General features: G+C 40.6%; 2 protein-coding genes, 1 non-coding gene and 3 pseudogenes across 4 annotated transcripts; 3 read left to right on the top strand and 3 right to left on the bottom strand.

The window, feature by feature from the left end:
* The first annotated feature begins 51477 nt into the window (after window positions 1-51477).
* LOC122111721 lies at window positions 51478-52924 on the top strand (annotated as a pseudogene).
* A 6240-nt stretch (window positions 52925-59164) lies between these two features.
* On the bottom strand, window positions 59165-59271 carry LOC122111758. The gene has a single exon (XR_006148043.1). It is a non-coding gene; the product is annotated as a U6 spliceosomal RNA (small nuclear RNA).
* Window positions 59272-70476: 11205 nt separating this feature from the next.
* On the top strand, window positions 70477-91477 carry Chst7 (carbohydrate sulfotransferase 7). The gene is made up of 2 exons (XM_042684483.1): window positions 70477-72004; window positions 91066-91477. Exon 1 carries the CDS (start codon window positions 70518-70520, stop codon window positions 71970-71972), a length of 1455 nt encoding a protein of 484 aa, XP_042540417.1. The 5' UTR covers window positions 70477-70517; the 3' UTR covers window positions 71973-72004; window positions 91066-91477.
* On the bottom strand, window positions 84919-85791 carry LOC122111753 (annotated as a pseudogene).
* A 7107-nt stretch (window positions 91478-98584) lies between the features above and the next one.
* Window positions 98585-243643, bottom strand: Slc9a7 (solute carrier family 9 member A7). Of its 2 annotated transcripts, XM_042684481.1 has the most exons (17): window positions 243212-243643; window positions 175368-175567; window positions 172129-172206; window positions 166187-166263; window positions 162568-162680; window positions 152947-153052; window positions 151664-151805; window positions 149851-149956; window positions 148324-148412; window positions 148120-148233; window positions 145526-145637; window positions 140630-140783; window positions 131933-131992; window positions 120286-120349; window positions 109550-109632; window positions 106480-106585; window positions 98585-99771 (listed from the first exon to the last, which is right to left on the bottom strand). In XM_042684481.1, the coding sequence occupies exons 1-17, from the start codon at window positions 243540-243542 to the stop codon at window positions 99520-99522; spliced, it is 2187 nt and encodes a 728-aa protein (XP_042540415.1). In that variant the 5' UTR covers window positions 243543-243643; the 3' UTR covers window positions 98585-99519. The 2 variants fall into 2 exon arrangements, with proteins under 2 accessions (XP_042540415.1, XP_042540416.1); XM_042684482.1 differs by lacking the exon at window positions 131933-131992 and having other exon boundaries at window positions 243212-243634.
* On the top strand, window positions 216965-217915 carry LOC122111748 (annotated as a pseudogene).
* Window positions 243644-288358: the final 44715 nt, after the last annotated feature.

Below are 288358 nucleotides of genomic sequence, written 5' to 3'. Positions count from 1 at the left end.
CTAGCCATGAGCAAGAAAGCCAAGCAAGAGCACAAGGCCCTAAGTTCAAGCCCTGACAAAGACAGAAAGGGAAGAGGAAAAGCAAAAGGAGAAAGAGGAGAATTGTCTCTTGGATCAGCAAAATTTTTTGAACTTCAGTTCTTAAGACCTTCCACAGTATGGATTCAGTTTATTGTAAGCTCATGACTAAAGTAAAGCAAGACTTTTGACTACTGGTATGAATAGTGGTTTCTTACACTAAAACTAGATTAACTTACAAAACAAGAACATTTACAAACATGTCTATGAAGATAAGATTTCTAAGCCTATCACCATAAACCATGCAAGAATGACATCTTTAATTGCATATTTGCAAGTAAAAAAACAACATATGATATGAAAAGATTGTAAAGCAAAACTCATTTGATCAAAGTATTGCCTCAACATTTAATATGTGGGTGGCCAAAGGGGGTGAAACCAGTTAAACTTGACAAGACAAAGTCCTACCTTTTAATATTGTAGTCTTCTTTTGCCCACTTATTCATTTGGGCTGGTCACTGGGCCTCATCTACATTATTTACAAAGTCAATTCCTGCTCTCATGTTCTATCTGTTGGAGGTAATGCATTTGGAATGAAATCAAGAGTTCATTATAGAAGCTTACATGTTTTGAAATACCAGTAAAACAGGCAGACACTTTCCCAAGGTAATCTGAGATTCAAGAGGAAGTTAATGTAATGGGTCCAGATTCTCATGTTGACGTGCCCATAGCCTTGTACCAAGGGTCATTGTTTCTCTTCTATATTCTTCCCACAATAAACCATGGAATATTTCCACTCAAGTTTTAAAATAAGCAATGTATAAACCCAGTAAATTGGTTATAAACCTGAGAAACCCTGTAAGATCCAAAAATATAAAAGGACAACAATCTCCATTCAATGAAGGCGAAATAAAACTTTGTAAAGCTTTCTTTCTCTTTTTATTTCCCCCAATTTGCTCTCATGTGACAGAAATATGAGTAGAAAACTCCACATCTTTATATTAAACCTCTGGATAAGAGTGTCATTCAAATTGACATTGACTATTTCTCTTTCTTTCTGCTTAAGGGACAGTGCATGTGGCAACCTGAAACCTGATCTCAGACACTGGTCTTTAAGGGACCCAGGAACCTCACCTGGAACAGCTTGGTGACATATATTTATAAATCCTGCAGCTATTATTATCATAGCTAGTTAACTTTGAAGAAATACTAGGGGAACACACTTGCCCCATCAAACAATCCTGAGATCCAGCTCAGATACTGACTACTTGGCCCAAGTGAGCTCCTGGGAAAGTGTTTCCCCTTTCCTCTCCAAGCCCTCTGTCTAAACAACAGGAGGTCTTGGTTTGGCCCTCTATGCACCCCAAAATTTTCACATCTGTAGTGAATTCCAAACCCAGGGGACTACTTGCTACTTTCCAATTGTTTCTATTTGACCTGGGATCTCTTAAATCTAGAGGATTCCTTGTCATTCTGTTGGCTTAGAATTCCTCATATTTTAACTCAGGTTTTAAGAGTAACATTGTGTGTGTGTGTGTGTGTGTGTGTGTCTGTGTGTGTGTCTGTGTGTGTCTGTGTGTGTGTGTGTGTGCCAGTACTGGGCTTGAACTCAAAGCCTGGGTGTTGTCCTTTATCTTTTTCACTCAAAGCAAGAGCTCTACCACTTGAGCCACAGCTCCACTTGTAGCTTTTTTCTTTTGTAGATTGTGGGACCTGAAGTCTGGGCCTGGGCACTGTACCTGAGCTCTTCAGCTCAAGACTAGTCCTCTACCACTTGAGCCACAGTGCCAATTCCTGCTTTTTCTGCTTATGTGGTGCTGTGGAATCGAACTCAGGGCCTCATGCATGCAAGGCAAGCACCCTACCACTGAGCGACCTTCCCAGCTCCTGTTGTTGTTGTTTTTTTCTTAATTGGAGATAAGAGCCTCATGGACTTTCCTGCCTGGGCTGGCTTTAACCCATGCATGATCTCAGCCTCCTGAGTAGCTAAGATTGCAGGGATGGGTAACTAATGCCCTGCTTTGGCAGGAGTAAGTTTAAGACAGAGATAAGGTTCATTTTGAATGCCAATGAACCCAGGGTCATGTCAAGTGGCTATCATGTGTTGAGAAGTCATTCTAGAATTTCTGGCAGTAGACTTGTGATACAAAAGGAAATCTTGAAGCTCTATAGTTCTCTCACATAGCCAAGGTCTGGAAAGACTCTGCAAACTTAAATTCTTTTGTTGCCTGAGTTAAGAATATGCTCAGAAATGTGCATCCTTCAACTCCCAGGCAAAATGATGTAGGCTCTAAATAGCTCCCATGACAGTTTGTCTGAGAAAAGAATGCATTTCACAGAAATATTCAGGGATTCCATTTTAAAGAGTTCTTATAAGCCCGCAAGAACTGTACACAGAAGATAATAATAAAGGAGAAAAAAGCAAGGGGAAATCTTTCAAAGACAACTTCTGAGAAGTTCAAGTTAAGATTGTTAAATAACCACCATGGCAGCCAGAGATTTTTTTTCTGAAGAAAAGAAGGGAACTTCAATTCACTTTAGGAACATAAACATAAGCATCTGTTTACCTAAATTCACAGTCATCCATTGGTATAAACTTCATTAAGATTAAATATCTACAACAAATACTTAATAGCCACTTTCGCAGCCAGCCGTGTCAAATAGATCTTCTAGATCCACTATCCTCCCACTCAGGACAATTGTGTAAGGTTCTGTCAAAGATAAAATACATTGGCCAAGTTATTTCTAATAACTTATTTTGACAGTACTGGGGTTTGAATTCTGAGACTCAGGATTGCTAGATAGGCACTCTACCATCTGAGCTACATACATCTCATTTAGTCAAGTTGCTTCTAAATTCACAGACATTCGCTAAAGCCTGGATTAAGAAGATATATTGGAAATCAGAGACATAAAGCCAGGTCAGAAGAAAAGTTACGTGTGTGTGTGGGTGTGTGTGTGTGTGTGTGTGTGTGTGTGTGTGCGCGCGCGTGCGTGCGTGTGCATGTGCATGTGCCAGTACTGGGGCTTGAACTCAGGGTCTGGGCTCCATTCCTTAGCTTCTTCACTCCACACTGGCACTCTACTACTTGAGCCACACCTCCAACTTCCAGCTTAACTACCAAGTTAATTGGAGATAACAATATCATGGACTTTTCTGCTGGGGCTACCATTGGACCATGATTCTCAGATCTCAGACTCCTGAATAGCTAGGATTACAGGCATGAGACACCAATACCTGGAGAAATGTTCTTTGTGCACTGATTAATATTCAACAACTATGGGTCAGCAGGTTGAAGGGTTATGGACTGAAATTCCTTCTAAGAGAAGACAGTAAACAATCTTCCCCCAGGAGGCAAACTCTGAGTATAATATCTTGCCTTTCTTACAGTGCCAAGAAAGAAATGGTGGTGACAGTTCATGGGGAAAAATGAAGAAGATATGATTAGAAGCAGTAAAGTGAACAAATGAAAAATATTACTTACTCCAGAAAGGATTTGTCATTTATGCTGAGTTTTTTACTCCCAAATTAGGCATGTGATAATCCATTCAAAAGAGAGAAAGCAATCTATCTCCCACTAGATCATAAATTCCAGGAAATGCCAGGCACTTTGATTATCATGGCCCATATGCCACAAATTCATTAAAACACAGACTTGTTTAAATTACAGGAAGTGCAGCTTTGTGGAATGAGCCCCAGACTGAGTCCTGGCTTGACTGTTCCCTTTCAAGTGATGCTAGGCAATTTGCTTAATCTTTATGTTCTAACTCTCCATGTATAAGGAGAGGGGGATAGAGAGAAAGAGTGAAGAGTCAGACAGACACAGACAGAGAGACAAGGAGGAGGAGAGGAAGAGAGAAGGAGGGAAAGAGAAGTAAAAGAGGGAGAAAGAGAGAGTGTGAGGAGGAGAGGAGAGAAAGAAGAGAAGGAAAGAAATCCTCTATTTCTCCTTCAGGGTTGCTGAAGGAATTGATAAACAGTATCACCTTAGCATGCTGAGAAACTTCAGGAAACCACCAAATTGGCTATTGGTGATATAGAGCATCTCTCAGAACTGTATGCCTGGACCTTGGCTGTGTCCGTGTTGGAGTCAATAGTGCCTGTGATGTCCATATTGCGAATTCCTCTTTCAGCATATCCCACTCACAAATGATGATTCTGATGTTCCTTGTGTAGGAGGTTGGAGCTGGCTGCTTAGTTTTAAAATAATCTCCTAAGAGAGATTCTTTAATAACACCAAAGCATTTAATTTGAGAAAGACAGGGAAGACAAACATCTCATTCAGGGATAAATGGATTGATTCAGTCACTCATTCTGCTGCACCTCCAAATGGGTTGGAAATGCTGCTAGACTCGGAGGATTCAGTCAAGTGAGGAAGCTTAGGGTCGTACAAAAGAAGGAGATGAACAAGCTTGACATCCTAGCACTTTGCTGTGAGTAAGACCAAGTGCCAAACTAGCTCCTTGCAGCCTCATCTACACTGCACTGGACTTTGTAGGATAAGTCTGGCCTTGAAATGGATTGTAAACACTCATAGGAATTACATACAAGGTGTGAGAGAATTTGATGAAAAGCAAAGAACACGTGTCCTAGGCAGAGAAAGCAGCATCTGCAAACACAGGCATGAAATAGCTTTCCTCCAAAGACAAATGTTAAATGAGATCATATATGAAGAGCACTCAAGGAGTCAGGTGCCAGATTCTCACACTTGTAATCCTTGCTATTTAAGAGGCTGAGTTCTGAGGACTCAAGTTTGAAGCCAGCCCAAGCAGAAAAAGCCTATGAGACTCTTATCTCTAATTAACTAGAAAAATGCCAGAAGTGGAACTGTGGCTCGATTGGTAAAGACCCAAGCTCTAGATTGGGCCCTTTTACTACTGATACAGGATCGTACCTGTAATCCTAGCTACTCAAAAGGGTGAAACCTGAGGATTGAAGTTCAAAACCAGCTCAGGCAGGCAAGTCCATGAGACACTTATCTCCAATTAACCACGAAAAAGCCAAAAGTGGAGCTGTGGCTCAAGTGTTAGAGCACTAGCCTTGAGCACAAAAAGCTCAAGGACAGTGCCCAAGTTGAGTTCAAACTTCAGTACCAGCACAAAAGAGCAACCAAGAAAGAGCAGGCTTTGCCGGGCGCTGGTGGCTCACGCCTGTAATCCTAGCTACTCAGGAGGCTGAGATCTGAGGATCGCGGTTCAAAGCCAGCCCGGGCAGGAGACACCGTGAGACTCCTATCTCCAATAACACCGCCAGAAAACCGGAAGTGGCGCTGTAGCTCAAGTGGTAGAGCGCTCGCCTTGAGCTGAAGAGCTGAGGGACAGCACCCAGGCCCAGAGTTCAAGCCCCACGACTGACAAAAAAAAAGAAAGAGCAGGCTTTCAAAAACATTAAGATAGGGATGAGACGTGTAGCACAATAGGTAGACTAGATAGTTGTGTAATATGGGGGGCACCTTGGAGTCTATCCCCAGCTCCAGCAAAAGAAAAGCACTGAAACAAATGAGGGTGTGAGAGACAAAGTTAAAACCAGGCAGCATACAGATCAACCATGAGGGCTTCTCTTTATCCATGAGTCCTAGCTGCTGGCAAACAGGAAGAATGAACAGATCCCTACCTTGCCCATCCCCCTCATCTTCCTCCCCCTCAAACCTCCAACTGCACTTCTAAACCCAACACTATGTAGATGAAGCCAAAATGATGGTGACAGAATCACGGGATGCTGTGATTTGCCAGTGAAGGAATTTCTAGATTCATGAGTGCAGAATTGCAGGAAAACATGCAGGTTAGCTGGATAGTGAGACCTCCCTTAACTAAATGGATAGGGACCTTCTACATGAGGTATGCTGATGTCTTATAGATCCTGCTTCTGTGACTTGAGACAGTTCGATCCTGAGGACAATGACCATTTATTGATTTCTCCATAGATGCTCCACACCAATTGCCTATGGTTACCCTAGTGGCTAAGAAACAGTCCTGTACTCTCAGTGACCTCTGAAAAAGCCTCCATTAGAATTGCAAAAAGAGCAATGGCTCACACTTGTAATCCTAGCTACTCAGGAGGCTGTGATCTACAGGATTATGATTCAAAGCCAACTGGAGACAAAAAATTCATGAGACTCCACCTCCAAAACAACCAACAGAAAGCCAGACTACAGGTATGGCTCAAGAACATGAGCCATGAAAAAAAACAAAAAACAAAACAACGAGCTCTTGAAAGAAACCCTGAGTTCAAACCCCAGTACACACATGGTGTGTGTGTGTGTGTGTGTGTGTGTACGCGCGCGCGCGTGCGCACACCTGCATGCATGTGTTCTTACCAACCTCTAGCACATGAAATTTCTGGTGTTGACTTTTAAAGAGAGTCATTTCTCCCACTCCCAGTTCAGAAACCTGGAAAAGGCATTTTGACCAGACTATTCTATGGAAGATGTCTCTCCATTTAGTACTGTTCTGGGAGATAAAGCCCAGAAAAAGCAGGCCTCTGCTGCCCCCATGTGGCCAACTTGATCCTTTGCTTTCAGTAGTCACATGAAAGTACATGTGCTAGCATGAGACTGAAACCTTTGGTTGCTGGGAGGTAGAGAAGAGGGAATAAGGTGGAGGAGATGAATTTATTCAAAGTTCGCTGTGTGCATATATGGAAATATCATAATGAAATGTTCTCATATTGCAAGTGTATTAGCTCCAAAATAAAAGAACAAAAGGAATTTTGCTGAACAAAAATACAACCTTTTGAAGACATTTCTTTTTTTGTGCTCAAAAAAAACTATAACAAAAATGAAAAAAAAAATCTCCAGGCCAGCCAAGGAGATGCTAATGGTAAATTATGGATTATCTTTTTTTACTTGGTGTGTGTATGTGCATGTAGTATGCATATTGGGGCTTGAACTCCAGGCCTGAGCACTGTCCTGTAGCTTTTTGCTCAAGGCTGGTGCTCTACCATATAAGCCACACCTCCACTTCTAACTTTTTGCTGGCTAATTGGAGATAGTCTTACAGACTTTCCTGCCTGGGCTGGCTTCTAACTGCAATTCTTACATTTCAGCTACTGAGTAGCTAGGATTACAGGTATAAGCCACTGGCCCCACACTTAGTTAAAATGTTTTAAAGTGTATATTCCTGTACATTCCTGAGTGCTACATTTGCCTCTTAGAAAAAGATCTGTTGAACTACAGGGCAGCCCCTGACTGGCTGCAACTCATACCAGTTCTGGAGAAAAACGACCATCATTGGCTGACAGGTAGGCTCAGTTATCAGATGCCCTCAAGTGACTCTAAAGCCTCGCTTTACTCTTCACCCAGTCATTCTACTGCCTCTATCACAAGAGCCTCGAATACATAACTGCTCAGATCTAATAGAACAGGTGTAAAATTCCAGCAGAAAGTGCTTTCAGAGTGAACCCTTTGCAAATGCAAAATGGCTCATAAGTGGGGGCAATTCCACAGTTAATGGTCAATGTTGAGCTGGTTCTTCTCAACATCGAATTCAGAAGATCGCTGAGTCAAAAGGTTTCCCTCCCCTGAACTTCAGCTTTTAAGGCTAACAGCCCTGAAACAAAAGTAGATCATTGACTCATGGTCCATGATGATGGGGAAGTCTAGAAAGAGAGACATCTTATTGCCATCAACAAAGGAATTAACTATTAAAGGGGATCTTTACACTGCTTCTGGCAGTCAACGACCTTAGGAAAATAGCAACTGTATACTTTAGGGTATCTCAGAGAGAAAATTCTGAAACAATGAAAGGAAAATATGCAACAAGCATCTATACATGCAGTTTTGTCCAGAGACATTTTCCAGCTGCCTTTGATCTCCAGCCTGCTTCTCCACAACTCATGTATCTTATTGGGAGGAAGACAAAGAGGAAACAAAAGAGGTAGGGCTTGCACTGGGTGCTCATGGTTCATGTTTGTGACCCTACATACTCAGAAAGCTGAGAGCTGAGGATTAAGGTTCGAATCTAACCAGGGCAGAACACTGTCTCTTGTCTCCAATTAAATAGCCAAAAACTAAAAGTGGAGCTATGGCTCAAGTGGTAGAGCACTAGCCTTGGGTGAAAAGCCTAAGGGAGAAATGAAGCCCTGAGTTCAAGCTCCAGTGCCACTACACAAAAAAATGGTAGGTTTCCAAATTTCTCCTCTCTCAAAGGGGTAGATGACATGCAAGCAAAGAAAGATCTGGTTACCAAAAAATATGCTCTGAACAATTATTAATGTTGTCCATAGTTCAATTCATTATGGAAAAGAAAGTTTTACTACTAGCTTCTTGGAGTAACAAAGACACACAATTCATTTTTAATATATTTTTTATCTTTAAGTAGCTGTACAAAAGAGTTGCCATTTTACAAAGCAGTATATAAATACAGTGCACCATGATCATTGCTATCCCTCTCAACATTCTTACCCATCCCTTCCCCTCCCCCTTTCCCTCACTTTTCTTAAATTTATAGGATATAAAATGAATTATTGATTACATGTTTGTGCTCTTTATGTGAATGACACACTAATTTAAAGGAGATGATGGCTAACCTGAAAGGACTGTGCGTACACTTCAGAAAAAAAATAGCTTTCAAATTAGACCACCTGTCCTCCATTGAAAAGGACAACACAAGTCAGAGGCATGCTACCCACTTAGAAAGAGCTGACAAATGGACTTAACTGCCATGTCAATCACCCCAGGAAGACTGAAATATCATTTTGTTTTGTTTATTCTTTTTTTTAGACAGAAGCCTTTCCTGGACAAGCAGGGCATGTAATAAATGAAGTACTAAAAGAAATTATCAGCTGGGTATCAGTGGCTCATGCCTATAATCCTAGCTACTCAGGAGGCTGAGATCTGAGGATCGTGATTTTGAAGCCAACATGGGCAGAAAAGTCCATGAGACTCTAATCTCCAGTTAGCTAACAAAACAGCCAGAAGTGGTTCAAGTGGTAAAGTGCTAGCCTACTCAGGGGCAGTGCATAAACCCTGAATTCACCAAATCCAGCACAAAAAAAAAGAAGAGAAAGGAAAAGGAAAGAAAGGAAAAGAAAATATACCCAGAATTGGGTTACTCTGGTTTATCTGAAATGGCAATGGACTCAGTTTAATATTAAAGAGAGCAAGAGGGATTCCTCAGATGCTATAAGTAAAATGAGCTTATGTGCAATGTGAGGACTCTCATTGCCTCGCAAAAGAGAAAGGTCCAATTGCACACTTTGAGTTACATTGGTTATACTGTGTCAAAGAGCACAGGAAATTTAGTGAAAACATTTATATATTTCTATATCTGAGCTGCCTCAAAAGGAAGCTCAGGTTGGACCCCTTTAAAATGCTGCATGGAAGCTGGGTGCCTGTAGACCTAGCGGGCTGAGATCTAAAGATTGCAGTTCAAAGCCAGCCCAGGCAGGAAAGTCTGCAAGACTCTTAGAGCCAATTAACCACTAAAAAAAAAAAAAACAAAAAAAACCCAGAGTTGTGGCTCAAAGTGGTAGAATACTAGCCTCGAGCATAAGAGTTGAGGGATAGCACCCTGAGTCACAATACTACAATAAAACTTGAGTCCTATTAAAATGCAGATGTGCACATGTTCAGTGTAAGTGCAAAATGGCATAGGATAAAAGCCATCTCAGTTGTATTCACAATCACATTGCCTGAAGGCAGCCTTTTCTAAAGGCTCCCGTTTTCAGCTCTTTGGGTGAGCACCTCCACAGACCTAGGTAAAACCTTTATATCCCTGTTTCTTGAACTTTTAGTCTTATGTTCCCTCTACAAAAAAAGAACTTACTTACCTTTTGGCCTTCTGTTCCTCAGCTCTTGTCATTTGTTGAATCTTTTAAATCTGGTGGTGGTTCTGAGAGGTGTGCACTCAGGGCCTCACACTTGCTAAGCTAGTATAGGAACTGCTGGGCCATGCCTCCAGCTCTATTTTTCACTTAGTTTTAGAATAGTCTCAATTCCAACCCAAGCATATACTTGAGCTTTGATCCACCCACTTTTAAGGCTTCCCATTAGTGCTGTAACCACACACCTGATCCAATGTCCTTTCCCTGGAGACATTTTCCTGTCTTTCTGTACCTGGGCTGGCCTGAGACCATGATTCTCCCAAGCTCAGCTTCCCACGCAGCTTGGGATGACAGCCATGTGCCATGGAACTCAGGTACAAGTTGACATGATCCTCTGGTTCTCAGCCTCCAAAGTAGGTAGGATTACAGGAGTAAGGCACCAGGACCTGCTAAATTTGTTAAAATCTTGATTTTATTTCTTATTGTGTTTACCTAAATTTCTTTTTCTTATATCTAAAGAATCCAAAAGACTCCATCCCCAAGCTCCTAGAGCTGATTGATAATGTTGGAAAAGTAGCAGGATACAAAATTAACCCACAAAGTATCAGTAGCCTCTCTATGTACCAACAATGTACAGAGAAGGAAATCAAGAAAACAACTCCATTTTCAATATCCAGGAATGAACCTAACCAAGAAAGTAAAAGGCCTTAATAGCAAAAACTATATATTTTTTTATTTTGAAAATACTGTACAGAGGAGTTACAATTACATGGGCAAGATAATGAGTACATTTCTTATCAAGAGTTGCAGCCTCCTCCTTTGTTTCCCCTTCCCATCCCTTCCCTTCCCATCCTCCCCCTGCCCCCCCCCCACACAATCCTTCCAGCCACCCCCCCAACCCCCGCCAAAGTTGGAAAGTTCGTTTTCCACATAACGACTTGTACATCTCATTGTTGCAGTGGGTCCACCTGTATCCCTATTTAAACGATTTGTTTTTTCCTTTCCCCTCCACAAATTATACCAACATCAAATACAGTGAAAGCAAGGGTTATATCGTGGGGGAGGGACATACAAAGCAACAAAGAAATAATCTTATAAATGTGTTAGAAACAATTGCATGAAAAAAAAACATTTGAATACATATCTCAGGGTTCATTTCCCTAACATCAACTTATCTGACCTTTTCTGCTTGACTCAGACATATACCAGATATTGCAAATAAGGGAAACCATGGGACCTATGTTTCTTTGGGCCTGGCTTCCTTCACTTAATATAATTTTTTCCAAGTCTTTCCATTTCCTAACAAATGGGGCAATGTCATTCTTTCTGATGGAGGCATAGAATTCCATTGTGTATATTTACCACATTTTGCAATAAACATAGTCGTGCTGGTAGCTTTAGTGTGGTCTTGTTTGTAAACATTTGGGTAAATGCCCAAAAGTGGGATTGCTGGGTCATAGGGGAGCTCTATGTGGAGTCTTTTGAGGAACCTCCATACTGTTTTCCAAAGTGGTTGAAAAGTTATACTCCCACCAACTATGCAGTAGGGTTCCCTTCTGTCCACATCCCCCCCCCCCCCCAGCATCTGTTGTTATTAGAGTTCTTGATTCTAGCCATTCTAACTGGGGTGAGGTAGTATCTCAGTGTTGTTTTGATTTACATTTCTTTTATGGCTAGGGAGGTTGAGCATTTCTTCATGTGTCTATTGGCCATCCTTCTTTCCTCTTCAGAGAAGTTTCTCTTTAAGTCTTTAGCCCACTTATTTATTGGGCAGTTGTTTCTTTGAAGATTTGTTGTTGGGGGATTTAATTTTTTGAGGTCCAGGCATATTTTAGATATGAGACCCTTGTCCATTGTATGGCTGGTGAAGATCTTCTGCCAATCCGTGGGCTTCCTATTGATCATGCTAGCTAGGTCCTTTGCCATGCAGAAGCTCTGAAATTTCATGTAATCCCATTTGTCCAAACTTTCTTTGATTTGTTGTGTTTCTGAGTCTTTATTAAGAAAATTTCGGCCTGTGCCAAGGAGACCTAGGGTTTCTCCCATTCTATCCTGTAATGTTTTCAGAGTGTCTGCTTTGACTCCGAGGTCTTTGACCCATTTGGAGTTGATTCTGGTGCAGGGTGATATATAAGGATCTAGCTTTAGTTTTCTACAAGTAGTTAACCAATTTTGCTAGCACCATTTACTGAAGAGGCTGTCTTTATTCCATTCTATTTTTTTTTTAGCTCCCTTATCAAAGATTAGATAGCTATAGGTCTGTAGGTTCATTTCTGGATTTTCAATTCTATTCTATTGGTCCTGAGGTCTGTTCTTGTGCCAGTACCAAGCTGTTTTGATTACTATGGCTTTATAGTAGAGTTTTAAATTTGGTATTGATATTCCTCTAGCACTGTTATTTCTGTTGAGGATCGTTTTTGCTATTCGAGGTCTGTTATTGTTCCATATGAATTTTTGGATTGCCTCTTCTATTTCCTTGAAGAATGACGTTGGAATTTTGATAGGCATCCCATTGAATTTGTAGATAGCCTTGGGAAGTATTGCCATTTTCATGATGTTGATCTTTCCAATCCAGGATCATGGGAATTTTTACCACTTTCTAGGTTCTGTTTTGATTTCTTTTTTCCAGTTTTTAAAGTTTTCATCATAGAGGTCCTTCACTTCTTTGTTTAAGTTAATTCCTAGGTATTTTATTTTTTGTGGGGCTATTATGAATGAAGTTGCTTTCCTAATTTCAACCACACTTTTCTCATTGTTGGCATACAGAAAAGCCATTGACTTTTGAGGGTTAATTTTATACCTTGCTACTTTGCCAAAGTTTTGACTCAGCTTGAGTAATTTGGGAGTAGAGTCTGTGGGATTATTTAAATACAAGATCATGTCATCTGCAAAGAGGGAGAGTTTTACTTCTACTTTCCCTATTTGGATCCCCTTTATGTTTGTGTCTTGTCTTATTGCTGTAGCTAAGCATTGTAATACTAGATTGAAGAGAAGTGGAGAGAGTGGACATCCTTGTCTCATTCCTGTTATAAGAAGAAATGGCTTTAGTTTTTCACCATTAAGTATAATGCTGGCTGTAGGTTTGTCATATACAGCCTTTATTGTATTGAGGAATGTTCCATGGATTCCTAATTATTCCACAACCTTAATCATAAAGCGGTGTTGGATCTTGTCAAATGCTTTTTCTGCATCTATTGAGATAACCATGTGATGAAATATACTAATTGATTTGTGTATATTGGACCAGCTGTGCATCCCTGGAATGAATTCTGTTTGATCGTGGTGTATGATTTCTTGAATGAATTGATGAAGTCAATAGGCCAAAATTTTATTGAGAAGTTTTGCATCAATGTTCATCAAAGAAATGGGTCTATAGTTTTCTTTCTTTGATGAGTCCCTGCCTAGTTTTGGGATGAGGATAATGATGGCTTCATAGAATGAGTTCAGTAGTGAACTTTCTCTTTCAATTTCCTTGAAGAGTTGGAGGAGTATTGGTGTGAGCTCTGCTTTTTAAGCCTTGTAGAATTGCACTGTAAATCCATCCAGTCCTGGGCTTTTCTTAGATGGGATGTCTCTTATTACTGTTTCTATTTCAATGCTTGATATGGGCCTGTTAACATGCTTTAACTCATCTTGGTTTAGTTTTGGCATGTCAATATTTGCTAGGAAAAGGTCCATTTCTGCCAAGTTCTCAAAGTTATTAGCATAAAGTTTTGAGAAGTATTCCCTTATAAGGTTCTGAATCTTGGTTGTTTCTTGGGTGATAATTCCATTCTCATCTCTGAGTTTATTTATTTGTGTGTGTTCTCTTCTTTTTCTGATAAGATTTGCTAAGGGTCTGTCAATTTTGTTAATTTTTCGAAGAACCAACTCTTTGTTTTGTTGATTGTTTCTATGGTTTTTTTGGGTTCTAATTCATTTAATTCTGATTTAATTTTAATAATTTCTTTCCATCTACTGGATTGAGGTTTATCTTGTTGCTCTTTTTCAAGGAGGCTCAGACGTCTCATTAAATTGTTGGTTTCAGATCTCTCCAATTTGTTGATGTAGGAACTCAGAGCTATAAACTTGCCTCTGAGTACTGCCTTTGCTGTGTCCCAGAGGAGCTGGTAATTTGTGTGTTCATTTTTGTTGAACATCATGAACATTTGAATTTCCTTTCTAATCTCTTCCATGACCCACTTGTGATTCAGCAGTGTGTCATTCAGCCTCCATGTGTTACCGGACTTTCTTTGGTGCTTTTGGTGCTGAGTTCTAATTTTACTTCCTTGTGGTCTGAGAGAATGCAAGGTATAACTTCAATGTTTCTGAATTTGGACAAGTTTGCTTTGTGGCCTAAAATGTGGTCTATTTTGGAAAATGTCCCATGTGTTGCTGAGAAAAACGTGTATTCTGATGCTGCTGGGTGAAATATTCGGTAGATGTCTGTTAAATCTAGTTGATCTATGCAGTTGTTTAGATCTGCGGTTTCTCTGTTGAGTTTTTGCCAAGTTGATCTATCTATTGGGGAAAGTGGTGTGTTAAAGTCAAATGTGGGATTTGAGGGAAAGTAGTGTTTGTTGGATAAATGTGGGTGCTCCGTTGTTTGGCGAATAGATATTTAGAATTGTAATAGCCTCCTGAAGGAGAGATCCCTTAATTAGTATGTAGCAACCTTCTTTATCTCTTCTCACTAATTTTAATTTGAAGTCTATTTTATCTGATATTAAGATTGCAGCTCCTGCCTGTTTATGGGGGCTGCTTGCTTAGTAGATTTTGTTCCAGCCTTTCACATTGAAAATGTGTTTGTTTTTATGGGCAAGATGTGACTCCTGTAGGCAGCAGATAGAAGGATCTTGCTTTTTAATCCAACTAGACAGTCTATGTCACTTAATTGGAGAGTTAAATCCGTTAATGTTGAGAGTTAGGATTGAGAGGTGTTTGGGAGTTCCTGTCATTTTATTCACCTTCTTGGGGGCTGCAGCTACTGGGTTCTTCCTATGGTTCTTGGATTCTCAGTTTGGGTGCAGTTTCTTGGCCTTTATTGTGGTCTTGTTGGTTTTCTATGTGTAGGACATCTTTAAGAATCTTTTGTAGGGCTAGTTTGGTGGAGATATATTGTTTCAATTTTTCTTTGCTATGGAAGGTTCTTATTTGACCTTCGGTTATGAAGGAGAGTTTAGCTGGGTACAGTATTCTTGGTTGATAGTTGTTTGTCTTTAGGGCATGGCATACATCATTCCAGGCTCTTCTTGCTTTAATTGTCTCTGCTGAGAAATCTGAGGTGATTCTAATTGATTTCCCTTTATAGGTGATTGATCTTTTCTCCTTGACAGCTTTAAGGATCTTTTCCTTGGTCTGAATTGATCCTGTGTGGATTATAATGTGACGGTGGGATGTCTTGTTCTGGTCTGGTCTATTTGGAGTTCTAAAAGCTTCTTGTATCTGAATAGGCCTATCTTTTTGCATGTTTGGGAAGTTCTCTGCTAGGATCCTGTTAAACAAATTTCCTAGACCATTAACTTCTGTCTCTAGGTGCTCCTCTACACCCATTATCCTCAGATTAGGCCTTCTGATGGTGTCTTCCAAATGTTGAATAGATCTATCATATTTCTTGGATTTGTCTTGGATGGTTGTATGTTCTTTCTCTATAATATCTAGGCTGTCTTCAATCCCCAAGATTCGATCTTCTGCATGGTCTAACCTACTATCAAGACTTTCTACTTCGTTTTTTTATTTCTTTTCCTTCTAGCTGGTCGGCTTTGATGACTTTTTTTTTCTTTTTTTATTTATTTTTTATTGTGAAAAAACTGTACAGAGGGGGTTACAATTACATGGGCAAGATAATGAGTACATTTCTTATCAAGCATTGTAGCCTCCTCCTTTGTTTCCCCTTCCCATCCCTTCCAAGCCTCCCCCCCCCAGTTTTGTTCTTATTTTTATTTATTTATTTATTTATTTATTTTTTAATTTAATTTAATTTAATTTGTGAACATACTGTACAGAGGGGTTACAATTACATGGGCAGGATAATGCGTACATTTCTTACCAAGCATTGCAGCCTCCTCCTTTGGTTTACCCTTCACATCCCTTCACAGCCTCCCCCCTCCCCCCCAATCCCAATCCTTCTCCTTCCCCCCCTTCCCCCCCTCCCTCCCCCCTGCACCGACGTTGTAAAGCTCGTTTTGGACATGACAACTTGTACTTCTCATTGTTGCAACAGGTCCACCTGTATCCTTAAACAACTGGTTTTTCCCCATCTCCTCCACAAGTTATACTGACATCAAATATATTGAAAGCAGGGGTTATAAATTCTTTGTTGGAGCTTTGTTTTAGATCTTGTATGAACTCCAGGCATTTGCACATAGTGAGACCAAAGGAGGGTTCTCTTAGGAGAGGAGCACAAAGGCACCATGCCTCTATGCATCTGGTCATGCAAAAATAATGCTTATTAAAATGAACTCCAGGCACAGGAAACAGGAGGTGTTTTTCTTCGTTGCTATTTTTTGTTTTCTTTTCTTTTTGTCTTATTTGTTTATCTGTCTTTGGGAGGGTAAGGGGGGCACAGAAATGGAGGGTCAAAGGGTGACTAGCAGTGATACTCATTAGATGCTGTGTTGAAAATGAACTATACAACTTGTGGGTGGAGATGCGAGGCAAAAACTGTGAGGGTGCAAAGGAAGGAGTGACATTGCCAAAAAAGAAATGTGCGTATCACCTGACCTATATAACTGTAACTCCTCTGCATATCACCTCCATAATAACAATAAAAATGTTTAAAGTAAAGCAATTTAACTAAATGCCTACAAATGGTTTATGTAGAACACAACCCCCTAGAGACAAGAATGTCTTGTTCTTGCCCAGTGTCTGGTTTTCCGAAGATATTTAGTAAGCATTGCACTGATTGTGCTGGACCCAGACAGAGGAAGGAGACTTGTGATCCATTCACATACTAGTGGATAATAGGATGGGCTATGGAACCACACAGCTTGGGTTCAAGTTCTGTCTTTCCTCTCATTACTGCCAATGTATGCCTGGACTGCTTTGCCTCTCTTCACTTATTATATAATGGCTCTAATGACAGAACATTATTATTTCAAATTAATGAGGAAAATGTATACAAGGCACCTAAAAAGATGCCCAATGTAAAGGAAGCTGATAACAGATGGTGTCACCATTACTGTTGCTGGTGTGGAAGGCTCTTGTTTTTGTTTTGAGCCATGACTCTACACTAAGCTAGCATCACTCAACCTTCAGCCTCCTGCATTTAACCAAAGAGCTTTCACGTCTCTGTGGAATGTTCAGCACACTCAGGAGTAAACCTTGCTTTCTATAAATTGTTTCCAAAAGCCTGGGGTGGACTTGGTTACATATATTTTGAGTAACACTCTAGAGAGTTCTGATACCCATGCCTTCTAGTTAACATGTGCCACTTGAACTACTACCAAGAAGGATTCCAAGGAAATGAGAGATATAGCAAAGCCATCAGCCAGGATCATGGGATCAGTATGGGATGGAAATATAGGAGCACACGTATTGGTACACAATCCTCTGAAATCACAGGATTGGAAACAGAAAACAACTTGAATTTCTCCCCTTCTTCCTCTATAGTTGTTTGCTTATTTGTTTTGCCAGTCCTGGGACTTGAACTCAGGGCCTGGGCTCTGTCCCGGAAATCCTCTGTACTCAATGTTAGCACTCTGCCACTTGAGTCATTTTTCTAAGTAGTTTATTGGAAATGAGAGTCTCACGAAATTTCCTGCCTGGGCTGGCTTCAAACTGTGATCCTCAGATCTCAGCCTCCTGAGTAGCTAGGATGACAGGTGTGAGTCACCAGAGCCCAGCCCTCCACACTTATTTGAGGGGCTATATTATCCTTCTCATCCCTAGATGTAATCTCTTGTACTTCTCTGATCATTCTATTAGTAAAAATGGAAGAACTGTTTGAAATCATAAACTGCCCAATGCTGCCAGATGTCAGTAAACTTAGCTCTTAGGAGTCTGAGGCAAGAGGATCACGAATTTGAAATCAACTTGTACTACACAGCCAGATCTTATTTAAACCAACAATTAACCTGTCCACTCCAGTGTAGTAATACAAATTCAAAACTTTATTTAAAATTTGGCGAACACGGGACTGGGAAGGTGGCTCAGTGGTAGAGCGCTTGCCTTGCATGCCTGAGGCCCTGGGTTCGATTCCTCAGCACCACATAAGCAAAAAGAAAAAAGCCGGAAGTAGCATTGTGGCTCAAGTGGTAGGGCGCTAGCCTTGAGTTGAAGAGCTGAGGGACAGGGCCCAGGCCCAGAGTTCAGGCCCCACGACTGGACCCAAAAAAAAAAAAAAAATTGGCGAACGCAACCAAGCATTTAGTGGTACACACCTATAATCCCAGTACTCAGGAGGCTAAGGCAGGAAGAGTATGATTTTGAGGCCAGCCTTAGCTACAAAGCAAGTTTCAGGCCAGCCTGAGCTTACAGATTTTTTTTCTCAAAAGAAGTAAAAACATACCTAGGTGGGAGAATTGGGGGGAGGGGAAGTGGTAGAAAAATGAGGGAGGGGTAACAAGTTCAACTAGAAATGTTCTCATTACCTTACATATGTAACTGTAACCTCTCTGTACATCACCTTGACAATAAAATTAAATTTTAAAAAGGAAGGAAGGAAGGAAGGAAGGAAGGTAGGAAGGAAGACAGGAAGGAAGGAAAGAAAGAAAGAAAGAAAGAGAAAGAGAGGGAAAGAAAGAAAGAAAGAGAGAGAGAGAGAAAGAAAGAAAGAAAGAAAGAAAGAAAGAAAGAAAGAAAGAAAGAAAGAAAGAAAGAAAGAAAGAAAGAAAGAAAGAAAGAAAGAAGCATACTTGATCTTTCCACAGAAACAACTCAGGGCTTTGTTACTTTTCCTATTCTTTCTTTTTATTTGTTTTCTTTTTATTTTCTTTTTCTAGTTTTAATGTTCTTTGCTGTAATTTACCTATTCCACCCCAACATTTTATTACAATAATTTTCATACAGAATAGCAGAATGAAGGGTTAAAGTACTTGAGGCAGTAACCATTTGTTGCTTGTTTCAGAGCAGAGCAACACGTGGTGCTAAACCACCTGGTTGTGTGCCTTTATAAGACCTGCAAATCCTTAGCTCGGGGCTCTCCTCCTAGGTCCCACTGTGTCAGGCCCGAGCTGCAGTCCGTTTAAATAAAACCTTAAAACAGCTGTAATTCTGACTCTTGGTGGTCTTCTAGGTGGAGGTCCTGTGACCTGAGCACAACATATTAGTGGGGGCTCGTCCGGGATCCCCCCAAAGACCCCCGAGACCTCAGACTCCAAAGGTAAAAGAGTGCTGTCTTTGTTCATTTGTCTTGTCCTGTCGTTTGTCTGTACTTTCATTTTCCTTTGTGAGGACGGCTGCTCTGATTCGTGAAGGGTTGTCAAAGCTGACACACTTGCATGACAACCCTGGAGGAACTGGGAGACGTCCCAGATCTTCTTGTGGGGCGAGGGTCCTTGGAACCCCGTGGTGTGAATTGTGGGGTGGGGGTCGGTTCAGTGTTGGGCCGGAACTGACCAAGAGGGCCTCCTAACCGAGGCCCAACTGGCCCACTGTGGGTCTGCTCCTTCTGCTGTGGGGCGTGGGTGTGGAACCTCGCCATAACAGGAGTCAGCAGACCAATTCGGGCGATCTCCACTTTGTAAGCTTTTTTCATAACTGTCAGGCCTGCATGTGTTTTGTTTGTACTGTTTATTGTTTTTTGGACTGTATGACTGATGGGACTGGAAACCATGGGCACCACTCCATCTAGCCCCCTAGACTTACAAAAAGAAACTGAGAAAGAGGTAAAGAAAAGGTACCTCCCAGTTTTTCAGAGAGATAACTTGGAAGAAGAAATGTTTCCTTCCCCCATACTCCCCTTCCCAGGTTCCTTTTGCATAACCTGAGAATGATCAAGAGGAGGAGGGAGCTATAGAACCCTAGGCACCTGCCCTTAAAGTTTCTGAGGGGCCAGTCACTTGTCAACACCGTGGGATCAACCCCCCTTCTAATGCAGCTGTTTTTCCCTTATGTGCCATAGGTCCTGTGGATGTGGATGGTCGACAGCAATTGACCATTTTCTACCAGTGATCTGTACAATTGGCGCAACCAAAATGCCCCCTTTTCTGAGAAACCCCAGGATTTAATTCGTTTGCTTGAAACTATTCTCTTTACTCATCAGCCCACTTGGGATGATTGCAGTCAGCTTTTACAGGTCCTTTTTACCACCGAAGAGAAAGACCATATCAGAGAGGCAGCCCGGAAACATATCCTTGGCCCCACAGGAGCACCCATCATGGATCCTGCCCTGATCGCTGCCTATTTTCCTGAGATCCGACCAACTACAATATGGTTGAAGGTAGGGAGCGACTCCTCATCTACCACCAGGCTCTGTTGGCAGGCCTCAAGGCGGCAGCTCACCCACCTACTAATATGGCCAAAGTTTATGATGTTAGACAGGGAGGAAGTTAAAGTCTGGCAGCATATCTTGAGCAGCTCATGGAAGCTTTTAGTCAATATACCCCATATGATCTTGAGACCCAGGAGTCGGCTCAGATGATTATGTTTGCCTATATAAATCAAGCTGCACCAGATATAAAGTGAAAGTTGAGGCTCTAGACAGACTTGGTGAAAAGTGTATTAGGGATCTAGTAGCCGAGGTGGAAAAGGTTTACAATAAGAGAGAGACGGAGGAGCAAAGACAGGAAAGGAAGGACAGAGAACGTGAAATTGAGCGTGAAAAGAGAGACTGGGCCAAGGAAAAGAGACCAGACTTGTTGGACTCACCACTATCGCATGCCAAGCATACCTGGTTCACAGACAGCAGCAGTTTCATTCGAGATGGAAAAAGGTACGCTGGCGCAGCAGTCACCACGGACACTAAGCTAGTGTGGGCAGAAGCACTCCCCCAGGGAACATCTGCACAAAGAGCAAACTAGTGGCCCTACAAATGGGAAAAGGGAAGAGACTAAACATTTACACGGACAGTCGGTATGCTTTTGCCACTGTGCATGTCCATGGAGCCATTTACCAAGAGAGGGGGCTGCTGACAGCTGAGGGAAAGACTATTAAAAACAAACAAGAAATTTTAAGCCTCATCTGAGCCTTATGGGAACCAGCAAATACTGCCATTATGCACTGCCCTGGACATCAAAAGGGAACTGATTCTATAACCAAAGGAAATAACTTGGCCGATCAGGCAGCTAAGGAGTTGGCCCTCAGCCCACAGCAGAAGTACTTACTCTAGTAGACCCAGGGCCATGAACTTTGCCTCCTGAGCCTCGGTACTCCCAAGAAGACTTGGAGTGGATAAAGAAAGTTCCCATGGCCTATAAACCCCTGGACAGAGAAGGAAACAAAGACTGGTGGAAAACTGGTGAGGGGAAACTTATCTTGCCACAAAGATTAGGCAAGGGGATTCTTTTTTTTTTTTAATTTTTATTTTTTGTGAACATACTGTACAGAGGGGTTACAATTACATGGGCAAGATAATGCGTACATTTCTTATCAAGCATTGCAGCCTCCTCCTTTGTTTACCCTTCACATCCCTTCCCAGCCTCCCCCCACCTCCCCACTCAATCCTCCCCTACCCCACCCCCCACACCAACGTTGTAAAGTTCGTTTTCAACATGACAACTTGTACTTCTCATTGTTGCAACAGGTCCACCTGTATCCTTAAACGACCTGTCAATTCCTCTGACCTTCCATTAATTCATTTTATTTTTTTTGAAGTGTATTTTAAAGCAAGTTGCAGAGATCAGACACTTTACCCCTAAATATCTGTAGGCATGTCACTAGCTAGAATTTAACACTAGTTAGTATTTTGTTTATCATTACCACTTACTAGATACATTAATGAAAGGAAATATATTATTAGCACTATGTGATCTTTGGCTATATATAGTAATACAGTATTCTACCATAATTTCCTTGTATATTCTGCATGATCATTATATATTTATGCTAGTGTTACTGTGCTGCTCTTTGTCTCAAGTGAGCTTTATTGATTTGAGATTTAGAATTGGTCTACCACAGTTTGCCTTTCCTAGCTATATAGAGTTTTATTGTTTTGACAAATAGAGTTATATAGTCACCACCATAATCAAGATATTGGGCCCTCCCATTCTTCCTCAAATTCCTTGTTTTCTTTTTGTTTTTTTGTTGGTTGTGGGGCTTGAACTCTGGGCCTGGGTGCTGTCCCTCGGCTCTTCAGCTCAAGGCTAGCACTCTGCCACTTGAGCCACAGAGCCACTTCTGGTTTTCTGGTGTTTTATTGGAGATACGAGTCTCACAGACTGTTCTGCCTGGGCTGGCTTTGAACCATGATCCTCAGATCTCAGCCTCCTGAGTAGCTAGGATTGCAGGTGTGAGCCACCACTGCCCAGCTTCCCTTGTTTTCTTTTATAATGAAAACTCTCATTCCACTCCAGGCCTCTACCTCTTTCCTTCCAGTTTGGTTCTTTCTAGAATGTCATAGTAATTACATGTTTCACTTTGTAAAACACTGTCAAACCATTTTCTTCTCTGGTCATCAACATACTTTTCTGTAGGTTTAAAGGGGGAGATTCCATTATGATTTAAGTTTACATTTCTGTGATTAATTATTGATACTGAGCATGTTTCCATGCACTTATTTGCCATCTGTATATCTTTTGTGGTTACGAAACTATTGTAATCTTTTGCTGTTTTGTTTGTTATTGCTTTGTGATATAGATAGATACATAGATACATAGATTGATAAAGAGTGTATACATCTTTAAGTAGCAATGTTTTCCAAGTATTTACTCTCAGGCTGAGACTTATTTTGTTCTTGACAGTATTTTGAAAAATGTTTATATTTTTGGTGAATCTAGTTATCAAATTTTTCCTTTATGATCATGCTTTTTATGTCCTAGTTAGCATATCTCTAACCCAGAGTAACAAATGTTTCTTCATGTGCTTTCTTCCAGATTTATTACTTTAGTTTTTGTATCCATCTATAGCTGATAATGAGTTAATTTTTGTATCTGGTATAAGGGTCAACATTTTTTTTTAGTTTTTGCAAATGCATTTCCAGTTGTTTCAGTGACATTTTGAAAGGCTGTTTTTCTTAATTAATTTATCTTTTTAAAGGTATCCTTTTAAAAACTTACTTGAATAAATATCTGTCAGTATATTCCAGTACCATGCTATCTTATCTATTGTAGCCTTACATTAATTAAGTGGTCAAATCAGGTAGTGTAAGTCCTCTAACTTTCATTTCCCTTTATATAATGTTTTGGCTATTCTAGATCCTTATTTGTTAGCAGCTCTTTTAGAACTCACCTTTCAACTTCTTTACAAACACTTGCAAAAGATTTTGCTTGAGGTTGCATTGAATCTAAATCATCAATGTATTAACAATACTGTTTTCTAATTCATTAATATGGTATATCTTTCCATTTAAACATGATATTTAAATCCTGTCTCAGGAATTATATACAGTTTTGAATTGAAAAGTCTTATAATATTTTAATTTACTCTTAGGTTGTATGTTATTATAAGATTATATAAATTATATGTGTATAGATGATAGATTTGTTATTTACATTCCTCATGATCATTGCTAGTTTATGGAAATACAAGCAATTTTCCCAAATTGATTCTTTATCCCGGAGCCTTCTTAAGGCCGCATATTAGTGCTCATAGCAATTGTGTAAGTGCCCTGGCATTTTCTACACCAATAGTCATATAGTGGGAATAAGGACAGTTTCTTTCTTTTTGATCTGGATATATTCATTTCTTTTTCTTGTCATATTATTGGCTTGGATCTTCAGTGCAATGTTGATACAACATAGATCAATCAACTACATTAATCCTGATCTTAGAATAAAAGTATTTACTCTCACCTTTAGATATACTTTTATTGGTAAGTTGTTTTTTTAATAACCTAATTAAGGTTGTTTCTTTCTAATCCTGGTTTTCTGAGAGCTTTATATCATGCATGAATGTGGCACGTGATTTTCATGGATAAATGGATTTTACTGTGTCCATTTTGCTTTATGTAATTATTAACACTATTGGATTTAGGCATACCATTTTGTTCTTTTCTTTACCCAGGCTTCAGTTTGTGTTTCTTCTCCATCATTCATCTTATCTTTGGTATATCTATTTGGTTTTTTCGTTGCTTTTTTGTTGTTTTTTCTTTCATGCCAGTACTGGGATTTGAACTCAGGGCTGGAGCACTGTCCCTAAATTTTGTTGGGGGGGGGGCTGTTGGTTTTTTATTTTTCTCAAAGATAATGTTTTACCACTTGAGCCACAGCTTCACTTCCACATTTTCCTTTTGGTAGCTAGTTGAAGATGAGGCTCATAGATTTTATTGACCAGGCTGGCTTTGAACCATTATCCTCAGATCTCAACCTTCTGAGTAGCTAGAATTTCAGCCACGAACCACCAGTGCCCAGCTCTGCTTCTTTTTTACATTTAACTTATTTTTGAGAAATATTAGGTAAAAAAATCTTCACATACCCTTCGCCCATTCTCCCAAATGAAGACATCCTGCAAAGCTACAGTACAAATTACAGCAAGAATATTATTACAAGAAGGAGAAAATTGAGGGAAGAGGTAATAAGTTAGACTAGAAATGTAATCACTACCTTACTTATGTAATGGTAACCCCTCTGTGCATCACCTTGACAATAAAAAAGAATATTGTTACATATTAAGTCCAGATATAGAACACATTCTATCACCACAAATAAGGATCTTTTATATACTGCCATTTCTGTCATACCTTTTCCCTTCTACCCCTAAGCTCCTCCTTAAATTCTTATAACTATTAGCAATATGTCCTTCATTTCCATAATTTTGTCATTTCAAGAATATTTCCTAAATGAGGTCATCAGTATGAAACTGTATAGGATTGGATCTTTTCACTCAACATAATTGTCTGGAGATTTAGTCCATTGTGTGTACAAATAGTTTCTTCTGTTTAGTCCCTGGATATAACATACTTTGACAAATCACTCTTTAAAACTTGTTGGTGCTTCCTTAATATCTATTCTTCTGCTTGATCTTTCTTCTGTCTAATGTGCACATTCTTCCAAATGCTGGTTGTGACCCCGAAATTATATATCTTCATTTTTTATTTTTTTGTCGGTCGTGGGGCTTGAACTCTGGGCCTGGGTGCTGTCCCTCAGCTCTTCAGCACAAGGCTAGCACTCTACCACTTGAGCCACAGCGCCACTTCCGGTTTTCTGGTGGTTTATTGGAGATAAGAGCCTCATGGATTTTCCTGCCCAGGCTGGCTTTGAACCGCGATCCTCATCTAGATCTAAGCCTTCTGAGTAGCTAGGATTATAGGCATGAGCCACCAGTGCCTGTCTTACCTTCATTTTTTTTCATTTTATTTTATTTTATTTTTTTTGTGAACATACTGTACAGAGGGGTTACAATTACATGGGCAGAATAATGCATACATTTCTTATCAAGCATTGCAGCCTCCTCCATTGTTTACCCTTCACACCCCTCCCAGCCTCCCCCCCTACCCCCCCCACCCAATCCTCCCTCCCTCCCCCCCACCAACGTTATAAAGCTCGTTTTCGACATGACAACTTGTACTTCTCATTGTTGCAACAGGTCCACCTGTATCCTTAAACGACTTGTTTTTCCCCATCTCCTCCACAAGTTATACTGACATCAAATATAGTGAAAGCAGGGGTTATACTGTGGGGGAGGGACATACAAAGCAACAAAGAAATAATCTTATAAATGCGTTAGAAACAAATGCATGAAAGAAAAAAATGGTAAAATACATATCTAAGGGTTCATTTTCCTAACATCACATTATCTGACCTTTTCCACTTGACTCATACACATACTAGATATTGCAAATAAGGGAAACCATGGGACCTATGTTTCTTTGGGCCTGCTTACTTCACTTAATATAATTTTTTACAAGCCTTTCCATTTCCTAACAAATGGGGCAATGTCATTCTTTCTGATGGAGGCATAGAATTCCATTGTGTATATATACCACATTTTCTTGATCCATTCATCTACTGAGGGGCATCTGGGTTGGTTCCATATCTTAGCTATGGTAAATAATGCTGCAATAAACATTGTTGTGCTGGTAGCTTTAGTGTGGTCTTGTTTGTAAACATTTGGGTAAATGCCCAAAAGTGGGATTGCTGGGTCATAGGGGAGCTCTATGTGAAGTCTTTTGAGGAACCTCCATACTGCTTTCCAAAGTGGTTGAACAAGTTTACATTCCCACCGACAATGAAGTAAGTTTGCCTTCTGTCCACAACCCCTCCAGCATCTGTTGTTGTTAGAGTTCTTGATTTTTGCCATTCTAACTGGAGTGAGGTGATATCTCAATGTTGTTTTGATTTGCATTTCTTTTATGGCTAGGGATGTTGAGCAATTCTTCATGTGTCTATTGGCCATCCTTCTTTCTTCTTCAGAGAAGTTTCTCTTTAAGTCTTTAGCCCCACTTATTTATTGGGCAGTTGTTTCTTTGAGGATTTGTTGGGGGATTTAATTTTTTGAGTTCCAGGTATATTTTAGATATGAGACCCTTGTCAGTTGTACGGCTAGTGAAGATCTTCTGCCAATCCGTGGGCTTTCTATTGATCTTGCTAGCTATGTCCTTTGCCATGCAGAAGCTCTGCAACTTCATGCAATCCCATTTGTCCAACCTTTCTTTGATTTGTTGTGTTTCCAGGTCTCTATTCAGAAAATTTCGGCCTGAGCCAAGGAGACCTAGGGTTTCTCCTATTCCATCCTGTAATGTTTTCAGAGTGTCTGCTTTGACTTCAAGGTCTTTGATCCATTTGGAATTGATTCTGGTGCAGGGTGATATATAAAGATCTAGCTTTAGTTTTCTACAAGTAGTTAACCAATTTTGCCAGCACCATTTACTGAAGAGGCTGTCTTTCTTCCATTCTATTGTTTTAGCTCCCTTATCGAAGATTAGATGGCTATAGGTCTGTAGGTTCATTTCTGGGTTTTCAATTCTATTCCATTGGTCCTGAGGTCTGTTCTTATGCCAATACCAAGCTCTTTTGATTACTATGGCTTTGTAGTAGAGTTTTAAATTTGGTATTGATATTGCTCCAGCAGTGTTCTTTCCGTTGAGGAGCATTTTTGCTATTTGGAGTCTTTTATTGTTCCATATGAATTTTTGGATTGCCTCTTCTATTTCCTTGAAGAATGAGGTTGGAATTTTGATAATTACCTTCATTTTTATGTTGAATTTTTTTTTATTCAGTCCTAGGGCTTGAACTTGGGGCTTGCGTTTCTTTTGCTCCAGGTTAGTGCTCTACCACTTTGGGCCACAGCACCAATTCCAGGTTTTCAGAGTAGTTTATTGAAGATAAGAGTCTGACGGCGGCCTTTCCTGCCTGGGCTGACTTTGAACCATGATCCTCATATCTCAGCCTCCTGAGTAGTTAGGATTACTGATGTAAGACACTGGTTCCTGGCTTAAGTTAAAATGTTTTAAAACATCTTTTAAAAATTATTCAGAAGAATTTCTTTACATAGCTATATATTTGAGGGATTTCCAAGTATTTTTCTCCTACTGATTTCTGGCTTATTACCATTTGACATATAACATGATTTCCTCTAAATTTGTTACATTTGTATTAAGACCTGTAATATGGCTTATTTTGGTGAATGTTTCACATACACTTGGGAAAAATGTATATTCTACTACTGTTAGATACAGTTAGGTGGAGTTGGTTGTTGGCGCTGTTCAGTTATTGAGAGCAAGAGTGTTGAAGCCCCAACAATAATCTTGGATTTATCTACTTCTCTTTCAGCTGTATTCACTTTTGCTTCATGTATCTTGAAATGCTGTATTGGGTATAAATGCTTTTAGGATTATTATTCCTTTTTGGAGAATTAACCATTTTATCATTTTATAATGATGTCCCAGAAATCTTTCCTATTCTGAAGTCATTGTCTGAAGTTAATGTAATTATTCCAGCTTTCTTGTAGCTAAGTTTGCAGGGCATACATTTATGTCTTTACATTTTTAGAAATTAATAGACTTTAACTTTTAGTACAGTTTTGGATTTATAATAACACAGACTAACCAGTGTCAGTAGTTTCTTCTCTTTCCCCAACCCCGTCTTTCTCTAACAACATCTTACCTTAATATGGTACACTTACTACAATTCATGTATGAGTGTTGGTATATTATTATTAACTAAAGCCCATAATTCACATCATAATTCACTCTGTGCTATTCAGTTCTATGGATTTTGGCGACTGCAAAAAAAACATTAATGTATCATTCAGAATAACTTTATGGCCTTAAGAATCCCTTGAACTTTACTTTTTTGTCTGTTCTTCTCCTCCCTCCTGGAAAGCACTAATCTTTTCATTATCTCTATAGTTTTACCTTTCTGAGCATGTCATGCCATATGTAGCTTTTCAGACTGTCTTCTTTCAAATAACAATATACAGTTGTGTTTCCTACATGTCTGTTCATAACTTAATAGCTCATGAACTTTTTATTGCTGAAGAATGTCCCATTATATAGATGTACCCATTTGCTTATCTATTGAAGGGCATCTTAGTTGCTTCCAATTTCGGGCCATTATGAATGAAGTTGCTATAAAAATCCATGTGCAAACTTTTCTGTGTTTTATTTCCTTTTGAAGTATCTATTTTTTTTTTTTACTGTGAACTCTCTTCCAATGAGTTCTTTTCCATGAAATTTCTGCACATCATAAAGTATGGAAACAACACTACAGAATGATTTAAATAAAGGCTCACAAGTGTCACCAATGCAAGATCGAGTTTAGGTAAACTTTTCTGTTTGAGGGATTTGTATTATGCTGTGGATATCCACTCAAATTCATTCCCACATGTGGTACAGACAAGGTTCTGACTGCTTCTAAGTAACTACTGATTCTTCTTACTAGTTATGTTAAATAGTAAGTGACATCATCTTAATCTCTACTTCACAAGCAGAAATGGATGGGCTTTATGATTTCCAGCTCAAAACCCAGAGCTCAGGGGCTGAGAAGGTGGCTAAGTGGTAGAGTGCTTGCCTTGCGTGCATGAGGCCCTGGGTTTGATTCCTCAGTACCACATAAGCAAAAAGAAAAAAGCCGGAAGTGGTGCTGTGGCTCAAGTGGTAGAGTGCTAGCCTTGAGCTGAAGAGCTGAGGGACAGCACCCAGGCCCAGAATTCAGCCCCCATGAACAGAACCCCCCCCCCCAAAAAAAACCAGAGCTCAGTTCTAGCTCTCTGCACATTTGTGTTCTGTGACCTGTAATTCACTCTACCATAATTATTAGAGCTTTAGTCTCTGGACTTCAAAGCCACAGAGATTCAGTTTTTATTCATCTTCTCACTTTAAATTTCCTCTTCATTTCTATCATATAATATATTTTGATTTAGAGCATGGCTACCTTTTATACCACTTTTAAATTTGGGTCAGTATTTCTTTGCATTCACAGCAGAAAGATGGGAATGGTGTGACATGGAGAACATCTATGTGCATCAGATCAAGTCATAGTGACAGGGGTTCACCACAGGGCATGCAGGGATTGAGGGTACCCATAACATTAGAGTAGTAAGATTTACAGGTGTGATGATTTATTATGGTTTTTTTTTCCCTAGAAGTCTGGCAACTTGATGAACAAACAGAAAAGAAAAGCCAGGACAAATTTCTGTGGCAAGTTGTGCTCATAGATAAGGAAACACAGGAGAAAGAAAGTAGTCAAGAACTCAGAATGTGCAAAAAAATCATTTATATAGATGGAAACATTATTCCTGTAAGATAAAGACTCCATAACTATTATTAATGGTTTTCATGAACATAGTGTATATTAAAAGAATTAAATTTTTTTAGTTGAAACAGAAGCTGTGGAAGAAAGAGATAGTGAGTTTAAGGCATTGGAATTTATGCTTCCATTCCAATCTTGTGTGTGTGTGTGTGTGTGTTTGCACGCACGCACACATGTGCATGCACACTCATGCATGTGTATGTGTGCAGCGTGCATACACATACATGCGTCAGTCCTAGGGATTGAATTCAGGACCTGGGTACTGTCCCTTAGCCATTTTTGCTCAAGGCTGGCACTCTACTGCTGGATTTTGCTGGTTAATTAGTCTCTTGGATTTGTTTGCCTGGACTGGCTTCCTGATCTCAGCCTCATAGGTAACTAGGATTACAGGCATAAGCCACTAAGCATCCCATTTTACTGTTTATTTTTAGGATTAGAGTCACAGTTCCCATCCAGACCAGAGCTGAAATCTGCCTACTTTTAGCTTACTATTGGTGCAAGGATACAGGTACAGGTTCCCTCATCTATCTTCCTTTCCATGGAGATAGTCAAGTGGATTTTTTCTGCCGGGGCTGGCCTGACACTGTGATCCTCACAATCACAGCCTCCCATACACTTTGTATAACAAGTGTATACTGCAATATTCATCTGTCCACTGAGAGAGGCTTTCATAAATTTTCATGTCAAGTCTGGCCAAAAATGATGACCCTCTTGTTCTCATCCTCCCAAGTTTCTAAATAAGTTGTGAGTCACAGTCATTTAGCATAGAAAAGGAACTTTCAGTGAAAGGTATCTTTCAAAATATAGTAATTACTATATTTGATGGTAAACGATCTAGAAGTTATATCATTTCTCTGTGTCAGTTTTCTCATCTATAAAGTGAGTATAACAACCAGTCTACTTTACAGGGTCATTGGGAGGATTCAACTCTGAACTATGTACAAAGCATACATTCTGTTTATTTTCTTTTACTTGCCTGCTTTACTCAAGCAGCAAGGAATAGCTTACTAGTTAAGAAGAATTAGCTGAGAGTAGAAAAAAATGTTCCTTTAAATGAAGTGCATAGTTTTCATAATTAGCTAGTTTTGATTTTTAAACTTCATATACAAAGATAACATAATAAAACAATAAATTCTGTTTGAAAAAGGAAGAAGGAAGGAGAGGGTTATGGAGTATAAGGCAGAGGTTGAATACAGTCAACATACATTGTAACTATCTATGAAAATAGCAAAATGAAATACCTTTGTCCAATTAATATACACTAACAAAAATAAATAATAAAAAATTTAACTGATGTGTAAAACCATGAAATGATATAGATTAATAATACACTAGATGGTCTTTTAATACATTTTTAAACTACAATGTAACTAACATGACTGCTCAGAAATATAAAGAGAATAAGGGAATTTAATAAACAAATTTATGCCAATATATTTGACAACTTAGATGTAACTGACACATTATTTAAAAGACATAAATTACCAAAACTCATCTGAAGAAACAGATCTTCTGAATAACCCAATATCCATTAAACAAATTGAAACTGTAGATTAAAATCTTCCCACAAAGAAAACTTAAAACCCAGAGGACTTCAGTTAGAAATTTTATCAAAAATTTAAAGAAGAAATAATACCAACTCTATGAAAATTCTTCCAAATAAATGAAGTGAAGAGGGACTACTTCCCAAATCCATCTATGATTTTATTATCTTGATTGTGGTAATGGAATCATAGTGCATACTTGTCAAAACTGATCAACTATTCACTTTGACAATGTGTAATTTCTTGTATGCTAATTAAACCATAACAATGGATTTAAGCAGCCAAATCAATACTTAGAGATAGTCATAACATTCATAATACTTAGAAAAAGAAAAATCACAAATTAGTGATTTAAGGTACCTAATGAAACTAAAAATATAATTAAATTCAGACAAGCCAAAGAACAGAAATAACAAAGGTAAAAACAAGAATAAGGGGCTGGCCCTCAGTAGAGGAATGGATCAAGAAAATGTGGTATATATACACAATGGAATTCTATGCCTCCATCAGAAAGAATGACATTGCCCCATTTGCTAGGAAATGGAAAGACTTGGAAAAAATTATATTAAGTGAAGTAAGCCAAGCCCAAAGAAACATAGGTCCCATGATTTCCCTTATTTGCAATATCTAGTATATGTATGAGTCAAGCAGAAAAAGTCAGATAAGGTGATGTTAGGAAAATGAACCCTAAGATACGTATTTTAAATGTTTTTTTTCTTTCATGCATTTGTTTCTAACGCAATTATAAGATTATTTCTTTGTTGCTTTGTATGTCCCTTCCCTACAGTATAACCCCTGCTTTCACTGTATTTGATGTCGGTATAATTTGTGGAGGGGAAGGGGAAAAACGAGTCATTTAAATAAGGATACAGGTGGACCTGTTGCAACAATGAGAAATACAAGTTGTCATGTCGAAAACGAACTTTACAACTTGGGGGGGGAGGATTGGGTAAGGGGGGAGGGAGGATGGGAAGGGATGAGAAGGGTAAACAAAGGAGGAGGCTACAATGCTTGATAAGAAATGTACTCACTATCTTGCCCATGTAATTGTAACCCCTCTGTACAGTATTTTCACAATAAAAAATAAAAATAAAAAAAAAGAATAAGGGGCTGGGAAGGTGGCTCAGTGGTAGAGCGCTTGCCTTGCATGCCTGAGACCCTGGGCTTGATTCCTCCCACCACATAAGCAAAAAGAAAAAAGCTGGAAGTGGCACTGTGGCTCAAGTGGTAGAGCACTAGCCTTGAGCTGAAGAGCTGAGGGACAGTGCCCAGGCCCAGAGTTCAGGACCCACGACTGGACCCCCCCTCCAAAAACAAACAAGAATAAATTAAAGTAAAGAAACCCAGTCTCAGAGAGACAAATGGTGCATGTTTTCTCTCATATGTGGAAGCTAGATCTAGAACACACTAGGCAAGATAACAAACACAGGTCTTAGTGCATTTATACACAAACAAAGTGACTAAAAGATGGTATATTTAGAAGAAGAATGGAAGGAGGAAGAATGAGCAAATGTATTCATTATATTCAGTGTATATTATGTAAAAATTGATCTATATAACTTGAGGGTAGGGATGGGAGGAGGAAAATGAGAGAGAATGAAGGAAAGGATTACACTGACCAAGAAGCATTTTACTTATAACCAGACTTAAGGAATTGTAACTCCTTTGTATAACTACTTCATAATAATAAAAAGTAAAAATAATAAATAAAACAAAATGAGATTAATGAATGAAACTGATACATCAGCAGATGATACTGATAAATGTTTCCATTTCTGCCCACAATAAAGAATAGTTCTGTGGATTTTCCTACTAATTTTTGCAACTAAAATTTCTGTACAAAAATCCACCAAGTTAAGCTGGGCTCTCTCTGGTGACTCACACCTGTAATCCCAGCTACTCAGGAAGCTGATGTTTGAGGATCATTGTTTGAAGCCAGCCCAAGAAGAAAAGTCCATGAGACTCTTATCTTCAATTAACCACCAAAAAAGTAGAAGTGGTGCTGTGATTTGAAGTGGTAGAGTACGAGCCTTGAGCAAAAGAGCTAACAGTGTCCAGGCCCTGAGTTAAAGCCCACAACCAACCAACAACAACAAAAAGTCCATAAAGCTGATAAAACTCTATAAACCTGAGTTAAAATGAACCAGGAAGACTAGTGAGTCTAAAACTGGAGAAGCAACCTATCCATCAGTGGAACTGCATTTTGTTTTAAGACTTTGACCTAAATGCAGTCCCTAGTGATACATGACCTCTACAAGTGCAGAGGTCATCCAGGTCTTATGTGTGCAGCAAAAAGCCAAAGTGCATACCAACCTTTGAAAGCTGAAACAAGATTTGAATTGCAGCTCAAGCTGAGATTAATATCAGAATTACAAAGGCAAGAGGCAGATTTGAAGTAGGACAATAAAGGGTTGGAAAACTGTACATAGACTTAGCTACCATTCAAGACTTCAAATTTCTCATAAAGAGAATCCATGGCATGTACTCTCAATAAAGAAGAAATTGATGTTTTCTCTCATCTATACTGGTAGAAAACTCAAATGCCCAAGGAATGCATTGTGAGAGGAACTCTAGAAGCTTCCAGATAGGAAAATAAAGAATGAGGATGAGTGTAACAATTCTCAGAAGTAAGCCAAGGGGCTGAAGTGGATGCCCTCTTTTGAAGGCCAAGCAAAGCACAGGAAAACTATAAAGAGCAGGCAGGAGGGGTCCTCATTTGGACATGACAAGAGCTCATTCATCATACAGAGTGAGGCCCACAAGTCTAGGGGTTGAGAAGAGCTGCTGGCATCCCAGGGACCCAGCTCTCACTAACAACCAAGACCCTTCCCTAGCCTGATTCACCTGGATTCTGCTCATCGGCGCAACTCTGCATTGAGGATGCTCTGCCTACCTTCTAGAAATATTCTTGCCCCAACCTGAAGACTGTGTCAGGCTGTGCAATTAGAACCCAGTCATAGAAATGACATTCATTATTAAATCTAGGGGCCTTCTAAGCTGAGACCTATCTCTACTTCTTGAAAATGTGGCAGCCTCGATGACAGTCTCTTGCCCACAGCCATCTGCCCGTTAGTGTAGGAACAGTTCCCTACTAGACAAGAGTACAAATACCCTGTCCAGCATTTAAATGGGACCAAGCAATCAAGATAGAGAGCCTCTTGCTCAAACTCATTGCAGTTTTCGTTGTCCCTGAGCTTATAGCACCTGGGAAAGGAAGATACTGCTAGGGGCATTCTATGTCACACTGACCAGTGGTTCCTCACCCATGTTCCCTGTAGAACTTCTTCTGAGCACAGTCCAGTTGCCACCACTCCTCCAAGGAAAAGTCTTGAATGTGTCACTGAAGGTAAGAAATTTCTGCAACACCATATTCCTCTTCAGCAAACAGGAATCAGCCAGTGGATAGTGAAATGGCACCTCCCGCCATAGAAGACCTACTCTTTGCCATTCTAAGACCTTAACATGTATCATGCATGTGCCAGGTACTAAAGATTTCAATTTTCATCAGCACTCTGGGAGAAATTTTGTACATGGAGAAAACTAGCCGTGGTCACACAGTTGAGAATTAAGGGACTCAACAGCCACATGGTCAAGCTTCAGTACCCATAGTTTTTAGTATGAATATATGTATGTGTGTATGTCAGTACTGAGGTGTGAACACAGGACTTGCACTCTTATTTAGTTTTTTTATTCAAGGCTGATGTTCTACCACTTGAGTTGTACATGCACTTTCAGGGTTTTTCTGGTAAATTAGAGATGAGTCTCATGGATTTGTCTGCCCAGGTTAGTCAAAAATGAAAGAAGAGCCATGTAACCTATGCCTGTAATCCTAGCTATCAAGGAAGCTGAGATCTGAGGATTGAGTTTCAAACCCATTGTGAGTAGGAAAGTTTATGAGATTCTCATCTCCAATTATCTAGGGAAAAGCTGGAAGTGGATATGGAGTTCATGTGGTAGAATGCCAGCCTTGAGCAGAAAAGCCAAATGAGAATGAAAAAAACCTTAGTTCAAGCCCCAACACTAGCACAGAAAAAGTAGAAGTAGGCCATTCAGGGAGTAACTTTAAGTGGTATATTTTCTCCCCATGTTTTCCTCCCTTGACTCTGCTTCCTGCTTACCATGAGGTGAACAACATCCTCACCACACATTTCCAACATGAGGAATGTCTGCCTTGCCTCAGGCCCAAAGCTGTGGAGCTAGCTGACCTTGCTTAAACCATAAGCCACAATAAATATTTATTTCAAACTGTTTACTAGGAATCTTGTCATAGGAATGAAAAACTGACTAGCACAATAACTTACAGTGGTTGGCCACTTATGGTAAAGGTTCTGCTCAAAGGTCAAATCAAGAATCCTGTTTGGAGGGCACTTTGAGAGTTCTGCATCAAAATTCAAGAGGTGAATAACTTTGGAAAACACTTTTAGAAAAGGATGAGTTCACATGACTTACAGCAGGATTGTAAGTGGATATTCACTACTGCACTGCTTTTAGTAGCAAATTACAATATCCCAGCTGCCCATCACTATGAGAAAGATAGCTAGCATCCTTTGGAATACTAAGCTGCTGTTTTTGTAAATGAGGTAAGAAATGGTTTTGAAATCCTGGGTGATTTATTTTCTCATGGGATATTTGGCAATGTCTGAAGACATTTTAGTTGTCAGAAAATAGGAAAAAGGGTTTGTACTGACATCTACCACATAGAGGCCAGTGCACAGGACAGTTCCCACAACAAAGAACAATTCAAGCAAAAAATGCCAGTAGTAGCTGGGCACTCATGGCTCATTCCTATGATCATAGCTACTCAGGAGGTTCAAAGCCAGCCTGGGCAGAAAAGTCTTTGAGACTCTTATCTCCAATTAACTACCAAAAGGCCAGAAGAGGATATATGGCTCAAATGATAGAGCACTAGCTTTTAGCAGTAAAGCTCAGGGATAGTACCCAGGCCCTGAGTTCAAGCCCCAGAACCAGGACACACACACACACACACACACACACACACACACACGTTAGTAGTACTACAGTTGAGAACTCCTGAGATACACCACACACCAGTGAAAGGAAATATTCATTAGGAGAAGCACAGAACAGCCAAGTACTGGTGTTGGCTCATGCTTGTAATTCTAGCTAAACAAATGGCTGAGATCTGAGGATCTCAGTTCAAAGCTAGCATAGGTAGAAAAGTCAGTGTGACTCTTATTTCCAATTAACCAGCAGAAAGCCTGTTGGGAAAGGAGATGTGGCTCAAACACTAAATTGCCAGACTAGAACAAAAATGCCAAATGATAGCTCGAAGATCTGAGTTTAAGCTCCAGTACTGGTACCAGAGAAAGAGAAAGAGACATAAGAAGGACCAGAATGTGCTTAAATTTTTTTTTTTGAGAGAGAGAGAGAGATAAAGTAAAAAAAAGAGATTTATCCATGCGTACTGAAATAGATATGTATATAGGATCTCTGGAGGATATATGAAAAAACAAAGGTATCTTAGGGAAGAGGGAGAAATATAATTTATCCTTTCATTGAAGAAAGCTCTAATTTTACTATGTGTATGCATTAACTTTAAAATATTTGACTCAATTATTAAGATTCTAATCAGAAATTTTTAGAAATTTGGCATCTATATTCAAATGAGACTAGTCTATAATTTTCTTTTTTGTTATATCTTTCTCAAATTTAAGGTTAAGTGGATTCATAAAATAAATTTGGAGACTTCATCTTTAATAGCTTATAAAAATGGAACACTAAATTATCTGGTCTTTAGATTTATTAAAGTGAGTAATTATGACAGTCCTGGGAAGGCAAATTTAAAACTTGAGTACCTTTTACTCAAAAATCTGATGTCCGGGTTTAACCTTCATAAATATTTGTGTTACTAATCTAATAGATACAGCAAAATTTGTTTATGAGGCAAAAATTGCCTCACCCTGTGTCTTCGACAGAACTACCTGACCAGACCAAGGTTTGGAATCCTCTGGTCAGCCTGCCAGCCAAGAGACTCCCATGGGAAGTTATATTCATACATATATGCCGGGCTGGCAGTGATCTTCAGGATGCAGCTGGTTAGAGAGACCTGGTCACTCCCATATCCTTCCTTTCACTTTGTCCTTTCTTTTCTTTTGTATCTTCTTTTCTTTTCTATTTTTTTGCCTTGACTTACCGTGCCTTGCCTTGAGTCTTACCCCTTCCATTTGTCTTGCCTTTTTTTTTTTTGCTAACTCTGGGGCTTCAGTTCAGAGCCTTCAACTCTCAGTGAAATTTCTTAGTAACAGCTGTCACTCTTCTAAGTGAGCCACAATTCCAACCTGGATTTTTGCTGGTTAACTGGAGATGGAGTTACCTATGTGTCAGCAATAGCTAGTAAAATACAGTAAGGGAAAGAAAATATTTCAAAAAGTGAGAACACAACTATGAATACAACTAAGAAGGCAACACATCATCTATACAAAAGAAAATCCATAATATTCTGAATGTAGATTCTATAATGTAAAAACCAGAGTATCCCAGCTTGGCACCAATGGCTCATGTCTGTAATCCTAGCAACTCAGGAGGCTGAGAGATGAAGGCCACAGACTGAAGCCAGCCTACCCAGGAAAGTCCGTGAGACTCTTATCACTAATTAACCAGCAAAATGCTGAAAGTGGTAGAGCACTATCCTTGAGTAAAAAAGCTCAGACACAGTACTCAGACCCTGATTTCAATCCCCACCTCCCCCAAGTCAATGAATTTAAAGCAGTTTAGGAAATGCAAAAATACCCACCCATGAAGACCAAGTTCTTAGAAATGTCCCCTTTGGCCGGGCACCGGTGGATCATGCCTGTAATCCTTGCTACAAAGGAGGCTAAGATCTGAGGATTACAGTTCAAAGCCACAGGCAGGAAAGTCTCCAATAAACTAGCAGAAAACCAGAAGTGGTGCTGTGGCTCAAGTGGAAGAGCACTAGCCCTGAGCTGAAGAGTAGAGGCCAAGTTCAAGCCCCATAACTGACAAAAAAAAAAGAAAGGAAGAACACACATTTTTCTCAGAAGCACATGGAACATTTTCTAAAATAGATCACATTTTAGGCCACAAAGCAAACTTGTCCAAATTCAGAAACATTGAAGTTATACCTTGCATTCTCTCAGACAACAGGGAGTAAAATTAGAACTCAACACCAAAATCCACCAAAGAAAGTCCTGTAACACATGGAGGCTGAACAACACACTGCTGAATCACGAGTGGGTCATGGAAGAGATTAGAAAGGAAATTCAAATGTTCATGATATTCAACAAAAATGAGCACACAAATTACCAGCTCCTCTGGGACACAGCAAAGGCAGTACTCAGGGGCAAGTTTATAGCTGTGAGTTCCTACATCAACAAATTGGAGAGATCTGAAACCAACAATTTAATGAGACATCTGAGCCTCCTTGAAAAAGAGCAGCAAGATAAACCCCAATCCAGTAGACAGAAAGAAATAATTAAAATTAAATCAGAATTAAATGAATTAGAATAAAAAAAAACTATAGAAAGAATCAACAAAACAAAGAATTGATTCTTCGAAAAAATAAACAAAATTGACAGATCCTTAGCAAATCTTATCAGAAAAAGAAGAAAACACACCTAAATAAATATACTCAGAGATGAGAATGGAAACATCACCACAAAAACAACCAAGATTCAGAACATTATAAGGGAATACTTCTCAAAACTTTATGCTAATAACTTTGAGAACTTGGCAGAAATGGACCTTTTCCTAGCAAATATTGACATGCCAAAACTAAACCAAGATGAGTTAAAGCATGTTAACAGGCCCATATCAAGCATTGAAATAGAAACAGTAATAAGAGACATCCCATCTAAGAAAAGCCCAGGACTGGATGGATTTACAGTGCAATTCTACAAGGCTTAAAAAGCAGAGCTCACACAAATTCTCCTCCAACTCTTCAAGGAAATTGAAAAAGAAAGTTCACTACTGAACTCATTCTATGAAGCCATCATAGCCCTCATCCCAAAACCAGGCAGGGACTCATCAAAGAAAGAGAACTATAGACCCATTTCTATGATGAACATTGATGCAAAACTTCTCAACAAAATTCTGGCCAATCGACTTCAACAATTCATCCAAAAAAATCATACACCACGATCAAACAGGATTCATTTCAGGGATGCAAGGCTGGTCCAATATAAGCAAATCAATTAATATAATTCATCACATCAACAGGAGCAAGGATAAGAACCACATGGTTATCTCAATAGATGCAGAAAAAGCATTTGACAAGATCCAACACCGCTTTATGATGAAGGTTCTGGAAAAATTAGGAATCCATGGAACATTCCTCAATACAATAAAGGCTGTATAAGACAAACCTACAGCCAGCATTATACTTAATGGTGAAAAACTAAAGCCATTTCCTCTTAACTCAGGAACAAGACAAGGATGTCCACTCTCTCCACTTCTCTTCAATCTAGTATTAGAATGCCTAGCTACAGCAATAAGACAAGATGCAAACATAAAGGGTATCCAAATAGGGAAAGAAGAAGTAAAACTCTCCCTCTTTGCAGATGACATGATCTTGTAGTTAAGAATCCCATAGACTCCACTCCCAAATTACTCAAGCTGATTCAAAACTTTGGCAAAGTAGCAGGGTATAAAATTAACCCTCAAAAATCAATGGCTTTTCTGTATGCCAACAATGAGAAAAGTGTGGTTGAAATTAGGAAAGCAACTCCATTCATAATAGCCCCACAAAAAATAAAATACCTAGGAATTAACCAAAGAAGTGAAGGACCTCTATGATGAAAACTTTAAAAACTTGAAAAAGGAAATTAAAACAGAACTTAGAAAGTGGCAAAAACTCCCATGCTCCTGGATTGGAAAGATCAACATCGTGAAAATGGCAATACTTCCCAAGACTATCTACAAATTCAATGTAATACCTATCAAAATTCCAACGTCATTCTTCAAGGAAATAGAAGAGGCAATCCAAAAATTCATATGGAACAATAAAAGACCCCGAATAGCAAAAACGATCCTCAACAGAAAGAACACTGCTGGAGCAATATCAATACCAAATTTCAAACTCTACTATAAAGCCATAGTAATCAAAACAGCTTGGTACTGGCACAAGAACAGACCTCAGGACCAATAGAATAGAATTGAAAATCCAGAAATGAACCTACAGACCTATAGCTATCTAATCTTTGATAAGGGAGCTAAAAAAAAAAATAGAATGGAATAAAGACAGCCTCTTCAGTAAATGGTGCTAGCAAAATTGGTTAACTACTTGTAGAAAACTAAAGTTAGATCCTTATATATCACCCTGCACCAGAATCAACTCCAAATGGATCAAAGACCTCGGAGTCAAAGCAGACACTCTGAAAACATTACAGGATGGAATAGGAGAAACCCTAGGTCTCTTTGGCACAGGCTGAAATTTTCTTAATAGAGACCCAGAAACACAACACATCAAAGAAAGGTTGGACAAATGGGATTGCATGAAATTTCAGAGCTTCTGCATGGCAAAGGACATCTAGCAAGATCAATAGAAAGCCCATGGATTGGGAGAAGATCTTCACTAGCCATACAATGGACAAGGGTCTCATATCTAAAATATACTTTGAACTCAAAAAATTAAATCCCCCAACAGCAAATCTTCAAAGAAACAACTGCCCAATAAATAAGTGGGCTAAAGACGTAAAAAGAAACTTCTCTGAAGAGGAAAGAAGGATGGCCAATAGACGCATGAAGAAATGCTCAACCTCCCTAGCCATAAAAGGAATGCAAATCAAAACAACATTGAGATACCACCTCACTCCAGTTAGAATGGATAAAATCAAGAACTCTAATTACAACAGATGCTGGAGAGGATGTGGACAGAAGAGAACCTTACTGCATTATTGGTGGGAGTGTAAACTTGTTCAACCACTTTAGAAAGTAGTATAGAGGTTCCTCAAAAGACTCCACATTAGAGATCCCCTATGACTCAGCAGTCCCACTTTTGGGCATTTACCCAAATGTTTACAAACAAGACCACACTAAAGCTACAAGCACCACTATGTTTATTGCAGCATTATTTACCATAGGTAAGGTACGGAACCAACCCAGATGCCCCTCAGTAGATGAATGGATCAAGAAAATGTGGTAAATATACACAATGGAATTCTATGCATCCATCAGAAAGAATGACATTGCCCCATTTGTTAGGAAATGGAAAGGCTTGGAAAAAAATTATATTAAGTGAAGTAAGCCAGGCCCAAAGAAACATAGGTCCCATGGTTTCCCTTATTTGCAATATCTAGTATATGTCTGAGTCAAGCAGAAAAGGTCAGATAAGGTGATGGTAGGGAAATGATCCCTAAGATACGTATTCAAATGTTTTTTTTTTCTTTCATGCAATTGTTTCTAACACATTTATAAGATTATTTCTTTGTTGCTTTGTATGTCCCTCCCCCACAGTATAACTCCTGCTTTCACTGTGTTTGATGTCGGTATAATTTATGGAGGGGAAGGAGGAAAACAAATCGTTTAAATAGGGATACATGGGGACCCATTGCAACAATGAGATATACAAGTCGTTATGTTGAAAACGAACTTTACAACTTTGGTGCGTGGGCTGTGGGTTGAGGGGAGGGTGGGAAGGAGTGGGTGCGGGGGCGAGGGAAACTGGGAAGGGATGGGAAGGGGAAACAAAGGAGGAGACTACAATGCTTGATAAGAAATGTACTCATCTTGCCCATGTAATTGTAACCCCTCTGTGCAGTATTTTCACAATAAAAAAAGAAAGGGAAGGAAAGAAAGAAAGAAAGAGAAAGAGAGAGAGAGAGGGGGAGGGAGGGAGGGAAGGAAGGAAGGAAGGAAGGAAGGAAGGAAGGAAGGAAGGAAGGAAGGAAGGAAGGAAGGAAGGAAGGAAGGAAGGAAGGAAGGTAGTTCCCCTTTTTGCTGCTTGCTCTATCTCTTAAAGTTTTATTTTTACACATTACTTATATTCTGGAGTTAGCCAGGAATGCAAACCTTCCCTTCTCAAGCACTCCCTAGTTCTAAGTTATGAGGCAAGACCACCCCTGAAAGAGTGTGTGGTAGAAATGCTGACCACACTAAGACTGAGCCAACTCACCTTAATGAGTACAGAAACTTTGGTCCTTTGAATCTTCTGTAATGCCACTGCATTGCCACACAAGTCTACATGAAGTAGATGAGATGTCCACTACCAACCTTCCAGAAGAGTTTTCTCTGTGGGACAGTGGACAGATAAGGAACTTACCTGTCTGGGACCCACCATACCCTGGTCCCAAAAGATTCTTCCTTATGCCAAGGGGTAAGCTCATGATTAAACAAGAAGAGCCACACATTTCCCAATTTCTCCCAATTTTGTTAAAGTGCTATCACTCTGCCTTTCAATTAATTCATTGACTGCAACAAGCAGACTGTAGTGAACTGAACCTTGTGTGATTGGTGTTAATGAATACCCTAAGTGGAATCAAGGGCTTCTTCATTATATTTGGAAGAAAAATATACAAGAATCACCAAGAGTATTTTGAGAATGCATAGAACAAAGGAAGGCTCATCTTACAGGATTCTCACTATCTTATAAGCTCCAGTAGTAAACAATGTGGCAAGGAGCAGAATGATACCAAATTTAAATAAAAATGTGGAACCAGCAGGGTGTCAGTGGCCTTGTTATCCTAGCTGCTCAGAAGGCTGAATTCTGAGGATAATGTTTCAAAGCCAGCATAGGTAGGAAAAGTTCATGACTCTTAATTCCAATTAACAGCCAAAAGCCAGAAGTGGAGCTGTAGCTCAAGTGGTAGAGAACTAGCCATGAGCAAAAAAATTCAGGGACAGTGCCTGGGACCTGAATTCAAGCCTCAGTACTGGCACAAAACTGTTCCTATACCAGATCAGTCTGTCACCTTTAAACTACGTAACCCAAAAAGTCTCAGGGCATGGGAAAAATGTAGACAAATTATTTTCCAGAATATAAGTAGTTTCTAATCCAATTCCTAAAACAATTCCCATTCCCATTTGAAATTTCATGCAGCTGGCACTCCTGTAGGTGTTCTGTTCTTCTGAGCTCCTACTAGAATCATCCATTGAGCTCTGATTGCAGAATTTTAGACTTTTGCTATACTGCTTCTCCAGACTTCCAAATTCTCTCCACAAACCACTTCCAAACCTTAAGAATCACACAGTAAGGTTTAGTAACAGCAATGACCTATTTCTCTGGTCCCAATTCTCTATATTAGTTACTTTTGCATAGTTGTGATGTAAATGCCTTCAAAAACTAATTAACAGAAGAAAAATTTACTTTGGATCATAATTTCAGAGCATATATTAACTTAGTAGTTTCTTGGCCCCAGGTGCCTGGGCAGAAGAACATCATGGCAGAAGGAACATGCGGTGGAGGGAGTTGTTCACTTCTTGGAAGACAAGAAACAGAGAAATGGAAGAGATTGTAGACCCAGTAAAGCTTTTAACAACATCAATAATGACCCACTTCCTCCATCTGGGCTTCACCACCCAAAGTTTCCACAACCTCTCAAAATAGCACCACCATCTGGGGACCAAGTGTTCAAAACATGAACCTGTTGGGGATATTTCCTATTCAAATCGTAACCAACTGGTGGAAACATTTACAATATTTATCTCTAATAAACAGTATCCCCCTTCAACTAATTCTTAAGTAAAAGTGAACAAAGAGATTGAAAATGGATGAGAAGAGGTGAAAAAGTGGAGGGATAGAACAAGAAAAGTGTTGTAGTTATTTTTATATTAAATTTCTTTTGAAAGGCATGCCATGATGATATAGTTTCAAACTGATAGAAAGTCAATATATTTGAGGGAGAAGTGCCATGAATTTCGTTACCTCCAAACCTAACTTTTCTTATAAGCCTACATATCTGGTTGCATTTTAATAATTGGACATCTAATTCATATTTCAAATCTTTAAAATCCAAAATAATTATTTTCTTTTATTGTTTTGCTGAAGATTTAACACTGGGACTTGTACATACTCTACCACTGAATTACATGTATCTCCAGCACTTTCATTTTTGTGTATGCCAATCCTAGAGCTTGGACTCAAGGCCTGGGCACTGGCCCTGCATTCTTTTGCTTAAGGTGAGTGCTCTACCACTTTAGCCACAGCTCCACTTCTGGGTTGTTTTTTTAGTGTGGTTTAATTAGATATAAGAGTCACATGGAGTTTCCTGCTTGGGCTGCCTTCAAACCACAATCCTCAGATCTCAGACTCCTCAGTAGCTAAAATTACAGGTGTGAGCCACCAGAGCCCAGCCTTTCATATTTTTAATGGCACAGTGACACACAATCATTGCACTGAGATTAGTGAAACTGGAACACTCTTGCTTTGATAATGGGTCTATAAGATCATAGAGCTGCTTAAGAAAACAGCTTGAAAGTTGTTCAAAGATTTAAACATATAATTATACTATGGTTTAGAAATTCCAGTTCTAGATACATAACTGTGATAATGTGGAATATATATCGGGTCTTTATTTTGTGCCCCCTCTCCAATTTTTCTAGTAACTCCTAAAATCCTTGGAATATCCCGAATAATAACAATGGGGTTTTGTGTGCTTAAGGGATGACTGAGGGCCCCTAAGCTACTTCACAATTGCATTGTGACACTGTGTACCTGGAGATAGATCAGAACCCATATATTCTGGGCTCAGTCCCAGAAGACTTCCCCAGCTTCACAGACCATTATAAACACAAGTTATAACCTGTATTATCATAACTTACTCAGTTACACAACCTCCAGGAAAGTTAAGAGTGGCTAAATGTTGAGCTCATCCAATAGTTAATGGTTTAACCAATAATGCTTATGTAAAGACTCATCTTAAAAAATTCAAAAGAGGGACTGGGAAGGTGGCTCAGTGGTAGAGTGCTTGCCTTGCCTGCATGAGGCCCTGGGTTTGATTCCTCAGCACCACATAAGCAAAAAGAAAAAAAGCCAGAAGTGGTGCTGTGGCTCAAGTGGTAGAGTAGTAGCCTTGAGCTGAAGAGCTGAGGGACAGCGCCCAGGCCCAGAGTTCAGGCCCCATGACTGAACCTCCCCCCCCAAAAATTCAAAAGAATAGAGTTCCAAGCTATCTGATCCCATGTAGGTGCCAAGATTCAACACAGAAGCTCTGCATCCTTCCCCCACAACCTTGCCCTGTGTATCTCTTCCATTCAGTCTTCATCTGTACCCTTTGTAAATAAATAAGTAAACACAAGCAAAGAGTTTCCCTGAGTTGTATGAGCTGTCCTAGCACATTGAGTGAGCCCAGGGAGAGTGTCAGCAGAACCCTAACAGATGGTTAGTCAGAAGCATAAGTCATAACCCGTGCTTGAAACTGACACATGGAGGGTGGGGGTGGCAAGTCTTATGGGAGTAAACTCTTGACCTATGGAATCTGACACTGTCTACAGTTAGACTGTGTCAACATCCAATTGTATTATAAAACACTATGCTGGGGAGTATATACAAAATACTAAGTTGCTTGGTGTATAAGGAGAGCCCCTCAGTCCAGACATCTGGTGCCAGAAGTAATGTATTGAGGATTGATGGCATGGCTTAAGAGGTAGAGCACCTGCCTAGCAAACAAGAAGTTCAGTCACACCTCTGCTCCTTTAAATTTCTTTTTAAAAGAAGAATTATGGGGCTGGGAAGATGGCTCAGTGGTAGAGTGCTTGCCCTGCATGCACGAGGTGCTGGGTTCGATTCCTCAGCACCACAAAAGCAGAAAAAAGCCGGAAGTGACATTGTGGCTCAAGTGGTAGAGTGCTAGCCTTGAGCTCAAGAGTGCCCAGGCCCAGAGTTCAAGCCCATGACCGACAAAAAAAAAAAAAAAAAGAATTGTATGGAGTGACTATGACATCTTGGCTTTTCATTTCTTAGAATAATTATGGAGGATTGGCAGAAGACGGCAGAGGTGCAGCTGGAGAATAACTGAGTTCTCTCCAAGAAACCAGCTTTAGCATGCTAGTGAAAAGTCCAAGACTAGAGAGTCATACAAAGTGCACCATAATAGTAGAGATTTCAGACAGAAAGGAAAAATTCAGGTAGCTTGCTTAAGAAGACAGATTTGAGCAAATGTTGGCACTGGCAGAGGTAGCTGCAGCAGCAGCCAGACAGAGCAAAGACAAAGGCACCAAAGACAGAGTGCATGTGGCTTTTCACTTACCTCTAGTGTGAACTGGATGACTCAGAGTGGAAATCCACATCCTGCTGGCCACAGATGGACGTAAATCTTAGATGGTCTGAAAAACCAAGGGAAAACGTGAGTATCCCACAAAAGACAACAACCTCACCCCCTCTCACAGAACAGCTTTTGGAATATAGCTCTTCCCCTACACCTGAGAAGAATGCCATCTTTGATACTGGCATATACCCTGTCAAAACACCTAGCAGATAACTTAGGCCTGAGAAGCAGTGACTGCAGCGTCATTTTTCAACAGGGCAAAGGAAAGTTTTCCTGCCCAGGAAGAGAAAACCTCATAGGGAGGGGATAACTTTTCTTTACTAGGTAGGCACAGGGAAAGGCAGCCCTACATCTCTACAGAGAACAAAGACATTCCACTCAGATAGCAGCTAAAACTGCAGCTTAGATGGCTGCAGGAATTAAAAAGACAAAAATCTATAAAAGTTCACTGGAAAAAAAAACTGGATAGGCCATAAAAGCCATGAGCGGCTCCAGGCTAGGCCAAAACAGAGTTTCAGGAGCCAGCCCCTTTGGGAAAAGCCACTGATTCCAGACATGCCACTACCCCACCCACACTCAAGCTCACTAGCAGTGACTCCAAGCAACAGAAACCAGCCACCTCCTTCCTTCATTACACACAAAGCAGATCGCTGTCTCACTAAATTAGTCTGGGAGGAGGGACACAAAGACCCCAAGTCTATAGGACAGAACTTTTTCTGCCCACTCAAATAAACGGAATTGAGAAGCCAACTAAACCACAAGGAAAATTGACCATTACCAGGGAATCAAAGGCTCCATCAAGATGCTGGATAGTGGACATAGGGGAGACACAAGGTCCCCCAAATAAATTGAAGAATTCTTTTCTATTTTTTTTTTTTACTTTTTCTACTTTTCCTATTTTTATTTTTCCCTTTTTCCCCATTTTTTCTTTTTTTCTTCTTTTTCATTGTTGTTCTGTGTAGGAGTCTAGATACACAGTTGATAGTGATTACTAGGCTTCTTCCTTCATTGTGTGCATACTTAATATGAACTATAATTTGATTACTCAATTCTCTATTTCTCAGACTTAATGTTTTTAATTTTAGTATTATTTTATATATATATGTAATTTTTAAATATTATTTTTTTTTGTTTTTTTTTTTCTTTCTCTGAATTTAGGTCTTAGTTTTCGACCTTCTGTTCCTTTCCTTCTCCACATTTCTATAATCTTATTTTCTCCTCCTGTTTTTCATTGTATATCTGGTCCTTCACTCCTTGTTTTCCTTAGTCTGTTGATGCCTAGTTGTTTGTCATTGCGCTAGAATGTATCTGTATTCATTTTGATTGCATCAAAGTGCCTCATCACATTATCCTTTCAGCCCAGACTGCTTTAAACCTCATGACATATTTGTTCACTGATTAAAACTATATCTAATACCCACTACTGCAGCACAATACTCCTCTCTTAACAAAGAAAATCTAAGACAAATAGGGGAATACCAATCTATGATTTTGAATCTATAAAATTGGTGCAATTACAGGGCCTGGGATTAGTTATTGTCCTAAAATTATGTTCTGTGGTGGTATTGGATCTGCTTTTATATCCAAAAAAGGAGAAAGTGAAAATACCTATTTATTATTGCAAACCTCTAACGTCTGTGCAATTACAGTGCTCAGGGTTGGCTCTTGTCTTAAAATTGTTATTTGGCGTAGTATTATATTTGCTTGTATTTCAAAATGGGCAAATCAAAAAACTTCAACTCTCACTCAAAATAAACAGGAAACAGACTAGTCAATGAAAAATCTAGAGAATAGTTCTCAAAACACTCTACAAACACTACTGGTAAACATGCTGAATGAGAAAATTGAAAGCCTGCATATGGCTATGCATGAGCATGATGAGCTAACCACAAACAGATATCTCAATAATTGCAACAAAAGGAAAAGGAGTTAAATCAAAGTATAGCCACTCAGCTAAAGGATTTTGGAGAGGACACTGAGAATCAAATCAAGGAAATAAAGATATCCATACAGAATCTATAACAATTCTTTACCAAAGATATTGAAGCCATCAAAAATGAACAATTAGAAGCAAGGGAAACAAAAATTAAAAAGTAGGAAGTTTTGACAGCAGATTAGATGATGGAGAAGGTAGAACTTCTGAAATTGAAAGTGAAAGTTCACTACCAAACTCATTCTATGAAGCCAACATAACCCTCATCCCAAAACCAGACAGGGACTCATCAAAGAAAGAATTATCAACCCATTTCTTTGATGAACATTGATGCAGATCTTCTCCATAAAATTCTGGCCAACTGACTTTAACAACTCATTAAAAAATTATACATTATGATCAAACAGGATTCATTCCAGGATGCAAAGCTGGTTCAATTAATATAAATCAATTAATGTAATTCAACACATCAATTGGAGCAAGGACAAGAACCACATAATCATCTCAACAGATGTAGAAAAAGCATTTCACAAGATCCAATAGGCTTTTATTATAAAAGCTCTGGAGAAACTAGGAATCCATGGAACATTCCTCAACATAATAAAGGTTATATATGACAAACCTACAGGTAGAATTATACTTAATTGTGAAAAGTTAAAGCCATTTCTGCTAAAATCAAGAATGAGACAAAGATGTCTGCTCTCTCCACTGCTCTTCAGTATAGTATTAGAATTCCTGCCTAGAGCAATAAGACAAGAGGCAAACATAAAGGGGATCCAAATAGGAAAAGAAGTAGTACAATTCTCCTTCTTTGCAAATGACATGATCCTGTATTTTAAAAAGCCCACAGACTCCACTCTCAAGTAACCTGAGCTGATCTGAAACTTTGAAAAGTATCAGAGTATAAAATTAATCCACAAAAATCAATGGCTTTTGTGTATGCCAACATTGAGAAGAGTGAGGCTGAAATTAGGAAAGCAACTCCCTTAAAATACTTAGGAATTAATTTAACCAAAGAAGTAAAGGACTTATCTAATAAAAACTTTAAAAATCTGAAAAAGGAAATTAAAGCATATCTAAGGATATGCTCCTGGATTGGATGAACATCATAAAAATGGCAATACTGCCAAAGGCTATCTATAAATTCAATGCAATGCCCATCAATATCCCAATATCATTCTTTAATGAAATAGAAGAAACAATGAAAAATTCATCTGGAATAATAAAAGACCCCAAATAGCAAAAGCAATCCTTAACAGCAAAAACATTGCTGGAGGAATATCAATACCAAACTTCAAACTCTATTACAAAGCTGTAGTAATAAAAACAGCTTGGCAATAACACAAGAACAGGCTTGAAGACCAGTGGAATAGAACTGAAGACCCAGAAATGAACCTCCAGATGTATGGCCACCTAATCTTTGATAAGGGAGCCAAAAAAATAGGATGGAAGAAAGACAGCTTCTTCAACAAATAGTGCTGCCAGAATTGGCTATATGTGTGTTGAAAAATGAAGTTAGATCCTTATATATCACCCTGCATCAGAATCAATTCCAAATGGATCAAAGGCCTTGAGGTAAAAGCAGATATCCTGAAAACATTATAGGAAGGAATAGGGGAAACACTAGGGCTCCTTGGCACAGGTCAAAACTTCCTTAATAAAGATCCTGAAACACAACAAATCAAAGAAAGATTGGATAAATGGGACAGCATTAAACTGCAGAGCTTCTGCATGGCAAAGGACATACCCAGCAAGATAAATAGTAAGCCCACAGATTGGGAGAAAATCCTCACTAAGCATACAACAGACAAGGGCCTCATATTTCAAATATACTTGGAGCTCAAAAAGTTAAATCCCTCAAAAACTAATCCTGAAAGAAACAAACACCCTATTGATAAGTGGGCTAAAGACTTAAAGAGAGATTTCTCTGAAGAGGAAATAAGAATGGCCAATTGACACATGAAGAAATACTCAACATCTCTCACCACAAAAGAAATGCAAATCAAAACAACATTGAAATTCCACCTTATCCCAGTTAGAATGGCCACTATCAAGAAATCTAACAACAGATGCTGGCAGGGATTTGGCCAAAAGGGAACACTACTACACTGTTGGTGGGAGTGTAAACTTGTTCAACCACTGTGGAAAGCAGTATGGAAGTTCCCCAAAGGACTAAACATAGAGCTCCCCTATCACCCAGCAATGTCACTCTGGGGAATTTACTCAAACAATCACAAACAAGGCCATACTAAAGCTACCAGCACAATCATATTCACTGTAGCATTACTTACCATAGCTAGGATATGGAACCAACCCAGGTGCCCCTCAGTAGATGAATGGATCAAGAAGATGTGGTATTTATACACAAAGTAGTTCTGTACTTCCATCAGAAAAAATGACATTGCCCTATTCTTAAGGAAATGGAAATACCTAGAAAAAATTATATTAAGCAAGGCAAGCCATGTCCAAAGAAATATATGTTTCATGGCTTCCTTCATTCATAATAACTAGAATATGTCTATGATATTGTTAGCAGGGGATCACAATTGCCCAATCACTAAGTACATAGTATCATATATAATGAAGTGTATCAAAATGACCTCCAAGAATTGGAAACAAGAGGTTCTTATTATGTCCTTCATACAGTTGTTTCTATTTTTTCTTTCTGTTTTAGTTTTCTGTGCCCCTTGTCCTGTATATAAGCTTATCTGACCATTGGAAGGGAAAGAGAATCCCAGAAACAGCAGGGCAAAGGATGAACTAATGCAACAATGATACTCACTAGACACTATGTTGGAAATGAACTTTACAACTTGGAGGGGGGAGTGGAGTGAGGAGTGGTAAGTGGGAGAAAATGAAGGAAGGGGCAACATTGTTTAAAATGAAATTACCTAACTTATGTAACTGTAACTGTAGAGCCCTGTTCATCACCTTTACAATAAAAATTTTTTAATGTTTAAAAATTTAAAAATTAATAAAAAAAATTGAGGGCATATTCACACAAAACTTATGCATACAATGGAGTTTTAGTCAAGCATAAAGAAGAATAAAATTATATCATTTGCTAAAAAATAGATGGAACTGGAGAAATCACATTGAGCAAGATCACTCCATAAAACCAAATATCACATTTTCTCTCATTTATTGAAGCTGTAAAGGGGAAGAGGTCTTGAAAGTAAAAAAGGAACTACTGGAGACAAAGGTGAAGGAAAAAGGAGAGGGGATAAGAGTAATGCGGGGGGGGGGGGGGGGGGGGGGGAGGGAGGGGGAACCGGGCGGAGCAGCCAACATGGCGGAACGCAGGCTACACAAGAAGCGGATCCAGGAAGTTGGTGAAACATCTAAAGAAGAGAAGGCCGTAGCCAAGTATCTTCGATTCAACTGTCCAACAAAATTCATCAATATGATGGGTCATCGAGTTGATTATTTTATTACTTCCAAAGCCGTGGACTGCCTTTCGGATTCAAAGTGGGCAAAGGCCAAGAAAGGAGAGGAAGCTTTATTTACAACCAGGGAATCTGTGGTTGACTATTGCAACAGGCTTTTAAAGAAACAGTTTTTCCATCGAGCACTAAAAGTAATGAAAATGAAATATGAAAAGGACATAAAGAAAGAAAAAGATAAAGGAAAAGCTAAAAGTGGAAAAGAAGAAGATAAAAGAGCAAGAAAGAAAATATAATGGAAGAAAAGACAAAAAAGGAAAAAGATGGTGAAAAGGAAGAATCCAAAAAGGAGGAAACTCCAGGAACTCCCAAAAAGAAGGAAACTAAGAAAAAATTCAAACTTGAACCCCATGATGATCAAGTTTTTCTGGATGGAAATGAGGTTTATGTGTGGATCTATGACCCAGTTCACATTAAAGCATTTGTCATGGGATTAATTCTTGTGATTGCAGTAATAGCAGCCACCCTCTTTCCTCTTTGGCCAGCAGAAATGAGACTAGGTGTTTATTACCTCAGTGTGGGTGCAGGCTGTTTTGTAGCCAGCATTTTTCTTCTTGCTGTTGCTCGTTGCATTCTGTTTCTTATCATCTGGCTCATAACTAGAGGAAGGCACCACTTTTGGTTCATGCCAAATCTGACTGCCTACGTGGGCTTCATAGACTCCTTCAGGCCTCTGTACACACACGAATACAAAGGACCAAAAGCAGACTTAAAGAAAGATGAGAAATCTGAGAATAAAAAGCAGCAGAAGTCCAACAGTGAGGAAAAGTCAGACAGTAAGAAAAAGGAAGATGAGGAAGGAAAAATAGGACCAGGAAATCATGGAACAGAAGGCTCAGGAGGAGAATGACATTCAGACACAGTGACAGGAGGGAAGATGACCAGTCCCAGCACAGTAGTGGAAATGGGAATGATTTTGAAATGATCACCAAGGAGGAGCTGGAACAGCAAACAGATGGGGATTGTGAAGAGGAGGAGGAAGACAACAATGGAGACACACCTAAAGCTGCACATGAAAAGTCATAATCTGACCAATTTGGGGACTGAATAATGCAAGAGGTTGGATTTTCTGTGTTGGCTGATCATCATAATGTACATATGACACTGTAGCATTCTTTAAATCAATTTACCGACATGTATTTGACATTCAAGCAGTGACAGTCCTTCGTTTTATAGGATATTGGTACTATTCTTGGTACAGTCTACGGCCATTAATGAGTTTTATCCATTTAATAATTTTACAGTAAATAGGTCTCATTCATTTTGATAGATATCAAAGACGCATTTTCCACATTGACATTTAGATTAAGGGCATTTTTGATAGTTATATGGCTTTTTACTGTTAGACTAATCAAAATAACTTTGAAAAGAATAAAGTAACTCCAATGTGTCAGATTATGCATAGTTATGTAGCCATTTCACAGTTTCCTTAGAATGAAATGCTTAAACTCATTGTTCTCGATAGTTTTTCTCTTTATAACATTGTACCAGAAGTTTCTTCTAATATTCTGAGTTAGCAGGGATCAAAAGCATTTTGTGGAAACAAACCAACTAATAACGATGCAACAATGTTTTTAACAAAGCTACAAATTCTCCTTTTCCAACAGAGGAAATCCAAACTGAATTGTACATTTGATCCAGAGAATGATGGTCATCTCTAGCAGACAAACACTTCTTCCTTCTTCCCCTCTCCTTGTTGTAACGTAAAGTGTATTCTGTACATAATTTACAAATAAAACATTTTATTTTAATTATTACTTACTATTTAGAGTTCAACATAAATTTGTACAATATATAAAGACCATGTAAAGGCATGTTTTTAGAGGAATGGAAGTTTCCATAACCCACAGGACATCTGTGATCTTTCCACAGCAGCTTCAGTTTTGTGCCAACATTCCATGTATTTGAAGATGAGTAAAAACTGATCCCTATTAAACAGAAGCAGACCGGAAAAAAAAGACTAATGCAGGGGGTAAATATTATATGCATATAATCAAATATTACAGTGCAACGTCTCCCTTTGCATAATTCATACATGTTATTTTTGTGGGGTCCAGTCGTGGGGCCTGAACTCTTGGCCTGAGCACTGTCCCTCAGCTCTTCAGCTCAAGGCTAGCGCTCTACCACGTGAGCCACAGCACCACTTCCGGCTTTTTTTCTTTTTGCTTATGTGGTGCTGGGGAATTGAACCCAGGGCCTCATGCATGCAAGGCAAGTGCTCTACCACTGAGCCACCTTCCCAGCCACACATGCTATTTTTTAAGTGACCCAAATGTCAGTTGTTCATGCCTACAATCCTAGCTACTCAGGAGGCTGAGATCTGAAGATCAAGGTTCAAAGCCAGCCTGGGAAGAAAAAAAAATCTAAGAAACTCTTATCTCTAACCAGCAAAAGCCAGAATTGGAGCTGTGGCTCAAGTGGTAGAGCATCAGCCTTGAGTTGAAAAAGATGACTGAGAGTACAAGGCCCCGAGTTCATGTCCCAGTACAAGTCCCACACAAAAAATAAGGCCACGGGACTGGGAAACTGGCTCAGTGGTAGAGTGCTTGCCTTGCATGTATGAGGCACTGGGTTCAATTCCTCAGCACCACATAAGCAGAAAAAGCAGGAAGTGGTGCTGTGGCTCAAGCAGTAGAGCACTAGCCTTGAGCTGAAGAGCTGAGGGACAGCGCCCAGTCGCAGAGTTCAGGCTTCATGACCTACAAAAAAAATAAGGCTACAATAATAAAGACTCTATTGGAGAAATGACATAACATCAGGACCAGATATGTACTGTTACCACAGAGAAGTAAAGTAAAATTATTTGTGTAAAGATTATAATGTGTAACATTGTCAAAATGGTAAGGTAGGGGCTAGGCAACGATCTCTGTAATCCTAGTTATTCAAGAGGTAGAAATCTGGAGGATTGTAGTTCCAGGAGAGCCAGGGCACAGAGTGACTCTAACTCGACAAAGAAGATGGTCATTATGGAGTGCCCCTGTTATCCCAGCTATAGCAGCAGTGAGAGAACTGGGAGCCAGTGGCTCATGCCTGTGATCCTAGCTACTGAGAAGGCTGAGGTATGAGGTATGAGGATCATACCTCCAGCTGGGTAGGAAAGTCCATGAGATTCTTCTCTCCAGTTAAATACCAGAAAGTCAGAAATGAAACGGGCTCAAGTGGTAGCTTATTAGCCTTGAGCACAAAAGCTTGGGGGCAGCACCCATGCCCTGAGTTTAAGCCCCAGAACTGGCACATAGAAAACACAGTGGTGGTTCATGCCTATAATCTTAGCTACTCAAGAGACTGAGATCTTTGGATCGTGGTTCAAAGCCAGCCCAGGCAGGAAAAGCCGTGAAACTCTTATCTCCAATAAACCACCAGAAAACCGGAAGTGGAGCTGTGGCTCAAGTGGTAGAGTGCTCGCCTTGAGCTGGAGAGCTGAGGGACAGTGTCCAGGCCCAGAGTTCGAACCCCATAACAGACAAAAAAAAGGTTGGGGTCACAGTTTAAGCAATAGAGCACCTGCCTAGCAAGTATGAAGCCTTGAGTTCAACTACCAGTACTATCAAGGGAAAAATGTAGAGTTAGAGGATCCATAGAAGCAATAGTAATGTAAGAAAAACTAGCAGGATAGTTTGGGCAATCTAGGAAAGTAATTTTTTTAATTGCTAAAGGAGGGAGGAATATAGTTCAAAAGTAGAGTGATTGTCCACCATCTGTAAGTTCCTGAGTTCTAACCTCAGCATGGAAAAAGTAAAACACAACCAAGTGAGTGACTGGTGAAAAAAGATACTATTACATGTGAGTAAGAGATCTGGGGGGCATGTTTTTGCTTAACTATCTACTGTTCCCCATTCCAGCTTGTTGATGCTACTTTCACTTAGCAAAATGTTTTCAGTGTTCCCCATGGTATAGAATGTAGCAACATTTATTTTCTATGTTATAATATCCCATTAGCAGCTTAAGTACATTTGCCTTGTCCATTCATCAGTTGATGGACACTACTGTTGTTTTGGAAACAGTAATCAATAGACTGCTACAAATGTTCGTAAATAATGTGGACGTGTGTTGTTGGTTTTGCTGCCTGTAATGGGACTTGAATTCAGGGCCTCACACTCTCAACTTTCTTGCTCGTGGCTGATACTCTACCACTTAAACCATGCCTCTGGTCTGGCTTTTTGATGGTTATTTTGGAGATAAGAGTCTTAGGGACTTCTGCCTAAAGTTGGCTTTGAACTTTGATCCTCCAGATCTCAGCCTTCTGAGTAGCTAGGATATGGTAGTATTAGACATGTTTTCATTTCTCTTGTATGTACATGTATTAGAGGAATTGCTGAGTCAAATGTCAACTCTGCATTCAACTTTCTGAGGAACTGCTAGAATATTTTCCTATATCGTTATAATAGCACTTTGTTTAGCTCTTTCTATAGCTCCTTCTGTCTGTATTCTTGCTAACATTCACCATCCTAGTGGGTACAAATTGGCATCAGATTGCTATTTTGATATTTATTTCCCTAAAGGATAACAATATTGAGTACTTTTGTGTGTTTTCTAGTACTGGGGCTGGAACTCAGGACCTAGGTGCTGTCCCTCAGCTTTATTGCTGGTCTCTACCACTTGAGTAACACCTTCACTTCTGGCTTTTTGCTGGGTAAGTAGAGTTAAGAGTTTCACAGACTTTTTTGCACGGGCTGGCTTCAAACAGTGATCCTCATATCTCAGCTTCATAAATAGGATTACAAGCATGAGCCATTGGTGCCCAGCTAATATTGAGTATCATTTCATGTTCTGATTGGACATTTATGAAATTTCTTTGGAGCAGTGTCTATTCAGATCTTTTATCTATTGCCTTTAATCTTGTTTTTGTTGTTTTTACATGCTATAGTTTTGTTAAAACAAAAATCATACAAATTAATGGGACTCACAGTGATATTCCCATATGCAAATAAAGAATGCTTTGATCATATTCACCTGCCCTCTATCCTCCCCTTTCTCCCTGGCCACTGCCCATATTTTTAAGAGAGAGAGAGAGAGAGAGAGAGAGAGAGAGAGAGAGAGAGAGAGAGAATGTATGTATGTATTCTGCAGTGCTAAAGATGGAAACCCAGGTTCCTGTATATGCTAGGCAAGCACTCTACCACTGAACTATGCCTTCTACCTTGAAAGATAGTTTTACTGGGCATAGGATTCTGAGTTACCTTTTTCTTCTCACACTGTGTGTCGTCTTATTGTCTTCTGGCTTCCATTGTCCCTGATAGGGAGTTATTGTGATTTCCTCACATAGAATGTGGTACTTGATGGGCTATTTTCTCTTGTGGCTTTCAGTATTTCTTCTTTGGATTTCAATGGTTTGATATAATATTTTAGGCATAAACCTCCGTGGTTATCCTGCAAATAATTTATTAAAATTCCTTATGTAGATTAATGTTTTTCATCAAATTTGGGATATTTTCAGCCATTATTTCTGAAACTGTTTTGTTCTCTGTCAATTTCTCTCCTTTTGCTCTTGAGCAACTTCCAGATTCCTAAGATTCTTGCCATCTTGCTGGTTTTATGTTTGTTTTTTTTTTGAAGAGAGGATCTGTTGATATTCTCACTAATCCTAAATCCGGCTCTATATTAGCTGATTTTTCTGTGTGTACCAGTATTGGGGCTTGAACTCAGGACCTTAAACTTGCTCAGCTTTCTTGCTCATGGCTGTAGCTCTACCACTTAAGCCAATTCTTCAGCTTGGAAATTTTTCTGGTTAGTTGAAGATGAGTCTCATGGACTTTTCTACCAAGATTCTATATGTCTCAGTCTCTTGAGTAGGTAAGATTATAAGAGCTATAGGCACCTGACTTTTAGTAGATGGTCTTAATATTTAATACTTCTGTGCTAAGTGCTAACTGAAAAGAGCTAAAAAGCAGAGGACGAGTAATCTTGGGAATTAGCTAGTTGCTAAAACATTGTAAAGCGTACTTGATCTGACTTGCCCACCTGAGAAAGAATACCTTTAACAAAACAGAATGTTGAGTAAGATTTACCTATATGATCTGGTCATCGGTCAACAGCTAAGCTTGTAATCACCTTTTTTGAAACGAATAATCGTGTTGACTTGAAATAACACTTTAAAGGGTTGAATTGTACATCTTTACTTACACCAGCAGAGGGCAACATTTTATAGACTATAGATAAATATTCCCACACCTACAAGTAAGCTAAGTAACTAAAAGAGAATTGCCTCTATTTTGTTTCTCCTTCATCTAGATCTTGAATTTATTTACAAAAAATCACTGATCAGCTGGGTGCCGGTGGCTCATACCTGTAATCCTAACTATTTAGGAGGCTGAGATATGAGGATCGTGGTTCAAAGCCAGTCTGGGCAGGAAAGCCTGTGAGACTGTAATCTCCAATAAACTACCAGAAATCGGAAGTGGTGCTGTGGCTCAAGTGGTAGAGTGCTTGCATTGAGCAGAAGAGCTGAGGGACAGCCCCTAGGCCCAGAGTTCAAGCCCCATGACCAAAAAAAAAAAAAAAAAAAAAAAGACATTGATCAAGAAGTGACATTTATAAAAGAACATTAGAAACAATTGTATAAAGCATAACTAGGCCAAACATAGTAGCTCATGCCTGTAATCTTGGCTACCTAGGAGATGAAGATCAGTACGATCACAGTTAGAAGCCCTTCTGGGTCCAACCTGGATAAAATTATCAAGACACCATCTTAGCAAACAGTCTGGGAATAGTGATATATGCCTGTGAGTCTAGCTACACTAGAGTTGTAAACAGGATTATCACACTTCAGGTAGGCCCATGACAAAAATAAACAAAAACAAAACTGAAGACCTAGATTTAGACCTAATCTGAAAAATAACTTTCTGCCAAAAAAGGCATAACCAATACATAGAATGGAAATTTCCAACTTCTAGCCAGTTGTCAGTGGCTCACACTAGTCATCCTAGCTACTATTCAAAGCTTGCCCAGGCAGAAAAATCCATAAGACTCTCACTTCCAATTAATCACAAAAAAGCCAGTAGTGGAGCTGGACTCAAGTGTTAGAGAGCCAGCCTTGAGTGATAAAGCTAAGCCCTGCGCAGGCAAAATAAAGGAAATAAAAGAGAAATGTTTAAACTTGTTAATTTCTAGTTTGCACAAGTTTTTTGTTTATTTTTTATATATTTTTATTGTGAAAATACTGTACAGAGGGGTTACAATTACATGGGTAAGATAATGAGCACATTTCTCATCAAGCATTGTAGCCTCCTGCTTTGTTTCCCCTTCCCATCCCTTCGTATCCTCCCCCGCCCCACCCCGCGGCCCCCCCACCAAAGTTGTAAAGTTCGTTTTTCCCCCCCACCAAAGTTGTAAAGTTCGTTTTTCAACATAACGACTTGAACATCTCATTGTTGCAATGGGTCTTCCTGTATCCCTGTTTTTACAATTTGTTTTTTCCCTTCCCCTCCACATATACCAACCTCATATATAGTGAAAGCAGGGGTTATACCATGGGGGAGGGACACACAAGGCAACAAAGACATAATCTTATAAATATGTAAAAATATGGAACGATTCACGAATTTGCGTGTCATCTTTGCGCAGGGGCCATGCTAATCTTCTCTGTATCGTTCCAATTTTAGTATATGTGCTGCTGAAGCGAGCACTTGCGCAAGTTTTTAAAAATCACTTAATTTGAGGCTGGGAAGGTGGCTCAGTGGTAGAGCGCTTGCCTTGCATGCCTGAGGCCCTAGGTTCAATTCCTCAGCACCACATAAGCAAAAAGAAAAAAGCTGGAAGTGGTGCTGTGGCTCAAGTGGTAGAGCACTAGCCTTGAGCTAAAGAGCTGAGGGACAGCACCCAGGCCCAGAGTTCAGGCCCCACGACCGGACCCCCCCCCCCAAAAATCACTTAATTTGGCATCAAGTCACATCAATTTATTTACCAAAATAGAACAAACAGTACAAAACACTAATATAGGCAGATTCTTTTGTTGTTCTGTTGTTGGTTGTGGGGCTTGAACTCAGGGCCTATGCACTATCTCTGAGCTTATCTTGCTCAAGGCTAGCACTCTACCACATGCATCACAGTTCTACTTCTATTTTTAAGAGGTTAATTGGATATAAGATTCTCACAGACTTTCCTGCCTGGGCTGGCTTTGAACTGTCATCCTTAGACTTCAGCCTCCTGAGTAGTTAGGATTACAGGTGTGAGCCACCAGAGCCCAGGTGTGCAGATTCCTTTTTAAATACTGTTCACCTCTGGCTTCTATTCATTTCTGCCATGAAGGCTCCCTACTCCTCTTTGATTTTTTAATTAGTTTGTGAGAATTATAGTAGTCTCCAATTTCTTGTTTCCTATGGTTATAATTATGTACAAACACAACCCCAAAATATTTTTTAATATTTTTATTGTAAAGATAATGTACTAGCCGGGCACCAGTGGCTCACACCTATAATCCTGCTACTCAGGAGACTGAGATCTGAGGATCGCAGTTCAAAACCAGCCTAGGAAGGAAAAGTCCTTGAGACTCTTATCTCCAATAAACCACCAGAAAACTGGAAGTGGTGCTGTGGCTCAAGTGGTAGAGCACTAGCCTTGAGCTGAAGAGCTGAGAGACAGCGCCCAGGCCCAGAGTTCAAGCCCCATGACCGACAATGTATAGAGGGGGTTACAGTTACATGATTAAGTCAATGAGTGCATTACCTATAGAGCACTGTTACCCCTTTCTTTGTTTTTCCCTTACTATCCCTTCCCTCCCCAAGTCCCTGACACCCCACACCCCCCGTGAGAAGTTGTAAAGTTCGTTTTCAACATGGGGTCTTGTACGTCTCACTGTTACAAATGGATTGTATCTTTTTTTCAGCATTTTGTTATTTCCCTTCCCCTCCCCAAATTAGAAAATTGTATATACAAGATGCAAGGTACTGGAATCAAATACAGTAAAAAAAGAGGTTATACATTGGGGAAAAAACATACAACAGAAACAAAAAAAATCATATAGTACATTAAAAACAACAGGGACAAAGAAAAACCCTTTTGTGTCTCTATCTTGGGGTTCATTTCACTTAGCATCAGCTTATATGGTCATATGTAATAGCTTTTGACCTCTTCTGAGTGTCTGGTAAGATTATCCTAGACATATGCTAGTTATTGCAAATAAAGGAAACCATGGGACCTATATTTCTTTGGGTCTGGCTTACTTCACTTAATATGATTTTTCTAAGTCTTTCCATTTCCTAACAAATGGGGCAGTATCATTATTTCTGATGGAAGCATAGAATTCCATCATACATATATATATATATATATGCATATACATATATATACATATACATATATATACATATACATATATATCACATTTTCTTGATCCATTCATCCACTGAGGGGCATCTAGGTTGGTTCCATAGTTTAGCTATGGTGAAAAATGCTGCAATAAACATAGTTGTGCTGGTAGCTTTAGTAGGGCCTTGTTTGTGATCATTTGAGTAAATGCCCAAAAGTGGGATTGCTACAACCCCAAAATATTAAACTGTTCTAGAAATAAAGTTTTTAAGATGTAAATCGAATACTGTTCTGGGTAATGTGATTAAGTCTCTCACATATTTATGTTTTCGAACCCAGAGTAAAACTAATAATTAAAATCATTCTTGGGTGTAGTATAATAGGCCCAGCTCAATGTGCCAGCTGTACAAGAGGAATTAAATTCCCTAGCTCAAACCAAACATCAAACAAACATCTACATGTGGGAGTATTATTGTGGCCTCACAACAGTAGGTAAGAGATATTTTGATGCACAAAGTTTAATGCATAAAGTTCATGAGAACTCAAAACTGAATCATTCATTTTATTAAGGGCACTTTCATAGGAACTTAAAAACTCATGGACTAACATGTGAGAAAAAGGTTATTTCAGGCAGAGTGAACATTACCTGAGCTGAGATTTACACACATTAAATACACCAGCATCTTTTGTGGAAGTCAGAATCTCCTGGCTAGACCACACAGTATCAAATACTCTGTGTGGCAACAGAGCCAGAATGGAGGGCAGAGGAAGAAGGTGATAGAAACAGAAGATGCTCGTGAAAGCCAGACTCTGAAACCCCTTAGAAGGCATGCTGAGAAGAAAGGTTAGTACTACTATAAAAATCCTTCTGGGCTGGGATGTGGCTTAGTGGTAGAGTTGCTTCCCTAGCGTGTATGAAGCCCTGGCTTCGATTCCTCAATACCACATAAACAAAAATGGCCAGAAGTAGTGCTGTGGTTCAAATGGTAGAGTGCTAGCCTTGAACAAAAGAAGCTCGGGAACAGTGTTCAAGCCCCAGGACTGGCAAAAACAAAAAATTCTTCTGAGATGTATAATCCTTCTGAGGTGAGCTTAGTCCTGTAGGTCTGAGAGCCAACTGATAAAGGCCTGGAGGCAGTAGAGGGTGGAAGCTGACAGATCAATTAAGAGGTGACAGGTGACAGCAAGCTAGAGAGGTAGCACTGTAAATTGCTAAGTGATGAATAATAATGAAGGCAGATCTAAGACAAGGCCTAATGGTACTCATGGGCCGAGGTAATTGATGAGGTGTGGTCCTGAAAAGAGGGAAGGATGCACAGAGATGACTGAGCCTTCTAATTCTGGCATCTTGGTAAGTAGTGACAGTTTTATTCAAAACAAAATCTACTACTTTCCATCCAGTAGCAGAGTTTTAGAAGATTATAAACAATTTTGCTTAAAATAAATATAAAAAGTTAAGGTTCCTGGAGGGCATCCAGGTGGAGTGCTGAGACAGAATTGGAAATGAGACCAACCAGTTTGGGGAGAGAAATTTTGAAATAAATTTTTTATTTTTAATATATATTTTTATTGTAAAGATGCTGTGTAAGGGGTTACAGGTACATGAGCAAGGCAATGAGTTCATTTCCACTGAGCATTGTTACCCCTTCCTTTGTTTTTCCCTATGATCCCTTTCCTCTCCACCTCCCAAACTCCTCCCTCCCCTCACAAAGTTGTAAAGTTCATTTTCAACATAGTGTCTGACACATCTCATTGTTGCAATGGGTCATCCTGTATCTTTATTTCAGCATTCTGATATTTCTCTTCCCCCCCCCATTAGAAAAATGTATATACAAGATGCAGGACACCAAAATCAAATACAGTGGCAACAAGGGTTATACCATGGGGGAAGAACATACAAAGAAACAAAAAAAATCACATAGTACATTATAAGTACATTAAAAAGAACAGCAAGAAAGATAACTTCTCTTGTGTCCATATCTTGGGGTTCGTTTCACTTAGCATCATCTTATATGGTCATATGTACATAGCTTTTGACCTTTTCTGCTTGTCCTAGACTTATACAAGTTATTGCAGATAAGGGAAACCATGCGACCTATATTTCTTTGGGCCTGGCTTACTTCATTTAATATTTTTTCAAGTCTTTCCATTTCCTAACAAACAGGTCGGTGTCATTCTTTCTGATGATCCCATTATATACATCACATTTTCTTGATCCATTAATCTACTGAGGGACATCTAGGTTGGTTCCATCTTAGCTATGGTGAATAATGCTGCGATAAACATAGTTGTACTGGTAGATTTAGTATGTCCTTGTTTGTGGTCATTTGGGTAAATGCCTAAAAGTGGAATTGCTGGGTCATAGGGGAGCTCTATGTGGAGTCTTTTGAGGAACCTTCATACTGCTTTCCAAAGTTGTTGTGGAAATAAAAATTTAACATTTAGGACAGCTAAGTTGACCTGGGGTTCTTGCGACTGGCGGGAAAGTTCAGGCAAGATGTGAACATAGTGAAGGTAATGGAAACATTTATTAGAAAGAAATATGGCAAAGAAAGAGACTACATGCCATAGACATGACACAAGAATACAGCACTTAAACCCATTTCAACGATCTTTGAAGGGTTGACCCCCACCCTATTACCCCAGGTATGCATGGATTGTGCAGGACAATCAGACATGAGCCTGCCTGTAAGCATTTCCTTTTTAGGCCTAGCCTGTAAGGCTCAGAAGTCAAGCTCTGAGGCCAGGAAAGTGATAAAGAGTTTGGAAGAGAGAACTGGACCCTGGGAAGGCCAAACCATGTAGTAGATACCCTATTGTCAGTGCACATCTACAGACATTTCCCCACCTTATACTAAGCTCAAGTAACCTCTGTCTCCTTACTAGCATCTTATACTGTCAGCCAAAGGGTTAGAAAGAAGTCTCAATTGTGATTCCTGTTACCATCTGATAAGTTCACAGACAAGCAAGACATCTTGTACATGCTTGGTACCAAGTGAGCTCTAGGAATGTATGAATTCTATCTACTTTATTATTTGTTTGTAACAACCCCTAATGATCTCTTTTGCCCAAATTTTACAATCTGAGTCTTTATTACTGATCAATCTAATTAAAAATCTCCATTTTGTTAATCCCTTCAAAGAACCAAGTTCTGCTTTCAGTGATTTCTGTTTCTATTTTGTATTTCATTAATTTCTGTTAGATTTTGTTGTTGTTGCTGTTGTTTTGTTGACAGGTATAGTGGTAAAGCCAACCGGCTTTTTTTTTGTCAGTCGTGGGGCCTGAACTCTGGGCCTGGGTACTGTCTCTCAGCTCTTCAGCTCAAGGCTAGCGCTCTACCACTTGAGCCATAGCCTCACTTCTGGCTTTTTCTGCTTATGTGGTGCTAAGGAATCTAACCCAGGGCCTCATGCATGCAAGACAAGCACTCTTCCACTGAGCCACCTTCCCAGCCCAGCCAACAGGCTCTTTAATGTGCAAACATGTCTTGTTTGCACATTAAAAAGGCCTGAGACCTTGGATAAGGAAATACCATATTCTCTGCCCATGTCTGCAGTCATCCCCCTTATACTAAACTCCTTCAAATCCATAAAAGCCCCACTCTGGCCCTACTTCCTTGCACAAACCTCCATTCCCATGGGAAAATGAGATGCTCCTCACTACATCATTAAACAATCCTAGCCTCTTGAGAATGGAGTCTGGGTTTTTCCTTTTAGTTCTCCTCCATTTTCCTAACAATCTTGGCTTGGATTAATTAGGGGGAATTGGAGTCCTTGAAGATAGTATTCTGATTGGTGGGTTGTCTTTCTGTTTTACATAAGATTGTGATGCCAAATACTTAGTTCCCATCTTTATTTTCTCATTCTTTCACCCTTACTTAACAAGTATTTTCCTCATTCTTTTGTAGTCCCCTGCTTCTTATTTCATTGTCAGACAAGTTTTAGCGCATCAGCTTATCCTGTCATCTGCAAGCTGTATAAGGTACAATTCCCTGACTTCTGCTTTTTCTACTAACTCATATCAGTGGGAATTGAAAGTCTCAGGTGGTTTAGTACAAGAACAATTCCAGCATAGAACCTTGAGATTCTTAGTGTAGCAGCTTAAAGAAGGAACCATGGGGTATATAGTCATGTTAACAGTAGAAAGACAGCACACATAGACATGCCAAAAAGGAAAACATCTTAAAAAACTAGTACAAAATGTGTTATTACAATGTTTATTATGTTAATACAATATAAATGTTAATAAAAAATGTGAGGAACTGGGCGCCAGTGACTCACACCTATAATCTGGTTATTCAGGAGGCAGAGCTCTGAGGACGAATAGCTCAGGCAGAAAGGTCTGTGAGACTCTTATCTACAATTAGCCAGCAAAAAAGCCAGAAGTGGAGCTGTAATTGAAGTGGTAGAGTACTAGCCTTGAGCAAAAAAGCTCAGGAACAGTATATAGGCCCTGAGTTTAATCCACACTAGCCACAATGTTCAAGATGTGGAAACAGCCCAGGGGCTCCACAAGAGATAAGTGGATAAAAAAATGTGGTACTTATACACAATGGAATTTTACACAGCCATTAGAAAGAATAAAGCAGGGTCATTTGCAGGGAACTAGAACAAATCAAGTTAAGTGAGATAAGTCTATCTGATGTGCAGAAGTTAGATTTAAAATGCATTGAGAGGAGCTGGGAAGGTGGCTCAGTGGTAGAGCGCTTGTCTTTCATGCATGAGGCCCTGGGTTCGATTCCTCAGCACCACATAAGCAGGAAAAAAAAGCCAGAAGTGGCACTGTGGCTCAAGTGGTATAGTGCTAGCCTTGAGCTGAAGAGCTGAGGGACAGCTCCCAGGCCCAGGGTTCACGTCCCACAACCAGACCAAAAAAACCCCAAAAAACAAAAAACAGCTATTTTTCCTTGCAGATAGTATGACAATAAACATGGTAACCTCTGAAAGAGTCAACATGAAAAACTAATGACAGAATTTGGTAAGTTAATAAAATATAAAATAAAAACATAGAAATCAATTTCTTCATATACATAATAACTAATTATCTAATGTAAACTTAGGGGGAAAAAATCTGCAACAGCAAAAATGAAGATAAAGCACCTGAGAGGAATTTGGGGGGGAGGTGAATAAAGGTCAAACTGATGACATCATGCATGTTAAGCATATGATCTACCACTGAGCTATACCCTCAGCCTCCTAAGAACAAATCAGAAGAAACATGCAAATTTTTGCAATGTTATCAAAGCAATCTTAAAGCCAAGCAACTGTGGCCCTTGTCCATAATACAAGCTACTCAGGAGGCTGAGACCCGAGGATCATGGTTCAAAACCAACTCAAGCAGAAAGTTGTTAAATCTCTTATCTCTAAATGAATCACCAAAAAGCTGGAAGTGGAGCTGTGGCTTAAATTGTAGAGCCCCAGTCTTTAGTGAAAAAGTTAAGGGACAGCACCTTAGTCCTAAATCCAAGCCCTAGTACTGGTTGGGGAGGGGGGGAGGAGTGCACGTGCACGTGTGCACACGCACACACACATACACACACACACACACACACACATAATCTCAACAAATGGAAAGACATGCTTTTCCTTGACTAGTCCAAGTTAACATCATAAAGATCTGTATTCTCTCTCCTAAGTAATTTTGTAAATTTACTACACTCAATAAAATAACAAGATTTTATTCTGGCCCTGGAAAAATTGTGCCAGGTAGCTTTCTCTTACTATAATAAAACACCTGAGTTAAATTAACTTATAAAAAGTCCTCATTTGTTTTGGCTTACAGCTTTAGAGGTTTCAGTCTGTAATGGGTTGGCAGCAGCATATGGCCAGGGAACAAAAGAAAGAGAGAGAAGGGGGCTAGGGTCCCAATATCCCTTTTAAGGGCATACCTCCAGTGAGTAGGATATCTCCCTCTAGTCTCCCCCCTCTTAAACTCTCTACCACCTGCCAAATAACAACAAGCTAGTGACCAAACTTTTGCCATAGTTACCTTCAGGGACATTCTAGACCCTATATATAGCACAAGTGGATAGTAAAGTTCATGTGAAAACTAAATATGTAAGAATGTCTATATGAAATGGTCATGTTCCTTCCTGCTACTGCTTCCCTTCCACCTCCTTTAATTTTCCCTTCATCTTTAGGTCTTAGCTCAGCAGCACTTCTGGGAATCTAGAGCAGACCTTTTTGTCTCACAAAGCTGGGTGTGGTAGTACATGCCTATATTCCCAGCACTTGAGAGACTGAAGTAGAAGTATCGTGAGTTCAATGCCAGCCTGCACTACAAAACGAGACCCTATCTTTAAACAACATTAACAGCAACAACAAAAACCCTTAAGAGTGCCAGTGGCTCACTCCTATAACTCTTAACTATTTGAGTCAAACATTGCAGGTCCTGGTAAAAAGATCACAAGAATTCATCTCAACCAATGGGTTGGGTAGCACATGTTTGTCATCACAGTTGTAGCAGGAAGCACAAAATAGGAGAGTGTGGTTCAGGTTGCCTAGGGCAAAAAGTGAAACCCTATTTCAAGACTAACAAGAGGGAAAAGGGCTGACGGTGTGGTTCAAGCAGTAGAAGGCCTACCTAGCAAAGTCAAAGCCTCAGAGCTTCAAACACTAGTACCCCAAAAATAAATCCCTAAATCAAACAAAGTCCCCTTATCCCCCCCCCCAAAAAAAAAAAAAAACCTCACATAAAAACTGAGTTCCTGGGGCTGGGAAGATGGCTCAGTGGTAGAGTGCTTGCCTTGCATGCATGAGGCCCTGGGTTCCATTCCTCAGCACCACATAAGCAAAAAGAAAAAAAGCCGGAAGTGGTGCTGTGGCTCAAGTGGTAGAATGCTAGCCTTGAGCTGAAGAGCTGAGGGACAGTGCCCAGGCCCAGAAGTTCAAGCCCCACGACCGGACCCAAAAAAACAAAAAACAAAAAAAACCAAACAACTGAGTTCCTGTCTTTCACATCAAGTTTGGTCAGTTAGAAATTATATATACTGAGAAATGTGTTTGCTTAAAGCTGAAAATATGAGGCAGAGACATGCCTACATAAGTGACTGGCACTTGACAAATTCAATTTTGTGGTATTAGGGTGGAACCTAGGGCCTCCAGCATGCTAGACAATCATTCTACCACTAAGCTATAGCCTTGACCCTTAAAATATTTTTCAATAAATAGATATGAAGATATAAAAATTTTTTTTAAAGAAGTCCAGTCATTTCCCTTTTTTTCAAGCTTGAATGTTCAGTTCTGGGGTTTTAAAAATAGTAAAGACATGATTTTTAACACTCCTGTTTATGATTCTGGAAACTTCCTGAATCGAAGAAAAGGCACCACAATAGACTCATCAAAAGGAATGATTTAGCCAGATGTCAGTGGCTCATGCCTGTAATCCTAGATACTTAGGAGGCTGAGATCTGAAGATCGAAGTTCAAAACCAGCCCAGGAAGGAAAGTCTATGAATCTCACAATACCAAAAAGCAGGAAATTGAGCTATGGCTCAAGTGGTAGAGTGCTAGCCTTGAGCAAAAAAGCTCAGGGTCACCACCTAGACCCTGAGTTCAAGCCCACGGCCAACAACAAAAAAAAAGGAGTAATTTATTTTCCAGCACAAATTATGGTTGCATTTTTTATCCAGCCTATAGATTCTACATTCCTAACCCTGTCTCTCCATCCCCATCTTTTTCTTGTCACCATCCACTTTAAATTCTTCACACCTGTCTCAGCCCCAGCAAGACAATATTTGAATATTATTTCTGTTAATATTATTCTGGGGGGAGGGGAACATCATTGGTTTGCCTTCAAAGAGCAATGGTGACCCAATGAGTAGACAATGAATAGATACCAATGAGCTCTGGTGATCAAGACCCCTAATAACATAATTCACAAGTTTTAATGATTTGAATCTTCATCCAAAGGCCAATCGGAAGCCAAGAGCAGTTCTGAACAGAGGAGTGATACGACTGAAATACATCACTGACTCAAAATCAAAGAAGAAATTACAATTGTAAGATGCAACTTAAAAGACATTTTTGCTAAACCCTGTGACCTCACTAAAAGTCTCCCAAGCTTGTATCTGTGCCCTTTGATCTGAGATAGTCTCTGAAGCATTCCCTTTGCAATCACCTTGGGTTCCAGGAAAGAGAAGATTCATTGATAAGCATCTTGTGTGGAAGCCAAACTGCCCCTCAAACAGGCAGTGTCTTCTTATCTTCTTAAAGGAAACAACCAAAAACTCAGATTACCCATCAGGCAACTTGTTCCTGTTTTGTTCCAGAGCCAAAGACTGAGCTGATGACCAACTAGGCCATATCTATGACTTGGAATTGTTTTTAAACTTTCTATGCCTTTCTCACCCACTGCCCCCAAATCTCCCTATTTAGCCTGAAGCCAATGCCTATGCCCCTGAAGATGGCTAAAGATGTACTGAAGTGTCTTTCCATGGCTGCCAGTTAATAAATCTGTCTCTGTCCTTCCCCATGTCTCTTTATTTAGCATATGGGGCAAGTGGACATCCCTTAACTTGGGACTTGCGTACGTTTGGCATGGGGTCTACAAACTCAGCTTCAGAACCAAAGGTTGATAAGGCAGTTTTATTTTCTTTTCTGTGGTTTAAACCCAGGGCTTCATGCAAACCTAGCGCCTCCAATTCTCACTGCCCTTATCTGCTAGGCACCTTTACTGTCTTTGTCCTGTGATTCTGCTTGTTCTGATTGCTCTCAAACATCCCTCCAACCTAGCCACTTTTCTTCACTGCTACTATTACCCAAGCTTAAGTGACTGTCCTCTGGCACACAGCACAAACTGCCTAGTCAGGACTGGGGACATGTCTCAGGTGGTAGAACATCTGGTTTGAAACCAGCCCAGGAAGACAAATCTGACAGACTTTTATCCCCAATTAAACAGCAAAAAGCCCAAGGTGGAGGTGTTGCTCAAGTGGTAGAGCACTAGTATTAAAAGGAAAAATCCAAGTGAGAGCCTGAGGCCCAGCTCAAGACCGTATATCAGCACTTAAAAATACAATAAAACAATGGCTTGCTATCTCTGAATTGAATACTAAACAGGGAGCAAAACATGAGAGGAAGTGGTTAAGGAGCTTCACCAACGTGGGGGATATGAAGGAGTGGATGGAAGGGCATCCAGAGCTCTGTAACATCCACACTGTGGCTGATAAAGGAGGGTGCTGGAATCAGATACTGACAAGTAGTTATTTGCCTAGGACAGAGATGACCAAGCAGGGGACAAAACACAGAAGCGGCAATGGAGTTCCCAGGGTGGAATGTGTCCAGTTCTCGTGGCACATTTTGTTCACATGAGCCCCTCCCTTGACTTCATCGGGAGTGGTTAGGCGGATAGGTGGGATCTGGCTGTTACGCCCTCAGCCAGTCACAGCCCCACCCAGAGCGGCGTAGCAGTATACTAACACTGAAGGGTAGAAAGGCGGAGAAAGCTGCGGAGTTGTAGGAGGGGCGAGCAGCTGCCCAGCCCACCAATAGGCGCCTCAGCAGAGGCTGAGGGCGGGAGCGATCATTAAATGCACTATTGCCTCCTAAGTTTCCCTCTGTGGTGGCGTTCCTCCCGACTCAAAGGGCCCCAGAGAGGCCAGAGGAGAGCACTCGGGACAGGGGTGAAAGATGAAGGGCCGGCGGCGCCGCCGCCGTGAGTACTGCAAATTTGCGCTGCTCTTGGTGCTGTATACACTCATGCTGCTGCTGGTCCCCTCCGTGCTGGACGGCAGCCGCGATCAGGATAAGGGCATCGGCCACTGCTCCAGCCTGCAGCACAGCCTGGGAGTGTGGAGCTTGGAGGCAGAGGCAGCTGGCGAACGTGAGCAGGACTCCGAGGGGCGGTCTGCCCCCGAAGTGGGCGCAGATCAGTCGCTCAGGTCCCCAAACAACCTCAGCTTCATAGGGGAGGCTGTGGCCCGTGAGAAACAACACATCTATGTGCACGCCACCTGGCGCACCGGCTCGTCGTTCCTGGGCGAGCTCTTTAACCAGCATCCGGACGTTTTCTACTTGTACGAGCCCATGTGGCATCTGTGGCAAGCGCTATATCCGGGTGATGCAGAGAGTTTGCAAGGCGCGCTGCGCGACATGTTGCGCTCGCTCTTCCGCTGTGACTTCTCCGTGCTGCGGCTCTACGCGCCACCCGGGGACCCTGCCGCACGAGCCTCGGATGCAGCTAATCTTACCACGGCTGCCCTCTTCCGTTGGCGAACCAACAAGGTCATCTGCTCGCCACCGCTGTGCCCTGATGCACCCCGTGCCCGCAACGACGTGGGTCTCGTGGAGGACACCGCCTGTGAGCGCAGCTGCCCACCTGTGGCACTGCGCGCTCTGGAGGCCGAGTGCCGCAAGTACCCGGTGGTGGTCATCAAAGACGTGCGCCTGCTGGACTTGGGCGTGTTAGTGCCCCTGCTACGCGACCCGGGCCTCAACCTGAAAGTGGTGCAGCTTTTCCGAGATCCAAGGGCTGTGCACAACTCACGCCTCAAGTCCAGACAGGGGCTGCTCCGCGAAAGCATCCAGGTTCTGCGTACCCGCCAAAGGGGTGACCGCTTCCACCGGGTGCTGCTGGCTCACGGGGTGGGCGCTCGTCCTGGGAGTCAATCTCGATCGCTGCCCTCAGCGCGCTCCGATTTCTTCTTGACTGGAGCGCTTGAAGTGATCTGCGAGGCCTGGCTGCGCGACCTACTGTTTGCTCGAGGTGCTCCCGCCTGGCTGCGGAGACGCTACCTAAGACTGCGCTATGAGGACTTGGTGCGACAGCCCCGAGCCCAATTGCGTCGCCTGTTGCGCTTCTCCGGGCTGCGCGCACTCTCTGCACTGGACGCCTTTGCGCTCAACATGACTCGGGGCACAGCCTATAATGTGGATCGGCCCTTTCACTTATCTGCACGTGACGCCCGTGAGGCTGTCCACGCCTGGCGTGAACGCCTGAGCCAAGAGCAGGTGCGCCAGGTGGAGGCCGCCTGTGCACCCGCCATGCGTCTGCTAGCCTACCCTCGCAGTGGAGAGGAGGGCCATTTGGAGCCATCCAGGGAAGGGGAGATACCACTGGAGACTGAGGCTTATGGTGCCTTGTAACCCTGCACCCTCACCCTCAGGGGCAGATCCAGGTAAGATAGCTCTGCACTGGGCAGGGTCCTGGAACGACCTTAGAGGGAGTGGGGAGAGCACAGTGCCATCCAGAACTCCATACTGTGGAGATCTGGTCCCAAGAAGCAGGGGAAGTCCTCCCTGTAAAATCTGGTAGATTGCCTGGTTTCACTAGTTTAGCCACCTTACCTTAGCAGGGCGACTTTGAGCGTAGAGAGGATATTTAAATGTAGCTGCGACAGAGCTCAGGCCTCTGTGAACCCACTCCCCTTTATGAAGAAGGAAGAAGCAGAGCACCAGGGACAGCAGATGAAGTCGTAAAGGAATTTGACTTTTGAGAACTGTTATGAAGAGTAGGGATTTAAGACACACTTTGAGATTGATAGCTATAAAACTGATGCCAATTTGTCAAATTTGCCGTGGTACCTGCTGGTCCAGAGAAAGCCAAAACACTATTTGGTGGAAAGATAGCCACTCCTTAATCCTACCTATTCTTACTCTTTCTGCTGCATGCAGCATTTCTCTTTTGCTTAAGCTCCAGGGCTTCCTCCCAAGTAGAAAGTAACAAAGTAAGCAAGCAGCAGCTCTTGAACAGTGTATTTACTTTTATGTACTTCAGGCCCTGTTATAATGGAATGGAACAGATGTTGCTTTGCCCTGGCTTGGGTTTTCCCCTCGCCTACCCTTCCTCCTTCCTCCTCTCCCCATGTTTGCAGGATATTTGACCACATCCCGTTAACATCAAGTCACAAAAGCTGCCTGGTCAGCTTCCTCTAGTGCGATAAGACCTCAGGGCTGAATTCCACCCCTCCCCCCAATTCCATCTTATCCCTCCTTCTGTGTGTATACACATCCTAGGGCTTGAACTCAGGACCTGAATGCTGGCCCTGAGCTTTTGTGCTCAAGGCTAGTGCTCTACCATTTGAGCCACTTTTAGTTCTTTTGGTGATTAGTTGGAAATAAGATTCTTATGGTCTTTCCTGCCCCAGCTGGCTTTGAACCACAATCCTCAGGTTCAAAGTTGACTAGCTAGGATTATAGGCATGAGCCATGGGTGACTGCTGTCCCCATCTCTTTGAGAAAGTCACCCTCTTCTTCTTTGGGGGTGCAATTTTTCTTCTGTAAAGCAGTTATCAGAAGCTGCTACATAATGGTTTCCAAATGTGTTCAGTGCTAGGCCAACAGGTACATGTAACACTGGACACCAGGGAAGAGATGGCTTGCATGCTGCTGACCTTAGGAGTCTAGCTAGTTGCATGGTCAAGCATTTCCCCAAACATTGGGTGAGTTGGCAGGATGCCAACTTCTGCATGGTGCAGACCAGAGGAAGAACCACAGGGCGGTGTGGGTGGAAGTGGCCAAAGTTTCCTCCATTCATTATTTTATAGTGTAATTCAGCAGTCCCCTGGGATGGGTTTCCAGGGTCAAAGGTTGAAGATGTTAATGAGGACAGGTTTTGTAGTTAATGGAGCAAGGGTTTCAGAGTGATTTCAGGAAGCTGGCTAACTAATTTTTCTCCCTGTAATCAAGTTGATTTCTGTAATTGCTAGGAAGTCTGTGTTTTTTCCTGATTTCCAGAAAGAAGGAAGGGATGGTACAGAGTGACTGGTCACATATTAACAAAAACATCCTTTCCAGTTGCTAAGCCTGTGTTTAAAGATGGAGTGTGTGGTGGGAGTCTTTGGAGCTATGGGTTGGAAAAAAATTTACAAAGACAGGAGAATCAGAGAAAGCAAAGATTTATTGGAATGTCAATACAAGCGAAACACAGCCAGCATCTAGGCAAAGGAACATGCTGTTGTTTTGGGGCCAATACAGGGTTGTTGACAGGCTTTTATATGTCTTGACAGAATTTTGCTGGTTGACAATCTCCCTTTCCATCTACATCATTGATTAGCTGTCTTCTTTGGGGAGGGGGGAGTCATGATTTGAATTTTGTGGGTGAAGGAACATCCTGAGAGCTCAGGAGTATTTGTTTCTTTTACTAGTACAAAGGCCTGAACTCAGAGCCTCCACTCAGCTTGCTCAAGATGGCTTTCTACCAGTTGAGCCATGCCACCAATCTGGCATTTTGCTGAGTAATTGGAAATGGTGTCTTGAGGACTAGTCTACCCCAGTTGGCTTTGAACCAAGATCTTCTAAGTAGCTAGGATTACATGTACGAGCAACTGGTGCCTAGGTAGAGCTCAGTTTGTACATCTGCATTCCATCTGGCCCATTTCTTGAGTTTGATTGACCTCAGCCTTCCACCTGGCCCTTGGAATTTCTCCTGTCTCCTTAAATGGGACCTTCTTCAGAGTCTAGGTAATGATTCCTAACCCTCCATTCACAGGCTTCAGAGAACTCCTTCTTGGGCTAATACTGCAGCACTTTATGGTTTTAAAACATAACAATCTCCTAGAAAGTTTTGCTCCTTTCTCTTCAGTTTTATTAACACTTAGGGAATGCTAGCTGGACGAGATAGGAAGCTGGTTGCTGGTGGTTCATGCCTGTGATCCTAATTACTCAGGAGTCTGAGATCTGAGGATCATGGTTCAAAACCAGCCCAGGTAAGAAAGTCTATGAGATGCTTATCTCCAGCAAAAAGCTGGAAGTGGAGCTGTGACTCAAGTGGCAGAGTGCCAGCCTTGAGCACAAAAAAAGCTAAAGAATAGTGCCCAGGCCCTCAGTACAAGCCCCATTATTAATATAAATACAGACAGAGACGCAGAGAGAGAATGAGAAAGAGAGTCAGTCTGGAGTATAGGGTAGAGGACAATGATTTTGTCCTCCAGTAAGAGCAAGTCTGTGCAGTGACAGTGACTAAGGGGGAAGGCACCGGTGCTACTGTGTAGAAGGCTGATAGGGCCTCCTTTTCAGGGCTGCAGTGACATCTGGGTGCAAGCTTTAGGCTCTTCAGACTTTGGTGACAGCCCTTTCTCCTGCATTGTGTACTTTCAACCTATGGGTTTATTGTAATTCTTATATTCCTGGGAGATAATGCTACTGATCCATTAATGGATTTTTCTAAAAGTTTACAACATTCCTCTGGGGGAACAGGAGGGAAGAAAAGGAATGGAGGCAGGAAGGAAAAAAAGGAGTGAGGGAGGGAGGAAGGGAAGGAGGAAGGGAAGGGCAGACAGACTGACAAGATGGACAGACGGATGGACAGGATAGACGCAAGGGTCCTTACAGAAGAGCTGTTCACCATGCATTGTGGTAAACACTCCACATATATACCAGTTACAAATAAGGAGTTGGAGACTCAGAGAGGTAATGTAACAAAAGTCATCCCGGGCTGGGTATGAATGGGACAGTGGTATTAGATTCCAGTGTTCATAATCTAACAAGCATCTTCTGGCTTTCTCATAGCATTCTGAAGCACTCATCCTGGAAACCTAGCTGGGTATTTACAGGCTAGTTTGGGTTGCAAAATACCCTTAGCCTTATCACTGATATGTCTTCACCATGAACAAAGAAAATATCCCTAAGCTTTCAACAGGAAGCCAAGGACACTGCAACCATACTCCTCAGGGGCCACCTGAGCATGCATGCTCTTGGTTCAACTTCAAGATGGTCTGTATGTGAGAGACAGAATTTGGCTTAGATGGAATAGGTGAGCTTTTCGTAGGGCTGAGGAAGAATTGTAACATCCTGTATCAAGTCACCATGGCCTCTGGGTCTTTCTACCTTTAACATCTTCTTGACTTCACCCACTAGCTCACATTCCCAGTGTCACAAGACACAAGACACAAGCTCCCAGCATTATATCCTTACCCAACTACACAAAGGTTGTTAAAATGAAGGAGGGAAGAGCCAGACACTGTAGCTCATGCCTGTAATCCTAGCTATTCAGGAGGCTGAGATCTGAGGAGCAAGGTTCAAAGCCAGCCCAAACAGAAAAATCCATGACAGTTATCTCCAAGTAACTATCAAAAAGCTGGAGTCCAAAGTGTGGTTCAAGGGATAGAGCATCAGCCTTCAGCAAAAAAGCCAAGCGAGAGCATGAAGCCCTGAGTTCAAGCCCCAGCACAAAATAAAGGTAGAAAAGAAAAAAAGTGGTTAGTGGGTATAATGTTCTTTCTTTTAATCTGCTTATAAATATCTTTCCAAGAACCTCCCTATCTTAGCTGACTTACTTTTATGTGTCACTGGCTAGAACTGAGTCACATGTCTTGCCCTAGGCTGATAATTTGGCATAAGGGGATGGGAACATCTTGAGGTGGCTCACATCATCAATTTTCAACCCTTGCTAGAAATTACAGTAGTTACCCATCTTATTCTTATCCTTAGATCCCTCTTTATGTTCTAAAGTCCTCAATGAGTGCCTAAAAACACAGATAATATCAAACTTTATATGTGTGTATGCATGTATATTATGTTTTCTTCCCATACATACAACCTATGATGTTGTTTAATTTTTAAGCTAGGCATAGCAAGAGATTAACAAAAATACTTACAAGATAGAACAATTATAACAATATATTATAATAAAAGCTTCAATGCAGTTTTTCTCAACTGCCATTGGGCAGGTAATGCATACAGTGCAGATATGCTAGATAAAGGTAGGAAAGGGCTGGGCTGTAGCTCAGTGGCAAAGCACCTGCCTAGCAAGGACAATGTTCTGGGTTTGATCCCCAGTATCAAAAAATAAAAATTGAAAAACCAAAAATAAATGTAGGACAGAGTGGAACTGCATGACATTTTATCAGGCTACTTAAGACACCAATGAAAAACTATTTCTGTATTTTTTGTAATATATGCCTTTATTTCTCAGTCTTCTAGTCTGTTTTATTTATCTTTCAGTCTATTTTTGTGCTAGTTCCAAGTAGGTTTTGTTATTATGGCTGTATTGTAAAGCTTGAGGTCTGGGATTGCGATATCTCCAGCATTGCTTTTTTTTTTTTGCCTAAAATTGTTTTGGATATTCGAGGTCTTTTGCTCCATATGAATTTTTGGATTATTTCCTTTAGTGAAGGAAGTCATTGGGATTGTGATGCAGGATTATGTTAAATTTATAGATCACCTTTGGCAGTACAGCCATTTTCACTATATTAACTCTACCTATCCATGAACATGGGAAGTCTTTCCAGTTCCTGATGTCATCTTTGCTTTCTTTCTTCAGATTTGGTTTTTTGGTTGGTTGTGGGGCCTCAACTCTGGGCCTGGATGCTGTCCCTTAGCTATTCAGCTCAAGGCTAGCGCTCTACCACTTGAGCCACAGCACCACTTCCAGCCTTTTCTGTTTATGTGGTGCTGAGGAATCAAACCCAGGGTCTCATGCACACAAGGCAAGCACTCTACCACGGAGCCACCTACCCAGCCCCTCTTCATATTTTTATAGTTTCCATTGGTAGAGGTCTTTTGTTTCCTTGGTTAGGTTTATTCCTAAGTATTTTTTGTTGAGGCTATTGCAAATGGGATTGTTTTCCTGATATCCCTCTCTGCTCGTAGATTGTTGGTATACAGAAAGGCTATTGATTTTTGTAGATTAACTTTGTTGCAATTTTCTATTAATATCTTTGGGTTGTAGTTGACAATGAAAAACTGAAATCTCAGAAAGGGAGAGGGTAAGAATGCTTCCAGCTGAGAAGGTTTTTTGTTTGTTTGTTTAGTACCAATGCCTGAGCTGCACCCCAGGAAATTATTTAGCTTGGTGTTGGAGATTAAACCCAGGGCCTCATATGCTAGGCAGGCGCATACATCCCTAGCCCAGAAAATTATGATTTATTAAGTCTGGTGTGGGGTCCCAAGATCCAAGCAGTGCAAGTTTTGAAAGTTGTTCCGGTGATTCTATTGGATTAGCCAATGATTTATCCCCTAGGCCTGGCTACTGACAGGGAGCAAGATCGGAATGGGAGTCAGGTCTGTTGGTGAGCAATGGACTGTCTACCTTAGTGACTAATGGGAAAGCACTGGAAGCTATGAACTGCCAGGCAGATGTAAGGTGTTGCTATGGAAAGATAAATTATTCACAGATCCCTTTATCCCCCTTTCACATGCCTTCAATTGTTTTGTCTGTCACTCTTTATGTAAGAGTCTGTCATTGTACATGTTGTCTTATCCCTTTCATCACATCTCCTGGAGGCCTCTATCCTTGGTAGAACCAAGATGTCATCCCTATTGGTAGTTCTTGGTGCTTTAGATGTAAGACATCTTGGTCTTTGTTCTGGACAAGCTATATGCATCCTTTGGAAGAATATAGCAAAGTGGCAGGTGTCCTATAACTTAAGCCCTAGCACTCTAAACAGAAACATAAATGGCCAGAAACCCCCAAACCCCTACAACCCAATTCTGAAAATCATTCCTCCTTCCCTCTTCCTCTCCTTTCTCTTCCCTTCTTTCCTCTCCCCTCCTTGTTTCTGCTCTCCCTCAGTTCTCCTGGCATCCTATTCTTAGGTTTTCCAATGGAACCGAAGGGGCTTGCTCTACTGACATTGGGATCAAGTGCAGCATGGAGTAAAGAACAGTAGGGACAAAGAAACAACCTTGGCCCAAGTTCAAGAACCCTGGAAAGTAGAGAACTGTTTGGAGGCTGAACAGGAAGCCATTTCAATTGGAAAAAAGTTGCAGGGCTCAGTGATATCTTCCTGAGAATTAGAATCCTTCTGCTTGGTTGGCTTCCTCCTCCACCATTCTGGCCCAGGCATCAAGCCAGCAGCCGGGCTGACATTTCTGCAGCTGGCCTTGTTCACATCAAAGACCATACTGAAGGATGCTGAGAATAAGTTACAGCATTGGCTAATGGTGAAAGAAATAAACTCCAGAGTTAGAAGCTGTGAAGGAAAACCACTGAGTTTTCCTTCACTGATGATTGTGTTCTCAGGAGAGTCACATTCTGAAAATAACCACCTAGACATCTTTTTTGCTGTGTAATTGAAGGCCTTCCAAGGAGATTTTACCTTGAGGTAGGAGTGATTATGGACACTAGGAAGATGCAGGGTAGTCTTTGGGCTTGGTCGTAAGAAGCCTCAAATCTGAGGTTGGGGAGGTAGCTCAGTTGTCAAGCACTTGCCTCACATACTCTAAGCCCTCGATTTCATCCCCAGAACTGCAAAAATAAACAAAAGCAAGGAAATAGAAGAAGAGGAAGAGAGTTGGTGAGAGGAGGGATGGAGAAACAAAGAAAAAAAAGAAAAAATTAAAAGATGCAAAGAAAAGGAAAGGAAAAAAAAAAACACCCTCAAGTCTGGCCTGAAATACAAAGGGCTAGAGGGAGTGTTTGCTTAATATCTTTGGGTTTGAGGAAAGGCCATAGTCTCATGAAGGAGTGAGTCAGAGGAAGAAACCCATCTGACCAAAATTCTGCAGTGTGGGTTTCTTCTCTGACTAGAACAGCCCAGGGACCTCTGAAGCCAGGGGAGCACATGCAAGGTAGGGGGAGGGCAGTGGGGTTTGGGAAGAGGTACAGAACTTTGAATTCTCAAATAAAGCTGATGAAGTGAGGAAGGTTCCCAGTGTCTCCCAGGATGGCACTGAAGAAGTTATGGCACACAGATAAGGTGGATTTTATGGAAGAATGTTTCAGAATTCTGAGGTCAGTATTGCCCTAAGACCAGACTTTATCACAAAGGGCTCTTGATTGCTTCAGAGAGATTATGGTAAGCCATTCAGAGTGAATGGCAAGCCACACATACTTAAAATCAACATATTTAAAAAGTAGGACTTCTTTGTGACCAGTCAAAGGCTGGTGTATGTTAAAGGTACAGATTTTAGGAGCAATATAATTAGATGCTGAATGAAGTTGGCTACTGTTAGCTCAAGCCTGTAATCTTAGCTACTCATGAGGCTGACATTTGAGGATCGTGGTTCAAAACCAGCTAGGGCAAACAAATCTGTGTGACTCTTATCTCCAATTAGTAAAAAGCTAGAAGTAGGAGTGTGGCTCAAATAATAGAGTACTAGTTGTGAGTGGAAAAAGAGGAGTGAGAGTATAAGGCTCTGAGTTCAAGCTAGTACTGACACCAAAAAAATAGATGCTCTTATTATAATAAATAATGTTATCACCGTGGATGTAATTGGAGAACACCATACATTTTTCAGGTTTTAAACAAAACAGTTATGCTTTCTTGTCCCTCCCTCTACCACTGCTGTTAGGAATTGCAAGAAGGAAACAGTGTTTACACTATTCTTTTTGCTTTAGGTTATGTTTCAGATAGGGTCTCACTTTCCGTCCAGGGCTAGCCTGGACAGCAATAGTGAGCTTCATCCTCTTATCTATAGCATCTCTAGCTGGAATGACAGTCTTGTGAGATGAGTTTTCTTACTGAATTATTACCTCAGCTAGTATCTTCCCATGAACTCTTCCTCTTGATGAGCTGGGATTAAAGATGTGAGTCATCATGCCCCAAACAGAATTTTATATAAAAAAAAATTTTTTTTTTTGGGTCCGGTCGTGGGGCCTGAACTCTGGGCCTGGGCGCTGTCCCTCAGCTCTTCAGCTCAAGGCTAGCGCTCTACCATTGAGCCACAGCACCACTTCTGGCTTTTTTCTTTTTGCTTATGTGGTGCTGAGGAATCGAACCCAGGGCCTCATGCATGCAAGGCAAGCACTCTACCACTGAGCCACCTTCCCAGCCCCTATATAAAAATTTTTAAGGAGAAGGAAATGTCAACAGTCCTGAATTGATAATAATTTGGTGTATATATGTATAGAACCACCACACCATTACCCACAAGTATGTACAATTAACATAAAATAAATAAGAGAATAATAATAATAAAGACAATTTTACAATAAGGAGATGGTTGGCTGAGAATAACAAAATCAGCATTCAATGCTTTTCTGTGTGCAGTAAAAGATTAAACTCAGAGCCTGGTACATTCTAAGAAAGTGTTCTACCAACTGAACCATACCCCCAGCCTGGGCTGTCTGTTCTTGAACTCTAAATATTTCTATCTTCCTGTTTTCCAAATATGTGGAATTACAGGCTCCTGGAGAATGCCATCACCCTTGCCTTTGAATGCTCTTCAAATTGATCTTATTTTTATTTCTCACTAGTCAAAGGAGAAGAGAAATTGATTTGAGTTCAGGAAAATTATCTTGATAATTATCCTGATGTTAGGTGTGCTACTCCCTAGCAATGTTATAACAAGGAATGGCCCCCATGGACCTGATCTTGATCATAGGGCCCATTTATACCTACTGGACGAAGGAAGGGCTAGAAAATTTTAGAACAAACAGCTTCACTATGCAGGGAGAGATACCTAAGGTGTTGTGCCACAGTGACTGAACCACACTCTTTCTATACTGAGTTGTAATCCCAGTCTGGTAATTTCTTTTTCCTCTGATCCCAGGGTTTGAACTCAAACCCTCAAGCTCACTCAGGTTGCTTAGCTCTCTTGCTCACAGCTGGTACTTTATCATTTGAGCCATGTTTCTAGCTAATTTTTTGCTGGTTAATTGGAGATAGGATCTCACAGACTCTTTGCCAAGGCTAGCTTTAAACTATACTCTTCCAAATTTTAGCCTCCTGAGCAACTGGGTTTATAGGCATGGCCCGCCAGCACCTGCATCTTAAAGCTGGTTGAAAGCAAAGAACAAGTTCTCATGAACAGCCTCAGGGCCCCCCATACCTCTCTTTAGGCATTTATTTGATAGCCCCTTGGAGACCAAATGACTCCCTGAATTGCAGGTCCAGCTCTAGTTATTTCCCAGGCCCATACCATCTCATCTTCCCAGGTCCATCTGTGTGTGGCAAACATCTGCAGGTGGCCTGTCTGAATGGACATTAGAAAATATTGACTCAGTTCCTTTACTGCAGTTGGGAGGGACTGTAGTCACAAAAGCCAGCAAGCATGCCAACTGCTAATATCTCAACCAGCTCAATGAAAGAAAAAAAATAGAAGTCAGCCAGGTAAACTCAGCTGTTTCCTACTTTCATTCTTTTTTTTTTTTTCCTTTGGTGCTATTCCTGGGGATTGAACTCATGGTTTGGGTGCTATCCCTGAGATTTTGTGTTTAAGGCTGGTTTTCTACCACTTGAGCCACAGATCCACTTTCAACTTTTTAGTGGTTAATTGGAGGTAAAACTTTCATGAACTTTCCTGCCTGGTTTGGCTTCAAACTAGGCTGAGATCTCAGCCTTTTAAGTAGCTAGGATTATAAGTGTGAGCCACTGGTGCCTGTCATGTTTTTATTCTATTATTTAACTGATACTTTAAAACCCAAAGTTGTGCTAGAGCCAGTGGGCTCACATCTATAAACCTAGCTACTCAAAAGGTTGAAACCTGAGGATCACAATTTGAAGCCAGCCTGGGCAGACAAATCTGAGGGACTCTTACCTGCAGTTAGCCACCAAAGAACTGGAAGTGGAGCTTTGGCTCAAATAGTACAGTGCCAGCCTTGAGTGAAAAAGCTAAGAGACAGCACCCAGACCCTGAGTTTTAAGCTCCAGGATGCTCACCATGTATGCACACACATGCATGCATGTGTCCCTGCATGTGCACGCACGCGTGTGTGTGCATGTACACACACAGAGTTTTATATCACAGTGACCAAGTTTTATTAATACAGGTTTAATGCACATACATTTGTTCTCAAGTGAGCTCAGAAATTTTGGAAATTTTTATTTGGGGTCTGTCATAAAATTAGAGACATGTTTTTCCTTCATTTTATTTTAACTTAGACTATAACGACCTTTTTGACATGGCTGACTAGTAGGGCTTGGCTTTCTGCTCTGTTCTCCAGCCTGAGTGCTGGACTACCACAGTATAGGTCTGCTCAGCACTCTCTGGGGCTTCCTGGTCCCAGCTAGTGGCTTCTCCTCTAATATCTTCCTTTACTTCCTAGGGAAGAGTGTTCTCAGTTGTTTTGTTTTATTTTTTACTTGAAAGTTGCTGCACCTTAAATAGAACTGAAGCTGTTATTGATCAGTATCTTTTGACATTTAATTTTCAGATCAAAAGTTTGGAAATTCTAACAGTTATAATATTGAATGTGTAAAGTACATTTCCAGGCAGGGAGAAGATGGACAGTTCTATTCACAAACTAGCTGTTTGGAATAATATTTTGTTTTACAGCCCCAGTTAGGGGAGATCTGCTAGGATCTCAAGGGTTCTTTTACCTTTGCCCCAAAGCAGCTCCCTTACAACATACAGCTTAATGGCTCTATTGTCATCTGCACTGTCAGTCATTTCCGTTTGCCTGGACACACTGTATTTCAGTGATTCCATGTGCAAACAGGAAGATAAAGCAAGCTTAACCTGGGCAGACAGATAAGTTTAGATCATTATCTTAACATCATCTGTAGTATGGATCTGTGGATTGGGTTGCTGGGCCGGGAGAATATCCCACAAGTATACAAAGCCACCAAACAGGAGGCTGCAGCTCCCATCAGCCCATTAGTTCTGGGAATGGCCCTGAAGGAAAGTTGTTACAAGAGCTGAGAAGTAGCACAGCCTCAGGGCCAGCTGAATACTGGGAAATACCAGCCAGCACCATCTTCCGACATCTTTTGGTAGTAAAGCACAAAGCACAAGTGGGGAACTTGGTCAGTGAGTGCCTTAGATCCACTTGGGAGACAGGAAACCAAGGGGTGGAGGTGGGGGAGGAGGAGGACATGCACAGAACAGGACACCACACTTCTTACTTGACCTGAAAGGCCACTGATAGAGGCAAAGCTGCAAGTTTATTGGGTTGATCCATACTTTCAAGCTAGCAGGAAGTTGATTCTCCCCAAAGCCTCTCATCCTGCTGACTTTAAAGGTTGAAAAAAATTATGATTAAAACACTCTCTTCCTGTGTCATTCAGTCACAGCCCTGGAGCCTCCTTGAAGCCAAATACCAGCAACCAGGGCCTTTGACAACCACAGTGAAACCACAGGGAGATTTCCCTTTGATAGTGAGGCCAAGGATATTAGGACAAGCAGCTACATTTAGGGTCTGCCTGGTAATTCAAAGCCAAGGGGAGCTGTAGCAAAGGAAATAAAATACTCCAGCTCATCACAGTATGACTTTGAATCTTTAACTAAACAATGATTTAAAAAAATGAAAGCTGATTTATGATCTCTTTGTGTGTTTAAGGAATGGCTCAACACGTCACTGTTACATGTTTGTTTTTTCAGTCATGGAGCTTGAACTCAGGGCCTGGGTGCTGTCCCTGAGCTCTTTTTCTCAAGGCTAGTGCTCTACCACTTTGAGCTACAGCGCCACTTCCAGTTTTCTGGTGGTTAATTGGAGAGTCTCACGGACCTCCCTGCTCAGGCTGGCTTTGAACCACCATCATCAGATCTCAGCTTCCTAAGTAGCTAGGATTACAGGCATGAGTCACAAGAGCCCAACGGTCACGTTTTTTAAACACTTTTCGTATGTTTCTCAAAACATTGATAAGCAGAAACTTTTATGATTCTTTTTTTTTTTTTTTTTTGCATCCGGTCGTGGGGCCTGAACTCTGGGCCTGGGCGCTGTCCCTCAGCTCTTCAGCTCAAGGCTAGCGCTCTACCACTTGAGCCACAGCGCTGCTTCTGGCTTTTTTCTTTTTGCTTATGTGGTGCTGAGGAATCGAACCCAGGGCCTCAGGCATGCAAGACAAGCGCTCTACCACTGAGCCACCTACCCAGCCCACTTTTATGATTCTTAACATGATTTTCACAGTTTAAATTTTTTTATCTTCTATTGTCAGACAGAATAGGTCTTTTTAGTAGAACTAGGGGTTGAACCCGGGGCCTTGCACTTGTTAGGCAGTGGCTCTATCTTTTAAGCCACATCCCCAGCTCTTCCCCCACCCCAAAGGTTTTATGTCTAGGCTCCTTTGGGATGAGATCTTCCTACCTATAGCCTTTATTGTAACTGGAATAACAGGCACAGGCTACCATGCGTCACCACTCCCAGCATTTTTCTTTTCTTTTTTTAAAAAAGTATTCTTATTTGTATATTTTCAGGTTAGGAGAGGGAATTGCATTGCAGGTAAAGACACAGCACAACCTCCCACCCCAACCCCAGTCAGGAACTCATACTGAAGTTATTCAGTGAGCCGGGTGAGTTTTGAATCTTTGTGCATGGCCCAAACCAGAACACACAGTCAGGCAATACTCAAAATACACAGGGAAAAGGTTTTTATGGTTTCTGGTGGCTCAAACCAAGCCTCAATGGGTCCACATCTCAGAGAGGAGCTTCCATTCAAGTGTAAGAAAGTAAATTCAGGTCATAACAGCCATCCACCTCAAAGCAGCCTATCCTTGTAGAAGTGTGATTGGCCTGGACCATTTCTGTCAGCGTCCACATCTGCTGCACTTCGGAGGATACTTGGTTGGGGTCTGGAAGACCCTCAGGGAGTGGAGGAGGCTGTTCACAGGGCACTGGATGGGAGAGCCACTTGGGGAAGGCCACAGAAGGACTCTTGTGTCCCTGAAGGTAGATTTGTAGTTCCTTCACTGTGAATGATAGCCATCGATTCTGATTCTGGCTGCCGCAGAATCAGACGCAGCTCCAATATTTTGGACATGTCACACAGCATCTGGTGCTTGAACAAGGATACATAATTCTGCACTCCCTCTTCACTGTGTGGGTCAGGCATCAGACAATAGTTCCGCAGACAGGTCACCCATTTGGTTGGTGTGTGCACTGAGGTGTGTTGACGGACACGGATGCTCATAAAGGCTGTGTAGTAATTTTTAAATGTGATCTCCTGCAACTCGAAAGGTGCGACATTAGGAAAGTTGACATCGATGACCAGCACGCCAGGCCGACCTTGGGAGCTCCTCATGTCGCCCACTTGCAGGGATACAGTGCCTTTCACATGACAGGGCACTGATACTCGGGACATGGTGCCAGGGGCTGAGACCTAGTACAAAAGACCCAAGTGCTTTGAACCTCCAGGCACTCTTTCTACCCTCTGATTACCCAGTTGAGGCTCTAAGAACTACCAGCATTTTTCTTGAGAGGGGCTCTCACAAACATTTTGTCTGAGCTGATGTAGAACTTTGATCTTCTCAGTCTCTGCCTCCTGTGGGCCACTGCACCGAGGCAAAATAGATCTGTAGGTAGTAGGAAATATTTTCATTTTCTCCAGATCGTGGGTAAAGAAAAGTGGCTTTAGCCAAGAAGTTTTGTAGGTTAGGGCAAAATGTATGTTAGGCAAGCTAGCTACCACGGAGCCGCATCCCAAATGTAGCTTCTTTTCTCTTCCTCCAGACCTCTTCTAACGCCATCAACAACCCAGATTGTTCTTACTCATTATATTTCAGTTTGCAAAGCCTTTAAAAAAAATTAAAAAATACTCAGGCAGCTTTTCCTGATCCAATGGAATATCCAGTAACTTTTTACTCGTTTTTCAAGTCAAAGTTTAAGTGCCTTCCTCTATACCAAGAATAGCCAGGGATTGACTTACAAAGGTAGATTTCTGTACTAACACAAGTTACCATTTATCAGTGAGTTTAGGAAAGAGAATAAGAGGAGAACTATGGAAGTTAGATTGGTCTAGAAAGTCTTCTATAAGGAGTTATAAAAGATCTAGGCCTAAAAGATCTAGCTAGCTATGCTAAAACGTTAATGAACATTGCAAACAGAATGAACAGTATATGCAAAGGCCTTGAGTCAAGAACTTGACCTCTTAGTGTTCTAGAATCTGAAAAAAGACTCAGTGTGGCTGGGACATTTTCAGAAAGGCCAGTTGTATTCCTATTGGAATCTGAGATCCATACCGCTCATTGTTCTACAAAATACTTAGGTGACTGAAGTTGATACATGGGAGGAATAGGTTTATAGTTCTGAGAAAAATGGAGGAAACCTCTCCATCTCAAATTTTCAAAAGTTGGTTAATTTTGCTTATGTCCAGCTTGTCATTTTTTTCCTTTTGTGAATAGTGCAGTTGGGATTTATGAATGCTTTGTGTATCCCAAAGTATCTATAGATTTTTCTCCTATGTTTTCTTATAGGTGTTTTATAACTTTTGTCTTGGTTTTCTTCATAAATTTTAAGATAAGTTTGTCTGTATTCACACTTTAATTTGATAATTTGTGTGTGTGTGTGTGTGTGTGTGTGTGTGTGTGTGTACATGTGTGTACCAGTACTGGGGCTTGAAATCAGGGCCTCAGAGAAAGAAATCTTACTTTCTTGCTCATTGCTCATGTTCTACCTATTGAGCCATGCCTCCAGTACAGCATTTTGCTAGCCTTGCAGGCATGAATCCACCAAAACCTGTCTCTGATGGTTCATTTGGAATTGATTTTTTTTTAATGAAGTGTGAGGTTTAGGTAAAGGATTATTTTGGCCTATGGATATCTAACTGCTCCAACATCATTTGCTGGAACAAATGATGTGCTTGTTGTATAGGGCTTAAACTCAAGTCTCATGCCTTCATTTAGATTTTTTGCTCAAGGATGGTACTCTACCACTTGAGCTCCATTTCTGGCTTTTTAAAATTAGAGATAAGAGATAATCCTGTTGGGTTCAGTTTTCAAGTTCTTTTTATATTCTGTTGATTTGCTGTCTAGTGACTTTATTTTTTTTCTTTTTTTTATTGTGAAAATACTGTACAGAGGAGTTACAATTACATGGGCAAGATAATGAGTACATTTCTTATCAAGCATTGTAGCCTCCTCCTTTGTTTCCCCTTCCCGTCCATTCCCATCCTCCCCGCCCCCCCCCCTCCAGAGGAAAGTTGTAAAGTTCGTTATCGACATAACGACTTGTACATCTCATTGTTGCAATGAGTCCACCTGTATCCCTATTTAAATGATTTGTTTTTCCCCTTCCCCTCCACAAATTATACCGACATCAAATACAGTGAAAGCAGAGGTTATACTGTGGAGGAGGAACATAGAAAGCAACAGAGAAATAATCTTATAAATGCGTTAGAAACAATCACATGAAAGAAGAAAAACATTTGAATACGTGTCTTAGGGTTCATTTCCCTAACATCACCTTTTCTGACCTTTTTTGCTTGACTCAGACATATACTACATATTGCAAATAAGGGAAACAATGGGACCTATGTTTCTTTGGGCCTGGCTTACTTCTGTCTAGTGACTTTATCAAATGTTGAGAGAGGTACTAAAGATTCCTACCAGGTGGACTTGTCTATTTTTCCTTTCTGTTCTTTTGGCTTTAGCCTCTGGAAATTTGAAGCTCTGTTGTTTATTGCATATACACTTAGAATTGCTGTGTCTTCTTCATAGATTAATCCTTATAAAGCCTTTGTTCCTGGCAATTTTCTTTGTATTAATGTAACTATTTTCCCTTTCTTTCAATTAATATTTGCATAGTATATCCTTTTAATTCTTTTTGCTTTCAACCTACATCATTATATTTGAATAGATAGCATGGTTAGGTTGTTTAAAAATCTATTCTAGGGATGGAGGTGGATCTCAGTGGTAGACTACTTGCCAGCCCTGGTTTCTAAGAAGTCCCAGAACTTGAAGGAATAAATACATCCTGTTCATCACATTTAGTTTGTGTGCTTGACACATTTATAATAGTTTGTTTGTACCTTAGGGCTTAAATCTGATATTTTTATAAATTGATTTGTTTAATCCCAATTTTGTTCCATTTTCCTTTTCCTGTCATCTTATTGTGTTATTTGATCATTTTCAAATTTCATCTTGACTTATCCACAGTGAATTAAGTTTTTTGTATGTTTATTTTTATGGTTCCTTTGGATAATACATACATACTATATCATACTCTATTTGTGTCAACATTTTACTATTATGAATGAAGTATAGAAAGTTAGCTTTCATCCTGCTCCTTTTAATAATTCTCTTAGGTATTTTCTCCACATATTGAGAACCTAATCACAATTATATTTTTACCTCAACCATCAAATATTTTTAAAGCTCAAGAAAGTATATTAATTTACTATTATTTTCATCCTTTCAGTTTTTATTGTTTCATTGGCAATATTTCAAGCCTCCTTTATCATTTTCTTTGTGTTGGAAGAACTTCCCTTAGCATTTGTTATACAACAGTTATCTGTTTGCAACAAATGGAGTCTGGGTTGACAGTTATTTCTTTCAGAGCTTGAAAAATGTGCCACTTCCTTTGTACTTCCATGCTTTCAGATATGGAGTCTGTTGACATTCACACTGCCCCCATAAGTCATGGGTGTCATTTCTCTCCCTAGTTGCTATCAGGAGTTTTTTTTCTTAAAATTCTTATTTTTTTCCAATTTTTGATAAAGTCTCGCTATGTAGTTTGGGCTGGCCTCATTATCTTGTCTCTGTCCCCCAAGTACTGAAATTACAGGCATGTACCACTATGGACTTTGTTTTTCTGAAATGTAATTATGTTGTATCTTGGGGTAAACTTCTTTGAGTTTTTCTTGTTTGAAATTTTCAGAGTTGACCTGAATCTGTAAGTTTATGTCTTTTGCCAAGTCTGAGGAATTTTCAACTATATTTATTCATATACATTTTCAACTTTACTCTTTTTAGCACTCTGATGACACAGATGGTAAATCAGTTATTATCATACCACCAGTCCTTGAGGCTATGCTTTTTCACTTTTTTTTTTCTGTGCTCAGACTGGGTAGTCTGTTGTTCTATTTTCAGATTCAGTAATGCTTTACTCTGTCATCTCTGTTCTGCTATTGATCCCACCCAGTGAGGTATTCAAATTTTGATTACTGTACTCTACACTTCTAAAATTTCCATTTCATTTACAGATATGGTGGCCTGTACTATACTCTCAGCATTTAAGAGTCTAAGATAACAGGAGGGCAAGTTTGAGATCAACCTGGACCACATAGCAAGACCTTGTCTCACACAAAAATTGTGTTTTACATTTGGTTCTTTATTAAAGAGGAGAGGGAGAATGCAGTCAAGAGTTTAATGTATATCCTACAAAATTAAGAACACGGAGGGAAAGGGTGGGTTGGGAGGGATGAGTGAGAATGTTGAAAAGGAGGACATTCATCAAGATGCATTGTATTCATAAACTTCTTTGTTCAATGGCAACTCCTTTGTACAACTGCTTAAAGATAAAAATATTTTTATTTTAAAAATAAACATTTTCTGCTGGATTCCAGTGGCTCATGCCTGTAAAATCCTAGCTCAGGAGGCTGAGATCTGAGGATCATGGTTCAAAGATAACTGTACAGGGAAGTCTATATGAGATTCTTACTTCCAAGTAACCAGCAAAGAGCCAGAAGTGGAGCTGTGGCTCAAGTGGTAGAGCACTAGCCTTGAGCCAAAAAGCTCAAGGACAGAACCTAGGCTCTGATTTCAAGCCCCAGAACTGTCACCCCCCCCCCCACACACAGACACAGACACACACACACACACACACACACACACACACTCCCCTTTGTTGAAAATTCCTATTGTTTTTTAATATTTGTTTCAAGTGCATTTGAAGTTGTTAGTTGAAACATTTTAAGATTGCTGCTTAAAATCTGTTTTAGATCATTCAATATCATTGTTATCTCAGTGTTATATGTGAGTTTCTATTTGTGTTCAAGTTTTAATTTTCCTGGTTCTTGGCTTGACAAATGCTCTTTTTTAAAAATTATATCCTGGACACAAAAGTCCTATATTTGAATTAGGTCTTTGCTCACAGAAGGGAGTTTTTCCTGTGGTGCTTCATTTTTATCTTTATAGACAAATCTTTTTCCTATCTTTTGGCTAGCAACAACAGGCTTTTCTGTTGTCTATGATCACTGTTGTTTATGACCTACTGACTTCTTCAGGGCCCATTCCAGAACACAGTACAGCTGTGTCTGGCATAACTCACTTTGACTAGAATGACATAAATATACACATGTAAAGGATGGATGGTGACATGGTCACTCCCTGAAGCTCTAACTTCACTCCCAGTTCTTCTCTGTCATCTACCCAGAAGGCCCCAGAGAACTCTGATCTCCTTACCAAGCACACTGCTACAGTAGCTGCACAAAGCACAACCACAATATTGCACAGTATTGTAAAGAGGGACTCCTCTCCCATCACATTCATCTTCCCTTCCCTGGGGAGCCTCCTGGGTCACACTTTGTCCTGCCCCATCTTCAAACTAGAAATGATCAGTACTGCCCCTAGAGAGATTTCCAGCACCTCATACTAAAGCTTGGATAAGGAAGAGTATAGTTCATTATCAGAGATTAACAGACTTTGTCTGTGGAGTTTTGTGGTCTCAAGTTCAAATATCCTTTGTTCTTTCCCTTTTTAGGTCAGATACCATGACTGGACTCTCAGCATCCTGGCCTCGCTCTGCAGAAGTGGCTCACTGCAGGCCATCGATCACCCTGTCACAGACTGGCATGACTTGGGACCAACTGCTGTGTAAGTCTGCTAAGCAGGAGTATCACAAGCTGTTCAATAATGACAGACACAATGATTGAGATGAGGTTTCCAGAGAGGAAGTGACAGTACAATGTGGATATTTATGGCCATAAAATAGGAAGAGCTTAGTTCCCAGGCGGATCTTGCCTCTGCTGGAACCCTTTCAACAAGACGTCTCTACCACAAAGAAGAGATGTGATTTGATTCTATTTCACATCAGCAGATGTCTGGACAAAAGAATCAATGTGAACAAGGCTAAGGGCAGTACTGTCTGTCTTCATTAAACTACTTCATGTGAACCAAAGATCTGGTTGGTATTATTTTAAATGGACCCATTCATCACTCCTTCTAATAGCCCCCCTCTCCTAGAGCCAGTTTTCTTAAGAGTGATTTTTCCTGGGGTAGGACAGCTACAATGAACGGGAATAATTTTGAGTTTTTGTTTTGTTTTTGTTTTATTTTTCTTTTAAGTGGTTCAACCTGGCATTTTGTTCTAAGGCAATTAAATGACTCTGGACTCATACTATAATGAGATTTTATTTTGCTAGGAAAATTTTAGGATGTGGTTCAATTGCATGGTTCAAGTACAAGCTAATCTATATAAAAGGAAAAGTGGAGATTGTGAAGGAAATTCTACGTTGGGTTTAGGAATTTTAGCAGTCATTAAGAACCAAAGCAAGTGTAATGTCAAATTGTTTCATGTAGCCAACCCAGGTGATGTCCTCATGGTTCTATACCCCAAGCTTGTGATAATTTTACAGGACAGGAGGAATTTCTGGCAGAGACTAAGTTTGCAACATTTATTTAAACTCTAAGGTACATTAAAAAATCTCAGAAGCTGGGCACCAGAGGCTCACACCTGTAATCCTAGCTACTCAGGGGGCTGAGATCTGAGGATCATGGTTGGAAACCACACTGGGTAGAAGAGAGACACTTATCTTCAATTTATCACAGAAAAAGCCAGAAGTGGCACTGTGGCTCAAGTGGTAGAGTGCTATCCTTGAGCAAAAGAAGCTCAGGGACAGTGCCCAGGCCCAAAGTTCAAACCCCAGGGCTGGCAAAAAAAATTCTCAGATTTTTGTTGTTGGTGGTGGTCATGGAGCTTGAACTCTGGGCCTGTGTGCTGTCCCTCACCTCTTCATCTCAAGGCTAGCAACACGTCTAGTTTTCTAGTGGTTTATTGGAGATCAGCGTCTTATGGACTTTCCTGACTGGGCTGGCTTTGAACTACAATCTTCAGATCTCAGCCTCCCAAGTAGCTAGGATGACAGGCACAAGCCTCTGGTGCCCAGCTTGTCATTTTTTTTTTTTTTTTTTGTCCAGTCGTGGAGCCTGAACTCTGGGCCTGGGCGCTGTCCCTCAGCTCTTCAGCTCAAGGCTAGCGCTCTACCACTTGAGCCACAGCGCCACTTCTGTCTTTTTTTCTTTTTGCTTATGTGGTGCTGAGGAATGGAACCCAGGGCCTCATGCATGCAAGGCAAGCACTCTACCACTAAGCCACCTTCCCAGCCCCAACTTGTCATTATTTTTATACCCTCTTTTGGTACTGGTACTGGAGTTTGAACTCAGGAACTCATGCTCACTTGGTTTGCTTGCTCAGCTGGTGCTCTACCACTTGAACCACACCTCCAGTCTGGATTTTTGCTAGTTAACTGGAAATGTAATCTTTTAAACTTTTCCCTGGCTGGTTTCAAACTGTGATTCTCCAGATTTTATCTGGCATGAGCCACTGGTACTCAGCTCACCCCTCCCCCCCACACACCTTTTTTTGGGACAGTGTTCTCACTGTAGCTCAGGCTGGTCTGGAACTTGAGATCCTCCTATCTCAATATCCTTGAGTGCTAGGATCACAGGCATACACTACTATGCCCAGTGACATCCTTTAAAAGCTGCATTTTTTTCAAGCATCTAAATTGGGTTAGCATGGGGCTGGGAAGGTGGCTCAGTGGTAGAGTGCTTGCCTTGCATGCCTGAGGCCCTGGGTTCGGTTCCTCAGCACCACATAAGCAAAAAGAAAAAGGCCAGAAGTGGCGCTGTGGCTCAAGTGGTAGAGTGCTAGCCTTGAGCTGAAGAGTGAGGGCCAGCGCCCAGGCCCAGAGTTCAGGCCCCACGACCGGAACCCCCCAATAAATAAATAAATAGGGTCAGGAAACACTTTTTTCGTAAAAAGCCAGATAATAAATAGTTGCGGCTTTATGGCCATATAGCCTGTCATGACAACTTAGTTCCACTACTGCAGCAATCAGTATATGCTAATGAATGAAAGTAGTGTATATCAATAAAACTTTATTTGTAAAAACAATCAGTGGGCTTGGTTTGGTTCAGAGGCCAGCTAGTTTAGCAACTCTGGTCTGAATGAATTCCCTTAAAGAAAAATGAGCTTATGTCCAGAAAAGAAGTAACTTCTTAGTGAGAGAAAGAAAGAGACAAGGAGTAGGATCACAGGGGGCCCTTCTAGAGGAGACAATACATTCAAATTACAAAACAAGATGAGCTCAGCCAGTTAATAATTTTATTTTGAGTTTTATAAAAAAAAAAAGCTTTGAGAAAAATGTGTTAGATACCAGTAAAGGGCAGGAAAACATGTAGCTAGCTTTATAATAACAATCTAAACATGTAGACAGGCAAACATTAAGCAAAAGGCTAGGGAAAGATGCACTTAGGGGCTTACTTCAGTTTTCCTTATTGCACATAGAGGTTACACATAGCTCCAAGCCTTTGATTTTTTTCACAGTTAGAACATACTTCGAGGTCATTTTTATAGAACACATTTATTTCTATAACATACTACAATGTTAATCTTATTTTTTTAAAAAATCACCAGTCTGCTAATGTTTAATGGACATCGAAAACAAAATTCTCCCCAAACCCAGTATGTAAACTCTCTATAAAAACTTCCCCACATGAAATTCATCCTATTCTACTTTTATAAAATTGCTTTGCAGCTAATTAAATAAATCTTAGTGGCCTTCTCATTTAATCACTCTAATAATGCACATAGTAAAACATTCCATGTAAGAAGTGTCTTTTATGTAAAAACTAAAAGCAACGAAGCGGTAATGTTGATCAAGAAGCATTGGACTCATAAACTGACATGATGAATTGAAACTCCTTTGTACAACTACTTAAAGATAATAAAAATTCTTTTAATTAAAAGAAAACACAAAGACAACCTAAGAAGAGATGACCCTACTCTGAAGTCACACAATGAGCAACTTCAATGCTAAATTACAGATATACACACTTAACACCCACTGAACTGAAACACATTCCTGTTTCTCCACAGCCTACAAGTAATAATAATAATCACAAAGTCAGTCCTCCAAACGTCCATGCAGTTGGCCACCCAGTCATACCTGGATGGGAACTTTCAAAAGTGCTTTAGACAGCAAATGCTGAATGCTGTTTACAAGTTCTCTTCGGTCTGAGTTCCTCCCACATAGAGGCCCAGACAAATCTTCACTGGCTGATAGTTGAGAGTTGCCTGTATCTTTTGGAAATTTAGCCTTTTAACCTTTTTAAGTGGCTGTTAGAAAAAGAAGTGGGCTTTTGCCACATGTGCACACTCTTATGTCCATTTGAGACCTTTGCAAAAGGCAGCCCAGCAGCCAGACCCATCTCTTTCATGTTCTCCCTGGGTGCCATCTGGGCCATGGTTCTAGTATACCCTGCTTAGGAAAATAAATGAACATCAAAAACTTTGGTTTTGCTTGTTACAAGTTTTGCTAGTACTGGGTGAGAAGACAGGATGCTTTTGCTAAATTTTTTAGGTTCATGGAAATTGAAACTGGAATAAAATGGTTTCTTTCTAGGTCCTACTTTATTTATTTACTTTTTGTGCTGGACCTGGGGCTTGAGCTCAGGGCCTGGGCACTGTCCTTGAGCTTTTTACTCTAGGCTAGCGCTCTACCATTGGAGTCACAGCTCCACTTCCAGCTTTTTCTGAGTAGTTCATTGGAGATAAGAGTCTCACAGACTTTTCTGCCTGGGTTGGCTTCAAACTGTGATCCTCAGATCCAGCCTCCTGAATAGTTAGGATTACAGGTGTGAGCCACTGGCTCTTGGCTTGACACTAGCCAGGGCTTCTACAGTTCTCAGTAGGTTTAAAGGAGGAGTGATGAAATCTTACCCAGAGGTTGTCTCCAAACTAGGACTTCTGACTACTCACTAGGTTCATTTTGCTGAGGGTATCAGAATGTAGCAGTTGGCACCAGTAAGCCAGATTATCACTTCAAAATAGCAGAAGACATCAGAGGTCAAGGGTACAAGTCTAATGCACTTGGCTGCTTCATCCCTGCCCTAAGTCATCCTGACATCATCAAAAGGTAGGTGCAAATCTGTTAAGTGCCCATTTCTGTGGCATAAGGAAGTACCACACTTACCTACCTATCAGAAAGCTGCATTTCATAGTAGGTAGGGACAAACTCCTTAGAACTCACCCCAGGTTCAAGGCAGGTGTGTACATGATTGGCACCTCTGATGAGTTGTTCAGATGCCTCTCCCTGTGGCATTTTTTTCTGTCCTTGGAAATCACTGCTTCTACTTAAATACTTTGATATGATTACAGTAACTCCCACTCAAGAAAAAAGAATGAGGTGATGTGGTAGAGGGCAGGACTTGGTTTTGGAAGGAATTCTATTCTTTGCCCTGGACTGAAATGTTTATAGATAGTTGAGATAATATTTTGAGTGCTCATCTGTCAACCAAACCACAAGGCATGTGAGGTCTAAAGAACATGGCCTAAGAAGTTCCTTGCTCTTTGCTGGATAAGACATTTGTTGTCACAGTGTGATAGTTTGGCTTCAAGGCATGGACGCTCATTTGTCTGGTCATCCCAGGTTGTCCCCTGGATGCCCTTCTTGTGCTTGTTTCCTGGGAAGACATGCATCCTTCCTTCAATCCACAATTCCTTCTCTAGGAAAGCTTCAGTTTCCTTATAATTCCCACAAAGTATTATTAAAAGGGGTTTTTATTTTTTCTCTTTTGGAGCTTAAACTCTGTCTTGATGCGACAACAAATTGACTACCTCCACCTGTTCTGTAGCAAGTCCTCCATATTTTGAAGAATTAAAACACAAATTTGTGCTTGGGGACAAAAAGAGACAACATTTGACCACAAAAGGGACTCCTAATTCCATGTTGGATGGAAAAGCTTCAGGTTTGAGTAGATAGCAGCCCAGTTAAGTCAAAAGCCCTTCTTTCTAAAACAACCATAATAAAGATGACAAGTTTTAAATTTCCCCACACCTAAATGTGAGTCACCCTTCTCTACCCTTAAAGGCTCTAGTACTTTCCAATGTTCCCCCAAAGATTAGCAGGAAACTCTCCAACAGCTGTCTAGTTTGTATTATTGATTGCTACCCTGTAGGTTCCTGTGAGTAACCACAATTAGAACATAACAATTAACTTGCTAGGCCATTCTTCTAACTAAAGTGACAAGGAGGGAACCACTAATAGCTCTAGCCAAAAGGCATTTCTAAACCTTGGCTGCACCTGCGCTCCTGAAGTTTTAAAACAAAAAACAAAGCATTGATGCCAGGCCTAATCCTGAAGCAACTGAACCCAAAATTTCCAATGGTAAATGCCTTTGCAGTGAGTGAGTGAGTGTATACATGTGTGTGTGCTGCTGGGATGAAATCAGGGTCTCCTACATCTGCCACTAAGCTACAGTGCAGCTTTGGCTTTTAAAACTGGCAATTAAGCCCTGACATGAAGACGGTGTAGTCTGCTTGCCTGCATTTTCCCTATGACTACAAGCAGAGTTTTCCTATTCATTTTTTTCTCTTTGAAATCAAGCAAGCAGCATAAGCAAGGCTTTATAAAGTCCCAGTCAAAGTGCGAATTAGCCTATTCCTCCATCTTTTCAAAAAAAGTACTAGAGTGAGTAGTGCATGCCTATAATTCCAGCTGTTCTGGGAGGCTGGGGACAGAAGATTGCAAGTTCAAGGCCATTCTGGGGCAACAGAAAAAGTACATCTAAAAAAAAAAACAATTAAGTCCCACTTTTTTTTTTCTTTTCTTTTTTTGTCAGTCGTGAGGCCTGAACTCTGGGTCTGGGAGCTGTCCCTTGGCTCTTCAGCTCAAGGCTAGCTAGCACTCTACCACTTGAGCCATAGCGCCACTTCCAGCTTTTTCTGCTTATATGGTGCTGAGGAATTGAACCCAGGGCCTCATGCATGCAAGGCAAGCACTCTTCCACTGAGCCTTCCCAGCCCAAAGTCCCACTTTTTAAGGCTTATACTATGACGGATCATTATTGAGAAAATTACTGTTAAAATAAATACTTCTGGGCTGGCTCTGGGCTGGAGCACACATGTACATGGCTAGCTTCTCCAAGCCAGGCAGCTGTTGTCTCCCACCTGACCCTGTTTCCTCAGAATCTCCCCTCCAGGACTCTAAAAAATCTCTTCTCTGTCCTGAGCCCTCATGAGATCAGGTATATTGTTCAGCTGTCTTCACACTTACAAAGTCCATGGATAAGCACAAAAATCAAAATAGACTTTTTAGGAAGGAAAAAAGTAGAAAAAAAATTCATCCCATTTTATTATACTGATAGATATGAAACTGTCTTTTCTGATTTAAAAAAAATAATAGAATATCAGCAATTTCATATGGCTGAACATTTAATAAATTTTTCTTTTAATTGCATACATTATCAATTCAAACACGAAGTTATGAAGCTTTGATCTGAAAATAATCATTTAGCAGGGTGCTAGTTGGCACCTACTATAGTCCCAACTACTTGGGAGACTGAAAATAGAAGATTGCTAGAGTCCAGTTTGAGGCTAGTCTGGGCAACACTGTGAGACTCTAAAAAGAAAAAAAATATTAAATATTAAAAGTGGTATCTAAGGAGCTGATTTCATTATGATTTACTAAAGTGGGACAACTATTTTGTCTGCAACATAAAGAAAAATGCCCACAAGTTAGAAAAGCATGTTTTTAGAAACTAGTTGCCCAACACAGAGACAGAGAGAAAAATCAAGCTTTCCCTAACAGTTCTCAGTATTTTGCTGATTGCATGTATGAACAGGCAGAACAGCTCATCCAGAAAGAGCTCAATCTACAAACCTAGATTTCAATCCACACCCTCATTAAGCTGGTAAAGCAGTCAGTCTCTTCAGATAACAAGAAAATGACTCCTCTGGGCATGGCACATGGTGTCAAGACACCTGGATTCCTAATCTGATAGAAGAGAGAACTTTCTGCTGGGTTGAGTAATGCCCTATGGCTCACTGATTGCTTTGCCTCTCATTTCTCACATGGCCAGGGAAGTTGCATGCATGCATCATTCAAAGTTTGCAATTCTACCCAGTCAAGACTCCTAGCTTGTATTTTATTTGCAAGTTATTTTTTTTTTTTTGCAATGAGATTTCTTTCCTCCAAAAGCTAGCCTATGGTCTCTTCAGACCCTTGTTGCTTTCTCTGCCCCAGATAAAAGCTTCCTATACATGGTGATAGCTTTACCCCCACAGACAATACCTCAGTTCTCTTTAGCCATTTCCCAGACAACCAGCTCTCATGGTAGCCCTCAGAAGTTGAACCATTTCTGCAATTATACCATTACCACTTTTGAAATATCTCCTGTCCTCAGATTGATTTTTTTAAACCCACCAGTATAATACTATTTGCCTTTGGTTTTGAACATTTTAGTGACTTCTTCATGGCAATTTCCAGAGGAGGAACACTACATCTTGCCCTTGCTTTGCAATGCCTCATAGATACCTTTTCTAATGACCATTTTGTTAGGAGAAACACAGGTAGCTAGGGCTAGGACTCCTGATAGGAGATGCTCACAGCCTTCAAAGCACAGTCTCCAATCCAATAGTCCTTTTTGTCCTGTCTAACAGCAGCATCTCAGAATCCTTGGAAGGCCAATTCAATTACCTTCCTCCATGAGTTTTTGGTATCCTGTTCTCCCATAACTTGATATCCTGGAGCCAGCTAGACACACAGTGGTAGACCTAGGAGTGTCTCATGGGTGGCCAGGCAGAAGCCCTGTCTCTGCTCTGCCACCCTATGTGTTCAGATGCTGCGGGCAGACAAATTAAGAGACTGTTTAAAGCATGCTATTACTTTGTTTGCTTAACTTGGAAAACAGTAGGACGATGTGAAAAACTGGGAGTATGGTCTGCATTTGTCTTAAATTAGAGACACTTTAGCTTCACCATCTGCGCCTTGGGTTAAATTTTGAATGTTAAGATAGCATCAGATCCCAATAAAACAGAAGCATTTGTTCAATCCAGTCAACGTCCCCACTCAAACACACTAGAGGGGGGTATAGCCATCCTCACCCCTCAGGGCCTCACCCTATCACTTCAGGGTTTAGGGATGGCAGAAAGTCATGCATTTTCCTGCAGAGGAAACACAAGAGGTGTGCCCCGGCTTGAAAGCTTCTGGTCTCCCATTCCCAGGTCTCGCTCCAGCACTTCTTCTGAGCTGCCCTTGGTTCTCCGACTACCCTCCAGACTGGTAGAGGCTGTGTGGGAGCCCGAGGAGCCATTGGCAGTCACTGCACTGTCTCCATAGGTCAAGGTGAGGTCACCCTCGGTGAGGATGAAATCTGAGTCTTCTTCTCGTAGTGGCTCTTGGTTCTAAAAGACACAACCAACCAACACCAAAGACAGGAGTCTGAGATCTTCCAGGGCTAGAGCCAACCCCAACCCCAATCCAACTCAATGCCTCATCCCAAACCAGGACTGTATGAAACCTGCCTGTGCTGAGCCTCCAGCATGAACCCTGAATTGTAACTGGAATGTCAGCACAAGGTGCTATTACTAGAACCAGGATTTAGAATGAAGGAAGCAGGTTAGATTTCAAGTATCTGATGGCTTTGGGATGGGGCACAGTTAGTGTTCAAGGAAGGAAGAAAATGCAGCTGGATTCCAGCTTCCTAACCTGCAAAGGAAGCTAGGGAAGGTCTGGGGGCAGAGGCTACAAACAGGTTCTGGTACATTCTCCTTGGGAAGGTCTTTTGCCTTACACAAACCATTCTAAAATTACCTTGTTTACTACATGTGAAAACAAATCTGTCCTATCAAGTATCAGTGCCTCATGCCTGTAATACTACCTACTCAGGAGGCTGAGATCTGATTATCACAGTTCAAAGCCAGCCTGGGTAGGAAAATCCATGAGACTCTTCTCTCCAATAAACTACCAGAAAAAGCTGGAAGAGGTGCGGAGGTTCAAGTGGTAGAGCTCTAGCTTTGAGCACAGAGACTCAGGGATAGCGCTTTGGCCCTGAGTTCAAGCCCTAGATCTGGCAATTAAAAGAAAAAAGAAAAAAATCTGTCCTGAATCAACTTCAGTGGGGCTAGGATTCCCTCCCTTTCCCCTCTGTTGTTTCCAAAGAAAACCTGGGTGAGTCCTCCCCTCTAGGTCTCAGGTAGGTAAGTAAGTTGAGGGAGCTCTGTGACTAAGACTGAAGGCCTGAGCTAAGAAAACCTGAGATGCTCCCACTGACAGAAAGTACAGTGCAATTCTGTGCTGCTTGTCTGTTTTTACTCACACGCTGGATGTGAAGAAGCACCTGGTTAGGAAAAGGACTGGAATAGCAGCGGAGGCTAAGAAGTACTTATAGAAAAAACAAAGTTACATAAAGCAGCCATTAACAAGGTCATGATCACTTGGAACTACTGCCAGCAGTTACCAGGTAGAATGCAAGGAGATAGCAGGAGGTGAGATGGAACCTTTCACTATCAATGGGTTTCACAAGCACAACACAGGGAGGGCTGTGACATCACTCCTTTGCTGCTCTGAGGTCTGTCAAACACTCAAACGGTACATGCACACAGTGTAAACACTGTGCTCTGGAAAACTGCTCTGTTTTGTTCTATTTCCTTCCAGCATGCCTTCAAGACCATGTGCATATTCTTCAGGGAGACAATGGACACTCCCGCTAGGTGATAAACCATCAAAGGAGAAGTGATCAACTTCCTGAAAGCTGCTCACTTTGTAGAGGTCAAGCATCTCTAATCCTAACCAAAAAATCCTAACTCTAAAGTGTGCAAATTTGTTTTGTGTGCTAGTACTGGGGCTTGAACTCAGTGCCTGGGCACTGTCCCAGAGCTTGATTTGTGCTCAAGGCTGGCACTCTATCACTTAAGCCATAGCTCCAATTCCAGCTTTTTTGTTGGTTAATCGGAGATAACATTTTCATGAACTTTTTTTTTTCCAAGGTTGGCTTCAAACCACAATCCTCAGATCTTAGCTTTCTAAAACTAGCTAGGATTATAGGCATGAATGAACCAAAGGCACCCAGTTTAAAATGTAAAACTTTTTGAGTACCAACATGACCCAAATTTGGCCATTCAATATATACAAACTTTGGTTTTTGTGCACAAAATTATTGTAAATATTGTATAAATTAACTTTATGTTACATATACATAGTATATGAATACATTTTGTTTAGATTCTAGTCCAGCTCCAGGATATCTACATTTGCATATACATTTAAAACCCTCAAAACAACTGGATATCCCAAACACTTTTGATCCTAAGCATTTTGGATAAAGGCTTTCTGCTTGTACTTGGAGTTGTACTACATGAATGCCTGGTACATGCCTCCAAGCTGGGAGGGTACTGGGGTTGAGCTTCATGTCTGCATACATTCAGATGGTAAACATATGCTTGCTTTCTGCATTGTTTGTCAGTGATAGCAGCTTCTCCACACAGTCTGACTCTACTTAACTAATGTTTGCTCAGGCACTTTTAATAGGTGAGCAATGCAATTCTTCTCAATTGCCCAATGGAATGAGGCAGGGTGCAGGACTTGATGATATGCAAACCCTACTGTTAGGCAGAAATAGCACCAACTAAAACTCCTCCAAATTCCCCTCTAGTCCCTCCTCTAGTGTTTACCAGGTCCTGAAACTCTCCATGTGTCCTATGCTAATTTCCTCCACAGCAAATGACATCATGCAGCCTACTGAGTTTTCAGCTCCAAGCAAGTCATCCTTTCAAACTACTTCTATTCACCTTATGCTAAGCAATGTTTTTTTTGTCTCTGTTAAAGTATCTCTTCCAGAGATCTCAGCTCCCAATTTTTAAATAATTTTTATTGAGATTACATAAATTTCACAGTATTGAAAGATAGTAATACTTAAAGTCACAAACATATTTTAATCTTCACTAGGCAAATTGTCATTATCTTGGTCTGTAAAGTTTGTGAATTCTACAAGCTTTGACAGTACACTATTTCTTCCATGTTGGGTGGTATGTGCATTTCTTTTCTTTTGCTTAAGGTTAACTGTTCCCTCTTTCCCTCTCATGTCCTCACTCCCTTGAGTTGCTTAGTTTATTTTTGTCAATGTCCACTGCAGCTGATGGGCCCCTCTTGTATTTTTTCCCATTTCCCTCTGATTCTGTGCCCTCCTCTTAACTTCCCTCAGATGTGTGTGTGTGTGTGTGTGTGTGTGTGTGCATGCACACACACACACACACCCACACCCATATATGAGGTCAAGAACATGGAGTCATTTAGAAATTATATGACAAATTAAGTAGTTGTCCTTTGTTTCTTAAGTCCTGTTTACTTTGTCATATTTCCTTGCATTTTGGATTTAACATCCATATATCAGGGAGACCATGTGCTGTATGTCTCTCTGCTCTTAGCTTACCTTGCTCCAAATGATTTGCTCCAGGTCCATCTATTTCCCTGCTAATGCCATTATTTTGTACTTTCTAATAGCTTTATAGTATTCCATTGTATATAGGTACCACAATTTTTGGATCCATCCATCTGTAGTGGGGCATCTGGATTGTTTCCATATCTTGGCTATTGTGAATAGTGCAGCAATGAACATGGAGGTGCACCTGTCCTTGTATCCTGGTTCCTGTTGCTCAGGATAGATGCCTAGGAGCAGTATGGCTGGATCATAGGGGAGGTCTATATTTAGCTTTCTGAGGTACCGCTAGACTGCTTTCCAAAGTGTATTAGTGTACATCCCACCAGCAATGCAATAGAGTTCCTCTTTCTCTGCATCCCCACCAGCATTTGTCATTGGCTGAATTTAGGATATGTGCCATTCTGACTGGGGTAAGGTGGTATTCTCAGCGTTATTTTTATTTTCAGCTCCCAATTTTTAGGGAGATGGTTGTTATGTTTTTGTTTGTTTGTCTGTTTTACTGTTTTCAAGGCTTGGAGCTACAAAGGGACAGATAGGGCCATCTTGTTAATGAAGAAAAGCTCACATAGCACCAGGACATGAACTCCAGTGGGGTGATCACAGGGTTACAATTAGCCAGCAGGAGAAATCAAGACTGGATGTTGATTTGTTCTATCTATATAGTGAGGCTAGCAGCCCATATAGGTCATTGAAAAGCAAGGACATCTTAGAGCCCAATGGAAAACCACAACTCAATCACAGCTTAAGGAGTGCTCCATGCAGATGGTGAAACCCAGTCCCTCCCTCAGCTTCTAGCTGACAGGATCACCAGGAGCTGGCTGGCTCCTTAGACAGCACCCCAAGCCAAAAAGGCAGCAACTGAGTCACCGAGGGTGACTTGTGCCAGTAGCTTAAGTCATTCCATCTCAGGTTGGCTATTTGGAGCCCAAATATCACTCCGGGAAGCAAATCATGCATAGTCTCCAGAACTTGTGAGGAAAACACTTTAAACAGGGTTTTAGATGCTCTGTGTTTATGCTGACCCCAATTATTCCACATATTCCTAATCTTTGAGCAAGTGTGTTCTGGGATTACAAGTACACACCACCATGCCACTTTAAGAAGATTTTGAAGGTGTAATTAGGTAGAGTTTCATTACTAGGAGAAGTGGCAGTGTATAGTCATCACTGATAGCACGCCTCCACATAGCCCACACTGCCACTTTCAACAGAACCTGGACTGAGTGAATTGTTCAGCATTCACAATGGTAAATGCTCGTGTGTGTGTGTGTGTGTGTGTGTGTGTGTGTGTGTGTGTGTGTGTGTGTGTGTGTGTGTGTCCCAGACAAGGGGCTGGAACAAGGGCCTGGGCACTGTCGCTGACCTTTTGTGCTCAACGCTAATGTTCTACCATTTAAGCCACAGGTCTATGTCCTGCTTTTCTGTTTATTAATTAGAGAGTCAGACCTCAGCCTCCTGAGTAGCTACCAGCTTCTAATTCACATGGCTTTTTATTAGAGACACTTTTTTTGGGGGGGGGGGTCTGGTCATGGGGCCTGAACTCTGGGCCTGGGCGCTGTCCCTCAGCTCTTCAGCTCAAGGCTATCTCTCTACCACTTGAGCCACAGTGCCACTTCTGGCTTTTTCTGCTTATGTAGTACTGAGGAATCGAACCCAGGGCCTCATGCATGCAAGGCAAGTGCTCTACCACTGAGCCACCTTCCCAGCCTCCACATGGCTTTTTTTTTTTTTTAAGAAAGCTAAGTAGCAAACAATAAATTACAAAACTTTTCTCTACTGGTTTGTATCTTTCGCTTATAAAATATAACTAGAACTACTGTTTAGGCTAACAGATACTTGATTAAAAGGTTATCATGGCTGGAGGCATGGTCCTAATGGTAGAATATCTGCCTAGCAAGTGTGAGGCCTTGAGTACTGGTACACAAAAAAGTTATCATACACAGCCTTTATTACATTGAGGAATGTCCCATGTACAGTATCTTTACAATAAAAATATATATTAAAAAAAGTTATCATGAATGTTACAAAAGGAGCATTTCTAGAGGTGACTTCATCATTCTATTAGGTCTCATTCTTGGGGGGAAGAGTACCTAGGACCTTGCATGTGGTAAGTAGGTGGCTCTACAACTAAGCCACAGCACTGTCCCATCCCCAATTAGCATAGGTAGTCTAAGAATTTCACTTCATTTATGTATTAATTTATTTATATGCCAGCACTAATATTTGAACCCAGGCTGTGGGCACTGTCCCTTAACTTTTCACTCAAGACTGGTGCTCTGCCACTTGAGCCAAACTTCCAAATGGAATGCTCAGATCTCAAATTCCCTGAGTAGCTAGGATTACAGGTATAAGCCAGTTTGTCCTACTGTTCAGATGTGGCTGCCCTTCCTCTCTGCCCTATATCCCTTGCTTGCTACGCTATCCACAATTCTTCCACTTTGTGTCTCCTTTGTGAATGAATGTCAGATCTCCTGACCCCTCTTCCTTACCCCAACCTATTCAGAACTTACCTGTTAAAGCTCCTTTTTCCCACAGACTCAGCCTTGGTGGTATGCTTTCATATCACTGTACAGGTAAACTGCAGGTTATCTGATATTTGAAGACCTCTGATAGGGTCTCAATTCTTTCAGTTACTAAGTGAGGGCTCATGGACAACTCATACCATACTGGAGTTTCAACTAAAATGCTATAGTATCTTCTTCTTCATGGCCTCTGGGGGCTGTTTGCTGCACACAAACCTAAAAATTTCTTTTTTCCTAAAGCATAATAGCTGTGTGATGACAAGATGATTAGGCGGTGGAAGAGTGATGCTAAGGGGGAAGCTCTGCCATCCCTCCACTCCTTCCATGTCATTGGCAGCTGCCTGTTCTCTCTTGCAACCCACATTATGAGCTCAAATTGGTCCTGCACAAACCTGTCCACAATGGGATACTCATTTGTCCTATGAAGTATCCATTTTTTACATAAGAGAATGGACAGAAATGATCTGGCCACATCAACAGAAATAAACCATTTAGAAAAAGAACATTTGTATCTGTGAAATGCTCTGTAGTTCAGTGTATAATGCTCACAGTCAGCCTCCACTTTCAGGTCCAGAGCACTTCAAAGGCCTGACAGGGCTTCAATTCCAATCTTTCTTTTTTGTTTTATTTTTGGTGTGTGTGGGGGGGGAGGGGTGGAGGGTATGTGCATGTGCGCTAGTACTGGGCCTTGAACTCTGAATTCAAGGGTCTTAGGCTCTCACTTGTATTTTTCACTGGAGGCTGGCACTCTGCCACTTAAGTCACATCACCTCTTCTAGCTTTTTATTGGTTAATGGAGCTAAGAGTCTCACTGACATTTCTAGATAGGCTAGCTTTGAATTGTGATCCTCAGATCTCACTCTCCTGAGAAACTAAGATTGCAGGCATGAGCCACAGGCACCTGACTCCAGTCTAGCTGTTCTGATGCCAAACTCAGCATTCTTTCTAATACTACACTTGCCCTTGTTGGGAAGTCCTTTAGACGTGTTAATGTTTCCACTGGTTTGTTGTAAAATCTATAAACGTATGGAACTTGGCTGTAACACAAAACTTATGAACTTGGGGGATCTTAGTGAAATGGATTTGTTCTTCCTAGGAAAAGACAATCTTGGCATGGTAAGCATAAATACAATTCTGATACACTGTACTTACATCATATACCTGGGGACTGGTCAGACATCGAGCCAGCAAGCCACACCAGGCCGGGAGAGTGGTGGTTAGTGGTGGACCACTGTGAGTGAGGATGGGCTTCAAGTAACTTAAAAAAAAGAATTAAGGAAAAATGGCTACAAAGAAAACATACACACAAGAAAATGTGTTTATAGCCATATGCGAGAGGCTCGTGTCTGTAATCCTAACTACTCTAGAGGCTGAGATCTATGGATCATGGTTCAAAGCCAGCCCAGACAGGAAAATGGATAGGACTATTATCTCCATTAACCAGCAAAAAGCTGGAAGTGACTAAAATGACAGAGTGTCAGCCTTGAATAAAAATTCTAAGCAAGAGCACAAGGCCCTGAGTTCAAGACCCAGTACTAGCAAAAAATACCTATTTAAAAATCCCAAAGAATAGAGTAATAAATTGTCTGACATTCTATGATCCCGAAAATCCCTTTCCTGGGGGACGGAATGTGGCTTAGTGGTAGAGTACTTGCCTAGCATGCATGAAGCCCTGAGTTAGATTCCTCAGTACCACATACATACAGAAAGCCAAAATTGGCTCTGTGGCTTAAGTGGTAGAGTGACAGCCTTGAACAAAAGAAGCTCAAGGACAGTAACCTGAGATAAAGCCCCAGGACTAGCAAAAATCCCCCCTCCCATTATATCAGGGCACACAGAGGAAATAACTGTCATCTGCAGCATCAAGGATCAGAGATTAAAATGTGCCCTATCAACCTTATATGATAACTAGAAACTCTCAGATTAGTGATGATTCCAACTGTCAGTTAAAACAACATTGCATTAATTAAACTAGGTGTGCTGGCACACACCTATCTGTACACTCACATCCCCACACTGGAAGGGTGAGGTATAAGAGGATCACAATTTCCACTTCAGTCTGGGCTATATAAGTGAGACTCAAATCTACAACAAATGAAAACAAGAGATTGGATTAATAGCCATCAATACTTGAGCTTTTGACAAAGTTCAAGTCTTAGATAGGAGATTGGGTTCTTGGAGTGGAGAGCTGAAGCCTAAGGAACCCTCTGTTTTTGCTTTCTCGAAGTATATCCCTTTGAAATCACTCTATGTAGAGGGCACATGGTATATACAGTGGGACAGGATAGGACCTTAGAGGTTAACTAGGGGCCACTACCTATGCATGGAAGAATGTTGAAAGACATTCTTGGCCTCTACCACTGGATCCTCCACTCCTCAACTTGTAATGATAAAAAAAAGTCTCTAAAAGTTCCCAAATGTTCCCCAAGAAGCAAACTGGCTCTTGGTTGAGATTACTGCTTTATGGTGAAGGTCAGCAGAGATACAGAGAGCTTAGGTGTTATCAACGGATGAGTATCTATGCTGTCAAATGTTCAGCCCACCACAAACGCAGTACCTATCCCACTATGGCAACCACTTCTGAGACCCATAGTCAAAATGAGGTGGGAAAGGTGGCATCCCTATAAGGATGTGTTTTTTCCTTTTATCACATATAATCAGCAAAAGACTCATATCTAGGACCCATAAAGAATATTTACAAATCAGAAAGAAAAAAGATAATCCAATGGAAAAGGAGGCAAGAAACTTAAACAGGTAAACATAAAGGAACATATCAAATAGCCAATAAATATCTGAGAAAGTACTCAACTCTATCAGTCTTCCAAGAAATACAAGTGAAAACCACAGTGAAATGCCTGTATCAATGCATTAGAAAAGCTGGAGTAAAAAAAAAACCCAATAACAAGAAAGCCATTAACTGTAGGTAAAGATGTCCAGTAACTGGAACTCTCATATACTAGTGATGATTGGGTGGAGTAGTATCACCATTTTGGAAAACTAGCACTACCTCCTAAAGATGAATTCATATATTTGCTATGCTCCTCAGTGATTTTACTCCTAGGTAGATTCCCAACACAAATATATGCACAGTGCATCAGAAACAGGTACAATAATATTCATAGTAGCTCCATGTGATAGATAAGCCATATGTTTTTTAGCAATGGAATGATAAATTATGATGCGTTCACACAATGAAATACTGAGCCACAGTGAAAACAAAAGAACTAAAGCAAGATACAAGATGGATGAACCACCCAAACAAACCAGACACTAAAACACATACAATTATATAATCTCATGTATATAAAACTGAAAACTGATTAAACTTTAAAATGTTGCTAAAATTTAAAATATATTTATTGACCAGTTTAATGTTAAATGAATGTGTTCATTTTGTAACTTGCAGAACACTATGAGATATATAATGGTTATACAGTTTCAAAAACTGTCTTGACATTTTCCTTTGTGTTTGTTTTTGTACTGTTACTAGGGTTTGAACTCAGTCCCTTAAGTTTCTTCATTAAAGGGTAGTTTTCTACCACTTGAGCTACACCTTATTGTCCAGCTGTTTTGGTAATTAATTGGAGATAAGTCTCATGGTTTCCTGTCTAGAGTACTTTCAAATTGAGATCCTTTAAGCCTTCAGCCTTGATTACAAGTGTGAGACACTGGTAGCCAGACTTAATATTTTCAGTGTCTCAAAATCTCATTTGACCATCATGTCAGTTTTAACAATTATGAAGGTTTAACTTTTTTGAATTTTCATCTGGGAATCTACCAGGATAGGGTGTACCCTCTGTGTGGTCCCATTATGCCACTATTAAGATCAGATTTGGCCAAATTCAACCAAAAGGAATGATCTTTCCCACATGGATGAATTGCCCAAGTTCTCCTTTCCTTCCTGACCACAGCATGGCTCACTGTGTAATTTTTAACTAACTCACATACAAAGGCATAGCTAGCTCCCCTAGACACAGAACTCTCAATGGCTGTGTGAGTGTACTAGGTTGAAGTTGGCTATTTTAATGACATGAAAACATTCATCTTGGCCAGAGAGATGCTCACCAGGACCACAGTGGTTAAATAATAATACATGTGTCCCAACAGAGGATAGATCATATCTGTCCCAGCACACATCTTTCCTTGATCACCAGAAGTTATTCAGCAACAACTCAATAATCAGATTACATCTGAACACAGAAGATGCTGCTTAAAAGGATACTTGTGGTCAAAGCTGTACCACAGCCTGAATATCCATGCACTCTCCTGCTTGGTCCGGTTTCCTCCAGCAGAATCGGGGCCATCCTAGGAACAAACAAGGGAAAAATGATGTGAAAGAAAGGGTTATGGAGGGTGGGAGTTTTTTTTTTAATTCATAAGTTCTTTGTGTAAGTGCTAGGGCGGAACCCAGGGTTTTACGCATGCTAGAAAAACACAGTGACACTGAGCTACACCACAGCCCCATGAGCTATATATAACTTATAGATCTAGAGCTTATTTGCAAATATCTGATCTTACCAAATTTTCAAAAATATATCGAGGTAATATTGAGCAGACATAGAACAAACCCAAAAAGGCAGAAAAATTAATTCACAAAGAAAATGGTTTCATTATGTTTAAAGGGCACATTAACCAGTATTAGTACAAAATTTCTTTCGGTATTTCTATTATCATTTTCCTCAAAATACCTTTCAGTGGCTTAATTACCCTAAGGTAGTCTTGATACTCATAGTTCAAAACTGATGTACAAGTTGGGCACTTGTAGTTCATGCCTGTAATCCTAGCTACTCAGGAGGTTGATATCTGATGATAGTGGTTCAATGCCAGCCTGGACAGGAAAGTCCAAGAGAATCTTATCTTCAATTAACTTAAACAAAAAACTCTGAAGTGGAAATGTGGCACGAGTGGTACAGTACTACCCCTGAGCAAAAAAGTTGTAGCTCAGGACTGCATGCACACACACACACACACACACAAACACACACACACACACACACACACACACACACACACACACACACACACACACACACACACAGAGAGATTTAGGTATAGAAAATAGTAAAGAAAGTTTCTATGCAATCAACTGTCCATGTTCTCCCAAAGTTGACCTAGAGAAGCCATCACGTTATATTTTCTGACAAATTCGTCCTTGCCTAGGTGGCTCCAGGTGACACTGTCCCTGTCTCCCTGCCAGTTTTAGGAAAGCAGTCAGTGGGCAAGAAAAATAAAGCCATGTCTTTCCATTTCCTTACAAATGGGGCAGTGTCATTCTTACTGATAGAAGCACAGAACTCCACTGTGTATACACACCATATCATCTTGATCCACTCATCTACTGAGGGGCACCTGAGTTGGTTCCATTTCTACCTATGGTAAATAATGCTGCAATAAACATGGTTGTGCTGATAACTTTAGTATGGTTTTAGTATGGCCTTGTTTGTGCTCATTTGGGTAAATGCCCAGGAATGGGATTGCTGGGTCATAGGGGATCTCTATGTTTAGTCCTTTGAGGAACTTCCATACTGCTTTCTAGAGTGGTTGAACAAGTTTACATTCCCAACAACAATGTAATAGCTTTCCCTTTTGGCCACATCCCTACCAACATCTATTGTTATTAGATTTCTTGATAATGGCCATTCTAATTGGGGTGAGGTGGAATCTCAACATTGTTTTGATTTGCATTTCTTTTATGGCCAGAGAAGTTGAGCATTTCTTCATGTGTCTATTGGTCATTCTTATTTCCTCTTCAGAAATGTCTCTAAGTCTTTAGCCCACTTATCAATGGGGTGGTTGTTTCTTTGAGGATATGGTTTTGGTGGAAAAATTATATTAAGCGAAGCAAGTCAGGCCCAAAGAAACGTAGGTTTCATGGTTTCCCTCATTTGTAATAACTAGACTATGTCTATGGTATTCTTAGGGGATCACAATAGTCCAATCACTAAGTGCATAGGACCATATATAATGAAGCATATCAAAATGAACTCCACGAATTGGAAACAAGAGGTTCTTACTTTATCCTGTATGCAGTTATTTCTTTTTTTTCTGCTTTGGCTTTCTGTACCCTTTGTCTTGTATGTTAGTTTATCTGATCTGTGGAAGGGAAAGGGAATCATAGAAACAGTAGGACAAAGGGCGAACTAATGCAACAATGATACTCACTAGACACTATGCTGGAAATGATCTTAGGAGGGAGGGGAGTAGGGAGGTGTAAGCAGGAGAAAATGAGGGAAGGGGTAATTGTGTTTAAAAAGAAATGTACTCATTGCCTTACTTATGTTACTGTAACCCCTGCTCATCACCTTTACGATATATATATGAAAAACAGAGCTACTAGCAATCCTGATTATTTATCCTGAAATAGCAAGTTCCTCTGAAGTTATTCCAACTAAAACATCATCATTTAATGTTCAAAGCCTGCAAGATCAGATGTCTTTTTTCAAAATTTAGGAAGTCTGTCTGGGCAAACACTTTTACTTTTTCATATAAAAATTCAGCAGCTTGTGCAGGACTGCTAATGAAAGGTCCATTTCATCTCTCACTTCTTTTTAACATCACAGGGACAGGCAACCCTGAAAGAGAGTACCAATCCACAATAACCAAAGAAAAGCTGAACTCTAACCACAAGGAATTCTAAATCATAGTGGGTGTCCATTTTACCCATAAAAGCAACACTAAGGATTAGCCCAATATCTTTGAGAAGACAAACATATAGATGAGGAGCATTAGCAAGTGCTATTTAAATTCCTAAAGTGGGCTGGGAAGGTGGCTTAGTGGTAGAGCGCTTGCCTTGCATGCCTGAGGCCCTGGGTTCGATTCCTCAGTACCACATAAGCAAAAAGAAAAAAAGCCAGAAGTGGTGCTGTGGCTTAGGTGGTAGAGCACTAGCCTTGAGCTGAAGAGCTGAGGGATAGTGCCCAGGCCCAGAGTTCAGGGCCCACAACCGGATCCCCCCCCCCAAAAAAAACAAAAAAAATAAATAAATTCCTAAAGTTTCCAATAGCAAAGATTATTTTTAAAAATCGAGTCCCCATGGTAACTGAAGAATGTTAGGTTAGAGCTGGATAGAGAAATGGCTTGGTTAATGTGGCTTGGGAAATGTAAATAAGGAGAAACTTCAGAGAACAATCTTATCTTATGTTTTCATAAGTCATGTGGAAGAAAGAGGGCAGAAAATGTCTCCATTTACTGATAAATGTTTCTTTGGGTAACAGATTGCTAATTAATCATAAAGCTGGAAAGTTTTCAAAATGCCATGTGACTGAGTAACAAAGTGGTAGATGAGCTTTCTAGTAGGTATATTGTATCTTAATGGAAAAATCAAATGATTCTTTATATGGTGATAGGTTCCAAGCTTCATTGTGTGTGTGTGTGTGTGTGTGTGCGCGTGTGTGCGTGCACGTGCATGGGTGCACACATGTACACATGTATAGGGGCTTGAACTTAGGGCTTTATGTTTTTGCTTGTTTTTTTTCTTAAGGCTACTTGAGCCACACCTCCAGTCTAGCACTTTGCTGGGTAACTGGAGATACAAGTCTCAGATTTGTTTGCTTGGGCTAGCTTTAAATCTTGATTCTGAGATCTCAGCCTCCTGAATATGTAGGATTGCAGGTGTGAACAATCAGCCCTGGGCAACCTCTATTTCAAGTAGCTGAAGAATTTTTACTAAAGAAAAAAGGAACAGACTGATAGGCATTATCAGGAAGGGGGATATAAGCTATCAGGGGCATAATAAGTTTTCCAAGGTAAGTAGTTTCCATTTCTTGTCATAACAACAAACCCCAACAACTCCTATCCTGTGCCACCCCCACAATGCATTTATTAGCACCTGAAATTCTTCAGTTCTTACCTTCTCACCTTTTAGAAGCTATAAGAGGCTTCTATAAGTCTTCAAAAGGACAGTTAAAAGCAATAAAACCAGACTAGGGCTTCTATTTGACAACAAACTAATCAAAGCTCTTCTTCAGCCACAGAGAAATATGTCTGCAATCCTCAAGTGAGATAAAGTGACCTTTGATCTGCAGCAAAAACCAAATTGTAAGAAACAGAGATAACCCAGGCAGGCTATATGGGTAAACTCAGAACAAGTCCAAGGTGCTGTGTTTGTAAAAGGGATGTTAAACAACTTCTTATTCCAAGAGATGGTGCCAGAAGCATGATTAGGTACAGGAAAAGCTTAGATAAATCCACATATGGTAGCTTTGGAGATAACAGGGCAGTTTTGAGCAATGGGACTGATTTTTTAAAAGATAACCCAGATGAGCAACAACTACTTTATGCTATGGAGAAGTCATAAGGGCCCTCCTGTAGGCTCAGATCAGGTAGGGATGTGTAGTCACTGTGGGGACAGGTATGACTTCCTTCCTCTGCACTTGGAGATTCTGGGATTCCCATTCCCAAGCTGCCCAAGAAAAGGAGGGACTTGGTCTCTCTACATACTTTCCAAACCTACTTTCTTGCCCACTAGAAGGGTTCCCAATATCTTGTATTCATCTCAGGCACTTCTGGAGCCCAACACACACCCCTTCTTCCTCTTCCCTCTCCCCTCTATTGAGCCCTGCTCACAAATCTGGCTTTTCTATGAAATAGTTCAAAAGCTTCATGGCATCCAAGAGATTGTGATGTGAACATGACACAAGCATGCCATAGACCACTTGGGTCCTAACCCTGACTCTGCCACTGGCTTGAGTGAGACTCTATGGAGGTTATGCAGCCTTCCTGTGCTTCAGCGGCCTCACAGGAAATGGAGATATTAATAAATACCTATATTGTAGCATCATTATGGGGCTGTGATACAAGAAATCCATATTAGAGCTTCACCCCAGTCCCTGGTACAAAACCCTTGGAATTTCCAGTCTATTTCAATCATACTCCATTTATGTTAATAAGGTTGTGGTCACTGTTGGAAGCTGGGAAAAAATTGTCAAAGAAACCAACCATGTGATTAGACTGCTGGAATTTTTCAGCTCCATTCCCAACCTTTAGGGAGGAAAGAGAGGATAGAGATTCTGTCAATCACCAATATCCAATAATTTAATCACTGATGTGTGTAATAGAACCTCCAGAAAATTCCCAAATGATAGGGTTTGGTGAGCTTCTGGGTTGGTGAACACAGAGAGGTGTTGAGAAGGTGATGTGCTGGAAAAGGCCCTGCTCGCACCTCATATCCCCCTCCCCATACCTTGTCTCCTCCATCTTTTCCTTTTGGCTTTTTCTGAATTGTCTTGTTTACAATAAACTAGTGCTGCTAAGTATGGTGCTTCCTAAGGTCTGTGCATTGTTGTAGGAAAACATAGAACTTGAGAAGGGGATTGAGGGAGTTCATGGTCTATTGCCCATCAGTCAGGGACTAACAACTGGCATGTAAAGTCTGTCAGTTGACCATTCTTGTGAGGCTACCCTGGACCATTTGTGGTCCAGAATCAAGTTTAACTCTAGGATACCCAGCTGCTGTACACTACTGACTGGAGAGCTACTTGGTATGGGGAAAACCACCCTCACACATTCAGTGTTGGAAATATTGTGGCATACAACTGCAATCTCAGCTACTTGGAAGGTAGAGACAGAATGATCAAAGTTTAAGGCCAGTTTGGACAAAAGTTAATGAGACCTGATCACCAAAACAAGCCAGCTATGGTGGTACATGCCCACTGTCTCAGCTACTAGGGAGAAAGAACATCAAGATCTGAGGCTAGCACAGAGAAAAGGATGAAACCTTATCTGACACATAAACTAAAAGCAAAGTGATGAGGTAGTGGCTCAAGTAGTAGAGTGCCTACCTAGCCAAGTACAAGGTCCTGACTTTGAAAACTCAGTACAACCAATAAAAAATATTGTAAATACAGAAGAAAAGAAGTTTTAGAGGTATAAATCATGGGATGCTGTCTGATATATGGTATGCATTCAACACATTATTATTATTAGCAATGTGACATTTTGTGCCATTTGGATATTTGTACAACATTATGGGGGCATTATGAGGGGAGCAAAAAATACATGGTCATTAACATCATTGGCTATCTTTGTGTATCATTAGCAATATGACATTTTGTGCCATTTGGATATTTGTACAACATTATGGGGGCATTATGAGGGGAGCAAAAAATACATGGTCATTAACATCATTGGCTATCTTTGTGTATCTTTTTTTTGCTAATAATTCTTAATAGATTTTTTTTACTGACACTATTGCTAAAGAACCTCCTTCAAAAAATAAATATTGCTGCCAGGCATTGGTGGCTCATGCCTGTAATCCTAGCTAGTCAGAAGACTGAGTGAGATCCACAGGATGGTAATTTGAAGCCATGTGAGGCAGAAAAGTCCGAGACACTCCCAATCAAAATAACAAACAAAGCTGGGCGCCAGTGGTTCACTCCTGTAATTCTAGCTACTGAGGAGGCTGAGATCTGAGGATCATGGTTTGAAGCCAGCGCAGGCAGAAAAGTCCCTATGAGACTCTTATCTCCAATTAACCATTCAAAAACTAGAAGTAGGCCCTCTAGCTCAAGTGGTAGAGCACTAGCCTTGAGCACAAAGAGGCTGAAGGAGAGTGCCCAGGCTCTGAGTTCAAGCCCTACAGCCAACAAAAAATAAAATAAAGTAAAATAATGAACAAAAAGCTGTCAAGCAAGTACAGGCCTTGAGTTCAAACCTCCATACTGGCAAAAAGTAAAAAAAAGAAAATACTGCCAACACAGTTCATTGCCATTTTGAGCATATAACAGAGGGTCTATTTTCTGCATTCATTAAGTACCAACTATGTGCTAGGCTCCATGAGCGGTGTTAGAAAGACAAAGAAGAACAAGACTCAGCACCTGACCCTTTCCAAAAAAAGAAACTGAACACACACACACACACACACACACACACACACACACACACACACACGTCATGATAAAAAGAAAGTTGATTAAAGAACTGAAAAATGTTTGAGGCCCCAAAGTAGAAAGATCATAGTCTGAGGCAATTGAAATTGTATCTGAAAAACAAATTAAAGCAAAAAGGGCTAGGGGTGTGTTAGATCAAATTCAACTCATTACTAACACAAAAAGTCAAGTACTACTATTCTTTAACTAATTTTTCTATAACATTATAATGAATTGTGATGTCTTTATATTTAATCTATTCTAAAAAGAACGTGTGTTTTAAACAGCTTGCTTTTTTTCAGGATGGAGCCTGTGGTAGGTAGAACAATGGCCATCCTGGTCTTGAAGTCAGGGCCTGAGCTTTCTCACTCATAGCTAGCCCTCTACCACTTGAGCCACAGCTCTACTTCTGGCTTTTTGATGGTTAATTGGAGATAAAGAGTCTTATGGACTTTACTGCTTGAACCAACATCCCCAGATCTCAGCCTTCTGAGTAGCATGGATTACAAGAATGAGCAACCAGTGCCTGGCTCACCCAAAGATTTTGACATTCTATTCTCCAGAGTCTATATATTACTACACAAAAGGTCCTCATGGATGGATTTACAGTTATCTAGGTAGGTGCAGGTCAATCACAAAAGCCCTTAAGAGCAGACAGGAGTACAAAAGAGGCAGAGAGGTACAACAGAAGCACAGCAAAGGGCTTTTCCTGCTGATGCTGGTTTCAAAGATAGAGGAGGCCACAAGCCAGGGAAGTGGGTGGCTTCCTATAAGCTAGGCACAATTTCAAGTAGACAGACAGAAAGGACATGAGACCTTAGTTCTGCAGGGAGGTGAATTCTCCTAACAACTTAAACAAACCTGCAAGTGGCTTTCCTCTCCAGAACCCAGCCCTACCCACACTTGGAGAAGCCTGCTGAGCTGAACACTTCTGACCTGCTGAACTCTCAGACAGCCATGAGCTTTGTGGTACTTTCTTACCTTAGCCCTCCAAACTAAAAGAGAACAAATAAATGATGTGACTTGACTGACACTTTTTCTTTAATGTCATGAACCTAATATCAGTGCTTGTAACAAAGTGGTTAAAACTAGGAGTTAAGTCTCTGAAGGTGCTACATTAGTAATTTCCTTTCCCTTAAAACTTTTCTCAGAGCTCCACCATATCTAGCCCAGGACTACTTCTTGTCTTATACACAAATGACCTGGAGAAATTGCAAGATAAATGAAGAGAGGTAGACACACACAGAGAGAGAGACAGAAAGACAGAAAGAGAAAGAGAGAGAGAAAGGAAAGAAAGAAAGAAAAAAAGAAAGAAAGAAAGAAAGAAAGAAAGAGAAAGAAAGAGAGAAAGAGAGAGAGAGAGAAAGAGAGAAAGAAAGAAAGAAAGAGAGAAAGAAAGAAAGAAGAAGGAAAGAAAAGGCAAAGAAAATTTGAGACTCTGCTTTGGCATGATGGGTTAAAGTGTGAGTCTATATTTCTGGAAAATTCTCTATTGGGCCATCAAGACATTCTGAGTAAATAGGATGGGTCTGGGATCCTTCTTCTCTTGGCACAATGTCTCTAAGTCCAATCTCTTTGGGACAGAGATTTGTCTATCTTGTTGCAGGCACATTCCTAAAAAATGATAGAAGGTATGATATATAAAAGATGCTCCATAAATATCTGTCAAGTTGATGAACAAGTTAAAATTTAAAGTTGCTAGAAAATAAACAAAACCAGGGAAAGGGAAATCATGGGACCAAAGGAGGCAATTGCAAGACAAAAAGGGAAAGTTGGGATGGGGAAGGGAGGTCAGATAATAGTCATCTGAGGTAAGTCATTTCATCAACTGTTTTAAATTAAAGATGTGGGTGATTGAGTATCCAATTTCAGCCAGCAGGAAGATTGGGGGAGGCCTCAGAAACAAATGAAGCCAACTTACTCACAAAGTCCTATGTCATTACAACTATAAACAGCTTCTTTCCTATGGTACACACACACACACACACACACACACACACACACACACACACACACACACACACACACACACACACACACACACACACACACACACACGATTTCCTTCCCTTCACATTCCATTAAGGTAGATCCTGTGCTGTGGGATGGTCAGGTTGATATATTAAAAGTACCCTCAAAGGGGCTTTATCAATGAGCACTTTTCTGGAAACATGAGGAAGGAAGTAAATGATGTGTCTGTATGTCCGGCCAAAAGGCATCTCAGCTGTGTCTGGTCTGGCATGAAAAGTCCTCCCCCTTTTCATGGAGTAAGAAGTCACCCCTGGGGCTGGGCAGCTTGCTTCCAGCTGGGCTTGTTTTTGTTTTGGTTGCAGTCACCAAGACCTCCTGAGAAACAAAGCAATAGCATTTTTCTGTTCTTGTTTGTTCTAATGAGTCAAAGTTGCCTGGGACACAAAGTTTGACGTCTGCCCACAATATTCTTATGCTTTTCTTCACTCAGAACCCAAAGTTCCAGCCAACAGCGCCTTTTCTGGTCCCACATGAGCTAATGGCCTGCAGCTCTGTAGCTATGATGCTGTTTACAATCTCAGACTTCTAGAACTAGTGAGGAAAAATTATCCTTGCTATAAGAAATGCTTTCCCCCATTATCTTGCGCATGTAATTGTAACCCCTCTGTACAGTATTTTCACAATAAAAAACGAACTATAAAAAAAAGAAATGCTTTTCCCCCAGATATCATGATTGCTGTTTGATGTTTTTAAGTTGACCACTTAGAAACAAAGAGGTCAAGAGAAAGGCCTAGTCTTCCTTTTCCAGTGGAAAAACAACCAATGAGACTGTCTCTGCTTATGATTTCAATTTCATATGTAATCTGGACCTCCTTCAAGGGAAACTGTCAGGGGTCAAGGTTTCATCCACAGTTATCTCCCTTGTCTTCCCATGATAGCTGAGTGCTCCCAGTCCTGCTGTTAGAGACTCCCAAGGACAAGGTCAGGCTGTGAGGATGTGGAGAGTCTGAGAAAGCTTGTTCTGCATAAGGATGTGAGTCACTACGGAGAGGAGCCTGGGGAATAGAATTGGAAGGTTGCCTGCTTTTCCCAGCCTGGCCGCCATCCTAAGGGCTTTTCGAAGGTCAGGGGAACTAACATTAAGGGCCTTTCTTCATGACTGTGAAACTGGGAAGAAGGTCAGGGAAAAGCTATGATACAGCTCCATGTTGGTGAATGGTGAGGGGTGGGGAGAGGGACATGAAGACTACAACAGAAGATATTAACAGCTCATCCAGTCTATGTAGGACCACAAATGGAGGGTCCCCCTCCTTTGGAGAGGAGGGCTATTTTAACATCACTGCTTGGAGTAAATGCCAGAGCCTTGAGAACTTTGGATCTGCTGTTCTTCAAATATTTTCATGGAAAAGTGTCAGAAAGTTCATTATTAAGTCTAATTCCAAGCAAAGTGTTTCTAGCATGTGAGATTTTACTAGATATATAATAAGATCTGCAGTAACCCAGAAAATTATTTCACTTCCTTCCTTCTGCAGGGGAGGGAGTGCAGAATCAGGAGCCGTGGGAAACAGCATGCTATTTTGATTGGTCAAGAAGCATCCAGATGAACTCTCTCCATGCTGATATCCAGCTACTCCTGTATATTTTGCTTTAGAAAATGCCAATCTTTTCATTCCCTTAGTCTCACGTGACTACCCAAAGTCCTCACTCTAGCTACTAACCTGGAAAATGGAGGTAACAGTAGGTACCTCAGAAAGTCATGGTCAAGATGATGATGAGGGAGTCTAAGTAAAGTACACACATGGAGCAAGGGCCCCCTCCATCGAAACATTTTTTTTTTTCTGCGCAAGTACTGGGGCTTGATCTCAGGACCTGGGCACTATCCCTAAGGTTTTTCACTCAAGACTGTATCACTTGAGCCACAGCTCTACTTCTGTTTTATTTTGCTGTTTAATTGGATACAATCTCATGGAGATTTCTGCCTGGGCTGACTTCAAACCACAATCCTCCGATCTCAGCCTCCTGAGTAGCTAGGATTATAGGTGTGAGCCACCAAAGTACAGAAATTTTAACATTATTTTTTTAATCATGTCTTCCCTGAAAAGAAGCATTTCTTGTGACTTACCCCTTGTAAGACTTGAAAGCTGTCATTGTTGGGCGGTGGGTCTTGATCTGGATCAACACCAACTCTAAAAGTTGCCAGAGAGAAAGACAAGGAGAAAAACAGAAAGCATTAGCTCAGTCCATGGCAGCCACGGCAGCTGAAAATCACCACCATCTTCCAAAGCAGAAGGAAAGGAAGGCCGTCATGCAGAAGTCAAATGACACACCACAGTAGATCCCTGACAGCCAGGGGTAATAGATCCTGTGTGTTCACACACTAAGCAAGGCCTCTGGGAAAACAGCACTGACTGACAACTGTCCAGATACCTTGCTGTACCAGGTGATGCAAATTACCAAAATGTAGGTCCCTCCTACTTGGCTGTGTCCTCACTTCTGTCATGACTTACTTTAATGTCCCTAACATTTTTCTGTCATGAAATTTCTTCAGATATACAGGGAAGTATTGAAGAAATCTATAGGAAACACCTATATGTCTACTGCCAAGACCTTCAACACTTATAGCACATTTTTTTTAGTCAGTCCTGGGGCTTAACTCAGAGCCTTGACACTGTCCCTGAGATATTTTGCTCAAGGCTAGCACTCTACCACTCTGCCACAGCACCACTAGTTAATTAGAGATAAGAGTCTCACATCCTTTCTTGCTTAGATTGGCTCTGAACTGAGATCCTCAGATCTCAGCCTCCTGAGTCCCTTGGATTATAGGTGTAAGCACCCACCAGCACCCTACTTTTATAGCACATTTTTCATTAGTCATCTATCCATATCTCACCATCCCTCATGCTATTTTGAGGATACATTCAAACAAAGCAACAGACATTAAGTACACATCCCTCGCTATCTAAGCATGGGTAGTGACAAGAGTCTTTCCTTGACTACACTTGATACAGGCTTCTCTAAATCTTCTTCCAAACTAGGACATGACTTCTGTCTCTGCCTGTAGGCACCACTGGATTTTAGCAAGCATGTTCCTAAATTGGTTTAGCTTGAACCTTCTATCCTTGATAGATGATTTTTCTCTCTCTGATGGGAGTTCCTTATACTCCATCATCCCCAGGCAGTGTTTGATCGATTACTCTGGACTGGCTTCAGCAAAAACACTGTTAGGTGGATTTAGCCAAACTCCCCATTACCCCTAATGTCTCCTCTTAATCATTTTCTATCTATTGATCTCTATCTCTCTCTTACACTTCCACAACCCATCAGAGCAATCCCTGTATCAATAAGGATGATCCTGAATACAGTCTGCCTTACCCTTTAATCAGTGTCACTGTCATGTGTTGGGGACCAGAGCTGCTTGTAATCCTAATGCCCCAACCCCTGCATCAACAATGACTGGGGAGCTCATATACTGGAGAACAAGAACTAGAAGAAAGAAAAGGGAAAGTGGCAATATCCATTTACAGCAAATTCCCCCAAAGTCCTGGGGCAGTTGTCTGGCTTAGTTATATGCACCTGTTGCTCTATGCACCTGTTAATCTTGTATTCCCGCATCTTCCAGTCTCTAAGGCAGAGAACTGTGACACGAACAACATGGATACCAAGGAACAATGGGGGAATATCGAAGATACCAGGGATGTCCTCACTCCAACCTGTGTTGCAAGAAATGGAAGGTGCCATAAAAGATCAAAAGACAAGGAAAAGAGACTCAAGCTTTCAGCAGATTACACTGCATTTGAATAGGAAGAGAGGTACCAAGTGAGCTTCAATGGGGATGTCTTTGCTATCTGTGTTGAATCCAATGAGCAGACACTGGACATACAAAGTCCCATGTTTCCTTCTCTTCCTCTCCTCCCACATATGACACTAGAGATCTTTTCTGAAGGAAAGAAATGGGTTTGGGAGTGTGTAGGAGACAACACAGATGTATGCAGGTACACAGCCTCTCCAAATCGAACCTCCAGTCTTTCCTAATTGACTCTTGTTCAGCATATGCCCAAGGCATGTACCCCTAAGAAGGTAGAGAAAGAAGGAAAGGGAGCACTTACTCCACAATGTTCTGGAGGTAAAGTTTTTTGTTGTTGTTGTTGTTGTGTGTGTGTGTGCTGGTATAAGGACTTGAACTCAGGACCTTGGTACTGTCCCTGAGATTTTTCCACTCAAGGCTGGCTTTCTACCACTTGAAGCACAGCTCTATTTATGACTTTTTGCTGGTTATTTGGAGATAAAAGTCTCATAGGCTTTCCTGCCTGAGCTGGTTTCTAACTTCAGTCCTCAGAATTCAGCCTCCTGAGTAGCTAGGATTACAGGCATGAGCCCAGAAGCAGAGTTTTTAACCATGAGGTGAATTCATGCATTTAGCACATATTTTCTGAGTCCCTCCTATGTTAGGCACTGGTCAGAGCATTCAGTTAAAGCCTAATGTAGGGCTGGCGCCAGATTCCCTCCCTGTGTGCTTAGCTTTGAATGGGATCTTTAGACTACACCAGCTGGACTTCACTACACCATAGATGCTATTTTTAGGCAGCAGTTTCTGACATCCACATTCCTGGACATTCTCTGAGAAAGTCTGAACAACAGATCTCACAGGGATCTTTTTTTATTTTATGTGCCAGTCCTAGGGTTTAAACTCAAGGTCTGGGTACTGTCCTTCAGCTTTTTTGCTCAAGGCTACCCTTCCACTATTTGAGCCACAGGTCCACTTCCAGCTCTTTTGGTAGTTAATTGGAGATAAGCATCTCAAAGACTTTCCTGCCTGAGCTGGCTTTGAACTGAGATCCTCAGATCTCAAGCCTCCTGAGTAACTAGGATTACAGGCATAAGCCACAGATATCTAGCATTCACAGAGATAGATCTTGTGACCTGAAAACCATCCAGTTCAGGGAAGTTCACAGACTGCCCACAAAAGTCACAAGACAGCTATGGGGCCACCCAAAGTGTGTAATGTATACAACTGGCTAGAGGAAAGGCCTCATAATGAATTCCTTGTTGCTGATTTTTTTAACCCTTAGAGGGGTTTTACCATCTCTTAATCTGTGTTCCACTCACTGTCAGACTTTGTGAGGACAATAGCCAAGAATCAAATATTAGGCCACTTCATGCCATATTAATATACTGAGGATGAGTTACCAGGTGCAAATCGTGAGGGGCAGAGCACAGTAACTACAGTAGCTCACAGCAGCCCACTGGGAGCCAAAGCCATCCCCAGCTTAGCACAGTAACTACTGAAAGCATGAAGTATAGTATGGGAAGACGATGGCACTTCAGATCTCTCACTGATAATCCCTGTGTTCTGCACTGTGAGTTTTGAAAGAGGCATATGCCTTAGTTCTTGTAAGTGGCTTCCGCATTAGTAATGATAAAACAATCTGACTTTATTAGCTCAGATGAAATAGGAGACCTACAGATAAGGGAGAAACACTTAAGGGTGTACTGCACTAAAAGGAAGAAAATAAACTCCAATACAGTTAACACATGAAATTTAGCTCCCTCTATTCTTTTCACTCATCTCTGCTAGGGGAAGAAAATCTGTTCAACAAGAATTTAAATAAATTTGGTTTAACAAGAGTTGCTTACAAATACTAGACTCAGACTGTTTTCAGTTAAGTTCTAGAAGCATCAGTGGAATCCATTCATTTATCCTAGGCCCTTGTGGACAGGCATATTTCCAAACCAAGTCAAAAACAAGAACTTTGTAAACTCATGAAATCAAGGCCACCTGAATTGCACTCCAAGCTGGTAAAGTCTGGCTCTAGGGAACACTAAGAGTAGTTCTAGATGTGCACTGTCCCAGAGACCTTTGAGAAGTGATGGCAGTGTTCTCTGCCTGAGCTGCGCAGTATGGTCCCCACAATACACATGTGGCCACTGAGTACCCAGAATGTAGCTAGTATGACTAATACACTGCAGTTTCAGTTTTGATAACTTGCAATTTAAAGTCACATGTGCCACCTGCCTCATGAATTGACCAGTGCAGATTCCAGAAAGTACTGATTTCAACAATGGCTTTCTACTGTAACCTTTTTTTCTAATAAAAAACAAGTGGCTTTAGGAAACCATGATAGGAAGAAGATGCCACCTTGTGACTATAGTTTGTAAAAGAAGTTTCTTGTTGTATATATCATCCCCCATACAGACTTGAGAAAACAGGCCTCTATGCTTTTTCTAAGTAGAATTATTTCAAAAATGGAATTATTGATGAAAAGGCCCGGATGTTGAGATACTGGAAACAATTAAAAAGCAATAACTATAAACTAATGTTGCAAATATGACTATACTAGATGTAGATAAAACATTTTATGCTGATCATTAAAAAAAGTAGAGGGGCTGGGAAGTTGGCTCAGTGGTAGAGCGCTTGCCTTGCTTGCCTGAGGCCCTGGGTTCGATTCCTCAGCACCACATAAGCAAAAAGAAAAAAGCCGGAAGTGGCGCTGTGGCTTAAGTGGTAGGGCACTAGCCTTGAGCTGAAGAGCTGAGGGACAGTGCTCAGGCCCAGAGTTCAGGCCCCACAACTGGACCAAAAAAAAAAAAAATTAAAAAAATTTAAAAAGTAGAAATTGGCTGCCATTTTTTCACATTCTCAGTGACAACCTCCAAATTCCTGCTAGAGTTCTTCAGACATACAACTTCATGTCGCATAAACATTAAGCAAAACTCTACTTGAATTGGTTACTCAATGAAGAGATTTCTTACTACGTCAACATATAAAATAAAATTTTAAATTCTCTAAAGCTCTGTACAGCGAGTGCCATCTCCTAATAGGGGAAGGAATGATTAAATTAGATAAATCTCCATTTTCCACCCCCAGTGGAATCACTCAATAAGGTTCATGAGTGAATGATTTTGTGCTTGTTGGGAATCTGACCATTCATGTGATATTAAAAGAAGTCAGGCCCAGAGAGACAAAGGATGCACATTTTCTTTTATATATGAAAGCTAGATTTAGCTTATAAACTTATAAGTAAATATTCTGTGTGGTATGCAAGTGTATACAAATGTATTAACTGAAATATGGTAGATTCAAGGGGCTATACAAATAGTGTAATTCCTTAGAAAGGCAGTCAAAGTTCAACAAAATAAACATCAGGAAGTAGGCACTTAAAAGGGGTGGAGTGGGGTCAAGGAAAAAAGGGTAGATGAATGCACAAGAGGGGGAGAATGCAATCAAGAATTAAATCTACTAAATTAAAAAAAGTGAGGGAAGGGTTGGGGTGGGGGGATAGATGAGAATGTTGAAAGAAGTGACACTGAAAAAGAAGCACTGTATTCATAAACTGCTTTTTATGAAACCTCCTTTGTACAACTACTTAAAGACAGTAAAAATTAGCTTGGTTTTATTTTGTAAAAGATGATTCTACAGTTGGGCATCAGTGGTTCAGACTATAGACCCGGCTACCAAGAAAGCTGATATATGGAGGGCTGTGGTTCAAAACCAGCCCAGGCAGGAAAGTTCAAGTGACTCTAATCTCCAATTAACTCTTATCTACAATTAATCACCAAAAAGTCAGAAGTGATAGAGCACTAGCCTTGAGCAACAAAGCTCAAGGACAGCACCCAGGTCCTAAATTCAAGCCCCAGAACTGGTGCATGTCTGCGTGCGTGTATATGTGCACACAAAAGATCACTGTACAGATTATTTTTAAATTAAAAACATTTAAAAATGGTACTTTGATAGCAGAGAGACCTGGGGGTCACTGCCTTACCTAAGTTGTCAAATATAGCATCACTAATTAAAGATGCAGTCTGGACTGGGGGTGTGGCTCAATTGGTCAAGTACCTACCTAGTAAGAGCAATGTCCTCAATACAAACCTCAGTACCAAAAAGAGAGGAAAAAAAGAGGCAGCCTCACAATACATGCCAACTGACAGGACTCAACAAGCAATTAGTCAGGTGCTGATGACCTACTTTTGCCTGTAATCCTAGCTATCAGGAGGCTGAGATCTGAGGATCTCAGGTGAAAGCCAACCCAAACAGAAATAAGTCTTCAAGACTCCATCTCCAAAGTAACTAGCAAAAATACAGAAGTGGAAGCATGGCTCAAATGCTAGAGAACCAGCCTTGAGTGAAAAAACTGAGCCAGAGCATGAGGCCTTGAATCCAAGCCCTGGTACTAGCAAAACAGAAAAATTATAAATATATAACTTTTTGCAGTATTTTTGATATAAATTATCTTTAGTCATGATGTAAAAAAAACCACAAAAATCCAGATTGTGAGCTATCCTGGAATATCTTGAATACTTAACAATGCAAAATCCATATTGAAAGAGACCAAAAAGTGGGGGGGAACAATACTTCCTGCCAGAGAGAAACTAAAATGATAGGTCATCTGTTTTCAATCCTTTCATTTACTCTTCTTCCTCCTCCCTTCCATCCTAAAGGAAAACAAGAACACTCAAATTTTAAAAAGGGGGGGATTGTTCTAGATTTTTTAAAAAAAGAATAAAACATACATGGCAAAAACGCATCTTGCTTTCCTCAGGTGTTATAAAGGCAATCAAGGAGGAAGAGGCTGGGTTCAGGAGGCAAATGCAAATATAACTTACACCTGTAATATACTTTGAAGTGTTGTGAAATGGTTGAGCGTGAGAAAAAGAGGGTGAAAATAACCACCAAAATGGCAGAATCCTCACAGGTGGTGAGTCCAGGTCAATATATGCATATTCAATGTTGTACTCTTGTCATTTTTTTGAATATTTAAAATGTCCCCAATTAAAAAAGAGTAATTGGGTCTGGGAAGGTGGCTCAGTGGTAGAGTGCTTGCCTCGCATGCATGAGGCTCTGTGTTTGATTCCTCAGCACCACATAAGCAGAAAAAGCCAGAAGTGGCGCTGTGGCTCAAGTGGTAGAGTGCTAGCCTTGAGCTGAAGAGTTGAAGGACAGCGCCCAGGCCCAGAGTTCAGGTCCCACGACCAACAACAACAGCAACAACAAAAGAGTAATTATATCCTTGGTAAAAAATGTTTCAAAAACACAGCAATCTATTTTCCTGCCTCTATGGTGTAATCTAATTTACTAATATTGATGAATCATAAGCTTATATTATTTCAGTCTTAAAACAACAAACTGTCAAAATTCATGACTATATATTATATATAATAAGTTATCTAGGTAAATATAGATTCTAGTAACTATGTAGTATTCTTTTCTTTTTTTTTTTTTTTTTGCTAGTCCTGGGGTTTGAACTCAAGGCCTGGGCACTGTCCCTGAGCTTCTTTTCTCAAGGCTAGCACTCTACCACTTGACAGAGCCACTTCTGGCTTTTTGTGTTTACATGGTACTGAGGAATCAAACTCAGGGCTTTATGCATGCTAGGCAAGCACTCTACTACTAAGCCACATTCCCAGCCCTGTGGTTTTCCTTTCCACATAAATCCTGTAATGTCTGGAGATTTTCTTTCTTTCTTTTTTTAATATGTTTTTTATTGTAAAGATACTGTACAGAGGAGTTACAGTTACATGAGTAAGGTAATGAGTGCATTTCCTATGGAGCATTGTTACCCCTCCTTTGTTTTCCCTACCATCCCTTCACTTCCCACCTCCCCAATTCCTCCCTTCCCCCTGAAGTTGTAAAGTTTGTTTTCAACATAGTGTCTTGTACATCTCATTGTTACCATAGCTCAGTGGCTTACGCCTGTAAACCTAGTTACTCAAGCAGCTGAAATTTGAGAATCAAGGTTTGAAGCTAGCTCAGGCAGGAAACTCTGTGAAAATCTTAACTCCCACTAACCAGCAAAAAGTTAGAAGTGGTGGGGTACTGATGGCTTACACCTATAATCCTAGCTACTCTGAGATCTGAGGATTGAGGTTCAAAACCAGCCCAGGCAGGAAAGTCCTTGAGACTCTTATCTCCAATAAACCACCAAAAAACCAGAAGTGGTGCTGTGGTTCAAGTGGTAGAGCACTAGCCTTGGGCTGAAGAGTTGAGGGACAGCACCCAGGCCGAATTCAAGCCCAGGCAAGAAAGCCTGTGAGACTCTTATCTCCAATTAACCACCAGAAAAAAACAAACAAACAAAAAAGAAAAACAGAAGCTGATCTGTGGCTCAAAGTGGTAGAGCACTAGCCTTGAGCTCAGAGCCAGCAACCAGTTCTGGGCTCAAGCCTCAAGACTACCACCAACAACAACAAAGAAAGCTAGAAATGGAGTTGTGGCTCAAGTGGTAGAATGCTGGCTTTGAGAAAAAAAATTCTAAGGAACAATGCCCAGGCTCTGAGTTCAACCTGCACTACCACCAAAAAAATAAAAAGAGAAAAAGGCATGGATAAAAATGCTAGTTAAGCCAGGCACCAGTGGCTCACGCCTGCAATCCTAGCTACTCAGGATGCTGAGATCTGAGGATTGCGATTCAAAGCCAGCCCGGGCAAGAAAGTCTGTGAGACTCTGATCTCCAATTAACCACCAGAAAACCAGAAGTGATGCTGTGGCTCAAGTGGTAGAGCGCTAGCCTTGAGCTGAAGAGCTGAGGGACAGCGCTCAGGCCCAGAGTTCAAGCCCCACAACCAACCCCCCACCTCCAAAAAAAAAATGCTAGTTAAGGGAGACATGTGGTAGTCAAATTTCAAACAAGGTAGCCATGTTCAGATCTGGTTGTATGCATCCCCTGAAAAGTTGTAAATCTGAGGGGAGTCCCAGCCAGTGGCCTTCTTCATAGCCACTCGTTATTAATCATCCATCTGAGATATAGTCCAAACTCTTGACAGCACAGAGGGTAAGAGGACCTCCTGGGCTTTCCCCATACACAGAGGAAAGTGGCAAGGCCCCATGGGGTTTCTTGGAGGTGCTGAATGCTGACACAAATGCTTAATAGTAGAATTCCAAGAAAAGAAACACCTGCTTCCCAGCTTGCTACTATTTTGTAAGTGCTACAGAAGAAAACAAACGAGGGGCCACGAGAAATATCACGTTCTTCTGCAATGTCTTTACCATTCAAGGCTTTTCCGTTAGGGTGATTTCATAATTACTTTTCTGGCAGGCTCCAGGGGTTCTTGGACTCCCCAGGGGTGACACAGAAAACCATGTGCTCTCTCTAAAAAAGGCCCCACCCCTGGGGCCGAGCCCAGAAGCAAACTAGTCTCTGGGAACAAGAGATAAAGCAATGGGCCAGAGTATTGCTGTGGTGCTCTGCAGCAAGAAAGACCACATAGAGGATTTCAGGTGCAAATTTAAAGCTAAAGAGGACTTGATGTGGTCCCCCAACAAATTTCTGAAAGCTCTGGTTTCAGGCAACTGTCCAGAATATATATTTCTCTCCTGACCAGCTACAATGCTTTTGATCCAGAACACTGTATGTAAGCTTGGAAGTGTTGGGGTGCTTTATTCTATTGTAGTTTAGCTTGAGCTTATCGGAGGATACAACAATGCTCTTTCCTTCACTCAAGAATTGGATGATCACTATTTTTCATTACGAATGACACAAATGTGAAAACCTCATAGTAAATGAGAAAAGAAAGCAATCGGAGTGATATGCTCATTTTGAAAGGAATGAATGACAAAAAATGAGTAACTTTCCCTTTAGTATTTTGATTAATGGATGAGGGTGTCATGAAATCTCAGACATCTTGGATGTGATCTTGAATCCACAATATCGTGGAGGTACTGGGGATGGAAGCCAGGGCTTGTGCATGCTGAACATGTGCTCTATCACTGAGTACTACCCATCCATAGCTTTTTAAAGATCTCAATAGCCAAGGTTGCAAATAATTTGAGGAATAGGAGACATATACCCTGAACATCAGATCTTAAGCTGAGTCTTACTTGTCTAAAAGACTTTGCTCCTTGAAGGTAGGCTGCAACCTAATTGGTATCTAATGTCACATCTCCACACATGAAGTTTTGATAGAAAGAGAGAGAGAGTATGTGTGGGTATGCTAATTTTGTGCAGTAGAAAAGTGTGAACTCCTTGAGTTCTTTGATGACTTTGATTAGGGCTGGGAGCAAGGCCTTGAATTCAAATCCCAGTGCCACCAAAAGAGTAAAAAAGACACTACAATTAACTTTTTTTGTGGGTTCTGGGGCTTGAACTTTGGGTCTGGGTGTTGTCTTTGAGCTCTTCAGCTCAAGGCAAGCACTCTACCACTTGAACCATAGTGCCACTTCTGATTTTCTGGTGGTTAGTTGGAGATAAGAGTCTCAAGGACTTTCCTGCCCGGGCTGGCTTTGAACCACCATCCTCAGATCTCAGCATCCTGAGTAGCTAGGGTTACAGGTATGAGCCACTGGTGCCCAGCTACAATTAACTTCATATATGTCATTACAATATAAATCTGGGACATGACATTTCAAGACCTCATGCTCCATTCAGGTATTACTGTTTTTGCCACTGTGCTCAGGGAGTAAAATATTTTCCCAATGCCAAGAACAGAGTTAAAGTCTATTTTGCATTTGACATATTCTATCCACACCAATAATGAGATCAGAAAGAGAAAATGCCACTTAGAGACCCAGAAAGGGAAGAAGAAATAGAATGATACACTTTCTTTGCTCTTACATCACCACCTACAAAAGAAGTATATTATAAACTTGAATGGATACTGAGAAACAAATTTCATTAGGGGAGCCTTTATCCTTTTATGTAAAATGTTCACTATATCTTCTGAATCACCAGGGAAGGTACAAATACATAATAGATTGATTTCTGACACTGGGGCTTGAACTCAGGACCTTGAGCTCTTCCTTGGCCTTTCTGTTCAAGGGTGGTGCTCTACTTCTTATGCCACGCCTCAATTTCTGGCTTTTTGTAGGTTAATTGGTTATAAGAGATTCACAGACCTGTCTACCCAAGCTGGCTCCAAACCTGAATCCTCAGATTTCAGCTTCCTGAGTAGCAAGGATTACAGGCATGGGCCACCAGTGCACTGCACAAATATATACTTTTAAAAACCACCACCACAACAGTATTTTTACAATAATAATATTTAAAAAAACACAACAGCACTGCTGCTTAATTAGGACAATGTAAGTTCTGAGGAGATAATAACTGAAATATGAAATTCTGGTTTTCTGTATGAGTTACAGGCCTTATTTATTAGTCCCTAAGCAGATCTGTACAGAAAACATCTCTGAAAATAGGTTGCTCCTAAAACTAACTAAGCACTGGGCACTGGTGTCTCACACCTGTAATCCTAGATACTCAGGAGGCTGAGATCTGAGGATTGTGGTGTGAAGCCAGCCTAGGTAGGAAAGTCTGTGGGATTCTTTTCTCCACTAAAACTACCAAAAGAGAAGAAAGTAGAGCTGTAGCTCAAGTGGTAGAGCACAAGCCTTGAGCAAAAGAAGCTCAAGGACAGTGCCCAGGCTGAGTTCAAACCCCAGGACCAGAACGAACACACACACATACACACACATACACACACACATACACACACACACACACACACGCAGAAAAACAACCAAAAATACCCAAGAAGATATTTGCCAATGCAGGCTTTGGATTTGACAACATATGATCCAAAACAAGGAAATACGGGGGCGGGGGGGGGGAGGTAGAAGGAGAGGGAAGATTCCAGGAACAATGACCCCACCAATGAACCCAGAGTTAAGAGTAGAAAGAATGAGTAGAATTGATTTAATCTGTTGCCCCTTGGTTAAAAGGGCTAAGAGATAGTGCACACAGGAAAGAAGAAACAGATCATATGACGAGAAATATCTCAGGTTAGAAAGAGGAGAAAAGCTAGGCCCAGTTAATTGTTTTCTGAGGATGCTCTTGTGTCACCTGAAGTACTGCCAGCGGTGTGCACTCTGATCCTCTTCGGAGGGCTCCTCCACACCAACTCTGGGCAGTAGAAAAGGGACCATGAGTATGATGGGAACAACAGGGGAGTCAGGAACCCTGGCCCCAATGACCCAAACCATATCTATGAAGAGGCCATTTCGCTTTGTATGTAGATCCAAATTCTCTTTTATAATTGTTTTGGGAATGGGACCCAGAGCCTCATGCATGCTAGGCAATCTCTAAGCTACATATCCATTTTAAATTGTCCCCATTCTCTAAAACTCAGAGAGATAAAGGGGTGGCTAAAAACTTGCTTCTCAGCTTTTTGGCTAAGATCAAGTGCAGAAGTGGCTAAATGTAAGTTTAAAGCAACAATGTTAGAAGCTGGGGGCTCAGCCATCCACATCTGTAATTTTGGCTACTTAGATGGCAGAAATCTGGGCTGCTATTCAAGGCCAGCCCAAGCAAATATTCATGAAACTTCCATCTTAACTAATAAAGCTGGATGAGGTGACATGAGCCTGTCATCCCAAGTACCCAGCAAGTGTAAATATGAGGCTCAAAGGTTTTTTATGTCAGCCTAGGCATAAGACCCTATTCAATAAATACCTAAAGCAAAAAGGGCTGGAACATAGCTCACAGGAAAGCACAGGCTAGGAATTTAAATCTTAATTCCATTAAAAAAATAAACAGTGTTAGAGGTAGCTACCAGGGGCTCACACCTGTAATTCTAGCTACTCAGGAGGCTAAGATCTGAGGACTGAGGTTCAAAGCCAGTCTGGACAGGAGAGTCCATGAGACTTTTATCAACAATTAAGCATTAAAAAAAATCCCCTGCAAACCCATAAGTGGAGCTGTGACTCAATTACAGTCCTAACCTTGAGCAAAAGAGACAGCATCCAGGTTCTGAGTTCAAGCCCCAGGACTGGCATGTGTGTGCATTCACACGCAAGCACGTGTGAGATACACACACACACACACACACACACACACACACACACACACACACACAAAACCAACAATGCAACAATATTATGAGCCCGGTCAAATAAGGAACAATTGGGAATGAAGAAACAAATACACCTTACAGAAAATGAATTCATACAACTTTCAGAAATCCATCTGTTTCATAAGCAAGATATGTCTATACCTCACAAAAAGAAAACAAAAAAGTTAATTATCGCTAAGCAATGAACACATATTTAGAGTACTTATATACATTTTACACATATTTGACAAAAAAACAAAAGCCAATATATTATTGAAAAAACCCAAGCAACAGTCCTTAAGATTAAAATGATACCCCCTTTCCTTTCCTTTCCTTTCCTCTCCCTCTCCCCTCTTCCCTCCTGTCTCCTCCCCTCCTTTCCTTTCCTCTAGGACTTTTTGCCAGTCCTGTGGTTTGAACTCAGGACTGTCCTTGAGCTTCTTTTGCTCTACCACTTGAGCCACAGCACTACTTCTTTTTATGAGTTTTATTGGAGATAATAAGTCTCCTGGACTTTTCTGCCTGGATTGGCACTGAACTGCAGTCCTTAGATCTCAGCCTAGGATTACAGGAGTGAGCCACCAGTGCCTGGAAAAAATTATCTGTATCTGAAACAAACAAATCACATTGCCCACAGGTTCTGCCTGCACCAGGTACCCAACATCTATTGTATGTTCTCTTCACCTGTGGCCTTAAGATCTGACCCGGTCCACTTTGACCTTCCCTAGTCACTTCTGGGGTGCTTAAGAATACAATGCATGTTTCCATCACATTATAGCAGGGTGTTGCAAACTCAGCACTATTGACATTATGGGCCAAATAATTCTCTGGTGTATGTGTGTGTGTGGGGGGAGTTGTCCTGTGCATCGTGGGTTGTATCCCTGACTTCCACCCACAAGGTACTAATAGCAGCAATATGCACTGCTTCAAGCTGCCAATAAAGAACATCTCTATATGTTCACAAATGTCTTCTGGGGGACAAAACTGCCTTTGGTTGAGACCCTGCACTCCATGGGGGGAGATGCCCTTCCTATGAGGATGGAAATTGGTTCTTGGGGGAATGAAAGGAAAATTCTTGATAGCATAATGGTTTGGAGATATCCAGAGCACTATAGTAGGTTAGCACATCAAGAGTATCTGGTGGTATGAAATTTTCACTACAGTAAGTCATTGGAGCAGAAAAGCTCAAAAGCTATGGACATATGGCCATATTAGATGATGATAAGCAAAATAAACCCCAAGAGGTTTTTCTTTGTTGTCATTGTTTTTAATGTACTATGTGATTTTTTTTTGTTTCTTTTGTAAGTTCTTCCCCCTATGGTATATCCTGTTGACACTGTATTTGATTTTGGTACCCTGCGTCTTGTATATACCTTTATCTAATTTGGGGAGGGGAAGGGGAATAACACAATGCTGAAACAAGGACACAGGATGACCCATTGCAACAATGAGACTCACAAGACACTATGTTGGAAATGAACTTTCCAACTTCCTGGGGAGGGAGTGGAGTAGGGAAGGGATAGCAGAAGAAAAACAAAGGAGGGGGTAGCAATGCTCAATAAATAAATAAAAAGTTTGAAAAAAAGTTTTTGAGGATCTTAAGGGGGAACACATTAATGTAAAATAAATGTTGAGAAGCACTGTGTTGGACAATGCCCCAAATCTCATGTTACTCTGTCCTCTGAAATATGCAAGCAAGAATCTGACATTTCTGTCTCTGTGTGTGTGTGTGTGTGTGTGTGTGTGTGTGTGTGTGAGTGAGTACGTGTGTGTGTGTGTGTGTGTGTGTGTGTGTGTGTGTGTGTGTGTGTGTGTGTGTGTGTGTGTGTGGCAGTATTGGGGCTTGAATTCAGGGCCTGGGTATTCTACTTTTTCACTTTGAGCTACATACAGGTCTACTTCTGGCTTTTTGCTGGATACTTGGAGATAAGAGTCTCATGGACTTTTCTGTCCTAGCTAGCTTTGAATATTAGTCCTCAGATCTCAGCGTCCTGAGGATTATAGACATAAGCCAGTGGCACTGACTTTGACAGTTTTTGTTTTGTTTTGTCGGTCGTGGGGCTTGAACTCTGGGCATGGGCACTGTTCCTCAGCTATTCAGTTCAAGGCAAGCACTCTACATTGAGCTACAATGTCACTTCCCATTTTCTGGTGGTTTATTGGAGATAAGAGTCTCACAGACCTTCCTGCCTGGGCTGGCTTTGAACCATAATTGTCTGATCTCAGCCTACAGGTGTAAGTCACTGGAGCCCGGCTTTGACAGTTCTTAAGGTGATACTTCCAGTTACTTACATATTCAGAATATGATTTGAACCATCCCATAATACTACAGAATTGAAAAACTGTAACAAATACCAGAAAAACAAGTTAGGATTCCTTTAATGTGAGAAGCACTATTGTTGGGTAATTGTAATCATAATAATAGCAATAGCAGATAATGTAATAGCTAAATGTACTAAGGGTTTCATGTGCCACCGGGCATATTTAATGAGAGAATTCTTTTTGGGGTGGTTGTTCTGGGGATGGAAGTCAGGGCCTTCCACATGGTAGACAAAATACCACTGAGCTCCACTCTTCCCAGCCTCCAATGATCGAATCTTGCATCACATTTACATATAATCACATTTGATCATCACACTAGGATTGTCCCTGTTTGAAATCTGGTAAGGAAACTGAGGATTAGAGGTAAAATAAAGAGGTAGAAATGGTGACAGGAATTTTCCAAGTTAGGATCTTGGAACCCAAAACCCTAGTTCTTCCATGTACAGGACATTACCTTTGAGTACCAAGTGATATTTTAAACCTCTTTTTTTCATTGGTATTATTTTATTTTCATTCTAATATTTTAAGATGTTCTTTTAATTTCAATTAGGAAAGATTTTCTACATATAGTTTTAACAGTCTAAAGTATTTTATTTAAAAATCTGAACTAGTTAACAGACAATATTTCTAATAATGTGGAGCATTACATTTCCAAATTTAACATTCAGCAAAACATTCCTACACAAATTTGTTTTAGAATGACAGAAAATATATATACTTCATGTATGTATTTAGACAAATGCCCTTTTATTTCCTCAAAATAAATGCTTTAAAAAGGGCAGTGTAAAAGTTTTAGATATGAAGGCACTGCAAAACCTGAATCATAGGCGATCTTGTTTACTAGCAAGAGCCAAATGAAAATGTGGGAACTTTAATTTAACAGAGCTTAAGAACTGTGTGAGGAAGTACCTAGCTCTCATCAAAGAAAAAGAACCTTTTGGTCCACCTTAGTTAATGAAGTCCTTCCCCAAACTGATTTTCAAAAATGTATCTGGAAAAACTACCTAGAATATGTCAAGTACAAATATGCTTGATGGTATTCTTCACAAGTGTCAGAGGGTGTGGATAAGAATACTACAGGTGTGAAAAAAATCTATATCCCAAATAATGTATTATAAAATTCTTTAAAATGTATCTTAATAATGTATTTTAGAACTCTCAAAAATATTCATTTACAAAGCTGAGCATGGTAGTGCACACCTGTCATTCTATGTGCAAAGAGTAAATGGGAGGATCGTGGTCCACTCATTTGGGAAAAAAGCAAGACCCTATGTAAAAAAATAGCCAAACCAAAGAGAGCTGGAGGCATGGCTGAAATGATAAAGTGCTTTAAGGCCCTAAGTGCAAATCTCAGTACTGAAAACCAAATTCTGCTATAACTGTTATTACCTAAAGAATCAGGGCCTCTCTCCACCTTTATTTTTTAATATTTTCTTGTAAAAAACTGTATCATAATACATTTTCAATCTATATAAATTATACCAAGCGAAGTGTTCTTACTTGTCCTTCAGTGACTGTATCACTGTCCTCTAGTGTGTGAAAGTTACCTGTTCATTCAGTCCAATGGCTGTGTATCCTTCCACTGCCTCCCCACCCCATCAACACCACCACTTCATGTGTGTCCCTTTAAGCTGGGGAAATCCAACAAGACACGTAGCCACAAAAGGTTTAACAAAAGTATTTGCTCACAAATTTAGCAATATGCAAATTTTGCAATATGTAAATTCATATACCAAGCAGGATTTATTTCAGAGAAGCAGACCAGTTCAATATTTGAGAACTAATCAATGTAATCCACCACAGGGCTAGACAAGACAAAAGAATCATATGAACAAGTGGTAGAAAAAAATGCATGTTCCTGATAAAAAGAAAAGGAAAACTCCCAAAAAATCCAAATAGATAGGAATTTCTTCAACTTGAGTGAATAGCTACAAAAGTCCTATAGCTACTATGATGCCTAATGGTAAAAGACTGAATGATTCTTTTTTAATACAGGGAGCAAGGCAAAGGTATCTATTCATATTCTTATCATTAAACATGGTACTGAAAATCAGTCAGAAGAATAAGGTAAGAAAAAAAGGCACACTGACTGAAAAGGATAAAATAAAACTGTCACTATTTGCAAATGATGTAATGATCTATGTAGAGAATCCTCAACAATATATAAAAAGCATCCCATCAAAACTCCTCCTAGAACAAATTAATTTAGCAAATTGACAGGATCTATTATCTAACAATGTACATGTAAAAACAAAATACTAATGAAAGAAATCAATGAAGATCTAAGTAGTGAAATATACTATGTTCCTGAGTTGGAAGTTAGACCATAATGAAGATGTATTTATTTATTTTTGGAGGCAAGGGTTCTCTGTATAGTCCAAGCTGGCTTCAAACTCCTGTTTCAGCCTCCTGACTGCTGGTATTACAGGTATGAGTTATCATGCTTGCTCAGAGAAATACTTTATTTTTGGATACAGATAAGCTTATTCTAAAATGTACATGATACAGAACTAGAGCAACCAATAGTTTTTGAGAAGAAGAATAAACTGGGAAGAATCTATTTACCTGATGCCAAATTATTGCACAACTATAGTTAAAACAGTGTGGAACCAGGCACTGGTGGCTCACACCTGTAATCCTAGCTACTCAGGAGATTGAGATCTGAAGATCAACATTTGAAGCCAATCCCAGCAGGAAAGTCCACTAGACTTTTCTCCATTTGACCAGTAAAAAGTCAGAACATGGTTCAAGTGGCTGAGTGAAAAGCTACGTTAAGCCACCTCAGTTTAAGCCACAGTACTGGCACAAATACAAACTACCAAAAAATAACCCAGTATGGAATTATTGAAGGAACAGACAAATGGATGGACCAAATCAGAAATACAGAGTCGATTATATTCAGAAAGCACTTAGAATACAATGTCTCACATTGTGAGGTGCTGAAACTGACTGATGGGGCAGCACTGTTGGTTGCCTGTTTGATAATCACTCTTATTTTCTCCTTCCTATGAGTCCCCAACCTAGTTTAGGCATCCTTGCCTTGTGCTTCAGAGATAGCTGCTCCTGCTCTGAGCATGGGGTAGGAGTGTGTGTGTGTGTGTGTGTGTGTGTGTGTGTGTGAGTGAGTACGTGTGTGTGCCACCGCCACCTGGCCACATTTCCACTTCTGGCTTTGGAGCGATTTCCTGGAGATAAGAGTCTCACAGACTTTTTTTTTTTGCCAAGGCTAGCTTCAAATTGTGATTCTCATATCTCAGCAACCTGAGTAGCTAGGGTACCAGGCATGAATCACCACACACACAGCCTATCTCAAGGTTTTATAAAACTTCTGAACTGTGAAGTTTTTCTTTAGGTTTATACTCCCAAGGACAGATTAGTTCCTTCAATCCAATCCTTGGTATTCATATCAGGAAGTAGAAATTCTAATCATCAGGCCATGAAAACATTCCTGAGCACAATCCTTCTTAGAGTCCTATGTGAGGAAAGCCTGTGGAAGACTTCCTGGCATCCAATCAAAGCTTATCTATTTAAAGTGCTGAGACCTTGGGGAAAGATGCTATTCTATGTCTCACTTTCCCCAACTGATATCTCCCTTATAGGAATACTATAAGAATTACCTTGAGGAGCACCTGCAACTTGGGTCTCTCCTGGATCTGTAGACTAAGGCACCAGTCCAGAAATGTTAGAGCTGGCAGTGGGGAAGGCCAAGAATCCCTGCCCCAACTAACACAAAAGCCTCTGGAACTGAGTATTCTCCTAAATTCCAGTTTCCCTCTCAACTCCAAGGATGGCTAGGAGATCCTTGTTAATTTCCTCACCTCTGAGCTATGTACAGGCTGCAGTCTACTCAACTACAATTAGGAATATAAAAAACCAGCAGAGAAAGAAACAAACATCGCCACCTTGTGGATCGTCTGAGAATGGCTCCCCATGCCTTTGTACTACCCAAGGGCCTTTTTTCTTTCTTTTTCTTTCCTTCCTTCCTTCCTTCCTTCCTTCCTTCCTTCCTTCCTTCCTTCCTTCCTTCCTTCCTTCCTTCCTTCCTTCCTTCCTTCCTTCCTTCTTTCCTTGTATGTGTGTTGATACTTGTGTTTGAAGTCTGAGTTTTGCACTCTCATTTCACTAGGACTTTTCTGCTCACAGCTGGTGCACTACCACTTGACCCACATTTCTACTTCAGCTTTTTGCTGGTTAATTAGAGATAAGAGTCTGGTGCACTTGTTTGCCAAGGCTTGCTCGGAACCTCAATCCCCTGATCTCAGCCTCCTGAGTAGCTACAATTATAGGTGAAAGCCACTAGCACCCCGTCCAAGTACTTCTTTATGTGATCAGGTCACCCTGTGCAGATCTGACACTATGGCAGGTAGCCAGAGCACATCCAGTGATGCCAAGAGCAACATTTAGAGCTGCAGGGCCCTGGAAGGAGTCTGACAGACAGCCTTCATTTAATGCTGAGGAAAACTGGGGGCTTAAAGATGTGAAGGGTGTGTCTTGAGCCAGCACCAGCATAGTGGTGGAGGTGGGGGGAATCTTGGAACCCTATTTTTATGTCCTATTGCTCATAAGGTGCTAGAGCTCACAGAGTTAGAAATTCAAATACTTTTAAAAAATCAAACTCAGGTGAGTGGTCTTCTGTTCAGACAAAGCCACAGAAAGGCAAAGGACACCCACAAGTTGTAACACATGAGGCTTGCACAGGAAATGTCACCTCCTCAGTACACTCAAGGAAGGAAACACTCAGCATGAGCTTCATGTTCAAGCAAAGCTCTATGTGTTTCTTTTTTAAAAAAAAATCTTTGGCTGAGGAGCTCATCCTTCAGACCCAAGGTTTCATCAAAAAGAATGGGAAGCCTAGCACTGGTGGCTCACTCCTATAATCCTAGCTACTCAGGAGGCTAAGATCTGAGGATTACTGTTCAAAGTTAGCCTGAACAGAACAACCTGCAACCTCCAATTAATCAGCAAAATGTCAGACTGGAAGCATGATTCTAGTGGTAGAGCACCAGCTGTGAGCAAAAAAAGGCGAGAAGCCCTTAGTTCAAGACCCTTACCAGCAAAGAAATAATGTGATATGATCCCACTCCTGCAGCTTTAAGAGTTTTTTAATTCTCACCCCTGATGTCACTGTACTAGCAAGACCCAGGTGTTTCTAATTTCCTGTGTGCTCTGGCAAAAATTGTAATGAAAACATTTTTTTCTTCTAGAAAATTCCAGTGCTTCAACTTCTTAATAAAAAAAAATAATTTCTCGCCCCTAAAAAGAACAGAAAAGACTTGAAACCTTACATGAACTAAGCCATCACACACGCTGCACAGTCCATTGAGCATTCTCCATAACGTGACATTTGACCATTTTAGAAACAAAACTTAACTTGGTTCTGAACTAACCTTATATTAAGCCAGGACAACATGGGTGTTGTACCTCCACCAATGATCCAGACAGTGAAGAAGACAATGAGGAGAGTGGTCGTGAACATCATCTGGCGAGCATATGAGGCTGTGTCACGGATAGCCAGAGCAAATGCCATTGCTCCCCTGAGGCCTGCAAGGACCAAACGGAAAGATCAGTTTATCTTTGTATGCTTTTTTAAAAGTTCCTTTCCATACTTTGTTTATAGTAAAGACAGAATCCAACATGTTTAGTGTATAACAAGTATAAATTCTCATCCAACATAAGAATGGAAAGTTAGATTTACTTTCATTTTTTAACATCAACTCTTTATTTTTATTATTATTATCTAACTTTATTTTTCAAGATAAACTATCCCAGGTCCACAAGTACATTTGAATCCTAGTTAGCCCAGATTCCTCATAACAATCCCACCCTTTTTATTTTATTGTGAAATACTGTACAGAGGGGTTACAATTACATGGGCAAGATAATGAGTATATTTCTTATCAAGCACTGTAGCCTCCTCCTTTGTTTCCCCTTCCCATCCCTTCCCATCCTCCTCCTGCCCCCCTACCCAATCCTCCTCCCCCCCACCAAAGTAGTAAAGTTCGTTTTCAACATAACAACTTGTACATCTCATTGTTGCAATGGGTCCACCTGTATCCCTATTTAAACGATTTGTTTTTTCCCTTCCCCTCCACAAATTATAACGACATCAAATACAGTGAAAGCAGGGGTTATACCATGGGGGAGGGACATACAAAGCAACAAAGAAATAATCTTATAAATGTGTTAGAAACAATTGCATGAAAGAAAAAAAAACATTTGAATACATATCTTAGGGTTCATTTCCCTAACATCAACTAACCTGACCTTTTCTGCTTGACTCAGACATGTACTAGTTATTGCAAATATGGGAAACCATGGGACCTATGTTTCTTTGGGCCTGGCTTACTTCACTTAATTTTTTCCAAGTCTTTCCATTTCCTAACAAATGGGGCAATGTCATTCTTTCTGATGGAGGCATAGAATTCCATTGTGTATATATACCACATTTTCTTGATCCATTCATCTACTGAGGGGCATCTGAGTTGGTTCCATATCTTAGCTATGGTAAATAATGTGCAATAAACATAGTCATGCTGGTAGCTTTAGTATGGTCTTGTTTGTGATCATTTGGGTAAATGCCAAAAAGTGGCATTGCTGGATCATAGGGGAGCTCTATGTGCAGTCTATTGAGGAACCTCCATACTACTTTCCAAAGTGGTTGAACAAGTTTACACTCCCACCAACAATGCAGTAAGGTTCCCTTCTGTCCACATCCCCTCCAGCATCTGTTGTTGGGGGGGGGCAGGGGGAGGATAGGAAGTGTTGGGAAGGGGAAACAAAGGAGGAGGCTACAATGCTTGATAAGAAATGTACTCATTATCTTGTCCATGTAATTGTAACCCCTCTGTACAGTATTTTCACAATAAAAAAGAAGAAAAAAAAGATTTTAAAAAGGGGAATTGTCCCCCAACAACAAATCTTCAAAGAAACTACTGCCCAATAAATAAGTGGGCTAAAGAGTTAAAGAGAAACTTCTCTGAAGAGGAAAGAAGGATGGCCAATAGATTTACTTTCTTTATACCTTTTGCCTTTCCCAAAATTTCATCATTACCAACATAATCTGTGAGAGTCATTATAATTCACTAAAGGAGATTGACTCAAGAAAAGTTACATTCAAAAACAGAGCAAAGTTAGTGTTTCCTATTAGCCTGTCCTAGAGAAATGTACTAAAATGTTACTCATCTAGATTTGTAATGGCCAATGAGGTCCTCAGGATTAATACTGAAGCCTCTCTATATTGTCTCAAAAAGGAGAACTTGGGTAGCAGAGAGAGACAGTGTATGATGCATGTCTTTCATTTTAAGCAATATTAAATTGGAGCCTCAGCTATTTCGAAGCTTTGCAGAATGGGGTTCTTTCAATAGCCAGATTTCTTCCAGCATCAAATCATTGTATTGGTGACAGCTTAAAATAGCACTGTATATTTTTCAGCCATCTTGTAAGGAAAATGATGATTGCACCTGATGTTTACCTAAATTTAGACAGTAACCTCTGATTTGTCTTTGTCTTATCTGTCAGGATTTTCCTAGTGTGGACACAAGTGCTCACCATGATCCTTCTTTACCAAGCTATCAATGTTTCCCCACTGCCCCTGGGTAAAAACTCAAACTCTTTGGCACACCCCTGGAACTTCTCTGTGGTCTTGGCTCTAAAGCAGTGGTTCTCAAAGTTTTCTTAAAACAGCAGCCTGTGAGAATGTGTGAGAAATGCAAATTGTAGAGGGCCACACACCCCTAAAATCCAGCAAGGAGGCAGTGGGGCCTACAATCTGTGCTCGGATAAGCCCAACAGGTGATTTTGTTACAACTAAAAGGTCTTGAAACCATTTCCACAATGTTTTCTTTCCTCATATCCCCATACTTACTTACTTTACTTACTTAATTTTTCTGTCAATACTGGGGCTTGAACTGAGGGCCTAAGCTTTGTCCCACAGCTTTTGGACTCAAGGCTGGCACTCTATCTCTTGAGCCACAGCTCCACTTCATCTCCCTCTTCCTGACTGCTGCATGTGCCTAGTTTTACCAGGCTGTGAATACCTCTGCCCCCAAGAGCCACCTGGCCTATGCTTGTCTGCTTTCTACCCTGTTCCCTCCTGGAGTGCCATTTCTTCCAGGGACCCTTAAATGCTAGCTCACTCTGTGGAGACAGCTTGAGCCTTCTTCTTGTCCCTCTGTCCCTCATACCTTTTTGTGCAACTGCCATCTCTTAAGAACAAACTAATGAACCCTGTAGACTGTGGGAACCTTGAAGGAGGCCAGCCTTTTTATTGTCTACAATCTATATCTATGGCTGTGTGTGTGTGTGTGTGTGTGTGTGTGTGTGTGTGTGTGTGTGTGTGTGTGCTGGTCCTGGGGTTTGAACTCAGGGCTACAAGCTCTTGCTTAGCTTTTTCACTCTACCACTTGAGCCATATCTTCTAAAAACAGTGGCTTTTAAGAAAACAATGTGCACCAGGTGCCAGTGTCTCATGCCTATAATCCTAGCTACTCAGGAGGCTGAGATCTGAGAATCACAATTTGAAGCCAGCCTGGGCTTTCAAGAAAGCCCATGAGATTCTTATCTCCAATTAACTGGAAGTGCAGCTATACCCCAAATGGTAGAGTGCTAGCCCTGAGCAAAAAAGCTCAGAGACAGTGCCTAGGCCCTGAATTCAAGCCCCATGATGGGCACACACAAAAAAAGATGATGTGGACATGCAGATGAAGGATTATACCCAGAATGGTGAGTGTTTTACAGAGCACTGCCATTTGGTGTGATGGCAATGTGTCTCTGTGAGGCTCCCAAGAACCACTGCACAAGCAGTAAAAACAGCTACTACTCACTCTACCCTCTGGTCAGCCCCCTTCTCTCCTCACAGAGCAGGGAGACCTCTAAAAGTATAGTAGCCTTTGCCCCTAGCATCTCACCCCTGATCTACAGAGATGGCTCTAACCTGGATTTCATTCCTGCAGTCATTTGTGCCAGGTGATCTTACCCTTCTTCACTTCCACAACTTGCCTTATTGCCTTGTCCCCTCACTTGCTTTTCTAGGACTTTCTGCTTTACAGTGTCATAAGAGGCATGTGGGTGACAGTGGAAAGTGAACAGAGTTGTCACAGTTTGTTAAGTCCTAGGTTTGAGCTCATCTTGTTTGTGAGTATATTTTGTTTTTTGATCCACAGAAAGTCACAACTATAAGGAACTTCAGGTAATTAGTTCAAGTTCATTATTTTATAAGTAAGGAGGATATTATAGCTGGAGGCGGTTGAGTGATGTAGCTTTAGGTTCTTCTCCTTATTGATCTTTCTAAAGTTTGATCAGGAGCCCTTCCAGAAGCCTAAAGGTTAGAAATATCTACCAGAAAATAATCAAGCACTTTGAATACTCATATATCTTCAGGTCCCTTCACTGACAAAAATAAATATGAAGCCAGGTGCCGATGACTCACACCTGTAATCCTAGCTATTCAGGAGGCAGAGATCTGAAGATCACGATTCAAAGCCAGCCTGGGCAGGAAAGTCCCTGAGACTCTTTTTTTTTTTTTTTGACCTTTGACATTTTTTTTTATTGTGAAAATACTGTACAGAAGGGTTACACTTACATGGGCAAGATAATGAGTACATTTCTTATCAAGCATTGTAGCCTCCTCGTTTCCCCTTCCCATCCCTTCCCATTCTCCCCCCCCCACCCCCATTCAATCCTCCTCCCCCCCTCCACCAAAGATGTAAAGTTCGTTTTTCCACATAACAACTTGTACATCTCATTGTTGCAATGGATCCAGATGTATCCCTATTTAAACGATTTGTTTTTTTCCCTTCCCCTCCACAAATTATACCAACCTCAAATACAGTGAAAGCAGGAGTTATACCATGGGAGAGGGACATACAAAGCAACAAAGAAATAATCTTATAAATGTGTTAGAAACAATCGTCCCTGAGACTCTTATCTCCAATAAACTACCAGAAAAGCAGAAGTGACGCTGTGGCTCATGTGGTAGAGCACTAGCCCTGAGCTGAAGAACTGAGGGACAGGGCCCAGGCCGAGTTCAAGCCCAACAACTGACAAAATAAAAATAATAAGTAAATAAATAAATAAATATGAAAATATTTCAGAAGAGACTTCTCTTGGTAGGATGGCTTCTAAAACAGTACTGATTCAGTTGAATTCTACATCTGTACTATACAGAATACCAAAGAAACAGAAAAATTGAATGTTTTACAAAGCTTATTGATTATATTGTAATCATCCTATCATTGTTTGCTAAATAAGACTAATCTGCTTTATATTTATACTTTTATTGTTACCTGAAAACATCATCATGTGTTGGAAATTCCAGCCGATCTTGTGTCTTCTGCCTAAGTTGAGGAAGAAGGAGAGCGGGTAGATGTGCGCAGCTCTACCCAGGAAGATGGCAACCTGATCACCAGGTGAAGGTTAAGGGGTCAACGCTTTCCAGAATGGCATGTTTACACAAACTCTACTTGAGTAGGGAATCTGTGTCTGTGTGTGTGTATGTGTGCGCGCACGTGCACACACACGCAAGCATGTGCGCATGCTTACCAATACTGAGGCTTGAACTCAGGGCCGGGGTATTGTCCTTTACCTTTCTCACTGAAAGCTACTGTTCTACCATTTGAGCCACACCTCTACTTCAAACCTTTTAGTGGAGATAATAGTCTCATGGACTTTCCTACCCATGCTGGCTTCAAATTACAAGCCTCAGATTTCAGCCTACTTAATAGCTAGGATTATAGGCATAACACACTGACACTGGGTTGACCAGGTAATTTTAGGAATGCTATGATTCAGAGAGCTACCCAAAAAAGCCAGGCTATCAAGTTTCCCTCTAGACAAAAACCTCTCAACAACAAAATGGGAATCATCTGGCCAACTTCCTTACTTCTTGGTTCACAAAGATAATTTTAGCTTATTAAACATGGTACTTTTAGACATAATTCAACTGGTATTGACCAACTCTTCAATGTCCAATGAGTCCAGAGATAAGCTAAAGTTCCATCATAGCAGTGGGAGCTGAGAAAAGCCAGTGTGTTGAGCTCTACTAGAAGAAAACTCACAAGAATGAAAAATGACTAAACCTGGTGTCAAACCCTAAATAAGAGCTTGCAAGCTTCACTTACAAGTAAACCGCAGAGACACCAATGTGCAGGAACAGCCTGCAAATGAGAGTTAGGGAAACAAAGCATTCACACCATGAAGTGACAAGAATCAACCCAGGGAGACTTGTCTACTTAAGTAGTTCACATGTCCTTTGGAGATGTAAGAAATGGCAAAGGAAGGATATGGAAAAGGAACTCGACTGTGGGCAACAAAGAATTCAGGGAAACCAGTCATCTCTCACTTGCCAAGTTTAGACAGTGCCCCAACAGAGAGAGCTGCACAGTCCTCTGTTCAGAGAAGGAAACCCCCATGGGAGCCACAGGAACAGGCAGCTTCCGTTGAGGCAATGTGCCAGCTGCAGGAGCCCAGCTGTTTCAGACAGAAACCAGGGCTGAACTATCTTCTAATTTCTCCAGGGTAGAAGAGTACAGACTTGTTTTCTTCTTTAAAAATTGTTTTTCTTCACATTTTTCATTTTATAATATTTTGTTTCTAACAGAAGACAACAGGTAATGCTTATAAAGCACACTGCTTCCCACAGGTGAAAGGAAGTCCACAAGTGGTTAGTAGCCTTAAGCATTCCCAAAGGGAACCACAGCTCAACCCAAACCCCGGGCAGGCCCTGCTCTGTAAACTAAGGCCGTACTCTCACTATCACTTCCAGGGTGCTGTGCTAGGAATATAAATCAGAACAGCATGCCAGGTCTTTCTGAATGAAGATGAAAAACAATTAACTCTGCAGATTCTGAGCCATTTGTCTGGCGAGTGTGCAAATCCATTCATTTAAACATATGGCACTCTAGCTAGAAGGAAGCCAACCCTGGCAATGCCTGGTAGTTTATGACGGCCAGCCATTTCTGTGCAAGAATGGGAAAGCCCCAAAGACAAAAACACTCCTTCTTGGCCAACATTCCAACAGCTAAGGATTCCCATGAGACCCCAGAATTGGTGAAAAGGAATGGGAACTTCTGAGCAGGATCTTGAAATCAAGCCCTAGAAAGTTCACTTTAATGACAACAATGGTATCAAAGGCCGGGCTAGCTAAGCCCTCAGATAGTGATCCATTGCTCAGCACTCATCCTTCCATCCTTAACAGAAGTCCACCCCTAAAACCAAGCCTCCTTTTTAAAAACTGCATTCACAATGGGACCAGGTCCAAGAGCCAAATATTTTTCTCTTTCTTTCTTTATCTTTCCTGCCTATCCAATATTTTTTTCTTTTCTTTTGCTTATCCTCCCTCCCTTCCTTCTTTTCTTTTTTTGAAAAATAAAGGATTCTTTCACATTGTGATCCATAGCAGTGGACAGGGCAGCTGGAAGTGTTAATTTCCACAGGCACCCCATGCATCCCTAGGCACCATGATGAAGGGCAGTCATACTGAGTGCGCAGTTGAGAGCAAGAAAGATAGAACTCAGAGACCATCTTGGATAGCAGTTCATGAACTCTGGGGGCAGACAGAGTTGCTGATTTTTAGATTTGCCCAGGAGGGAACTCTGTAAAACAGCAATAGCCAAACATAAAAAAGTAGAAGAGATGGGCTGAACATGAACAGCATTCCTTTAAATCCTCAAATGTACTCAATACAATCAAATGCATTAGCTTTCTGAAGCATCACACAAAGCTTCCCTTTCTCATTGTAAAGCTATCATGAACTAGTTAGCACTGGTTTTGTCACTCACCCAAGACAGGAATAATAATAAAAATAACGAGGAGGAGAAACATAGCTTTTTCCAGCAGTGCTTGCTTCTGTGTGGAAAACCATAGAGCCAGAAAAGGATACAAAAGCACCAATGATAAAGATGGGGCTGAAAACGTGTTTCTGAAAGGTAAACAGTGCCAGGCCCATGTAGGAGAAGATGAAGTTCTCAGCCAGGAAGTGTAACACCTCAAAGAGCTGCACAGAGAAGACAAGAGGATGCCATTAACACTGAGCATTTTTATTGTGCATGCATAGTCCACCAGTCAGCACCAAGGCCCTCCTCACCTGTTTTGTTCGACTTCTTGATTCCACAGACAGATTGTTGTAGGTATAATGAGCTTGCGTGATTCCACAGAAAAGGACAGCTACTACACCTAGGAAGAGATTTTTTTTTTTAAGTCAGGCACTATAATCCTAGCTCCTCAGGAGGCAGAGATTTCAGGACTATGATTCAAAGTCAGCCTGAGAAAACAATTCTGAGAGACAGTTATCTCCAATTAACCAGCAAAAAGCTTGACCTAGAAGTATGGTTCAAGTGGTAAGGCACCATTCTTGAGGGAAAAAAGCCATTCAAGAGTACAATACTTCTGAGTTCAAGCCCCAGTCCTACCACACATACACATGCCCATGCACATGCACGCACATGTACACACACACACACACAGATCACAGAGCTGATATCCAAAACACTTCTGGTTCCAAGCATTTCTATGTGAAACTGACACTTTAAAAGCATGGTATTGCCAGGCACAGGTGGCTCAAGCTTGTAATCGTAGCTACTCAGGAGGCTGAGATCTGAGATTCAAGGTTTGAAGCCAACCCAGGGAGGTGCAGGGGAGGTGGGGGGCAAGCTCATGAGATTCTTCTCTCCAATTGACCACCAAAAAATGCCAGAAGTGGAGTTTTAGCTCAAGTGGTAAAGCACTATTGTTGTTGTTTTTTTTTGGTCGGTCACTGGGCTTGAACTCTGGGCACTGTGCCTCAGCTCTTCAGCTCAAGACTAGTGTAGAGCATTATTATCAAGCAAAAAAGTTCAAGCCCCAGGACTGGCGCATGCGTGCGCACACACACACGCACACACACACACGCACACACACACACACACACACACACACACACACACACACACAAGCATAGCATTGAAAAACATTGACTAGCCCAGAGACAAAACAATGAAAAGCTACACTCTATGTCATCTAAGTAGATGCAAAAAAAAAAAAGACCTTTAAAGGGCACACATTATGGGTTATTTCTAGTGTTTGTAAAGTAACATAACAACTTGTGGGAGGATACAAATTAAGATGTAACTATATTCAGTAACCCTGACAAATAAACATTTATAATTAGAATAAGGATGCAAGAACAAAAAAGTGAATTTGGAATAGTAAAGGTTATCTTTAAAACAACAGGAAAACTCATGTCTGTAACCCTAACTATTCAGGAGGCCAAGATCTGAGGATCATGGATCAAAGCCATGATCTCAAAGCAAAGACTGTGAGATACTTACTTCCAATTAACCACAAATAAGCTGGAATTAGAGCTGTGGCTCAAGTGGTAGAGAGCTATCCTTGAGCAAAAAAAGCTAAGGGAAAGTGCCCAGGCCGTGAGTTCAAGCCCCAGGACCAATACAAAAGAAAAAAAGGAAGGTGTTTTGAAGCTAAATGTTTCATGAAGACAGGACACTATCGTGGCTCTGCAAACCTCCATGCACACACTCGTTGGGCAGTTAATCACCTACATGTAGCTGCTATAGAAAGAGTCTTTCCCCCTTAGGCTCCAGTACCAGCTTCAGTGAGGAGAGAGAGAACCCACCTGTAAATCCACAGGCTTCTGCCAAGAGAAATGTACTCCAGGACATTAGGAAGAAGAGTGCCGTCTCCAGCAGGGGGAAGCAGTGCAGCTTGGTAAATTTGGTCACGTCAGCATCTTGTCAAGGACCACAGCTCCACACACAAGCAAGGAATTATTAGCTCAGGACTGCTCCCTCTGGGAGCCCTAAAGCTGCCCTTCTTTTTGTGGTGCTGGAGATAGATTCTGGGACTTTGCACATGCTAGCCAAACCCTCTATCACTGAGCTCTTCCCTTAGCCCAAGAATTGTAGTGTGCGTGCGTGCATGCGTGCATGCGTGTGTGTGTGTGTGTGTGTGTGTGTGTGTGTGTGTGTGTGTGTGTGTGTGTGTGTGTGTATGTATGTGCTGATACTGGGGCTTGAACTCAAGGCCAGGGCTCTGTTTCTTAGCTTTTTCACTCAAGACTGGCACTTGAGCCACAGCTTAACTTCTAGCTTTTTGGTGGTTAACAGGAGATAAGTCTGGGCTGGGAAGGTGGCTCAGTGGTAGAGCGCTTGCCTTGCATTCATGAGGCCCTGGATTCGATTCCTCAGCAACACATAAGCAAAAAGAAAAAAGCTGGAAGTGGCGCTGTGGCTCAAGTGATAGAGCGCTAGCCTTGAGCTGAAGAGCTGAGGGATAGCGCCCAGGCCCAGAGTTCAGGCCCCACGACCGGATCCAAAAAAAATAAATAAATAGGAGATAAGTCTCTTGAGGATTTGTCTTCCCTGGCTGGCTACAAACTTTGATCCTCAGATGTTAGCCTCCTGAGTAGCTAAGATTACAAGTATAAGCTATCAGCACCCAATTGTTTTTGGTTAAAAAAATTTTTTTAGCCAATCCTGTGGTTGAGCTTAAGAGACTAAGCACTGTCCCTAAGTTTTTTTGCTTAACGCTAGCACTATACCACTTGAGCCACAACTCCACTTCTGGCTTTATTTGTTGTTGGTTGTGGGGCTTGAACTCTGGGCCTGGGTGCTGTCCCTCAGCTCTTCAGCTCAAGGCTAGTGTTCTACCACTTGAGCCACAGTACCACTTCCAGTTTTCTGGTGGTTTATTGAAGATTAGAGTCTCAAGGACTTTCCTTCCTGGGCTGGCTATGAACCTTGATCCTCAGATCTCAGCCTCCTGAGTAGCTATGATTACAGGTGTGAGCCACTGGCACCCGGCTCACTTCTGGCTTTTTGATTCTTAATTGGCGATGAGTCTCATGGGCTTTCCTGTCCAGGGTTGATCTCAACCTCCTCAATTTCTGGGATTACAGGTGTGAGCCACCAGTGCCCAGCTGATTGTTTTACACTAAAGATTATAGTACTCTTTGCTTGTGGAAGGCCACTGTGCAGGCATTCCCATGAATAGTCTCCAGGTTGTTATGGCCACATGAACACTCAAATGGCCCAGCAGAGCAGACAGCAGCAGCAGCAGCAGCCTGGGGCTCAAGTACCTGATACCTAGCCTCCTCCAAGTTTGTCAGCTATATTCATTCCCTTAAAACCAAGGCTCCAACTGGTTCATAAGGGAGGAGAGCAAAGGCAAAGCTGCAAACCAAGTGGAGTCTAGTTATGTTCTTAGTCTTTTGCTGTGACTTAGCTACAGGCCCAACCTCTGTGCCTCACCAATGGGACTTTCACAGAGCATCACATCAGGGTGGAAAACAATATATTTAATATTCTAAGATGAAAGGGAACTCTGAGAACTTCCTTTTTGTACAATGTCATGTTCATATATATATTATCTATATCTATATATCTATATCTATATATCCAGGCGGCAGCAGCAACTACCAAAAAGGATATTAGAGCTGTCACAACACCAGTTACAGCTCCCATGGTAAAAGAGCCACTAAATATACCAAGAAAAATGCCAACTGACTTAAAAAAGGCAGCAGCATCAAAGGCATGAGTATTCAGTCCTGCTGGCTGGTAGGCAACAATAGACCTGAAATTGACAGAGGATGGGGAGGAGGAAGGGAGGGAGAGAGAGAGAGAAAGAGTTAAAAAAGACTGTACTGGTTTTACATCAGAGTACAGTAGTCTCTTATCCATAATTTCAATTTTCAGTTTCATTTACCCAAGAGTTCAAAAAATCACATGGAAAATTCCAGAAATAAACAACTTATAAGTTTTAAATTGTGTGCTATCCTAAAGAACGTGATAAAATGTCAAACCACCTGGCTTTATCCTACTCAGAACTCAAACCATTCTGTGTTCGGTGTATCCAGGCTGTATTTACTACTTGCCCTTTAAAGGCTATCGAGATTACCAAATTGAGGTGCCTGTGTTCAAATAACCTTCATTTTAGTTAATAATGGCCCAAAGAGAAGGAATAGTGATGCTGGAAATCAAATATGCCAAAGAGAAGCCATAAAGTTCTTTTCTTTTGAGTGAAAATGAAAGGGTAAAAGAGTACAATCAGATGTGTGTGTGTGTATATATATATATATACTCACATTAAGATATACATGTGCAATACACACACATACAGACGCTTTACACACACACACACACATATGTAGAGAGAGAGAGAGAGGAAAGGAAAAAGGAAAGGAAAGGAAAAGAGAAAATGAAAGGAAAAAGGCAAGGAGTGAATGGGATGGGAAGAAGAGGGGAGAGAAAATCTTGGTGTATTGGCATATTGGCACATTGGCATAACTTTTTGTATATGCGATATATAAAACTTTTTCTAACAATTTTAATTGTATTATCAGTTGTTAATCTCTTTACTGTGTCATATATATGTATGCATAGGAAAACCCACAGTATACATAATGTTCAGTACTCTCTGTGATTTTAGGCATCCACTGATGGATAAAAGAGGAATGCTATAAATCTAGATAATCTATCCTCTAACAAAAACTACTCAGGGCAAAGTCATTGTATTTAATCTGTAGCCTCTGTGTTGGGCTGGTGTCAGCCTTCTTCTGATTGCTGCTAAGCAGATAAAAGCAGCATGACTTTATCACTAAGGCCATTAAGTCTCATTTAGAATAGGGCCCAATTCAGTATCACTTTCAGGGCAGCCCTCCATATTTGGCCCAAAGCATGCAGGAACCCAAAGTCTCTCTACTCCAGCTACTTACGATGACAGTACAATGGCAACAGCATCGTTTAGGACGCTCTCTCCAAACAGAAGTGCATACAAATCCACATCAGCGTGCAATTCATTAAATATCGCCAGCACAGTCACTGAAAAGTGGATGCAGAACAGAGAAATTAATTTGGGTTTCTGCCTATCATAAGCAGACAGCAAGGGTGCCAGCAATGGAGTCAAAGATGGGCTGTTTGTGTCTGTTAAAAAGGAATTGACAATCTTCCCAACTGACATGAGGTTGGATGCAGTCGAATGCACCTACACATGGCTTTCTACTTGGAGAAGACAGTACAGACATGTAAAAACAAATGACCATTCATGTGATTTGGGTTTCTACTGAGCACTCTGCTCCCAGAATCCAGCACAGGCTCAGACACAAGGTGTGGTAAATAATGGAAATCTTCATCAGTGACAGATTGTATGTAATTGTTTTTTTTTTTGAGTCATGGTCTCACTATGTAGTCCATGCTGGCCTGGGACTTGCTATGAATCCCTGGCTGGCCTAGAACTTTGCATCTTCCTGGCTCAGCCTCCTGAGTTCTGGGATTACAAGTGTGAAGCACCATGCCAGGGACATAATTACACTTCTCAGAGTGTTCTTATTTTTGAGGGATTTAAAAATTGGCTGTTCTCTAAATCAGCAATTTGCAAACTTTGGACTTCAGGATTCTTTTACATTCTTAATAATTGTTGTGCTTCCCCCCAAACAACCCTAGTTTTGTGGGCTATCCACTACTGATATTTACTGTATTGAACAAAACAGGAAATATTAAATATTTATTCATTTAACTAATTTAAATATTTACTCATAATGATTCAATAATCATCCATTACATGTTAACATGACATTTTAAATAAGAAGTAGTTATATTTTCTAAAACAAAAAATTGAAGGAGAGACACTTTTTGCTTTTTTTGCAATCTCCTTAAAATATGCATATAAGTGGAAGACAGATGCTTCTCATGTATGTTTCTGGATGTGAGCAACATGACATGTCATTTGGTCTCCCAAAAACTCCACTGTATACCTGAGATGAGGTTGACAGTGACCACTACATTGTGGTGTTTTTAAAATTGATTTTGCCTTGATGTACCCTCTAAAAAGGTTTGGGGGACCCAAAAGAGACCAATAATGCATTGCTGTGTTTCTTAAATTGGCTTTGGCCTTATGTACCCTTCGATCCTTGACTTCTAGACCATACTATGATACTTCAGCTTTATTGACATTTGGGGCCAGATAATCTTTGATATGAGGGGTTAGCTTGCACATCACAGGATACTAGCAGCATCCCTGGCCCCAATCACCAGATGCTAGTAGCAACACCTCATTTAATCACAATAAGAAAAAACAACCAGTCTTTGCTATAAGTTGCCCTGAGGAGGAACATGCAGTATCACCACCACTAGAGAATGGATGATGTGGAATGTACATATGGGGAAGCTTTCTGTCTTGTCATTCACACCCAACCAATTACTTTCTCTCTTGGTGACTTCTACTCTTAGAATAAGAGTTAAAAACTCAAGCTCCCAGCTAGGCATAGTGGCTCACGCTTGTAATCCTAGCTATTCAGGAAGCTGAGATCTAAGGATTATGGTTCAAAACCACCTCAGGCAGACAAATAATCAGTAAAAAATAATAAATAATCAGTAAAAAAGCTATAAGTGGAAACATGGCTCAAGTCATAGAGCATGAGTCCAAATCCTAGTACTGGCATAAAAACAAACAAACCCCTACAAACTCACATTCCCAGGTCCCCTTGAAAAGAATGTCATCTCTGCCTACGCAAAAGATTGTAGAAGGGCCAGTATATGCAGGAAGCTTGGGACAAATGACATGCTTTGAAACCCAAAGGTAGTATGGTAGAGCATACTCAGATGCCTGATTGCAATGGAAACTCTGGTACCAACCCACAAATGGGAACCAAGGTAAGTATCTATTGGTTTAAGCAAGTATTATTTAGGCTTTTCTGTTATATTTGTAGCCAAAAGCACAGCTAACTGATATAATAAGAAAATCAAACAAAATTAAAGTTTAGTTAAGTGAAATGGTTTTGGTGTGTGTTTTGTGTGTGTGTGTGTGTGTGTGTGTGTGTGTGTGTGTGTGTGTGTGTGTGTGTGTGCACTCAAGCGCCAGTCAGTATTGGGGCTTGACTCAGGGCCAGTGCACTTTCCCTTAGCTTTTCTACTCAAGGCTAGCACTTGATCACTGAACTAATCTTTCACTTCTGGCCTTTGAGTGGTTAATTGGAGATAAGAATCTCATGGACTTTTTCTGCCCAGGCAGGTTTCAAACCCCAATCCTCAGAACTCAGTCTCCTGAGTAGCTTGGATTGTAAGCATGAGCCACCAGTACTCAACATTATTTATAAACCATGTTTATAAATCATGTTACCATCACCTAGTTTAAGAATTATCCAGTGTCCCCAAGGGACCCCCCCCACCGCCATGTATGCCCCATCCCAATCTCAAACCACTTCCTCAAAAGGTACCACACATCTGGATTTCACAGTTACTATTTACAGCTACATCTGGATTTCAGTTGCTATTTATTTGCCTTTCTTTAGTTTAATTGCCCAAATGCACATTCCTTATATGCTATCAGTTATGTTTGGCCCTTTTAAGGAAAAGGGGTTAATTATATCTGTCTCCATTCCCTTCTCTCAGCTCTTTGCTCACAATAGCCTATTGTTCACTTGTCCCATTTCTGAATTTTCTAACCATAATGCATGTGGTTCTTTCATAACTTGCATTTGTTTTAGTTTTCTTTGGAGTTTGCTTCATTTTTCTCCTACAATACGTTTACATGAAGTTTTATCTCAATCTATTTCTGTTACTTATATTTAAGGTGAGGAGTAGAAGACAGTTCAAAAGGGATTTCCTTTGTTTTTCCTCTACCATCCCTTCCCTCCCAATGCTTGATAAGAAATGTACTCATTACCTTGCTCATGTAACTGTAACCCCTCTCTAAGGGGAAGGGAGGATTTCCTAGTTTTGTGGCTCTAGGGCTCCCTCTTCTGGTTTTAAGTGGAACAATTAAAAACATGGGCTCCTTCCCAGTAGTTTCTGGGAATTACTGACTCCCAGGGCCCCTCCTCCATTAGTATATACTGTAATTTGTTTTTCTCCTTTCAATGACATCAATCAAGTTTTTGGTCTGAACAATTCCTCTTTAGAGTATGACTCTGACCAGAGAGATTTTTATTGGAAATTTCTAAGAGCCCTGAGGACCCAGATCATTCCAGTGGACTCTAACCACCTCTAGTCTCCTTTGCATTCACCCATAAATTTGAGCATGGAAAGTGCTTTCCAGTTTTAATTGTAACCAGACAGGCCCACACTTCTTTACTCCCAGTAGAGACTGTTCCTTTAAACAGTAAAGATTGGTGGGGAATTTCTGAGCTCCCTACAGTTAAATGGTTAAAATGATCACTAGCCCTCTCTTATTCCCTGCACAGCCACTCTTCTTATTCCTAAGTCCCAAGCTGTACTGAGATACTATATAAGATTGTTTTAAGTCTGTGTTTTCTTTTTCTTTTCTTTTCTTTTTTTTTTTTTTTGGTCGGTCGTGGGGCTTGAACTCTGGGCCTGGGTGCTGTCCCTCAGCTCTTCAGCTCAAGGCTAGCGCTCTACCACTTGAGCTACAGCGCCACGTCCCTGTGTTTTCTTCTTATCCTGTCCTGTCTCTCTAAATTTGCTAGAAATTAAGAGAGATTTCAAATGACACTGCCTCCAACATGACTTCCTTTTCAAAAGTGTAATACATTTATTGAGAATCTTCAAAAAATAGATTTGAAACAGGGCACCAGAGGCTCATGCCTATAATCCTAGCTACTCAACAGGCTGAAATCTGAGGATCATAGTTCGAAGCCAGCCTGGGCACAAAAGTCTGTGAAATTCTTATCTCCAATTAAATCACAGAAAAAGCCAGAAATGGCAATGTGGCTCAAGTGGTAGAGCACTAGCCTTGAGCAAAAAGAGCTCAGGGACGGCACCCTGGGCCCAGAGTTTAAGCCTTGGGCCTGTCCAAAAAATCAAGCCCCTGAAAACAAAGTTGAAAAATGTTTTCTATATCATGATATAATCCAACATCAGCAAGGTTCATGCCTATCAGCTATAGTTCTTTAAGGACAAGCCATTTTCATAACACAGTATCCTTCAAATATAATTTAGCACATTGTACAACAGGAAAACTCTTTAGGAGTGAGGCTTTTAAAAAGTTATTTTCTGTTGTAATGGGTCCAACAATGAGATGTACAAGACATTATGTCGAAAAACAAACTTTATAACTTTGGTGGGTTGGGGGGGTGGGGGAGTGGAGAGGGGAAGGGATGGTATGGGGAAAACAAAGGAGGGGGCAACAATGCTTGATAAGAAATGTACTCACTATCTTGCCCATGTAATTGTAACCCCTCTGTATGGTATTTTCACAATAATAGTAATAAAAAATAAAAAAAGTTATTTTCGGATTCTTTGTTACATGAATAATATTTGTGGCTTCTGATATTTAAAAAAAAACTTTAGTAGTTTACCACTTTGTGGACAAAATTTGTCTTGTTTTCAACCCAAGTGTCAGAGAAAATTACCAATGATAATAACAGTACCAACTACTGAGGACTTACCATGAAGCAGAAACTATGCTATATTACAATCTCATTAGTCCTCAGGAAAGCCTATAAGGAGTAGTATTATTACTTCTCCCAATTTAGGGGTCTAGTCTGAAGGACTACTCTGTACTACAGCAAAAGTCAGTGGCTAAACAAAAAAGAAGTTTCACTTGTCACTCCTATCATACATCTATCATAGGTTGGCACAGCAGACATTTGTCCATTGCAATAAACATAGATGTGCAAGTATCTCAACTGTACATCAACTTATTATCCTTTCAATATACCTCCAGGCCTGGCATGGCAGGATGGTATAGTAGGTCTATTTTTAACTGTGTGTGTGTGTGTGTGTGTGTGTGTGTGTGTGTGTGTGTGTGTGTGTGCGTGTGTGTGTGTGTGTGTGTGTGTGTGTGCTGGTCCTGCAGCTTGAATTCAGGGCCTCTACCACTTGAGCCAAAGCTTCACTTCCAGTTTTTTCCCCCTTTTTGGGAACTTAACTGAAGATAAGAATCTTACAGACTTTCCTGCCTGGGCTGGCTTTGAATCGTGATCCTCAGATCTCAGCTTTCTGAGAAGCTAAGATTATAGGTGCAAGCCACCAGTACCTGGCTTTTATTTTTATTTTTTCCACCAACAGTGTTTAAGGGTTCATTTTCCCTTACAAACATTAGCTGTTGCTTATTTTTCTTGATGATATCCATTCTGACTGAGGTAAGGTACAATCTCTGTGAAGTTTTGATTTGCACTTCCTTGATAATGCCACCATTTTCTGAACATGTACCTCAAATAGTCATGAAGACTGACCTGCATTCGAAGACCCACTAATACCTCTAATCACCGAATTCCGTAGCTTAAATCACCTGCTTTTCTAAATCTCATAAATAGTTCCAAACTCTATGCTGAGAGAGGTAGATTGAGACCTCAGTCTCCCACCTCCACACTCAGCTGTCTGGCAAATACAATCTTTGCTTCTGCAAAACTTGTTCAGAGATTGGCATACTTTGCTGCAAGCAGAATGGGCTCGGTTCACCACGATTCTTGAATTCTGCACTGAATTTTAATCTATTTTATGACTCAAGTTTTCAAACAAAGATTTTTTTAGAAGGCTAGTAAAACACTTTGAATTTAACAAAATACATTTTACATTTCAGAAAGATTTACATTTAAAAAGCAGTTAAAGTTAATGTCCAAATGGCTAATAAGTTAAAACGTTCAAATTTCTGGAACCTTCATTTATACAAAAAACTGCTGTGTCAAACTCTACAAGCTAAATAAAAATGATACTGCATCTAATGCCTTCCATTATTTTCTCCCATAGGATAGACCCAATAAAGGGAAGTAAACAATTACATAGACAATGTGGAAGAAATAAGCCTTCGTATCGAACTAAATGAAGCAACTAATAGCTCAGAAAGAGTATCAGTAATCTTTGTCACATGAACCTCCCTTTACTACTAATAAGAAGCTAAATAATGAAGCTATTGAAAACATAGATTTTTCAGGCAGCTAAATAACCTTTCTCATATCTATGTAGGGTCTATTTCTCAACAGACTTTCACATGGAGACAGTCATAGACAGAACAATATTAAAATCACAAAGCTGCTTTTCAGGGTTCTGTTTAGAAACATGCTTGGGTAGTGAGGATCAGTTATTTATCTTTTAAAGAAACACAGTAAAACAAAAACAATTTGCCTGCATCAGATGGACACAGAGGCCAACATAACTAGCAGATGCCATGCCCAAGGCTTTACATGTAGTATGGCATTTGATTGTCACAATAGCCCTAGGAAGCAGGGACCATTATACCCACTGGATAAAACTGATGGAAGGAGAGAAGGAGGGCCTGGGCTACCTGTTCATTGACTAGAAGAGCTAGTTACTTAACCTGAGGCCCACAACTCCACATTCTATCTTTACTTTCATGAACCAGAGTGCCTAACCTGGTTAGGCCACACCTCCATACTAATTTACTGGGGGTGTTTGTGAGACAATATACAGTTAAGAAAAGTCATTTTTGGAACATTGAGATTCTTCAGGACCATACAACTGCTCCCCCAGTGCTGTGTTGTCCAATGTTTAGCCATTAATCACAAATAAAATTGCCTAACACTAAATGAAATCCAAAAATCAGCACTTCCCATCACATTTCAAGTATTCAGTAGCAGCCTGTGAACTGAGTGCTGGTGGCTCACACCTGTAACCCTAGATACTTAGGAGAGTGAGATCTGAAGATGGAGGTTCAAAGACAGTCTGGGCAGGAAAGTCCTTGAGACTCTTTTCTCCACTTAACCACCAGAAAACCAGAAGCAGAGCTGCTGATAGTGGTAGAGCCTTAGCCTTCAGCAAAAGAACTCTGGAAAAGTATCCAAACTCTGACTTCAAGCCCCAAGACAAATAAAAATTAAAAAAAAAATAACCTATGACTAGTGGTTGCCAAAATGGATTGAGAAGATTATAGAACATTCTATCTTACAGAAGATCTATGAGATAACATGAATCCAGAGGATCCCCAAAAGGCATGGTCAAGTGGAAAATGCTGATAACTTTTAAGATTATCATTGTAAATAATACCATTGACATAATGCATCATTATTAATAACATATCAATATATCATCTGAAATAATATACAATGATGCATTGTACTATTTATTATACAATGTATCATTGTATCATTGTATGAGTTTCCACTGATGAATAGATCAGTAAGCAAAATGTCTTCCATCCACATGACAGTATCATTCAGCCTGAAAAGAAAGAAAATGTTGCTAGATATAACAATGTGGACAAACCTTCTAGACAGGATGCTAAGTGAAATAAAACTATCACCATAAGACAACTATTTACTATACAACAATACATTGTATAATATATCATTGTTACTGAGCATTGAAGCCATTGTAAAGTCCTTTCCCTCTCCACAGTCAGGAAGGACCAGTCCTTTCTCCATATGTTCTTTCCCAAGATGAACAGTCAGCCTTTTAGGATCCTCCTTGCCTCATAGATTCTCAGGTCCCTTATAGAAAGTAGTATAGGTTTTGCATATAACATACCCTATTGTACACTTTTAAATCACATATTCATTACTTATAATATAAAGAGATTTAAGACTAGAAAACTATATCACAATTGGAAACTACACAGGAATATTACAAAAATGGGGTTTACAAATTCAACTGCATTCTCTACAGGTATTCATTTATGTTTCCACTAAGAAATAGTATTACTTAAAGCAAATGATAGGTTTCTCCAAAGCACACAATACTGAGAAAGAAGACAATCTAAGGGTAAAACTTAGATCCAAATTAGTCATTCTAAAACACGGGTGGCGGGGGTGAGGGGAGCTAAACATAGATAGAAGGTAGAGGCTGAAATCTGATCACTGTGATTCGAATCCAGCCCAGGCTGGAAAGTCTGAGATTCTTTTTTTGGGGGGACGGGGGTCCAGTCGTGGGGCCTGAACTCTGGGTGCTGTCCCTCAGTTCTTCAGCTCAAGGCTAGCGCTCTACCACTTGAGCCACAGCACCACTTCTGGCTTTTCTCTTTTTGCTTATGTGGTGCTGAGGAATCGAACCCAGGGCCTCAGGCATGCAAGGCAAGCATAAGCCACTGAGCCAACTTGCCAGCCCCAAGTCTGAGATTCTTATCTCCAATTCTCCACCAAAGTAGAGCTGTGGCTCAAGTGGCATAGCACCAGTCCTGAGCAGGAAAGCAAAATGAGAACATGAGGCTGAGTTCAAACCTCAGTATCTGCAAAAATAAATAAATAGACAAGTACAATATGATTTTACAAACCTGAGGTATATATAGTAGTCAAGTTTATAGGGACAGAAAGAGAATGGTGACTGCTAGGGGCTGAAAGGAAGATAAAAGGGGATCTATTTTTTAGGGGACATGGTTGTATAACATGTTGAAGTACTAAAGCTTTGGTTGCCTAATGATGTGAAAAAACTCTAGTGAACTGTATACTTTAGAAATAATTAAGATGCATAATAGCCAAGTTATGGAAACAGCCAAGATGCCCTACAATAGATGATGAGTGTATAAAAAATGTGGTAGCTGTACACAATGGAATTTTGCACAGCCATTAGAAAGCATAATATTGTCATTTGCAGGGAAATGGATGGACCTAGAAAAAATCATGTTAAGCCATGCTCAGACAAACAGCACATGTTTTCTCTCATATGCAGAAATCAGATCTAAAGTACACTGGGATATGATAAATTATACAGGACTCTAGGCATTCACACACAGTGAGACTAATGTCTCTCTGCCTCTGATCATATAAAATAATATTTATCAAAATGAACTCCAGGAAATGGAAAGAGGAGAGATTTTTCTTTGGTTTGTCTTGCTCGTTCATTTATTTCTCTTTGGGAGAGTAAGGAGAGGCACAGAAATGGAGGGACAAAGGGTGAACAAATGCAGCAGTGGTACTCAGTAGACACTGTTGAAAATGAACTATACAATCTGTGGGTGGAGCAGAGGGAAAAGCGGGAGAAGAGCGAAGGAAGAGGTAATTTATGAAACTGTAACACCTCTGTGCTTCACCATAATAACAATAAAAATATTTTAGAAATAAATAATTAAGATGGTAAGTTCTATCTTGTGAATTTTTGTGGTGGTCCTGGGGTTTGAACTAAGGATTCAGGTGCTGTCCCTGACCTTTTGTGCTCAAGGCTAGTGCTCTACCACTTGAACCATGTCTCTACTTCTGAGTTACTGTTTCCACTTTGTAGAAAATTGGAGAGAAAAGTCTCGCAGATTTTTCTGTACAAACTGTCTCTGAACTGCAATCCTCAGATCTCAATCTCCTCAGAAGCTAGGATTGTAGGCATGAGCCACCTGCATCTGTCTTACGTTGAATTTTTACCCCAATAACAAACTAATAAAAAGTCTAAGTCAGTATTCCATTTTTCCTATTGCAAAAAAAAGTTCATGACTGTTCTGAACTCTGTAAGATTTAAATAATAGAAAACCATAATGTTTGAGCTAAATATGCAAATACCTGGGTCAGTTGCAGAGATAATTGCTCCAAAAAACAAACAATCTGTGTAGTAAAATTTATCAGAGAGCTGGCCCACAATCTTCATAAGCTTCACCACGCCATACATGAGATTTCTGTAAGAAAGAAGGTAAAGAATGTCAAGAGAACTGTTTGCAAGCATGCAAGCAGGAGATCTGTAAAAATAATAGGCAGTGGATATAGCTAGACACTTACTAGGACTACAGGCAAGTAGGACTTTAGTACCAAGTAAAGGCTTGTAGCTAACTCCATTATACTGAAACACATAGCTACCTCAGTTTTACAGCTGTGCTAACTAACCAGAGCAGCAACAAAATTAAGGTCTCTTAAACCACTGGATAATAGGAAGAAATAGGAAAGATAGACCTCAAAATTATAGGTAAGAAATTGCTAGAAAACACAGACAAGAATAGTATATTTCAAATCACAGGGATAGTGGGTGGGAAGAAACTGGAGAGAAATGAATGGGTTAGTCACAAACAGCCTAGTAACTGACCTATTGTTTATCACCTTCTCTACCCAGAATGATAGTAATGGAGGGAGAAGAGGCAAACCTCTGTAAACGTCCTGTTGAAACTTCTGAGTCCCATCAACCAATATGGACAATTGCTTTGCCTGGAGTACAGGTAGAACAGGGCACACACCCCACAACAGCCCTTTCTGTGTTATGTATAATATAACCTAGTACAACAGGAAGTACCAAGTTCATCTTTTTTGTCAGTCCTGGGGCTTGAACTTGGGGCCTTGATGCTGTCCCTGGGCTCACTTTTGCTCAAAGCTAACACTCTACCACTTTGAGCCATAGCTTCACTTCCAGTTTTCTGGTGGTTAAATGGAGATGAGCATCCCATAGACTTTCCTGCCTGGGCTGGCTTTGAGCCTCAAACCTCTGATCTCAGCCTCCTGAGTAGCTAGGATTATAGGCATGAGCCGGCACCAGGCTAAGGTCAATTTTTCAGCTCAGCCTGGACATATTTCCTACATGACAGCTTAGAAAATGTGAACAGTGAGGGATGCTAAAAAATAAAAAAGGACTAGCACATGTTACAAGTGTGTGTGTGTGTGTGTGTGTGTGTGTGTGTGTGTGTGTGTGTGTGTTGGCAATAGCAGTGGTAACATCAAAAAAGGACTACACGTTACAAGTGTGTGTGTGTGGGGGGGGGGGGGGCAATAGCAGTGGTAACATCCAAAAAGGACTAGCACATATTATATGTGTGTGTGTGTGTGTGTGTGTGTGTGTGTTGGCAATAGCAGTGGTAACATCAGCTGCAGATGTTAGGAAAGTAAAAACAACTGTGGGGTTTACTTATTGTACCCACCAGCTAAGCCTTGATAATTTGAGATTTGTAATGAGGAAGGACTGACCATTCACTGTGTACCTTTATATCCTAGATGCTGACACCAGTAGATTGGCTAAGCTAGGAATCCAAGAAGGATCTGCAGAATAGAATCCTTATGAAGAAAACTGGCTAGAATTGAATGCTTGCCTCATGTGAGCTAGGCACTCTTCCAGACACTTAACAAGTCCAATTTCAGTCCATAGCAACTTCGTAGTAACTGATTTGATTTGCTCTTTGTTGCTCCTCAAAGGCTTCTTTCACCTATCTTTCAAACATTTCCAGAAACTAGACCTTCCCCTACATTTCCTTTCAGCACAATCTAAGACCTGGGCAACAGACTTCTCTGGTGGACTTTCCCCATCTTGCCTCCCCTTGCCACTAATATATGCTGGGCAGACTGTTGCTCTTTAGAGACATGTCACCTTGTAAACAATACATTCTGTACCTCTCCTTTTAAAAAAATAAAATAAAAAGCCCTTAAAATAAATAAATAAAAATCTCTTGTTCTTAATCTCTAATATTTTTTAATAAAAATTCTGGGATGGGCATGATAGCTCATGGTCTTTAATCCAAGCTACTCAAAAGGCATAGATCAGGAGGATGTAGTTAGAGGTCAACCCAAGCAAAAAGTTAACGTGATCCTTATCTCAACAAATAAGCCAAGTATGGTGGCACTTGCCTGTTTTCCTAGCTACATGGGAGAGAAAAAGAGGAGGATCATGGTCCAGGCTAGCCTAAGCAAAAAGTATGAGACTGTATCTGAAAAATAACTAAAGCAAAAGAGCTGTAGGAATGGCTCAATTGGTAGAGTGATTCTGACTAGCCAGCATAAAGTCTTGAGTTCAAAACTCAGTACTACAAAAAAATTAAAATTAACTTATGATTTTCATTATTTCCTTAGTTTTACTTAATGCTCTTTTCTATTTCAGGATGCCATCTAGGCTATAACATTACTTTTAGTTATCTAATCTCTAAATTTAGTCTTCTCTTGATTATAACAGTTTCTCAGACATTGCTTGTTTTTAACAACGTTGGCAATTTTGAATAGTACTGGTTAGATATTTTGTAGAATGACTTTAAGGTGAAGTTTTCTTGCTTTTTTTTTTTCCTAATGGTTACTGAGGTGATGTTCTGGGGTAGAAGACAAGAAAGGTAAAGTGCCCTTCTCATCACAAATATTGCGAGCACATACTAGCCAGACCAGTATTACTATAACCCTAGCTACTTGAGAGGCTGAGATTGGGAAGATTGTGGTATGAGGCTAGCCTGGCAGAAAAGTTTGAGAGACCCCTTCTCAATGGCTAGCTGAACAAAGTAGCATGTCTGTTACCCTAGGTAAGTAGGAAAGAAGTCTAACATAGTGGATCATGGCCACAGCATGTACACAGGGAAGTGAGATTCTATCTGAAAAATAACCAGCAAAATCTGAGCTGGAAGCATCACTCAGTGATAAGAGCACCTACCTAGTAAGCATAAGGCCCTGAGTTCAAAGCCTAGTATCGACCTCTCAAAAAACCAGTACATGGTTCATCTCCACTGATGTTGATCACCTGGCTCAGCTTTCTCCATTTAGAAACTACACTTCCTCTATACTCTTTGGAGAAATAACTATGAACTCAAAACTAAGTTCTGTGAGGGGCTAGAATAGGGGGACTACATTCTATGTCCTTGAAAGGAATGTATCTTTTTTTAAAAAGCCTACATTTGGAAAGTAGCACAGGACACCTGTCTCTTCTCCTCCACTGATTTATTCATCTAAACATTTAACTATATCAGTGTGGTCTCAAGGGTATTTCTTTTATACTTTGGGTGATGATCTACTAGAAAGCGATTTATTTGTTGTTTAGCCAGAGTGGGGCCCTGGCTATTATGGGGGGGCTTTAAGTTGCCTCTACTGTCCCCTTGAAAAGCCCTACATCCTTCCACTTGTCTGAATGTCTTCTAAGTACTTGATTTTTTTTTCCTGAGTCACAAGATGCCCCATCTACATATACATTTCCTGTCCCAGCTCTGGAATATACCATTTCTACAAGGGTCTCTCACTCTTTTTATTGGAGAATGACACTAGAAATCAACATCTGGGAACTAGGAGCTATTTTATTTCATTTTAGTTAATCTTAATTGTAATCAAAATAGCCACATGTGTCTAACATCTCCAGTACTGGCACACAACATCTGGACACCAGACTGTGGGTAATCACACAGATCTCATCCCTTTCGGAAATTGAGTTAATTGACTTGTATGACCAAGATTCACTTACCCAATAATGAAGCAGGAAACTGCAGTTCCCAAAAAAGCATAGGCCAGAATAGAGCCAAGATTTCTGAAAAAATGTCTCTGAATAAGACAAAACAAAACACACAGCAATTATATTGTGATTTTCACAGTTAGCATAAGAAGCACTTTATGAGTTTCTAAAACCTGAAAGCCCAGCTGGGGTCATAGTTCAAGTGGTAAAGTACTTGCTTAGCATGCACAAGGTCCCAAGTTGCATCCTTAACACCACACCAAAAAATCCCTGAAACTCTACCTAGTGTTTCTATTACCACAAGTAATATCTGAAGTGACTCTGAATAATGCTGTAAACATCATGGTTTTAAAATATTCTGTGCACTGTCAATCACTGAGCAAGTGAGCAAGGGCTTAGTAAATTTTCAGACAAAATTACTCTGGTTAACTATATTAAATTATATTGAGGGCTGGGAAGGTGGCTCAGTGGTAGAGCACTTGCCTTGAATGCCTGAGGCCCTGGGTTCAATTCCTCAGCACCACATAAGCAAAAAGAAAAAAGCTGGAAGTGGCGCTGTGGCTCAAGTGGTAGAGTGCTAACCTTGAGCTGAAGAGATGAGGGACAGCGCCCAGGCCCAGAGTTCAGGCCCCACAACCGGACCCCCCAAAAAAAAATTATATTGAGTGTGAGTGTGTGTGTGTGTGTGTGTGTGTGTGTGTGTGTGTGTGTGTGTAAGAGAGAGAGAGAGAAAATGAGAGCCTTTTTTGTTTGTTTGTGTGTGTGTGTGTGTGTGTGTGTGTGTGTGTGTGTGTGTGCTAGAAAGGTTGGCACTCTACCACTTGAGCCACACCTTGCCTTTGGTCTGGTTAACTGAAAATAAGAATTTCTCAGATGTGTCTACCTGGGCTGGCTTTGAACTAGGATCCTTATATCTCAACCTCTCCAATAGCTAGGATTACAGGTATGAACCACTGGTGCCCACCAAATAAATCCATTCTACTCCATGACTCAGTCAGTCACCTTTAGTTCTAACGGTACCTTAGAAGATCATGATAGATAACTTTGAAACAAATAGGGGAGGAAAATGCCACCAAATGGGGTTCCTGATTAATTCAGTATCAGAAAAGAGTGCAATATATACTCATGTACCCCGCAGCATCTACATATATTCATCTGGATTCATCTTTGAAACCTGGGAAAGAGGGACAGATAGAGATCACAATGGAGAAAAAGGAATAGGAAGTTATTGCCATTTGCTGGCTTTGTGACACATGCCAGTAATCAACAAGCTGAAGAAGATGAAGTGGGAGGATTGTGAGTTTACTTAAGGCCAGCCTGTGCTACATTATGTAAGATGAGTCAAATACATACAGTAAGAAAAACTAATATAAGATTCTACAATAATTGATTAAGCGATGTCAAAGCTACAATCTCCTTGATGCTTCTGCACATTCTTTGGTTACTTTAACACACAGATCTACTATTCCCAGTCGTGAGGCCTGTAGGACATGCTGAGGGTATGGAGTTACTTATGCCTGTTCTTGAGATACTGAGCCATGGTTCTCACTTCTCTAGGTAAAAGTTATTCTCATTTGAAATTCAGTACTACTTAACAAAACAGATACACAAACCTCCCAAATATCCTAATGAAGTAAGGGCCAGGAACATTTGAGCTAAAAAATTTTAGATATTTTTATCATCTTTAAATAGTTGTACAGGAGTTGCCATTGAACAAAACAGTTTATGAATCTTGATGAATGTCCTCCCTTTCAACATTCTCACCCATCCCTCCCAACCTACCCTTTCCTTCATCTTTTTTAAAATTTTGTAGGATATACATTGAAGTTTTGTTTTAAAAAGGCACTGGAGTCAGTTGGACAGCATCAGGGAAAAACAGAGTATAAGAAAGAAAGGTCAGGCCAGCATCAAGAGCCAAAATGAACTATGAGGAGACAAAAGATGCAGGTATCCTGTGACCTGTGTCACAGACAGAGGGGATGAGACTTTGGCTTCAGCCTTTCACAATGCTTGTCCTTGTCTGAGGCAGTAAAAATGTCAAGCAACATCGAGTACCCTCTAAGTACCTGCTCAGAAATGAATCTTCAAGGGCTTGCCATGCCGACAGTCACCAAATGGGGGCGCTGCCTGGACACATTATAGACACATAATTATGTTTACATAGTAAATTTTTGTTTATCCCCAGTGTTTTTAAGTTAAAGAGGTTTTTAAAAGTATATTAGCTTTTTAAGATAATTTCAAAATACGCCAATATTTTGGGGAAAAAAGTTTAAAAAATAAGGGAGTTGGGCTAATAAGGAAGATGAATGGAAGATGAATGTGGTCAAAGTAGTTTGTTTGTATATATGAAACTACAACAATGCAACTGATGAAATTGTTTTAGGAAGGGAATAAGGGAGTATGGGAGAGTGATAGAGAGGGTGGAATTACTTGGAATACATTGAATACATGTGTCACAACAACCCCCCTCATTAACTAATATATGCTAATAAAAAGTTATTCTGTAGAAAAATAAATTACTGGGAGTGACTTCCCTTTAGAAACTCCATCAGGGCTTAAATCAGAGAGTGTAAGGAGTGGTTCAGGATGAGTGATGAGACCAATGACACTCGTGAAGTATCCAGAAACAAATTTCAATCCCAGGTGTACTTTCCCTTGTCACTCAGCATTCTTTTGGGCAACCATCACAATGAATAATGTAAATAGATAGCTGGATAGATAAATAGATAGATAGATAGACAGACAGACAGACAGACAGACAGACAGACAGACAGACAGATAGATAGATAGATAGATAGATTCATATTCATGGTATTAGCCAAAGCATAAAATTAGAAGTGTAAATCTACCACTAAAAATACATTAATTACATATTCTAGACTCCTCCCTCTCTGTCTCTCTCTCTCATACACACAACACACACACACACACACACGCTATTCTTCTCCCATTCATATCTGCTGACAAGAATGGGAATTTAATTACACTTTGAAGAGATAGACCATTTGTTTGTGTACTATATTTAGCATTTAAATGTATACTTCATAGTTCACAGTGTATTTTCACATATACTTGCTTATCCAGTTCTCATAATGCTCCTACTACAAAGCTGTTATTTGAACCATTTTATGTGAGAGAAACTGAAAGCTTCTGAGTTTTCTAAAGTCTCCCTCCACTAAACCACAGCCCCAGAACTGGAGAGTCCAGTACATTACACACTCAACACGAGCCACCCTTCTAGCCACTTCCTCTATCTACACGAGTTCAGTACAGGGAAAAAAAATGCTACACTGCTTGCCTATTCTGACTTGGCTGCAGCCATGGCTGCTGCAGTTTCCCTTAGATGTCATTTTCAGATATAGATGGCAGGAAGAGACAGAAGGTGATGGTAGCATGTCCTAGTAAAGCCTTCAAGAATCTAAACCTAAGAAAGGTCAGAAACAGAAAGTTTGCTATTGGTGAAACCTAACTGGCTTCCCAATTCCTAGATTATTAGTCTAAGCTTTATGCTCCTCTTCCTTGGGAACCTTTATGCTTTCCTGTTCTCCACTGACAAGGTACAGTGTATGTTGTGTGTATGTGTGTGTATGTGTGTGCTTACATGCGCACACACGTGCACATATGTCCATTTGATGCAGAAGTTCACCAAAATGACAACTTCTGGGCAGGATTCATTATAATATTTCATACATGTATATAGTGTACTTTGATCATATTCACCGCCCCCCACCATTACCTTCATTGTCCCTATTACTCTCTCCCTCTCACTGGTTCTCTTCCTTTGCCAAAATACTCACCCAAAATGGAACCTCCTTTATATTCCTTTGCCAGTACCCTTAAGCAAACCTTGAATAGTCACTCCAAATCAAAGCTAATCTCAGTGGTCAATTTTTTCAAGTCAACAAAAATGACCCATGTCTCCAAGGAGACTATATGGATGTGGGTCAAATGGTATGAATATATCTGCTTGTAAGTCATAATGTACATGATGAAATATATTACGTATTTAATTGACAATATGTTTGATCAGAAATGACAATTACAGTAAGGTAGTGCACTTATAAGCATGTTTTTTTTTTCTTTCTTGTGCCAGGGCTTAAACTTAGGACCTTGTGGTCTTGCTCAGCTTGCTTGCTCACACCTAGCCTGAGATACACCACCTCCAGCCCAGTTGTTTTTTTTTTTAAATTTCGTTTTCCTGGTTAATTTGAGATGGAGTCTTTTTTTGCCCAAACTGGCTTCAAACTATGATCCTCTGAATCTCAGCCTCCTAAGTACCCAGAATTACAGGTGTGAGCTACTAGCCTTTGATTAGGGCTAATTTAAAAGGAAAGAGAGTAAGTATGTAACAAAACAACCTAAACTGGGACCTGGCAAAATCGGTAATTTGTTTCCTTTTGAGAAAATTGTTGATAAAAGGAAAATTCTACAAAATAAGGGGTTTCTCAGTAGATAGAGTGTATTTCCCAACCAATGAATTGGTTTCATTTTAAGGAAACTATAACTTTGATCATATATTGATTAGTTATTCAAATACAAGGTTATTCTCATTCATTTGATCTAAAGGACAGTTCCTCGATTCCCTATTTAGGTAAAGAATAACATTACTTATATCCCTAATAATCTCCTATTATATATCATTAGATGATATAAAGATTCAGATGATTTGGGAGGCTACATAGGAAAACAAGATTTTTTAATACAGAACATAAATAAAAAATTCAGTGGCAGTGCACAACCCTGGGCTCTGGAGTCAAACAGGGAGGGCATAACTTTGACTCAGTCCAGCATAGTCTAAGTAACCTCACCCACATCATTGTAACTGAGTTTACTTTCATCATCTGGGAAATGCAACACACATTGGAAATGCATGTGCACAACCTCCTGCTTCTTGAGTATCCATCTTGGACAGAGCCCTTGGGTTCCATTCCTTTCCCCTCTCCTCTTCTGCACTGAGTGTGATGCTAGAAGGAGGCATCACTTGATCTATAAAGGGGGAATGGAACCAAGTGCAAATGACCTACACCTGTAATCCTAGCTACTTAGGAGGCTGAGATCTGAGGATTTCAGTTCAAAGCTAGTCTGGGCAGGAAAGTCCATGAAACTCATCTCCAATTAACCACCGAAAAATAAAAAAGGTGTAAAGTTCTGTACTTGAGCACAAAAAACTCAGGGACAGCATTCAAGTCCCAAGTTCAGGCCTCAGGACTGACACGAAAAGGAAATGGAAAGGAAAAGGGAAAGGGAAAGACAAAACTTTACTGGTTGACCCTGACTTGTAGTCTTGATCCTCTTGTGCAAGAGGTGGGATGGTTCTTGTTCCTTTAGCCTCTATGTTCTCAGGTAAAAAGCAGTTTTTGGCAGCCTAGCAATTTCTACAATCTCTCCATTTCACCCTCCTTATATGGGAGTAAGACAGAGCTTCTGGTTAGAGGACACCTATGTTCAATTCATAAGGTACGTTGCAAGGACCTCAAAATTAAGGCTAAGTCATATATTCCAACAGTGTTGCCTTATGGAGTCATCCAGATTGTGTATCAATAGTTTGTCTCATTTTCTTGAGTACTATTCTGAGGTATAGTTTGGGTTGTTAACAAGATAATTTAAAAGAATAAGGAGTAGAGGTTTTTGTTTGAATGTAAATGTTAATCTCTCTGAGATTAATTCTCAACAGCAAAACTGATGGATTTTGTATGGCATTTCAATGTCAATTTAATAATGAACTTCCACTTGTGTTCTCTAGAGTGTCTGTACCATGTTAACTTCCCATCAGTGGTGTGGAAAAGTTCTAGAATTTAAAGCAGAAGTGATCACTTATGATCAGTCACAGTGTCTGAGTGGGTGCAGAACACAGTAAAAAGCACTCTGAGAGAAGAAAAAACTAAAGAACTATGCAGGTAAATTAACACAGAGATTCATATGTGTTTAAAAAATTACTAGCAAAGCCTTCATACCTTCTTTAAACTGTATCCAGCATGGAAAATAATTGGGGGCAGCAGAATGTTGAAAAATACCTCTGGATCAAATGTTACCTAAACATTTAAAAGAACACAAAACAAAAATTAGTTTTATGCCAACCAATGCTATAACTGTTGTTTAATATTGGAAGCTGCCAAATAAAGTTGAATAATCAGAGCTAATAACATCAATGTGACAAATCATTCCAGGAGAAAAGCCATAAATTCCCCCTTAGGATGGCACACTGTTATCCCCGCAATATTTCTGGCTTAGAATCAGTGAGTTGATTTAATACATAGTAAGACAATAGTTAACAACAATTTTGAGAACTCATAGACAGTTTCTGGCCAATGTGTTTCAACTAGAAATAAAAACTTGAGTTTTTTATCATAGTTTTATAAATGCTTAACTAGACTAAAAATGTCATGATTCTTTACTAACTTTTTAGATATCTCAAATAAGTCTTTATAGAAATAATACTACTGAACCTAAGTCTCTTTTTTGTGTGCTGCTACTAGAACTTGAACTCAGGGCCTGTGAGCTTTTCTAACTCGAGGATGGTGCTTTACTACTTGAACCATACCTCCACTTCCAGCTTTTTGCTGGTTAATTAGAGTTAAGAGTCTCAGATGTCTGGAACTGGAACCCTCAGATCTCAGCCTCCTGAGTAGCTAGGATTACAAACATGAACTACAAGAACTGGGCTTAAATCTGTTTTGAGTGACCAGTCTTCTGAGATACTTGAATTGTCATAAACCTAAGTAATCAGTGAATGTAGTGACTTCCTGACCATCAATTTAAATTAATTCACTATAAAGGGACTGAAATCATCTACAGGATTGACAGAAGGAAATCACTTTGAAACTCTAGACCTCAAAGTCCTATCACACACACTTAGAAAGGAATTAAGCATTCTATAAATATGCTAAACTTTTTGAGGAATTTGTTCATGTGGTTAATTAATTGGTTTTTATTTCAATTAATTATTTTAAACCTTCATTCTAATTATTAAAAGCTTTTTCCCTTAGGAATTGGAGATATTAATCAGCCTAAAAGAAAAGTCATTCTTTCAAATTATATTTTATCTAATCTTCTTTTAAAGTACCAGTAGTCTGCAAAGCTGGAAATGGCCACAATGAGAGCCTGAGACACTACCTTTCCAATAGAGAACTTGGGACTCAAAGAGCTAGGAGCTAAGTACTGATGTCTCACACCTGTAATAAATCCTAGCTTTTCAAGAGGCTGAAATTTGAGGATCATGGTTCAAAGTTAGCCTGGGAAGGAAACGCTGTGAGACTCACATCTCCAACTAACCATCAAAAGCTGGAAGTGAAGGTTTGTCTCAAGTGGTAGATCACCAACCTTGAACAAAAAAGCAGAGAGAGCATCCAGGCCCTGAGTTCAAGCCCTAGTATTGGCACACACAAAAAGTAACCAAACTTAAATATACGAGCTAGCACAAATCCTTCCTGATACCCAATCCAATGTTTTCCCTTGTTACCTTTTTAACCTTGTTACCTCTTCCCTCAATTTTCTCCTACTTTCCCTCCTCCCGTCCCCCAAGTTGTACAGATTGCTTCCAACATATTGTCTTGTATATATCGCTGTTGCATAGGTTCCCCCTTGTCCTTTCACTATTCTGTTGTTCCCCTTCCCTTCCCTAATTCAAATAAACGTATATGCAATACCAAAATCAAACACAGTAACAACAGAGGATATACCATGGGGGGAAGAACTACATAACAACCTTTTAACATAGGAGATTTGAATAAACTTTTTTTGTAAAGATAAAACCTTTTTTCTAAAATCTAAAAGGCAGAAACTCATTGGTATTGTTTCCTTTTCCCTTTCTCTTATACTATCCAATATTAAGAATTCAAGTTGCCACTTCAGTCATTTGTGTGATATTTACCCTGAGGTGTCTCTCTCTGTTGCATTTAACCTTATAAGGCTTATGGAAATTCTTTCTTACCAAATGTTGAGAGTTTGGAGCACAATATTACTGGCACTGGGGACATAGAGAAAATGGTCATGTTTAAGTTGAGATTAATTTTTCTTAATAATTGGTATATTCCAAGAAAAATAGTTTTGGAGCACACCCTACATACTGCCTTTGACTATAAATCTTTACACACTACTAGCCTTACTCCATGTAAGAAGGGGCTCCCCACCATCTAGATCTCCCAGACTGCTATATAGAGACCTTTTGCTGAGAAGTCCTGATCTGTAAGATAAAGGAATCAATACAGATCTCCAGTTTATCCTGGAAGTCACCCACATGAGGATATATATAATCTTTTTATTCTGGAGTATTTTTGCTATGCCAATTGAAAAATGTGCTTGATCTGGGCCTGGTAGTGTATTCCTGTAATTCTAAGAAGATTGTGAATTAGAAGTCAGCCTGGGCTACATAGTGAGACCTTGTCTCAACTTTAAATTTAAATTAATTAAAAATACAAATTCTATGATAAAGCTCCTCTTTTCCCCTTGAGATTTGCTAGATCTTTGAGATTACTTCAAGAGCATTTATGAGCTGACTGCTGGTGACTCACACCTGTAATCTTAACTGACTAGGAGGCTAAGATATGAGAACCATGATTTGAATCCAGCCTGGGCAGAAAAGTGTGGGATACTCCTAGTCCAATTAACAAGCAGAAAGCTAGAAGTGGAAATGTGATTCAAGTAATAGAATTAAAAAGCCAAAGAACTTGAGGCCTGAGTTCAAGCCCTACTATTCACAAAAAAAGTGATTATTAATAAGGTAAGCACTCAAATATCTGTAGAGCATGGCAAAAGAGCAACTAAGAACTAAGAATTTACTTTCTGAGTATTGAAAAATAAGCTAAAAGTGAAATCAGTGTTATTTTAAAAATGAAGCAATCTCATCTCTAAACCACAGCAATGACAAGAGAAATCAGTAAGGAAGAGATGCTGGTTGGAGAAATGAGGTGAGTGGGGATGTACAAACCACTGGACAGTCAGCAATCACCTTATCCACAGATTTTAAACAAGCCCAGGTCAGAAAGTTGAAATGCTCTAGTTAAAATCGGATTCCTTTTTCTCATTGTGTCTACAAAGCTTCCTAGCAAAATTATAAACCAGGAATGTTCCTGCTGTTCCAGGCAATTGGAAGGGTTGCTTTCTATAAGGTCAAGATGGAGTGCAGGAGTCAGTAAGTACATCATGGACAACTACAATCATGGCCAAGGATATAATGGACCATGTTCCTGCTCACCTTCCGCAGCATGTCATTCTGCTCTACACTGTTGATCTTGCCCGGGCTGATTTCTCCCTTCAGAGTGTACTCGAAGAACTTCCCACTGACATTCACTAATAAGGTGCTGAATGCCCTGTCTTCCTGAGTACAGCTCAGCGATTTGTCACGGCCACTGGTAGCAGGGGTGCCATATCTCAGGATCACCCCGACGATGAGCCCTGAAATAGAGTGACAAGAAAAAAATATCAGGCCTGTGAAAGAATCAGGGATGTGGATATAAGATCACTACTGATTTCAGCAACTAAGAAATATGGGGGGAAAATGTAGAAAAGTTAGAAACCAAGTATTTTGGAATACAGTCCTTCAGAAAGGGTAAGCATCACCCTTTGTGGTCTGACATAAGTCCTTAGGCCACCAAAAGGGCAATGGAGAACTGTACCTTGATGGTATACTGGCACCTTGAGCCATTTGGACACCCTCTTAAGTCTCATGTCCTGAGGCTTTTGGTGGAGGAATACAGGATGATAGGCAAAAGAATGATGTTGTTGTTGTTATTTTGTATGTGCTGATATTGGGGCTTGAACTCAGGGTCTGGGCACTCTCCCTGAGCTTCTTTGCTCAAGACTGGCACTGTACCACTTGAACCACAGCTCCACTTTTGGCTTTTTGTGGTTAACTGGAGATAAGAATCTCATGGACATTTCTGCCTAGGCTGGCTTCAAACTGTGATCCTTCAAATTTCAGCTTCCTGAGTAGCTAAGATTACAGGCATGAGCCACCAACACTCAGCTCACTTCTGGCTTTTTAGTGGTTGATTGGAAATAAGAATCTCACAAATTCTTCTGCCCAGGCTGGATTTGAGCTGCAATGCTCAGCCCTCAACCTCTTGAGAGTAGCTAGAATTATAGGCATGAGCCACCGACACCCAGCTCAAAAGAGTTTTTTTAATGCCCAAGACAGCACAAGGCAAAACTACTGCTGAGCCCTTGATTTTTACCACAAGTGTCCCTCAAGCCAGTCCTGTCCTGCTGCCATCTATAGCAAGAATCAGGCCACTGGAATTTCAAGTTACTATAAATGCAAATAGCTTTGCCACAGTCCAGAAGAAGGAAGAAAATAAAATAAATGTTTTTGCTTAGGTCATTTCAAACACTGGGTATCATGGAGAAAGTAATTACACCCCTTGGGAAGCCAAATGCTACAGTGTAAATTTGAGCAGCGATGATTCAGGGGCTGGAGAGCTGGATTTTTAGGGCTGTGGCTATGAGACAGCTCAGATAATCAACTTCAAGTCCTGTAGTCTCAATCCCTTCTTAGAAGGCTTTTTTTCATTAGGGAAAAATAAAAACAACAAAATCGTGTTTCAGCCTTCAATTCTTTGAATGAAGAAGGAGAGTTACTCTCCTGAGTCCTGGGTATGAGTCAGATTTATCCAAGCAAAAGTGACTGAAATCTAAAAAAAAAAAAAAAGACATTAATGCATATCTAACACTTCCTACAACTTTATTCCTCTCTCTCTTAGGATGAAAAGCTCACATTTCTGTTGAAATACAGGTCCTTGCTAGCAATATTAAAGGACAGAATGATAAAAGAAAAACACACTCATCCCCATCTCATTTGTCATGAATGGGCAAAGGGTATACAGCAGAAAAAAAGAATGTTTACTGCATTCTATCTGCTGTAATGCAGATATCTGGATCTTTAATAGTCCCCACTTTGGTACTATTGAGAAGAGATGGAAACTTTCAATAGGCTGGAGGCCCAGTGAGAGAACTTAGGTCACTAAAGATATGCCCTTGAAGGGGATACACGGACCCCAGCCCCTTCCTCTTCCTTTAATATATCCCCATCCATGAAATAAACAGGTTACCCAACACACTCCTGTCATGATGTGCTGTCACAGCCCAACAATAGGGCCAATTAGCCATAGACCAAAACCTTCAGAACCATCACCAAAATAAACTTTTTCTCATTTAGTTACCTTAGACATTTTGTAATAAAAAGCAAACACACTATGAATAAGGTTCTATAATATATCTTGCCATCAAGACAGGAGAACTCATGAGACATTGCTGAAGAGCAAAACATAAGTCAAATCTAGAAAAACACAGTTCTTTCAGCCAGTGTCTGCACAGCATGATTATAATTATCATTATACATCAGTACTAATAGAATATTTGTAGTTGGCTAACTTTTGTGGAAAAAAAAAACCCACATCTTACTAAAAATAAGTTTTGCTGGGCATCAGAGGCTCATGTCTGTTACTCTAGCTACACAGGAGGCTGAGATTGAGTATCACAGTTCAAAGCCAGCTCAGATATGAAAGTCCTTATCTCCAATTAACCAGTAAAAATCCAGAAATGGAGCTGTGGCTCAAGTGGTAGAGCACTAGCCTTGAGCAAAAAAAGCTCAAGGATAGTGCCCAGGCCCAGATTGGCACAAAACAGTTTTACTATTAATTTTAAATGACATTCTAAACCTCTCAACCTGACCAGATAGGAAACACTTAGAAACCTTTTAAAAGTATATAAAAATTCAGACATTAAAAAACCACATTTGTTATTACCAACATGAGATGTTTAGGGAACAATACAAAATCCCATAATCCAGATGTGATTCTAGTTGTTTGGTGAATATACAAAAACACAAACACTTAAGTCTGGTCAGGTCTTCTTGTTGCAATTTCCTTTCCTTTCTTCCTGTGGGGTAGAAAGCAGATGATAGCAGAGACAGGCAACTGACATTTATTCAGCCCTGCCTTGTTTGCTTCAACAATGCCCTTTCCTGAGGCCATCTCCTTGGCTACCTTGGGTAGTTTAGGACTTTATAGGTATCATGCTTATAACTAAAGCTGTGGAATGTACCTACACTGAGGTGGTTGCTGTCCTTGGCATCACTTCCTGGATTGGTCTTTATTGACACCTTAAATAAGGAAAGGGCCTGCAAATCTGGGTCTATAACCCCAATAAATCATCAGTCTCATGGATTCACCTGTCCTCCATCATCTCTCCCTTTAGGGGACTGTGGGGTACTTCTCTGGATAACACCCATAGGCTCCCTGCATATAGCAAGGGAGGAATCATGTTGCCCATGTGCCATGGAGCAGGGGGCATTGATTGAACAGTCCCTGCTTTCTGCTTTCATTCTTCTGCCTATTCTGCTGGTGACTGAGCAGAGGCCCCTGTGATACAGACAGCATCTAACAATTATACTATGCTCTGTAGTTACCACTGGGCACTGAAACTCCACTAGGGCCTTCAAGCATTGCTATCTGTGGTCCCTTTTTCCTTCCACAACATGAAATGCCATTGATTTTTCTGTTTCCTATCCAATGGAGGCATTTTCCAAGAGTTATTCTTTGTGGAAAACTGGTGTACAAATACATTTATTTTGAGTGTCTGTCATTCCTGTTGGGGGAAACCATATCTGTTTCTTAAATTTAATCACTTTACTGTTCCCAAATTTCCATTGCATGAAATGTCTTGTTCCCTTCTGGGGGCTGCCATTCACTCCCTCGTTCTGCCAATGGTGCCAGCCTTGCTGCAATTGGCCCAGGTCATGGTGATGATTACTAAAGACAGCTGCTAGTGGCACCAGGGCTACTCGGGGCTATCTGGGCTTTACATTGCATTCCAGAGGGAACTCTAATGATTTTTGCATGTGTGGTGCTTGTACTGAGTCTTAAACTGGGGTCCTGGGCACTATCTCTTAGCTTTTTTGCTCAATGCTGACACTCTACTACTTGAGCCACACCTCCAATTCTGGCTTTTTACTGATTAGAGATGAGTCTCACCGACTTTCCTGATGTGGTTTGCTTCAAACCTCAATCTTTGGATCTCAACCTCCTGAGTAACTAGGATTATAGGTGTGAGCCACAGGCATCTTGCTTCTAATGTGTTTTTGTTTTGTTTTTTTGGTGCTGGTCCTGGGGCTTGAACTCAGGGCTTGTACACTCTAATGTTTCTTGTTCTCATTTCACACCGTTGTAGGCAGTTATATTCTGAGGGTTTACGTGACAAAAGGGATCCCAGGCCAGGTGTCAGTGGATCACACCTGTAATCCTAGCTACTCAGGAGGCTGAGATCTGAGGATCATGGTTTAAAGCCAGCCCTGGCAGGAAAGTCTGTGAGACTCTTATCTCCAATTAACTACATGAAAACTGGTAGTGGAACTGTGGCCAAGTGGTAAAACACTAGCCTTGGGCAAAAAAGCTCAGGAACAGTGCCTAGGCCCAGAGTCCAAGCCCTATGACCAACAAAAAAAAATAGTTTCATGTATCTCACAGTTTCTTGACTTTCCCAACTTTATTAATAGCAGAGCTAGGGGAAACCAAAGTCATACCAACATTTACAGACAAATTCCTCAAGGAATGTATATGCTCTTATAATCTTTCCCAGTAACCATCATGATCATCTTTTGTGTGTGTGGTAGTGGTATTGGGGTTTGAATTCAGGGCTCTGCATTTGCTATGAAGGCCCTTTATCACTTGGGCCATGCCTCCAGCCCCATCTAGAATCATTGTCAGATGATGAATATTGTTTTTGTAAAATTACGAAACCTTTCAGTCTCTACCCTGGGCCCCAAACACCCATATTATAGATGTGAGACAGTGAGGGTTATGATGCTGCTGCCCTTTTAGGGTTAAGCACGTTAACATACAGCACCCCAGTAAAGATGGTCACAGAAATGGAGGGACAAAAGGTTCAGCAAATGCAGCAGTGGTACTCACTAGGCACTATGTTGAAAATGACTTATTCAACTTGTGGGTGGGGATGGGAGGGAAAAACGGGAAGAGGGGAGGGGTAATATTGTCCAAAAAGAAATGTATGCCTTACCTGACTTATGTAACTATAACCCCTCTGTACACCACCTTTATAATAATAATAAAAATATAAAAAGAAAAAAAGGTGAAAGCCATCCCATTAGCTCTGACCAAAACCATACCAAGCCACAGGGGATGTCATTAACTGAAGGTACAATATGAGCAACTCCGCAAACATTTTCCATTTTTATTTATTACTAGTATATTCCACAGCATCATATTAAGTTCACAGATAGTGTTTTCAGCTTGAAGAAAGACTAAGATGTCAGGAATGCAGAGGGATACTTTGGTGAGAAAATTATAAAGACTGGAGAGAACATGAACAGCAGATTTGATAGGCTCTGATGGAGCCTGTGTCAGGAAGTTGAAAACAGACTATAAACTAAAAATTCACACATGCTTGGGGGTGTTTTTTTGGTACTAGTCTTGGGGCTTGAACTCAGGGCCTGGGCATTCTCCAAGAGCTTCTTTGCTCATGATCTTCTTGTGCTCTACCACTTGAGTCACAGCTCCATTTCCAGCTTTTTTGGTAGTTTATTGGAGATAACAGTTTCATGAATTTTCCTGCCTGGGCTAACTTTGAACCACAATCCTCAGATTGCTACAATTAGAGGCATGATCCACAGGTGCAGCCTAAGACTTCTTTTAAAGGATCACAAAGTTCAGTAGTCACAAAAGAATTAAGAAAAAAAAATAATAGGGAGCCACAGAGGCACTGATTTCAAAGCAGCAGTAGCACAGTGCTCCTGATTGCAAGCAGAAATAATCCACTAAGTCTGTATGCCAGAAATAATAGCAAAAGATATCAGCTGACAGAGCCAGCATCACTGATTTCCCAGATCTATGAATGACATCAGGAAATAACTTGAGTTTGAAACTTTTATGGAAAGCAAATATGGATGGAATTTATTTGACATTTTCTATGCCTGAAACCAAAATAAATGATGAACTCAAAGGTGCAAAAAAAATTCAAGTCTTTTTCACCTTATGGGCTTGAAAAATAACTTACTAAATATATTAGCATAGTACCCTAGTGGTATACAATTGTTAGCTTTTCTACTTTTTAAAAGGCATGATCAAAAAGAAGGAAGAAAAATCTATATATCATTTATATATGTGCCCATACAAAAATCAGTAGTATGAGGAAGGAATATAATCATGAGCAAAGTGTGGCTTACCAACCCACAGAGGGTCATTAAAGAGACCAGTCCCCATTAGTATGGTGCCAAGTTCCTTTGTGGGACTGAGCTTGTTGGGAGGACAGTGGAACAAGTGGATATAGGGTGAGGTGTAATTCTAGACAGCCGACCACCAAATGCAACACATAAATGTTGTTATTAAGTCTTTGTTTAGTTGGACTGGAACAGGTGCATGGATATACTGTTCTCTAGTGAGACCTTACCTCTACCCCTTTGGTAATTCTGGGGTTTGAAATCAGCCTTGCAAGGCAGGTGCTCTACCACTTGAGCCATGTTTCTACCTACCTTCTTGATGGAAGCCAGTGCGGGCAGAGGGTCACCAGATCATTTTGGCCACCACTGTGCTATTTTTCAAAGCACAAAAGGAGTTGTTCTGGGTTCTAAAGGTTCACGTGAAATACAAGAACATCTATTTCATGAAGTTTTTTTGAAAGTAGTGATAACTACAATTGGAGAATGTCTCATCTGAAATGCTTAGTACCAGAAGTGTTTCAAAAATTTCAGAGGTTTGGGGATTTGGGGATATTCACATAGACTGAGCTTTTCTAATTCAGAAATCCCAAATCCTCCAAAATCCACCATATTTTGTATGTCATGTTGGCTCCCCAAAAGTCTGGTTTTGGAGCATTTCAGATTTCAAGATGCTCAGATTAAGTATGCCCAACTGCTATGTCAATGAATTAAAAAGTCTAATGGGTTCCACAGTCACAATTGCTTTTCAGGTTTAGGGGTCACTTACATGTTTATATGACTTTGGGTTTGAGAATGAATGTTAAAGGCTTTTCCAATACTTTCTTCTGCTTATTCTGGAACAGCGGTAACTCAGTGATATGTTAAAATTCATTCGTTCAAATTTTTAATGCTTGTGAGAATGTGCAGTAAAAAACATATTTTATTGAAGAATAACTTATATACCACAAAAATAATGTGTTAGTGTATTCACAAGGTTGTGTCCCCCTAATCATAATCTGATTTAGGAATGTTCCCATTTGTTTTTATTCCATTTCCTGCTCCTATCCCCACACAATTACAGGCCTGCTTTCTTTGTCTCTATAAAGTTAACTCTCTGGACTCTTCTCTTCTCTTCTCTTCTCTTCTCTTCTCTTCCTCTCTCCCTCCCTCCCTCCCTCCCTCCCTCCATCCTTCCTTCCTTCCTTCCTTCCTTCCTTCCCTTTTTGTTCATTTTCCCTTTCATTTCTTCTTTATCTTCCCCTTCTGTCTCTCCTTTTTCCCTTCCTTCCTTCTCTTTCTTTTTGATGACATTTAGTTTTGAACTCAGGGCCTCAGTTTGCTAAGCAGGCACTACACCACCTGAGCCAATGCCCTTAGTCTTCTAGATATTTCATATAAATGGCATCATACAATGTGGTCTTGTGTGTCTGGCTTCTTTCATTGAACATAGTGTGTTTTGAAGTTCATCCATGCCAAAAACATATGGCAGTACTTCATCCCTCACTACTATGGGCATCTCATATTTTGTTTATCCATTCACCCAATGCATACCAGCCTGTGCAGACACAGGCTTTCTTTTCTCCAGGGCAGATATCTAAAAGGGGAACTACTGTGTCAGGTGACCAATTCATGCTCAGTATTTTGAGAAACTGTCAGACTATTTTCCATTTGGGAAACTATACCATTTTATATTCCTACTAGTGATATATAGGAATTATAATCTGTTTACAGACTCAAAAATTATGGCACCTGTCTTAGTGATAAGTGATACCTTATTGTAGTTTTAATTAGCATTTCCCTAATGCCCAAGAATGCTGAGCATTTTGTATGTGCCTATAGGCCATTGTATATAATTTTTTTGCTAAAATGTCTATCCAGTCAAAGTTTAGTTGTTTTCAATTGAGTTATGTTATTAAATTGTAAGAGATCTTTATGTATTCAGGATATAAGCCTCTTATTAAAAATAGGACTGAGCCAGGTGCTGGTGGCTCATTCCTGTAATCCTGGCTACTTAGGAAGCTTAGATATGAGGATGGCAGTTCAGTCAGCCCAGGCAGGAAAGACCATGAGACTCTTACCTACATTAACCACAGAAAGCCACTGTGGCTCAAGTGGTTGCATGCTAGCTTTGAGCAAAAAAGCTTAGGGACAGCACCCAGGCCAAGAGTTCAAGCCCCAGAACTGCCAAAAAAAATTTAAAAGATTGAAAATATTTGCCATGCATCAGGGGGCTTATTTTTGCCTTTGTGAATTTTTTGATGCTGTCTTCAGTTTGTTTTTACTTTTATATTGTCATACAATGAAATTGATTTTATGTCTCTGATATCACTTGTTTTGAGAATGGTCTCAGGTTAGGGGTCAAATTCATCTTTTTGCATTTGGATATCCAATCCAATTGTCCCAGACCATCTTTTGAAATAAGCCTATTCTTTCTCAAATGAATTCAGTTGGTACCTTGATTGAAAAAATCAACTGCCATAAGTTTCAAAATTGATTGCTGGAGCTGATTATTATCACCTACTCTATGATCCACAAACAGATCTGAGGGCATGGGTGCAGCCTGTCATCTAAATGCCATTGCACACCTTACCCACTATTCTTAGCAAATTGCAGTATAATTTTCTTATTAAATGTTCAAGTTGGCCAGGCACAGTGCCTCATACCTGTAATCCAATATACTCAGGAGACTGAGATCTGAGCCAGAGCAGGCAAGCAAGTCACTGAGATTCGTATCTCCATTTAACCAGCCAAAAGCTAGAAGTAGAGCTGTAGCTCAAGTGAGAGAACACTAGCCTTACGCACAAAAGCTCAAAGTCAGCATCCTAGCTCTGAATTCAAATCCTAGGTCTGGCGCATGCATGTGCACACACAAACACACACACACACACACACACACACACACACACACACACATACACACACAGCTCAATTTGTTGTATGACCATTAATTTTTATACACTTTTGTTTTTGATGGCTTTGTCCTCTTTTGTGTGCTGCTACTGGGGCTTAAAATCAGGGCTTCATGCTCTTGGTTAGATTTCTTCACTCACAGTTTACACTCTACCACTTGAGCCCCACTCCCAGACTCAGATTTCTGCTGGTTATTTTATGTGAAAAGAGTCTGCAATCACACTTTTCTAACTGAGCTGGCTTCAAACTGTGATTCTCACATTCCAGACTCCTGAGTAGCTAGCACTATAGTCATGAGCTATCTGAGCCTAGCTGGTTTTGTCCCATTTTATTGCTAGGTTGTAAGGAAAGGATTTGAGGTCTCAAATGACCAGTCCAGAAGTCCTACATAAATCATCCATCTTGCTGCATGCATAAACATGAACTACTGAGTCCCTCAATACTTATTTTACTGTGCTTATTTTTTGCATTATTATCCATTTATTAACACACATTTTATAATATACCATCATATGCATTTATAACATACCTCATGGTTATACCTCATGGCTGTGATGATGATATTAAGTGAACAATTGTTTTTTGATGTAAATCATCCATACCAATATTTTTGGATAAAACGCTTAGGTAGACCTAAATCATGATATGATGTCAATTCTTAAAATACATTTGACCAGGCACCAGTGGATCATGCCTGTAATTGTAGCTACTCGGGAAGCTGAGATCTGAGAATCATGGTTCAGATCCAGTCCCGGCAAGAAAGTTGGTGAGACTTTTTTTTTTTTTGGCTTATATATCTTGTTCCATCTTCTTTTTTTTATATTTTATTTTATTTTTTTGTGAACATACTGTACAGAGGGGTTACAATTACATGGGCAGGATAATGAGTACATTTCTTATCCAGTATTGCAGCCTCCTCCTTGGTGAGACTCTTATCTCTAATAAACCACTAGAAAACCAGAAGTGGCACTGTGGCTCAAGTAGGAAAGCACTTACCTTGAGCTGAAGAGCCGAGGGACAGCGCCCAGGCCCAGGGTTCAAGAACCATGACCAACAAAATCAATCAATCAATCACATTTGTTTATTCTTTCCTATTCTCTTTTAAATTTTATTTTATTGTAAAGATACTGTACAGAGAGGTTACAGTTACATGAGTAAGGTAATGGGTACATTTCTGGTTGGACATTGTTACCCCCTCCGTTGTTTTTTTCCTACTATCCCTTCCCTCTCCCACCTCCCCCACTCCTTCCTCCTTTATTGTGCTTATTAAAAACATTTTCATGTTGTGCCAAATGAATTCTAATGCATTATTTTTCATTTTCTACCAAGTTTGGTTGATTAATTTATATTCTGCCCTGTAGTACTTGATGGACTCAGCAACAGAATACCTGGCTATAGAAGTTCACTTTCCCCTTAGCTGCAATGAGAAGAAAGGTTTAGCTCTCCACTGCTCATTTCTAAAATTGAGCTGTTGTGAGAATAAACTCTTTCAAAAGTGTCAAACACTGTACACATGCTGCTTTTTATGAGCCCTTCAGAAGAGTTCTTTTTCCTTGCATTATCTTGATTGCTGTAAAAAAAAATAGCACATATTGGGGGATTGGGAATTAAGAAAGAAGTGATGTGTGGGCTAGAGCAAAGCAGGAAGAATATTCTAGAAAATTAGTTATAGACCCTCTGTTACTGAAACTACCCTGTCCACAAGAGAGATAGGATGTCATCATTTCCTTACATGTCACTCTTGCAGCTTCCTGGGGACAAATAAAATCAGTATTTATGTAAAGATGTATAGTTACAAAATGTTTTTAACCAGAGGTAAATTTCAAGGATACACATTATTTCATGCTACCTATATATGCCAACTTTTACTTTAGAAGATTCTTCCAGAGATTTACCCAAATATATAACAGCCAGCAATAAAGCAATACAATCATATAATGTATTTTTATGACACTCTAGTCTCATAAACAAAAGTTAAGTAACCTTATCAGTTTTCTCAGAATAGTAAATAAGACACAATTCTGTGTAAGAGCCAAGCTATGGAATCAGTCCAAGAATCCAACAACCAATGTACTGCTAAAGTATGGTAGTGAAGGATGTGGCTCCAGCCTTGAGCAAAAAAAAGAATGTGTAGTACATATACACAATGGAGTATTGTTTAACCATAAAAAGAATAAAATTACATCATAAATTTAGGAAAACAGAACTGGAGATAATCATGTTTAACAAGATAAGCCAAACCCAAAAATACAAATAAAGCATGTTTCCACTTATATGCAGAAAATATTACATGATATAAAGGGGAGAATGTTGGGGAAGAATCAGTGGGAGAACAAAAGAGAGGATATTGAGGGTGAATGCCATCAAGTATATCATATACATGTATGAAAACAACACAATAAAATCTACCAAAAAATGTTCAAAGGAAGGAGAATGTAGGAGGTTAAGAAAGAGTAATATAGGTGGGGTAGATGGGCTAAAAGTACATTATATGCATTATATAAATATCATCATGAAACCCCTTCTGTATGATCAATTTTTCTGAATTAAAAAGAATTAAAAGCCTACTGCCAGTGGCACATGGCTGTAGTCCTCGCTATTCAGGAGGCTGAGCTCTGAGGACTGTGGTTCAAAGCCAGCCTAGGCAGCAAAGTCCATGAGACTCTTTTCTCCAAATAACCAGCAAAAAGCCAGGAGTGGAGTATGGCTCAGGTTGTAGAGTGTTAGTCTTGTGCAACAAAGCTTAGGGACACTGCTTAGGCTCAGGATAGGCCAAAATAAAAGAGGAAGAGGAAGAAGAAAAGGAAGAAGAAGGAGGAGGAGGAGAAGGAGGAGAAGGAGAAGACAAAGAAGACGAAGAAGATGATGAAGGAGAAGGAGAAGGAGGAGAAGGAGAAGGAGAAGGAGGAGAAGGAGAAGGAGGAGAAGGAGAGGAGAAGGAGGAGAAGGAGGAGGAGGAGGAGGAGACGAAGAAGAAGAAGAAGAAGAAGAAGAAGAAGAAGAAGAAGAAGAAGAAGAAGAAGAAGAAGAAGAAGAAGAAGAAGAAGAAGAAGAAGAAGAGGAGGAGGAGGAGGAGGAGGAGGAGGAGGAGGAGGAGGAGGAGGAGGAGGAGGAGGAGGAGGAGGAATTAAAAACTGAAGGGAAGATAGGTTTCATGGAGTCAATAATTACATTGTTTTCCCCTTTTGTCATTGTTTTTGATTTCTGCAAGTCTTGTCATGTATGTAAGTTTATCTGCTGTGGGGAGGGAGAAGGGGAGGTACAGAAATGGTGGGACAAAGAATGAATAAATGCAGCAGGGCGAGATGAAAGGTGAATAAATGCAGCAGGGATATTCACAAGACACTATGTTGAAAATGAACTATACAACTTGTGGGGGAGCGGGAGGCAGAGGGATAAACTGGGAGAAAATGAAGGAAGAAGTGACACTGCTCAAAAAGAAATGTACTCAGTACCTGACTTATGTAAGCGTGACCCCTCTGTACATCACCTTTACAATAAAAATTTAAAACATTAAAAAAAAACCCACTGACGGGCTGGGAAAAGTGGCTAAGTGGTAGAGCGCTTGCCTTGCATGCATGAGGCCCTGCATTCGATTCCTCAGCACCACATAAGCAGAAAAAGCCAGAAGTGGCGCTGCAGGTCAAGTGGTAGAGTGCTAGCCTTGAGCTGAAGAGCTGAGGGACAGAGCACAGGCCCAGAGTTCAGGCCCCACAACCAACAACAACATTTCCATTGAAATGGAAAATAAGGCTCAGCCGTATAATAGGTTAAACCTGATGTAAAAAAGACAAGCCACTGATTAATTATCAATTTATAATTATACCAATGCACAGTTTCTTGTTCAATTTCTTAAATGCATTCAGGTCATTTAAATTTAGATGTCCTATCCTCTACTATTCAGAACAATTGTACAGAACTGCTTGTGATTCACATTGGTGCTGAATCATCAGAGAATGATATCCAAAGCCTTTCACAAACAGAGATACAGTCCTGCTTTCCAAGGAGAAGTCCTCCCCTTGTACTAAGGTATGGCTGTGCTGGCCCCACACTCCTTTTCTTCAAATCTCATGCTACCATAAAATGTCATGATCAGAAGGTATGATACAAGTCTTATTAGCCATCATACAACACAACCTATTTAAACATGTACTTGGCTTCTAACCATGATCCTCTAGTCTCATCCTCCTGAGTAGGTAGGATTACAGGTATAAGCCACTAGTGTGTGGTCATGTCTTTAAATTCTATTTGGTCCTTTCCTCAATATGTCTTATTTTCTGTTTAACAGAATCTGAATTGACAGTGGGAATGTAGTTCCAACCCTTGCTCTGTAGTCTGTTGCTTTTGCTCACTTTCCTGACCTACTTCATAGGGTAAGTAAGAACACATTATTATAAAAGACCCAAATGTCTCTTCTAAAGGTACCAGCTAAACAAACTGTGGTCCATTCACTCACATTACAGAGTCTACATCACCATATTTTAAAAAAAATGAACGCGACAGCTCTATGTCCTATGTACTAGGTTGGGGGGGGGGGGATCAAGATGTAGAATGGAATGTATAGCATGCTACCTTCAGCATGGGACATTTAAAAAAAGAAGAAGAAAATCTGCTTCCAGTTTGTAAAAGCATCACAACTCTTTGGAAAAGTATTCCCAAGAAAGCGTAACAGCAGTTGTCTTTAGGGGAGACTTATGTGGCTAGGGACCAGAAGAAGCATAGGACTTCATTTTTGTTGTCAAGTCACTTGAATTGGAGACCATATGTAGTATTATTTCCTTCTAAAAATCCAAAGGAGGTCTGGGAAGGTGGCTCAGTGGTAGAGTGCTTGCCTCACATGCGTGAGGCCCTGGGTTCAATTCCTCAGCACCACGTAAGCAGAAATAGCCGGAAATGATGTTGTGCTGTGGCTCAAGTAGTAGAGCACTAGCCTGGAGCTGAAGAGCTGAGGAACAGTGCTCAGGCCCTAAGTTCAGGCGCCACAACTGATAATAAATAAATAAATAAGAATTGTAAAAATCCAAAGGATACCTAAATGCTAAAGCAAACCTGTCCACTGTTGGCACATACTGTCTTCTCTATAAGGTCTGTCTTTCAGTCCCCATCCTTGCTCCTGTCTACCTGATCCGTTCCTATTCACAGTATAGGACTTAGCTAAAATAGCAGCCAGCCCCCTTGAGCGCTGTCACCACCAAGAACATTCTTGCACGTATACTCCACAAGACTGAAGGTGCCACCAAACCCAGAACAATGGCTGGAACATGGCCATAATTTGATAAATTATTTGCTGAAAACAGGAAACCATAAAAATTAAAAACTGGCCTGGTGCCAGTGACTCACACCTATAAATCCTAGCTACTCAGGAGACTAGTATCTGAGGATCATGGGTCAAAGCTAGCCTAAGAAGGAAAAGTCCATGAGAATCTTATCTCCAATTAATCACCATAAAGCCAGAAGTGGAGGTGTGGCTCAAGAGGTAAATTAAGAGCCTTGAACAAAAAACAGAGCTCAGGTACAGCAGCCAGGCCCACAGTTCAATCCCCAGTACTGGCACAAAATTAAAAAAAAAACCTTGTAGTTTGACCTCAAATAATATTAACATTACACACATATGGAAGCTCCAGTTTTCTAAATTAAATACATAGTGCTCCCCCCCGCCATCCACCCTACAATTCATGTCCAGCTTTTGGCAGAAATTCAAACAGTATCTGGTAAGATTTGAGTTTTACGTTCTTATTGCAATTTTCTGAGCCATAAAATTGATGTCTGGGAAGCTGCCAAAGTCAACATTCAGTCATATTAATGACACAAGAAGAAATGCTTGCCATCCTACAGCCAACAAAACCCCTCATATGTTTAAAATGGCAGAAGAAAATGTAATAACACCATGGCTTTAATCCATTCTAGCTCTAAACTTTGTCATATTGAATAGGCTGCTTGATAAAATATTTTCAAAGAAACCCGAAGCACATTTGCTGTAATTTTAGAAAATTTTGTTCCTAACAGGTAGTTCCTATGTGTCAGGAGTGAACAGCTCTGATCTGGATGCTCACAGGGAACATGGAACTTGCCACATCACAGACACATACACCTGTCCCATCTATGTACATCTAACAGGATAAAAACAAACAAGCTGTGATGGTCACTAAAAAAGTAGTGTACGTGGAGGAAAGAGGAAGGGGCTGTGGACTAGACCTGAGACGCTCTCACTCAGGAGGTGACCAAGAGACCACCAGGGGGCAGTAGCATAACTAGAGTAGGCTCATACCAAGGAAAAGGGGGAAGGGGGAAGCCCAAGTGTCAAAAAGTGAGGTTGGAGCCAGGTGCCTGTGGCTCACACCTGTAATCCTACCTACTCAGGAGGCTGAGATCTGAGGATCGAGGTTCAAAGCCAGCCCGGGCAGGAAATTCCGTGAGACTCTTATCTCCAATAAACCATTAGAAAATCGGAAGTGGCACTGTGGCTCAAGCGGTAGAGCACTCGCCTTGAGTGCAAGAGCGCAGGGACAGCATCCAAGCCCAGAGTTCAAACCCCATGAAAGACCAAAAAATAAAAATAAAAAAAAGTGAGATTGGCCACAAACTGATAAGCTGAATTGAAATTCCTTTGTAGAACTACTTAAGGGGGGAAGGCAGGCAGGCAGGCACAAGGAAGATAGCTACAGTCCTCCTGAGCCAGATTTTCAAAATCAGTCTTTACCCTCAGAGGAAACAGACCACAAAGGCTTCTTGGCTAAAGAAGGGGCAAAGCCAAAATACTGTGGGAGCAGTTTTAAGAAAAAGAAACTGTGTGAGGGACAGGCTACAAGTTCATGAGCTTGGGCAGCTTTATCAAAGGCATTACAGAGATTCAAATCATCCTGCCAATGGAGATTCCTGAATAGTCCATCCTCATTCACCTCTCTTACATTCAAGTGCTGGCTCTGGTCAGCTCTGGTTCACACAGAGATCTCAGAATGCTCTCAAAAGTTATCGCCCCCACCCCCTACACCCCCCACCTCCACCCCCACCCCATCCCCCCACCCTCCACCCCCACCCGGCACCACACACACACACACACACAGTTCTCCCAATAAGGACTTTATGAGCCATGGAGTTGTATCACCCAAATGATGTTGAAGGGCCTTGTTTGAATCTTCAGTAAAACTAAATAAAAAAACAAGTAGAGGAAATATGAGCCCACTGTAGATTTGACAGAAATCTCTCTGATTTTTACAGGGTGGTAGGATTGTAGTTCTACTATCTTAGGGGTCAGTACTGGGGATTGAATTCAAGGCTTGTATGCTATGTCTTCATTTTTTTCAATCAAGGCTAGTACTCTACCACTTGAGCTACACCTCCACTTCAGTCTTTTTACTGGTTAATTAGAGGAAGAATCTCACAGACTTTCCTGCACAGGCTGGCTATGAACTAAGATCCTCAGATCTCAGCCTAAGCCACCAGCATCCAGCATGTAGTTATATTCTTTTATAAAATAATTTTTATTGATTAATTGATTGAGATTAAGTGATTACATAAACCACAAATTTCACAGTATTGTGGGATAGTGATACTTAAAGTCACTAACACATTTTAATCTCCACAAGGCAAGGTCTATGTTTGTGAATTATATGAGCTTTGACAATACAACTATTTCTTTCACATCAAATGATATATACATTTCTTTCCTTTTGTTTAGTTTTTAGCTGTTCCCTCTTTCCCTCTCATTCCCTCCCTCCCACTGCTGCCCTTGAGTTGCTTAGTTTATTTTTGTCAATGTCCAGTGCAGCTGATGGGCCCCTCTGTTGTATATTTCCCCGTTTCCCTCTGATTCTATGCCCTCTTCCTAGCTTCCTCAGATGTGCACATGTGCATGTGCGTTCACGCGCGCGCACACACACACACGCACACAATATATGTGGTCAAGAACATGGGGTCATTTTAAGAATGATAGACAAATAGAGTGGAGGTCCTTTGTTTCTTGAGTCCTGTTTACTTTGTCATATCTCCTTGCATTTTGGATTTAGTATCCACATATCAGGAAGACCAAGTCCAGTTTGTCTCTCTGCTCTTAGCCTGCCTTGCTCAAAATGATTTGTTCTAGTTCCATCCATTTCCCTGCTAATGCCATTATTTTGTCCTTTCTAATGGTTGGTAGTTCTATTCTTAAAAATTATTCATTACCTTTCAGATATAAATATTGGAACAGTTAAAAATGAAGTGCTATAATGCCTAGGATTTTATGAGGCATCATCTTGGCTTGGGGCAGAGGAAAATAGTGGGCCCAGATGAAGTAAAATTGATCAGATTACCAAGTAGAGTGGTAGACTCAGAATTTACTTTATTAAGTTATGTTCTGAAAATTTTCCATAATAAAAAGTGAAATTGCAAAAGGTACCCAACTAACACAAAGCTTTAAAGAACTGGGGGTCTACTAACCACAACTTGAGCACAAAGTTCTTCCCCCAGTGATCCAGAAGCTTGGTCCCAACATTTCCCTGACATGTCCCATTCAGCAGGTCCAAGAGACAACTCATTCCTCCCTACTAGCACACTGTCTCTGTCTCTCTCTGTCTCTCTCTCTGTCCCTCTCTCTCTCATATCTCTCCTCTTTCTCTGTCTCTCTCTCTCTGTATCTGTCTCTGTCTCTCTCTGTCTCTCTGTGCCTATCTCTGTCTGTCTGTCTGTCTGTCTCTCTCTCTCTCTCTGCCATTCCCTGTCCCTGTCAGTGCTAGCTGCCTTGATGTCTGTGAGTCACCCTTCACTCATTTACACCCCCACGTGCCACTAGGTTCTGTTCAGTGACAGCCATTCTTTTCACATGAGACTTTTCCCCTTCCTGCATCCACCTACCTCTCTTCAGCCATCTACCTCAAAACTATTACAATGACAGGAATTTGGAAAGCAACATCTCAGCTTCGTTTAAAGGCTCCTAAAGGCTTCTTGCCAGTTGGTGAACTAAATCCCAACTCAGCAAAGCACGGTTGATCTTTTCCTGTCTATGAGGGACTGAGATTTTTCTGATAGTGTCTGAGTCAATTCAGTTGTCACAAAAGATGTGAAAGCCATTTTTTAGAGCCAATTAAGAATGTGGAGCTGGGTGCAGGTAGCTCATGTCTGTAATCCTAGCTACTCAGGAGGCTGAGATCCAAGTATCAAAGGCCAAAGCCAGTCTCTGCAGTAAAGTTTGTAAGACTCTCTTATCTCCAATTAACCAGCAAAAAAATCAGAAGTGGAGCTATGGCTCAAGTGGTATAGTGCTAACCTTGAATGAAGGCAGAGAAAGAGACAGCACAGAGGCCCTGAGTTCAAACCATAGTACCAACACACACACACACACACACAAAGAACATGGCTAGTGAGTGGATCCACAGTCACAGGAAAGGGATCTCCTGAGTCAAGGTGGCCAGGTAATTCTTACTGGAAAGCAAGTGTTATCCACCCAGCAACCCTGCAACGCTCTGTCCATGCCAAGGAACACTTGGTTTCCCCCTCAAGCGACTGAACCCATCACCCCTCTATTCACCGCAGTTGCTGACTAGTTGAGCAAAAGAGAATTTTTTTCTGTGAGAGTAGGTGGCTTATTGAATGCTCAAACTCAAAATCTATCAATTCCCCTCTTCTAAGTATCGGAGCAGCAGCAACCAAGCTGAAGGAGCAAAACAAACTGGACAATAGTGACTCAGACTTGTAATCCTAGCTATTCTGAAGGCTGTGATCTTGGGATTGCACTTTGAATCCAGCCCAGCAGAAATCATCTCAAGACTCCAGGTCCATTCAGCTAACAACAGGCTAGAATGGAAGCACAGTTCAAGTGGGAAAGCACCAGCCATGAGCAAAAAAGCTGAGCAAGAGCTCGAGGTCCTGAGTTCAAGCCCCAGTAATGGAATACATTCAAAAACTAGAGACCTTATGCCACACATGGGAAGAGACATTCTCTGAGCTGAGAATTGCAAATAGAGGCATGAATCATCTTTATGACAAGTACTCAAAATAGGTTATCAAAGTACAGGTGGGAAGTGTGTACAGGATACATGAGCTGTTGAGAGCAGAGCCTATGATTGAATTGCTTATTTCTTCCTTCTGAGTGTCTCTTGGTCTCTTAGCCCCAAACTAAAGCTTCTATTTGCAGAGAGATGGCCTCATACAACAGATACCCCGTAATACTCAACCAACTAAAGAGAAACTCAGGACAGGTGACAGTAATCAATACTAATATTCAGGTTGATATTTGCAGCAAACATTTCCTATACACTAGGCTCTGGGAACACAGCAGTCCATGGTAAGGACAAAAGTCCTGAACTTCCTTCACAGGCCTTACATTAAAATTAAATGAATAAGTGAAACAGTACATTCTCAGCAACAAGGTAGGGAGTGATGAAGAGAAGGAACAGGGCAAGTGTCAGGGAAGGAGCTGTGGTAGGACAGTGGTATAATATGATAGAGCCAGGAAAGGTGAAGTTCATTGGGAAGGAAGTTGATAGACCATCAGAGAACAGCAGGTTAGCTGCTTACCTTGCCACACCATTCTCTGCCTATAGTCACCTGTTTTCAAACTTAAGATGCCCATACCTATTACTTGAACAAAGGCATCATTACACACACAAGAAACTGAGAGAATATAGACATACAATGTATATATGGGGGAAAAGTAGAAAGGGAGAGAAGGGGAGAAGGAGGGAGACAACCTACTGTATACCTGATACTGTGCAAAAGTACAAAAGGGGAGAGGCCAAAATTAGTCCACCATTGTCCCTGTTGTCTGAGAGTCCAGAGCCCACTGGAGGCCAATTATACAAAAGAGCAAAAACCATTCAAGAGTCTCCACTGACCATCATTCTAGTTTATATTTCAGCGCTGGGATGCTCAAGATTCTCAAGGGAACTATCAGACAGATGAATGCTGTGTGGGAAGGGAGGGCACCCCACCATCTGGCTGCATGCAGCAACAGTCTACTGCTACAGAAGGAATATACAATATACACAAACTAGGAGTGATAAAAGGAATACTGTGATCAAGAAGATAGCAGTGAGGCAAATGAAAAGTATAAGGAAAAAGAAAAGCTGAGTGCTGATGGGTCATGCCTGTAATCCTAGCTACTCTGTAGACTAAGATCTGAGAATTGTGGTCTGAAGCCACCCCAGTCAGGAAAGTCTGTGAGAATCTTATCCCCAATTGACCAGCAAAAAGCCAAAAGTAGAGGTATGGCTCAAGTGGTAGAGTACCAGCCTTGAATGAAAAAGCTAAGAGACAGCACCCTACCCTGAGTTCAAAGCCCAGTACCATCACTGAGCCAGTGAAAAAGTTCAAGAGTTCAAGTCCAGAGTGGGTAACATAGTGTAAGTCCACCTTTAAATAATATTATTATTTACTAAAAAATTCAAATTTTACATATTCATAAACATTTTAGAAGTAGTAACTATCAGGGTACATTGCAGGATGGCATTCAGTGATAAATATAAAGACCTGGAAGCTAGCTATACAAAATGATTTAGCCCAGTGGAGTAAAAGCAGGGCTGAGAAGACAAGACTACTGTGTTCAAGAAAGAACTTCATTAAGGCTAACACAGTGGCTTATGCCTCTAATCCCAGCTACTTTGGAGGTACAGCTTGGGTGGATTGCAGTTTGAGGCAAACTTGGGTTAAAAAAAAAAGAGACACCCCCATCTCAACCAATTAGCTGGGCATTTCGGCAAATGCTTATCACCCAGCTAACTGGGAGTCATGAACAGTTGATCACTGTCTAGGCCAGCCAGGGCAAAAACACAAGACCCTATCTGAAAAATAAAAGCAAAAGGGGCTGGGGGCATAGCTCAAGTGGTAGAGCACCTGCCTAGTAAGTGCAAAGCCCTGAGTTCAACCCCCAGTACTATCATTAAAATATATCACTAATAAATACACTGTGAAGTGCACACAAGGGAACAGACAATGAGGGTAGCCCATAGACCTAAAGGGTAAAAAACAAAACAAAAAACAAAAAAAGGGCTTTCTTCAGGGGCTCCATAAACCAAAAGGTTAAAAACAAAGGCTTTCTTCAAGGTTAGCCAGCCAAATTGCCACAAACTGGTTGTGAGTGACAAACTTGGGAGCAAACCAAAAGTTTAGCGTCTGTGTGCCCTTCAGAGACTGGAAAGCCCCAAACCACACAGTGACTCACCTGGAAGGTACCGGAGATTCACATAGGGAATTCAGTCCACTGTGTGGTGTCCAGTTTGGAAAAAATACTGTGAAACATAGAGGAAGGAAAGCAAACTTCCAAAAGGTAGGGTGGAGGGAAGACAATCCATCTAAGGATACAGAGCCTGGCCTGGGCCAGCCTGGGGGAAGAAGAAGTAAAGGTCACAGACAAAAAGATAGACCCATCAGCCTCTTTCAGTTTGTGGCAGAGCACACCAGAACCAATCATCTGTGTTCTTCCCTGTCTCCTTTTTAAGCAACCTTGTATCAGTAGCCTGGGAGGCCCTGCTGTTTGCCTACACAGAGAAAATGGCCTGTGTAGTACAACCTCAATCTCTAATAAGAAATGAATTGTTTAGTTTCAGGCTTTCTGAACCTGAGAGACAATATGAGCTTTTAAGCCAGTAATGTCACTGTCTAGAGACTGGGCCAAGGTGCATACCAGGCTGCTTGTGTGGCTTCTTTAAGTCTGTTGGCAACACCTGGGTCACTGGCATTAAGGCATTAAGACATCGATTTTCACAGTTCTGTTTCCCAGCTCTCTCCTATAATGGCAACTAGAGCTCCATCTTCTGGAGCTGGTTAAAAAAGGATTAACCTACAATATTATTATTTTATCCTAATCTGATCACTTCATATGGGTTAAATGTCACTGAAATAAACAGCGTGCCTTATCACAATCACAGAAGCCTCAAACATATGAAGTCTCTTTACAATTTGTTACTTCATTAACTGACCTTTTCAACATGACTGACTGAATACTGCATGCAGGAAAGAGACAATCCCTTATGACTTACTGCAGAGACAGGGAGAAAGCTGCATCTCCTTCCTCTAATCCCAGAGACTCCCTTCTGCTACAGGAGCAACCATTAGTCCAAAGTTTACTAAATGTACCTATCTAGACATACATAATGTTCTTTTGTTTGTTTATACAAATAATATCTTCTAGAACTAGGAAGCAGGTTTGGTTATGGAACAAAGATCAAATAGTAGCAGACAGGGTTTATTTCTCCCTCTCATAAAAGAGTCTAAGCATTCCTGGAGTGAAATAGGAGCTCTCCTTTTCCACATCAGATCCAAGTTTTAGGTAGAGAAATGAGGAGGAAATAAGGGAAGATGTTATATTCCCTTTAAGGGTATGCCCCCCTAAACTGCATATACTACTTTGCTCATATCCTATTGGCCATCACTTGGTCATCATGTGGTCACATCTAGCTGCAAAAGAGGCAAGAAACAAAGTTGTATTCTTGGAAGGCCAGTTTTCCTTCCAAGACTCTCTACTACTTTGGAAGAAATGGGATGCAGATGCTGGGAGAAAAGGACCATTTCCTGTCATGTTTTCTGATATATTTTGCAGTACCTCCCTTTGTTCTACTCAATGCTGGTTTTGTTTTTACATATTTATTGCCTTTAAGTAGTTGTACAAAGGAGTTGCCATTTAACAAAGCAATTTATGAATACACTATATATTAATCCCTCTACTGTCCATCCCCTTCCCTCACTCTTCTTAATTTTCTAGATAAACATTGGGTTCTTGACTGCACTGTCCCTTCTTCGCCTCTTTATTTGTCCACCCTTTTGCCGCTAGACCCCTTTTGAATACCCACTTTCTGGTGTTTTGCTGACCTTTGACTTTGCTTTTTCTAAAGAATTACACGATTTGAGTTCTCCCTTGACTCTAACTTTTTTTAGTTAATACATTTATATACACTTACATACCACCCAACATATTTACTTATAAGTTTAAAAGCTAATTTTAGCTTCCATTTAGAAGGGAAAACACATTCATTGTCTCTCTAGGCCTGACTTACTTCATTGTAAAGTTTCATTTAAATATCTTTCCTGAGTCCATGAAATCCAGTGCAAGAGAATATTGTGCCCTGTTCTGTGTTATGCAACATGACTTTTCTGTGCAATTAATCTGAAAACTTCTGGTACTAACATATTTTCATATCTAGATCCATTCTTGCCTAGGTGTTAAGCTTTTTGAACAGACACCATAATCCCTACTTCTGTGTGGACAACATAGCCATGACAAAGTAGATGTTCAATAAATACTTCCTGATTGGAAGTTGACAGTCCTACCCTATAAAAGCAGGTTGAAGGGTCTTTACCTTTGTTTTCTATCTTCCATTTGCTGTTTAATTGCCTATTATCTGGAACTGATTGATAGACATAAAGACTTATTTGTTTAGGAGATCAATCCTGGTTTTAAGAGTTGCTTCCATTGAAACATATAAAGCCACACATGTGAATTGCTGTTCAGCTTCATAAGGCATACCAAGTTGCATACAATGGCTCAGGTAACAGATTCACCTTAGACTCAATCTACTATTTCAGTTCTAAATGTACTGTATGAATGCACCACAATTTATTAAATCATTGTCCTACTGTTAGACACCTGGGTGGTTTTAAAACAATGTATTTACAAAATGTTTGAATCAAATCAGGAGAAATGGTAAATTAGTTAAATGTCAAATTACATAGCTGAGTTTCAGGTACACTCTGGTTTGGTTTTTTGTTTTGTTTTTGTTTTTGCCGGTGGTGGGGCCTGAACGCTCTCCCTCAGCTCTTTAGCTCAAGACTAGCACTCTACCACTTGAGCCACAGCACCACTTTCAGCTTTTTCTGCTTATGTAGTGCTGAGGAACCGAACCCAGGGCCTCATGCATGCAAGGCTAGCATTCTACCACTGAGCTACCTTACCAGCCTCACTCTGGTTTGTTTTGCAGAGCTCTTAATGTGCTCTGCTGCCAGCCAATAAAAAAAAGAAACTGACAGTACTGAACAACTAATAAAGAGGAAATAAATTCATGGTCCTCTTAGACTTTCTGTTTATTATAATCAAGAATTGCATGTTGTTCTGAGTTGCTTGACAAGTGAAATAAAGTGGAGACATTACATTAATTCTCATCTGATAAAAGGAAAAAACACCAGTTAGGAGAAATAAATATTAGTGTAATCCTACATTCTAAACTAAAGCTTTCATAGTAACCCTTATCAAAGGTTCAGTTACCAAGAAAAGGTAATATCTTTATATAACAACTAGTTATGTGAAAAAGAAACAGAGGCTTCTTTAGGAGAAGAATTCATGATTGACCCGCAACAAGCAGAGGGCTTAACACTGAGTGGGTTTTTCTGCATAGGATGTTTAGCTCCCCAGGCTCATGTCACTGTAAGAGTCCTGCCTAGAAGGGGCCACCCATGAGGAAGGGCCAAGTTTCCTCCAAAGCCTTGTGGATTCCCTGGGGTGTGGGACTTTCAGAGAGCATTCTATTAGTGACTCTGATATTTTAGGGGTTTTTTTCTCTCTTCTATAATTAGCTCAAGATTTTAATTCACTTTAGAGAAGTGAAAAGACACTGATAATTTCTGTGTTTTTCTATAAGGATAAAACACTCCAAAATAACAGCGTCCTTTCCATTTTTACTTGCATTTGGCAGCTATTATACATACTATTATTTTAATTAGAAGAATTATGAGGTACCATATGATAATTTGATACATATATAATGTGTAACAACCAAATCAGGATAGTTAACATGTCTACCTTTCACATTTAAAAAAAGATTTAATTAAACCATAGATAAAATAGTCACCCTAATATATTGCTCTAGATGTTTTTGCTTCTTTCTGTTACTCTAAGTAAGTTGACTCAAATAGAAATAGCATGTTCCAGTATGTTAAAAGAATCTCAAATCTATCAGGGAAATCTAAAGAAATATTGAATATCCACTTATACTATGGATTTTCCTTCCAGTATCATCACAAAATTTTAACATGACTTTATAAGGTAAGAATTACTAACACGACTTCCACTTAAGAAAACAGGATCTTTAAGAGTAAATAGCTTGCGGCTGGGAAGGTGGCTCAGTGGTAGAGCACTTGCCTTGCATGCATGCGGCCCTGGGTTCGATTCCCCAGCACCGCATAAGCAAAAAGAAAAAAAGCCGGAAGTGGCACTGTGGCTCAAGTGGTAGAGTGCTAGCCTTGAGCTGAAGAGCTGAGGGACAGCGACCAGGCCCAGAGTTCAGGCCCCACGACCGGACACCCCCCCCCCAAAAAAAAGAGTAAATAGCTTGCCTAAGATCACACTGCTGGTAAACCGTGAAGCTAGGATTCAAACTTAGTGACACTAAAGTCCGAACTCTTTCTGCTAGTTCTGGATGACAAGTAAATTATGGGTATAATTTCACTCACCTTTGTAAATAATATACATGCATACTCTGTTAAAGCCCCAAACCTTTCTTTCACCCAGTATAATCTGCTCATAATGAAGCCCTCTTCAAAAATCTAATTTCCTACTGGAGAGTATAAAGGACTCTGACCGCATCTCATCTGCAAGTCTCATCACTGCCTGTACATTTACAGAGAACACATTCACTCAACAATTTCCTGAGCTTCTACTATGTCCTAGGCATTGCAGATACATAGTGTTTGCGGATACATAGTGGCAAATTTAAGTGCATTTCTAGTATGAGGAGAAATTTAAAAAGATTATATACTATGTTAGAATAGAGTAAGTGCTAAAACACAAAATAAAGGAAGGAAAGGGTTAGGGAGAGTAGTATGGTGCAGAATGCTGGAATTTTAGAAAGAATCAAGAGAAACTCTAGAAAAGAAAAACATGATTTTAGGTTAACTATTTTCAAGTACAATAACAGACTAGACACAATAGAAGAAAGAAAGAAATAGCACACTGGAAGATACAAATTTCTGAAAGATTCATTCATTAAGCAGGTTATTATTTTGTTTAAGAACCTACTACATATCAGACATTGTGCTAAATACAATTATGTCACCTTTATATCCTTAAAAATTCCATTTCATTTGCATCCCAGTCTCATGTTGAACTTTCACTCTTTAGTCACATAGATCTTTCATTCTTCTTAATAAGTATCCTACATGTAATTTTTTTTTGGGTCGGTCATGGGGCTTGAACTCAGAGCTTGGCACTGTCCCTGCGCTCTTTAGCTCAAGGCAAGTGCTCTACTGCTTGAGCCACAGTGCCACTTCTGGTTTTCTAGTGGTTTCATTGGAGATAAGAGTCTCACGGACTTTTCTGCCCGGGCTGGCTTTGAACCGTGATCCTCAGATCTTAGCCTCCTGAGTAGCTAGAATTACAGGCATGAGCCACTAGAGTTGGCCCTACATATAATTTTTAAAGAGTAAACATTTACTTGCATCACAGATCAGTGAAGTTCATTCTTTGTGTGTCAATCCTGGGGATTCAACCCAGAGCCCTGACATTGTCCATGAGCTTTTTCGCTCAAGGTTAGCTCTCTTTCACTTGAGCCACAGCTCCACTTCAATCTTGTTTTTTTTTTGGGAGGGGGGACATTAATTGGAGATAAAAGTCTCACAAGCTTTCCTGCCCAAGCTGGTTTTGAACTGCAATCCTCAGATCTCAGCCTCTTGAGTAGCTAGGATTACATGCATGAGCCACCAGCATCCAGCTAAAGTTCTTTTTGTATTTTTGTATTTTATTTTATTGTAAAGATGCTGTACAGAGGGGTGATAGTTACATGAGTAAGATAGTGAGTACATTTCTTGTCAAGCATTGTTACTCCCTCCTTTGTTGTTCTCCCACTATCCCTTCACTTCCCCACCTCCCTCATTCCTCTCCCCCCTCACTTCCCTAATACCTCTCCCCTACCAAAGTTATAAAGTTCATTTCCAATATACTGTCTTGTGGGTATCATTGCTGCAATGGGTCATCCTGTGTCCTTGTTTCAGCGTTTTGTTATCCCCCTTCCCCTCCCCAAATTAGACAAATGTATATACAAGATGCAGAGTATCAAAATAAAGTACAGTGACAACAGGGGTTATACCATAGGGGGAAGAACATACAAAAGGAACAAAACAATCACATAGTACATTAAAAACAACAACAACAAAGGAAAATCTCTTGTATCCATATCTTGGGGTTTGTTTTGCTTAGCATAATCTTATATGGTCATATGTACATAGATTTTGAGCTTTTCTGCTCAGGAACTGGTTTTGCTTTCATTTGTATTTTTTTTAATGTGTATGACAGTATTGGGGATTGAACTCAGGGCATGGGTGCTCTTGGTTTTTTTTCACACAAGGCAGGTTACTCTATCACTTGAGCTACAGCTCCATTTCTGGCTTTTTGGTAGTTATTGGAGATAAAGAGCCTCAGAGACTTTCCTGCCTGGACTGGTTTCAAACCCCAGTCCTCAGATCTCAGCTTCCTGAGTAGCTAGGATTACAGGGGTGAGCCACTAGTGCCTGGCTAGTAAGTTCTTAAGTTATTCTATCTCCTTAATGAGACTGTAAACTCCTAGAGGATAAGACTCATAAATAAACATTATTTTATATCTACCACAAGGACTAGCATAGTACTAAGCCTACAGTATGCATTCACTTAGCACTTGACCAATTTGGTATATCTATTGGTGACAATAATGGAACAGATATTTCTTTATAGCTCAAACATAGCCAAGCTTCTTCAAGTGTTTACAATATTGTTAATAAAAATTATGTTGGATTTATATCAAATGGAAAATTAATCCAGTGGATCTAATCAACTTTTTTGTGAATGCACTCCCATTTAGTCTAGATGAAAATGACAAATGTCACACCCAGTGTATTTTTCAATCTTGAGATGCCTTTACACATGCATTACTAATTTGATTGCTGGCAAAAGCCCTCTAGTGTAGGCAAGGCACATAATGATCTCATCTTTCAACTGAAGACACGGAAATGCGGAGGTATTAAATGTTCTGCTCAAGTACAAATCTCTACTGACAAGTGAAGCTATGACTTCAATCTGAGAGTTCTGAACAGTATGCTGTCAAGGGGTTGCTGGTATTGTAAAGGTCTGTGAGGCCTTACAAGGCTGAGTTTCAGCAACATGGGCTACAGGTACACCTATATGGCTCATTAAAGTAGAAATCACTGTAATCCTAGTTACTCAGGAGGCTGAGATCTGAGGATCACAGTTCAAAGCCAGCTTGTGCAGGAAAGTCTGTGAGACTCTTACCTCCAATTAAACACCATAAAAGCCAGAAGTGGAGGTATGGCTCAAGTAGTAGAGCACTAGCTACATGAAAAATCTTAGGGACAACACCCAGGTCCTGAGTTCAAATCCCAGTACCAATGCACACATACGTGTGTATGTTTGTGTACATGCAGACACACAAGTGCAGAGCCAGTTTCTTTATTAAAAAGAGCTAAATATTGTGGCCTGCCTTCACACCATAAACATTCTCCAGGCCTGTCTCATCATTGCATGCTGCAGGCTGGGGAGGGCACTGGTAGGCATCCTTAGATGGCCAGAAGCTGTAACTTACATGGTGCCCTTGAGCTTTGTGATACTGATACATCAGTAAGACAGGTAGAGGACCTCTCTAGCCCAGATCTACAGTCCCATATCCCACAGCTTCAGCCTCAGAATACTTTCTAGAAGTGTGCAAACTCCAAGTCTATTATAAAGGCATGTACTTCTGTTTCAAAATATGCATCATAACCATGAGCAAACTGGAGATCTAAAGGATATATATCCCATATAGACAGAAACAGGTATATTCTACCCAACTGACTTTAAAAGTATCTTTGAAACTGATTCCGTGTGTATATGTGCATGTGCATGTGCACATTGTTCCTGGGCTTGAACTCTGGGCCTGTATACTGTTCTTTAGTTTTTACACTCAAAGTGGTGCTCTACCACTTGAATGACAGCTCCACTTCTAGCTTTTTGCTGGTTAATGGACATAAGATTCTTATAGACTTTTCTGCCCAGGCTGGATTTGAACCACAATCCTCAGATCTCAGCTTTCTGAGTTTTGAAACCTATTTGACTATAATTTAGTTTTTAATTTCTTCCTTTTTTCCCATTTCTGATTCCAGTTCTTTGCTTGCCGCCTCAAGAAGGAGAAAGCACCTTAAAAATACACTGATTTATGGGTCATGCTAGAACTGGGATCTAGTCAGGATAAAAACAAAACAAAAATCTTACACTTGGTTCTCCATTGTGAATATCTGGTTATATGAGTTATGCCAAAATGCATGCACCAAAATAATCAAACACCATTTTCTAAAGAAATAATAAAACATTTTGGAGGAGAATGGCCCACTTTTGATCAAGTAGTCAGCACTGCAAGCAGGAACTGTCATAAAAGCAAAGTAGCAGCCATATTATATGTTCCTAGAGGATATTCAAAATTATTCCCCACTCTTTCACATAGACACATCTATTTCAGACATTAATTGTACGAGGAGCCAGGTGACCAGAAATCCCACATCATATCACAGAACCACCCCAATATTGCTATTGCTAATTATTTCTCTCATGATTGTTTCCTAAATTATTTTAAAGTTAATAGGGAAAATTTACTGGGGAAAAAATTCTGACCTAGCTATTCAGGAGGCTAACATCTGAAGATCAAAGAAGCCAGCCCCTAGGCAAACACATTTGAGAGACTCTTATTAACAATTAACCAACAAAAAGCCAGAAGTAGAGGTATAACATGAGTGGTAAAATGCCAGCAAAAAGAAAGCCACATGAGAGCATAACACCTTGAGTTTAAGCCCCAGTATCAACACAAAAGTAAAATGAAATAAAATAAAATAAAAGGAATCCCTTTCTTAAAAATATCTCAATAAATATTGATGTGCAATCATCTAAAATCTTCATTTACCTTAGAAACTAATTATGTAGCTAAGTAATTAAAACAAGTAAAACTAAAACACAAATCCAATTAAAACAACAGTGAGACAATAAACAGAAGAAAAGTTATAATAGTAATAAAAAGTTGCCCAAGGGAAACCATAAAAAAGAAGCTTAAAACTGGGCTTCTTGTGGAACAAAATGGAAAATACTAGAACCAACAATGATTTCCTATTCTAGTTTCAAATGTGACAAATAAAAAAAAATTTCTGTTGGTCTTGTACACTGAGGAAAAGCTTTCTCAGGGATTTATGGAAATTTAAGGGGAGGAACCACTAAAATCAACAACAGCTTTACAATATTTTTCTCTAAAACAACAGCCATTCCATATATAAGTGTCTTGAGTAGAAAACTAAAGACATATGTTAACTTAGCTCTATATGGACAACTTCAGAGATGGAAGGCAAGACAAAAATATGTCAAATCTGTCATTTCCTCATGCTTTGGCATATTTTTTTTTCTTTTTTGTCGGTCGGGGGGCCTAAACTCTGGGCCTGGGTGCTGTCCCTCAGCTCTTTAGCTCAAGGCTAGTGCTCTACCACTTGAGCCACAGCGCCACTTCTGGCTTTTTCTGCTTATGTGGTGCTGAGGAATCGAACCCAGAGCCTCATGCATGCAAAGCAAGCACTCTACCACTAAGCCACCTTCTCAGCCCCTGGCATATTTTTTTAAAGAACTAATAAGTAATATATTCCTTAAAAACATTATTCCCTCTAATACCAAAGTTTTCAGACAGGCTTCATACAAGAGCAAAATAAATGACAAACATAATAAGGTCATAATTGAAGATCCCAATAATGAGATCTCAATAAGGTACAGCTTTAAAGTGTGTTGAAATATATCCTAAGTATAAAAATACTGGGGATGTTAAAAATCAAATATCTGATTAGCATATTCCTGCCTGTTGAAAAGAGATTCTAAAATCATTTAAAAAGATTTTTCTCATTGAGTTCAATTATTTGATTCAGGTACAGAAACTTGGTACCTCTGAGCAGCACCTCATGACTGCCCCTCAATCCTGTCATTTCCCAATCCTGTCAGCTTATTTCACAAGTATTTTTCTTGCCAGTCATTCTTCTCCTTACTAGTATTACTCTGGTTCAAGTTTTTTCTTTTGGCCTGAACTTTCCATAATAACTACCATCTCTGCTACTTACCTGGTCCAGACCTTCCATCCTCACAACTACCAACATTCATCTCTTGGAATCATATATGCAGCTAAGTCATGAATGACCCAGCTTAAAAATCTCCTTTGATTTCATTGTCCTGGGGAAAAGAAATCCGAGGTCCTTAAATTCAAGGCCCTCAGAGACTTGGCATCTTTGACCTCCAATTTCACTTCCTCCACCATCTGCCCCAACACATAAGCACTGTCATATTCACTCCACAGAATCCCTTGCTGTCCTCCTCTATCTGGCAATATTGTCCTCCAGCTAATGGAGCCCAGCATCCAAACAAACCATGGAGATACTGGAGATGATGCATCTCAGCAAAGCCACTGACATATTTACACTGCCAGAGCAAAATCTCTAAAATAACTGCTAAGTCATCATGAATGGAGCCCTGAAGGTACTGCTTCCCAGAACAAAAGGCCTGAACAAAGAATTTTAGTCAGCACTGTCACAAAGTGATCACCTCTGGCCCAAATTATGATGAGACTAATAATGGGTTTAAAATACTTTTCCCCAGAATGCTCATTATCTTTGTGGCTCTACTGGAAGATAGAATTTAGTTTATCATGGAGTTGATCTCACAAAATTTCAGGAAATAATTCTTTTTAAATAGCATATATTAATGTACAAAGGAGCTCATGACGTTTCCATACATGTATATAAAATATTCTTTGACTATATTTACCTTCTCTATTGCCCTTTCTTTTTTGGGGGGTGGTCCAGTCATGGGGCATGAATTCTGGGCCTGGGCGCTGTCCCTCAGCTCTTCAGCTCAAGGCTAGCGCTCTACCACTTGAGTCACAGCACCACTTTCGGCTTTTTTCTTTTTGCTTATGTGGTGCTGAGGAATGGAACCCAGGGCCTCAGGCATGCAGCAAGGGCTCTACCACTGAGCCACCTTCCCAGGCCCTCTACTGCCCTTTCTTACTCCCCTCCCCACCCCCAACTTTCTCCTTCCATATTCCTAATAGTTTCCCTTCACTTTTAAGTCTAGGAAATAACTCTTATTCTTAAAAGAGCTTAAGATCATCAAGTACTCTAATAGATAAGGTGGTTTCCACTTTTAAAATTAAAACATGTAATGTAATTGCCAGAGACAGACCTTGATAACAATTCTCCAAAATGGTAGAGAACACACAGATGTCCTTATAGTATAAAGCTCTAACCAAGCAGCAGAAGAATGGGATTTTTCAAGATGCATATGATTTCCCTTGGTTACCATATTACCCAGGATAGAAATTAGAACAAGAGAACAGGAAACTGAGGGAAAAAGGCACCAGGCACATCCCTCCCCCTCTGTTTTCTCTGCCCTCCAAAACTAAAAGCAAATGATTCTTTGTTATTCATCTATCCACTAAGGTTCCAAGAAATAAATGTTTGCTTCAGAATTAAGTTTCCTGAGCCTGGTGTCAGTGGTTCACGCCTGTAATCCTAGCTACTCAGGAGGCTGAGATCTGAGGATTGCAGTTCAAAGCCAGCCCGGGCAGAAAAGTCTGTGAGACTCTTGTCTCTAATAAACCACCAGAAAACTGGAAGTTGCACTGTGGCTCAAGTGGTAGAGTGCTTGCCTTGAGCTGAAGAGTGCAGGGACAGCACCCAAGCCCAGAGTTCAAGCCCCAGGTCTCACTAAATAAATAAATAAAGTTTCCTAGCCAGTTGCTGGTAGCTTACTACTGTAATCCTACCTACTTAAAAGGTTGAGATCTGGGAATCCTGTTTCAAAGCCAGCCCAGGCAGAAAGTCCATGAGAACTTTATCATCAATTAACCAAAAAGCAAATTAAGCAAAAAGCCAGATGTGAAGCTGTTGCTCAAGTGGAAGAGAGCTAACCTTGAGCACAAAAATTCAGGGACAATGCCTAGGCCCTAAGTTCAAGCCCTAAGACCCACACCACACACACACACACACACACACACACACACACACACAGACACACACACACACACACAGACACACAGACACACACACACACACACACACACACACACACAGCAGTTTCTATAACAATGCTTATTAATCTACCTAAAAGAGTTACTTGCAGAAATGAGGAGAGAAGAGTAATAAAGAGCTCTTTGTGTACAAGTAAGCAATATTTCCCTTCAAACCTTAGTTCTGGAATGATTCTAAAGTTTTTTGTTGCTGGATACAGGTGGCTCACACCTGTCATCCTAGCTACTCAGAAGGCTGATATCTGAGGACCGTGGTTCAAAGATAGCCTAAACAACAAAGTCCAGAAGTAAAGGTAGGTAAGGCACAAGTGGTAGAGCGCTAGCCTAAAGCCAAGACAGTAAGGCCCTGAGTTCAAGCTTCAATACTAGGACAAAAAAGTTCTTCGTAAAAGCTAAAACTCCATAAAATGAGAAAAGACTTTTGCCAACCCTGTGTATAAGGCGTCGTTGCTTCTGTGTTACACACAAAGAAGTGGAGTAGTAAACAGAACAACCATATGAGAGACCAATGTTTAAAAATGCCAATAAACCTGTAATCCTAGTTACTCAAGAGGCTGAGATCTGAAGATCATGGTTCAAAGCCATCCTAGGCAGGAAAGCCTGTGAGACTCTCATCCTATTAACTGCCAAAAAGCCAGAAGTAGAGTTGTGGTCCAAGTAGTAGAGAGCACCCAGGTCCTGAGTTTCAAGTCCCAGGACTGGCACAAAAAAATGCCGAAAAAATCCTTGGGCTGAGAAGTCCCAAGCCATAGGTGACAACATTATTCCTTCCTTGTGTCTGCATGTCACTATACTACTGGGACTGCAATGTATACAGGCATCCCATGTGTTCTACTGTGTGGGCTCAAAGCCTAGGCACAAAAATAACCTCCAGAAACGTACATCTTCTAAGCAGGTGCTATTTAGTCATTGTAAGCCACCACATGTAACCCACTATCACTCACAGCTTGTGTGACAGAGTGGGATATGTAATACTGTATTTGGTGTAAAAAATATGACAATGAAAAAAATTCACTGGTTCAATCTCTGTCCATAGCGTCTGCTCAGTCCATATCATGAGTTTCTGGGGAGCTGTGCCAAACATTGGGCTGCTCACCAGCCCAGATCTGGAAACCAAAACGTAGCCCTGCAAGGACTGTAAACCACGATGAAACAGCTGCAGTTAATGTACTCACTGAGCACAGGAAAGATGGATGAAATCCAATGACCACCACATACAACTGGCAGGCTTAAGATCAGGAGGACTGTAATCATACATGTGTTATCTGTCATACCTTAGAAAAGGAATGTTTAGATTTCTTCACTGGACTAGCCAAATAGTGTCACCTATGTATCCCTGAGATGTCATGCTCCCAAAGAACAATGTGTAAACCCCTGAGCCAGCCCCAAGTGCACAGCCATGGTTTACACCTCACTTGATTTCCTCCTTAGGCAAATGCACTCCCCTAGGAAAAGGCAAGGAGTGAGACATCAGAGCCCTGAAAAGGAGATTAGGAGAAAGAGGAAATGGACTTTGTGATTCCAAGAATTTTGGAAAGGGGGCATTCTCCATAGTAAAGAGAGTCTATAGATGTGAACTGAGACTCTAAAACAATAGTGCTGGCCTTTCCTGGAGGTGAGACCAGGTACAAGCCAAAGAGTTAATGTTCTCCTCTCCAACACTCCCTCAAACAGTTTGATGATGTCATCCTGTGCCCTACAACCTGTGGGAGTATTCTTACTTAGTCAAAAACAATGACAATAAAAGGCTATTAATTCTCACTTCCTTGGAGGAAGAAGGGGCAGAAATCTGCAGAATTAGAAGCACTGTATGCAAGCAAGCTGGAACTAGACTGTCAGCTATAAAACTTAGCTTCCGGCTAGGAAGGTAGCTTAGTGGTAGAACGCTCGCCTTGTATGCCTGAGGCCCTGGGTTCGCTTCCTCAGCACCATATAAGCAAAAGAAAAAAAGCCGGAAGTGGTGCTGTGGTTCAAGTGGTAGAGTGCTAGCCTTGAGCTGAAGAGCTGAGGGACAGCGCCCAGGCCCAGAGTTCAGGCCCCATGACCAGACCCAAAAAAAAAAAAAAAGAAAAAAAATCAACTTAGCTTCACCATTTGGTAAGCCACATGGCCTGACCCTGCCCCCTTGACTTCTCTGGGTCTCAATTTTCTCATCAGGAATCTAAATAGTCTTGAGTTGTCATGAGGAATCAAATGTGTTCATATTTATAAAATGCTTAGAAGAGGTCTGGACACTATCAGTCTACCATAATGCAAAAAGTTTTATATATTTAGTGGAAAATGTACTTTAAATTTTGAATGGGATCTTTTCCCAAGCTAGTGAAACCAATACTCTCCCAATACTGTGTAATGTTGAGCAAGAGCTTCCACCACTCAGCTCTTTGTCCATGGTGGGTGTGTGGGGCAACAACTGGCCTCTGCAGTATTTTGTGAGCCTAAGTTGGGGTATTCAGTTCAATGTACTTTCTATTTATAGTATTTTTCAAATTGATAGGTTTAGCAGGTCATATTGTCATCCTAATTTGAGAAGCATGTATTAAACAATCTTGGGTAATGTTTTTTAATTAACACAAAAGCACAGCACCAGTGGTTTGTGCATGTAGTTCTAGCTGCTTGACAGAGATCAGGAAGATTATGGTGCAAGGCTAGCCCAGACGAAAATCTAAAAGACACTCATCTTAACTACTAGCTGGGAGAAATGGTATGTACCTGTGGTATGTACCAGCTATGCCAGAGGCTAAGATTGGGAGGATTGCAGTTCCAAGCCTGTCTGAACAAAAGTTCATGAGATCTTTGTCTCAACAGAAAAGGCTTGACATGGTGGTGTATGTCTGTTATCCTAGTTAGGTAGAAAATATTGAAAAGAGAAGAGGGACAGGATCACAGTCCAGACCAGGTTAGCAACAAATGAAACTCCATTTCAGAAATAAGCAGAGCAGAAAGTGCTGAGTATATGGCTCCAGGACTAAATCACCTGCCTAACAAGCAGGCCTGCACAACCAGATCCAGCTTACTGATTAATGAATGGCTTACTTTTTGCCTGGTTTGGCTTTGAACTTCAATCCTCCTGATCTCCACCTCCCAATTAGTTGAGATTATAGTGAGCCACTGCACCTGATATGAAACAGTTATCAAGAATCCATTAAGATAAGCACAAAAAAACACAAACCATAAAGGAATAAAACTGAAAAAGTAGACTTTACCAAAATTTAAAACATCTGTTCTGAAAAAGTCAGTAGTAAGGAAATGAGAAGGCAAGCCTGAGATACCTGATAAAGGACTAGAAACCAGAATATAAAAAGTATACCATGTAACAAGAAGGCAACAAGTAAATGCAAATGGACAAAAATGTAAATAGATCTCATAAAAATATACAATGACAAATAAACTTAAGAAAAGATTTTCCATGTCATTCATTACTAGGAAAAGGCATATTTAACAGTAAGATACCACTTGACATTATGATGGCTAAAATTAAAAATTCCTTAATTATAAACAGTGGTATAGATGCAGAGTAGCAGGAAGTATTTTAGGCTGCTGCTAGAAAAGCAAAATGTTCAGACCCTATGAAAAAAGGTTGCCAGGTTTTTACAAAGTTAAATATGCACTTATCATGCAGCCCAGAAATCTCATTCTGGGGTATTTATCCAACAGAAGTGAAACATATGCCCACACAAAGATGTGTAGGCAAGTGTTCACAACAGCTTTATTTATAATACCCCAAGAGTAAAAACAACCAAAATGTTCAACAAATGAAAAATGTGCAAGTAAACTGTGAAAGATCCATATACAATGGAATACAACTCAGCAACAAAAAAGGAACAAACTATTGATAAACAACATAAATTACTCTCCAAAGCACTTTGGTACATGAAAGCAGCCACACACAAAAAGTTATCTATTATTTCATTTACATAAACTTCTTTAAAAAGGCAAAACTACATCACAAGCCAGCATACTGTAAAGATACTTGCACATTCATGTACATTGCTGAACTATTCACAATAGTCAAGTTATTCAAACAGCCCAGATGCTCTAAAATAGATGAATGGATCCAAAATAATGTGGAACCTATACACAATGGAATTTTACACAGCCATTAGAAAGACTAATATTATGACATTTTCAGGAAAATGGATGGACCTAGAACAAATCCTGTTAAGTGAAGTAAGCCAAGCTCAGAGAGACAAACAGAGTGTATTTCCTCCCATATGGCAGTTGCTAGATCTAAAAACATGGGGACAAGAAAGATTATACAGGACTCTAGGCAGTCATACACAGTGAGGCCAAAGGAGGATATTCTTAGAAGAGGAACACAAAGGCACAATGACTATGTGCCAATAAAATAATATTTATTGAAATGAACTCCAGGAAATGGATACAAGGTTTTTCCTTTGCTGTTGTCTTTTTTTTTGTATTGTTTGTTCATTTATCTGTCTTTGGCAGAGTAAGGGAAGGCAAAGAAATGGAGGGACAGAGGATGAACAAATATAGCAGTAGTGCTCACTAGACACAATGTTGAAAATGAACTATAAAAATGGTGGGAATGGGAGGGAAACACTCAGAGAGAGCAAGCAAAGGGGCAACATTGTCTAAAAAGATTTGTACTCTTTAACTGACATATAAAATGGCAACCCTGTATACATCATCTTTATAATAACATTAAAATATGAAATACAAAAACTATAGAGACAGAAGACAAATCTGTAAAAGCCAGGAGGCAGGGGACAAAAGGAAGGCTTATTTTTTTTTATTGTGAAAATACTGTACAGAGGGGTTACAATTACATGGGCAAGATAATGAGTACATTTCTTATCAAGCATTGTAGCCTCCTCTTTTGTTTCCCCTTCCCATCCCTTCCCATCCTCCCCCCGCCCCCCCAATCCTCCCCACCCCCCACCAAAGTTGTAAAGTTCGCTTTCGACATAAGGACTTGTACATCTCATTGTTGCAATGGGTCCACCTGTATCCCTATTTAAACGATTTGTTTTTCCCCTTCCCCTCCACAAATTACACTGACATCAAATACGTGAAAGCAGGGGTTATACCGTGGGGGAGGGACATACAAAGCAACAAAGAAATAATCTTATAAATGCGTTAGAAACAATCGCATGAAAGAAAAAAACACATTTGAATTCATATCTTAGGGTTCATTTCCCTAACATCACCTTATCTGACCTTTTCTGCTTGACTCAGACATATACCAGATATTGCAAATAAGGGAAACCTTTGGGCCTGGCTTACTTCACTTAATGTAATTTTTAAGGAAGGCTTATTCTATGAAAGTTCATGAGGACTAGTCACACATACCTCTATTTTCCAGCTACTCAGGAAGCTGAGCTCTGAGGATCAAGGTTCAAAGCCAGCCTGGGCAGGAAAGTCCTTGAGACGTTTCTCTCCAAATATATAGCAATTTAAAGATATACTCACTTCTGAATACATCTTTGAAGATGCTTGAAAACATTTTAACTTAAGCTACGATTCAGTGGCTCACACTTGAGCTACTCAGGAGACTTAGATCTGAGGATTGTGGTTTGAAGCTAGCCCAGGTAGTGAGTCAGTGATACTCTTACCTCAAATTAACCACCAATAATCCCAAAGTGGCACTGTGGCTCAAGCTTCAGAGTGCTAGCTGTGAGCACAAAAGCTCAAGGGTCAGTACACAGACTATGAGTTCAAGCCAGTCAGTACACAGATTATGAGTTCAAGCCTCAGGATGAACATACAAAAAAAGTAAATAAACAACACTGAATGTTTTTAGATGGATTAATGAATAAAGAATCCCTACAAATGCCTAAAAATTTAAGTAATAATGTACAAAAAATTCATTTTATAATATAATAATCCTAGTCTTCGTAGAATCAGTGAACTAGCAGTTACAATATTACGAAGCCAACTTTAATTTCTACTTATCTCCTGGTATCACAGCTATTAAAATAATAAGCTCTCATGCAATCTAGTAACAGTTAGTGCTCAGAAATTAAGTCCTGCACTATAACGTAAAACTTTAAAAATGTGATTACAGCTAGGCACTAGTGCCTCATACCTGTAATCTTAGCTATTCAGGGGGCTAAGATCTGAGATTGTGGTTCAAAGCCAGCCTGGGCAGGAAAGTCAGTGAAATGATTATCTTCAATTAACTATCAAAAAAACTGAAGTAGAGCTTTGGCTCAGGTGGTAGAGTGCTAACACTGAGCACAATTAATTCTTTTGTGTTGGTCCTGAGGTTTGAACTCCATGACCGGATGCTGTCCGTTAGCTTCTCCACTCAAGGCTGGTACTCTTCCACTTGAACCACAGCTCCACTTTTGGATTTTTTGCTGGTTAACTGGCAATGAAAAGTCTCACAGACTTTCCTGCCCAGGCTGAACCTCATTCCTCAGGTCTCACTCTCCTGAGTATAGAAGTAAAGATGTGAGCCACTGGCTCAATTTGCCTCTTAAATTATATTTTCATTTTCTTTAAGTAGTTGTCCAAAGGAGTTATCATTCAACAAATCAGTTTATAAGTACAATGCATGTTGATCAGTGCCACTGCTTCCATCATTCTCTGCCATCCCTCCCAACCCAAATCCTCTCCTCAATTTTCTTTATCTCATAGGATATGCATTGAATATTATAAAAGTACCTTTTTAAAAAGAAAAAAGTTTGCACAACAATACAAGTTTTTACATTTTTATTATCTTTAAGCAGTTGTACAAAGGGGCTTCAATTCAACATGTCAGTTTATACATACAATCCATGTTAACTGATGTCACTCCTTCCATCATTCTGTGCCTAGTATCAGTGGCTGATGCATCAGTAGCTGATGCCTGTAATCCTAGCTACTCAGGAAGCAGAGACCTGAAGGATCACAATTTGAAACCAGCTTGAACAAAAAAAGCCCAAGAGATTCTTACTGAAACTAAAAAGCTGGAAGTGGAGGTATGGCTCAAGAGGTAGAGTGTTAGCCCAGTGTACAATAAGCCTATAAAGATCATGAGACCTTGTATTTAAGTCCCAGTACAGGCACAGAAAAGATACAAAAAGCACATATCATTTATTTGTCTATTGTATCATATTTGGTATTATTTGTAATATTACCAAAATAGTAGCTAAAATATTAAATATTTAGGATGAAATTTGCAATGTATGTAAAGCTTAAAAGGACAACCCAGAAGAATACTCCGGAAGGAGACAGAAAGGTATGAGCCAAAGGAAAGACATAGGAAGTTGTTAGCTAGAAAGAATCTACATCATGAAATGATCCTTTCCATGCTGACTCATAAACTTAATGTTATACTAATAAAAAATACAAAAAGGCATTTGGATAGCAACTAGACAAATTAATTCTAGAGTCACATAGCAAAGCAAACAAGAACCAGGAAAATCATAGGGGATGGGGAGGTAAAATATGAGGGCATTGGCCCTTCTAGTTATGGTTTTATTCTAAGGGCAGCAACAGTTGATGATGAAGTATCCATTTATGAAAAGATAAAAAAGAGACATACCAGTGGACTAGACCAGAGGAAAGAAAAGGCATCCCAAACAAGTGATCAATACAGATATTTTTTCAGCTCACTATTAGGACACGGAGAAGCCATTTGAAGAATATTTTTTAAGACAGTGTCTTACTACAGAGCCCAGTCTAACTTTGAACTTACTATGTAGCACAAGCCAGTCTTGAATTCTTGTTTTATGTTAGGGTTTGTTGTTATTGCTGTTGTGTATGTACGTGTGTTTGGCAATACTGTGGTTTGAACTATAGGTCATGCCTTCAGCCCAGGAAAAAAACCTTTCTAATGATAAAGTCCAATTATCTTTTGAAAAATGAAAAAAAAGACTTCTCATTCCATAACAACAATCAAGTTGTAAAAGAGAAAAGAAATAATCAAAGCACACATACATAGAGAAAGACAAACTGGGGGAAAATACTCATTAACTCCTCATAAATGATGGGCTAATTTCCTTGATGTACAAAAGGCTTTTAGATGCAAGAAAAAGATAAGCCCATACAAAAATAGACAAAAATCTGGGCTGGGAAGGTAGCTCAGTGGTAGAGCACTTGCCTTGCATGCATGAGGCCCTGGGTTCGATTCTTCAGCACCACATAAACAAAAAGAAAAAAGCCGGAAGTGGTGCTGTGGCTCAAATGGTAGAGCACTAGCCTTGAGCTGAAGAGCTAAGGCACAGTGTCCAAGCCCAGAGTTCAGGCCCCACGACCGGACCCCCCCCCAAAAAAATAGACAAAAATCTAAGTAGGCAATTCACAGAAAATACATGAGTGGCCCTAAATTTTTTCAAAAAGAAGTTTATCACTACTTTTAACAGACAAGTAAAATCAAAACACTGAGACACTATTGTCTCATGCTGACCAAAAACCCCAATAGTATAACAGCACACTAGGCTGTGCTGGCGAGGCTGTAAGAAAACAGGCACTTTAAAATTTGCTGCTTGCTAGAGTGAAAAATGATACAGTCTCTAATGAGAAGACTCTGGCCATATCATCCCAAATTATGGACATAATTACCCTTCAATCTACAGCCCATATCTAGGAATCTATCCACAAGAGTGGAATCAACCCTAGCATCCAAGAACAAAGGACTACATCATGGTATCCACACTGTATCCACATGGCATCTACAACTTGCAGCTTTAAAAGAAAGGAGTATTGAAAGGTAAGAATGGCTGCCACCTCGGCAAGACTTGATTTCAACAGCCCCCCACCACACACACACACACACAATCCTTTGCCATCTGAGATGGAAGGACACTAGTTTGACATCTACAATGATTGAACATGCCCAGATTCAATTTAGAGGCCCCTGGATGTTTCTTTCTCTCAGGTTGTCAGGGAGCAAAGGAGGATGGCAGATGAAAAGGCTGAGAAGCCAGACACTAAGGAGAACAAACCTTAAGCCAAGAATGCTGGTTCCAATGGCAAGGTGCAGAAGGCTATCCCTCAGGCTAAAAAGCCCAAGAGGGGAGGTACAACTGAAGCCAAAACCTGGTTCTGGTCCAAGGAATTGGGAGATACTACCAGTTTGTGATGTATTCCAGAAAAGCCAAGTACAAGAATTAATATTTGGCTGCTAAATACAAGGTTGAAAAGAAAAAGAGAAGGTTCTTGCGACCGTCACAAAACTAGTTGGTGGTAACAAGGACAGTGGTACCCAAGGGGTTAAGCTTTGAAAAATGCCTAGAAGATGTGCTGTGAAAGCTGTTGAGCCATGGTAAAAAAAAAAAAAAAAAAAAGCACTTCAGTGAGATGTGCAAAGGCTGCAGGCCAGCATCACTCCAGGGACTATCTTCATCATCCTCACTGGGCAACACAGAAGCAAGAGAGCGGTTTTCTTGAAGCAGCTGGGCAGTGGCTTGCTACTTGTGATTGGCCCTTTGTCCCACAATCGTGTTCCTCTGTGTAGAACACACCAGACATTTGTTATGGCCACCTCCACAAAAATTGATAACAGCAAGGTGAAAATCCCCAAACACCTCACTGATGATTACTTCAAGAAGAAGCAGCTGCGGAAGCACAGATACCAGGAAAGTGAGCTCTTCAACATAGAAAAAGAGAAATACCAGGTTACAGAGCAGTACAAGGTTGAGCAGAAAGCTGTGTACTCACAAATTCTACATAAAATCAAAGATATTCCTCAGCTCCAAGGCCACATGAGATTTTTTTCTTGCTTTAACAAATGGAATTTATCTGCACAAATAGTGTTCTAAACTTACCAAAAGCCTAATTAATTTGTACTTTAAAAAAAGAAAGGAATAAGAAGCTACTCCTTATACTTTTGGGATAACAACTCTAGGAGAACTTACATGGGGTAATACAAGACCTGTGACAGAAAATTGTGGGAATTGGCATAAATATTTCTATTTGTTGGAACAACAAACAATAAAAACAAGGTCAAGGGGAAATGGGGAGATATATCCCTCTAAAAGCTCCTTTTATATATGGATTATGACCAAATGTATTACTTATTGAAAAAATAAAAATAATTGTGCCAGGTGCAGTTGCTTACACCTGTAATCTTAGCTATTCAGGAGGTCAAGTTCTGAGAATCAAGGTTTGAAGCCAGCCTAGCAGACAAGTCCAAGAGATTTATCTCAATTAACCACCAAAAAGCCAGAAATGAAGGTGTGGCTCAAGTGGTAGAGCACAAGCCTTTAGTGAAAAAGCTAAGCAAGAACATGAATCCCTGGGTTCAATCCCTAGGTTCCAGCATAAAGGTAAAATAAATAATTGCAATAACAGCAGCAAACAAAATGCTTGGAGCTGCACACACCTAAAGAGTCCCAGGTACTTGGAAAATTAAGGTAGGAGGAACCCGTAGGCCTAGGAGTTCAAGACCAGTCTGTACCACATGATGAGACCCTGTCTCAAAAGAAATAATTTGAACTTAAAAAAGATTCAGAAAAGGGCCAAAATATTCAAGACCAAACAATATATTACTAAGGTTCACACACACATTCTAAACCTTCAAAGACTATCTCAACATTTGCAGGATTTCTTTTGTGTTGCTAAGGTTTGTGTTGATATAATTAGGAGGTCGGGTTGGTTTTCAGGCCCTTGTTTCTATGGTTACTTCAGAGCACAAGTGCCTGCAAAAGCCTCTAGTTACATTTTGTCTTTGTAGAGTAGGGTAATTTGCCACAGTGTTTTTTCTCAATTATCCCTCACTTGGCTTTGGATCTTGGATCTCACCACCAGCTCTGAGTTTTTGGCTATTTTCACTCGCTGTTTGTTAGCTTGGGAATTGGGAAGTAGACAGGCCATTCTCTGATACTCCTGCTAATCTTCAACATTATGCAGACAAGTGTTCTGCTCTTCCATACAATGCTATTCTTGCCAAAGACAAAGAGTAGATCTTTGCTTTTCTCTATGGCTCTATGCTATCCTCAATGGCTTCCACCAATGCCCTCAGTTTTTGTTACTGTTGTTTTCCACAGATGGAGATGGGTAGGGCACTGGGAATTATCTCTGGGCAGAACTGGCCAGTGGTTCCTATTTCCCTACTCCAGCTAGCACATGGGGGAAACCTGCTCAGGATACAACCTCATCTTCCCTTTGAGTACCTGTTGGGAATCCTGGAGAAAAATGCTACAAGGAGGTGAGAACCTAAGGCCTTCAATTTTGGCAATTGATTAGCAACTTCTAGTTTAATCTTCCTTTTTGATTATGAACCATTCAACAGCATCTGCTCCAGGTAAGGAAAGGCTTGGGTCCTATTTCTTCCTGCAGTAGCAATTGTCTCTCACTGATTTGGGGGGTTTGTTGTGTGCCTCAGTTTTCTCTTTGATTTAAAAAAAAGTCATTTGTCCAGCTTTCTCTTGGGTTAAGGATGGGAGGGAGCTCTAATTACCACATCTTTGCTAAAACCAAGAATCTATTAGTTTCTTAAGTGTACCTAAAAATAATAAAGACTTTGGTATCTAAAGTGTACAAAAAGTAGCCATTTCCCATAAGGACTGAATATTTCAAATTCCAAAAGATGGTGTCAAGGAAATTGTAATATATTAAGAAACAATTCACTGACAATGCTTGATAAGAAATGTACTCATTATCTTGCCCATATAATTGTAACCCCTCTGTACAGTATTTTCACAATAAAAAAAAAAAGAAACAATTCACTGGAACTTTGTTAATCAGATGTGCATAGCAAGTTTGGAAATCTCTATACTGAGTCAAGGATTCTGGTCAGTTTGAAATAACTAATATTCTCCTCACCTGAGTTACTCTAATTCCAACTGCTCTCATTAACTTGTATGTTTTTTTACCTTTTTAATTTTTAAATTATTATCTTTAAGTAGTTGTACAAAAGAGTTGCCATTAAGCAAAGCAGTTTATGAATACAATATATTATAACTTATATGTTCTTGCAATACATACATGCTTTATGTTCAGTTTCTTTTTTATGGTGAAAAAATGGCTCAAACCTGTATCATAACTTGAGCTTATATCTGGTTATGCCAAGCCTTCCATTCCCACAAGGGAGAATGGGACCATGACTTGAGGTTTACTGCATTCCTTCACTGGAAATGCCTCTGACATAGGAAACTTTTAAATGCTGCCTGAATTGCAAAAATTGAAAAAAAACATCCCTTTGAAACCAAATAACACTGATTTAAAGGGAATTGTACAGTTTTCCCTGGTACAGTTTCCCTGGCTAAACTCAGTCAACAAGGGCCTGGAGTATCAGAATATCACTGTTAATGTGGCCCTGTGGAAAAGGAATTGTTACAGAAATACCAGTTGGCGTACAAAGATTAATGTGTCCACTAGATTACAATGTTAGTGGTACTATAAAAGGGACCTTCTTTCTGCCTTATTTACTATCAACACCACCCTCTCTCAATAATACATATGAATTCAAGGAAACTACATTGATATAAAAGGAACATGTAGAAGACTAGAAAGTGAGGGAAAAGGAAAAGCCAAGGCAACCACCTCTCCCTTCCTTCGCTCCCTTCTTTCCTCTTCTCCCTCTTTTCCCTCCTTCCCTTGCCCTCTATCTCTCTGCCTCACCTTCCCTCCCTCTCCTTTCCTTCTTCTCCTCTCCTCTCTTCTTCTCTCCCTTCCTCCTTCCCTGCTTTCTTTTATCCATTCTCCATTCTCTTTTCCTTCTCTCTTACTTCTCTGGGGCTCCATAGCTGTTGCTCCCATCACACAGTTCTCCATCCGGGTCCCCTGCCTAACTGGAAAGCCCCCACCAAGTTCCAGTTTTTGCCAGGTAACCATGTTGCTGATTCCAGTAATAAACACCACCTTCTTGTGTCAGCCCAGGGGGTGACAGTGGCTTTCTACTGTTATCCATCTGTAGGTATTTTCAACAATTCTCTCTGGCTTCTCAGCTCACCCAACGCCTTAGCTAACAGTTGACACATAATAAATTACCTGCATCTTTCTTCCTGACTGGACTGCGAGAACATCATCTGCCATATCAGACCTCTACCCTGTACCAGACTCCCCCCCAAAGAATAAAACTCCCTACAGTATTAACATCTTGTCTGGGTCTCTCTTTGATATCATCATAAACAATCTGCACAACACTGCCTTCAAAAAGAGACAATTCTCTTATTCATACTACTGAAGGGAATCATTCTGGTTCATTCATAGCTACTCTGTTAATGAATGTCATCTTTTCTTTCCCCAGTTCTCTCAGCAGTGAAAATGTACAGCAGCCAACAGACTCCTAGACTAGAAAGAGAGTCAGGGTAGGCTTGTTTTAAGTGTGTCTGTGTGCACATAAACATGCTTAGCTCCATAAACATACACACCATCCCCGAAAAATAAATATAAAAGGACAGAGTGTATGTGTGTAAGGGTTACAAATATACAAGATCAAAACTGCTTTATAGAATTAAAGCTTTCACTTCCAGACAAGACGGAAACTGGAACTGAATTTATCCTCATCACTAAAACAACAATGAAAAATACATGAAGTAATTGTTATTAAGACAGCAGACATTGAGCAATGTAGGACAGTGGTTCTTGAAAGATGAGAAAAATGAAGTGAGCCATTTGATTGCGCAGTTTACTACATTGAGTTTTCAGGCCACAAAACAGAGAAAAGAAACTCAGGCAAAGCCCAGCTGGTTTCCTGGATTAAGAAAGATAAGAGGGCTCAGTGGTAGAGCGCTTGCCTTGCATGCATGAGGCCCTGGGTTCAATTCCCCAGCAGCACATAAGCAAAAAGAAAAAAAGCCGGAAGTAGTGCTGTGGGCTCAAGTGGTAGAGCACTAGCCTTGAGCTGAAGAGCTGAGGGACAGTGCTCAGGCCCAAAGTTCAGGCCCCACCCAGACCGCCCCCCAAAAAAAAAGAAAGAAAGAAAGATGAGAGTCTATAAGAGTCTAGGCTGGGCACCAGTGGCTCACGCCTGTAATCCTAGCTACTCAGGAGGCTGAGATCTAAGGATCGTGGTTCAAAGCCAGCCCAGGCAGGAATGTCCAAGAAACTCTTATCTCCAGTAAAACCACTCAGAAAACTGGAAGTGGTGCTCTGGCTCAGGTGGTAGAGTGCTAGCCTTGAGCTGAAGAGCTCAGGGACAGCACCCAGCCCCAGAGTTCTAGACCCAGGACCGACTAGAAAAAAAAAAAAAAGAAAGATGAAAGTCTGCATACAAAGACACCTAAAGTTAAAAACAAAGAGCAGCTAGAAGAAGATCTCCACAGACAGAGAATCCTGGAGAACCCTAGTGAGTCTTTTAGGTATGCAGGAAAGATAAGCATATGTATATGACAGAAAAAAAAATAATGTCAAAAAGTTAGAGACAAACACCTATGGCTCATGACTATCATCCTAGCTACTGAGGAGGCTGACATATTCATCTTTGTTCTGGAAGTTACACATATGTATGTATATGTTAGAAATTATGCAACTGTCTATCAAAGCAAAAAAATGTCCATATTAGTTACAATCATTTTAAAAAATAAAATAAATATTTATTTAAAAAAAAACTGATTCCAACTACAAACCCAAGAAAGCTGCAAAAACTCAAAAAGTGACCAGCCAGTTGATGAAACATGTTATTCTGCACGAAAAAAAAAATTCTGTAACAGGTCTGATGTTACTGTCTCTAGGAGGGACTTCTTGCACAACTGATCATTAGTATCTTGATCTGCTGAGACCTTGGCCTGTGGATATTCCCTATACTACTAGGTGATAAGGTTGTCTCATGTGCCTGGAACAATGAAGGTTGCCAGATTGCTCTGGCTGGATTGTTTTTGCAAATATGATTTAGTTCAGCAAGTGGTCTGATGTGGTAGAATACCTGCCTACCTTTCTCAAAAGTCATGGTTCCATCCCCAGGATGGCCAATAGAGAAAGTGGTAGAGAGGGAAGGAGAGAGGAAGGATGGGAGAAAAAGACTCTTCCAGACTCTATTCATTATGCCTTTTTTCCTCCTCCCTATCTTGCTGTTTCCTTTCTCTGTGAGAAGTCAGAGCTATGAGTACAACCATCTCTGAATTCTGTTATCTTTTTACTTCTTGTGTAGGTGGTTTACAGATACTCGCACTTAACAAACATGAGTGCCACTTAAAATCTGAGCCCTTTTCTCTAGCCCCTAATGCCTACTTTATGATCTCCCTTAGAATCCCAGGTAGTGTCATATCCACAGTAGCTATGATTATCTGCATCAGGTCTGCTAAACAGCCCTGGGGTTCACATTTACATTCCAAGAACTTTAGGCCTGGTATAAAAGTTACAATTAGGTTCAGTAGCAATAAAAATGATACATTTCTCCCTCAAAAGTACAGAAGCATGCAATTCATGCCTGGTACAAGAACTCTATTTTGGGGGCTGGGAAGATGGCTCAGTGGTAGAGTGCTTCCCTTGCAATGTTCGATTCCTCAACACCACATAAGCAAAAAGAAAAAAGCCGGAAGTGGCACTGTGGCTTAAGTGGTAGAGCGCTAGCCTTGAGCTGAAGAGCTGAGGGACAGTGCCCAGGCCCAGAGTTCAGGTCCCACAACTGGACCCCCTCCCCCCCAAAAAAGAACTCTATTTTGTTGGAGCCTCTAGTGTCATCTGTTTTACTGCATTTCCAGAAGTGTTTTCCATTCCCAAGGTAATCCAGCTCTTCAACCAATATGGCTCCTGGAGTTCTAGCTACTATACCTACACTCCCAAGAAATAGATAAAAGGCATGGTAGAAGACAGGCATGCTTCTCCTTTTAAAGAAACATACAAACTTTGCATGGCACATTTCTTTCTACCTCTGGCAAGAAACGACCACATGACTATACCTACCTGCAAGAGAAACAGGAAATGAGATTGCATTACACAGTAATATGCTGAGCTAAAAATTAAAATAAGGAAAAGGGAAAGGAAAGATGGAGGGTGACTGCAATCTGTTACAGCTACTTAGTTCTCTCAGTACAAAGTAACCTAAGAATCAATCCTTCCGATAACCTGACACAATTTGAAGATAAATGTATCTTTACCTAGCTGGGCATGAGCCGGGGGAGATGCAAAGAGAAATTTTTATTTTTTTTTATTGTGAAAATACTGTACAGAGGAGTTACAATTACATGGGCAAGATAAAAAGTACATTTCTTATCAAGCATTGTTGCCTCCTCCTTTGTTACCCCTTCCCATCCCTTCCCATCTCCCCCTTCCCCCCCCCCCCCACAAAGTTGTAAAGTTCGTTTTTTGATATAACGACTTGTACATCTCATTGTTGAAATGGGTCCACCTGTGTCCCTATTTAAATGCTTTGTATGTCCCTCACCCACGATATTTCACTGTATTTGATGTTGGTATAACTTGTGGAGGGGAACAGAAAAAACAAATCGTTTAAATAGGGAAATTTTTAATATAATCCTACACTTAAGTGTAATTAGAAGTTTCTCTCTGTTTCCAAATTCTCAACAAAAAACATGAAAGAGGCCAACAATAAAATAGACTAACTCCAGGACATTTACAATCTTAGTACCATGTTAAACAAATTTAACAAAACATAAGGCTTAGCACTGTTCTTCCCCCTGAGAACAGTGTCTCAAAAAATATATGGACTCGGGGGGGGGGGGGGGGGGGGGGGGAAGGGCGGGGAGGATTGGGGGGGGCCGGGGGAGGATAGGAAGGGATGGGAACGGGAAACAAAGGAGGAGGCTATAATGCTTGATAAGAAATGTACTCATTATCTTGCCCATGTAATCGTAACTCCTCTGTACAGTATTTTCACAATAAAAAAATTTTAAAAAAAGCTACAGACTTGAAAAAAAATATATGGACTCTTCATTTTTGAAAAATACCATGTGGAAAGGAATGATAAAGCAAAAGGGCCAAATAGGAAGCTCCAAATTCCCATTCCTCCACAGAAACTTCCAGAAACAAGCACAAACTGTCAGAACCAATTTTGCCTTTGGCTGGAAAAGAGTCAAGAGTTTACAGCAACCAAGTAAATATTGAATCAGGAACAAAGGAAACTAGACAATGATAGAAAAAGCTCCCTAGCATTTTACTTAGCCTTGCTTCCCTCATCCCCAGATCAGCAGCCTATGCGTTCCCAATGAAGCCTAGCACAACAGACCTTATTTACATTTTTTTCTGTTTCTCTGCTTGGGGAAATTCTGCAGAGAAATGGTTTAAAGTGTTCTTCTCTTTCATTCACAGAAGAAAAGCAGAAAGTATTATTTGAAGACCATTTGCAGTAGACAAAAAATAAAAATAGAACATAGTTAACCAGGATAAATGGTACAGCCCATTCAAAGAAAGGAAATTGACAGAAATCATTTCTGAGGAGACCAGCATACTACATATATTAGATTAAATCATTTATACCCAGCAAAACATTCTTCCTTTCTTTTCTTTTTTGGTGGCACTGGGATATGAACTTACGTCCTCATGATTGATGGGCAGGTGTTCAACCACTTGAACTACATCGCTACCTCTACATTAACTATCTTAATTGTGCTTAATGAACTAAAGGAAATCATGGATATGGCCATAAAGAAAAGCAAATCAAGAAAACAATGTATGGACAAAGTGAGAATATCAATGAGTTACTTTTTTAAAAGGAGCGGGGAGCTGGGCGCCAGTGGCTCATGCCTGTAATCCTAGCTACTCAGGTGGCTGAGATCTGAGGATTGCAGTTCAAAGCCAGCCCGGGCAGAAAAGACCATGAGACTCTTATCTCTAATAAACCACTCAGAAAACCAGAAGCAGTACTGTGGCTCAAGTGGTAGAGCACTAGCCTTGAGCTGAAGAGTGCAGGGACAGCGCCCAGGCCCAGAGTTCAAGCCCCACTGCCACGCCTACCCCACAACTGACAAAAAAAAAAAAAAAAAGGAAGGGGGACTCAGCACCAGCAGCTCACACCTATAATCCAAAGTATTTGGAAGGATGAGGATAGGGGGATCACAGTTCAAGGGCAGTCCAGGCAAAAAAGCAGTTCACAAGATCCTTTTCCAACCCATAGCTGTGTATAGTCATATGTACCAGTCATCCCAAACTTTGTGGGAGACTGAGATTGGCCAGGACAGAAGACTCCATGAGACTCCATCTCTGTTGAGGAAAGCCAGACATTGTGGTGGGCACCTGTGATCCCAGTGGTGACAGGAAGTCTAAAAGTAGGCAGATCTTGCCTCAGATGTACTCAGGTGGGAAGTGAGACCCTATTCTAAAAATAACCAGTGAAAAACCAGGGCTGGCAACATGACTCCACAGTTTTTCATCAGCCAGGCAACACAAAGTCCTAAGTACAAACCCCAGTACCACCAAAAGCAAAGCAAATAAATTATAAAAGGAAGCATTAGCATTCTGGAGCTGAAAAACTGACTAAAGGGGTTCATCAGCATATGCATGAAGACAGGAGAGAAAATAAACTGGAAGACAGGAAATTGAACTTGTGTCTGAAAATCAGAAAGAAAACAGAAAGTAAAAAATTGAACAGAACCTGGGCATTGGTGGCTCATGCCTGTAATCCTAGTTACTCAAGAGACTAAGATCTGGGCTGGGAAATTAGCTCAGTGGTAGAGCGCTTGCCTTGTGTGCATGGGCCCTGGGTTCGATTCCTTAGCACCAAATAAACAGAAAAAGGCCAAGAATGGTGCTGTGGCTCAAGTGGTAGATCACTAGCTTTGAGCAAAAAAGCTCAAGGACAGCACCCAGGCTCTGAGTTCAAGTCACTGGACTGGAACACAAAAAAGTGAACACAGCCTAAGGGACCTGGATGATGTCATGTGGACTAACATACACTTTTGAAATTTCCTGAAGAGTCAGAAAAGCGTTTAGAAAGAATATTGAAAGACATAATGGTTGGAAATTTGATGAAATACATGATTCTAAATATCCCACAATGCTCTATAGTCTCCAAGCAGGATAAACTCAAAGGGACTGACACTGAAATATGCTGTGATCAAACTGATCAAAGATAAGATATAGAATCTTGTAAGGAGTGACTTGCCACATCAAAGGACTCTCAGCAGAAATCTTGGAGCTTAGAAGGAATGTGGAATGATATATTTAATGATACTTTTGCCTGAAACGAAAAAATCTGTATCTAGCAAAACTATCCCACAAGAATGAAGAATAATTTCCAGAAAAACAATAGTTAATTACTAGCTGACTTGCCCTATAAGAAACGTTTAGGGATTTCTTCTTATTTGAAGAAATAAAGAACACTGGTTATTGAAAACAGGTAAATGTGAAAATGTTTGTAACTCCATTTTTATTCTGATTAAAAATGCAAATGCAAAAAACTAGTAATTACACAAATATGATAATAGTTCCACACGGAATAAAAATATAAGCCGGGCGCCAGTGGCTCATGCCTGTAATCCTAGCTACTCAGGAGGCTGAGATCTGAGGCTCGCGGTTCAAAGCCAGCCTAGACAGGAAAGACCGAGAGATTCCTATCTCCAATAAACCACTAGAAAACCAAAAGTGGTGCTGTAGCTCAAGTGGTAGAGTGCTCGCCTTGAGCTGAAGAGCTGAGGGACAAAAAAAAAAAAAAAAAAAAAAAATATATATATATATATATATATACACACACACGCACGCACACACACACACACACACATATATATATATATATATATAATTTTGGAAATAACAGTATAAAGGAACAGGGAAGAGATGTCCAGAGCAGAGTTCATATACTGTTAAGTTTTGGGGTGAATCTTTTCCTGCAGTATGATTGTGCATTAAAGATTACCAAGAACAAGGAAGTCTGCTCCCCCAAAAGGGAGCAAATATTTGCAAATTACATTATCTGACAAGGGATTAATATTTATAATATGTAATCCTTACAACTTAACAAAAGCAAGACATGAATCCAATAGGACTTTCTTTAAATATAATATGTAGTGGAGATGGGAGGGGAAAACTGGGAGAGATCAAGGGAAGGGGTAATATTGTCCAGAAGGAAATGTACCCTGCCTGATTTATGTAATTGTAACCCCTCTGTATATCACCTTTATAATAACAATATAAATATAAATATGATATGCAAATGGCAAATAAGCATGAAATGGATGTTCAACGTTATTAAATTTCAAAATCTCTCACAATAATACAAACCCACAAGACATCACTCTCTACTGTTAAGATAGCTCGTGTGTGTGTGTGTGTGTGTGTGTGTGTGTGTGTGTGTGTGCGCGCGCGCGTGCGCGCGCGCTCGCACGCACGCCAGTACTGGGGTTTGAATTTGGGCCTGAGCAATGTCCATTAGCTTTTCTGCTCACAGCTGATGTTCTACCACTTGAACCACACCTCCAGTCTGCCATTTTTCTGGTTGTTTGGAAGTAGAAGACTCAAGGACTTTTCTACCTGGGCTGGCTTCAAATAGTGATCCTCTAGGTCTCAGGCTCTTGAGTAGCTAGGATTACATGTTTAAGCCACTGGCATCAGTCTAGACCAGCTGTTTTTTTTTTGTGCCAGTCCTGGGGTTTTAATTCAGGGCCTGGGTGTCATCCCTAAACTTTTTTGGTCAAGGCTACCACTCTACCACTTGATCCACAGCTCCACTTCTGGGTTTTGGGTGGTAAATTGGAGATAAAAGTCTACGTTCTTGTCTGAGCTGGCTTCAAACCTTCAATCCTCAGATATCAGCTTCCTAAGTAGCTACAATTATAGGGGTGAGTCACTGGCGCCTGGCTTAACTCTACTTTCTGAATGTAATATCTGAAGTGTTGGACAAGCTGTGAAGACACTGGAATCCCTGTTCCTTGCACTGGGAATAAAGTACAATGATTGCTTTGGAAAACAGTTTGCTAGTTCCTCACATAGCCAGGGGTGGTGGTATGGTATGTAATCCAAACTACTTGGGAGGTAAAGATAGGAAGATGGAGAGTTTGAGGCCAGCCTGGACAAAGTTGACAAGACCCTACCTCTAAAACACAATATTAAAATATTAATAAATAAATATAAAATTTTATAACATGAATGTAAAAGTAGAACTGTTGGAAAGAAACAAAGAGAAGGCAGTAAAAGGAGGCAAGCAGGAGAGTAATATGATCAAAGTACATTATTAAGAATGTTTGAACACAATGAAACCCATTAAAAATTGTGTAAGAGCCAAGTGCCAGTGGCTCAGTCCTGTAATCCCAGCTATTCAGGAGGTTGAGATCTAAGGATCATAATTCAAAGCCAGTGGGGCAGAAAAGTCTGAAAGAATCTTATCTCCATTTAACCAGAAAATGTCAAAAGTGAACCTGTGGCTCAAGTGGTAGAGCACCAGTGGTGACTGAAAAGAGAGAGAGATGCCCTGAATTTCAAGCCCCAGTTCCAGCACATACACATGTGCATGCACACATGCACGCATGTAAGCACACACATATACAAGAAAGAGGGAGAGGGAGAAGTGATTGTTATGAACAATACAGAGGTGTATAAAATCAAACTATGTTATATGCCTGCATAGAAATATCACAATGTAATCTTTCTGGGGCTTGGGGTATGTCTCAAGTGGGAGAGCACTTGCCCAACATGCTTGAGGTCCTGGGTTCAATTCCCAGCATAGGAAAATGAAAACTACCAAAGAATTACTATTACCCAGAAATTCAATTCCTATGTATATTCCTTTTTTTTTTTTTCCCGTCGTGGGGCCTAAACTCGGTCTGGGCACTCTCCCTCAGCTCTTCAGCTCAAGGCTAGCGCTCTACCACTTGAGCTACAGTACCACTTCTGGCTTTTTCTGCTTATGTAGCATGAGGAATTGAACTCAGGGCCTCATGCATGCAAGGCAAGCACTCTACCACTGAGCCACCTTCCCAGCCCCCTAGGTATATTCTTAAAAGAAATAAAAACAGGGGCTCAAAATAGATACTAGTATGAGTTATGAAGCCATGAAAAGCCATAAGAAAGCTTAAATACATATTACTAAGTGAAAGAACTCAAAACACAAATATATATATGTATATATATGTATATATACATATATATATATACATACATTATATGACTTCAACTAAATGACACTCTGGGAAAGCCCAAACCATGAAGACAGTCAAAAGATGAGTAGTTGCCTGGAGGTGGGGGATGGGAGAAGCAAGGCTGAAAGGCAGAAACACTGAGGATTTTCAGCATAGCAAAAGTACTTTGTATCATACAATAATGACAGATACTTTATCCAAGTATATAGGATGCACAACACTAACAATGAATCCTAAAGGAAAGAATGTATCAGGTCACACTGATACTGCTGGTCTTGGGACCAGAAGCTTTGAGTAACACTAGTTAAAGTTCCTAGGGAAACAATGTCACAAACTCAAGGAAAATATTCTCTTCCAAGTGGACAAGACACACACACACACACACACACACACACAAACCCACATGCAAATCCTACCATCACTTCTCTTTTCTGAAATACATATGACAACAAGTACTCATCAAATACTGCAACAGAGAGTGGTTGGCTGCTTTCCAAATAGGTTTTTCTTCCTCCAGCTCGAGTATATTCCCCTGGCTCCCTTCCAGTTAGATCTGGCCCCATGAGCAAGTTCTATCCAATGGAAGTGGGCAAAGAAATGAGTGATATTTCCATGTTTAGCACATGTATCTTCCCCATAACACTCTCTTTTCCTTCCCCATTTATCTGCTAGAGCTGGGATAATCTGAGGATTAGTTCCATGGAATGGGAAAGCCAGAGACAGAAGGCACCTGGTCCCTGAATTATGGTGTAAATAACCACCTTGTACTATTACATCTTGAGCCAGCCATTGGTGGCTCATACCTGTAATCCTAGCTACACAGGAGGCTGAGATCTGAGGATTGAGATTCAAAGTCAGCCTGAGCAGGAAAGTCTGTGAAACTCATGAGGCTAAAAACTAGAGGTTTGGTGTTTGAAGTCAACCTAGTCAGAAAAGTCCTTTAAGACTCCATCTCCAATTAACCAGCAAAAAGCAAGGCTTAGAGGTATGGCTCAAGTGAGCTAAATGAGAACATGAGGCCCTAAGTTCAAGCTTAAAAAAATGAATTTCTCTTACGTTAGGTCACAGAAAACTAGGATTGATATGTTTTAACAATTAACATTAATCTAGTACCAACACAATATCCATACTGATTAAAAGCGAAGTAGCATACTTTAGAAAAAGAAGAAAACTCTCTAACCATATTATCTCTTGAAAGTATAACACAGGCAATTTTCTTTTATTTTTTCCTAATTTTTTTATTTTTTTTAATTTCTATTTTTTTAATTGTGAAAATACTGTACAGAGGGGTTACAATTACATGGGCAAGATAGTGAGAACATTTCTCTTTTTTTTTGGGGGGGGGGGGAGTCCGGTCGTGGGGCCTGAACTCTGGGCCTGGGTGCTATCCCTCAGCTCTTCAGCTCAAGGCTAGCGCTCTACCACTTGAGTCACAGCGCCACTTCCAGGTTTTTTCTTTTTTGCTTATGTGGTGCTGAGGAATCGAACCCAGGGCCTCAGGCATGCAAGGCAAGCGCTCTACCACTGAGCCACCTTCCCAGCCCATGAGTACATTTCTTATCAAGCATTGTAGCCTCCTCCTTTGTTTCCCCTTCCCATCCCTTCCCGTCCTCCCCCCTCCCCCCGCCCCGACTTGTACATCTCATTGTTGCAATGGGTCCACCAACACCGTCAATTTTCAAAGACATATCAAACTATACCTAAAATTAAAAACAACTTACTAGCTGGGCACTAGTGCTCCATGCCTGTAAATACTCAGGAGGTTGAGATTGAGATTCAAAGCCAGCCTGAGCAGGAAAGTCTGAGACTCAACTCCAACTAACCACCTAAAAACTGAAAGTGGAGCTGTGGTTCAAAGTGGTAGAGTGCTACCCTTGAGCATAAGATCTCAGGGGCAACGCCCAGGCCCTGAATTCAAGCCTCATGACAAAAAAATAAAACAAAAAAAAAAAAAAACCTTACTGATTCTGATTCTCAAGTCAGGTAAATCTATCATCATCTCAAGTAAACTAAAGAGAACCAGTGTTAATAAGTTCCAGAAACTTTGAAAGTACCAGATACAAAGTATACAGCTTTATCTGCACAACCTTTCAGGCAGGAACCCTAACAGCTAACTAGCTAACAGAAGAGTCATTTTATTTCCTAATCCATCTCTATTTAAAATTTAGAACATAACCCAAACACAGAGGTACAAGCCTGTAATCCTAGCTGCTTAGGATGTGAAGGCCCACCCAGGCAAAAAGAAGTTCATGAGATTGCATCTCAATCAATGGGTAGGTGTGTTAGTGGGCTATAGGGGAAGCACAAATAAGAATCACAGCCCATTGCATGCATGAGGCCCTGGGTTCGATTCCTCAGCACCACATAAGCAGAAAAAGCTGGAAGTGGTGCTGTGGCTCAAGTGGTAGAGCACTCGCCTTGAGCTGAAGAGCTGAGGGACAGCGCCCAGGCCCAAAGTTCAGACCCCATGACCGACAAAAAAAAAATCACAGCCCAGTCCATCCCAGGCATAGGGTAAGAGCCTACTTTGAAAATAATCAACAAAAAGGGATTAGAGGCATAGATCAAGTGGTATATCACCTGCTTTGCAAGTCTGAGGACCTGAGATCCAACCCCCCAACTGCCAAAACAAAAATTCAGAACATAAAGAAAAGTTGAAACAAGATTGTGTAATAACGCATGCCCTTCCACATACCACCTAGATTTAACAATTGCTAGTATGTTACTATAGTTATATCTTTCCTATATATGATGTGTATATTGCTTGAACTTTTTAAAAAGTTGCATATTCATACAGTTCACCCCAAAATAAGTTAGCCTGCATCTCCAAAGATGTTTTCTAAGAAAACTAACAGTAATTCCTTAATATCATATCATCTAATACCCATCCATATTCAAGTATGCCTAACTATCCCCAAAATATCCCACTCCATTCTCATGAACCAGAAGCCAATTAAGTTTCCTGTGCTACACTTACTTAGGTTTCTTTTGTCTCACTCACTCTACAACACTCACACTGCATTTCTGTCTCCCTTAATATTTTTGGGGAAAAAAACGATGGTGTGAAGATTGTCTCATATTTGGAGTTTGATTATTTTTCATAGTGTTTTAGAACTTGCTTCTCTGTAATTCCTATAAACTAGAAAATGTATTTAAATCCCCTGATTTAAGTATTAGGGGCAATTTGTTAGGAAATGGAAAGACTTGAAAAAAATTATATTAAGTAAAGTAAGCCAGACCCAAAGAAACATAGGTCCCATAGTTTCCCTTATTTGCATTAACTAGTATATATCTAGGACAAGCAGAAAAGGTCAAAAGTTATGTACATATGACCATATAACATGATGCTAAGCAAAATGAACCCCAAGATAGGAACACAAGTGGTTTTATCTTTCTTGCTATTGTTTTAATGTATTTATAATGTACTATGTGATTTTTTTGTTTCTTTTGTATGTTCTTCTCCCATTGTATAACCCCTGTTTTCAATGTATTTTATTACGTTGTGGCTACATCTTGTATATACATTTTTCTAATTTGGGGAGGGGAAGGGAAATATCAAAATGCTGAAATAAGGATACAGGTTGACCCATTGTAACAATGAGATATACAAGACACTATTTTAAAAATGAACTTTACAACATGGCGGGGGAGAGTTGGGAAGCTGGGGAGGGAAGGGAAGGGATGGTAGGGGAAAAACAAAGGAGGGGTTAACAATGCTTGATAGGAAATGGACTCATTACCTTACTCATGTAACTGTAACCCCTCTGTACAGTATTTTTACAATAAAAATATATTTTAAAATAAATAAATATTAGGAGTAGAATACTATACAGGCAAAACTATATTTCCTACTGCACTGTATTATAAGGTACATAATATCAGTTAAACCTAATAACTTGGTTATAAAATAGTGACTAGCAGTCCAGGATTTAAACTCAGGGTCTTTTATATGGTGGGCAGCATTTTACCACTTGAACTATGCCTCCAGCCAAACCTAATCATTGAAGATACCTTCTTTTCTTTGTAGTAGGCAAGTAATCTACAGGATGATACTCAGCAACATGCAATACTGCACTGCCCAACAAATGGTCACCTATGACACTGAAATTCTTTGAAAATAATTTTTGGAATCAATTATCATTAGAGGTTCTATAGTGGAAGTGACAGGAAAGCTTATTAGGAAAAATATACACTTTCAATAGACTGAAAGCAGGTTATCTCTAGGGTGAGAATGTCAATGATTTTTGCCCCAGCACAGACTTGTATTCAAGTTTAGAGTCTTGCAGTGTTAACTCCCTCCCCAGGACCAACAAGGGGTCACAAGGAGAGGACCTCTGTTAGTCCTGGGGAGGGACCTCTAGAATATAGTTCTTGGTGCTGGGTCTTTGTTTTGTAATGTTAAAGATCTGGTTTTCCAGGGTCTGTTTCTTATCAGATTTATCTTAGTTTCAATAAAGACTTTCCTTAGTCTTTTTTTTTTATAACCAGGGGATACAAAATATCAGTGACATCCCATGACTTTGGTGGGCTACTTTGATCTTAACAGAGGTTGGTCATCTGAGGGTTGAAAATTTAATTACAATGTTAGCCTCAAAGATCTGGCGATCTCTTCTGCAAACTGGAAATTTTCTAATGATAACATTCTTTTTTTTTGAGGGGGGGGGGAAGTCCAGTCGTGGGGCCTGAACTCTGGGCCTGGGCGCTGTCCCTCAGCTCTTCAGCTAAAGGCTAGTGCTCTACCACTTGAGCCATAGCGCCACTTCCTGCTTTTTTCTTTTTGATTATGTGGTGCTGAGGAATCGAACCCAGGGCCTCAGGCTTGCAAGGCAAGCGCTCTACCACTGAACCACCTTCCCAGCCCCTCTAATGATAACATTCTATTTATAATTTTCAAATAAGCAAAATATTATTTATGTGCAGAGAATCTGTGTGTGTGTGTGTGTGTGTGTGTGTGTGTGTGTGTGTGTGTGTGTGTGTGTGTGTGTGTGTGTGTGTGTGTGTGTGTGTGTGTGTGTGTGTCTTATAGTCTTAGGGCTTGAACACAGGTCCTGGGTACCATCCTGTCCCTGAGCTCTTCCACTGTTCTACAGCTTCACTCCACTTTCTGCTTCTTGGTGATTAATTAGAAATAAAAAGTTTCACGGACTTTCCTGTCCAGGCTGGCTTCGACTCATGATCCTCAGATCTCAGCCTCCAGAGTAACTATAATTACCGGTGTGAAGTACCAGTGTCTGGCAACAGAGATTTTTTTTCCTTAATAATTTTAGGGCTGGGAAGGTGGCTCAGTGGTAAAGTGCTTGCCTTGCAAGCATGAGGCCCTGGGTTTGATTCCTCAGCACCACATAAGCAGAAAAAGCCAGAAGTGGCACTGTGGCTCAAGTGAAAGAGCACTAGCCTTGAGCTGAAGAGCTGAGGGAGAGCGCCCAGGCCCAGAGTTCAGGCCCCATAAACGGCAAAAAAATATATATAGTTTTTAATTGTAAAGATGCTGTACAGAAGGGTTACAATAAGGCAATAAGTACATTTCTTGTCGAGTATTGTTACCCCCTCCCTTTAAAAAAAAAAAAAAACACGCTATCCAAGGAAATTTTTGTGCTCTCTCTCTCTCTCTCTCTTTCTGTGTTTCTCTCTCTGTTTCTTTCTCTGTGTGTCCTAGTACTGGGACTTGAACTCAGAGTCTCATGCTCTCCCTTGGCTTTCTCACTTACAGTGCTCTACCACTTAAGCCACATACCTACTTCAAGCTTTTTTGCTGGTTATTTGAAGATAAAAAGTCTTTCAGACTTTTCAAACTAGGCTACCTTCAAACTGTGATCTTCAGATCTCAACCTCCTGTGTAGCTATGATTATAGGCAGGAACCATTGGCATCAGACTAATAGTCCCTTCTTGATGACTATCGTGACTTTTTTTCCTGCTACAACAAATACTGCTGTCTCTGTAATGTTATATACTGAATTGATGATGCTGGATAAATGAAAAGGATAGCTGTACATTTATATCCTAAATATTAGCAAATGTGATTCTCCTCACAACTACTGTGTCTTAATGCATTTTGAACTTACAGCATGCCTCTAGTAAACAAACCTTAAGTAGCAAAGCTTGCAAAAGATATTACAAGTTCTAAAGTGAGAATAGGAACTAATATTTACCCAGTCCCTAAGTGTCAGATGCTGTGCTTGACTCTTTAAAATATCTCAGCAGTATAACAACTTTTTTGAGGGAAGTAACGTTTACCTCCATTTTCCACAAGAGAAGAATATGGCTCAGAGAGTTTACCCAATGTCATACAGTTTTGTAAGTAATAGAACCAGCATTTGAACCCAGGATAAGACCACCCTAAACAAAGGTGACGGGCTCCTAATAAATTAGGAATTAGGTGGCTCCAAAATGTTTGCTCATAAGCTGTGATGGTTAATATTTTCAAATAGATTGGAATGAGACTCACTTTAGGAGGTCAAAAAAATACTCCTCTGGGTGTCTATGGGGGTGTCTAGGGGGGAAATTCCCTGAATGTGGGCAGAACCCTATCTCTTCATAGATAGATCCTGCAATCATAGAATGAAAGGGGTAAAAGGAGAAGAAAGCCAGAGAATGCAGGCATCTTCTCTCTTCTTCCTGGCTCCACTATGCCTCGTCTGCTAAGATAAATTAAAATCATGAGCCAAAAATAAATTTCTTCTCCATTAAGTTGTTTTCTAAGGTATTTGGTCACAGCAATGAGAAAGGCTCACTAACACAGAAAAGTTGTACCAGAGAATGGAGACACTGCTGGTGACTACCTGAAAATGGGGTTCAGAAGCCTTTGAACTGGTTTGCAGGAGGATTATGGAAAAGCTACAGAGCCACAGAATGGCATGAGAAGAGTTTAATGAGCAATCCCTTTGGGAATTCAGAAGACCAGAATGCCAATAGAAATGTGGGCAGTAAAGAATGTGAGGATTCAGATGGGTACAAGGACTCTGTTGGAACTAGACTAGAAGCCATTCATGTCAATTCTGGCAAAAAAAAAAAAAAGTTATATACATTTTGTCCCTGTCCTGAGACTTTGCAGCTTGACTGACCAGCTAATTCGTCTGCAGGAAGAAATTTCAATGTAACCCAGAAATCAGGCTGTGGCGTGAATGTTGGCAGCAGCTATCAGCCAGGTCTATGGGGAGAACTGGAAACAAAATACAGTGTAATCAGAAAAGATAGTGTAAAGTTAGGACTAAGGAAGACAGGGTTTCTGAAAAGATTACAAGCATTAAATGAAAATCAAGTACTTTGCATGAAGACAGTGGGAAAGATGCCTTCAGGTTGTATTAGGAATTGGCCAGACCTCATTTACTGCACAGACTAAACATTATAAAGTGTAAGTGCATTGGAGAGACTTCCTTGAGAAGAGAACATCACCTAGGTGCATGCTCTCCCACAGCCATTATGCCATCTAGGAACTCAGAGGCTACTGCAGCCACAAACCAAAGGAGTCCTTGGCATCATCCAACTGAGGCTTCTACCCATATTTCAAAGGAAGGCCTAAGTAATGCCAGGCATTATAGCAGGGTTGGAATTCCGTAAATAACTCTTGAGAGGGCAATGCATGAAGTTATAAGAGATGTAATGAAGACTCTATAAAGTTGGAGATGCCAGAAACATAAAATGCCTGCCAAGGAAAATTGTGGGCAGCCAGTACAGTGAGGACATGTGGGATACAACAGGCAAAGCTTAAGGGTGTGTCTGCCCAAGCCATTGAGAGCTCATATCACAATACTATATGCCCTGGATGATACACATAGAGTTCAAATTTAATTTTTTACCCAGTGAATTTTGGTCTTTCTCTCAATCCAGTACTTGCCTTCTATAGCTCCATTCTTCTCTTTTGGAATGGGTACATTTACTTTGTGCTATTGTATTTTGGTCATACATAACTAGTTTTTTATTCTACAGGGCCTCACATCTAAAAGTTGTCATAAGTCAGTGGAAACTTTGGACTTAAAACTTTTGAGCAACCCTGCAACTATTGAGATGTTGGGGACTCTGGGAAATGGACTGAATGCATTGTGTGTGTATTTGAGATGGACGTGAGCTTTGGGGAGATTAGAGGTTGTGTGTTAGAGCTTAAGGAGAAGTGTTTGCATGTCAAGTTAACAATGCGTAAACGTATGATGATGGTTACTCTTGGTTGTCAACTTTGTTGGATTGAGAAGCACCTAGGAGGTAATAAAACAAACTACTAGGAGAGTGTTTCGAGAGTGAAATAACTGGAGGGAGAAGACCTGTCCTGAATGTGGGTCACACCATCCCTTTGGCTGGGACCCTGATGAAATAAAGAGGAAGAAGATCCCATGCACAGACATTCCCTCTCTCCTCTTCTCACTTTCTGCTTCCTAGAAGCCATGATGTGAGCTTCTCTGTTCCATATCACCCTCCCTGCAAGATGGACTGAAAGTGTCAAAGAATATAAACCTTTCCTCAAGCTGTTTCTCTCAAGTATTTGGTCACAGCAATGAAAAAATTTCACTAACACACAGGTTTGTACATTAACTTCACATGACTAAAAAGACTCTCACTTTCCTCTTTCAGATATTGACTATAAGCCCACTCTCAGGCTGTGTTTAGCAATCCAACCCTAATCCATCAATAGACCAGCAATGAGCCACGGATGATTCATAGAATTACGGGGTTGGCCAACAAGTCATCAGAGAGCTGTAGGTGAGGAACAGGGAGAAATGTGAGGCAGGTAGTGGGCTAGCATAGCACAGTAAGATATTTTGGATCTATGTCAGTTGGCACAAAAACACTATGGGGAAGTAGAACTACTATACAAACAAGAAAGAACCACAATTAGCTGGCACACTCTGTTTATGCTGCCTTTCCCTTCCTCAAACATTTGCTATTTCTGCTGTACAGACATGCACAGCCCAGTAACATGAGGATGGCACTTCACCACAAACAGAGCCAGCCTGATAAAACAGGTCAGAATGGTGCTTGCAGCTGTCATAGCAGGGTCTGGGGGCTGCTTTTAACCTCCCTGGAGGATAAGGTCTTTGGCCACCTTCTCTTATAGCTGCCTGGGCCACATGTCAGGGAGGAGTGCCTTAGTGATTTGGGGGGTTTCTTTCCATTTAAATGTTAAACATTCACCATTTCTTTCTTAATATCCTTAGGTTCTTTGCACCCAAGCAAGGACATACCATAGGATCTATTAGTATGCAACACTCCTAATTCTAAATGCAATCAACTCTTCCCTGGGAACAATGGCATTAAAGAGGGAAGGAAAAGAAGAAAAGCTTTTACCCCTTTCCCTGTTTTATGTCTGTCTCAGGTACAGGGCTTCTGAAGTTCCATGAGTACAGTCAACAACTGGAAAGGTAACCAAAAATTGGGAACAAAATATGATTTAAATAGGGAGACATGGGGGTTGTCTTGAGTGACTTGAGGGATACTTTAAAATGCCCTCATGAGTGACACAGTAAGGAGGCACAGACATCCACTTAAGTGATTCCACTTCCACAGTTCAAAAACTCAAATAGCACAAAGAGGTGGCATTGCTCTCCCACTCCTAGCTGATGGCCCCCTAGTTTCTTTCCCATAAAGAAATGATGCTCGGGGCTGGGAAGGTGGCTCAGTGGTAGAGCACTTGCCTTGCATACATGAGGCCCTGGGTTCGATTCCTCAGCACCGCATAAGCAAAAAGAAAAAAGCCGGAAGTGGCGCTGTGGCTCAAGTGGTAGAGTGCTAGCCTTGAGCTGAAGAGCTGAGGGACAGCGCCCAGGCCCAGAGTTCAGGCCCCACGACTGGACCCCTCCCCCCCAAAAAAGAAGTGATGCTCCTGGTATATTGCTTGTCCTTTCAGAGCAATTTTATGGTTACAATAGCTAAAATATTTTAATATTAAAGTTACTCGTGGTCAGGCACTGGTGGCTCAAACCTGTAATCTTAGCTACTCAGAAGGATTAGACTAAGGATTGAATTTTGAAGCCAGCCCAGGAAGAAAAGTCCATGAGATTCTTATCTTCAATTAATGAGCAAAGTTTCGGAAGTGGTCAAGTAGGAGAATGCTAACCCAGTGAGCAAGCTGGGCAAATTTGATGCCCTGGATTCAAGCCCCAGTACCGCCAAAAAGAAAAGAAAAACGATACTCCTTTCAATGAAAAGTGGTAGAAAGAAAACTTTAAATGACTTTGCAAAACAAAGCTTTGGGATCTCACTCATAAAAATTAGTAACATTTAAGTTACACGGTTTGCCTCCAGAAAGGGAGGCACATAGCTGGCACACAGCAAACACAAAGCAGACTACCCAAAGCAGATTTTTTGCTTTTTCTGTCCTTCATTACTCAGAGCCATGAGGACATTTACTCACTTCCCCTACTGATATTAAGACAAAATCTGATTTCTTACTACTGAAGAGAAAATAGCAGTATTACATTCAATGAAATGTGCAAAGATTTGTCACACTGTGGAATCATTACACTATTTGCATCAAAACATCATGTTGTATACCTTAGAGAAAATTATTTTGTGCTGATACTGGGCTTGAACTCAGGGCCTGGGTGCTATCCCTTAGCCTTTTTTTGTTCAAGGCTGGCACTCCACACTTGTGTCACTTTTTGCTAGCTAAATGGAGATACAAGTCTTATGGACTTTCCTGCAGAGGCTAGCTTTGAACTATGATCTTTGGATCTCCGGCTCCTGAGTAGGTAGGATTATAGAGTGAGCTACCAGTGCCTAGCAATACAATTTTATTGTGTGTGCTGGTCCTGGGGCTTGAACTCAGGGCTTTTTTGCTCAAGGCTAGTGCTCTACCACTTGAGCCACAGCTCCATTTCTGGTTTTTTGGTGATTAATTGGAGATAACAGTCTCATGAACTTTTCTTCCTGGGGTAACTTCAAACTCCAATCCTCAGATCTCAGCCTCCTAAATAACTAAGATTAAGACATGAGCCACTGGCTCATAAAAGATTATTAAGTTGAAATTTTAATCAGAATCCCATCTCAATAATCTTCAGTATATAATAAGTAATCAAATGACATTATAATTCAGATGAAACAGAAAACCATATCTCCCAGAGAGAAAAAGAGAAATATTTTCTCATCATTACTAACAATCTACATCAAAATATTAATATTTGGCATAACTCAGGACATCCAATATTCACAACCTACATTTCTTCATACATTTAAAAGTAACAACAAGACCCAAAGATATAGAACAAAATTACACAGGAAAATTAGGAGATGGGATTGTCTCTTCTGATTAATCACCAATTCAGTAAGATACATAAATAATAACATGATTGTCCACAAAGTAAAATCATACATTGGATTATGGCCCCAATGGCTAAAGGGTTGAGGTGAAATTTTAAAACCTGTATTAGCAAAGGAAATTTCAATGTTGTTTATAAGCCTTAAGATAAAGGTGACTTGAATTCCTAAGAATATGGAGTACTCCTCAGACAAAAATAATAATAATTTAAATTAAATCCCTATTTACTTTCCACACATTTATGATCATATCAAGTTGACCTCCTATTTCATACTGAACTTTAAGGAGTTGGATCCAGAACCTACAAAATGAAATATTTTCAGTACTATGTATATATATGCAAAGGCAATCTTCATTTAAATGATTCTGAGTCAGCCTGAAGTAACAACATGCTTCAATTCCAAATTCAGTATCCACTCAGAAACCCCCCAAGTTTACTTATCTGCTGGGGCAATCAGTCATTTGTCACCAACTAACACAAATCACAGAGCTCACCAACAGCCAGGTATGGAGGCCAAGGTCTATGCTGAGACCTATGATTTACAATAGCCAACTCCATTTTAGAGCTGATCATTTCAAATCAAGATGTTTACACCATTACTTCAAAACTGGGGTATTCCTGCTCAATTTGCCTGAAAGTGCCTAATGGCCCTCAACCCCAGCTATCAACAATTGCCCAAGAAGCCTAGGACCAAGAGTCATTTTCACATTAAAGATTAAAGTGTCTGCTTTCCATTCTCTATCAGGAAGCCCTGGATGGAAACTGAGTGGAGAGATCCTTCCAGCAGAAGTTATGGAGTAAAATGTGCCCTCTTGGGGAGCAGTTGTGAAGTGGCTTAAGTGTTTCACTGGAGAATGCCAATGTGGGCTTTCATGCCACTGAATTAAACTCACAAGAATACTTGGCCCCAGTTTAGAGGTATGGGAGTGGGGGGAGTGAGAGGAGGAGCAGAGGAGGAGAGAGATGACTCAGATTATGGCTGTTATTATTCATGTTGTAACAGGAGATTGGCACTGACCACCATCCATGTTACACACTGTGTACCATGTAATCCAGAAAAGGATGGTGGCATCAGTCCCTCTTTAAAAACAAAAGAAGTCTGGCTCCAGAATTAAATGCACTACTCATGCTTTTCACATAGCAGAAATATATGTTCAAAGTTTCTCTATTATCATTTTAGAAATACAAAACCTCTTCTTGCCCCGGGGAAAGCAAGTAACTGGATAGAACTTCCCACTGGGACTTAGGAGCAGGAGGCAAGTGTATCTGTTTCCCTGTCTAGGCCTGATGAGTGGTGTCAGCACTTTGGATCCCTGACCATGATGGCCTTTCACACCTTTTCATGCTGACTTAATTCACAAGAGACCTGTCACAGAGACCTCAGAAGTGGACACCCACCTGGGCTGATTATGGGTGGCAAGAGGCCAAGGCATAACCTAACCAAGACATCTTCAGAGTTCATTCTCCCCCCCCCTCCCCCCTACTGTGGCCTGTCCCCTAGGGGTAGTGCGGTCCCTGGGGGAACCATCCAGCCTCTGCACATACACTCTGCACAGCTGAACTGGGGCGGGCAGGAGCGGAGGTGGGGGGGGGGAGGGATGACGGAGAGAGAGATGCTGATGGAGAGAGACCTAACAGGGCGGAAGGAACCGGGCCACCTCTGTGTCTTATCTTCCTGGGTTCCTGGTGGTAGATTGCTTTTACACGATCGTAGAAGACTAGAAAATGAAGCCAGGTGACCTTGGGAACCCACCCGGTGGCAGCGGGAAATGCAAAAGAAACACGTCGGCAAGTGAAGGGGGGTGCATGGCATCGCACCGGGAGGGGAGCAGCGAGAGGAGGGGCGCACAGGCCCCGCCGCCTGAGGGATGTGGGGGTGGGGGATACTATTGGGGGTACGCACCATAGATCATGGCCAGTCCGGTCTCGTGCAGAAAGCGCACCCGGCGGTGTTTGAAGAGCCAGATGGTGAGGATGGTGAGGGTGAGCAGCAGGATGAAGGTGAGCAGGCTCACGCTGTCTTGCCGGTGGCTCTCCTCAGCCTCCTTCTCAGTGGCAAGCTCCTCCATGGCGCTGCTGTCCTCCGCCACCGCCCCAGAGGAAGAGGCCCCAGCCCCTGCACGCAGCCCCCGGCCCAGCAGCAGCGGCAGCAGCAGCGACAGCAGTAGCAGCTTTGGTGGTAGCACTCGGACAGCCCAACCGGGGCCCAGGCGCGCCGCGTCACCAGGCTCCATAGCCCCAGGACCGCCGCACCTTCTCCACGCGGGACCAGCAGCCCGCGCCTTCGGCGGGTCCACACGGCGGCACCGACCTCCTTGAGTGGCTGCGGCCGCCGCAGCTCCTCCTCCTGCTCACGCCGGGCAGGGCCGCGCCAAGAGGCGCGCGGGGGAGGGGCACGCGCAGTGCGCAGGATCCCCAAGCACCGCCCCCCGCCCGCGCACCTGTTCGGCCTTGCCTCCCTCCCCCCACGCCGAGCCGCACCCGCACACTCCGTCGCTGGGGCGGGGCCAACCGGAACCTACGGATCGGATCGGATGCCCCTGGCCTTGTTGTGCTTCTCATCCGGTCTGGCTCTACCTGGTCAGGCTCTCTGGGGTCGCTGAGCCACTTCCCAGGCAGTAAGCCACAACGCTGCTGCCTAAATGGGACAGCAGAGGTCGCCTGCTCCTGGTAGGAGCATCAGCTGGGAGTCACTCGCTGTCGGGGCTGGAGTCTCTGGCGCCACCGCGTAGAAGAGTTTGATGTCGCGACACTTACTGTCCATGCTGGACCCAGTGAAATGGGGTCTCCGAAGGAACTGAGGAGCCAGGAAAATACCTTACCCCTACCATTCTCTTTCTTCACTTGTTTGCTAGCCCTCCATCTCTCAGAACTCCCTAAAATCTGCTAGCATTCATTCAAACCTCTATTCGAGAAATGGAGGTGAAATAGCTTTTTCATTGCACAGGGAATAGACTCACTTCTTATTCTGAATGGAACTCACCCTCTTGAGGAAGCGGTTTAAACTAGAGGAAATGAAACACTTGCTATTGAAGGAGATGCAGCAAATGGTCTGTCCTAAGGCAGGGTCAGTGGAGTGAGGGATTGCCCTGAGCATACTTTGATGCTCACAGAGTCTTTAGTTCAATCTTAGGAACAAGCTTAACTTGGAACAGAATTATGAAGTGAACTGGAGGGTAAACGTTCTTGGAACACATACTTAGGAAATAGAACTTTTCCATTGACCTCGTTCCTCTGGTCCACGTGAAGAAAAGAGAGCTCAGTCTAATCACCAAATTCCTGGTGAGCTCGTGTTTACTGAATCATTCTGAAATTCCATCAACAATCTTAAGTTTTATCTCCTAAGAGTCCATATAGAAGAAGGTAGGAAAGCTATTCAGAGCACCCACCTTCCTGATTTCTTTCTGGGTGACCACTAGTGACTTCTTTACAACAGAAATTTCCTAATCTAGACTTTAGTTAGTGTCTTTGCCTACACCTCCGGCCTGTCACCCACCCCTGCAAAAGGAATCCACATACCTTTGGGTCCCATAATGACATGGCAAATACTAAAAACCTGGAGAGTCCTAGAGAAAGTTATACAATAATGAGAAAACTTGATCCAATTTCAGGAAACACTAAAACCCACATTTGCTGAAAGCTGGTCATATTGAAGATAATATTATGACCTCCTACTAGAATTCTGCCAACCGCCATCCAGAGGTAGACACTATGTCCCCTTCCCTTCAACCTGATGGATCTTATTGTCTTAAAGAAGCCAATGTGGCCATAGAGAATATAACTTGCAAGAGTATGGCAGAAAATGCAATCCATATGTAATTCCTATAAGTCTTGGAGATTTTTTTGGCTGTTACTTGGGTTTCAACTTGGGGCATTACCAGGTACTCTACCACTTGAGGCACATTCCCCCAGCTCTTTTATGCTTTATTTTTCAAATAGTGTCTCCCTTTTGCAAAGGTGGCCCATGGATTATGACCCTTCCATTTCCACCTCCCACATAGCTGGGATTACAGTCCTAGCATGGAGCGCTATGCCCTGTTAGGTTCTGCTTGGTTTCTTTTTTTTTTTTTTTTCCACTTTATCTCCACTGACATTGGCACCTTGAGGGTTTTCTTTTTTTATCTTTCTTACTTTTTTCAAAAAGAAATTTGGTTATTTAAAGCTGTCACATGGTTAAAAAAAACACCATTTAGGGAGACCCTTTTGTGGTAGAGACAGACATCATAGGAGCCCTAACTTTTTGCGTGGTCCCAAACTAGTAGCAAACACGCACAAGAGTTACCCTTCAAATAGTTTCATACTTAGTCATCATCTTATTGTATTATATGGGAGACCCTAATGCCTAGATGATCTTTGTCAATGCCTGAACCCTTGAGATAATAAAACGATGATGTTTTCAGTTATGGTACTAAGTCTGAAAATGATTACTTCCATGATAATAAATTACCAGAACACTATTACTGAATAAAGTAATTGCCTCTGCTTGACTCAGATATATACTAGTTATTGCAAATAAGGGAAACCATGGGACCTAAGTTTCTTTGGGCCTGGCTTACTTCACTTAATAGAATTTTTTCCAAGTCTTTCCATTTCCTAACAAATGGGGCAATGTCACTCTTTCTCATGGAAGCATAGAATTCCATTGTGTATATATACCACATTTTCTTGATCCATTCATCTACTGAGGGGCATCTGAATGAACCCTAAGATATGTATTCAAATGTTTTTTTTTCTTTCAGGTGATTGTTTCTAACACATTTATAAGATTATTTCTTTGTTGCTTTGTATGTCCCTCCCCCATGGTATAACCCCTGCTTTCACTGTATTTGAGGTTGGTATAATTTGTGGAGGGGAAGGGAAAAAACAAATCATTTAAATAGGGATACAGGTGGATCCATTGCAACAATGAGCTGTACAAGTCCTTATGTGGAAAAACGAACTTTACAACTTTGGTGGGGGGGGAAGGGAGGATGGGAAGTGATGGGAAGGGGAAACAAAGGAGGAGGCTACAATGCCTGATAAGAAATGTACTCATTATCTTGCCCATGTAATTGTAACCCCTCTGTACAGTTTTTTCACAATAAAAAAGTCCTTGCCTCAGATAGACCATAAAAATGTTCACTTGTCTATCCACAAATATAAACCCAAAAAAACACTACATTATTTATAAATATTTATAATATGCAAACTAACTTGCAGCCCATATAGGTTCTGATTCCAGTTAATGAAGAATAATCACACTCACCCTGTTCTTTCCAGATACAGTGGTGCACACCTGAAGTTCCAGCTATTCAGGAGGTTGAGATAGGAGAATCAGTTGAGTCTGAGTGTTCCAGACTGAACAACATAGTATCCAAGCTCAGAAAAAATAAATAAAACTGAACAGAATACACAGAGTAAATTATGCCCGATAAATTTATAAACAACACTAGAATTTGAAGTAAAACTGAACTGGTGCCAGGCACCGGTGGCCCACGCCTGTAATCCTAGCTACTCAAGAGGTTGAGATCTGAGGATCATGGTTCAAAGCCAGCCCGTGCAGGAAAGTCCATGAGACTCTTATCTCCAATAAACCACTTGAAAACCGGAAGTGGCGCTGTGGCTCAAGCGGTAGAGTACTCGCTTCAGCTTTGAGCTGAAGAGCTGAGGCCCAGAGTTCAAGCCCTATGACCGACCAAAAACAAAAACAAAAACAAAAAACAAAAACAAAAAAACTGAACTGGTGATGAATTCACCTTTTTTTTTCTTTCAATCTCCTCTGGACTGAATTCAGGCCAACCCAAAGGGGCATTGGTATGGATAGAGAGAGCTTCTGGAACAATAGGAAATAGGTCTTCCAAAATTCAAAGGAAGTAGAAGAGATACTGTGTTTCCTTGTCTTCACTCTTCCATATATTAGCCATTCAGGAAGCCCAGTGTGACAATGAAGTCAGTGACAATGGTGGAAACAGTGCCCTGGGGTATTCAAAATACTAGGAATGGGTAGAACCTTCCTCTCTGGTTGGAGTGGCTGTAGAGGCAAATCCTTACGATACTTTTTTCTCCCTCTTTCAGACCTCCTGTCTATTGGCCGATAGACAAGGGCAAACTCACAGGATGTATATGTCAGAGAAGAGTAAATAAAGACCCAGATTTCTTGCCATCAGATCAAGTGGGGAACTCCAGGGAATTACAAAAGATTGTGGAAAGACAGAAGCACAGAAAAAAAAAAACATAAAACTTGTTACTTGTTATGAACTCCTAGGTATATAACTGTGTTTGATCCTAAATTGTGATCATTTAACTAAGAAACAGGTCTTCACCAGGTCTTTAATTAGCTGCTGGATCAAACACCTCTGGGACATATCTGAATAGCACAGAAAATAGATCTGAATAGCACTGAAAATTTTGAAAATTGAATTGGCTTTAGAACTAAAAGGCACATCTAACTGACAGATCTAAAGCTAACCATGTTAATTATAGGCTAAAATAAAAGCATAAGTAACCAAGTGCTAGTGACTCACATCTGCAGTCCTACCTACTCTGGAGGCTGAGATTTGAGTAGAGAGATTCAAAGCCAGCTGTCAGAAAAGTCAGAGAGACTCTAAATTAACCATCAAATGCCACACTGGAAGCCTGGCTCAATGGGTAAGGCATCAGCTGTGAGAAAAAAAAAAAAAAAAAAACAAACAAAAGCTTGAAACACCTTGAATTTTAAACCTAGTACTGGCACAAAGAATATAAGAATTCTTCCAGAAGAGAGAAGGCCCCACTGCAGGATATGACTTCACATTATTTAACACCTAAGGATCCAAGAAACATCTCAATTTTAAGGAGAGAAAGCAATTTGAAGACACAAATGCTACGATAACGAAGTGGGAATTCAATGATAAAAAGTTAAAGCAACTGTTACTAAAATGTCCTATCAAAAAAGGATAAATGAATGAGTTTTAAGAGAATATAAAGATTATAAATTTCAGCAAAGTAATAAAACATAAAAGAAGGACCAAAATGAAATTTGAAAACTGAAAAGCACACTACTTTAAAAATTTAGAGTGTCAAGATGGGCATAAGAGAAGAATGGAGATAACAGAGATAATAAATTTTAAGATAGGTCAATAGAAATTGAATTCAAACAACAGAGAAGGGAAAAAATGAGAAATAAGCAGGGAGCCAGTGGTACATTCCTACAATCCTAGCTACTCAAGAGGCTGAGATATGAGGGTCAAAGTTCAAAACCAGTCAGGCAAGAAAGTTTCTGAGACTCTTATCTCCAAATAACCACAAAAAAAGCCAGAAATGGAGCTGTGGTTTAGGTGTTTGAGTGCTAGCCATGAGCAATAAAACTCACAGATAATACTCAGGCCCTGAGTTCAAGCCCCAGGACCAACACACTCACACAAAAAAAGAGAAATAAATATACAGTACCACAAGAACCTGTAGAATAACAAGAGCTAACACTTTGTCTTTGTGGAGTTTCTAAAGGAGAAGATAATGTTGTTCAAAAAAGAATATGTGAATATATAATGAATGAAAGCATTCCAAATTTAGCAAGAAACATAAACCTGCAGATTCAAGAACCTGAGCTAACTCCAAACAGGATAAACTAAAAAGAACCAATGCTCAGATATATCTGTGGTTAAACTGCAAAAAAGGAAAACAAAGAATTCATCCTTAAGCCAGAAAGATATGAAGGATACATTGTATATAGTGCAGTAACTTTTCAAATTTCTCACCAGAAACCAAGCAAATCATAAAGAAGTACAAAATATTTTAATGTGCTCAAAGAACTATCAGTCCAAAATAATATATCCAGCAAAATAGCTTTCTGAGTAAAACAATAACATTAATATGACAGATTTTTTTTCTAGACAATATAGGAGACGTGAACACTTCCTTTTTCTTTCTTTCTGTATTGGTATCTGTGTACTGCTATCTGTATTGAAATCAGGGCTTTGTGCTCTCACTTGGCTTTCTTCTCAAGGCTTCTCACATAGCTTTCTTCTCATGATACTCTAACCACTTGAGCCTCACCTTCCATGTCTTTTTGCTAGTTAATTCAAAATGGAGTTTTGCAGACTTTTATACCTAGTCTAGCCTTGAGCCTCAATCTTCCAGGATCTCGAATAGCTACAATTACAATTGTGAGGTACTGGTATCTGGTCAATATTTCTTATTTTATTAAGTCAGTATTACCCTGATAGCAAACTCAGACTGAGAGTTGTAGAAAGAAAGTTACAAACAAATCTACTATAAACTTTAAATCCTCAACAAAATATTAACAAATTGAACTAAACAAGAATTATTTAAGAATTATAATTATTCAAGAATTTCAAAAGAGATATACATCATGACCAAGTGGTGAGATTGTAAGGCTATTTCCTGTGAGTAAATCCATCAGTACAACCCACCATATTAACTACCTGAAGAAGAAAACCCACAGTCATCAATATAGAAAAGCATCTGACAAATTTCCACACTCATTCATGATAATAACTTTCTACAAACCAAGACAGATAATAAGCATGTATGAAAAACAAAAAAAGAAACAAAAATACACTAGCTAGCATCATTCTTTTTTTTTTTTGTTTTGTTTTTTTTTTTTTTTTATTTTTTTTTATTGTAAAGCTACTATACAGAGGGTTACAGTTACATGAGTGAGGTTATGAGTACACTTCCTCTTGAACATTGTTACCCCCTCCATTGTTTTCCCCCTACCATCCCCTCTCTCCCTCCCTTCCCCGAGGTTCTTTTTTTTTTTTTTGATTGTGATTAAATGATTACATAATTTCAAAGTCACAAGTTCATTCTAACTTCCCTGGAGCAAATTGTCTACCACAGTCTGCAATATATAACAGTGTTCACATGTTATATACCATATTTGTGATCAGCAGCATGAGGATATTTAGTAGTGGTTCAACCAGATGAGCGGGAGTTCTTTGTTTCTTAAGTCCTGTTAGTTTTGTCGTATCACCTAACCTTTTGGATTTAGCATCCACTTATGAGGGAGACCATGTACCGTTTGTCTCTTCGTTCTTGGCTTACCTCGCTCAACATGATTCCTTCTAGCTCCATCCATTTCCCTGCAAATGCCATTATTTTGTCATTTCTAATGGCTGCATAATATTCCATTGTGTATAGATACCACAATTTTTGGATCCATTCATCTGTGGTGGGGCACCTAGGTTGTTTCCATATCCTAGCTATTGCGAACAGTGCTGCAATAAACATGGAGGTGCACGTGTCCTTGTATATTGGTTCCTGTTGTTCAGGGTAGATGCCTAGAAGTGGTATGACTGGGTCGTAAGGGAGGTCAATCTTTAGCTTTCTAAGGACCCTCCAGACTGCTTTCCAAAGTGGTTGTATAAGTGTACATTCCCACCAGCAGTGTAATAGGGTTCCTCTTTCTCCACATCCCCTCCAGCATTTGTCGTTGGCTGATTTGTGGATGTGGGACATTCTGACTGGGGTAAGGTGGTATCTCAGGGTTGTCTTTATTTGCATTTCCTTCACCACCAGGGATGATGAACATTTCCTCATGTGTTTCTTTGCCATTTTTATTTCTTCATTTGAGAAGTCCCTCTTTAGTTCCCTTGCCCATTTAGTAATTGGTTTGTTAGGTTTGGGAGGGATTAGTTTCTTGAGTTCCCTGTATATACAGGATGTTAACCCCTTGTCTGATATATTGCTGGTAAATATTTTTTCCCAATTAGTTGGTTGTCTTTCTAGCTTAGTTGCGATAGATTTAGCTGTGCAGAAGCTTTTTATTTTAAGGTAGTCCCATTTGTCGAGTCTCTCTCCAACTTGTTGTGACCCTGGGACTCTGTTCAGGAAGTTCCTTCCTGTGCCTATTAGTTCAAGTGTCTCTCCTACTCTGTCCTGCAGTAGTTTCAGAGATTCAGGTTTAATGTTAAGGTCTTTAATCCATTTTGAGTTGATGTTGGTGCATGGTGATAGGCTGGGGTCCACTTTTAGTTTTCTGCATGTGGCTGCCCAGTTTTCCCAGCACCAGCGGTTGAAGAGGCTGTGTTTCTTCCATTGTATGTCTTTGGCTCCTTTGTCGAATATCAGCTGGCTGTAGGCCTGTGGATTTATTTCTGGATCTTCTATTCTGTTCCATTGGTCTTCGGGTCTGTTTTTGTGCCAGTACCATGCTGTCTTTGTGATTATAGCTCTGTAGTAGAGTTTGAAGTTCGGCATGGATAGCCCTCCCATATTGTCTTTATCCCCTAGAATTGTTTTGGCTATTCTAGGTCTTTTGTTGTTCCATATAAATTTTTGGACTGTTTTCTGTATTTCAGTGATGTACGTCATTGGGATTTTAATAGGAATTGCATTGAATTTGTATATTAGTTTTGGAAGTATCACCATCTTTACTATATTAAGTCGGCCTATCCAGGAGCATGGGAGGTCTTTCCATTTCCTAGTGTCTTCTGCAATTTCTTTCTTTAACTTTTTATAGTTCTCATTAAATAGTTCTTTTACATCTTTGGTTAGGTTAATTCCTAAATATTTTATTTTTTGGGAGGTTATTGTGAATGGGGTTGCTCCCTTTATTTCCCTCTCTTCCTGTGCGTTATCAGTGTATAGGAAGGCAACTGATTTTTGTGGGTTTATTTTGTATCCTGCTATTTTGCCGAAGTGACTTATGATTTCTAAAAGTTTGGGGATGGAGTTTTTGGGATCGTGGAGGTATAGTATCATGTCGTCTGCAAAAAGGGATAGTTTCACTTCTTCTTTCCCTATGCGGATCCCTTTAATGTCTTTTTCTTGCCTTATTGCCCTGGCTAAGGGTTCTAGGACTATGTTGAAGAGGAGTGGAGACAGTGGACATCCTTGCCTTGTTCCTGTTTTTAGGAGGATTGGTTGTAGCTTTTCCCCATTAAGTATAATATTGGCTATTGGTCTGTCATAAATGGCTTTTATTGTTTTTAGAAATGTTCCTTCTATTCCTATTTTCTCCAGAGCTTTTAGCATGAATGAATGTTGAATTTTATCAAAGGCCTTTTCTGCATCTGTGGCGATAATCATGTGATTCTTGACCTTGGCTCTGTTGATATGCTGGATTACATTTATTGACTTACGTATGTTAAACCATCCCTGTGTCTCTGGGATGAAGCCTACCTGATCATAGTGTATTATTTTTTTTATGTGTTTCTGGATTCTGTTAGCTAGAATCTTGTTAAGGATCTTTGCATCTGTGTTCATCAAGGAGATTGGCCTGTAATTCTCCTTTTTGGTTGGGTCTTTGCCTGGTTTGGGGATGAGTGTGATATTGGCTTCGTAGAATGAGTTTGGGATAGCTCCCTCCTTCTCTGTTTCTCTGAAGAGCTTGAGGAGTATGGGTATTAGTTCTTCTTTAAAGGTCTTATAGAATTCTGCTGTGAATCCATCTGGTCCTGGGCTTTTTTTTGTTGGAAGACTTTTGATAGCTTCCTGTATCTCATTATAGGATATTGGCTTATTTAATTGGTTAACTTCTTCTTTGCTCAGTTTGGGTAACTTGTATTTCTCTAAAAATGCATCCATTTCCGCCAGATTTTCTTCCTTTAGAGAGTATAGCTTTTGAAAGTAGTCTGTTAGAATTGTTTGGATATCTTGGGTACGTGTTGTGATGTTTCCCGTGGCATCCCTAATCCTATTAATATGGGTTTCCTCTCTTCTTTTTTTAATTAATCTTGCCAACGGGCCATCAATTTTGTTTATTTTTTCAAAGAACCAGCTTTTTGTTTGGTTTATTTTGGTTATGGTTTTCTGATTTTCTAATTGGTTAATCTCTGCTCTCAATTTGGTTATCTGGCTTCGTCTAGTAGCTTTAGGTCCCATTTTTTCTTGTTTTTCTAGCTGTTTTAGTTGCAACATGAGATTATTTACTTGGTCTGTCTCCATTCTCTTGATGTGGGCACTGAGGGCAATAAATTTGCCCCTCAGGACTGCTTTTGCTGTGTCCCACAAGTTTCTTTGTGAGGTGTTTTCATTTTCATTGAGTTCTAGGAAATGCTTTATTTCTTCTCTGATCTCTTCTGTTACCCAGGCCTTGTTAAGGAGTGTGCTGTTCAATTTCCATGTATTAGAGAAATTTCTGCGGTATGCTTTGTTATTGAGAGCTAGCTTGATTCCACTGTGGTCAGATAGGATACAGGGGATTATGTCGATCCCTTTGTATTTGCTTAAGTTCCTTGAATGAACTATGATATGGTCTATTTTGGAGAAAGTTCCATGAGCTGCTGAGAAGAATGTGTACTGTGTTGTTTTAGGGTGAAATACTCGGTAGATGTCAGTTAATTCCGCTTGAAGTATGGCCTCACTTAATTCGGTAGCTTCTTTACCAATCCTCTGGTTGGTAGACCTGTCCTTTGGTGAGAGTGGCGTGTTAAAGTCTCCTAGTATTATCGTATTGGGATCTATTTTATTCTGTAAGTTTGAGAGCATTTGTTTAACATATCTGGGTGCACCAATATTTGGGGCATATAAGTTGATGATGGTTATATCCTCCTCTTGGATTGTTCCCTTTATTAATATGTAGTGTCCGTCCTTGTCTTTCTGTACTGATTTTAATGAAAAGTTTATTTTGTCAGATATCAGGATAGCTACACCTGCTTTCTTATTGGGGGAATTTGATTGGTAGATCCTTTTCCACCCCTTCACTCTGAGTTTGTTTGTATGTTTGGCTGAGAGGTGGGTCTCCTGAAGGCAACAGATGGATGGGTCTTGTTTTCTGATCCAGTCCTCAGTTCGTTTTCTTTTAATTGGCGAATTCAGCCCATTTATATTAAGAGAAAGTATAGAGAGATGCATTGTTGTCCCTGCCATTCCGTTTTCCTAAGTTTTTCTTCTTTCCTTTCCTCCTGTGCTTGCTCAGTTAGACTTTGAGTAATGCCTGTTTGGGGCAGGTCCCAGTTCCTGGTTGCTTTCTTCAGGTTGTGTCCCCCCTCTTAGAATTCTTTGTAATGCTGGCTTAATGTTTATGTATTCATTTAGTTTTTCTTTGCTATTAAAAGTTTTCAGTTCTCCATCGAATGTGAATGCTAGCTTTGCCGGGTATATCAGTCTGGGTTGGCAGTTATTGGCTCTCAGGGCTCGTATGGTGCTTTCCCAGGCTTTTCTTGCATTCATTGTTTGTGTGGAGAGATCTGCAGTGATTCTAATTTTTTTCCCGTTGTAGTATAGCTCCTTCTTCATTTTTGCTGCATGCAGGATTGTTTCCTTATTATTCAGATCCATCATTGTTACTATTATGTGCCTAGAAGTGTTTCTCCTGGGATCTTGCTTGTTGGGTGTTCGATAAGCTTTTGTGATGTAGCTAAGATGGTCGTTTTTGAGGTGGGGAAAATTTTCATTGACTATCTTGTTAAATAGGTGTTGCATTCCCTTGCTCTGGAATTCCTCACCTTCGTCCACTCCGATTATGCGAAGGTTAAATTTTTTAGCATTATCTGCTTGCTCTTGAATTTCCCTTTGGTTTAATTTGAGTGATTTTTCCATATCTGTCACTTTTTGGTCCAGTTGGTGTATTCTGTCTTCTGTATCTGACACTCTACCTTCCATTTCATTCACTCTGTTGACCGTGGCTTCTATTGTGGTTTGCATGGTGGAAATGGATCCCTTTATGGATTCAATGTTGGTTCTCAGAGTACTGATCTCACCTCTCAATGAGGTGAGATCAGTATGCATTACCTCTAATTTGGCGTTTATCTCACTTCTTACTGAGGTTTGTGCAGCTTCTATTTTTGCATCCAATTTTTGTTTGATATCCTGTATATCTTTTGATAGTTCATCCTTGTGCTCTTTCAATTTCTGATCCATTTCTCGCTTTATTTCTTGAGTCATTGCCTCCAGCAACCCTTGGATGTAGTTTTTGTCTTCCATTCCTGCTTTGCTCCCACTGGGGCTCTCCCCTGCGTGGCTGCTGGCTTTTGAGGTGAGCTTGCTGTCCTGGGTAGTGGTAAACCTTGTGATTTTTCTCTGTGATTTTCGCATGGGGGTTCAGGAGACTGCTCTTCAATCTTGTTTTGGTGTGTCTGTCTTTGCTTGGTTGCTGATTCTGTATTGGTAGAGAGAGTCTGTGCCTGATCTGGATTCTGTTGGGAGCCTATTTCCAGCTGCTATTCACTTAGGATTCTCAGCTCTCTGCTGTAGCAATTCCCGCCTTTGGAAGGGTTGAGCAGCCTGGACTGCTTGTGTTTGCTCCTGCGGGTGCTCTTGGGAAGATCAGATGCTCTGGATGCACTCTCCCAAATACTGGAGTCTGCTATGGGCTCCTGATGTGTTTTTGTTTGTTTGTTTTGGGCTGGTTGTGGGCTTGAACTCTAGGTTTGGGTGCTGTCCCTCAGCTCTTCAGCTCAGGGCTGGCACCCTACCATTTGAGCCACAGCCCCACTTCTGACCCTTTTTGCTTTGTTCAGGCGCCGGTCCCCTGGCCTGGTTCCGGCCCCAGCCTGGAGCGCGCTCGTTAGGCCTGTGCTAATGTGTATACCACCTTGGTTATGCAGCCTGGAGGACACAGTTCAAATTTCTTCTACTGTTGGTAGTCTTGACCCAGGGGCACTGTTCCTGGCTTGAGCATTTAAGCTCCCTTCCAGGGACGCTCTTGCTCTGGCCTGGCCAGCCGAGTGTGCTCCACCAGCTGGTGGAGCTCTCGAACAGTTCCCAGTTTTAGTGTGTCCTGTGGTCCGGGTGTTGGGGTAGGGAGTCTAGGTCAGGGTCTGGGGATTCCCTCCAGCTCTGGTCTCCCTTGATGGATTCCCTGTCCCCTGATGGGTACTCACCCTGTAGGTCGTCAGTTGTTGTTGCAGTCCGTCAGTTGTTGTTGCAGTCCGAGTTCAGTTGGGGTGGTTGCGGGCTGGGTTGGGCGGCCCCCCGCCGGGTCGTTGCGATCGCGATTGGGCGGGTGGTCTGCGGACAGGTCCCTTCGTGGCGCTGCTGGTGCCGGGCGGCTTTGGCGGGATGGAGCCTCTCCGCTCCGGTGGAGAGTGATGGGTGGGGTGGGATCCTCCTGGAGACTCCTGGCTGGTAGGTTTCTCTGTTCCTGGCGATCCGCTGTTCTGCAATCCGGTACCTGGTGATCTGCAAGCAGCCCCCTGTGTCTCTGTGGCTCCGGCAGCCCCCGCCGGGCCGGCTGGCCGGCGGCTTGGCGCACTGCCGCGCGGCCAGTAAAGGTTGGGGGAGGGGTCTTCGCTCTTCTCTGTTCTGAAATTCTTCTTTTCCTCTCTTTCTTTTTTTTGTTATTTTCCACCTCTGGTTTTTCTCTGAGTGTTCGTCTTTTTGTTGTTGTCGGTCTCTTGGGGAGATTAAAGGTTGGAACTCGAACTCTCTTTTTGGTTGGAGAGAGCTGTGGCGTTTCCCTACTGCCCCGTCGCCATCTTGGTCCCCCCCTCTCCAGCTAGCATCATTCTTAAGGTGAAAGATTGAATTCTCTTCCTCTAAGATTAGGAAAAAGCTAAGGAAGCTCATCATCACTCATACTCAAAATTATATTGGAATTCCTAATAAGTGAAACAAGGCAGGAAAATGAAGCAAAGGCACACAAATTTAGTAAAAGTCACTATATATGAATTTCATGGAATTGCGAAAACGGAACAAAAAAAAATCACACAGAGAGCAAAAAATAAACAAGGGACCTTAAAGAATATTCAACATTTTTTTCTGTTCCTAGATTACTTGATTGTCTACTTAGATAAATCTCAAGGAATTGATAAAATCATAGAACTCAATACATGAATGTAGCAAGGTCTCATAATCCAAGATTAGCACATTAAATCACTCATATATACAAGAAAATAGCTGGGTACTTGTGGTTCATGCCTGTAATCCTAGCTATTCAGAAGGCTAACATCTGAGGATCTCATTTCTAAGCCAGTCTGGGCAAGAATGTCCATAAAATTCTTATCTCCAATTAACCACCAGAAAACCAGAAGTGGAGCTGTAGCTCAAAGTAGTAGAGTACTAGCCTTGAACTCAGTCCCTTAGTTCAAGCCCCATAACTGACAAAAAAGAAAATTAAATGTATATATATATATATATATATATATATATATATATTAGTTATTTCTGTGCAAAATCAATGCATGGAAGATAAGAGAGAGTAGGAGAGAGGAATAAGAAAGAGTACCAGAGAGTGAAGGTGATTAATAAATTCTGCATATGAAAACAGTCAGTACCAGGCACACACACACACACACACACACACACACACACACACACACACACACAAGAAGAACTATTATTCTATGTGGAAAAAGTCCTAAAACTTACACAGTATATGGTTTCCTTTTTATCATATTTGTTCACTCTATTTTGTTTTTGCATTTTATGTATTTTCATACATGCATATAATGTACTTTGATTATATTTTCCCACTTTATTACTTCCTGTTATCTCTCTCCTCTCCTCCACTCCCCTTTCCAAGAATGTATTCTTGAAAAGACAGAAGTATAGTCATGAAGAATAGATCAGCAGTTACTGGGGTTCATGGGGAATGACATAATATAAAGTGATAAGCACAAGATAGGTTTTGGGGATGATAGCATCTAATTGAAAACCATTTATTATGAGTGAATTCAAATAATTCCTTCCTGTCGTGTATCAGTAAACTCTTTTTCTTGCCCTTGGGAATTTCCAATTTTGTATGTATTTAAGGAGGCAGTGATGGCCTGGAGATTGGTGGCTCATGTTTCTAATCCAAGCTACTCAGAAAGCTGAGATCTGAAAATTGAGGTTTGAAGCCAGCCCAGAAAGTTAAATCCACTAGACTCCTATCTCCAATTAACCAGCAAAAGGCTAGAAGTAGAGACATGGCTCAAATAGTAGAGCATCAGCCTTGAGTGAAAAAGTTAAGCAAGAGCTCAAAACCCTGAATTCAAGCCCACTACTGGCACACACACACACACACACACACACACACACACACACACACACGCAAATAGAATTCCCTAACCTGAGCATCAGTGGTTCATGCCTATGCTCCTAGCTACTTTGGAAGCTAAGATCCGAGGATCTTGGTGCAAAGCCAGAAAAGCCCATGCGATTCTTATCTCCAATTAACTACCAAAAAAAAAAAAAGCTGGAAGTGGACCTGTGGCCCAAGCAGTAGAGCTCTAGACTTAAGCATGAACAGCATGCAGGCCCAGAGTCTAAACCCCAGGACAGGCACACATACACACACACACACACACACACACACACACACACACACATACACACACACTCCCTCAGAGATATGTCTTGAATTCAGCTGCTCTGATATGTGGCAGAAAGTAAGGAGAATTGAAATAATAATAATAATATGAGACATACCCCAGGTTGCTAGGGAACCTATAGGCATAAACATTAGAAATCTATTTAGGGTACTTTTAAGAAAAAAAAAATATTGGAAACCAAGTATCCAAAAAGAGCTTGTGATAGATTCTCACATATGAGCTGGAAGGTTGACTATTCAGGATTTTATAAGAAAAACAAGTATCACTGTGAATATGGCTCCAAAAATGACAGAAGAATTGAGACACCAAATAGGGGACAACATGATGTACTACTAGATAGTAGCATCAGGGAAAACAGCCGAGTACAATAGTTCTGCTTTCCATCTTTTAAACCAAAGATGAGTATCACATGAGAAAAGCTCGTACCACAACCTACTATCATGTTAGCTGCTTATCCATGGAAGGGACTCAAGAGAAAATGAAAGACAATGTGAGGAGAAAAGAGCTTCTTTCCTGGTTCTTGCTCTTACTGTGTTGCTCCAACCTGAAGCTTCAATTGGATCCTCTATAGTTGCACTCAGCAGCAGCCAAGCCTCCTGAGGAACCTGAAAGTCAATTCTTTTTTTTTTTGGGGGGGGGGAGGGTGTCCGGTCATGGGGCCTGAACTCTGGGCCTGGGCGCTGTCCCTCAGCTCTTCAGCTCAAGGCTAGCACTCTACCACTTGAGCCACAGCGCCACTTCCGGCTTTTATTTCTGCTTATGTGGTGCTGAGGAATCGAACCCAGGGCCTCATGCATGCAAGGCAAGCGCTCTACCACTGAGCCACCTTCCCAGCCCTGAGTTTAAGGGCCAGGACCAAACACACACACACACACACACACACACACACACACACACACACACACACACACAAACACAAGCCAAACAATAAAGGAAACCTGTACAACTTACACTTGAAAGAGACAATACAGCTGGCCCAAGTGCCTCACATCTGTAATCCTAGCTACTCAGATGGCTGAGATCTGAAGATCACGGGTGGAAGTCAGCCCAGCCAGAAAAGATAGTGAGACTCCTATCTCCAGTTAATCACAAAAAGCCGGAAGTAGAGCTGTGGCTCAAGTGGTAGAGCCCTAGCCTTGAGCACAAAAGCTCAAGAGCAGCAACCAGGCCCAGAGTTCATGCCCTAGGAGCAGCAATGAACTATATAACCTGGGGGTAAAGGTTTTGGGAGGGAAAAAAATGAGAGAAAATGAGGGAAGAGGTGACACTGTCCAAATAGAAATGTGCTCGATACCTGACTTATGCAACTGTAACCTCCCCTCTGTGATCACCTTTACAATAAATTTTTTTTAATTTAAAAATCTGAAAAAAGCTGGGTGCTGGTGGTTCACGCCTGTAATCCTAGCTACACGAGAGGCTGAGATCTGAGGATCACAGTTCAAAGCCAGCCTGGACAGGAAAGTCCATGAAACTCTTATCTACAATAAACCACCAGAAAACCAGAGGAGGCACTATGGCTCAAGTGGTAGAGCACTAGCCTTGAGCTGAAGAGCTGAGGGACAGTGCCTAGGCCCAGAGTTCAAGCCCCACAACTGACAAAAACAAAATCTGAAAAAAAGAGTCAATACTACTGGTTTGAAGTAAGGTTTTTCCAAGGGAAGTAAATAAATAGACATGTATGTAATGTATATGTATATATATATGTACATATCTATATGTGTATATATGCATATATTTGTGTAAAAGTATATATGTATATACATAATATTTATCTTTTACACTACTTAATGTTACGAAGTACTGAACATATCGCTTTCTTGATGTGATAAGTAAGGTTCATATCACTAGTGTCCTGATTAGATTCAAGAAGTTGTTCTGTTGGTGTCTGAAGCACACTCATCTGGAGTGTAAGTGGAGTTGGATGGCTGGGCTGGGCCCTCCTGCCGAGCTCAAAGAGTTATTTCACCTGTTGGACTTGCTGTCAACCCCTGGGTCCTAAGCCTTTAATGAAATAGCTGAGTCTATTTGCATTTTGCTCCTGTGTGTTGTTGCTAACATTCTTCATTAACAGGTAGCAAATTAAAAGGTTAAAAAGGTTTTTACAAAATATAGATTTTGTGCCATTATTAGGCTTTGTACATTTGCTTGGCTTTTTCACTCAAGGCTAGTGCTCTACCACTTAAACCACAGCTCCACTTTTGGCTTTTTGCTGGTTAATTGGAGATAAGAGTTTCATGGACCTTTCTGCCTCAGCTAGTTTTGCACCATAATTTCAGCCAACTGAACAGCTAGGATTATAAGCATGAGCCATGGGTACTTGGCAAAAGTTTTTCTTTTTTTTTTTTCAGATGCCTTATCATTTCCAGTTCAGAGCTGCTCCTTTTTGTATTTTATTTCCAAAGACCAAAGTCCCCCTCCACCCCCGCCCCGACTCAACTATGAAATACCATTTCAATTCAGATCCTCTAGAACAAGAACAAAGTCATTCCTAGACACTCACAGTTTGATTTATCTTTTTCATTATAAAATCCAGATTCCTCTAAATGTGAGTCACTTAAGCAAAGCATGTGAGACTTTCCAGATTCTTTTCTCATTTTCTAAAAGTCATTGGAAAATAGTTAAGCAAGTACTTGAGAGAATGCTTGTTTAACAAGATGTTTTAAAACCAAGAAGAGCCTCTTAGGAGTTCAAAATATCCTTAAAGGTTTTACACAGGTTTTACAAAAGTTTTACAAAGTTTGTCCCTTCCATCTTCTAGCTTCTGTCTCACGATGTTAAAGCAAAACGTTAAGTATCACAACTTTTTTTAAGCTCCTGTCAATCTCCTCCTGACTGGGCTTCTATCTAGAACTTGACTGCAGTGCACCAAGCTGCAAGTTGATGACAGGCAAAATCAGACAGTAACAGGGAATGCTCTTGGAGCTGTTGACTACTATAGGTGCAAACAGATGATCTTTCTCATAAGGTTATCTGGGCAGAAAAACTAGGGGAAGATCTATAAACCACTGCCTTCATGCATGCGCAAACCCATGCAAAAGTGATGGTTTCTGATCAATGACCTGGCTGACTTTGGAGTACCTTCCACAGAAATTATCCAACCTCCCTTGAGGGCTGTGAACTTTTGTCTCTGACTCATATGGGAAAACTTATCACTTAAACAGACTTTGGTTTGATGACCTGACCCCCACAAAAAGAATGTAAAATGTTAAATAAGAAACAGAACAAACTTATTGATCATTAAGAATAAGGGCAGAGCCTCTTCGTAGAGAGAAACTCCATGTTAGTCATTAAAGGGAAAATTCCAAAGATAAAGGCTTGAAGTAAATTAATGAGTTAAAACACCAGGTAACCCAGCCTTGGGGCTTGATCCCGAGAGGCCCCGTTGCTGACTTTACATGCCCATCTCAGGGTGGGGCCAATGAGCTGATGTTCCTCAGCCCCAAGAGGTAATAGCACCATTTCAGCCACCTCCCGGGGTCACTGTTTGCAGGAGTCTTCTTGGGAAACCCTCTGGAGGTAAGTCAGGGCAGGGTGGGCACAAAGGAAGGCTGGATGTAACATTACTTTCCCGGGCCGGGTAGTGGTGAGACATCACCCTGCCTTCTGTATCCTTCTGGATCATCTGGATTGTCTGTGTGGCCACTTGTCTGTCTTGTTTGATTTGTGGTTTAAGTGTTGTTGTTCCCCCTAATCTTTTTCTTTCAGTTTAAAATGAATCAGACATCTGTGTTCCTTGAGGCCACTGGTGGGTGGCCTCCGTGGACCAGCTGCTAGGGGACAGAAATCTCCACAGGGGAAGTGTCCCTTGAAAACGTTCCAGCCCCCATGGTCTTCCCGCTACTCTGATGACTGGGTCGTGGATGCCAGACATGCCATCAAAAAAAATTCTTTTTCGGGTTACTTAGAAATTTTCCGGAAGTAAGTCTCTGTTTCTCTGTCCTGTTTTCTGTTATGTTTTTCTGAGCTAAGGAGGTTCTGGTGGACCTGAGAGAGTGTCAGGCTCACTCAGCAGATTCTAGATTCAGCTCGCTGAGTGGGAGTGGCAGGCCCACTGGGAAGACTCAAAATCCTGGTAGGGATGAGCTGGGGGCCCATTAGGCCCCAACTCAGCTTTTGGTTTTTGTCTTGTCTTGTTCTGTTTTTAGAATTGGTACCAGTTTTAAATGTGGATCGTTGTTTTCCATGTTTTTGTTATTTATTTGGACATTTCTGGGGGAATAAAAGTTTCAACCTCTGTCTGGCCTGGGTCACAATCCTGCTATGTTCCCCTCCCTGTGTGGTAGCAGTCAAGAGGTGGGGCATGGACAGCTGCATGCCCAGTTTGGTCCTCTATAAGCCTCAGGCTGCATTTTCTCCCTGTGGAGGCAGCGGGAGATGAGAGTGTAAGACAGCTGTGAGCCTGGTTTGGACATTTGGCTGGTCCTGGCAGTATAAAAAGTTGTAAAGTGCTCTTGTATAAAATTGGATACAAGACAGAGTCTTAAGCTAGTTTAGTTTAAGGTGGCCTCTACTCAGCCTTCCTCCAACTGAAGGTATTCAAAAGGCCAGTTGGTAAAATGCTTGGCTAAACAAGCAAGCCCTGGAAAAAGTGTTTTATTTAAAAGTCTTGATGTTTGGTGAAATGAACCCAAGATAAGTATCCAAATGTTTTTTTCTTTCTTGCGATTGTTTCTAATATATGTGTAAGATAATTTCTTTGTTGCTTTGTATGTCACTCCCCCACGGTATGACCCCTGTTTTCACTGTACTTGATGTTGGTATAATTTGTGGAGGGGAAGGAAAAAAACCAATTGTTTAAATAGGGATACAGGTGGACCCATTGCAACAATGAAATGTACAAAACATTATGTTGAAAAATGAACTTTACAACTTGGGGGGGGGGGGTGACAGAGGGAGATGGGAAGGGATAGGAAGGGGAAACAAAGGAGGAGGCAACAATGCTTGATAAGAAATGTACTCATTACCTTGCCCATGTAATTGTAACCCCTCTTACGGTATGTTCACAATAAAAATAGTAATAAAAATAAAATAAATAAATAAAAGTCTTGTCTTAAATCTTTGTCATCTGCAAGAGTAAGATTGGCAAAAAAGAAAAACAATCTCTTGCCACTGAAAATTCCAGAAAATGTACGTACAACCGATTTTCGTTTTTGTACACTTTAAGATCTTTGTGTTTGTTTCTATGTGTGTGAACATGTTCAAGATAAAAACTGTCAGCATGCTGTAAAAAATGGGTGAGTTTAAATTTAAACTCCAAAATAATCATTAGGATTGTGTTCCAAAGGTCTGAAAGGATTATTACATTGTTTGAAAGAAGAGCTTTAGTTAAAAGACTTTCTAAGGAATTCTTTAATTTGAAAATTAGAATACATGGTATTTTAAAATGTATAGTCTGTTTATACTGTAACCAAGCTATCTGACTTAGCAAAAAAGCATTGGGGATTTGAGATTTATTTCCCTCGCTTAAAATATGGGGATAAGTATCAGAAATTTAAATGTAAAGGTTTGTTTACCACTGTCAAAGACTTTACCTGTTCTGTCTGTCTAAAACTGCTTGGGTATTTCAGTCAAGAACCAAGAGAAAAGGACAGGGAAAAACTTAGGATGAGCCAATAGAAGACCTACCTTCGAGGGTGTGGGGTGAACAGGCAGAAGTGCAGCTCAGTCACTCCACGCATTGTAGGACAGGCCTTAATCATTGGGGACTCTCCAGGCCAGGGATAATGCAGAAGGCACAGAGTCAAGCCTGACCTCTGCAGATTCTGAGAAATGGGTGAGAGGGAAAACAAGCATAACCACCAAATTCCTGCTAACTGCATAATTCTCACTTCTGTACCTGCATCTTGCTTGCTCTGGCTTATTGTGAAAACACCACCTGCATGTGGCTTGAGCCCTTAAATACCCAGCAGGTCTGCATATTGGGGTTGTATTCCAAAGCTCTGCAAGCTGGGCACAGTCACTGTTCAGCAATAAAGACTCGTAGCCTAATTGACTGAGTGTTGGGGGATATCGGGGTACAACACTTGGCAGATTTATTAGAAATATTTTTGCTGTATATAGATTTTTGCACAAAGTCTGCACCTTGTGGCTGAAACAAATAGGAGATTATGTTGTTCATTTAGCTGGAGTTGGCTCAGTGGGAAGTTGCCAGGACCAGTTCAGTGAGTATAGCTGAGGCCTTGTGATTGAGAGATGCACTGCAGCTCCAACCATCAGGTCCAATTTCAGAGCAGGAAGAAGCAGGAAGGACCCCTGCAGAGCTCCCTTTTATTTGCCAAGAAGACAAAGCCTTCCCCAGCCTAGTTCCCTAAGATTTCGACTTAAATCTCATTGTCCAGAGTTTGATTAAGTAGCAGCTTCAGGCTGCAGAAGAAGTTTGGAAAATAATGACCAAATTTGTTACTATTGTCTTAGTACAGCTAGGAGCTATTGCCTAGGCAGTACACATTGTTGCTTCAACAAAAATCAAAGATTCATTAGCTATGGAGAAGGCAAGGGAGAAGGCCTGCTTCCACAAGACTTCCCAGGTGCACTGTACTCAATTACATGGCAACTGATTTGTGCCAGAGCCTTTCTTTAGAACATTGCACAGTGGGATGCTATTGTGCTTGTGGAGAGGATTCTCTGTCCTTAGCCATTACAAAAAGGAATGCTATGATACAGCTATAGGTGAACCTCAAAAACATTGTTAGGTGAAAGAAACCATATACAAAGGTCATATATTATAAGATCCTATTTACATGAAATATCTGGAATAAGGCCAGTTGGAGTGATTTATTCTGTAATTCGAACTACTTGGGAGGCAGAGATTGAGAGGATTATGGTTTGAGGCCAGTCCTGAGTGATGATGGCACACATCTGTCTTCCCAGCTACTCAGGAGGATCACTGTCTGAGGTCATCCCTGAGCAAAAATATGAGACCCTACAAAAAAACAATTCATGAAAAAGGGACAGGGGTATGGTAAATTTCAGAACACTTGCCTAACAAGTGCAAAGCCTGAGCTCAAGCCCCTAAATGTATTTGTGATATCACAAATATACATATATAAATGATATAATGCATATACAAATCACATAACACATATATGAATATATATGTAAATGATAGGTAAATCTATATAGACAGAACACAGATTGAAGGAAAGGGTTTGAGGATTCTTTGGGGGGATCATGAAAATATTTTGCTTTATATAACTTTTTGGAGATAAAGATCATTTACAATGTTGCACATAGTGAATATAATAAAGACTTACAATTTGTACACATTAAAATGGTTAACTTTAGGCCTGAGGTGATTGAAACCTCTAATCCTAGCTATTTAGGAAGTGGAAATTGGAGACTGAGGTATGAAACCACCTAGGAGAAATAAAGGTTGAAAGACTTCACCTGAACCAAGGGCTAGGTGAGATGAAATATGCCTGTCATCCTAGCAATGCAGGGAAACACAAATAGGAAGATTATAGTTCATGCCAGCCTGAGTATAAAATAAGACCCTATCTGAAAAAATAACAAACACAAAATAGGCTGGCAGATTGGCTCAAGTGGTTGAGTGCATGTATAGAGCTTGTTCAAGGTTCTGATTCAAACCCAAATTCTTTAAAAAGTGGTTGCTTTAAAAAAAAATTTTTTTTATTGTAAAGATACCGTACGGAGGGGTTACAGTTACTGACAGGCCGCTGGAGGGCAGAGGCAGCCGAGAAAAGCCACTTCCTTATACACCACCTGTCCCAATCGTCCTGTCCTTGGGGGCACTAGCCCGAAACTGTTCCAACTCGCAAAACAAGTTATGTGCTAAAAGTTCCTGCTGATCCGGGTCATATAAACTCTGCTACAACCAGACCCTGTGACCTCTCTCATCCCGACCAGGGAGTTCGCCCTGAAGCATACCCCTATAAACTTGCCTTTCTTCACCTTTACCTCCTCTTGCATGTTCTTTCCTCACCTAAAACCTTACAGTTACATGAGCAAGGTAATGAGAGGATTTCCTATTGAGCATTGTTACCCCCCCCCCTTTGTTTTTCCTCTACCATCCTTTTCCTCCCTACCTCCCCAACTCCTCCCTCCCCTCCAAAACAATGATTACTTGGATGCTATCTGGATTTCCCCTTAATAAAAAGTACGCTGAAAAAATTAAGACCTGCAAATCATCTTTATAGGCACTTTTATTTCAACTCCTACAAATCTACCTTAGCAGCAGTTTCAATATGGGCCCACTTATCTACAACTAGTCACTTTCAAGTAGCCCCTTCTTTTTCCCCCTTTCTTCCTTAGCAACTGAAATCCAGTCAATGTGCCCAACAAACATTAAGAAAAAATCCTACATTTCCTGGCCTCCCTTGCAGCAAGGTATGGCTCTGTTTAGTGAAATGTGAGTGGGAGCATTAGGCAATTATTGCAGGTATGATCCTTAACAATCTAAGACCTTTTGTCCCTTCACTTTTCCTTTCTTCCAGCCTGCAAAACACATTTGATGGCTGGAACACCTCCAAGCAATCTGGACTATGAGGCACGCTTTGAAGATGGAAACCATGCACTGAAGATGGTGATGTAAAAAAATAAGAAACTAAACTCCAGCTGGATGCCAGTTGCTCATGTTCATAATCCTAGTTATGCAGATGACTGAGATCTGAGGATCACAGTTCTAAGATAGTCCAAGTAGAGAAGTCTGTGAGACTCTTATCTCCAATTACTATCAAAAAGCCAGAAGCAAGGAGAAAGGGAGAGAGGGGGGAGAGAAAAAGGGGAGGAGGAAATGGCCCTTGATGATAACTCAAAGATAATATAACATTTATAACATTCATAGATACCATATATCTATATTTCCTTTACATGAGAGAAATTTGAAAGTCACTTTTCTGCTCAGAGTTGTTCCAAACTATTATCCTTCAGATGTCAGCCTCTTGAGTAGCTAGAATTACAAATGTGAACCACTGGTGCCCCTTTAATTGACTTTAGAAACAGCTATTGGAAGGCATGGGGAATATGTTGATCTTTACATGCAATTAAACACTGGAATTAGCCGGGCGCTGGTGGCTCACGCCTGTAATCCTAGCTACTCAGGAGGCTGAGATCTGAGGATCGCGGTTCAAAGCCAGCCCGGGCAGGAAAGACCGTGAGACTCCTATCTCCAATAAACCACTAGAAAACCGGAAGTGGCGCTGCAGCTCAAGTGGTAGAGCATTCGCCTTGAGCTGAAGAGCTGAGGGACAGCGCCCAGGCCCAGAGTTCAAGGCCCACGACCAACAAAAAAAAAATAAAAATAAAAAAAATAAACACTGGAATTATTGCTAATATAGTAAATACGCACTGAGAGTTACTCTGGCCTTTGTATGTGTCAATTCATTTAGTCTTCATTGCAAGAGTATGAGGAAGTGAGACAGGTGTGATCTTACAGATAAGGAACCGGAATCCTAAAGACAGTAGATAATTTGTCTCTGGTTCTACACACAGTGTATGGTAGAACCCATATTCAAACCTTGCCAGAACAACTGTAAAACCTAAACTCCTGCTATTCCATAGCTCCTTTAAAAATGATCTAACTAGTCCCTTTAAAAGGTCTACCATCTAATAAAAATCTACAAGGAAAAAAAGTAAATATTCCATCAAGTTACCTCCTAGCTTTGTGGAACAGTTAACTGTATGGCCACCAATAAAAGGTTTTGTAAGCCTGTAATAAATTTGAACATCACTTCTTTTGTGTGCGTGTGTGTGTGTGTGTGTGTGTGTGTGTTTGTGTGTGTGTGTGTGAGTGTGCACGCACGCCTAGCCAACTTGAATTTGTCATAGAAATCACAGGTGCAAGAAGTTAACTATATTCTCAAGCCAAATATTTGAATTAGTTAAACAGTGCTCTTAAAACCATAAACCATCAGCAAAATAACTTGATACTTTTTTGTTCTGATCCTGGGGCTTGAGCTACTGTTCCTGAGCTTTATTGCTCAAAGCTAGTGTTCTACCTCTTGAACCACAACTCCACTCCACTTTCAACGTTTTTTTTTTTTTTTTTTTTTTTGGGTCCGGTCGTGGGGCCTGAACTCTGGGCCTGGGTGCTGTCCCTCAACTCTTCAGTTCAAGGCTAGTGCTCTACCACTTGAGCCACAGCGTCACTTCCAGCTTTTTTCTTTTTGCTTATGTGGTGCTGAGGAATCAAACCCAGGGCCTTGAGCATGCAAGGCAAGCACTCTATCACTGAGCCACCTTCCCAGCCCCTCAACGTTTTTATGGTTAATTGGAGATGAGTCTCATGGACTTTCCTGCCTGGGCTGGCTTCCCTCTAAAATCCTCAGATCTTAGCCTCCTGAGTAGCTAGGATTATAGGCATGAGCCATCAGTGAACAGTGATTTTTTTCTTTGCTCTCTCTCTTTAACATGGAGTTTTGCTATGTTGCCCAGGCAACATACCACTATGAGCCTCCTGTGTTCCAACACTGAAACTGAATAAATACTTACGTTTACTTTTCTTGGGAAACAAGCCGTTCTGTGTGGACCTGTTGCTCTTATCTATTGCTGTGGAACAAATCACTCCAAAGCTTAATGGCTTAAAATAATTATTTAAAATATTCAAAATAAGTATTTGGTCAAGATACATGGACCTTGAGGACATTATGTGAAGTGAATTATGCAAAAAGACAGGCACTGTATGTTCTGTTTACTGCAGGTATCTAACATGGTCCAGTTCTGAGCAAAAGGAAGCATAAAAGGCAGCTACTGAGGGCTGGAAGGAAAGGGAAGTGGTGGAGATATAGTTTCGTTTTGTAAAATGAAAAATTTCTGGAGGTCTGATGCTTAGTAGTATTTTTTCAATACTTCTGGATTTATTTTGCATGTGTGTTTGTGTGTGTGTATGTGTGTTGATATTGGAGTTTCACATTCTTGCTCGACCTGCTTGTCTGCTGGTGCTCTATTACTTGAGCCATGCCTCCAGCCTGGCCTTTTCCTGGTTATTGGAGATTATCACAGACTTTTCTCCCTGGGCTGGCCTCGAACTCAGTCTTCAGGTCTCAGACTCTCAAGTAGCTACGATTATAGATATGAACCACCAATATGTAGCATAGGATGATGTTTTCTTATCACAGTTTCAAACTTCTAAAATAATTATAATTTCTCACAGTTCTGTGGGATGGCAGAGCCTCAGCCAGGCAGTTTCACAAGATGAGAAGATCAACTCCAGTTGAAAATGACAAATATTTTGTCTGTCTTTAATGTACCATAAGGTCCAACAAGATTGTCTATGTCCTTTAAAGAATAATTTTTACTTGTAAGAAAATATTCCCAGATAGAGGCATGGCTTAAGTGGTAGAGAGCTTGCCTAGAAAACTGTGAGGCTGGGCTGGGAAGGTGGCTCAGTGGTAGAGCACTTGCCTTGCATGCATGAGGCCTTGGGTTCGATTCCTCAGCACCACATAAGCAGGAAAAAAAAGCCAGAAGTGGCTCTGTGGCTCAAGTGATAGAGTGCTAGCCTTGAGCTGAAGAGTGAGGGACAGCGCCCTGGCCCAGAGTTCAGGCCCCACGACTGGAACCCTCCCCCCCAAAAAAAGAAAAGTGCAAGGCCTGGGTTCAAAGTCCTGTACCACCAAAAAGAGAAAAAAAATCCTTCATTTTGTATGGAACACAGCTTCTTTCCAGAAAATCAAGAATATTGACACAAGGGCCAAGCATAGACTTTGTGTCTATAATCCCAGCTACTCAGATTCCAGCTTAGCCTGAACAAAAAGTTAACAAAATCCTATCTCAACCACAAGTTGGGCATGGTGGTACAATTCTGTCATCCCAGCTATGAGGGAAACTATAGCTAGGAGGATCATAGTTTCAGGACAAAAGCACGAGAATGACTCAAAAGTATCTCAAGACAACTAAAGCAAAAAAGAGGTTGGAGGTGTGGCTCAAGTGGCAGAGCACCTGCCTAGCAAATTCAAAGCTTGAGGTCAAACCACAATACAACAAACTTAGCCCATCTGCTTCAAAACAAATGAGAGGCTGGGAAGGTGGCTCAGTGGTAGAGTGCTTGCCTTGCATGCATGAAGCTCTGGGTTCGATTCCTCAGCACCACATAAGCAGAAAAAGCTGGAAGTGGCACTGTGGCTCAAGTGGTAGAGCACTAGCCTTGAGCTGAAGAGCTGAGGGACAGCGCCCAGGCTCAGAGTTCAAGCCCCATGACCGACAAAAAAAAAAAATGAATACTGCAAAGCCAGGTGGGCATAGCAGTGATACACTGGGACCTTTTAAGCAACAGTAACTGCAGTTGGGCAGAGCTCTCATGTGGTAGAGAGTCAGACTTGAGCAAAAATAGTTAGACATTGCCCTATCTCTGAGTTCAAGCCACAGAACTGGCACAAAAATATGCAGTGGGATTTTAGCTATCAAAACAATCACTCTATTAGTTTGAACTTTCTAGGCTGCAAGTGTCAGAACACTCAGCTCTAATTTAACATGATAATACTTTTTTTTTTTTTTACATAACTACTTATTACAGAACTATGCTGCCAAATCCCCTAAACAGAAATGACTTGCTGCACAGCTTCAGGGACTGAAGTCAGTAAGCAGTCTCCTGTCAACTGCTCCTCCTAGGACAGACACAGTGACAGAGAACCATTTCCCTCAAGGCTTTTTCCCTGTGTCACCCATATTCAATGAGAAGATGAGTCAAAAAAAAGCCCATCTTGGGTCAAGTCCAACAATAAATGCTTGCTCCAGAGCTCCCTGCTACATGGGCTGAGGCTTATTCAGATCTGCTTCCTTATTACCCTTCCTAATGCCTTACCCTCACCCTTATAAATACCTTGTACCCCAATCTCCATCTCTGTATTTGCTTCTGGAGGTCTCATCCAGTTTCAGGCATGACTGTGCATGAGAAGACTCAAGCTCAAAGACCTAATTAAGCCCTATTTCCCATCTCTCAGTACAACTGTGTTCTCATCTATATGTGTAGTCATTCATAAAAGGCCACGTCATGGTTGGGAAGTGACTGCCAGTAGCCTCTGGGATGATATATGTCCAATCACATATCCAGCAAGGAGAATACGTCTTTGGAGCCACACACCCCAGACATTTTTGCTTTATCTTTTTTTAGGTAGAGTCTCACTTTTTGTTTAACATTAGGATGATCTCAGACCTAGATCCTCTTATATCTCCCACATAGTTGGGATGGTAGGCATGTGCCACCCTGCCCAGCTAGGAGCAAGCATCTTCTCTAACCATTGCCAGAATTCCTGAATTTCTCACTAAGTGAACCAGCTTTGTTCATTTGTCAAACTCTCAACCAGTCACCCTGGTGGGGGAAGGGGATGCTGGATGGTTTAAGCCTAGGTCACATATGTTACCCAGAAAATATTAGGATAAGAGGAAAATGCTTTGCCAAATGAATGTCAGGGGATATCATTAGTGTCTAGGTGAAAGTATACTCAAAAATGGCCCCTTGGACCACTTGTAATGTCATTCCTAACCTATTCAAATTAAAACAGTAAAATGTCAACTTCAGCAATGTTCTGTTTTGCCATGTGTATAACACAATGCAGGGTATTATTCCAAGATAGCCCCTACCTTACTTCAAGGTACTTAAAATCCAATTGAATAGATATTTATTCAAGGATAAGACCCACTTGTAAAAGAGTCAACAGGTATAAAGTGTCAATAGATATAGAGTAGACTTTCTGGAAATCTCTCAACTATGGACTGAAACAAAAATACCTGCTGACTGGAACAGCTATTTCAAAGTCCACTTATCTGACTCTAGTGATGTGACAGCAAGCAGGCTTGTTATCTTTACAAAAGTTCTCAAACTTATGTCTAGAGCCATCAAGACAGTTATCCTATTTATGCTTCCTATATAACTAGGATGTGGGTTTGCCAATGAACCTAGCTCTACTCCCCCCCCCCCCCCGCCCCCACAGGGTTGTTAGGAAGTTTCATTAAGATAACAGTAAGAAGCATTAGATGCTGAAAAAGGAGTCATAAGGGATTGATGAAAATGCTGTGTATTGCCTCACTAAGCAGTCCTGGCAGTATTATATGGAAGGGAATTTCATAGTCCCACACCCTGTAGGAGATGGCCATCACTGACTTTACAATTGAATGATAAGAGCAGTATAATGTTCTCCAATGGGGATTATACTTGAGTGAAAGAGCCCAAGATCAAGAGGGGAAAGTTAGCTACTCATTTAAACAACTCATTGCCCAAACAAATACATTCAGGACAGCAGATCAGATCATTTATTTTATTCCTGCTCCAGTTTGTGTGTGTGTGTGTGTATGTGTGTGTGTGTGTGTGCACATGCACGCGCTGGTCCTGGAGCTTGAACTCAGGGCCTGGGTGCTGTCCCTGAGCTTTTACTCAAAGCTAATGCTCTACCACTTGACCCAGAGCTCTACTTCTGGCTTTTTGTTGTGTTTTTTGTGGGTTGTGGGGCTTGATCTCAGGGCCTAGGTGTTGTCCCTGAGCTCTTTTTGCTTAAGGCTAGTGCTCTACCACTTTGAGCCACTTCTCCACTTCCTGTTTTATGGTGGTTAATTGGAGATAAAAGTCTCATGGACTTTCCTGCCCAGCCTAGTTTTGAATCACAATCCTCAAATCTCAGCCTCCTGAATAGCTAGGATTACAAGGATAAACCACTAGGGCCTGGTTTAATGAATAGTTTTTATGTCACATGCTATAACAGTGCAAACTTAAAATTTTTGTTCTTTTTCTTTTATTTTCCCCCAGGACACTACCTCACTTGGGAACACATAAACCCATTTCAGTGGGTGGACAAAGAATCACAGTATATGAGTTAGAAAGGTTGATTCTGTCCTAAGGAGATACACCAGAAATCTCTCCTAAGGCTTTCTACAAAAGAAGGCCCCCATAAATGATGTAAGAAAACCCAGCATTTCCTTAGTTTGATCCACCAAAATTCCAGCTTGAATTTGTTCTCCCATTTTCCATTACTCATTCCAGTTTTCCAAAGTTTCTGAAAATTTTAAACCCTGTTTAAATCACAATGGCTACTTTAATTTCTTAAGTGTGTTCAATTCATCTTCTATTACTAAATTCTCTATGATTCTTTGTTCTTCTACCACTTCACAGAAATTGTTCTTCAGCATCACTAGGAACTTTCTCATTGTCAAATGTAATGAATATTTTCATTTCTTTCATCAGACTGCCTATTACAGATGAGTTGTATACACACACACACACACACACACACACACACACACACACACACACACATGCACACAGAACCTAGCTCCAAATATAGTCACATGTTAAGTTAGGACTTCAAGGTATAGAGGGCGATGTGGGGTGTGTGTGTGTGTGTGTGTGCACCAGTCTTGGGGTTTGAATTCAGGGACTGAGCACTGTTCCTGAGTTCTTTTTGCTCAAGCCTAGTGCTTTACCAGTTAAGCCACAGCTCCATTTCTGGCTTTTTGATAGTTAATTGGCAATAAGAATGTCATGGACTACTTGGGCTAACTTTGAACCTTAATCCTCAGATCTCAGCTTCCTGAGTAGCTAGGATTACAGGAATGAGCCATCTGTGCCCAACTGTTTCTTTTAAGAGATAATTAGGCTTAATGAAGTCATAAGCTTTGGGGCTCTAATCCAATAGAAAGTCTGGAGGTGCAGCTCAAGTGGTAGAACCCTAGCTACAATTGAAAAAGCTGATTGAGAGTATAGGCCTGAGTTACAGCCCTAGTACTGGTACAAACACACACATAGCCACACACACACACACACACACACACACACACACACACACTCACATGCACACAAATTAAATCTAAACTTAATAGGAATGGTGTTCTGAGAGAGAGAGAGAGAGAGAGAGAGAGAGAGAGAGAGAGAGAGAGAGAGAGAGAGAACACAGAGAAAATCATCTGCAAGATAGGATCTGCAAATACCCAAAAGTGGGATTGCTGGGTCATAGGGGAGCTCTATGTGGAGTCTTTTGAGAAGCTCCATATTGCTTTCCAAAGTGGTTGAACACGTTTACACTCCCACCAACAATGCAGTAGGGTTCCCTTCTGTCCACATCCCCTCCAGCATCTGTTGTTATTGGAGTTCTTGATTCTAGCCATTCTAACTGGGGTGAGGTGGAATCTCAATGTTGTTTTGATTTGCATTTCTTTTATGGCTAGAGAAGTTGTGCATTTCTTCATGTGTCTATTGGCCATTCTTATTTCCTCTTCAGAAAAGTTTCTCTTTAAGTCTTTAGCCCACTTATTTATTGGGCAGTTGTTTCTTTGAGGATTTGTTGTTAGGAGATTTAATTGAGTTCAAAGTATATTTTAGATATGAGGCCCTTGTCCGTTGTATGGCTAGTGAAGATCTTCTCCCAGTTTGTGGGCTTTCTATTGATTTTGCTAGCTATGTCCTGCAAGCAAAGAATAGAGAGGTGTTCATTGACCTTGGACTTCCAGCCTCTAATAACAGTTTGTTGTTGAAGCTGCTGTTTTGGTATTTGCGTTCTGACTAGACCAACATACTCTCTCTCCAGAAATGCTCTACTATAGCGTTGTGAGATTCTCTTTTCCCCGTCATGATTCCTCTGGGCTCTTCTTCCCTATAAGTATTCTAGCACTAGAATCTCTGCTCTACCACCTCGTCAGCCACCAGAATGAGAATGTTCCAATAAATCTTTTCAGATACTAAATCTGCTTCTATTTGTACTACCCAGAAGTCTCCCCCATTTGGAGTGAAAAGAAGTTGGAATCCCATGTTCTTAGAGGAAATATAGTTATACATAGAGGCATATGCTTATATGCACAATTACCTGACTATATACAGGGGTCAACCTCCATGGAGCAAAGCTTCCAAAAATTACCAGTTTAACAAAATAAATGCCAGAGCTGAAACGAGGGTATACTGGGAGGGGAGGGGATGAGTGAAAAAGAGAACATGGGGCAAACTCAGCCAGAAGACCCAATGTGTGAAGGGGAGGAAATAGACAGAATGATGAAAGGGATGGTCCTGATCCAGAAGCAGTGGACACATCAAATTGTAATGCCTCCCTCCCACCCCTCGCACAACCTTTTGAAATTCAGAAAAAAAAGTTAAAAAAAAAACCAAAAAGGATTAACTGGTAATGAACATGTTGCTTGTCTTTCTTGTAACTCCTACCTACTCTTAAAAATGACCTATATCTTTAGTACATAGGTGTTTTTCTTTTTTTTTTCTTTCTGCTAAAGTTTCAGGCTTGAATTCAAAGTCTTCACTCTTGCTGCTTACTTGGCTGGTGGTCTACCACTTAACCCATGACTCTACACAGCTTTTTCCTGGTTAGTTGGAGAGTCTCTCAGGCTTTTCTGCCCAGGCTAGCTTTGCATCTCAATCCTCTAGATATCATTCTTCTCAGTAGTTAGAATTACAGGCATGAGCCACCAGCATGCAAATCCACAGGTACTTTTCTTTTTCTTTTAAAAAAAAAATCTTTATTGTGAAGGTAATGTACAGGGGGATTACAGTTATATAAGTAAGATAATGAGTACATTTCATTTTAAACACTGGTACCCTCTCCCTCATTTTCTCCTGCTTACTCCTCCCTATTCACCTCCCTCCCAAATTGTATAGTTTCCAATATGATGTCTAGTGAGTATCATTGTTGCATTAGTTCACCCTTTGTCCTGCTGTTTCTGTGATTCCCTTTCCCTTCCACAGATAAACTTATATACAAGACAAAAGGTACAGAAAACTAAAACAGAAAAAAAGAGAAAACTGCATACAGGGCAAAATAAGAACCTCTTGTATTCCAATTCTTGGAGTTCATGTTGATATACTTCATTATATATGGTCTTATGCACTTAGCAATTGGGCTATTGAGATCTTCTGTTAAGAATATCATAGGCTTAACACAATTTTTCCAGGTCTTTCCTTATGAATGGGGCAATGTCATTCTTTCTGATGGAAGCATAGAATTCCATTGTGTGTATATACCACATCTTTTCTAAGGCCTGTGCACTATGGAGTGGTGTGGGCATGCTTGAAGATGTCTCTGCTACAAATGCAACCCAAGACAAAACTTTCCTTTCCAAACTGCTTCCCTGTACCCGGACATACATATACTCCCAAGGTCTCAAAACTACAAAGAGCACAGGTTTGGAGGGGCAAGGTGAATCCAGGCCTAAGAATCAACTAAGTATCTGAATTAATAAGCTCTTTAGTGATCTAAAACTGGTGGCTGAGATAATGCTCATAAAGCTTTCTGAGTGCACTAAAATGTCTGCACTGTTAATACTTAGGGGAAGAGAAGGAACTAGTTTCACATGCAAAGAAAGTGTATGCATGAAAATGCCTGATGAGGCAGAAAAAGCCCTTGTTCCATATCTACCTTTTTAAAGAACAGAAATATACTGGCAACTGACATGTACAAAGCCTGTATGAAAGGGTCTGAAGAGGGCTGGGATGGTGGCTCAGTGGTAGAGCGCTTACCTTGCACACCTGAGGCCCTGGGTTCGATTCCTCAGCACCACATAAGCAAAAAGAAAAAAGCCGGAAGTGGCGCTGTGGCTCAAGTGGTAGAACGCTAGCCTTGAGCTGAAGAGCTGAGGGACAGCGCCTAAGCCCCAACCCCCCCCCCCAAAAAAAAAGAAAGAAAGGGTCTGAAGAAATGGTTCAGTGGAAAGAGTGCCTGCCTAACAAGCACAAGGTCTAGAGTTCAGACCTTAGTACTTTTGAAAGTCTATATGAAGCTGTGTAGAGTGACTCACACCTGTCATTCCAACTACTGTAAATGTGAAGAGAGGATTACTGTTCAAGTCCAGCCCTGGCAAAAGGTTAGCAAGGAGCCAGGTGCTAAGGCTGGTGGCTCATGTCTGTAATCCTAGCTACTCAAGAGATTAAGACCTGAGGACCACATTTCAAAGGCAGCCTGGGCAGGAAAGTCCCTGTGTGAAACTCCTAGCTTCAATTAACCACCAGAAAACAGGAAGTGGAGCTGTGGCTTTAAGTGACAGAGTGCGTGTCTTGAGCAAAAAGCTTAGGGACGGTGTCTAGGCCCTGAGTTCAAGCCCCAAGACTGGTACCAATATAAAAATTTTTAATTTAATATTTAAAAATATTATCTTGAACTCAAAAAACATGCTTAAGTATATGAGCTTGACTCAGTTGGTAGAGCACTAGTAACTGAGTGAAAAGCATCGAATCAAGTTCAAGTCTCTGTCTTGGACAAAAAACAAAAACACATGAATATTTAGTGGGTGTAGGATTTAAAATATAAAATCATCAAGCAAAAATCCATCTCTACCATGATGGGCTGAAATCTTTGAAATCTGGAGCCAGAATAAAATCTGCCTTCCACAAATTGCCTTTTTAAAAGAGCTATTGTGTCACATGAACAAGAAACAGATTAACATGATCTCAACAAAAATGAATACTGAGACACAAACCTAACAAAATCATGTATACTAACATGCTAATACATGTATGCTAATCAACTATATTGGAATATAGAAGTGGAAATAATAACAGTGGAGATGGAGTAAGTGTGGAGCTCTGCCAAACCATCTGCATCATATTCAGGAAGAACTCTCTCCCTTGCATACCTCTGTTTGTGTTCATCTGTACTCTTTTTCTGTAACCACATTCAGAATGTGTTCAGTCTGGAATACTAAGTTATCTATTCTGCAATATTACTGCATAACAAATTATCTCAGAACATCGAGGCTTAAAATACTTAGCATGTATTTAGCTGACAGATATGTGGTTCAACAATGCAGGCTCAGCTAGCAGAAATTTCTCTAAACTTCACTTTCTGGGGGTTGGCTAGCTGTCAAATATCACATGTAGTCTTGGCTGCAACTGGAGTGATTTGACTCTGTTCTGTATATGTTATGTCCTTGGATGCTTATGCTAGATCTGTCCTTCTGGTGATGGCAGAGGTGTAAAAACAGAAATGGACATTTGCAAGTTCTTTCCCTTTTTGTGTGTGCTAATCCAGAGCTTGAACTCAGAGCCTGAGTCTTGGCCTTTAGCTTTTATGCTCAAGTCTAACACTCTACCACTTGAACTTCAGCTCCACTTCTAGCTTTGTGCTAGTTAGTTGGAGATGAAAATCTCATGGACTTTTCTCCTTGGGCTAGCTTTGAATCACGATCCTCAGATCTCAACTTCCTGAGTAGCTATGTATCACATCTTTAAACATCCTGTTGGCCTAAGGAATTCACAGGGGGTGAAATCAGAATCAAGGGGCACAGAAATATATTGTGTCCTCAGTGAGAGGAGCCTCAATGTTCAATGCCAAAGAATGTGCATACACAGAGATGTGGATGACTAGAACAAGTAAAGCAATCATACCATCCATGTTATCAGACTCTAATCTGTAGCATGTTTCTTTAATTTATTCATGACTTTAGTTTTATTCTTATATATCACCTTGATATTATCATTGGTCTTCCTAACAGTTCCCTGAAAGTTTAGCTAACACTAACCTAAGATATCTCTGCAGAAAGGCTAGAACCACTTTTCTATATGTGCCTGTGTATCAGTACTGGGTCTTGAGCTCAAGGCCTGGGATTTGTACCAGCTTTTCTTCTCACAGTAAGTACCCTACCACTGAGCTACAGCTACACTTCTGGTTTTATGCTGGTTAATGGACTTTTCTGCCCCAGCTAGCTTTGAACCTTGATCCACTCAGCCTCCTGAGTAGCTAGGATTATAGGCATAAGCCACCAGTGCTTAGCTGGGACCACTTGTTTTGTTGTTGGTAGTGGTGGTCATGGGGCTTGAACTTAGGACCTGGTCACTGTCCCTGAGCTTTTTGGCTCAAGATTAGCATTCTACCACTTTGAATCACAGCTCTACTTCCAAACTACTTGTTTTTTTTTTCCCCATTTTTCCATTTCTACTCTCTGGCTCCTTCTAGGAAAGTTTATTGAATTAAGGGTTAAGAAATCATGGCTGTGTTCATCATGCCTTAGTGGGATCTGAATTTTACTGTTGCCCTATTTCCTGAGTTTCTAGAAGCTTAGATGTGACCTTGCTTCCCTCAGACATTGCCAACTGTATTTCTGCTAGTGCAGTCCTTTTGAGGATCTGGAATCAAATAACTTCTCGTATCATTGGAAAGCAGTATCAGTGTCTAACTGTGCATCTGAGCATGCTAATTTCCTTTCAGATTCTGAACATCAGTCACCTGCTGTGTGTTCTCTCTTATGTGAACCAAATTATTGACTTGCCACAGTCTTAATGCTATGATTCCACCAAGTGGTCTTAAAAACCTTTATCTCCAATTAAAAATAGCACAAATCCTTCCATTTCAACTTATCTTAAACCACTGGTTCTGTCTGCAGTCTGTAGTGAACATTGGACACTGCTGTGCTCCAAGCTGCACATCCAAAGTGCATACAAAGCCATGCTAAAGATTGCATGCTGGGCTGGGCACCAGTGGCTCATGCCTGTAACCCTAACTGCTCAGGAGGCTGAGATCTGAGGATCAGGGTTCAAAGCCAGTCCGGACAGAAAAGTCCCAGTGAGACTCTTATCTCCAAATAACCACTCAAAAACTGGAAGTGGTACTGTGGCTTAAGTGGTAGAGCATTAGCCTTGAGCACAAAAAGGCTCAGGGAAAGCAGCAAGGCCCTGAATAAAAGTTCCACAACCCAAAAAGAAAAGCTTGCATGCTGGAAAAGGACTCCCAGATCATTGAATGAAATAGAGGCTAAGTGGAGAGTAAAGCAATCACAACAGCAGCTAACACAGAGAGATACAACTAAGCAGGAAATGTAAGAGCCAGGAAGTTGGGTCCAGATGCAAAGTTGATTGAAATGAACATAGAAGTAAAAGTCAGGATCTTGATAGTGTCTAATGTTAGGTGCCCTTAGCAGTAGATTCTGAGACAAAGTTTAGCCTGCAGGACATTCTCTAAAATGGATGCATGGATAAAGAAGCAAGATGAAGCAGAGAAAAGAGTCAAGCTATAAAATAGGCTCAATGAGGAATGATGGAAGGGAAAATGACACCTGTCAGTGCTCTGGGATTGGTCTGGAATGTCCAGCCTTCTACCCCTGTGACCCACCAGGAAGAGTGGGACCTGGACAATTTTGCTGTGCAACTGAGGCAGAATCCGAATGGACTGAAAACTGAAGGCTGCCTACCCACAGCTCTCCTAGCAAATGAGACATGTTCCTCCTTGGGGAAGACCTGAGAGGCACATGACAGTGTCCATCACAATCAATGATCCTGAGGCTTTTTATCCTGCTACTGTAGATTTACCTAATTCAATGTATAACATAAGTCCCAAAGCCCAATCTCTGACAATGATTGTACTGTAATCTTTTTATTCATCTCTAAAGTTAGCATTCTGTCAGTTCTATCATTTTTAATTCAAGCTGATGTATTGTTTGAAATCATGATATAATTCTGCAGGGATAAAACATATGTTTAACATGTTGTGACAATTTAAAAATATGTCCAGACATTTATTTTTTATTTTTTTCAGTTTTTTAATTTTTTAATTTTAAAAATTTTTTTTTATTCTGAAAATACCAAATAGAGGGGTTACAATTACATGGGCAAGGTAATGAGTACATTTCTTATCAAACATTGTTGCCTCCTCCTTTGTTTCCTCTTCCCATCCCTTCCCATCTCCCCACCCCCACCAGAAATGTTTTGATTCTCTTTCATCAAGAAATATAAGACTTGGGCTGGGCATGGTGGCTCTCACCTGTAATCCCAGCTACATAGAGGGTGGAGTTAGGAGGACTGTCGTCTGAGACTAGCCCAGGCTAAGTTAGCATGAGATAGTATTTGAAAGAGAAAGACAAAGCAGACACTCTGAAAACATTATAGGATGGAATAGGAGAAACCCTAGGTCTCCTTGGCTCAGGCAGAAATTTTCTTAATAGAGACACAGAAACACAACAAATCAAAGAAAGGCTAGACAAATGGGATTGCATGAAATTGCAGAGTTTCTGCATGGCAAAGGACATAGCTAGCAAGATCAATAGAAAGCCCACGGATTGGGAGAAGATCTTCACTAGCCATACAACAGACAAGGGTATCATATCTAAAATATACCTGGAACTCAAAAAATTAAATCCCCCAAGAACATATCTTCAAAGAAACAACTGCTCAATAAATAAGTGGGCTAAAGACTTAAAGAGAAACTTCTCTGAAGAGGAAAGAAGAATGGCCAATAGACATGAAGAAATGCTCAACCTCTCTAGCCATAAAAGAAACGCAAATCAAAACAACATTGAGATTCCACCTCACCCCAGTTAGAATGGCTAGAATCAAGAACTCTAATAACAACAGATGCTGGGGCGGGGGAGGATGTGGACAGAAGAGAACCCTACTACACTGTTGGTGGGAGTGTAAACTTGTTCAATCACTTTGGAAAGCAGTATGGAGATTCCTCAAAATACTCCACATAGAGCTCCCCTATGACCCAGCAATCCCACTTTGGGGCATTTACCCAAATGAGCACAAACAAGACCATATTAAAGCTACTAGCACAACTAGGTTTATTGCAGCATTATTTACCATAGCTAGGATATAGAACCAACCCAGATGCCCCTCAGTAGATGAATGGATCAAGAAAATGTGGTATATATACACAATGGAATTCTATGCCTCCATCAGAAAGAATGACATTGCCCCATTTGTTAGGAAATGGAAAGACTTGGAAAAAATTATATTAAGTGAGAGGTAAGCCAGGCCCAAAGAAACATAGGTCCCATGGTTTCCCTTATTTGCAATAGCCAGTATATGTCTGAGTCAAGCAGAAAAGGTCAGATAAGTTGATGTTAGGGGAATGAACCCCAAGATAAGTAGTCAAATGTTTTTTCTTCTTTCATGCAATTGTTTCTAACATATTTATAAGATGATTTCTTTGTTGCTTTGTATGTCCCTCCCCCACGGTATAACCCCTGCTTTCACTGCATTTGATGTTGGTATAATTTGTGGAGGGGAAGGGAAAAAACAAATCGTTTAACTAGGGATACAGGTAGACCCATTGCAACAATGAGATGTACATGTCATTAGGTGGAAAAACGAACTTTACAACTTTCGTGGGGGTGGGGAGGATTGGGTTGCGGGAGGTGGGAGTTTGGGAAGGGATGGGAAGGGGAAACAAAGAGGAGGCAACATTGCTTGATAAGAAATGGATTCGCTATCTTGCTCATGCAATTGTAACTCCTCTGTATGGTATTTTCACAATAAAAAAAAAAGAAAAACAAAGACAAAAGGACTGGGGGTGTGGCTCAAGTCACAGGGAGGTTTCCTTACAGCAAGGGTGAAGCCCTGAGCTCAGTCCCTAATACTGCCAAAAAAAATAGCAGTATGACTTATATGTCCTTTCTTTGAACTGGGACAAGATTGTGATTGGCTTGTAGCCAAAAGAATGAGGAAAAGTGACTCTGGGTGACTTCCAAAGTTAAGTCAGAAAAAGTAATTCAGTTCTATCTTATTCCTTGGAAGCTAACTTAAAAAATACTCTAATTAGCAGGCCGTCATTGTAAATATTTAAGAAGTACAGTATGATATATATATATATATATATATATATATATATATATATATATATATATATATATATATATATATATATATATCTGACGTGAAAGTAATTCATGCCGGGCACTGGTGGGTCATGTCTGTAATCCTAGTTACTCAGGAGGCTGAGATCTGAGGATCATGGTTCAAAGCCAGCCCAGGCAGGAAAGTCCGTGAAATTCTTATCTCCAATAAACCACCAGAAAACTGGAAGTGGCACTGTAGCTCAAGTGGAGTGCTAGCCTTGAGCTGAAGAGCTGAGGGACAGCGCTCAGGCCCAGAGTTCAAGGCCCATGACCAACCAAAAAAAAAAGTAATTCATAAGGAAATTGGTATCTATGCACATTATTTCTAATATCCAGACAATTCAAAATAGTAGTGAGGACTTTGAAAGGACACAGTAAGTTGTTAAGGACGTGACTCATCTACCATGCAGAACTATCCTGAGGTCCTCATCCTGTGAGGCAACCTAGGTCACATGGAAATGTCCTAGAAAGGAATTCTGGTCAACATACTCAGCTGAGCTCAAAGCAGCTGAGTCATCCCAGCCAACAAGTCTTCCCAGCTTCAAGTTGTCCCTGAAGAGCAGGGACAAAGGGCAGCCTGCTACTCTCTGTCTCAAGTCCTGAGCCATAAAATTAGTAGTCCCAGGAGGGCACCAGTGTCTCTTACCTATAATCCCAGCTACTCAGGAGACTGAGATCTGAGGATCATGGTTCAAAGCCCAGCTTAGTCAGGAAAGTCTATGATATTCTTATCTCTAATTAACCATCTAAAAACTAGAAGTGATGCTGTGGCTCAAATAGTAGACTGCTAGCCTGGAGCAAAAAGCTAACAGACAGCACTCAGGCCCTGATCTCAAAACCTAGGCCCGGCACAAAAATCATTAGTAGGTCCTCAAAAGTGCTGATTATAAGCCACCCAATTTAGAGTTACTTGTTTCTGAGCAATAGTTACTAGAATGCCCAGAATCCCAAACTGACTGTGATAAATGCTCAAGACTGTCTGTGCACACTTAGAAAATATTCCTTCATGCATCCTTTGTCTCTGCAGGAACTTGGAAATGGATGATTCAGAGAAATTCTCCATCATGGAGAATTGAATAATAGGATATTTGAGTTTCAAGTATAATTTTTATGAGTTTATCACATGCTTTGGTACAAAGGGAGGGACAAGACAAATAGAGTCAGCATGGAAGGTATAACACAGAATGAATCATCAAGCACACACATCTGGTTTTTGGTCCTAAATGTTGTGTAAATACAATCTGGTTGACACTAGGTTTTTGTTTATTTGTCCAATGACCAAGCACAAGATACAAATCTATCCAGTTGTGAGTGGGAAAATATAGCAAGTTATACAGTTTTGTGTGTGTGTGTGCACATGTTGTAGTACTGGGGCTTGAACTAAGGGCATGCGTGCTGTCCCTTAGATTTTAGGCTCAAGGCTTGTGCTCTGCCATTTGAGACACATCTTTACTTCCAACTTTTTCTGGTGGTTAATTGGAGATTAAGAGTTTGATGAACTTTTTTGCTTGGGCTGGCTTTCAACCACATTCTTCAAATCTCAGCCTGCTGAATAGCTAGGGTTAAGGTGTCAGCTACCAACCCATCTAAAATAGCTTTCTATTTAAGGAGATGGGAAGGTGGCTCAGTGGTAGAGTGCTTGCCTTGCATGTATGAGGCCCTGGGTTTGATTCCTCAGCACCACATAAGCATAAAAAGCCAGATGTGATGCTGTGGCTCAAGCGGTAAAGTGCTAGCCTTTAGGTGAAATGCTGAGGAACAGCACCCAGGCCCAGAATTAAGGTCCCACGACCAACCAAAAACAAAAAAATAACTTTTTAAGCCAAGAATTTTCTCTCCAAATTAGATGATCTCTTTAGATGTTTCTAGATTTGCTCTTGTGGAGAGGGCATGTGAGTGGAAATCAAAATATAGGAAGTTCTTTTCTTATTTTCATAGCCACTGAGATCATTTGTATTGTTAGCAAACAGAAGAGAGGAATTCCACTTTAGATTTTACTTACAATGTAAGGATTCATCTAATGGAAAAAAAGAAAACTCACCATCTTTCTGAGTCAGAATGAGCCCAGTATAACTACCAAACAATGCCACTGGAAATTTTGCAGCCCAATTTTCCTACTGTTCAATACAGCTACAATTTTGTGGGTAGAAATCTGAAACTTTGCACCTTATTACCCATAATGCCATCCAAACCATTGCAATGAGATATTTTAGGGAAATTGTTGCAGATCCCTTGCCAAAAAGATGTCTTAAGGTTTCCACTTAACCTCTTATAAGTTTTGTGGAATAGCCAACTCCACTGTAGTCAATTACTTTCTCCTGAATCCTTCAAGTGATCAAGGTGTGTGTGTGTGTGTGTGTGTGTGTGTGTGTGTGTGTGTGTGTGTGTGTGTGTGTTGGATTCAAGGCTTGAACTTAAGAGAGTTGAACTCTTGCTTAATTTGCTTGCTCATGCTCTCTACCACTTACGCCATATCTCCAGTCCAGTTTTTGCTGGTTAGAGTTGGAATCTCATGAACTTGTTTGCCTTGTCTGGCCTCCAACTGTGATCTTCTGAATCTCAGCTTCCTGAGTAGCAAAGATTACAGGCATGAACCACCAGTGCCCACCTAAGGTTACTAAAAATTATAACAAAGTATATTTGACACAAAATTTAGCATCTTAATATTAGAAATGGCTTGGGATGTTGGGGGTGTTGCATAGGAATAAGGACACCAACTCTAAATGAACTTGGCAAGGCAAAGTTTACTTCTGCACCATCAGCCAAAATTCTAGCAAGCAAGCAGACAGGTTCTCTCTTTTTAGCCCTCTGTATGCATTGGCTGAATTTAGTTTCACAATCTGCAAAAGGACATGGTTTTATTAATAGGATGTAAATAAAATTAAAGAAGCTTTTAACAGAATGTCTTAATTAAAGTGCAGCAGGATAATTATGTAATTAAAATGTAATTAACGAAGGCCATGCCTTCTAGTGAAAGCAAGAACTCTTCAGAAAAACAATCCTCTCAAGATTAATAGAAAAGAAGCAAACTACTTATAAAAAAGACGTTCTCACATTGACAATTTCTAAACATATAGTCTAGTCAAGTATATTCACCTGGTGCAATTAGGAGCACTATCCCTCTCCAAACTATTACAACTTGCAAATCTGAGAGTCCTATGTCCATCAAACATTTCCACTTTCTACCTCCCAGCTCCTGGAAATACCATTCACCCCTTATCATTATTATTATTATCATCATCACTATTATTATTATTTCATACTAGGGTTTGAACTCAGGGCCTCAAGCTTGTTAGGCAGGCGCTCTACAACATGAACCACATACCTAGTTTCAATCCTATTTTCCTCGAAGACCCTATCACTATTTCTTTTTCTGTGTGGACCCTATTCTCTACCAAATCCCCACAGTTGCTGAGTCCTTGGCTCAGGTTTCACTGACTAGGGCCTTTCCTAGTCAGTGAATTCCCAGTATGTCTCCCTGCTGCCACCTGCTGGCTATAGCCATCAATGCTTCCAGGGACCTATTTCCTATTCAAGGGACCTACTGGAAAGCAGTTAGCAATTCAGGCCTATTGTCCCTTGTGGGATAAGACTTTCAACTTTATATTTGAATACTTTTTCCTTAAAGCATATTCACCATGTTTTTTCTGAAGACTTTGTAGAAAATATGTGAGCAAATTAATCTCATCAGATTTGCTTAAATACAAAGAAAAATCTTTGTATTTGAACACTGCAATTTGCAAATGGAAAAGAGTCCCCAGACATATATCAGTTCTCATTAACCACCTGACAGTTATACTGCATTTAAAATAAGTTGAATTCTAGATAATATATACAATAAAATACCAGTTTTGAAACTCATGGTGTAGGAATCTTTTTAAAAGGTTTCAAAATAAAGCAAGATTTTGAAATTATTGTTAAAGCTTTGTGGATCCTTTTGAAATAAGATCCAAGAATAGCGAGTAGATTTTGGGTTCAGGGGTGTTAGGATTTGGATCTGAAATGTTACCCCAAAGCCTATATGCTAAAGGCTTGGTAACCAGGCTGTAGTACTATTGGGAAGTAGTAGGACATTGTGGGGGCCTAGTCAGAGGAATTTAGGACACTGGAGCCAGGAGCTGAGCCTTTGATGTGAGTACTGAGATCCTACCCATCCTCTGCCATGTGCTCCTGCTAGGATGTGCTGTGCTGCTATCATCTCAAAGCAACAGAGCCAAGTGATTGAACCCAGATACTAGTGGCTCATGCCTGTAATCCTAGCTCTTCAGGAGGCTGAGATCTGAAGATCATGGTTCAAAGCTAGATGGGCAAGAGAGTCCAAGATTCTTTCCAATTAACCACCATAAAAGCCAGAAGTGGAACTGTCCAAGTGAAAGAGTGTGAGCCTTGAGCACAAAAGGTCAGGGACAGCTGCCAGATACAGAGGTCAAGCTCAGGACCAGCACCAAAAAAAAAAAAATCATGTATTGTAAACTGAGTATGGTAGTGAATGCCTATATTCCCAATTGCCTAAGAGGTGTAGATCAGACAAATAGCAGTTAGAGGCCAGCCCAAGAAAAACAGCCATCAAGACCTCCCCATCTAAATAAGCCAGGTATGGTGGTGTGTGCCTGTGGATCCAGCTATGTGGAGGACATAGGTAGGAGGAACATGGTCCAAAGTCAGCCTCAGGCAAAAAAAATGGAGATCTTATCCAGAAGAATAAAAGAAGCCAAAAGGGCTGGGATGTGACTTCAGTGATAGAGTGTCTGGGAAAGCACAAGCCTCTGAGCCAAACCCCAGTTCAATCAAAACAATTACGTGTTAATGACTGCAGCTTTATATTTCATTACATGCTTCTCTCTCCCAGGTTCCTGCCTTGCCTTCCCACTTCATGTTAAATTCCTTGTCTCTAGCACGTCTGACAGGCATCCACCCATCATGGCATCTTGTCATGACAGGCGACACAGGGGCACTAGGAGGGTGTTATAAATGTTGGGAAGAAAGGTGAATGTCAAAATTGATGGTAGAGCCCAAATCATGTTTTCAGGAAATCTACCTTGGGGAAAATAGTGGCTTTCTTTTGATTAGGGACAGAAAATCTGGAAGATTTTTAGTGATGGCTTTGAAACTTGTCCTCATTGAAACGTCTTTGTACAGTGCCATCCATGGTGAAAGAAGGTGTGTGTGTGTGTGTGCATGCGTGCACCCATGCAAGGGTTGTGTCTTGTCTTGAAGAACAAGAGATTTGTCCTATTGACTTTTTTGCTCAAGGTTGGAGCTCTACCACTTGAGTCATGCTTCCAGTTAGGCAACTAGGATTACAGATGTGAGCCACCAGCACCTAGCTAATTTTTTTTTTGTCGGTTGTGGGGCTTGAACTCTGGGCTTGGGCACTATCCCTG

The sequence above is a fragment of the Dipodomys spectabilis genome, unplaced genomic scaffold (genome assembly GCF_019054845.1).
Source record: "Dipodomys spectabilis isolate Male_0828 unplaced genomic scaffold, ASM1905484v1 ptg000087l, whole genome shotgun sequence".
Taxonomy (NCBI): Eukaryota; Metazoa; Chordata; class Mammalia; order Rodentia; family Heteromyidae; genus Dipodomys; species Dipodomys spectabilis.
Note: the sequence above shows the minus strand (reverse complement) of the source record. Positions and strands in the feature narration are given on the sequence as shown.

What these genes read in the sequence shown, in the direction of transcription:
- Chst7 (XM_042684483.1), top strand. Translation starts at nt 70,518, where the DNA reads ATGAAGGGCCGGCGGCGCCGCCGCCGTGAGTACTGCAAATTTGCGCTG.
- Slc9a7 (XM_042684481.1), bottom strand. Translation starts at nt 243,542, where the DNA reads ATGGAGCCTGGTGACGCGGCGCGCCTGGGCCCCGGTTGGGCTGTCCGA. An exon ending in AGAAGCCTGTGGATTTACAG is followed by an intron (nt 148,413 to 149,850) that starts GTGGGTTCTCTC and finishes ATCTCTTCCTAG; the next exon opens with GTGTAGTAGCTGTCCTTTTC. An exon ending in TGGTACAGCTTTGACCACAA is followed by an intron (nt 106,586 to 109,549) that starts GTATCCTTTTAA and finishes CTTTTTTTTAAG; the next exon opens with TTACTTGAAGCCCATCCTCA.